Genomic DNA, 236,398 nt, shown 5'->3' on the forward strand with positions numbered 1-236,398 from the left:
CAGTTTGTGTCCCATTAAACATACCTGCATGCATGCTTAGGAATGGAGTTAAATTGCTGTTACTGGAGGTGCACTTTATTGTCACCCAGGAAAACATACTCCTCATTCTGAGGATTCATTATTTAAATCTTAAAATGCCTCTCTGAAATTCAGCAGAGATATTCCTGCTTTCAGTAATACATTTGCAATAATGCTTTCCCCCTCCTTCAGACCTCTTTGAAATCAGGCACTGCAGTCAGTGACACGTTGACAGTTTTGCATAAATTAATGAAAAAGAAGTTGGAAGTGGTTGACCAAAATTTGGCTTTCGTTATTAAACTGACCGTGTATCCATGTTGCTCTTCTGAAAAGAAAGTGCAGAGAAGAAACTGGAAAAAAGCTCTTGAGATGTATGATTTAGAATTTATTCTGTATGTCAAGCTGCAGTATGCAATCAAGACTTCTGGTTTGAGGTGAAAATTCTTGCTCTAAACTGTAAACAAGATTGCTTTCCTGGTATTGCTTAATATGCTGAGAGGATGTGAAAATGGATGTTTCCAATGCTGGGAAAAACGTAAGTCCAAAGTTGGTCACTTAATAGATAAGGGCTAACTATTATTTAGTCCCTTTTGTTCAAAAAGAAACATATTAATCATCTTGGCAACAAAACACTAAGACATAAAGCACGAACATTCCCGCTGAATGTTTTATTACATACTGTTTCTGATAAAAATCTGAAACGCAAAATCCTCACGATCCGAGCACAGAAGTGACACCCAACCTTTCTGAAGCCGTGCCCTGCACTCTGGAATGTGTTGAGTTGGAAATACGAGTCCTGTGAGTCCTGTGCTCCCCTCATTTGCGTGCACTCCTGTTCCACAGCCGTGTTTCCCTCAACACCTCAGCCTTCCCTGGGCGTTCCGTGTTTGGCTCTGTGGCAATAACCCCAGGTACAGAGCAGGGCAAGAAGGCTGCCAGCAGCAGAGGGCTGGCACTGACCAGCCAAGGGCTTGCATGGCACATGCCAGCTCAAACACAAGCACTTCCCCTCGCCGTTTTCCTGCCTCTTGAGGCCAGCCAGCCAAAGACGGAATTTCTCCGTTCCTGGAACATCTGGTGTAGGCTCTCAATGCTCATAATTATCCTCCCAGTCCCAGCCCTCTGCAGGTGCAGGGAAGTGCAGGGCAGGTTCTCTGAGAACAGAGCTCTACAGTGGGTAAGTTCATCTATAAATCTTAGTGAAACACACGCCACAGGATTTACCATGCATTTATATTTTTATAATTTTTGCTGAGAAAGCAGCACCCGTTGGAAAAATGTTACATTATAAGGTTATGAAGCCTTGGGCAAAATCTTAGTAAATGTAGTGCTTTCCATTGCAATAAAAACCTTGATGTCAGCATCTCAAGCTGCTGTATCACTTATGCCTTTACAATCTACTCCCACACCACTCAGCCAATTTTTAACCCTTCTCTCAATGCAGGCTTTCACTCCTCAGGAATTTGTCTTTACCCCTTGCTGTCCTCATCTCTCGTGGCAGCTCCAGGAACACCTTCCCCTGGCACTCAGCTGCTGTTGTGGTGCACTGTGGCTCCCAGACAGGCTCTGACCTGTGAATGATGTGTGAGCTGTGAGCTGCTCCTCGTTTGGCTCAGCAGGGCTTGCCTGGACAGATGGTGAGTAATGGCACACACCGCCCACTGGTCTTTCTGTGCCTTTCTCCATATGGTTCTTGCATCAGGCCTGGAAACAAACTGGAGCAGTTGATGTGACTAGGAAATTAATTTCATTAAGCTCAACAAAGTCGGTGTTAAAATTTCTCGAGTTCTTGTGCTGGTGTGAATGGCTGTGTGGGTCAGGTCAGACTGAGATGGGAATATGCAGTTCCCTTGATTTTACTGGTTCAAACCTACCTGTAGTGTGCCTAAAGCTTACTCTGTGGTGTCTGTAAGCCACTTTAGCATACATGTGAGCTCTTCATTTCCCCAAGAAAACCATCTCATGATGGGTGTGAGATTGTGCAGGGTTAGTATCAGTACATGTACACTGCATAATATCTGTAAATGTTCTGATACTGCACAGGATTACACAGTCCTGGAAATGGGGAATGTCACTTGCTCCTTTTGGTGGTGGTAGGGAAGATGGTATTAAAGCAACCTGATATTAAAATGGATGGGTTTAGATGATAGATTTAGTTATATCCTCTTTATGCTTAAAAGGAACTGATTAAAAATGTCAAGACTGCAGGACGTAGAATAACATCTCAAAGGGAGCTTGTAAAGGTTCACATGTCTAACTGTCATCAAGCTTTAGCTCCCACTGAGCTTCAGTGTCAAAGGCCAGAATTATTTAACAGGTATTTCTGATATATTTGTTTCTCAGTTGGTCACTTGGGACCAAATCCCCAAGAGGGAGCTACAACATGAGGGAATTCCTGTGTTGTGGGGTGGAGCACGGAGGTCCAGGCTGTTGAAAGCAATATAACTCTGATTTAGGACTCAGCTCCATGGCTAATGCAGTCCAATATGGAAATGGGCTGGTGGAATTCCTGAAGAGCCACGATCAGCTCCTGCCCAAAGCTTCTGCTTCCCAGCACATGGGGCAGGAATGTGTATTGTGGCTTATAGCCAGGTAAAGGTTTGGGTGTACAGCTCACAGAGGTATGGAATCTGGCAACCACGAAAAGTAGAGATATTCATGACAGAGACACCTGTCCTGCTCCCGTGGTTATTTTATGTATTTTAAATATGGTTTTTTAAATCTTGTTTTCAACATTTACATTATAAATCTTGCATGAACCAGCCTCTGGAACAGGGGCTGGGGTCCAGGTGTCTCTGCCCCTCAGTGAATGTTCCTACCACAAGGCTGTGGTGTCATACTCATTGCTTCTCCCTTTTTACCGCAGGTATTTTTCATTTATTTATACAAAATGAAGCAGATTAATCATCAAGGTTTGCAAGATTAACAAAATATTCCACGGACGGGAATTTAAAGCGCAGTTGAAGAACGAGAGGAATTTGCCACCCAGCACTCCATACTTGGTGATTTTGGGAAGCTGCTCCATGTGCTCACCACATGCCTCTGGGATAGAGTTTCTCAGGAGATCCAAGTGGACGAACTGTGCTTGAGAATCTTCCCAGGCATGAATTAGATATGGAAAATTCAGCTCTGCTGACACTGCAAGACTCCTGGACAAGCCCAGAAGTGAAACTTAGCACCTGGTTTAACACTGGGGGCAGAGGACTGTACAAGCAGCTAAAGAATTTTTGGATACAGGCACATTAAGGTAAGCAATCTTTGAAAATCCCACTAAATACTTATTTGCATCTTTAGATACTTATCTAACTACAATAGCATGATTCCAAATCAATTTAAGACCTTGTGTTTCTTGAATATTAAGACTTTGCATTACATTTTTTTTCACTCTAAAAGAAACTTCCTAACTTGGCTCAGAGGGGGACTGTCATTAATAAGTTATTAATGAGCCTGTACCTTTGATTGTGTGCATTACATGTCAAGTGAGAATTGTTTCAATGAGTTTTTGGGGTTTTTTTTGGCTAATCAGTAGAAGAACTATTCATCCTTAGCTTCCCTTTGCTCTGAGAGATTTGGTCATTTTTCTGGGAATACACTAACCTAAAAATCCGTTTCTCAGCTATTTAAGCAGAACTCATTTTGTTAGTCTTACTAGGAAAAGATGCTTTGTAGATACCTGTCCCATTTCCTAGGAAAAAAGTTGCACACTTGTATACATATTTATAAATCACAAAACCAGGAAGCATCAACCTTAGTGTACTTACAGAACGACTTAAAAATGAGAGTCATTTACTGTCATTTTTGGTAGTTTTAGCTGTGGAACACAAGACAAAATGGAACTGACACCAAAGACAGCATTCAGATTAGTAAATACCTTGATTTTTCAGTGTTGTCTCCCTGAACTGTAACAAAACAGGTTATACAAAAGAGCATTGAAATCCCTGTTAGAGGAACTTGTGACTTCCTCATATTTCTACAGAATATTTCTAAGAATTAGGAAAAAAAACCCAACAAAACCACCAGATAAAAAAAAGCCTGATAGTATTTGGTGTTTAGGAACAGAGGAGCTGGATAGTCCAGTCAAATGAAAACATATGAGAAATAGAGCCCTATCCTACAAGCATTTATCCACTCAAACTTTTTGAGTGAGCAGTTTGTTAAGTGCATATTAAAAAAAAAAAAAAAGGAATAGTGGAAGAGTTAAACTTAACTCAGTGATCAGAGAACTAAACACCATTTGAAGAACAAAATAAACAGAGGGTCCTATGCAGATTTGAACTAGCCAGTGTACTTGTAATTATTACTTTTAAAAGAAGTTGAATATTTGCTTTCAAAACCAGTACTTCAGGTGGCTTCAAAATTATAACAAACAGAATTTTAGAAGTTATTTTTTCTTGAACCTAAATTTGTGTGAGAGAAGGAATTTTGCCTGCCTTGGTATTACACCTCATCTTCTCACAGCTCTACTTGCCCTGTGGCTTTCTTGGCTATGAAAAGTCAGCTTGCCTTGTTCCAGGAGAGTGTTTAGGTCCTGTTTATACACACAGGCATCAGCACAGGTGATCGGTTTTCCACAGATCAGGATCACATTCGCTATTGCAGTACAAACCTCTGCATCATGTGAACTCCCAACTGTGATAAAATGGAATCACTCTTGGAAAACGAAATTCCCTCTATGGGCATAATCAAAAACATTTTCCATTCACGTGTATTTTACCAGAGCCTGGAGTGACAGAACAAAGAGGAATGGCTTCAAACTGACAGAGAGTAGGTTTAGATTGGATATGAGGAAAAAATTCTTTACTGTGAGGGTGGGGAGGCCCTGGCAGAGGTTTCCCAGAGAAGCTGTGGCTGCCCCATCCCTGGAAATGTTCAAGGCCAGGTTGGATGGGGCTTGGAGCAACCTGGGATAGTGGAAGGTGTCCCTGCCCATGGCAGTGGATTGGAACCTTTAGGTTCCCTTCCAACCCAAAACATTCCATGATCCTACTGATGAAAGATACACAGACAAAAAAGCTACAAAATATAACCTATAAAAGGCTCCAGTCACACTCTTTCTTCTCCAAAATCAGAATTTTTCTCTTTCCCTGTGCCATGATCATTTACATAAGCTAAAAGTAATCCATTCAGTTCTGAATAATTCTTATTTTGAAATATAAAGTTTGTACTTTCTTCAGTGTCTCTAGTGGAAGTATAACAGACTTACAGAGACTGAAAATCTCACTTCTGTGCTTGGAAAAAATCTGAATCAGCCTATCCTTTACAGTGCATGAGGATTCTAATTGTTTTCCTAATACACTAATTGTAATTCTTTCTATGCACACCACAATGGAAAGCAAAGGAGATTTTCATAAATTAATAAATATGATTTGTCATCAAGTGGATGTTCTCCACAATATAGGACTTAATCTTTGCTCATTACATACCTCAGTCATCCCCTTATGAAGAAAACCTTGAAACTGTGAATTAAATGAAACAGATGCAGTGTGGGTGTTGTGAGTATGCCTGCACTCAACCCCAAAATAACATTATTTACTACTTCTTTGCTGAAAGTGCTATAAAAATACTCTAATTCACATGGTAAATATGTTTCAATGCCACGTTCACTATTAAAATCATTGAATCACTGAGATAACTCACACATTATTTTTTTTTTACTACATACTAAATGAAAAATTTGTAATTTTCAAAACCTGCAATTTAATTTCATGTGATAGTCTGTGAAATGCCACTGAAGTCAGAAAAATGCTCATATTTGTAAGTAATCATAATTTTAAGTGCTCCAGTAAACTGATGTACAAATCTGTCATGCAATGTACTTTAGGTCATTACCTAAAATACTGAGGATTTTAATGACTTAGAAAGTTTGTAAAATAATTTGAAATCCTAATGCAGAAAAATAGCAACGAAGTCCAGAACATTACCACCATATGTGGGTTTTAATCACAGTACATTTCACAAATTAGGCAAATTTAACTTTACTCAGTCAATTAATATTCGGTAGTATTAAAAAAATTATATAGAATTATCCATGTGCACATACTCATAAAAAGTTGAGGGAAGTTTAATGACAAGAAATAAGAGAAAAAAATTAACAAAATTGTAGGAATAATTACCATAAGTATAGACTAAGAATGGTAAAATTAAACATGTATGAACAGGACTGTGTCTATTTCTCCTTTCCACCCTCCATGGCACTCTTCAGTAGGACGTGGTACAGAATTTACTTCATTTTCGCTATTGCTTCTTTACCCCCAGAAGAGCATCCCACTTCAGCTCAATCACAGCATTTCTGCAGGATCTGGGACTTTAGTTTTGCTGTACCCCTATTTTTGGGGCACAGACCATGTAACCTGTTATGGGAAGTGGCCCTGTCCATGTTTCTGGTGGTTTCCCAGAGCAGCTGTGGCCCAGTCCCTGTGACCACAAACCAGCAGCAGCGTGAGAAAAGACTGCAAGGGAAGTGTGGACAAACCAAACAAATGCTGGTTGTCAGATCAGGATAGCTGGGCTGAACAGTTCCATTGTGAAATCTCTCCCTCCTTATTGGTCAAAAAGCATTGTTCCTCCCCTTAGATGGAGAATCATGTTTTGTGTGGATGCCTCAATAAAGGCCCCTGAGAGGATTAGGTAAGAGTACTATGATTTGTGACATGTAAAATTCACTTCATCTTCTTCACCAATCACTAAGCATGTAGTGATTCTGAGACAGGTGATTATGTCTATAATGTCTTGGGGAAAAGTCAGCTGTCCAAAAAATCTTTACATCTCCTTTTCCTCATTGTCCATTTACTGCTCTTTGTTGTCCAGAGCAAACTTTTTTTTCCCCAGTTAAAGCTTTTTAACTATCTGCATGTTCACCTTTATTTTCTTACAGATCTTTCTGTGACAGTAACCCATGAAGCTTCCCGGCTTTGTCTCCTTTGAAGTCTCTACCATCACTATGGAAGGTTGCACTTCAAATGGAAATTAGAAGGGGCAATTTTTGATTTTCACTGCAGTGTGAACTGCTGCAGTTTCTTTGGTGAATGACTGATACAATGAACTCATATGTAATGGTTCCTATTTTCTTTGGGTTGTGATAGACACTTATTCATCAAAAGGAAGCTGAGTCTGCAAGTGCCAAAAAGATGCATCACCAGAACTTCAGTGAAGTCTTGAGCTGTTGACTATTTGCAGGGGTAGAGTTCTGCCTGCTCAGAATTCCTCTTCTCTAGAGAAGGAAGACAATTTTTAGGTGACTATATGTCCAACACACTAAGGAGGCCCTGTCAGCTGTAGACAGCCTAATCCGGTGGAATCATATCCTGAAGAATTAAATATCCTGCCTATCCTCTTCATTTTGCAGAGGAAATCTCCTAAATGGTCATTATTTCTCATCCTCTGTGCAACTCGTGTTCTGTTTGGCTCATCACCTACCACGCTTTCCCACCTAGTACTGGTTTTGATGGAGGCACTAAAATTAAATTACTGCTGCCTTTTTGTGAAAGATCTTCACAACTTAAGTGTCTAAAACACCCTTAGATAGTAGATGAATAAGAGACAATTACATTTTTTTATTCAGAGACATGCAGAAGTATTTTTATCAAATCCCACGTGGTAGAAAGAACAGCAAAGTCCATCTTCAATCTTATGTATTGATCAATACATAAGAATTTGTGCCTTGACTTTGTGAGCCTTGACTTTCATCATGCTACCTAATGCATGACGTGAGAGAATTGATATGCCAGGAAAAATGACTCTTAATTTGCCTTTCTTTTGTCAACTTCAGCACAGAAAGTGGCAGATGCCTTGGGAAGGTCGGGTCCATTTCATGTGAGACTGGAAAAAAGCTAAAATGTGTCCAGCCAAAAAAAAAATGCTGCTGCTTTTAATCTAAACAGAATAATTAATGTTTTAGCTTAAGGAATTAGAAGAATATCGTCAGTTATCTGCTTTGATCTATGTATTATAATTCTAAAGGAGATGGCAGCAAAAAAAAAAAAAGGTAGGGAATGTTTATTGCTCTAGTTCTTTTTGTTTTTGTAATTTTATTTAGAGTGTCAACATTTCTGGTATCAGGAGGTGTAAGTGTAAAGTAACAAAGTGGAGATAAATTAAGATGTAAGCAAATGCTACTTGGCAGGGGATATTAGGTCAAACGTCTGATCTATCTGATTTGCAGCTGCCGCATGTGTGGTATCCAGTACTGCAATATCCATTTATTTGTGTTCTGTTTTGATGCATCTAGACTTGGAAATACCTGAAAAATGCGTATTTTTATTAAAAAACCTGAAAAAGAGTCATGTAATTATTACTATCTGGGCACTGGTTCTGTCTCTGGGAGGTTGATGTTCAGGGTAGATGGAACCCAGCTATGTTTTTCGAGGTGTGTATGGCAACCTGCTGATTGCTGTCTCACCAGAATAACTCTAAACCTTTCCAGCTGTTCTTAATCTGGCCTCTTAACCTTTAAAAAAACCAGAGGCTTTCCATTCCTCAGAGCCAAACTTTGCTAACAATATCTAGGTTGTTTTCAAACCAAGCTTCAAACATAAAAGTGCCTAATAAATCCATATTCCATAATAGTTATGCTGGAAAACTATTATTTTAAAACAGACTCAGTTTTTATGACCCATTTCTCATAAAAATCCCAAGTATGCCTCACTAATGCTACCATTTCAGATACTCAGATCCCGGATGATAGGCATGATATCCAGATAGATGCACCAATAAATATGTAAAGGCTGTAAATCTGTCTCAAATCAGTGATTTGTGGATGTGCGAGGAGGAAGAGGGCTGGGAAATTCTGTTTTCTAATCTGTTGGTTTCCTGACTCTTAATGCTCTGTCACTTCACAGCTGGTGATTGCATTTTTCTGTGGATTGTATTAAGCACTAAATACATTGCTCCATGCTCTCCGGGGGACCCGGGGTTTTGCACAGACTTTGTCTGCACAGACTTTCCTGCACAGACAGGAATTTACACCTGATTCCGCTGGTGTGAAAATCAATTTTGGGGTGGGTCAGGGCCAGAGTCTGCCCCTGGCATGCTGTGGAGCCCTCCGGCGTGAGAGGGAGGCAAATTTTGAGGAAGGAAACAGCGGCTTTTGGATGGAGCTACAGCCTAAGGATCCACAAGGCTTCAGAGGACCGTAGCCCGCTGGCTTCGGGATTCCACTTCGGGCTTCCTATTAAAACAACAACGCAACCCGTAATAATCACTCATGAACATCCATCTTCCTGACTCTTTTACGGCCTCGTAATTGCCCCCACCCTGCCCGGCGGATTTATGCCCTGGCTGCCAGCGGCCGGTGCCAGGGAGCTCCTCCGGGGGAGCGCGGGCACGGCCGGGCCGGGCTGGGCTGCGCTTCCTCGGGACTCAGCTCGGGAAGCGGCAAAGCCCCGGTTCCCCTCAGCCTCCTTGGGGTTATCGCCTCCGGTCACTTCTTGGGTGCAGGTTTGCTCCTGGGCTTTGGGCAGCCTCCTCTCCCGGCCGCGGGGAGCGCCTTTCCCGTGTAAAACTCAGGACTCTCCCTGCAGCGCTCAGGAGGGAAATCCTCTCCTTTCCGCTCGTCCTGTTTCTCTTCCCAAGCAGGCTTACATTCAAGTTTCTCCCGCAGGTCTCTCTCTCGCCCTCCCGGCAGGACTTCGCAACTTCTGCCGCGGTTCCGCTGGTCTTTTATTTGCTCTTTTTTTTAGCCCTGGGCTTTATTATATTTTTTCCCCTCTGTCATTTCCCATTCCCCGCAATCCACAACGAGCAGGAGGCTCCTTCCCCTCGCCCGCCGGGACCCCGCGGGCCGGGCAGGACCCTCGGGCGGGCAGCGCTGCTCCGCCCCCGCCTGCCCCTCCTGCCTCCGCCGGGAGCTCCTGGAAGGCAAAGCATGGCCTAGAAATTAAAGCAGCACTTCTGAGGTGGCACATCTACCTCTCCCCCCGCCCGCCCCCCTCCCCCATTTCCTTACACCGCTTAGGATTTCTCCGTGTCTCTCCCAGTCCTACACTTTGAAGAAGAGATTTTAATTTAGCGCCCCAAGCCCGGGGTGGTCGCGGCGCTCCGCAGCCCCCGTGCGCTCCGCAGGAAATGCCGGCGCTGCCGCGGCGGGGAGCGCCCCCGGCCCGCCGCCCCGGTGCCTCCCGGACCCTGCCCGGCTGGCAGTAAGCCCCGGGCCGGGCACGATCGCAGGGGAGGCCACGGGCGGCGGCGGCGGAGCGAGGGGCGCCCGCCCGGACCGCGCCGCTGCCGCCGCGGGAGCTCCGGCGCCGCCGGAAACTTTCCCGGGCGCTGAGCGCCGGCCCCGTCTCGGTGCTGCCGGCCCTGGCGGTGAGGCTGGCGCGGGGGGAGCGCGGCCGGAGGCCCCGGGGCTGCGGCTGGGTGTCCCCCGGCGCGGTGCCCCTCTGCCCGGCCGGCGCCTCCTTGGGCGCGGGGCGCTGCCCGGTGCGGCCGCGGGCGGCGGCGCTGCTGCTGCTGCTGCTGCTGCTGGCCGCCTGCTGCGGGGGGGAAGCGGTGGCGCAGACGGCGCTGGCGGCGGGGGAGGAGGAGGAGGAGGAGGAGGATCACTTGCTCTCCCTCGCCGCCACGGGGGTGGTGCTGAGCTGCCTGGCTGCCGTGACATGGCTGGTGCTGAGGCTGAGGCAGGGCGTCCTCATGCTCGCCGTGACTAGCGCGGCCAAGACCACGTCCCTCGTCGCCTTGGAGAGGGTCCCGGCGTCCTGGCGGCCCTACCTGGCCTACCTGCTGGGGCTGCTGGGCATCCTTCTGGCCGGCTACGCCGACCGGCTGTGGCCCCCGCGGCGGGCCGCCCCGCTGGCCGAGCCTCCCGCCGCCCCCCCGGCCGCGGACGAAGCCCCGGTGCTCAGGCGGCGGCGGCGGTCCAGCTCCATGATCTCCCCCGAGATGTCGGGCGGCGGCGGCGGCAACAAGACCCACCGGAGGACCTCGCTGCCCTGCATCCCCCGGGAGCAGGTAGGACAGGGGCTGGGGGGAGATGGGTCCCGAACTTTACCGGGGGTCCCGCCGGCGGCGGAGGCGCGGGGAGCTGCGCCCCGGGGCCGCGCACGGTGCGGCTTTCCCCGGCGCGGGGAGCCCGGCACGCCTGGGACGGGGCCGGGGCAAGCCGGGCTCTGCGGGCTCTGCGGGCTCTCCGGACCAGCCTGACTTGCCCCGGCTGCGGGCGACGGGCGGAGGGCTCGGGGTGCGCTTTTCTCTTAGAGCTGTCGCCGGCGCTGGCGTTTCCTAAAGCTGGCACAGGGAGGGCTGGGGTGCACGGTGCCCGCTTGGCTCTCGGAGCCGCTGGGAACCTGCCCTCAGCGCAGCCCTCGGGTTTCCCAGCATCACTTAGCAGCCTCGCCGTTTCAAACCTGTAGTTTCCTAGAAAGGTACCTTAGCCTTTTAAAACTTGCTTTAAGCGTGAGAGGGGGTGTGTGTGTGCGCGCCGAGCAGCTTGTCCTCGGAGGGAGAAGTCCCTTATCAGGGCGGCAGCCTGTCCGCTGAGGCTCGTCTTTGCACTTTGCCTCCCCAAGGCTGTTCCCGTGCGTGTAATCAATAGCTCCCGCTCCGCCGTGGCTGTGGGAACCGGTGCGAGGCACACGCGATTTATCTCAACTTTGCTTCCTCTGAGCGGCTGTGATTGGAATGGCTGAGTGAGAACTTTACTGCCAGCGATGCGTTCATTTCAACGCACGCCTCAAAAAGTGGAGAAGGAAGCGATCACGCACCGGTGTCTTTACTGCCCAGCTGTACAGAGTCCTGACACGGACACAAAGTGGGCTCAGTCCGGCGCTTGGAGTGTTTCTCTGTTGTTTTGGGATTTAAGATTGCCCCACAAAAGTACCACTCCGTGGGTCACGGGTAGCTGAGTGTCCTGAAAGTCAGCGCAAGCCCTGCTGAGCAGTGGGAAGGGAAACCTGGGGGGAAGATAAGCATCAGGTGGTGTTAAGCTTTCTTTTTCAAATTAGCGTTGAAAATAATTCTGTGCGCTGTGATCGAGTGAAGCGCCTTGTGATACACCAAAGGTTTTCTTTCAGGTGGCGTGCAGGATAAGCAGCAAAGTATTTTCCAAGTAATGGCATCTAACTATATGGTGTGGGTGGCTAGTTTGTTTCTGGAAATGGTTTGACTGCATCCCTTTGTGGTTGGTTTTGACATTTCTTAGAAGAGGGCCTGACAACCTTATATACTTGAGACTTGTTTTACAACAGATGTACCTATTTATTTAACAGTTTTGTTTCAGTAAAGTAAATATTTACCACAGACAAATACAGTGTGAAAAAGTAGGAAACTGACCCAGTTCTGACTGTAACAGGAACTGAGAGGGAACGGTGTAAGAGTAATTTTTAAGTACAATAAGGCACGGAATTAAAACTGTTTATGCTTACTTGGTGATGCTAGGCATTTCTGGTGGTTTCTTACAATAATAATTTGTAAGGCTTTAAACATATTTTCCACTTGCTTTCACACTTGCAATAAAGGCAGCCTTTTAGTTAACATCTCTAAATGTCATCATTCAGAGACAGGACACAGTGACCATGGTCCTTGTCTTTTCTTATGGAGGGACTTCAAATCTCCTGCATATACCAGAACATTAAACTGGTGATGGATAACAAGGTAGACTTCTTTTCCCTCCTTGATGGTGCATTACTTGGGGACAGTGGTCAGCTTTGCCCCGAGCAATTTCCACTTCCAGGCTGTGGAGCTGGGTTGGAGTTAGTTGGACACTGTTCAGTTCACCCCGCTGCAGGATTTTGGCAAATTTCTCTTTCTTTTGTTCTCACTCACTACTAATCAATAGTGAGATCTGGTATTGCTTATGTCGCTGTGTGATTAGAAATGGATGATTACTTTGGAGTTTGGGGAGACTTTCTGGTATTGGTTTTTTTGGTTTTTTTCTTTAGCACAATGTGGCTATGTGTATGTGAACTTCTCTTCCTAAAAGTTGTTCTCTTAAATAAATGCTATCATGATAGAAAAATGGAAAAGCTGAAACAAAGCTCTGTAAGGACCTCGAAGAAATGATGGGAGAAGTGGGACTCTCTTAGAGCAGGCGAAGTTTATGTTTATAGCAAAAATCAGCTCCCTGTAGACTTAAAGAAAGCACAGGTAAATGTTTTTCTTTTGGACAGTTTTTAAATATAACATGTTAAAAATAGAGATGAGGGCTTTGAAAGAAAACCAGGCCTTCTCTTGCCCCTCTGTTTTTAAAAAACATCCCCTGAATGTCTCTGGTCTTGTTTGTACATCTGTGAGCAGCCAACAGTTTTCATCAGGAAATAGATCTACTTTATTGCTTTGAAACACGTACTTCAATTTAGTGACAAACATCAGGCAAAGTTTCAGAGATCTTTCCCATCACTTTCTGTGTAACCTTTCCTGTTGCTGAGCATTTAATTGAGCTTTTATTTTCCCAAATTTGATTCCCTTCATATCTGCCTGTTTCTGTTAATATGAGATTCTAGGAAGGTTAAGAATTTCTGAACTTTTCTTTTTTTAGTCACACACATCTCAAGTATAATCTGAATTCTTCCCAACTAGAATTTGAAGGTGAATCTATGTGGCATTGTGATGCAAATGACTGTATCAGGAATTGACAACATGGATATTGTGTTAGCACATCTTGTGTTAGTTACCTATCAGTTCCAGAAAGAGTCTGAAAAGAAAAACTTTCATTAAAAAAAGCCACCATCCAGAAATCAAATGGTACCATGATGCAACCTTCTGTTGTTGCTAAAAGTGCTCTTGCCCCATTTTTAAATTCTGTGCTTTTTGTGGTTGCTTTTTTGTATATGTTCTCTCTCTTTCCCAACTTTGGCAGAGTCTTTGGATTAAAAGCTTCCAGCCTGGTGTGTGTGTGTAGATCTCATTGAGAAATGTGTGCCTGATCTTGCTCCCAGCTGTGTTGTCTCCCTGTGATTTCATCAAGGCTGGCTGAGGTTGCTCAGCTCCTTGAGGGCTCGCTCACCCAGATTTGAGAGAGGATGCAGAGCAAAATTGTGAATGGATGGATAAGACAGGGAATGAATGAAGAAATACCTTTTTTTTCTTTCTTTTTTTTTTTCTTTTTTCAGTAAATGGAAAAGTACCACCAAGAAGATGGCTTTTGGAGTTTTTTTTCTAGGCTTTTGCCAACATTTTATCTCTTCCTAAAAGTGTGGAGAGGAGGTTGGTGGGGGTAGGGAGGGGAGCAGAAATGTGTTCTATGTGTTGTTTTTTCCTGATTAAAATATTATAATTCCCATTTGCTCTGGAGCTTGTGGCTCTGATTGATGAGTTAATCTCAACATACAAGGGGATGATTATGCCTTGGTGGGTGGAATGCTGCACAGGAGATTGTAGCAGGGCAAATTTAAACCATTCTGAGGACTCCTGATTTTTTTTTCGAGCTTTGCTTGTTTGTTTTGTTTAGGGGAATGGGAAGCTTTCAGCAACTTCGGATTTATTACAAGTGTGTGTTATTTGCAGCTGCTGCAAACAGTTTGATTTGCTTTTGTAAGATTTCTTTTCATACCTTATTCAGAAGACTGTAGGGGTACAGCACACATCAGTGTCTGAAGGACACCCTGGTCCCCCAGCTGGCAGGTGACACAACCCTGTGTGACAGAAGGCACTTTTGGGGGGCTGAGTCTTGCCCTGAGCCATGCAGGAGGCAGCACTGGGATGGGGGAGCTTCTCCTGCAGATCCCCAGCTGCCAGGCCAGCAGCTCCACGTACACACTCCCATCCGTGTTCTCTGCCTCCTAAGCTTTTCTATCCATTTTCCTCCTATATTTCTGTTTTGCTCTTTACCTGCTTCTGGGCAGTTGGAGAAGTAGGAAGTTCTTTGCCTTCCCGAGGTCATCTGAGGGTCTGTCACTTATTTTCACTTGGTTTGAGACTTGGTAGCTGTTTCGTGCTGCCGCATCTTTCCCATCCCTTCTCTCCTTTTTAAGAGTTATTTTTTTCAGACCTGTAACTTTGGTGCCAGACTCGTCTATCTTCCTTCAGCAGCAGCAGTGGGTTTTTTTGCTCGATTGACTCTTTTCCATGGGGTTCTGGGTGGTAACTCTGCTTGTTCCCAGCCTGTAGCCTGGGAAAGTTGTGAGCCGGGACCGTCATTATCACCTCCTGTCTGTGGAGTTGAGAAGACAATACTGTAGCAGTTCACATGGTCAAAGATATCTCTGCAGTGATAAGATCTAAGAAACAGTGGAGAAAAAGAAATATATTTGTCAGTTTTTCTTTTTTTTCCAAGGGAAAATTAAGGCTTTATCTCTTCTCATTGTTTGATAGTGAGAGCTTTGTTAGTGCCAGGAATATGTTGCTTCTTCCCCTTTGCTGGTTCTTCCTCATTCTGCCTTAAAAAAGTAGACAAATTAAAATGCAATAAAGTACCTTTATATAAAAATATAAAGTACCTTTAGTAACCAATTTTAATAATACGGATCCTGTCCTCTGGCCTGACAATGGGAGAGAGCAGGGTGCAACATAGAGAAATTTAAAATTTTAGAGGGGAGATGGCAGATTGAATTTAGACACTGAACTTTGTGTCAAAGACATAGGTCTCCCATTAGACATGTGTACTTTTATATACCATATACCTCCTGCAAATAAGGTTTATTGAGCTGTAATTACTCCGATAAGATTTACTGGCATTGCCATTTAAGTCACTAAAAACTAAGGAATACTGAGGAGTTATGTCATCTGGTGACTTGCTGAAACACAACCGTGTAAAATATTTAAGTAAGGCTCCAGGAAAAATCACCCAGGGATTCCAGACGTAATGCTTTATTTTCTTTTGCATGGCTTCATTTACGCAAACCTGCTCTATTTGGGTTTTTTCATTTTTCTTTCAGCCTCACAAAAATGTTAAAACTGCTGCTGAAACTCTCACGAAGGGTTTAGAATCTATTTTTGTCTATTGGTTAAATCAAGAAATGTATATGGTATATTGGCAAAAAAAGTAAAGTACAGTAGTGACTTTCTGCTCTTTCTGCCTGAAGTGTGAAAATGCGAAGCTGGGGAACTGAAAGAAATCCTGTGTACTCTGGGTTGTCATGTTAATTAAATAAACAGCCAGAACAGTGACCCTGTATATGAAATGTGTTTTGAGAAGCTTGTTGGGGGTTGGAGGGGAAAAAACAGTGACACATGATGTTTTGGACGTTAACTGTGACATTTGTATGAATTTGTCCTAATCTGCTGTTAATGTTCTCACATTCCAACTGTTTTTTTGTTGCAAGACTGAGGCATAGCTGTGTGTTGCAAATAGAAGGAATATTGGTCTTTTTTCTTTAAAAAGTGATATAAAAAATAATCTCAGCCTGGAAGTGAAAAGGTCGCTGGGTTCTGGTGCCTGCAAACCGCAGAGCTTGGAGTGGGGGTGAGCTGACTGCATCCCAAATGATTTGAGAATAAAAAGAACACTGCTGCAATTAATGCTTTGAGCCAGTTGCTGTGATTTACTCAGGTAATCTGATGGAGACGTACAGCTTGTAGCATATCCCTTGACAGATAAGGAAAGAAATGTACAGATTCGGATAACAGAAGTGGAAGTCGTGCAGGGATTTTTAAACTTTTCCTCTGCTTGGTTTTTAAGAAGTTTTTTTAATGGATTACCAAAAACTTTTCCTCAGAGTCTCTTCTGTGCTAGTCAGGGTGTCACTCAAAGAAACACCTCTCATTTGGACTAGGTAGTTTTTCACGTTTAGGGAGGAAGGTGGTGGGGTTGATTTTTTTTCCTTTTTTTGTTGGTTTTGTTTGGTTTGCGTGTGTTTGTGAGGCTTTTTTTGTTTGTGTGCCTCTGTGGGTTTTTGTTGTTTGTTTGTTCGTGGTTTTTTTTTTTTTTGTGTTCAAGTTGTCTTGCTCCAAATCCTACTGCGAGTTTTGCTTTTAGCCCTGCTGCAAGTGCATGAGTTCCTTGCACCGGGAGTGATAAAAACAACAACTAAACGCGATGCCTGTCCGAGTTTTAAGCTGGGAGTGGAGCATCAGCGCTTTTCTTTCGGAGATGTTTAATTTTTTGGAGATGTAAATTTTTTTTTTTTTTTTTTTTTTTTTTTTTTTTTTTTTTTTTTTTTTTTTTTTTTTTTTTTTTTGGTGCTTTAATTTTTTAAAGGAAAGGGTTGGAGGCGCTTTTCTTCTCCCTGTGTATGGGTGTGTGTCACTGCGGCGAGCCTTTGGTGATGGTGACGATGATGGTGAAGATGAAGGCGCTGCGGGTCGCTCCCGCCGCGGGCGGGCGGTGCCGGCGCTGGCGGGCGCGGCCCCCTAGAGGGCACGAGAGCCCCTGCGCGGCCGAAGCGGGCACCGAACATCATCCACAAAAATCTGTCCGTGGTCCTTAACTCAGCCCGTGCCGGGAGCTGCTCTGCGGCCCCTTGCAGCCCCCGGCCCGGGCTGTCCCTTGCAGCCCCCGGCCCGGGCTGTCCCTTGCAGCCCCCGGCCCGGGCTGTCCCTTGCAGCCCCCGGCCCGGGCTGTCCCTTGCAGCCCCCGGCCCGGGCTGTCCCTTGCAGCCCCCGGCCCGGGCTGTCCCTTGCAGCCCCCGGCCCGGGCTGTCCCTTGCAGCCCCCGGCCCGGGCTGCCCCTTCCAGCCCCCGGCCCGGGCTGCCCTCACCCCGCAGGGTCAGTGCTGGGAGCTGCGCTTGGCTGATGCTGGTGGGGCCTTCCCGCTGGAGAATGCCTCAAAACTCTGTGTAACCATTTATAAATAAAATGGGAGATGCCATGTGGAAAGGGCAGTAGCAGAACGTCTCCCTCTCCTCTGCCCTGGAGCTCAGTGTCCCATTTTGGGCTTCCCAGATGAGGAAAGACAAGGAGCTGCTGGAGCTGTGGGGATGATGAGGGGATGGAGCATCTCTCCTGGGAGGAAAGGCTGAGGGAGCTGGGCCTGTTCAGCCTGGAGAAAAGGAGAAAAGGAGGTTCAGAGGGGCTCTTATCAATGCACCCACATCTCTGAAAGGTGGGTGCCAAGGGCACGGGCCAGGCTCTCTTCAGTGGTGCCCAGCAGCAGGGCAAGGGGCACAGACTGAAACACAGCCACCTGCAGTGAATGTGAGGAGAAGGGACTGTGAGAGGCACTGAGCACTGCAACACTGCCCAGAGAGGCTGTGGAGCCTCCTCAGAGAGATTTAAACCTGCCTGGCCACCAGCCCGTGTCACCTGCTCTAGGTGACCTCAGAAAGTGCATTCACAGAGGCCTTGGCAGAAGGGCTGGACTAGATGATCTCCAGATCATCCAGCCCCAACCTTTCTGTGATTCTGTGTCATGTGCTGAGGAGACAAATGGTTCTTTATTTCTGCTGAACAGAGATGGATGTATGTTTTCGTTGTGCCACCTCAAAGGTTGTTTCCCTTCAAAGGGGACAATCTGCAGCACTGGGAAGATGATGGTGATAATAAGAATTTGGTCTGTGAAATGGCATTGTTAATTTTTGAACCTGTCAAGAAAAGGGTTTTGTGTCAGATGGCAGTGCTGGTCACTGAAAGGTTTTTTTGTGTGTGTGGTTTTATAATGAAATTGGGTTCGTGAAGGCATGGTATGGAGTGTTGCATCAAGTTTTGGTCAGATACACACAATGATTAGGGTCCACAGATAGCCCAAACTTCTGAGCCTTATCTAAGAAGAGACTGAAAATCTATGTAAAAACAGATATGATTGAGGAGTATTGATGAGGTATTTGCCTAAAAATGAAAAAAAAAATAGAAAGGAATTTGGAAAAAAAAAAGAGGAAAAAAACCTCCCCTCAACCTCAAAACAAAGTCCCACCCATACCTTTAATTTTTAAACTGCTACAAATAAATCTGATTGTGTAACATAGAAATATACACTGATCGTGGAAAATACACGCATGTCACAGGGTGTGAATGAAGCTCTTCCAGCTTAGACATTTGTATTTAATATTTATTGAAGTGTACAGGTTTCTGATGCCAAACTGGTTGAGGATTAGAAAATCTGTTGGTTTGTTGTGGTTTTTTGTTTGGTTTTTTTTTTTTTTTTTAATCTGCTACTAATTAGGTGAGAAAGTTGCTTATTTGTGCTTTATTGACTGTACTGCTTTATCTGAAGTGCCTCCTGACTAGGACCTATCACTGCATGACTCTCTGCATTCTGACTGCAATTAACTACTGAAAAAAAAATAGGGAGAAGATATTTATGAACATCAATACAGCTAAAGGCTCTCCTTCTGCCCCTGCACAAGGCTGGAAAATTACAAAACCTCCACATATCAGAAATAGCTCAGAGCATAGCTGAGGCCTCCTTGGCTAACACCCCCAATCCACCAGTGAAATATGTGGGGTTAAAGTGGTTTATTTGACTTTTGTGTTTCGTAGGTTGCTGAAGTTGGCTTTGTTTTGTAGTAAGATTTATGCTTTGGTTTGGATTTTAAAATAAAATAAAATTATATTCTGTGTCATTTTGTTGGGCTTTTTTGTTTTTTAATGGGGTTTTTGTCTGTCTAACTCTGTAGGAGTGGTGCTTTTCAAATATCCTCATGATGCTTTTTCTGATGGTTGCTGAAGTCCTGAGGCATACCCTGCTGATGGTTTAAAAAAAGCAATCCTTCCTCTCAGACTGGTTGGTCCTCTTAGAAATATCTCAGCTTCATTAAAAGCTGTGTGAAATATAAATATGATGATGCCTGCTGGAAAACTATTGCTGCGTTTTGAGGATCAGGTCACTGAGGGTTGTTGGGTTTATTTTCTGTTTTAAAAAAGCTTCTTGCTTCTGGTTGTCTTTGAGTAAATCGTATTACTGTAGGGGAACAATTATTACTGAACTTCAAAACTGAACATTACTTATTCTGAGCAGCATCTTCCTGAATGAATTTTTGAGTAAATTTGTCCATAAGCACAGTTGTGAAATGAATTCCAGACAGGGAAACAATTGAGTATTTCAGTGAGTGGATGTTAATTATTTTTTGAACTATTGCACTCCCAGCAGGTTGATGCCACCTTTCTGGCATCTCTGTGTGCTGGAGTTGCTGCCAGGGCACCAGCAATAACCTAAATTGCTCTTCACCCTGGAGTACAGATACTTCAGATACTCTGAGTCTCTTGCTCTTTCTTTTGCTTTATGGTTTTAAATAAACCCATGCATGTTTGTGTTCAGTGTCATAAACGAGAGGCAGAGCAATAATCCGTTTTGTTACTGGTGTTGTATGAAAGTATTGATTCTTGGCAGATACATACACCCCAAATTTGCCCTAAAATTTGGCTGTGGGGTTTGCCGGAGAGGCCAGAGTGAGGGGCTGTGTGCTGTCAGTGAAAAAAAGCAGAAGCACCCTCAGGAGCCTTTCTGCCTGACCAGCAGAGGATGAGGGTTCTTGGAAAGGGCAGTGCATGTAGATCCAAGCAGTTTTTACTCCACTTCTGTGAGCTGTAATCCACACATGCTCTCCCAAGCTTTTTGTTGCCTGCAGAGTAGAACTTGTGAAACCTTGTCCGTGCTCGTATATTGGCTCTCAGTTGAAATGACAGCTGTGGAAAGGTGCAGGCCTGTGTGTGAAAATGTGGATTAAAAAGGACTGCACAGCCTTATGTGCTGGCTACCCTTGCCTCTGTGAATGCAGCTTCAAGTGCTTTTGAGAGTCTTTTTTTATTATTTATGTCCTTTTGTTTTCTTTCTTCTCTTTCCGTTCCTGGCTTCTCTTCCCCTTTTCCCCTTTTCTCCCTTTCTTACTGGTGCCTGTTTGAGCTCACCAGCTGACAGATCTAACTGGGGTTTCCTTGCAGAGTAGACTCTGCTGCTTCATTTCCTCTACAAACCCACCCCCAGTACAGCCACCACCATTTCTAAACTGGTAATGCCCAAGTCCTTCCCCTGAAACTCACTTTTGAATGGCAAAAAGCTGTTGGATGCTGCACTGAATTCTCTGGTGCATTTCTCTTCAGCTGTACTGGTGATGCCAACTATAGATTACTCTTGGCAAAGTCTGATCCCTGTGTTTTGTGTTGATAAGGAACTTCAGTGTGTTTGGGTGCATCTATAATTGCAAGATAACTGAGAAGATTCTTTTCGTGTGGCTGGAGTTTTGGTTGGAATCTGTCCCTGGGATTGTTACAGGAACACTTGTGCTGAAATACAGTCTGCCTCTCTTGTCTTGCTTGACCTTCTCATTTAGTGATATTTTAAAATTCATATTGTACAAGTGAAGGTTTGTTAAAAATGCTGTTTTTCTTAAATTCTTTTTGTAAAGGTTGTTAATCGTCTCCTCCTGCCTCTGCTATTTCCAGTGGTCATTGAGAGTGCTCAGCCCTCCCAGGATAATCCTTTCAGTTCACTCCTTCGTGCAGAAGGAGTTGCGTTCACATCCTAAAATCCAAAGAGAGTGTTTCAATTTTTTTTAACAACTTAAAAATCTTTTTTTTATTTTAAAGAAGTACTTCAAAGTTAACATTCGTTGTGCTGCTCAAAATGTGACCTGACACCTTGTAGCTTGTTTTTCTAGATGTGTGCACACACATACAGATATTTATGTGTGTGTTCATATATGTATGTATGTATATATACAAATTAGTATTGTGCAGTCGAGAAGGATGGAATTCTTTGCTTGACTCTGACAGCACAGTCAACAAGTCTGAGTTACGTATGAGAGGGTTCTTTCTGGATATTAAATCATATTTTCCAAAGTTTCCATTATTGTTTACTAATATGCCAGCTTTAGTAACTATTGCTTGACTTTTGACTCCTCATAGTTTAAATATTTCTTCTTTCTTGATTTGTAAATGTGTGCCAAGTTGTGCAATTTTTTGTTAGTTATTTGTTAACATTTTAGTAGTGATTTTGATCAACAAATAGCCACTTATGCCTTAAAAATCATATATTCCAGTGTGAAATTTGGATATTGGTGCCACAGGTCTGTTCTAGAGGTGCAAAGCCATCAAGGTTTTGCTTTCCATGGTGCCCCATGTGCCTGGACTGAGCTGCTGCTGGCTTTAGCTGTGATGTGGAGCATGAGACTGGCTGGGCAGGAGGAGCTGATAAGATCCCAGTGCAGCCTGAACTGGAGCCCTTCTTGTGGCCATAAATAAGGGATTGTTCAGTAAGGAGCTCTGGCTGGTGAGAAGTATGCTAAGACCAGTTGAAATAAACAGGTGACTTGTATTTTTACAGATAAGCACAATGAGCTTTACCTGGTCAAACTCCGTGATGTGTGGTGGATATGTTGTTGCTGCTATGTACCTGTTCTCTGGGAAGCTGTGGACTGGTTTATATTTGGTATTTATTAAAACAGTTCCCTGAAATTCACTGCATTTCTGTTGATTCTGAATTCTGTGCAAGCTGAAATGTTTCAAGATAATTCAAATGCCATTAGGGTGGGTTTTTTTAAAGATAGCTTAATGTGTCTGCAAGTGCTATTCTTAAATGCAGTCCTAATTGTCTACTGATTACACAAAACTGCAAATGAATAAACATTTTCTATTAAAGGATTTAATGCTGTTCTTCAGGGGTGCCTGTGAGGGATGGAACTGTGAAGAGGGTTTGGAAGTTAAAGGGGAGATAAGGGTGGAAAGGGAAGCTGAACCTTTCCAGGAGGCTTCTGCTCTCTCCTGTGACTTGTGGAGAAGTAAAAAGCCTTTAGAAGCAGGCAGGTATATTCATAGGTGTGTACAATTTCATCATTTGAGGCAGCATGGGCTCTGTTCATCCCTCATTGCAGAAACCATAGTAAGAAATCTGTTCAGTGGCAGAGAGGAAATATTGTCTGTGCCTTGTTGGGACTGAAAACTGACTCCTGGGCCACAACTCCAGAATGCTGATTCCTGCTAAGCCTGCTGTGTTTGTGTCAAGCAGGGTCACGGAGGAGCATGGGGTAATAGTGCAACAATTAGATGGACTGGGGTGCCAGCACTAAATCACATCTTCCAGCTTAAATTCCGCTTGAGGATCCAAGCCTGTCGTTTCCTCTTGGCGAGGCACCTTTGGAACCAGAGCCAGCTCACAGGAAATACGAGGAACAGGGGCTTAACTGAAATTGAGGACATCTAAACCTGGATTTCTGGATACATCTGTTGTGGTGAGACGGGGAGAGATGGCAAACACAAATGTTTCTTGGAGAGCTCTTGAGCATTTTTAAGTGAAGCAGTAAAGACAGATTGTCTATCCCCTTCCTCTCAAAGCTATCCAATCTGTATTTCAGCTTTCTCTTCTGCTGTGTGTGGTGTATAAATCTAGTCCTGAGATGTCTGATGTTCTTATTCAGGGTCGATGGATAGTATCAACTTTTGATAATACTGCCTGAGGCATAGTTTCAATGGTTTTCATTCCAACATTTTAGCTGCTATCATCCTTGGATCTAGAATTTTCTTTTCCTTTTGTATTATGCATAGGTGAACAAGAAGATCCTTAAGATTAACCTTAAGACATCCTGACTTGGGCTGTGATCTGCCACTTGAACAGACCCCCTGAAAACCCAAAATTTTAAATTCTGGATATTTATCATATCAGCATGCCTGGACATGCTTTCATGTTTAGAGCTTTAGATTTTATTTTTTCTTTTTGAAACTGCAGCTTATCTGTGTTTAAAAAATGGTAAAATTCTTCCACTTGCAATAATATGTGCTTATTTCACATTCTGATCTGCTTTATATATTGTCTCTTCTCAAATGAAAGTGGTGCTGAGGAAAACATTGATTTTCAAGCTGAAGTCACTGTATTGCAAAATTTACTGATATGCACTTAAAAAACCCAGCCCAAAAAACCCTCAGATAGTGGGAGCAGTGACAAAACAGCTTCCTTTGCTGTCATTCAGTGAACTCATGAGAACTTGGCCTGGGGGCTCTGGGTCTTTTATTTGGTTAAGCTTTTTAGAACCGAGATGAAAGTAACAATCAGATTATCTTAATCATTTATAATAGCAGGTTAAGGAGATGAGAACTTCAGGGAGAAACTTGATAGCCCAGGGAGTATCTTTCCTGTGATCTTAATGCATTGCTATCTACAGCAGTGAGTCAGTGCTTGTAAGCATAATTACATCATACACTATCTTCTGAGTGCTTGAATCTGCAACCACAGATGTTTTAAATGAAATTTTAGATATCTAACTCCTTAGCTGTTTGCAGATTTGCTTTCTTTTTCCATGTGTTTATTTAATAAAAAGCAAATTTAAAAGAAATGTCATGATGTTGATGTCTACATGCTTACTCTGTGCCACTCTTCTGAATGGTCAAATGTTCTTTTTTGATCTAGGAATGCTTACATCACTGAGCTGATTATTCCTGCCTCATTCCCTATCTTCTAGTCCAGCAAATTGAGCCCCCTTTCCTCTCTCATGAAAGGCCAAACAACTCAAGGATGGGCTTTGGACACTTGATCCTGCTTCTAGATGTTAGGAAAGGTGGATTTGTTTGATGCTTGTCTGTGAGTGACCACCCAAGAATGACTGCAGTTTTTTCTGGTGATGTTTTTTTTTTCCTTAGCTCATCTTTCCTCTTTCCCTTCAACCAGCACCTGGTGGGGGTTTTTTGGTTTTGTTTGTTTTGGGGGGGTGTGTGTGTGTATGTTTGTTTGTTTGTTTGTTTGTTGAACCAGAGGGATCCACCCACGGATGTCAATCTGTGAGGATGCTACCTCAGATTTGAAGGGATGATAGAGTTACCTGGCTTTAAATGCAAAAGCTTGAATGCAAAAATTCACTGGTGCCATGGAGGAGGTTTCTATGGATCAAAGACAGGTTTGCTTTGGTCACAGTATGTGAAATAAAAATGGGAACGCAGTTTCAAATGAACACAGATAAAATTTTCCAGTGGTAGATGAAGTCTGCCCTAAAATGGGGATTAACTGGAGAAAGATGCTCACTGTTTTTATATTTGTTAACAGCAAATCAAGACATGCATTTAGGTGATTACTGCTGTTATTTCACCTCTTAATTGTAATGCTAGATATATTTATTGTTTAATCCTTTGCCCCTCCATAGGGTTATAGTGGCCTTTCACCTTTTGGGCCTGTTTGTTCTGAGTGATGGTGTGGCTCGTATGACACTACAAACATTTGTGTTGGCAGTCCTTCCTCGTGGAGGGCTCTGAAGTCTGACAGTGGTGAGGATGACTAAGTAGAGACAGATTTATGTGGAAATCTTATTAATACCCATAAAAGAGAGAATGAAGGCATAAGAAATTTGGCTCCAAAAAACAACCAAAAAATGCTCTGTTCTTAGAAACATTTGGCATAGCTCCATCATGCCTTTTGTGGGAACTGGTTCTTTGTCTGGCTTGATCTAGACTTCTTTTTTTTTTTTTTTAATATTGCTAAAGACTTCCACTTTTCCCAAACTTTCTCACAGTAGAATAAAATTAATTTTCACTTTGTTAATGCACAAATCAGTTAATTATTTCGAAGACAATGAAACACAGATGTCTCCCCTTGTTTCTCAGCAAAGATTTAATGGTAGCCTTGCTGTGAGATCTTTCACTGCCTCCAAATGTCCATAAATGTTGCATGGTGCTCATAATCAAAGTGGTTTACTAAGAAGGGGAGATAATTTTCACTTACAGTGTGTGAGGGCTGGAAAGAAACTATCAGAGATGTGAAATCATAATTCAGTTTCTTTCATAACACATTTGATACCAGCCTTGGGAGAGGAGTTTCTGGTGCTCAGTGTTTGCTAAGGCTCATGCTCTTGTCTGTGCAGCTGCAGTAAGATTTTCTGCTTAGAAAATCTTCATTTATCTTCATCTTCATTTATGGCACAATCCATAGTAAGTACAGAAATGTTTTATAAATAAAATTGCCTGCATGTGCTTGTTGCACATGGGTAGAGCTTTTTATCTTGGAAATAATTTCCAATATATTGTTCCTGTTGAATGTGTAATTGAAAGAAGTTGTGGTTTGCTTTTAGCTATTACTGTGATGACCTGGGCATGTTGTTCATTGAGATACTGTGTTTTAGATCTTTAACTGATCCATGTACCAGCGAGTGTCTTGTACTTTTTCCATGCGTGTGTTATTTTTCCCAGCAAGCATGATATTCCAAGCTCACTCCTGATGTGACCACATACTGCTTTGAAATAGGAAGTGATAAATTAGCTTTTATGGCTGGCTTGTGAGCAAGATCTTATTCTTTGTTTGTTTACCTCTGCTTCTTGGATGTGTGCAGTTTTCAGGCCTGCTGTTAGCACTGCTACCGAAATTGTGACCATTTTCAGAAGATCAAAGCAGCAACAAAAGGAGGAAGAAAACAGAAAAAAAAATCCTATATGGATGAAAAGATGATTTATATATTTTTGTATTTGCCAAGGTAAAAATATTCACCATGAGCTGTTGCTTACAGGTGGGAGAGACAGCTCACATCCACTGCTCTTAGGTTGTTTTCCCTCTTCTGGAGGTAGTGGAAAGCCTTCTGCACTGGGCTGATGTAGAGGGAATTGATATCCTGCAAATGGCTTGTTGGCCAGGAAGTGAAATTGTTATCTTGGATTTGAAGTCCCAGGGTTGTGGCTTGTGATGATGGCAGTGTTCTCCTCAGGCTCCTGAGATGGCAGAGCTCCTTTTGTAAGTCTTGGTAAGGTTTCAGAGCTTCCATCCTCACCAATCTTCTCCTTCTGTTCTGCACTTCTTTGTCATTTGTGAGAGCAGTAATGCTGCAAGAAAACATTTCCTCAGGCCAGTAGGTCTTTATTATTAAGTGGCTTTGTCAGATGCTTCCACACAGAGCTGCCAACGTTGAAGTCTTTTATTTCTTTGGTGGTTGAATATTAAGTGGCAAATCAGTGTCGCCTCTGCTAATCTGGCTTAGCATTTGTATGGGTCTTATTTCAGAACACCCTGCAGACTGCTGGCTTGGCCTTCTGAGGTGTGTCATGTACTCAGCTTGGCTGAACTGGGTGGGCAATTAAGGGCATTTAGCATCTCCTAGGAATGAATATGCTGACAGATTAATCCTGTGCTGACTTTTATATTAAATGGTGTTGTGGAAAAGCCATGGAAATCACTGTTATTTCTTCCATGGGTCAGAGACACAGTTGGAAGGCATGTACTGAAATTGTTAGCTCTCATCTGCTGTCCTCTGCGTTAGACTGGTCCTGTATCTCTGTGGGATTCTTGGAAGCTGAGAGGGAGGGAAAGCATAGAGAGCTCTTTGTGTTGGGTGTAATATATCTTGTTTGCCTTACTTGCGATAAATGAATTATTAAATCAAGAGAGGTGAATTGGTTCCATGTTCTCCTGTCCCATCTTTTTCCTTGCTTCAGCTGTGTGATTTCCCTGAGACCAGCTGGCTTGGGCTGGTGCAAAATCATGGCAGATTTGTGGGTATTTGGGTAAAATTCAGTTTGAAGGGAAGCGTGGTTCTCAGCATTCCCTTGTTTGCCACGGAGGCCAAGTGCATCACATCCGGTCTTGGCTGGATGAAGCCTGGAAGTCCAGAGTTCCCTTGGAATTCTTCTCGTACTTTACAGCTCCTCCCTGCTTTTTATAGGCAAACAACATTCTTTGAGAGACCTAGAGGGCGGAAATGGCTATGAACAAAACCCATATCTCTTCTGATGTGTCAGAAGATACGAGAAAAGAATAGTGAGCTCCATGTCTGCTGGTAATTGATTTGTTTTCATCCTATTTATTTTGTAGGAAAAAAAAACCTCACTTGGTTGGATATTGGGGAAAACTTTTCTATGAGTAGTTGTAGTAAAGTTCTGCAACAATCTATGTAGGGGAATTCCATGTGTGTACATGAAAGGTTCTTTTAGAACCTTCAATATTTTTCCAAGTGGGTCTAGATGCTTTTTCTTAGAGAAGAACCATAGCAGTTGCTGCCAGTGTTTCCTGCATCTGCCTGTGGGCTGTGCCCCCCAGCTGCTGGCCAGAATCCTCGTGCAGTTCCAGCTGTTCTGCTTGGTGCAGACCCAAGCAATAAGCCCCGTTTATGTTCCAGTCAGTGCCCAAAGTGGAGTGTTAATCCTGCTCCAGAGCCAGGAGCTTGCACAGCCCAGGTGCCTGCCCTTGGATGGCATTCCTGGAGAGCAGATCAGATTTCTTGTGTCTTCTGCTATTGCCCTTCTCTGGTTCAGGAGCTGCTGTGTTATTTTGTATTATCAAGTCGTGACCAGTGGCAGACTCTTGTTTTCCCCCCTCTTTTCTTCCCTGTAAATGATAGCGTTCAGGTTCCAGGTAGGCTCCTAATTGCTCTTCATTTTGGCACCACTACAAGCAGATTTATCAAGTCCACTTGTTAACTGAATGCTTTTATGGCTGCCAGGAGAGTGCTACATGGCCTGAGTGAGGTGGAGTGGCTGGGGTTTGTTAGACTTTGTGTGTGGGGAGGTTTCCTAGCAGCCAGATAAGGGACAGCAGTTTGAAGGGCACAGCAGCACCCTGTCACCCTTGCTCACGTGAGGGAGCAGCACTGGGCTGGGGAGAGATCTCCCATGGGAGGAAGGGCCTGGGGATGGGTGTGTGTAGGGCACAGCATGTTCTGTGCCCTGTGCCCAGCTCATTGATTCTCATCTGCTTGGCTTTTAATGCTTGTTGCCACTCCATGTTGGTTTGTTTTGTTTGTTTGTTGTTTTTTGTTGTTTTGTTTTGTCATTTCGCTCTGAATTAACTGGATGGTTCTTAAAGGCTGTTAAAAGTCTCAGCATGGCAGCTGTAAAATTGCCTAATAAACTCCAGGGGATAATCTTTCCTAGGGGAGACCTTTGAATGCGCTGGCTGTCAGCAGGAATAGGTCAGATGCCTCCAGGTAGCTTTCTGGGATGGGAGTCTTGTTTTTAAAACTGAATCTACCTGCTTTGTTAAGAACTAAGGAACTGGTTAGTGGGACCTGTCATAAAAGTCGTCTTTTATGGTTGTGCTAAATCCTCTTAAAGAAAGCAAATAACTCTCTCATTCATGCTGCTCTGCTCAGCATAGAAATAAAGCAGCTGTTGTGACTGTCAGAGGCTTTAAGAAAGACTTGAAATTGGAAAGAATTTCCACTTGATCAGTTAATGAAACTCAGTGGGCTGTGGCAGTGCAGTTTTATCTCCATTTTCTCCCCGGAGGCTGAGAAATATGTTGAATTTGGGCCTGAGAACTAGTTCAGAGTTGCATTTTAAGGGGGTAGGTGACACCTGGGGGAGATAAGCTGTAACAAGAACTAAGATTTTCATAGTTTTCCTGTAAGTCAAATGATTAAAAATATGTGAGGTTTGGTGTATCAAACTTGAAGAATAAATCCCTTCCTTCCTATGCTGGATTCCAGCATTCAGCAGTGGAAATATTGAAGAATGTTATTTGGAACTGATGCCGACCATATTGGTGGCCTAAAATACTTGGTTAAAACTACTCACAGAACCTTTTATAGCTTTGAAATTGCAAAATTGAATAGCTCTGAATGATACTAAAGCTTTTTCAGATACTAGAGCTTACCTTCCTTCTCTTGAACTGGGGAAGCAGAAAGGGAGAAAAAAAAAAACCAAACAGAACCAAACAGCCAGCACTGCTCAGGCTTTTGATTTTCTTGTTCTGGCACTTCCACTTGTGAGCCTGCAGTGGGTGCAGGGACATTACTTGAGTTACCTCCTCAACACCTCTGTGTTTCTCCAAGCATGGGGTTTGTGAAGTGGAGGACATCCCTGGGATCCAGGGGGAGAGCAGGGTCTCGCTGTGAGCTCGGTAGTGCAAGTGCAAATGACATTTCAGGAGCAGAACAATGTTATGTAGAGATCTGACTGCAAAACAGAAGTAGTTAAATACAGAATAAGTATATTATGAGCGTATTTAATTGATGTGTGAGTACATGCAGGCCTATTAATAGATGGAAATAAGGAGAGGGAAGAGAGGAAATAAAGCACCACAGCTGCGATTTATCAAGATTGACATGGAAACAAATATTATTCTAGCGATCAGAGGAAATTCTTTGTAGAGCATGTACAAGAAAGGTATTTTAACCCACCTCAACGATTTCCTGCCCAACTATATCCAAGGAAAATCAGACAGACTTCTTCCCCTGCCCCCCCACTAAGGGTCAGTTTAAAATTCTTGTTTCTGCTCTCCTCCACTTCTCTTGACATTGGAGCTTTTTGTTCTCTTCAGATGTTTTTTGTTTCTCTTGTCAAATTCTTCTTTAAGTGATTTTTCACCTGGCATGTAAAACTGTGTCTAAAAAGTGCAGCTGTGAGCTGGAGAAATGATTTAGTTTAACTGTAAGATGCACTGAAGCTGAAGGGCATTGATATTCCCTCCACCAAGAGCTGTAAGGCTTGGAAAACTTGGCATTCCTGCCTGGTGTGCTCCATTGAGTGGAGGAGGAGGTGGTTTCCCTCAGTCTGCTGTGGTCACAGAATCACAGAATGGTTTGGATTGGAAGGGACCCTAAAGATCATCCAGTTCCAAGCTCATTGCCATGGGCAAGGGCACCTTCCACTGCCCCAGGCTGCTCAGAGCCCCATCCAGCCTGGCCTTGGACATTTCCAGGGATGAGGAGTCTGCAGCTCTTTGGGGAACCTCTTCCAGTGCCTCACCACTCGAGTCCACTTGACTCCAATGCAGCAGTTTGGGAAGAGTCACAGCTTTTGTGCAGCTGCTCAAAGGAGGCAGAAGGAATAGCTTTGCCCTGCCTGCATCATAACTGCATCCAGCTCTTGGACATCTGAAATCCTAGGAATGTCTTGGGAGAAAAATGGTCAAGCACCATAAGTAACCAGAGACATGGAGATAAGTGGTTTAGGTGAAATCACCTGGAAAACCCTTGGGGAACCCAGGGGTGGAATTTGTCTCTTAAAATGTTGCAGGTTCACCTTGTCAAACTTCATCTGCCTGAGGGCAACACTTCACTTAGGACCCTGCAAGTCCCTAAACCTCTCTAGCATTCAAATTTTTTTGTCTTTGTTTTTAGAAAGTATTTTTTTGAATGCCATTCAATACCATTCCTGCTTCAGTTGTCTGTCAGAAATGCAGCCAAAAGTCTTTTTGAGGTAGAAATTAAAAAAAATAGAAGGGATAAGAAAGGAAAGTATTACTTAAATGGATGCTCTACTTTCTGCTACTACCCAGAAAAGTTTCCCATTTCTCATTGGCAAAAAGATTTTAATGCCTTGTGCTCATAAGTCTTTCCTCTCGATGTGTATCACAAACCACAAACACACCATTTGTCTGCAGGGAATTATATTAATAATTTGAAGAGTGACTAGAAATAAAAACAAATCTGGTTAACATCATCCATGACCTGACTTGATTAAAAATAATTTCCCCCTTGAAAAACTATTCCAAATGCTGTTTCTGAATGGAAGTTTAGGTAATAACAGTGGCTGATAATACAGAAAAGGATTTGCAAGAAGCATAACCTCGAGCTCCCTTCTAGCCTGTACTGAGCACATAAATTGGAAAAGAATGATAGATGGGGACTAAATAAAAGACTTCTGGCTGGGGCTTTTCATGTTTTTCTTCTGTGATCTTAATGATGAGATTTATGTTTTCAAACATAGCTTTATCTTCTAAATATATTGTAGAAGGCTAAATTGTGGAGAAGAGAGGGGAAAAAGTGAGAGACTATTTCTGTATCGTTGAAATGCAGCTTTAGCTTCAGCATTTAAGGAGCCAGAGATTTCTGCAGGAGTTTGTGCTTTAGGGGCATTTTCTGCTTTGTCACAGGTGATCTGATCTTTCGAGGAGCCCAAGGCATTTCTTTGAGCCCTTCCCAGATAATTGAAAGCACATTTCAAAGGCATGGTGCTGTTGGGCCCTCACTCCCTGGGTGCAGCAGCCCCTGCCTAGGGCAGCACACGGTTCCACAGGTGGGCACAGTGCCCCTGAGCTCAGTGTGAGAGCAGCCCTTGGAGCATCCTGGTTACCCAGGCAGGGTGCAGGGAGGACAGGGAGGGAAAAGAGCTCAGTCCGTTGCCTGGGTAGGAGTGGGAGTCAGCAGGAAGGTAAAGGAAATTGCTGCTGATGTGGGAACAGGTCATGAAATTGAGGGAATAGCCTTGGAGAGCTGCATCACTAAGGGGCTTTTATTCAGCATCCTGTATGGTCTTGGGTCTAAAATTCAGTTCAGGACCTGGATCTGACATGGGTCTTGCCTGTTGCTCAGTTGTTTTTGGGGGTTATGTTGAAATATCTGTGACTTGCATTATAAATGGAATTAATGTGTTGTTTTCCCTATTTTTTGTTTTTATCTGTTTAGATCTTAAATCAGCCCTGGTGTAAAAGACTTCTTGCAGAAGGATATTACAGGGAATAGGCATGTGATAATGGTCAACTTGGGGGGGTCTCTAATCTCATAGGGGGTTTGTAATTACTGGAATTTACAAAAGGAAATACTTCTGGAGAGTGCCATTGCTTTACAGAGCTTCAGTGAGCCAAGAAAGAAGACAGGAATGCACTTTAGACCACGAATGGACTGTTCCCTATAATTCCTTAATGGAGCAGTGTGGCAGCCAGTGGGCCAGGCCAGCTGAGACAGGGCACAGACATCTCTGACACGGTGCACAGCCTGGGGGAGGCCTGGAAACACACCTGTGCCAGCCTCACCTGAGACCCTTACAGTCATTCTTGGTTATGTGCTGTGATGCCTTAAGTTTTAGCTTTGGTATTTTCAGATTTTCATATTTAGCTTTCATGTTTTCCAGATACTGCATTAGTGTACAACTCTGAATTTCATGTGAAGTGTTAGCAAGTTCTCACAGTTTAGTCACACAAAACAATCCTTTTCCAGCCCAAGAACCAAGGACACCATTGCAGCTTCAGGCCCAAAAGGTTTAAACAAGGAGGAAATCGAGGAGGAAATCTGGGAGGATGGGACTTCATAACCTGAAGGTGTAATTGGACAATTAACCCCAATGTGCAAATAGCCCAAACCTGTAAAAGTGTGAAAAACTAGTCATCTGTCTTGGGTGTAGCCTTGACTGGGTTCTTGTACTGCCCAAGATGTATCCTTTGGTGGCCTTTTGAATAAATATCTACTTTATTCCTTTAACTCTGTCTAGCCTATGTTCTAGGTAGCCTCTCAAGGCATGAGCTGGATGCCAGATTGAAACAATCAACCCAAGATCTGAGGCTCTGAAAGGCATAGGGAAAGCTCAGCCACACGAGGTTCCAGCATGGGGTCAGTTTGTTTGTTCTTTCTGGGCTGTAACTGGGAAAACTGCAGGTAAGGCATAGAAGGATGTATTATTTAAGGAACTAGTTTGTTCTAGAACAGTTTTTTGATACCCAGCTATTTATGCAGTTACAAAGTACTTTTATATCACTTTGTACCCTACCATCCACCCTAGGAGGGCGTGTGGTGAGTACACTCCTTCAAGAAACTGCTGTCACACCGAGAGGGATCTCAGGGTGTGCTTTCCACAGGAAGATTAAAAGAAACCTTCTTTATTTCTGCTTCAGATACAAAACCCTAAAATGCCCCACTGCTTGTCTCACATTATCCAGTCAGGCACACAGCTTCTCTCTGTTGTGGCAGTGGGTTCTTCTGCTGACACCCTTGCATTTTCCTGCATTTTTTCCTGCAAGGAAATGCTTGTGGGGTTGCTCAAGGCAGCAGTGCTGCAGTTGTGCCCGGGGCTGTTCCAGCACAGCCCAAATTGCCATTTCCTGAGCTCTGTGGCTGAGCTGGTGGTGTTCCCATCGTTCCCAAAGGATTGGCAGCCTGGTGTGTGGGTGCTCTGCCCCTCTGGTGTGGGTGGAAGCAGGAATCCCTGCACAAGCAGGTAACTGTGACTTCAGAGCTAACACCTACTTCAGTCACCTCAGTTAACTTCGAAGCACACGGTAAATAAATTTCATGATATTGCTGGATTTTACTCAAAACATTGCATGCAAAGAGGTGTTTTATGTTCCAGATGTTTTTAATTCCCTCTATATTTATATAAGTGACATTTAATCAAAGTAATTCCGAATAGAACTTTGACCAAAACTGAAATTTATTTGGAATGTTTGCATTGGGGAAGGCACTAGTAAAACTTTATTCTGCTTGATAAAAATTATTTATTTCAAGAACATTTTATAAGCATATTACTAGATTTTTATAAGCATATTATTTTTTTAATGTAGGAAAAGGAAGAGGAATAATTAACAATGTAAGGAGGCCAACAAAAGGGTTGAAAGCTAGTCTGTATCTTCATCTTTGTTGCTCAAAGAACAAATGATTTGTAGTTTATGTGTATAGCAACTTTGACATTACTTATTTCATTCAGTCTCTTTGAGATGCAAAAATCAAGCAGCTTCTTTTTTTTCCCTGCTGGGAGATAGCAAGAGATTCATTAACTCCCATCAGAAATTCATCACTGCTGGTCTTTCCGCCTTGTATTTAAAATTTAAAAATAGGAGATTAATTTACTAATTGAAAAAGGGACTTACGTAATTTCAGTGTCTGCACCTTCTGAAAGACTGTCTTGACTATTTAGTAACTGCTAAATGTGCCAAACTCTGTAAGCACAAACTGGACCAATTGCTACAACAAAATGGGGAAAGGTCTATGAAATGATTACAGTTGCTGACACGCTTACTGACAATGGGAGATCAACTACATTTTTAAAATACAAAAAGAAAAGACACTTTACCAAGACTAGGCATTGGAAGATGGTCCTCCAGAGTCTAGAAAATGGACATTTGAACAGGAATAGGCATTGTGACCACCAGAAAAAGGAATCAGCAGCATCATCTGCCTTCTTCTCAGGGTGGCATCTAGGAACTCGGATGCACTGGATGGTTCTGTAACAAAGCAGTGATGGTGCCAGGCTCCTCTTTATATGTTTGTTTAATCTCTTTGTGCAGTTAAATTAAAGATTCTGGTACATGTATTGTTTCTTGGAACAAGGCTAACTCTTAAATTTTCTTCTTAATTATATAACTTAGATGTTTTGTGGTATGTATGTCTGCTTGGGAACTATTTCTTAAAAATTAAGACTTTCTTAAAGGACTGCCACATATGTGGATTCTGTTAACAGGGAGTTTTGCTGTGTAGGACAGTGGTTTGCATGGTTTTTACTGTCAAGGAGTAATAATTGAGCTTGGTCAAGCAGACAATTTGGCCAAAATTTTGTGCCATTGCTGTTTGGCAGTCCCAAATGGCACAACCCATAATTCATGGTTTGTGTGGCCAAATGCCAAATGCCAAAACATCTGCAGGCATTCACTGCCCAGCTTTTGCTGGTCTTTGATCCTGCAGCTTTGTATTTTGCTGTACTTTGTTTTTCCTGGGTTGGAATACCTGTGTTTAGGACACGTGCTGCTTCTTGAACTGCTCTGTGATAAGGAGCAGTCGCAGCATTGCCCTCTGTGTGAGGGCAGTAAATCTGTACATTCTCTTGGAGCACATGGCTGCTTTTTGGTTGGTGGTGGTGTTTTTTGTTGGGTTTTTTTTTTTTTTTTGGTTGTTTGGTTTGGTTTGGTTTTGGTTTTTTTGGGGTTTTTTGGGTTTTTTGTGGGTTTTTTGTTTGTTTTTTGGGTTTTTTGGTGGTGGTGGTGTTTTTGTTTGTTTTTTGTTTTTTGTTTTTGCTTGGTCTTGCTGCCATGGCAGTGTTAAAAAGCCATGCTGGTTTTAACACTGCTTAAACTGAGGGGAATAAACAGCTGTTCACACCCAGCTTATTGCTGGGGAGGCCTTTGCTGGTTTGTGCAGCACAGCTCTGCCTGGCAGCTGTGTATTGCTCTGTGTTCATTCTGTGTTTCTCTCATGCACACCAATCCATGTGAGCAGGTCCAAAAGCAGAGCACAAGTCTGTCCAAAGAGGAATTGGTCCAGCAGAGTCTCCCTAAGCGAGGGGCTGTGTGGTGTTATTCTGGTGGAGAGCTCCAGGTAAAGGGGGCTTAGACCTCATTCCCAGTCTGCATCAGTTTGTTCCAGTACTGTGCAGTACTGCTTTTATATTTGTCACCGTGGCTTTTCCACTTTTTTGCCCATCTCAGTTGCTGGCACTCCCCAGTGTGGACCTTGGAGCTTGGCTCCTTTGGTTCTCAGACCCCAGGGTCTGACACGTGCTGGGATACCTGAATTAGGCTGGCACGTCACTCACTGACTGCTTCAGCTTTGTGTTTTCAGCAGATTGTCATGCTGTCACTGTGACTTGTGGTACCAGTTTCTTATTTGTGGGTTTGCAGGACAAAAGAAAAGATGACTTGGCTGTTCAGGTCACAAGCCTGAGGATGCACTGGCAGGGGTTATGTTGGAGCCTTGGGTGGCAGATACAGCATCCCAAGAGTTTTCACTTTTTTCCTTTTCCCGCCTCCCCTTTGGAAAAAGTTTTTCAATAGAAGTATGTAAAGCATGGGGGTTTGGGTTTTTTTCTGTGAAAACTGTGACTTTCCTTGTTTTGCCAGTGCTTGTCCCTTCCTTACCACTCTCCTTCGTCACCCTTTCTCCCAAAGACGGATGCAGAAGTTTCTTTGAAACAGATGAAACTGAAAAACAGACAAAAAAAATCTTTCAGCAAGCGTTTTCTATGAGCTTGAACTAAGCAGTAACTCTCTTTTTCTGTCTTCCAGAAGGCTTGTTGTGTTGTTTCATGCCTGGGATGGCTGAGGGTGGAGGTCTGCGGAGCTGCTGTGAAAGGGCTGTGCGTGATAAGAGTGGGAGGCACAGTGTCATAATTAATGCTGTCAGAAAGTGTTGTGTTCTTTGGTTTTTTTTTTTTTAATGTGACTAGTGTTGTATTTCCAGCATATTGTATTCATTTTCCTTTTATTGTGGTCTGACAGTACACCCTGAGCTCAAACCAATTTCTTCATCCTGAAAAGGCTCTCAAGTCAAATCTGGCTGTGGGAGTTTAGGCCTCTAGGAGTTTAGGGCTGCTTCACAGCTGGAAAAAGTTAACTTTTTCCATTAAAACAGGAATTAACTGGCTTTAAGGGACTTATGATCTTTTTTATCTTAAGAAAACTCTTCAGTAATAAGGAGAGCTTAGATTGTGATGATCTGCTAATCAAAATGAAGATGTCCTGGTTTATGGTGTTTCCTTAGCATTTGGGTGTAATGAAAGACTATCAGTGTTAACAGAAACAGGATGAATATTCCTTAATGAATGTCACAGAAAAAGTTCAGAATTAACTGCATATGTGAACACTTTTGAATCCTTTAGGAAGTTTTATTGATTAATTGCATGTTTTAAATTGGATTGCAACAGCAAATTGCTGGAAGGGATCGTGAGTACAGGGTTGGTTCTGTCTTTCCTGTCTACAGCTTTTTGGGAGTAATGTGCATGTTGGCAATCAAATAACCCTGTAACCTTTAGATTTATTTCTCCTCATAAAGTTTGTTCTGTGTAACTCCCTTATGTGGCATCTCAGCATCTCTCCAGGTGTTCCCAAATTCAGGTAACACATCAAGCTGGAAACACTTCTGATTTTATTTATACCTGTAAACGTGATATGTGGACATGTATTCTGTACTTTGCAAGTAATAATATTTAGTTGCGTTGGTGTGCATCCAGACACAGGGCCCTTTCACACTCAGAACCTTTGCATGAGCTATTTTATCATCAGAGGGTGGGTTTGTCTAGTGAGAAACATGAAATGGTGACACCAGAGCATCTACTTGGGCATCCCCAAGTTGTGCCACTAGCCTGTTATCCCTGGAGAAATTTTCTTTGACCGTGAAGAACCCTTGGGTGTTTGGAAGCATTGATGGGAATCAAAATTATCCATTTTTGTTACCTCCTCAAGGAAAGCTTTTAGATCCTTACCCTAAAGTCTTCAGTAGCATGGATTTTGAAGCAGGTTGGTGGTTTGTCTGTTTTTCAAGTTGGCAGATTTTCATTCTGTGACCATAAGCTACTAGTATGTACATGTGCTTGGATGGAAGGGATTATTTTTTTTTAATCTTAATAGCCACCTATGTATAAATGCAGACTTGATTTTTGGGGGTTTGTGAACATTTTGATATCTGAACTCTGTATTCAGCTGAAGGAAAAATAGGATCTTTTTAATACTTGAAAACTGAGATGCATACATGGGTTTGCAGACACAAAGTACAACATGTTCTTTTTTTTTTCTCATCTTCATGCTATTATTTTGATTCACGTGATACAGGTTTTCAGTAGAATGCTGTAAATGTTTATTTCTAGTCCCAGCATCATAATGTGAGGTTCTCAATTCTCTACAGTTCTTACACCTGCAGGATCTTTCTTGGGACAGACAGAAATGCTGTTGAAAGTAGAAATTCCATTTCTTGGTGCTGAAAGCTAACTTGGTTGCAGCTGCTGGATTTACACATGTTGAACCATGCAAGTCCAGCACTTGGGAAGACAGAGGCATTGTAAAGATGAAAGGTGCTCACGTCCCTCAGTAGCTGACCAAATGTGAATAGCTGTGTTAGGCATAAATAGGGTTTGTAAAATGCAAAATTGTAGGTAAATGTCTTTCTGTTTTCACCCTTCTTTTACTCTCTGACCTGTAAATTCTGCCTTGTCATGCACTCAAGAAGCAAGATGCCACTGAGGTATTGAAATTGTAGTGGTAGATAAAATATAAAGGAAACATGCAATTTTCCAGCTATGTTCCTACTAATACAGACTGCTTTATTTTTCACTGTATTACGTATTTGACTACAAGACACTAATTTTATGTGTGGTACAATGTAGTGGAAGATTTCATTAAGTGTCTTAACTCCTCCTAGTTTAAAGCATTCTGATCTCACCTGTTTTTAACAGAAAGAGAGGGTGTGGATGCTGCTGAGTGTAGCTGATGCTCTCTGTGCCTGTGAGCTTGCACACAAGAATAATGCTGGACAAACACTGTTCCTTTCCTAAAACGTGTTCCCCCATGCACATCTGCTCTGTTTTGTGTCTTCTGTGAAATATGAGCATATATATTTTGTTACTTTCTGGGCTCAGAAAGGACATTCCTCTTTTGCTGACTACACGTTCAGCTGTTCGTTAATCTATCCAGGATTCCCTAATGCCTGGTAATCTGTATTAAGGAATTTTGGGGAAGGGAATTACCGGATTTTTTTGTGAACCCATGGTTGCAGTGCTGGAGGTGCCAGCTCTGTAGCAGGCCATGCTTGTGATAAAAGAGTTTAAAGATTTCACGTTTGATTAAAAAATAGTTTACAGATGCAGGGATCTGTTGGTTTCCCCCTTAAAAACTTGCAGAGACATTCAATAAGAAATTCAAGTAGGAGTAGATCTGCTTAATACAGGAGAGTGGCCAGAGTCAACGTAGTGACATTAGTGCCAACTGATCAAAGAAGGAGTTTGATACTTAGTAGGACAGGAGTGTAGACATACTGACTCATAAAAATCCTGTAGAGTTTATTATTTTGGGTGTTGCTAAGCATTAAGTTTTAGAGAATGCATGTGTGACTAACATTTGATTTGGGGAAGATTTGCTAAGTCAACCACAGAAAGAAGTAAAGCAAATTTATAATCTCACATGTCTTTAAACAAGGCTTCAAGTGATGACAAAAATAGGATGGATGTTATTGTAAGGAGAATTGGTAACTGTTTGTCTTTTTAGATACATAGTTTCCATAAAAACCGGTGAGATAGGAAAAGGATGCATCCTGTCAGCTTTAAGAGCTTGCAAGTTGAAAAATAATTGGATCTGTCTGAAAAACAAATGCCGTGCTAGATTGAATGATGAAGCCTTCCTCAGCTTCCACAAATGGAGACAGATTTTCGAGTACTGAGCTGCTGCATGTCTGTATGTGGTTCTGAAACTGCTCTATTCTCCACCTGTACTCGGGAGGGTGTGGAATGGGAGACAGACCCCTCATGGCTTGTCCCAGCTCTCCATGGCACACAGCCACGTGTCATCTGCTCACACACACAGCTCCAGCTGACTGGAACCTTGTGGGCACTCTACCTACCTTCTTCTCCTTATTTAGGCCTTCCCATCTTTATTTCCTCTTGTCGTGGTTTGGCACTGGCCAAACCCCAGGCACATGGAGCCTGCTCACCCTCCCCTGCCACGGCTGGGCAGAGGAGAGAAAAATTCAATGAAGGATTCAAGAGTTGAGATGAGGACTGGGAGAAAACACTCCAAGGCTTGAGTGTACCTTGAGTGTACAAACTTAGAGGTACCAAGTGAGTTTATTACGGTTTTTTTCCTCTTGGTTTAGGGAGAAAAGTTGTTCCCCTGCTATGCCATAGAGTCCCTTCCCACAGGGGACAGTTCCCTGTGAACTTCCCCAGCCTGGTTCCACTCTCACCAACAGCAGTTCTCCCAAAACTGCTGCAGTGTGAATCCTCCCAGACTGCAGCAGTGTGGGTCACTCCTCCACGGGGTGCAGCTCTCCAAGGACAGGCTGCTCCAGCCTGGGAACAGGGCCCCTCTCTCCACAGGGTCTCCCACAGGATCCCAGCCTGCTCCAGACATCACCTGCTCCAGTGTGGGCACCTCCCCAGGGGCTGTGGGTGGATCTCTGCATCCCCCGTGGATCCCCAGGGGCTGTGGGTGGATCTGTCCATCCCCATGGATCCCCAGGGGCTGTGGGGGGATCTGTTCATCCCCATGGATCTCCAGGGGCTGTGGGGGGATCTGTTCATCCCCATGGATCTCCAGGGGCTGTGGGGGGATCTGTTCATCCCCATGGATCCCCAGGGGCTGTGGGTGAATCTCTGCATCCCTGTGGATCCCCAGGGGCTGTGGGGGAATCTCTGCATCCCCATGGATCCCCAGGGGCTGTGGGGGGATCTCTGCATCCGCGTGGATCCCCAGGGGCTGTGGGTGGATCTCTGCATCCCTGTGGATCCCCAGGGGCTGTGGGTGGGGGATCCCCAGGGATTCCCCAGCTCCTGCTCCTCCTCCTGCACTGACCTTGGTATCTCCATGCTGTTTCCCTTAGATGTTCTCTTCCCCTCTTCTTCTCTTGATTTTTTTCTTAATCCTGTTACCACAGAGGTGTTACCATCACCTCTAACTGGCCCAGCCTTGGCCAGCAGCAGGTCCATCTCCAGAGCCATCAGGGACTGGCTCTGCTGGACGTGGTGGAAGCTCCCAGCAGCTTCTCACAGGAGCCACCTCTGTGACACCCCACTACCAAAAACCACACCCTGCAAAACCAACACACCTCTGAGGAGTCTTCTGGTTGGCCAAGCTTCCTCCAGGACCTTCCCCTTGAAGAAGTGACGTTTTCAATGAGCTTGCTTGCAGAAAGGAATCAGTGAGTGCTCCTGCAGAAATAAATGCTCCTGACTTGCAGTTTCTCTTCACACCTACCTGTCCAAGCAGCAGTGCACAGTGGCTGAGTTCCAAGTCAACTGTGCTTTCTTTTTTTTTTCTCCTTGGAGTAGCAGCTTCAGGTATCAAGGAATGCTGTGGGACTGAAAAGAGAAAGCACTTGCAGTTCCCACACTTCTCTATCTGGTTTCCTTGCCAGTGGCTGTCGCGTGAGAGGCTGATTCTGCTACACCCAGTCCTGCACAGTTGTGCTGGTGCTGGATGTGTTCCAGCTTGTTGAAGGAAATATTATTCTTTTTATCCCTTCCCTGAGGGCAAAAGTCCTTCCGTGGTCCATTTAATTACTGCAGGTTATTGTGATTGAAATTTCCACTCTGACAGCGTGTGCCAGGGATTGCGGCGTGGTTTGTTCTGAAGCCTGACCCTGGGCTCTCTGATTCTGCTGGCACGTTTGGTTGGTCAGGAAACCATTTCCCCCCCATTTCCCCCCTTCCACTTTTACCAGCATAATTCTGTCAACAGAAGCCCAGGTGCAGCTACGCTTATTCCAGGCATGAAAGCCCTCTTGGTGCTGTTGCTAATCCTCCTGCAGAGCCTTCTGCCAAAGTAAAGCTGTGTCTTGGCTAGGCAGTGGCATTTACTGGTATGGCAACAGTCAGCCATCAGATCCTGCCCAAGGCCCCAGAGAAGGCACCCAGATCTTTCCCACTGTGTGCTCCAGCCTGGGTTGAGTTTGTTGCTGGAGCCATAACTTGAATATCCATTCCCAGCTGGGCAAAGTGACATGGGAGGGCTGCAGTATCCCCACAGCTGATCCTGGAAAGATTGCTGTAGGCACATCACACCTTTTAAGAGTTCAGTCTGCGTTTCCCTCACCCTGAAGAGGCTGGGAACAGGAGACCACCCTGCTGGGGAGGCTGTAAAGAAGAGATTTGTCCCAGAGAGCTGTGCCTGCTGCAGTGTTGGCAGGACTCTGTTGGGCCTGCATTGTCGTGGGCTCGCCGTTATCGGTTCCTGAGCGAGCGAGTCACGTCTAGACAGGGCTGTAACAATGCACCATAAATCATGCTGGGATCTTTCCAGCCTTGCACAGGAAGCCTGGTGCTCTGTGCAAAGCAAATGTCCACCAGGGTAATCACAGCAAGGCTGTGTTCCCGAGGGCTGCCGTGGGCAGGCGTGTCAGTGCCCATGAATCTCAGCAGGTCACTGCTTGGAAGGAACCTGAATGTGTTTGCATCAAGTGAATAACTTCTTACTGAATGTTGGGAATTTGCATTTTGCAAGCGTGGATTTATAAGGGAGAGGGATGCACTGAGGGCTCCAGTACCTTGGTTTTCTATTGCAGTACTGGCATCTCTCCATTTTTCAGTGCAGTGTCCATAATTTCCAGACAGAGGTCAGGTCTGTGGCAGGTAGCTGGTGCCTGCACTGAAATTACCATTCCTTACTCTTACTCTAACCTGCAATGGGGGTCACAGGGCTCTTTTCCCCCTCCTTAATCTAACATCCAAGCCCAAGCTGGTTATTATTGCCAAGAGTCCTGAAAAATGTTTTGGAAAGAGAATTCACTTTTCCAACACTTGTATGTAACTTACAGCCTTGTTATTATTAAATAAGAAACAACCCGAAGTTCTTTAAACTGTAATTTATCTTTTTATTTTTAAAGCAGTTTCGTTTTGTTAGTTTGTTTTTAATTTAAAAACCTGTTTGATTTCAAACCTCATTATTGCAGGTCTTACAAACATCTTGTGGGTTAGAAGAGAAGAAAATTTTTACCCAACTGGTTTTCTAGTTATCAAAAGAATCTGTGATTTGGATGATATTCTAAGTAATTTTATAATTAGCACAAAGCTCCAAGGCTTTTCTGTTGGAGTTGAAAATACAACTTGTGTTGTCCACCTCTGCCGGAAAATGACAAATCTCTTCAGCCTTTTCTGCTCTGATTCATCCTTCTTTCACACATCCCTAAAAGGTTTTGAAATCTGATAAGGGTTCAGGTCCTCTTTGTAGCAGTAAACAATTGCAAATAATAGAGCCATGTGTATTTGTCTACTTTTTTTTTTACTCTTCTTGTCTCTCTTTGATCTCATTGTGGCTTTTGGCAAGAGAAGCATCAGTGCTGTGTGCCCTGGGACCCCATGCCATACCCACAGATTTCTGGGGACCAGCATGGGAGAGGGGAACAGGTCATCCCTGCCATCTCTCCTCCAGCACAGCTCTTTGTTCCTGCTTTGTGATGCATTTATTTTATCTGCTCTTCTGCTGGTCTGTTTGTAAAAAATCGACAACTTTGAGGAGGATGAGTTTCTCCTGAAGTGCATAAGGTTTGGATGAGGTATGGGGCCCTGCTGTCCCTTTGATGGGAATCTTAGCTGGAATTTTCAGGTTTCTTGTAATCCTGTTCTCGTGAAACTCTTCTGATCTCCAAACAAAAGTCTCCTCTCCCTACACATATTTTCTTTTCTTTCTGCTGTAGCATTATTCAGTCCATTCAGCTGCTCCAACACTGCCATAGGATCCCCTTATTGCCCCTTCCTTTTTGGGATCCCTGTTTCCCATATAATGTTCCTGTGGAAGTGACCTTGCAGGGAAGATGATGTCTCATCTTTAGTCTGTTGTGTGGCAAGTGCTGATGAAGACATCAAGCTCTAGTTACTTTTATATTTGTACATCTGCTTGCTCAAGGGCAATTCTGTGTGTGTATTCCATTCCTTTTTTTTCAGTTTTTCTGGAAATAAATTATAATTGACTTTCCAAGTAAAAAAAAAATCTACATTTTTATAATTTTTCCCCTCATCTCTATGCCAAGTGTATCTTGGCTCTACCCAGAGACCTGATTAAAAATATTAAAACACACTTACCAATGTGCAGTGGCTACATTTATAGCATCTGACTTGAATGTTTTTTTCATAGTCTGGGTTGTAACAATCTGATTCTCAGACTGCGATTGACGTCAATTTAATAGGAAAATTCAAATAGAACCTCTATTAGATTTTCACTATTAAGTTAACAATAAAAACTTTCTACAGATGCCTTACGTAGACAAGGCTGCTAACAGAAATATTACATTAATAAAAATCAGACTTCCAGAAACAGAGAATAAATTAAAAAAAACTACTAAACAAAAACTAAACAACTTTGTTTTCCATTTTCTAGTTGACAAAATATTTGCTTTTTAATTGCACTAGCAGTTTAGATGTTAAATTTTGGGAGAAGACAGCTCGTGGCCACTTGTGGTCACGTTGCAGATCTCTTGGCTTCTACAGAGATGGAGAGCCCTTCCAAAAGTGTTTGTTTTACCAATTTCATTCCTCTCAACTTCAGCTTTCCCCCTCAGGTGCTGTGGCACACCACCTGTACCAGCTCTTCCTAACCTGCCCACTCCAGCTGCTCACAAGGTACTGATAGAACCAGAAAAGCTCTGGAGGCACCAGCTTGGGTGAAGACAACATCTGCCAGGGTTTACAGCATCTGTCGTGGTTTGCCCCACCCAAGCTGTGAGGAGTTCCTGCCTGGAGGACTGTGCAGTGCATGGCAGCAGATATAAGGAAATCAGGTTGTTGTTCATCTACAGGTGGATGTTTTCTGGCATAGACCAGGCAGGTGCCTTGCCTGTACTTAAATCAGGAAATCAGGACTTGCCATGGAGTTAGGAGACAGAGCCCTTTGCCTCCTTGCAGGAGCAGAAAGGGAGTGACCTCCAGGGATAACAACACCCCTACAGCCTTGAGCAGAGTTAGCAAAGCCTTTGCATGTGTGCAGTCTTCTGTGGTGAGGGAAGCAAGGGAAGCTTCTTGAAGGGGCCAGTCCTGGTCCTCAGCAGGGACAGCAGGGGCCCTTCCCGACACAGGTACACCTGAGCTGCTGTGACAGATGGGGACAGAACTGGTTGGCACCCCCAGGGTGGCTCCAGCCCCACCTAAGTGCCCCAGATGTCCATGTTCCAAGCTGCTGAGGAGCACATCCAGTGCAGGCAGCTTGGGCTGCAGCTGCAGGTTGAGCTCCAGAGCCTGAGACTAGAGGCTGGAACTGCAAAACCTTTTGATAATAAAGAGCATGAGGACCTGTGGCACATCCTGATGACTGGGTACTCACAGACACAGCAGGAGCCAGAGACTCAACAGGAAGATCCCTGTGCTTTGGCTGGGAGTGGATAAAAGCCCAGATTCCCTTTCGAAGACACCACCTTGAGCTGTTTCTCTTCTACTGTGCCATGAATAAATTGCTTTAAGGATCAGTGTTCTGAAACTCTGCTATAGGAAACCTGGGAGAGAGCTGGTGGCGAAACCTGTTCTGCCTGTGTGAGCCTGTGTTCCTCCTGTGCCTGTGTTTTCATCCCAGCTCAGGTGGTGAGAGACTTCTGATGGTGGCTCAAGGAATTTTCTCTGACAACCGAGTAGTGCCATGATATTTCCATGGTAAGCTTTGACTCTTCTCCATCCTACAACCAAAACACGAGCCCGGCCTGTCCTGCCTGTGGAACTCTGTGTGCTCCAGTGTGTTTCCTTTTAGGTTTCATCTTGTCTCTGCCAGCTGAAATAACAAGGCTTTTCAGACACAGCCGCGTTCCATGGCTTAAGGGTTTATGTTATTTAGCAGTGTTAAGCGGGTATGCTGCACAAATGGGCACAAAGTGTGGCATTGAGGGTTTTGGCATGAACTTTCAGTGTGTTCTAAGGGCAAACGATGGGTGCTTTCTCTCTGCCCTCCCTCCGACCCCTGTGATTTTGTGAGGTGTGCTTTGGATGAATGTAGACTCACTTAAACACAGTTATTTTACTCATCTGCCGCTGAGATGACAATGCTCCATTGAAATGTTTGACAGCCTGAAGTAGCTGACAATTATTTCCCATGTGCAGTGTTTATCTCTGTGTGACAGCTCTGAAGTGACACCGACATTCAGCGTGTGAATCTCGCTGTTCCTCCTGTCAGCTGTCCTGCTAGCCTGCAACTTTTTAAAAACACTCCGTGGTTTTTACATCCCAACAGAGGCTCTCTGTTCCAAGTCACGCTAGGTAACTTCGTGTTTCCTTACCCTTTTCCATCCCCTGGCAGGAGAGTGTGCAAAAGTGCTCCAGGAGGGGGGGACCAGGGGGTTGTATATTAGTAAAAATTGAAATTACTGTTCCTAGTTTTGACCACATCAGTTTGCAGGGGATCTTGTGAAAGGTCATACATATTTCTTGGAGTAGTTGAAAGGACCAACAGCATCTCTTAATGTGTCTTGGGGTAAATAAAGCATAGGTTTTGAACAGTGCTGCCAGAGTAGCTGTGTACTGCCTTGTTTGTATTTTGTTTGCAGATTCCCATGAAGAGAATCCAAAGCCATGAAGAACAGTGTCCTAACCTAAAACACCTTGGGGCTTGAAATAGTTTTAAAGCTTTAAAAATGTATAATCATTTATGCTTAACCTTCTGATGATTTCTTTACATAGTCATGTGGTCAAACTCTAATTTATGCTCTGTTTGTGTAGGGGTGAGTTAGAAAAACTAGCTGTTTTCTCAGGCTGGCAATGCATGTGTTGCAGAGGCTCTTCAAATATAAACTGGGTACACAATTACTGGGGAGGCACTGAATGCTTACTAGGAAAGTGACAAATAGTGTATTTGCTGTAAAAGACACAGATATCGAAAGGCAGTTTGATGGCAGGTGGGAAAAGTTGCTTTTTGTTTGTTATGTTATGCTTTGAAAAAAAAAATCCCTAAAACTCAAAGCCTTTTCTCCTGTTTAGTGCTTACAGTGAAATGGAGACTGATCTGTTTCCAAGTCGGTTCGGCTTTCTGATTTCCATGGTTCAGCACAGTGCTTTGCATTACAAAGTCAAAGGCAGCTGTAATGCATTCAGTATCTCTGTTTCCTTTTACAAAGTTAATTCTTTGAATTTTTGGCAAATCGACTTTTCATTTGTCAGTGTCACCTTAATCTGCAAAACAGATAGTGAGCAGTTCAGTCTACTTTTTCTCCTCTTTGTGTAAAGAAGTAGACAAAATAAAATACAATTTGCTGAGATCTTTTCTGACTGTCCATATTGCCCATATGTTGTTTTTTGTGTCTATAAGGTAGTATTACATTTCTGCAGTAAAAGGAATTGGTGAAGTCTGTAGGCATTGGCATGGTGAGGTTTTCCTTTATACTGATCTTTAGGTAAAGTGCAAAATGCAGGGTCTCTTATTAGTGAGCCAGATGCCTATTTCAGATGTGGCTGTGGATTTAACTTACTGTGCTTGGCACAGCAGGCCTCTTCTAGGTCTGAATTATTCCAACTAGAAAAAAAAATATTCTTAAGAAATCCTGCAGCTATTTGGAGTGAAAATTCCCTTCCCTCCTATTAGCAGCTGAGATTTATTTTTGTGTTTAACTAGCAGGATCTTTTGTTCATGAGAATTGGCATCCTGCAGTGGCATGGTGTGTGTCCAGCAGTGAATGTGAACCTACATTGTAATGTCAGGGCAGAGACAACAGTGTGATTTATTGTCAAACTGAGCAACTGGTGAGCTCTGTGAAGCTCAGACAGCCCACAGAGGTTCAGGGATGGGTGACCTTGGCCTTCCCTCTCCTCCTGCAGAAGTGAAACTTGGGGTAGAGCCAGGCTGGGGGGGTTGTGTCATGGCTGGGGAGGTCTGGCATGGTCCAAAACGTGTGTGGCCTCGTGGCTCTGTCTGGATCTGGCCACAGGCTTATATAGGTGGCTCTGGTCAAGCCCAGCTTATATCATAGGTATTTTATCAGCAAGTGATTTTAATAATGACATTTGTCTTCTGCAGTATGGGGAATAACAGAGCTGCAACTTTTTAATATTTATTTGCAGTGAGCATAGTGACAACACTGCGTTTCTCTTCTTTTCCAAATCCAGCCAGCTGACTGCAGTGCTGCTTCAGTTTGGGGCAGAAATCCGGGTTGTGGCTGACAGAATTTGGCAGTTCAGCCTCCCTCCCCAGCTGCCCATCGCTGGTGCTAGCTGAGCCCCTCAAAGCTGTGGGTGAAGGTTGCTGCTGAGAGCTGGGCAGAGGTGACCTGTGCCTCTGCAGAAATGGGTCCCCCTTTGCTCTCAGCAGCTGCTCCAGAGCCCCTGACAGTGCTGGGCCTTGTTTTGTCCAAGCAGGGAACCAGAGCGATGCCAGCTCTGTTGTCAAAAACAACTGGGTGTAAGGTGATGATACATGAAAGCTTTTGAAGAGCAAAATGCACAGCACTCAGACTATTTGAGGTAATCAGCAGCTCTGTTACCCTGGGTAATCACAGTAAAACAACACTGCCATCACTGGGGTTGTTCTGCTTTTCACTCCGTGTTTTTAGAACAGTAGCATGCCTGCAGTAATTCCTAGGTGGTCTCTGTATGTGTGTGGTGATGTCAGCAGCTTGGGGAATTAGCTTTGCTGAAGTTTACATCTGCTGACTCATCTGTTTAAAGAAGTTGATTCTTAATTTTCAGAAGGTAGTAATTTTTCTCCCCTCATACAACAGCTGAGGAGAAAGAGATGGTTATGAGGTTTAGCAGGGGCTACCACAGTACAGGGTTTCCTTGCAGTCTTTTAACTCACTGCATATTTTAATGGCTGCAATATACAGAAAGCCTCAGTTTCATGGTTCTTCTTGAACCTTGTCCAGCTTCTGCTGTGAAAGTACAATTCAGCAGAAGCCCTTTTAGAATATTCACTTATTTTTAGTATCCAAGACTTTGGCATGTGGTGTCCTGGATCTTCAGAAGAAGAGCTGTAGCAGTGGTGCCTTGGCACTTATGAATGCTTGATATCTCTGTTTGGGTTTTTTTCCACTGGTTTGTTTTGGTTTTTTTTTTCACTGGGTTAAAAGTTAAAGCCCCCTCTGCTTTCCTGCTCTTAAAATCCAGTTTTGCTGCTCTTCTCTCCCTCCTCTCAACACCCCTTTGGGAACAAGAAGGAATGGTGTCTCTGGCAAAGAAACAGGTAAGGTTTGGTTGGTAAGTGGAACTGATTTAATTAAATCCCCTTTTCAGCCTCATAATGGAGTCATTCAAGAAAGCAGAGGAGTAGGAATGTGGCTTCTGAGTCTTTTTTTCTCTTTCTCTCCTTTTTCCATCCCTGCAGTCAGTGAAAGTAAAACAGTTTTCTAAACAGAATACGCCTTTTTCTGATGATTTAAAAAATAGGGTATGTTAAAACTAAAATCTGATTTTTATTAGGTTATCTTTGCATTCCCGAAAATACTAGAGCAGCTTTGATGAGTGTACAGTATTTGCTCTAGACACATGCCAGTATAAGAGTGAGGACTCCAGATCTGTCTAACACCACCTGAAACCTCCCAAGCATTGAGCAATACAAACTTAATGCCACAGAAGTCTGTTTTCCATCCTAATTAGCTCATGCTCCTGTATTATTGGTTTTACTCTGCCAGCTCACTTTGGTTTTGTTATCTTGACAATTGATGTCAATGCTAGCATTGCTCAGAAAAATTGGACTTGGGATTTTGTTGAAATGGTTTTTTTTGTTTCTGGAGCCAAAGTATTTTGCAAGACTCATCAGTTTTGCTATTTTTTTTTCCAGGGGAAAATGAAAGAGGGTTCTGAAGAAACTCAGAGAGAGAGAGTGTGTGCACGTGAGTGTGCAGATGCATGGTCGGCTGTTAAGGGACTGGCTTCAGATGTGGAAGGCTTGGTTCAGCTTCCTGGTCTGAATGGTATAGAGCAATGCAGGATGGAAAACTACTCTCTGACCTTTGAATTGGGTGGAGTGAAAATTCAATCAGTGCTTTCTTACTGCTAGGAGATTGCTGTGACTAATGGATTGCTTTCTTGAGCTGGAAAGCAGGGATTTTTGATTTTCAGAATGAAGTTGTCACACCGGCATCAATGTTGGGCAGAAATCCTGGTCTTTCAACAGAAGGGATGCCTCATGTGAATAAATCTGAAGGAACTAACACTGGAGCAAGACAGTATGTTGATGGATAGTATGCTCAAGATGTTTATGGTATTTATGTAGTGCCAAAGAGTGTCTGTATGCCCTGGGATATGGGTATACTGAGCTGGCTATGTTAGTAGAAGCAATAAGGCTTTTCTCCAGCTGAGCAAAACAAACCCTGGCTGACTCTTTGGCTGTATTGTTTGGGATATTTGAACTTGCTCTGTGCTGCAGTGCAGCAAGTTTAGGAGAACTATCCCCGGGTCTTGTAAGGTTGTGCTTTTAGCTGCCTGTTGGTATATGAGAGGGAGAATGAGTGCAGGTGTCTCCTGCTGTCACAATGCTTGGAGAACATGACTTCCCACTTGGTTTGTTGCTGTTGTGGTTATTTATTGTAGCCCTGAGAAGGCAGGGAGCTGCCCTGCCTGTGGACTGCTCTGAGTTCCATGACTGAATGCAGTGTAAGCAACCCTGTGGACGTGCTAGGGCTCTGCTCCATCAGTGTGCTGCACTTCATCCCTTTCCTACAGACTGGCTTTGGGCAGGCTGGCTTTGCTGGACATCTTTTAATGCCAGGATAACTGTGACTTAACTCCTTGCCTTCTCATCTCTGTAGGTTCCACAGACACGTGAGCATGGATGAGGAGCCCAGAGCAGAGAGGAACAGCTCGTTCTCCCTTCCAGAACTGAGCAAGGGCAATCATTTACTCAGTGTCTGCACTTTATAATAGGCTGTTCTCTTATCCACATAACTGCTTCAAAGAGGCAAAATTGGATGTGTTTGTGTCTAACACAGTAAGCTGAATGTTGACTTTGTGGGAGTTTTGACTCCAGTGTGATCACCTCTGTGTTCTGGCAGCATCAGGTTGTTTGTTTGTTTAGAATTGTTGTAGATTGGTGATTTTTTCAAAATCTTTTTTCCTCAGCACTAACAAGTCAGTGCATATTCCCTATGTGTTCATGTTCCCATCCTGTGCAATACAGGGCTTTTCTTTCCTGGGGGAAATGGGCTTGACTCTGTAACCAGAGACTTCATAAATGCTGTAGCTGTGCTCACCACGGCAAGGACTTTGTTTACTTCCACATTACTTATTCATGTATTCTTTTCCTTTTTCCAGCCCCCTTGCACCCAAGTAGTGGTGCTTTCTTTTTGTTCCTTTAATTTTTTTCTTGAAACTCCTTTGACGGAGAATTCAGCCTTTTCTACGAAACACCACATTCAGGGGTTTTATGACTCATTTGTAGCTGGAATACCTACTGGGGCAGTACAACAGCCTTGGATGCAATAAAATGAATCACCATGACAAGTTCTACGTAAGAGCTGTTTGGTAAATGTACTGAGACAAGAGAAAGCCAAATGAAACAAATCCTTGCTTTCTTCCTTTGGCCTGAGCCCTTATTGCCCTGAAGATGAAAGAAATTGATTGTTAACTCTTTAGATATGGTAGAAAATTTGAGGATGCTTGCGTTGTGCTGGGCATGGCATCTATGTAGGAAAGGCTGAGCTTGATCTCTGGCTTTGCCATTCAGGCTAAGGTCTACGGTGACAAATAAATTTTTTGGGGAATTCTTCTTGTGGGTGAAATGAATAGGATATTTTTAATAAATTCTCATTAGTGGGTTTGTACTGGTAGGAGACAGGGCTCCATTTCATTTTATATGTCTTTTCCAGCTGTGGTCAGTAGCATTTGATACTGGAGAGGAGGGAGAGGAAACCTCGCAGCACATTGGAAAATGGATGGAATTCTTTTTTTGTTGAAGCAGCTCTGTGAACTGAGTAGCTCCTCTTCAGCCAGCCAGGCTTTCTGTGAGATGGCCATGCACTTCTCTGCCCACTTCCCCAGTGTTTAACCTCTTTAGCCAGCACAGTGTTCTGAGTGAATTTCAGGAAATGTCTCCATCACTGTTACACAGCTGCAGTTTGCTTTACCCAGTGAGAATTATTAGAAGGTATTTTTTAATTAACTGCACGTAATCTGTGTTTCAGTGATGGGAGTTTAACTGAAAACTTAATTTGGCCAAGCTGTGCTTATGCATAGCTTAATATAATAACACATACACACCCATGTGTGCTCTCTTGCTTGCACTCCATTCTATCTCTCATCTTTATCACCAGTGATCCTGTGTTGCTTATTAGGCTTCAGTTCTGTAACTTGAGAGTCCTGAAGCTGGAAACTGCTTAGAAAGAAATACTTCCTTTTTCTTCTTCTGTAACATCTATGAAGAAAATGAGTTCTGACACTACTTTATTCTTCTAGTGGAGGGGATGCAGGTGGTCTTGTGTGGTGCTGGTGTGGTCATCTGGTGCTACCCTGTAAAACACTTCAGCAGCACAAAGCTGCTCCCCAACTTGTGCAGGGTGTTTCCAAAACCAAATAAACCATGTGAACCAGGTGATGAGTCTTAAAGCATAGCCCAAAAATAGTTTGAAATCACCCTTCAAAAGTAATGGAGCCATTTTTAAGGCAATGTGTTGGTTTTTTTCTTTTTCCCTTGGCATTAATGGTGTCGGTAATGCAGATGAGGCATTCTAGGGAAGTCCCAGAGAAATGCCCATGGAGAGTTAAGTATATTCTCTGCTTGTCCAGGCTTTCATTGATTGTTGGCATTGATTAGGTGATAGGTACAAACCTGATGACAGACTGTGGACTGGTTCCTTTGTTCTGAGGCTACATAAATGTTCTGTTACCTTTTTATATTTTAGCTGAGAAGTCTTGCAGCAGATGTGTCTCTTCCTTCTCTGCACTGGGGTCTAAACTAACCCTTGAAATAATTTTACATCTTCTTATATGCATGGAAGAGAAAGGACTTTGGAGTCATCAAATATGATCACCTTCGGTAAAGCTACAGGAAGAATGGGCCTCTAATCTATCACTTTATTGAGGAATAATTACATTCTGCAAAAAAAAGTCATTGGAGAGAAAGTGCTGTAGAATAAAAACCCAAAGGAATTAAAAGTTAGGAAAGTAAAAAAGCCGTAAGCTTCTTTTAAAAGATAGAAAGTATTTTTTTCTCTCCTCTTCTGGTTTCTGAGCCTTTAATAAACCTTCAAGTCATAGTTTTAAGTTTTTCTTTTTTATTTATTTTTATTTCTCCACAAGCATGAGAACTTGAGTTATCTTTTAAAATAAACAAAACAAAAATCCTGCAACTGAGATCTTTGGATTCTCACGGAGTGTTACAGCTCCAGCAGCTGGAGCTTTAGGAAAAATATGAAGCTTGTGCTAATAGTCACTCCATCCAAACGGGTTAAAGTTTGGACTTCCATGGGATTGCACATTTCAATTAAATGCGAGCTGCAGTGATGGGAGCAAGGTCCTGAGCTGAATTCCCATTGCACATGTTTATTTACACGGACAAAAATTCAGCTGAGGGAGTGCAGAGGAAGTGGGGAGCATCAGGATGTGTGAATTTTGAAGAAATACATTCTTTGGTTATTGTTTCCTGCTTTTCTTCATAGTGGCTCTGCTTTTACATCTGCCTTACACCTCTGATTCATCTCATTGCCTTTGCCTTTCCTTGCTTTTAGAAATACAGAAATTCAGACTTTCCTTAGCTGCTAAACCTAAAGGATTTTTCCTTTCTAGCTCTGTTCTACCTCCTGCAAATCAGAGATGTTCTTGCGGTCTTCAGGGAATGGAGGGAGTGGGGTGGGACTTGATGCCAAAGGGTCTGCAGAGCTAACGTGGTTGGGGTGCAGAAGGAAAATAGATAATATATTCTATAATAGAGAATGGAGAATATTTTCTTGCTGCAGTGCCTCAGGTTCCCTTGTCTGTCTTCTTGAGGCAGGTTTTGTGTGTTTCCTCTCTGGGTTTTTGGTCTGTGTCAGGAGCAGCTGGGGAGCTGGTTCCAAAATATCTTTTTAAGACCAATTTCCCTTCAGTCCATAACTCACCGCTCCTCACCATCCCACCTCAAGCCAAGGACTGTCACAAGGCATTTCTCTAAGGCTCATCTCTCTTGAACATATTTTGGAACAGGAACAAGTGTCATAGGCACAGGATGCTTTTCAGTAAGAAATGAGTGTTTAGGCCCAGGAGATGTTGAGCAACAATTTGGTTAATTGTAGAAAAGCTGTGTTCCCGAGCACAGCAGAGCATTTCTGCCTCTTTTGCTGGAGCGAGGGACTGCTGTGCATCAAACTCTCACTTCTTCAGTCTTTAATGAGTGACAGATAGAGCCACTTTCTGTCACAGAGGCACGGATCAGTGTCTAAGAGAACTCATGAAGGCTGACACAGACTCTTGGGTTGATGGAGATTGGATCTGTGGCAGTGAACTGAACTGGAATTGTGTGATGGAGTGGGTACATTTAATATTCTCTGACATGTAGATGTTTGAGCAATACCAATAACTTTGTAGTCTTTCATTTGAGTAGAGTAGAGGAGTTCTTTTGTATACTGGCAGTGAGTTCCTTCCTTTTGCTAATGTGTAGGTGTTCTTCCTGAAATTTGAAGTATTCATGCTTGCCATGAGTACTCCAAACTTAAAAAAATCAGACCCAAGAAAAGCTTTGTGTTTCCATTGTAGATGTCATTGCTGAGGGCAGATATGGGTGTTTGCAAGAGTCCTTCTATCCAAACCCTCCTGGTAGTTTGGGAGGTGGTATGGGTTTGTGTCTTTCATTTTTTCTCAGCCATCTACCTTTTTGCTGCTGTGTGTGACAGATGCCTCGCAAATCTTTCCATTCCCTTGAGTTAGACTGTCTGCAAAGTTGGTGAAAGATAATTTTGTGCATAAAGCTGCTTTTCCTTATGGGAAAAGAATTTTCTATTTCGCATGTTGTTTTGACTGCGGGGGGGGGGGGTGTTTGTTTTTTGGTTTTTTTCATAAGTGTTTCCTTACCAAGGAAAATGAAAAGTTGTAATGTTTTGTAGTTCAGAATCAGTCCATATTAAACCTTTTGAAAGGGATGTCTCAGCTCATGACTTTTTGTACATTTTAATTAAATGAATGAAAAATGTCTATCTGTCGCTACCCATAGATATTACACGACTGAACTTGCTGTGGATTTCCTACAAATCCCAGCATGTATCAGAGCTTGACTGATCCAAGGGGAGGCTGATTAGCACAACTGGTTGACCCTCTTTGGTGCTCTGGATTTGGGACTTGAAATATTTGGAAATGCCAGCAAATAGCCCATAGCTGTGCTCTTCAGGCTGGCCCTGTTGCTCTGCCTGTGTTCCTGGCCTTTTCACTTCCCCTGTTTCGAAGACCTGCCAGGAATAGCACATTTTATACGATGCCAAATTTATAAATTCCTCAGACCACTCAGTCTGGGAGGAATGCACTAATGGTGTGGCTGACGGTGTTTTAATCTGGGATGTTTTTAATTTTCAGACCACGTTAATTTATTTTGATCTGAAAATTACAAGATTCGCTTCAGTTCTTGATTTTATTGCTTCTTTTAATACTTCTTATTTACTTTTTTTTTTTCCTTAAACAATTAGGTCTTTCCAATGTGCAGTCACACCTTCTTTTTCTATCTTTGATAACTGATGAAGAAGCTGTGTGTCTCAGTAGACTGTGAATCCCCTTGAGATAGTAGGATCAATTCTGGTTGGTCTGTGTTACATATGATTTTTATGCCTGCAGCTGTTTACTAAATACCCAACTAGAGCTCATCTCCAGATTGTTATCAGCTATTCAGAAATGCTGTGTTCTGTGGGATCCAGTTTTAGGGCTTTTACTGTTTTATGGCTCTCTACTCACTGGAAAATAGGGTGGTCTCTAAGCTGAGGGAGTGATGGAGCACCCTGTGGTAATTTTGGTTTTCTTTGACATATAATCTGGTTTTGGAAATTTCCTTTTAGCTTGTTCAAAGACTTTTATTTTACACTAATGCCACAGACACCTGTTATCACTGCTGTATCAACTTCTGGTGTTGAGCAACTGACTGAAATTGGTGTTTTCAGCCCTAGCTGCTTGCCCAGCCTCAAACTGAATGGGAGATAACAATTATCTGAGTGCCTCTCCCGAGTTCCCAGTAAAGAATTTCCATTCCTGGATAAGATTTTGATCATGTTGGAGTTCTTCATCCTCCTCTTACAGAGTTGTTGCCTGTGTTAACTCATTTCATACAGATATGTTTGGGTTTTAACTATGGTTTCTTCCCAGTAGCTGTCCTTTCTTCCTGCCTGCTGTAACAGGAAAATGTGTGACAGAGCCTCCCTGGCAATGCCATGAGCCACTCATTACCTGGAATTAGGAGAGGCTTCTTAAAGTAGCTGTAAGTCAAGGAGCTCTACAGAAAGAGGTGTGAATAAATCTGTGGTTCCTGCTGGATGTCAGCTGGGTTTTTGTGCTGCCTTAGTTTTATCACACCTGTAGTTGATGGGGTCTTTCCCCCCTCACCCCCGCCCCTCTTTCAATAGGCCCTTTTCCAGCTCTTGATATAGCCTCAACTATGTTTAAATTACTTCTTAGAAAGAAGATCTCTTGCTGTTTTTAGCCTTCACAGACTCCTGGCTGGTTGTTGATGCAGAGGCTGCCTGCTGAGTGCCAGTGCAGGCCTCTCTTTGGCTGGTGGAGAGAGACAAGCCCTGCTTTGTTCAGTCCTTCCTCAAACCTCCCTGCCAGAGTGGTGGGCAGATGGCAGGAACACGAGCCCTGTGTCAGGGAAACCACCCTGCTTGCTGGGAGAAGCAGGAGGGATGGAGAGCCCAAATTTAGATTATTTCCCTCTCTAATCGCATATCCTGTTTTTGTAATGACTCTGGAGGTGAGGCCACTGTAATAGGTGAGCAAAACAATGTTGCCTGTGCTTTTGTCCCGCAGAAATTGCCTGTTTACAATACATGGAAGATTTAGTACAGCACACTGTGACCTTGCAGGTTAGGTAATTATTCCAGTGCCTCCATGGCGCCTGTTAAATGCATTTCTGTGCTGCTGGAGTTCTGTGGATGGACCCGTTCCTCCGAGTCTGCATCAGATGACAACACAAAGGAAGGAACACGCCACTGGCAGCAGGGCAGGACAGCCAGTACATGTGGAAAAGCTCTTCAGCATCGTGCTCGTCTCAGTTACACTTGTCTATCTGCCAGTTTGTGCCTTTTGGGAGGTGGGGGAGGTTTCCATGTCATTTTTCTCCCTGGAGAAGTCTTAGATGACTTGTCGTTGTATATTGGTTTCGTATATAAATACATAAACATGGCAGAAGTGGTGGTAAGAAGGAATATGCAAGTTACAGCCTCCTTTTTCAGCTATTTCAGGCCAGTCCCTCACCTCTGGAGGCTGGTAGCCTATGTGTCTCAAGAATTGGCTCAAGCAAAGACTAAATTCCTTGAGTGCTTGCTGGAGCACTCCTGAAAATCAGCATCACTCAACTGACAGTGTTAAAGCAATCCCAGTCTTAAAGTTTGCATGCTAGAAAAAAAAAAAAACAAACAGTCAGATGTTGTGTGGCAGGTCTGCTTTACCACCCCTCTTGGGACAGGCTGCTGCCCTTCTAAACTGAGAAATGGCACTAGGAGGGTTTCTATATCCCAGGACCTTAAACTTCTGGTGCCCAAGTCACAGCCTGCTGCTCTAGGGCAAATTCCTTGCCATCCAGAAGCAGGATGATTTGGTTGACACTTTACTGATATGTGCTGTACAAACAATTGTTTGGACTGTGTATTTTTTTTTCCCTGACTCTTTCTTCTCTTCAGGTATCTAGATACAAAAGCTGAAACTGGATCAAAGCCACAGGGCTAAATAATCCTAAATAAAATTAATTTCTCTGTTGTACTACTGTCTTTATTATTTTTTTCTCCTTAACTGAGTTAAATAAGGGTGAAATCAAACAGGAAAAGATGCTGTTGTAATTTATTATCTGCTTTAAGACAAGCATGGAATAGTCTTATCCCACTCTTCCCATGCTCAGGAAAAAAGAAAACAGAGCATAAAAAGGGGTGGGTCAAGTCAGCAGAATTGTTTTACCTCTTCCATTGTGTGTGCTCCTCTGTATGGAACTTCATGCTGTATTACAGCAATTTACACCCTGACAGAAAGTGTTCAGAAGGCCTGTTTTGAGTGAATGTTTAACTTTTGATAAATGCTGTATTGTTCTAGCCAAAGAGCAGCACAAACATGTCACCATTTGGTGCCTTTCCAGCCTGCACACCTTGTTCCTCTGCGATGCTTTCGTTGAATGAAATCAAGGTACATTAGGTACTCATCTAATAGACAGACACAGAATTCAGCCTGCACTCTGCAGAGGCAGGTCCATCCGTGGTGTAAGGTTTTTACTGCCCATGGAGGAATGAGCTTCTCCTGTTACACAGCTCTTCTTGCTGGTTGTGCTGGAGAACAAGTCAGTTTTTCTGGGACCATCTCTTTGTCAAGAAATCTGGGATGAGGAGAGAAACCATCACACTGTTTTCCCTTCTGTGCAGAGGAGACCAGAATCTGGATTGTCTGGGTGATACTGCTAACTGAAATATAGCTCTGGTAGTCAAAGGCTGAGGTGGGCTGTGTAGAACTGGGAGCATCCCTGAAGGTGTGGGGAAGAGCTCTGATCGAGTAGATCGGCAGAGCTGAGTTGGGATGGGGAAAGCCAGGATGTTTCAGAGACCATAAAACAGAGCTACTATTTTAGGATAGGGAGAATGTTTGGTCTAGCCAGCGGTTGCCTCTAAAAATACTTCAAATATCACTGGAGTCAAAAACAGGACAGGCTATATGCATATTTACCAAAAGGAGAAAATTAACCACCAGGCATCTTGCCTTTCAGAACATTTCACTGTAGGTGAAAAACATTGTTACTCTCCACATCTGTCGAAATTTCCCATGACAAAACTTGACTGGAATAAACACCCATGAGCCCACAAGTACATCTAGACCTGGAAGGAACTGTGTGAGGATAGCTCTGATACAGAGCTTTCTGCTGCCTTCTTTTCCCTGCCGCTGTCAGGCTGTTGCTTCCTGTTTTCTGGAAGGAGATTGAGGAGCAAAGCATGTTCATGAGCAGAAGCCATAGAAACTGCCTAGAGCAAACAGCTGAATTGTGAGGCACCAAAGTGAGTGCTCATATAAATGGACAGGTCTGTGCTTTAAGCCAGAGCTACTTGGTATGATCAAGCAGTGCCCTTGAATGGGAAAAAAACTGTATTCCTGACTGACGAAAATCCCTGAAAAGAGGGATTGAATATGCGGAGAACACGACAGTAAAGATCAGAACCTTCACCATATTCACCCAGTACAAGCAAGTAACGTAGGGAAAATAATGATGGCCTTTCCAGCAAATCCAAATCTTACCGATTTAGGGATTTTTTTTTGTTGTTGTTGTTCGTTGAATGGATGAAGCAGTGCTTCAAGGTGATTGATTTTTTTTCAAGGTAGTAAGTGTGGTTTTTGTAAAATGACAAATTTCATCAGGACCAAAATAGTTTCTAAACAAAACTGCAAAGTTGTCTTGAAGAGTTTTACCTTTTGGTCAAGAAGTTAAAGCGAGCACAACCTTTTACAGCTTGCGTTTTCCTGGGAATTTGGTGGTGAACAGTCCACGTTAGCAATCCAAACCTTGTGCTTCTGCAGCAGTGTAAATATCACTAGAACAGGGCATGCTTTTAAGTTGGGACATTTTTATTTTTGGCTTTTCCTCCCCGTGAAAGCAGGGCTGTGTAAGCATCAGTAACATGCATATGATTGTGGTATAATGCAGAATTTCTCGTGCTCCTTGCTGTTCTTGAGTCAGCTGGTGGAAACTGGATGGAGGAGTAGATTTATCCAGCTGTTACATCACCAGCACATGGCTACTGCAGGTGTGAGTTTTGAGTGCACAGTCTGAAAGCATTCTGCACCTGAAATTGTGTAGTGATTTTCTAAGGCCTTGAGGTACTGGAAGTCTTCTTCCTAATGTAATTAATCATTATGTTGTTTAGGATTTTAATTGATGGATTGATGATTCTCTCTTTCTTAGTGTGTTATGTTCTTTCTACATTTCATATTTGCACCACTCACCCTGATATCCTTGCTCCTTTTTCTGAAATATTGATGTATTGGCACATTATCCATTACAGAACTGCTCTTTTCTTTAGAAGCAAAAGATCATCACCACCAGATGATCCTTCTCAGTATAAAGTTGTCTTAGGGCTCTACAGAGTAAACAAACTATATCTTAAAATACTTTCTGGGACCATCTGGGACCTTCTGGTAGGGAAGGAGATGATCATCTTCATGACAGCCTCAAAAAACAGACATTCAGAACCAGAGGGATTATATTCTTGCAAGAAAGTGTTTCAGTAGGAAAAAGGTATTATATGAAGCTGAAAGTAATAAACTTGTGTGTGTATTTTCTAGTCCAGATCAGTATTGGTCTGGCCATAGTCATTGTTTTCCTGGCCAGGGCTGGATCATGGTGACCAGCTTTCAGTGTTTGGGAATTCCAGCAAGTCAAGCTCCTCAGTTCCACGCTCAGTCAATGAAAGCCACTCTGTTTTGTTGTGGGAGTACACCTGTGGATGTGTAAAAAGGAGTGTGTATGTGTGAAAGAGTTAGGGCTAAAATCTGGGGGAAGACATCCCCAGGAACCTGAGATGTACTGCCAGACCTCACTGCAAATGCCAGATGTGGCTCTTAGATCTCATAATTAATAATGCTACCTGCACCTAAACTGCAACCCAGACTCCTGACCCTTCCCACTACAGGAACCCCTCTTAGCAAGTGGAATAAAGTGCCTGTGCCCATCCATCCTCTCCAAGGGGGGGTCTGGAGAACAGGGACAAGCAGTGATGGATTTGCTCCCTTAACAGGCTTATGGGAAGCACTCAGCTGATGTACCTGCTGTAGGAGTCCATTTCCAAAAATCACCTTTATTCTTCTTAAAAATTTTGATGTTTTTAATTTTTTACCATATTGCACTGTCTGAAAGTTGTGTACTGCTCTAGCGTGCAAGCTGGGAAATGTGTTTTTGGGAAAGCAAAAGGCTGGGCCTTTAATAATTTTTCTAGCTGAAAGAGCAGCAGTGAAACTGCAGCTTGGCCTGGCATACGTGGTTTCTGCAATTAAGGGCTGCAGCTGTTCCACTTTTTTTGTCTCTGTGACGCAAATCAAAGCACAGCAATGGTATTGCCTGGGGGAAGAGAGAAAGCTACTTGCTCGCTTCCCCATGCTGATAACTAGGCAGTGATGACAGGAAACTGGGGCAAAGGAAAGTTCAAAAGCAGAATCTGAATATTATAAATGACTGGAGAAGCACAGGTGCCTCTTCCTCAGCACAAAAGGGAAATAGAACCGTGCGAATGTCTGAAGAAAGAATCAGCTACCCAAGGGAAAAGATGTCAGGCTAAATTTCTGTGTTTTAAAGGGATTCTGACATGTGAGGAAGTTGGGGTCTGTATGTTATCAAATATGTTGCAGTCAGCCCCATTTTAAATGGGATTAATTTTCACCTGGTGCCTTCAGCTATAAGAACCTTGATTCTCTCAGTTTCTCATATGAGTCCACCTTCCACGTGCATTTTGATGTCTACTAAAGGGTGAGATCTGATTCACTATCCTCCTTTCATCAGAGGAAATTGTAAGGGAACAGAAATCTTAAGAGAATGAGCAGCATTACTTGTCTGAGGTCATGCAGCAAGCAGAGAAGAGAGTTTGGTTGTCCTGATGTCTTAAATCACAACCTGCTTTCTGCACTAACTTCTAAAGTTATTTATGTGGCCCTCCCAAGTTTGTGTATTTGTTCCCTTGTTGTCTAAACTGAATTTCATAAGTGTTTATTAAAGATAAATTTTGTGGGTTTGGTGTGGAACTAAGATGAGACTATAGCTTCATTTAGGCATCAAAGGTACCTAAACAGTGAATGCAGACTCCTACCAGGTGAGCTAGGGAGGTCGTCTTACAACTTGGCCATTTTGGGGGAGCTTGTGAGAGGGACAGAGAGTGACATCTGCAGTACTGTATCCCCTCCAAACCGTGAAATTCAGGATTTGAAATAAGACTTACAAGAAAGCAGATTTGGTTTTCCCCAGGGGTAGAATAATGTGTTTCTCTGTCATCTGCACAGTGAGCATCCAACCATATCCATAATCTCAGGCACAAAATGAAGAATCAAACCTTGCACATGCAGCCTAAAATGAGCTGTATCATGGAAAGTGTTGGGCCACTTTAAACTGATGCTGCTAGTCCTGCCTGTACTCCAGTTTCCTGAGAGTCAAGTACAGGCTTCAGCATTTTCTTCTGGTGATACTTGCACCAGTAAACCCCATGTGCTATCGTGGAAAATAAAGCCACATCTATTGCAAGACTGGGATTTCAGATTTCTTTTTTTTTTTATTTTATTTTAAACTCCAGCTTTATTTTTTCAGCCAAGGCAGAAACAGATTCCAGGATTGAATAATTACCATCAAGCTAGCTACTTTACAGCACTTGACTTAAAATAAGGAAATAGTTCAAAAATACGTTTATATGTTTGCTACTAGCAATTTTATTGGTAATAAAGAGGCTTGCTGACTTCTTTGCTGGAAACTGGGTTTATGTCTTGGTTTTAGGGCTGGAAGCTAAGGAAGTGCAAGTGCTTTATAATAGTACCTTTAGAGCAAGACCCACAAAAGTACTCCAGCTTTTCACCTGGATGTCATTGAGCAGCCCACAAATGACCTACCCACACTTCTAGTTATTCTTCAGTCCTAAAGCATTATAGGTTTTTCCTTGTGGGATCCCTACTCTGTAAATGCAGTTTCCTCAGGCTGATACTCTGAATGCTGCAGTTCCTCATTTTGTTAGGTGTTGGCTTGGCTTAATATATAATATAATACAAGCCTATTTTCACTGGTCTTGTCTTCTAATGTAATTTTCATACAATTCTGTCATTTAGGGTGATAAGGGAAAATTCCATTTGATCCAGTTGTAACCATAATGGCAAGTGCAGTTAAAACTGGAGTTCTGCCTTTTTAGGACTCAGTTCCCTCATGAGGAGAAGGTAGAGCTTCAAAATCTGGTGTATACTCAATATTTATTAATGATGTTTTGTAATATTTATTTCCCATCATTCTGCTGTCTTCAAATTAGTAAGCAAATGAATGCTCACTAACTTTATAATGTCAAATCAATATTAATATTGATCTATTAGTAATAAACTAATAACTCCTGCTGTAAAATGCTTTAATATGAACTTCAGGAGGAATATTAAAATTTATTAGTCATTCCTTAAAGCTGATTGATATGCTAGAGGTTTTCAAGAAGTAAAAAACCTAGATGGGATGCATGCAGTGCTAGCCTGATTTCCATAAATTTTAATTTTTTTTCCTGCTGTTTATAGTTATGGTAATTGGGTGTTAAAGACTTTTCGACAGAGTCTGATGCTGACTCTCTTTCTTTATTACTTCCTGCTTCTAATCACCCTTGCACTGGATTCATCCCCACCACAGACATATTATTTAGCCCAAAATTCCTTGCTGCTAATTGTAGAATTTTCCAAGGTTTTGCTGCCGATTCGTCAGCAAACAAATGTTTGTGGTTCTCTTTTTTTTTGTACTTGGCACTGTAAAGTGTGGGGTTCTGGAAGGACACGCGTGCTTTCCATTTTTCCATTTGTCCCTGTTTCGGTGTGATGACTATGGGCAGCTTTAAACTTCATTTCTCTGGTGCTCTAGGACTGTATAAATAATGGGCTGCAGTTAGAACCAGCCACTTGTCTTGAGTGACATCTCTTCTATAAAAAAACACCTTTCTGAGTTGGTAACTCACCTGTTTTTCAAAGATGAGACCTTGTCTTCTAAGTAATTTGAAATGCTACTGCTCCGGAGCGTTTCCTGATGCATGAATAAAGCCTTGAGCAAACCAGGATTTGTCCACTGGTAGGGGAAATGCTTGAATTACCTCCACACTGTAATGCTGTAATCTGGTCCCCTGGGTCACTTACTGGACAAGGTGAGGTCAGATTTGGAGAAGAAATATTCCCATGCTTGCAGTTCAGACATGCTTTAAACAAATATAAAGACAATTTAAATCTATTACAAAATCTGTGGTAATGTTATGAGGTTTTAAATAAATTCCAGTGGCCTACCAAACAGAAACATTCCTTACCTTCTCTCCTCCCTCTCACTTCCTCCTCCTCTGACTTTCCAGATTTAACTTCCAGATTTTGTTTGTTTGTTTGTTTGCTTTTCCTTCTTGGATAAACTCATGGGCAAGAACTTAGGGTTCCACTCCATTCTTTCTACCTAATGTTAAAATATTGTTACAGAACTAATTACCATTATCTTTCACTCCCATATCTGCTTTTTGACACTTATAACAGCATTCTTGGCCCTTCAGCCTCTCTAACAAAATGGCTTGATGGACTGGTTATGTAATAATTTATGCATTTTTACCTGCCTATGGGAGACTGGGCCTTGGGGTAACTGGAAAGAAACACGCAGGAATCCTAAATACTCTATGCTTTTTTACTTATTAATATATTACATCTTGCATAAGCACAGAGCATGGGAGGAAAGATGTTTCAACTGGAATATTTTTTTTTCCTGGTGACAGCTCTTTATTGGCCTAAGGGGATTTTAAAAATCCTGTTATTCCATTCTGTATTGGTATTAACCTAGTTCTGTTTTGTCCTTACAAACTAGTATCAAAAATACCCAGCTGTGTTCAGAAAGTAGACCTTGGGGAGGAACCCTTCTTCAATTGCTTTGCACAGGTCTGGTGCCTTTGGAAGGCCAGGGCCAGTGGGTCTGGAAATGCAGGAACACCTTGTCTTGTTAAGAGAGATGATTTTGGTTTTGAGGCATCTTTTAAGCAGTTTTGCAGCTGGACATGTGTCATTTTCCCATGTCAATCACACATTTGTATTTGTACATAGCTGAAAGGAAATTGGGCTTGTTAAGTTATAGATTAAGGTAAACGAGAAATACAAGCCATGCCAGAATCTGAAAGAAAGATTTTCACCTTTCTTCAGTGCAGCAGCAAAAATATTCATCTCTGACTTGAATGTCTCTATTAAACTCCAAATAAGTGTAGTAGATTTATTACTCTCAAAATAAGAGTTAAAAGGAACAATGGTGCAGAAAATGTGATTCAATGTATTTCTCCTCCCACTCCCCCCAAATGTGTTGATTTTAAATGCATTCACAGAGCTATATAGCTTGTTTACAGTTCCTCATAATTACCAAAGGAGCTCTGCACAGGAGCAGACAACGGTAATCAGACACTCAATTATTTACTGGTTCTTCTGCGCGCATTTGCATCCGTTTTCATTTACATTATTACAAGGACTTTGAGAGGATTTGCAAAGCACGGAGGCAAAATGAGAGGTAAGAATTTTCATTTGGCTCTCATTTTTCCTTGAAGTTTTTCTGTGATGTTTGCTCCCAGATGTGCATTTGAGTGTGGGGACAGAGAGAGGCAGGCGCGCAGGATTTCTGCTGCCCATTCCCACCCAACCCAGCGCTCGGCACGGAAAAAGCTTTGGAGTGCACTGCACTGCCACTTTTATTGACTGTCCCTTTAGCAGTGACATGCCAGCCCCTTTGAAATGATGGCTAACAGGAGTGAGTGAGCACACATGGCTTTTGTGGGACAGTGATAAATTGTCGACCGTGGTGGCTTCAGAAGTTACGTGTTCGCCATCGGCGCCCCGAGGCCGTTCATGTTCTGTGTCAGTGGGATGCATCTGAATACCACATGTCACCAAGACTGATGTCCTCCCTCTTCCTTCTAATGGGCACGGCAGACACCACCACGCACTTGGAAATTTCCGTGCCTGCCTGATAAACAGTAACAGGGCCGGCTAATTGTGTATGTTGTTAAACACCAGAGCTGCTCCATTGAAAGGTGGGTCCTGGCAATTAATGGGAGCCATTAAGGGACTGAACAGAACCAAAAAAAAAAAAAAGAAAAAAATGGCTTTTTTTAAACTGACATGAGGTTTGGTGGTAAAAAATTCAGTGGGCTCTTGTCCAGACCTATTTCTGCTTCACTGTTAGGGGAGAAGTTAGGAAAAGGTTGGAGTGTCATCGTTTTAAGAGTACCAGATTCTTGTTTGCAGAGGCCAGGGCAAGAATAGATGTGAGACTATGAAATCTCCCTCTTAACTGAGACTGAGAAACAGAGAAACTGAATTCCTAAAAATGTATAATCATAAAGATGTATAAAAGTCACTCTTGGGAAGTGGTCAGAGTGCAATGTATATACTTTAAAGATAAGGGGTGTAGTATGTTGGTAAATAAGCAAAGTGTTCTGGATCAAAGCTTTGGAGTGAGCACGTCATTGCATGTGCAGGGTAGAGTTTATTACAGGGGTATGCTGCAGATTAGGTGAATTTTGGAATTCATTAATCTCTGAATTGCCTACAGATTTAAGTGCTTCTGCCTGCATTTTTAGAGTCTTTCCTTGGCTTCCAGTCTTGTTTAGCAGAATAGATTTAATGGAGTTTGAGGTAGACAGAGCTGCTCCATATGTTATTTCAGATGCTGCATGTTCTGGGAACGTCTGTGGCTAATGGTTGAATGACCAGCATTGTAAATCACAAGAAAATGGCAGCCAGGCAAAGAATGAAACATACTGATTATGGATGCATAAAATAAAAGGAAAAAACTGTCCTACAGTAACTGCTAAGATTATGGCTCCGTTCTTTAGTGTTTTTAGAAGCACCGAAATTACCCTGTGGCTTAGACAAGATGTTCATGCAGTGATGCTTATCCTTCCATTCAAATGTGTTGCTAAATAAAAGGGGATGTGTAGGAGCAGGGAATGCCTGGGATTCATTCTTTAACCAGAGAAGCTAACAGCTGGGAAAGGCAGGACCTTCACTTTGAAAAGTGGTGATGGTTTCCAAACTGTGTCAAATGTCCAAAAACTCATATTACATTCCCATATATATTTGTTTGTCTGTGCTAAGCCATTTAGGATTTTTAGGGCATATTTGACATGCAGAAGGATTCCTATGTTCAGTACCCGCCTTTGATGAAAGCTTGAGTAAATGATCGCAAAGAAATAGTGGGAATGGCCAAAAATGCCCACATATTAGAGAAACTAGGCTTAAAACCTTAAAGAATCTGAAAGATTTGAACTCTGTTATTAAATGTACATTTTTTTGTAAAACTTTGCATTTTTGGAACAATGTTTTTCTTCATATGAAAACTTGATTTATTTTCAGAGAGCATCCCAAATATAATCAGATATGCTAAAATCTGAGTTCACTCCTTTTGCTGATTCTTAGAAATCTGACCTTCAGATTGTCTCCTTTTTTTTTTTTTTTTTTCCCTTAAAGGAAAGTATTTTGTTTTATAGTAGCTGATTCATTACTGTATATTTGTGCTTTGTGTTGTTTCTGTTGCTCACTTATGCTTCAAAGCATCTTCAAAGAAACTTCTTCAGGCCTCAGGTGATGTGGATCCTCATCCTCCTCTTACAGCTGGTTAAACAAAGGGAGGGTTAAATTACCCTGCCAGGGTTCTGCAGGTGAATCAGTGCTGCAATTTGGAATGGGAGAGAGAGGCATTTCCCATAAACTCCTTTTAACCATCAGGCCAATGATGGTGAGTTGGGGAATGAGACATTACAATCAGAAGTGTGTCCCTGGTATTTTTATTTTTTATTTTCTGTCAGTATCTACGAGTGCTTTTGCATTCTAGTCTGTTAGTTCTTAGTTCCTGGGTCAGTTTTAGGGAGCTGAAGGGCCCAGACAGCTCTGAGCCCGGGGCTTTCCTTGAGGAGAAGAGAGGCAGAAGAGGTTGTGATATGCCAAAGCTGATGGCAGGTCTGGAGAATAAACCCCTCATCCTCCCTGGCTGGTGAGAAACCAAGTTTTTATATTTTGCAGTGAATTTGTGTGTTTGTGAAGTTGGAGGCTGATACTGAAGGTGACATAAAAGCACACTCCTTATCTCTTCTAGGGAGTGTGTCATCTTGCTCACAAACCTTAAGGCTTAAAATGGAAAAAAAAAAATAAAATTTAGAGATCCTTGAATTCTACTTCTCCAGTTATTCCCAGCATTTCATGCCAGATGATGCTTCAGGTTGAAAATATTTTTGTCTGCAAGATACCTTGCCTGATTTTAATTAGGTGTTTTTTTTGAGGGGGAGTTGGTTTTGTTTCCTTGATTCAGTCTAATCCTGCTTCCTGTAATAAATGGCTTTTCATGTAATGGGTGCACTGATTACTCCAAGGCACACATCTGCTAAAGGATGCCTTTCAAAGTCAGGCTAATTTGTTGGATAAGTGGCAGATTTCTGATTGCAATCTCTTTTCAATACAGGGGATCACTTAAGTAAGACAATAATCCTCTCTAATTTTTTTTCCAAGCCTTAGGTTTGGGATTTTTTTCCGTCTCTGTTTCTGTCATCTGACTCCTGATTTTTTTCCTTTTCTCTAGGTGTACTTTGGTTTCTCTTTCTTCATAAACAGTTACCAAAGATGATTACAGGGAGTTTTGTTGTAGCAGAGCTTGCATATGACACTGACACTGTTGTGAACTCAGAAACTGCACTACATGAAATTACAGGATTATGTATCTGGCTTCAAAACAAAAACCCATCTCTTCTGGATTCTAAAATCTACATAAAAATGGCACTTTTGGGAGTAGCTGTCAGAGAAATGCTTAGCTGATATTTCCAGTACTTGCTACAAAGGTTCTTGCTGCAGAGGTAGGAGAGGAGTCTCCTGCTCTCTCTGGGTGTTGTGCCTGCATTTCTGTGTTGATTGTGTGCACAAGGGCACAGAAGCTCAGTATGATACAGATACAGTATGACATTATTGTATTCTCTAATAAATGTCAAATGTTAACCCCTCCCTCTTTTTTTCTATTTTCTTTTTCTTTAAGAAACAATACTCAAACTGCTTTAATAACTTTATGGCTAAACCTATGCCACAATTTTTCAGAATGTAGGGATGGAAATTTATTTTCTTCTTTAGTAACTTTTACAATCCTCTGTGTGTAGTTGTGAAGTTAAAACTTGCCTGTATTTCACATAGCCTGTTTCACTTAACAAATCAGTTATCAAAACCACTTCTTGGTGCCTGAGAGTTATGGTAGAAGGCTTGGCTGCTACAGCTAAAGTGTCAGATCCAAAAAAACTGCTTTCTTAAAATTTCTTCAAACCTTATTTTCAAAGTGGGTAGGTATAAGGAGTTCCACTTTGGGCATAAGCAAATTGAGTGGGGAAATAAGTTCAGTGCATGTAAATGCTGTTGCTCAAAATGGGAGCTGGGTCTTGTAGCTCTCTGCAGTGCTGTGGTCACTGTGTCAAAGAGCCTTCGTATAGAAATTTATCTGTTTTTTTCATATATGCTGAAAATAAGTAAAATGCTTCCTCTGAAGGTTTTTTTAACCAGACAGAACCATGGGTATGGAGAAATAGGGTTAACAGTAAAGTGAACTGAAGACTTCCCAGCTTTACTTTTGCAAATATAGAGTACCCTTTGGGAGGTTCTTTTTGCCCTGATGCAGTGTGTGCTCTGCCAGTGATGCAGCACAGTTTCCAAAAATTACTGGAGGAGACACCTCCGAGGATACCCCTTCACTCTGACTGGTGCTCACACAAAATACCTCAGGGAAAGCACTTTTGGATGAAACATGGATGTACAGCTGGGTTAAAAAGATCTTTTTCGGACTTAATGGAAGAGCTATGGATGGAGAAAACTCTTCTTTCTGATGTCTTGTGATCTGTTTTTAAAAGCAGACCCAATTAGAATAAATCGTTGATCAGGTGTTTTCTCATTCCTGGTCATTTTAAGTAGAACAAATTGAAAGCTCTGTAGTGTTCTTTGTACTTTCTTATGAGTTATTTTGAAAGTTTTTTCCATTGTGATTCTATTTTTTTTTCCTTTTTTCCATAATAAAGTTTGAATTTGGAAGTGTGTGTGAATTGGAAGTAGCAGAGTTAGCAGTCTACTTTTCTGGCTTTCTAAAATAGTGCAAGGCACTGAGTCACTTCTTGCCACTAATAAGTTGCGTCATTTTGCCAGGATCAGAATGTTCCAGTCTCAAAGCAAATAGTTTGAAAAGTGAAAAACCAGTTGTTACCATATATGTGTGTGTGTGTTCATACACACAGAGCACACACACACTCCCTCTCTCTCTGTAACATCTCTGCTCATCCAAAAGTGATGATTGATCTTTCTGTGTGTGGGGCAGTGAATTAATAACCTCACTTTTTTCCACCTCACCACAGGCTTCAGTTTCAGCAAGGGGGGGAGATTAAAAAAATACATTCTTATGCTCACAGCTTTTTTTAAAGCTGAGGTTTGTAAGCATGAATGAAGGAAAACGTGGAGATTCCGTGGGGGGAGAAAAGAAGAACAGGTGGAAAGAATGCTAATCTTGTCAGATGAACTTCTTCCTGTGGTTTTACTTTGCACGTTTGATGTGTGGTTTGTTATATCCACTTGTGAAATGGTTTCTGTCTTATGTGTGAGTGCTCTAAGGAAAAATCCACAAAAAGCCAGGTGTGTTCCTGCTCCTGGTTGTCTGCAGATGTTTGCTGTGCTAAGCATTTGATGTGTTGGTTGGAAAACTTTATCAAACAGGAAAGAAAAGCACCATGTTTATGCTGATTATTTTGTGTCTGTTTATCTTCATGCTTTTCCAGCAAACCTGGTCCACTTTGCCATCAGGATTTTGTCAGGATAAGTCAATTTTCATGTTTTAATGGCTCCACTGGTAGAAAATTTCCCCTCAGATGAGAAAAACTGACTAAAGGGGAAAACCACTGGAGAGATGTGTAGGGAGCCATGGCCAGAGAGGCTCAGGTGCTGGGGACACCAGGAGGGGCTGGGCTAAGGCAAGGTCAAAGCCTTGGAGATTGCCCAGCAGCTCTGGTTTATTCTAAATAACCATGCTAGACCCCTGGCAGGGGACTGTAAGTGTCAGCACACTGAATTTGTTCAGAAAGGAATCTGCAGATTCCTGGATCCCACTGCACTGAAGCAGTCAGAGCCCAGGACTTCAGTGGCTGGCTGGGATGCTGAGATAATTGCTAAAAGCAAATGAAGAACTTTCTGTAAGTTTGCTGTTTTGAATAATCCTAACAACTGATGGGTTATGATTATTAATGAATAGCAGGAAAGTCGTCAATAGCTGTTTTCATTATGATAATGCTGAGAGAGTCTGAATGCTGGAAAATCAGTGGAGTGACAGGTTGCAGAGAATATTGATGGTGGCTTTGGATAGAGGGCAGAGGCTGACATTTGTGAGGTTACTTAAAGCCATGTATTGTGGAGATTATCTTTGTCAGCTTTGTGCTGACAAATTTTGTAGCTGCTGTTGGCTTTGCTTTCTACTTGTGGAGACTCTTAAAAATACCCCAAATGTAAAAAGGCACCTGACTTGTGTAGCAGGATCATTGAAGGGTGTCTAATGACCTGCTCCTTTAAGAAAATAGTCTAAATGCTGGAATTCAAAGGAAGGTGAGGTGATAATCACTATAGACATTTAGTATGAAGGGGAGGAGAATCTTACCCCCCATCCCGTAACATTCCATAAGATAAAAAAAGGTTTTAAAACCCTCTTGATTTAGATAGAGACTGACTGTATGGTGAAGTTCCGTGGGCACAGAGCATGTGACAGCAGGAAAGGAGTGATGATTTTATTCCAACATCCTTGCTCTCTTGCCCCAGCCTGTTTGTCTAACACTCACACAAGCGGTGTGCACAAAGCTCGTAAGGAACAATCCCCCCATTTTCTTCCAGCCCAGCATGGACTACCAGCACCTATAAACTGTGCATGGAAAAGTAATTTAATGGTACATTTCTTCACTGTGATGTCTTGGACAGCTGAGCTGCCTGGATCAGCAGCAATTTGCCATGCTTTTGTGGATCAAGGTAAGAAGTGCAGGGGGAACGTGGCCTCTGAGATGCAAGCCTTGAACAGCCACTTTTGGGTCATCAGAGGTCATAAATGCCTGATATCTTCTAGCAGAGCATCCTCCTGCCACCACAGGAGCTGGAAGGTGTTTGTTCTGTGCCAGCAAGGCTTGTCTTGGGCATTGATGCTCTGTGTAAGTTTACTTTCCATGGTAAACAAAGAATTTTGAGGAGGATCGGTCAGTTTGTCATAGCTAAAGCTGCTGAAGCCCCAAAGATTTGACAGATGGAATCACGTTAGATGTACAATGTATATTTTCTGTGGTTGTTTGATCAGGCATGTTTGGCCGCTGCCTTAGCTGGAAAAAATTGTATGGGAAATTTCAAAACCAACACAAAAAGTTCTATAGTAAAGAAATACAGCTCCACTCTTTCAGCCAAATATGAGTTATTGTGACAGCTGCCTGAATGAGCCATCCCCAAGTTATAAAAAGAGAGAAAGAAACCTTTGTTTGAATGTATATACCTCTTGATATCAAACTATATATATCTGTTAATATCAAACATTGTTTTTCCTTGTCCTGTGAATGAGTTTTAGTTTTGTTTGTGGTTTGTTTTGTATTGTTGAGGGTGGTTGGTTTTTTTTGTCTGGTACATTTCTCAAGCTTTTCCCAGGCTATTGTCACTGAAAACTCTACTTTAAAATGAAAACAGATTTTTTTCCCAATGTTACCTTTCAGTAGGCATCAAAACTTGTGTGGGAAAATATGAAATACCAAAAGATTTGCATTAGGTCACAGCTCGTCATTCTTTAAGTGGTTCCATGCAGAAGTAAAGAACCCAGACCATGCCTTCCATTATCTAATAAAATAGAAATGTGTAGTAGTTATCTTTAACTATTTAAATTATATGAAAATAGATAAAAATTCTGCATAATTTATGTGCATCATGGTGTCTTGCTAGTGAGTTTTGGTCATGGACGTCTTTATATGGCAAAAAGCATTCAATTTATGGGGATGGACCATGAAATATTTGTTTTTAGCTGAGTTTCTTCCAGTCACACAAATTCCATTTTTTTTGTTCTTTGTATAGCTATGTGTTTTGCCCTGACCTCTAAGACTTTGAGCCTGCCCAAGACAAAATTTTCACAGGATATAGAAAGGTGAAAGGAACTGATTTCATTCAAATTATGAGAAAAGATGTATGGGCAAAGGAAAGAGAAAGGGAGTCAATTCAGTTCCCTCCATTTCACAGCTAAACAGAAAAGGCTGAGATGACTTCATCCTGAATTTCTCATGGAAACATCTGTATGGGCGTGTGGTCATGGCTGTGGTCATGGAGTCAGGCTTGGGCTTTCCCCCTGGCACAAAGACAAGAGACTGCAAACAGGTTTCCCTAGGGAAGCCCTCTCTTAAAATCCAGGAGAGCTACTTGAGCAGGCTGAAATGTTATGGTGAGAGACAGGAAGCCAGGTCCTGCTCCTGAAATAAAACAAACAACCCTGGAAAATGGTGAAGTTGTGCAGAATCCCACGTGGCTGTTGCTGAGCTTGCAGGAAGTACTCATAGTGTTATCATTTTGGTGGATATACACACTTGACCCAAAAAATATTTGTTTTCAGAGAGTATCCTCGCAGTGTCTTTGTGGCAAAGTGCAGGGCGTTATTTATTGTACAGCTGGTTTAAATTGAAACTTTTGAGTGTAATGGGACAGCTCTCCATCTCATCCCATCCCCCTCCTAAAGTTTTCATGCGAGAGCACATTTTCCATGACTCTCTTATTGTTTGAACATCAGGATATTGCATAAGCCTCTCTTGGGAGAAACAGAATATACAGAAGCAGAGGATGACCTATGCCCACCCACAAGGGCTGCTAAATGCAGCTTCACATATAGTGTCAATCATGAAGAACATCAGAAGGAAAAAAACGTGTGGGCATTTGAGTGTTTTAATTAGTGAATGTTTTAATATTCACATCCAGGTTCCCACGCTGTTTCTGCAGTGACTATCTGCAGGATGTGGGTGTATCTCCTAACCTCCTCTGATTTGGAATGGAGCTCTCCTTTTTCCTAATGGCAAAGTGCAATGAGCAAGGGAGAAGAAGAGCAGGAAGTGCAGCACAGGGTTTGAGGTTTTGTTGCTTTTGTTTGTTTTTTAAAAATTTCTTTGCCTATAGAGTTTTAGAAGCAGCAGTCATTTAAGAAAAATGTGAATGAACAGGCTAAGGTGTTAGCTTGTGCAGGTTGCAGAGTTTGCCTTGGAGAAGAAGCTTTGGTGGCAGTGTCATATGACAGGCTTCATCCTAGACGAGGAAAGATTTAACACCTGGTAAATTTACACAACTGCTGCTGAGGAGGAGCACTCCTGGGGCACCCGGCGTTCTGTCAAAAGAATCTGCAGTTTGGGGCATTGCACAAATTCAGCAGATCCAGTTCAGTGTTGTGGTTGAAGTCAGTGGCCCAGCTCATTTCAATGTTGAGACAAGCCCCTTAGGGTCCTTCTGAATCCAGGCTTCAATTTGTGAAGTCTTTTACAGACTGCTTGTGCTTGATTCCCCTTTGCTGTCTGGAAAACCACCATTCCTGGGTTGAATGAAACAATGCTTGAAGAGCCTCTAGTAGTGCTGGAAGTGTGCAGGACAGGAGAGCAGGTTGTGGCTCCTGATCTCTGTATGGCCAGACCAGTAGAGAAGGTAAATAAAAATGTTCTTTGCATGTAGACGTGCACTGAGTCCCTCAGAGTGGAAATAAGCAGTTGGTGTCTGCTTGAAACATTATCTTATCTATTGGAGGCTGCCAATTGACAAACTGAGGGAAGATTGTCTCTTCTTCTGGTTAAAAGCTATCTCCTCTTAAGAGAATGTCTGACTGTGAAGCAGAAAGAGGAGTAGCCCTGATGGGTACTATCTGGTACTATAAATCATTTACTTGAGATAAAATTTTGATAAGCATTCTAGAGAAATGACCTCACTCCTTTATTATTTCAGTTGATGTGAGCTGTCACTCTGTGTTTATTGCCCCCATAATTAAAGTTTATGGAAGTTCCCCAAAGGAATGCCCTTGAATCTGGGACTTAGTGACTTCTCCCTCTACTGGAATTACAGCTTCTAATTGGAGCAGGTTGGATTAATTTCACTTTTATGCATGAGTAATCTTACACAACCTTCATGTATCAGAACTCAATTCTACAAAACTACAGTGTTAAAAGCCGAGAAACTCTAGGCCAATGACACATCTTAGAGCTCGGATTTTCAAAATCATGATGATAAATGCTTTGAAGTTACTAGGAAAAAGTTTCTCACCCAGAGGGTGAGAACAGGCTCCCCAGGGAAGTGGTCATGGCCCCAAGCCTGACAGAGCTCAAGAAACATTTGGACAACTCTCTCAGGCACATGGTGGGATTCTTGGGGTGTCCTGTGCCAGACCAGGAGCTGGACTTCAGTCATCCTTAGTGGTCCCTTCCAACTTGGAATATGTGATTCTGATTTCATATAAATAAATGTGCCTGTTAAAAAAACCCAAAACCCACCAAATCTTTAGGGTTTGTGAGTTTCAAACTCTTTCCACCACTCACAGGTAGAACTCTAGTGGATTTGGTCTGACTTCCTTTATTTTCTTCTCCCAGTGTAGAGGAAGATCTTGATGTCATTCTGAGATGGCCACTGATGGGTGTTTCTGAGAGAGAACCTTAGCTATTGTAAAACTTATTTAGACTTGCAAGCACTGAAAGTTGAATTAATTAAGAAATGTTCAGCTTGATCTCAGGTTGCGTGTCAGGACCAAAAAGATACAGACCTGAGTTTCATTGGTGGTTGTTTAAAGAATGGAGATCTTGATGAGACTGGTTTGCATTATTTCCATACAAAATAGAAGATGCCTGCTGCCTCAAATGGCAGCAGGTCAAGAAATATGGAGCGTTTTGAATCAAATTGCATCCTGCTTTATTAGAACTGCAAGGTTCTTAAAATGTGAGGGAAGCCTAAAAAATCTGAAGTAAATTAAAGGTCTCCCATTATGAAACCAGCACAAAAGAAGTGCGAACACTGCCATTTCTGTCCTGAGGCACAGTTTGAATTTTTGAAGGTGCAGAGCCTGTGGCAGTGTCTGTGAAGGTCACGCAGAAGTGCATGGATGCTGTGCTCCTGGAGATCATGGAGTATTCACACAGCTCCATTCCCAATCTGCTCTAATGAGGTTTGCTTGGAATACTGTGGTTCAAGCCTTGCTTGCTTTTATTCTGGATTTCGTTGAAATTGCCAGTACAAAAAGACTTAGATTCTCCTTATATTTCTGCAGAGATACTTGAGTTTTGTGTGAAGGAGGGGGCTCAAAAAACTGCTAATTTAACTGTCCGTATTTCCCTTATTTCGAGCTGTTATTTTCTTTATTTTTTAATGTGACTGCTTTGGTGGCAAGCTTTATGGGGCACACCAGGACTTTATCTCTGCCAAGCACGGGGTGTACACCTTGTACACTAGTGAGAATCATTAACTTGCATATATTGTAAAACAGGTTATCTTTGACACAAATAGGTGGGCAGTCAGAGGGATGGAAACACTGCAAAAGAGTGTGTTAAGTAGGTGGTTGATAATCCTTTTTATCGACATGATTGAGTAAAACACTGGATACTTTGGCCTTAAACCAGATGAGCTCTTAAGAGCTCTTAACTGTGTTGAAGTGTTGAGCCCAGCAGTAAAAAGTGAAATTATTTCAGTGAGCTTTGTTTGCTGGCTGGCATTTGAGCACCTCTTAGCATGGATTTGTGGGATGTGACCCACAAATTCAAATGACTTCTTGGGTATAGCCTATGGAGGAGGGGAAATTGCAAGCCCCAGCTCTTGGCTCTGTTTACCTTTCTGACATTAGCCTGTTTTGCATATCCTAAAAGGACTTCTTGCTCTTTTTTTCATATTTTCACTTGAATTAATCAGTCCTGTAAGTGGTAAAACAGTTTGGTTGTTGCAGACAGGGGCCAGATTTCTGGTTGTGCTCCTGTGGAATTCCACAAATGGTGAAGTTGAGCCAGATGTTTTCTAGCATGTCCTTCTGTTAGGTCAGGGGATCTTCCCATGTGCTCAATTTGTACCAAAGTTACTCATTCCCAGATGCTTTCTTGAAAGCATTCCTGTAATTTGTGACTTCATATGTGCCTGTATGAGCTATCTCAGTTTAAAAACACAAGAGGTTGAACATTTAGGCTTTGCCTCTGATGCTTCCTTGAAAAATAAATTATTTTGCCATAATGGGTATTGCATGGCTTGTTGAAAAAAAAAACAAACCAAACAACTTAGATTTTCATGGTGACTGTTGGTTTGTTATGACAGCACATGATTTGTAATACTCTGCGTATAAACTAAGAAAAATCAAATATGGGGTTTCTTATTCTGGTAATAATTGGACTGAGAAGTATGCAGAGCATTGGAAATCTAATGGGAGACAAAGAAACGAATACAGTAGGCTACAGTGAAAAACCTCCTTCCTGTTTTCATAATTTTATTATTTGTTCAGTAATGGAAACATGATGTGGCTAAGTTTCCCAGAAAATCTCCAATTTCCTCACAGACTTTCTGTGAGGTAACTCAGAGACTTGTCAAAATCTGACCTATTTTCACGCTGCTGTTTACATGTAGTCCTAAGCTTCTTCTCACTAAAAGAAGTTTTTTGGCTTTGAAACCTGATGAATTGAAAAAAAAAAAAGTAGTTGGACTTGCTAACTTTTTTCCTTGAATAAAGTAAACCTGTCATGAACAGCATGATGTCTGGTTTGGTTCTGTGTGTATATAAACCAGATATAAGAAACAACTACACTTCGTCACCTCTTTTTCAATAAAGGACTCTAGCCAACCAAAGAATGTAATGATGTAAAAGAAGGAAAAATTGCTTGGTGTGGGGTAGTTCTTCATGGCTTGGTGGCAGTAATTAGTAATATGGGGAAAAGTACAAAGTGTCCTAACTCTAAAGCTGCAGTTTTGTAAGAGAAGACAGAGACGCTCAGTGAAAAAGGGGAGACAAGACAAAAACACTCAGCGAACAATTGGCGATTTATCCCAGTCTTCTCCTCAGTAACCATTTGGTAATTTTCCACAGCCATGAGCTGGCACTCGTAGGTCTGAGTGTCCCAAGCATTTTCCAGCGTGCTGAACACAACACGTGGCTGGGTGCAGAGCTGGCAGCCTCCACCCAGAAAAATCTGGGCAAATCAAAGGTGAGGAAGATCGATGAGGAGCACATTTTGTTGCTGTTGGCAGCTTATGAAATTGGGTGTTGAACTCATTTGGTCAGGTCCGTGTTCCTTCATCTGATTGTAAGGGGTTGATGTTGGTTACATTAATGGATGTAGGATTAGAGTCAGCTGCTGCAAAATTGGTCTGGTGTTTATCACAAATAAATAATGGGAAGCTGGACAAGATGTCATCCTGAGTTCCCTTCCTGTGATTCTGTGAGCTGTATGTGATGCTACAGAACATTTTCAAGCCTTAAGACAGCCTGTTGATGGCTGCTGAAAAGGGTAAATAGCGCTGTTTATGGGCATTTTCATGATGGTGAAGCACTAGAAAATTGTGTCTCTTCTCTGGTCCCTTCTCTGCACTGTGTTACTCCTTTGTGACTGGTTAGTTATGTTTCAGTAGGTTACTGGTGGATCCTTTCTTTCCAGAGCTATTCACTGCTTGTGTCAGCTTTAGCCTACTAAAGAACTTGCTTTTCTTGCTTAGAAGAGGGGGGAGTGTGTTGCAGGTGTGTGTCAGAAACTTCCTTCTAAAAACCACAGCAGCTTCTCATTTTATTGTAAATCTGAAGTCCTCTAGGAAAGGTGGTCTGAGGGTGTGTATTCTAGAGCAGTCCATGGGGAATACAAAGAAGGAAATGCAGAATGGAAGCAGACAGGGTTCTGGTTGGTTTGATGACAACTGAAATGGCCATCAAAGGTTTTGTTTTTTCCATGACTAAAATACCTACCAGGGCTGTCATACAAACATGTGATGTGCGGGAGTCTGTGAGCTACAGCTGTTAGATCCAGAGGCTCAAAAAGGCAGGACTGGTAATTGATTTTGCATGTGGTTTTTTTTTTTCCTTTTTTTTTTAAAATTTTTTGGAAGGCAGGGCTGAAATGGCTCCCTTAGCTCTTTGAATGTGGGTTAAATGTGTTTGAGTGGGTCCCTGAGCTCCCCTGTGCTTGCCAGTGATTTTTCAGAATGTTATGAAAATGGGAGAGGCAGTTCACTAGGATTTTTACTTGTGTAAATTAAGGTTTAAATGAAGAGAGAGATGCTTGTTATGATGACAGTTCCTTCTTACAAATGGACTCCAGTGATGTCTTGTAATAAATTCAGGGAGCTCTTCCTCTACTCAGTGTTGATGCTGTTTGATCAGACAACATAAGGGGAATATAACAGGAAAAACACTTGACCTCTTACAGCAAGTTATATGGACACTAAAACATTGTGATTTCCTGGGAATGATGGGCTGTCCTTTCCTTCCCTCTTGCACTGTATCCAATCTGGATTGAGATGAAATCCCAGGTATGGAATCTGCATTGTGTTCTGCAAACTCTTGAGAGCCATTCCATGAGGTGCCCAGGGTGGTGGCTTGGTCTGACACCTTTGTTGTGCTGGGGTCTCTGGCTCACATGTCTGTGAAAGAAAATAGGTATTTCTTGAAGAAAAGATGAAAAAAAAGGCACTGTATTTCTAAGTATCTTGTGAGATTGCTTGAAAACAGTTTAACACACTTTTTAAATAAGGGTTTGTTAGCCTACTTATAAACCACGGATTTGAAATATTTTTGCTTTACATTAGACAACTGGAGATGTGGCAAACTAAATACACAAGAGAACAAATTGGCCAAGACTGAGATGTGATAATTATAAATTTATATTTTTTCTTTGTACCACAAGGATGTTAGTCTTTGTGTTTGGGTGCGGGGTTTTTTTTAGGTCTTTGGAGGTTTTTAAAAAATCTTTTCATGTAAATAAAAATTCCTGCAGCGCATGAAGTATTTCATCTTTTTACTGGACTCATTTTTCCTCTGCCTATAGATATAAATAGAATAATGACGTCTTACTCTCTGGGCTTGGTGCATCATTCATACAGTACATCTCCTTTCTAGGTCACAAAGCTTTCCCACATACACTTTTTCATTAAACACTGTGACAATGCTCAAGAACACAGGATTTTTTTGCATCTGAAAGCAGTGCCTCATTGCAGGATGGCAGTGGGGCACAAAATAATGAAAATAGATCATTGATTCAGAATTGTAAGATATCCTGATTTCAGTAAAAATATGCTTGCTCTTCGCAGTGACTCACAGATAGACCATGGTGAGTTTGAAGGGGCTGTTTAATTTGGTTGTTCTTGGGAAGTTTTATTGAGGGTGTGGTAGATATTACAAAAGACCAACGAGTATATGGCAGAGTTGTCCTCAACGTGAATTTTCATGAGGAAATCATGATATTAACTTTTATTTTATACACTCAGAACACAAATATGCACATATGACTCCAGTGTAGCTGATGGGATTATTTTGGTAGCTGGGAAAGGGATGACTGATGGGTGCCCAATAGTTGTGTCCTCGTGGGGCTCCTCACTGACCAGAGAAAGAGATCTGTGGTTTGCAACCCTTCCTGGGCACTGGCTGCTCCATAACCCAGCAGAAACAGTCAGGTTTCCAGTAGGCTGTTGGCATTTCTCCAAGCAAGAGATTAAATCCTCTTTTTGTGAGGCCTTCAGAATGAAGTTGTTTCAGTAAGAATGCTTATTTTCTTGTATTTCTCATTGACATCTGATTCTTCTTAGAGCAGGGCGTTGGACTGGATGACCTCTGGAGGTCCCTGACAATCAAAATTATTCTGTGATGCTTTTGTATAGGCAAACTAGAGATGCCTAAATGGGGTGGGAGCACTGTGTGCATCTTAAACCTTAAGTATAAAACACAGTGATGCAAAAGTCCACGATCCAAGACTAAAAGCTGAAAATTTTACTCGATGTCATCCACATCTTTAAGGAAGGCAAACAGGACCTGGTTTTAAGCAGTGAGTTAGTCCAGGCAGTTCTGCTGAGCAGAGATTGAAGGGGTGCTGAGATTACAAAGGCCTCAGTTTTGCATGGCAAGTGTTGTTTTGAGTAATGTGGTGCCACTTTAGTACATGATCTAGACACTGTTTTCATCACAGAAGATTTTCCTGTGCCACAGTATTCTTGAAAAGTGATTTATAACTTGGTAAGCACTTGTAGCCTTGTAATCTTTTAAAAAAAATTGACTCTCACTTTCCCAAAGAAAACATTTTTAGCTATCAGCATTTTCAGTTGTTGGTTATTTTTTCTTACTACCACCCCCATGCTAGCTAGCTGCAGAGTAAAGTAATTTAATTGTGGTTTCTAAACAGATGTACTTGGAAGAAAATCTGGCCAGAAATAACACATCAAAAGACAATTACCATCTTGTTATATATTCATTATGTAGCATCCTCTTTTTTTCTTGCCATTTGTTTGTCAGCTGAAAACTTCTTCAGGTTTCCTTTTAGAGGTGTTCCATTTTGGGCAACAAACAAAGACAGAGAAATTCTGTGTGTGTTGTTTCCTTTTTTAGCAGGAAATCAATGGGAATATACATTACCCAGAGTAAGAGAGCAGCTGTTCTAAAGCAAGGTCCTGACACACAAACATTGTAATGACGTACAAAGACTAATATATGTACACACACACAGAAATGTCCATGGCTTGGAGGTTTTTTTTTCCCCCCCAAGGGTCTAGAGAGAAAAAAACCCTCCTGTTTGTTACCATGGTCACTGTTTGTAATGACAGCATTTGCCAAAAGTTACCACTCTGCACTTCCTTTAGCTTGGTGCTGCAAAGCTCTCTGCCTTTTAGCTTCTGGTAAGGTTTTTGCTCCAGAAGAGATCAGCTACAAAAGATTTGGTTTGTATTTTTTTTTTCTTACAGCCATGAAAATCAACAACAGAACTTCCCTGTTTTAGCCATGTAGGATCCAAATCCAAGCACACACTTTATTCTTAAGAGGAAACCATTGTGGTAATTTCCTGGCAAGTTCTCTAAGGCAATCAGCAAAGTACTCCTATGATTTCTGCTAACCCAGAGGAAACCACAAGCCAGTCTGTCTTGGGTAGTTCCTGTGATTTTTCTCATACCAACAGCTGATGCCTTTTTTTGTCCTTTTCCTGTGATGCTGCAGCTACTTCACTTGGACAGCCTCGTGCCTGAAAACCAAGCATTCATGAGAAACCAGTTTCTGCAGATACATTTTGGTGTGTTGGAAAGTTATCTGATCCTTGGCTTTCCATCTTCCTCACTAAACATGAAGGTCAAATTAGTTGCTTTTTTTGCTGTGCTTGCGCTGACTTGAAGACTGGTGGCATTTCCAGAGATTCTGAAACTGCAGCTTGCATTTTTTTTTTTACTCTTATCTCTGTGGTTTTTAATACGAGTTCTTTCAGCAATACATAAGCTATTTAATACCAAGCTTCTTAGGCTTTGCATTACAGTGGGATGATACTGCCTTGTTTGGATACAGACATCCAAATATATGACCAGTGTAGATCTCTGGACCTTACTGCCTAATATAAGATGTTTTCCAGATGGTTTTGAAGGACTGGGCAATTTTCACATTAAGGGACGATCTGAATGCCTTTTGGAGAGTTTGCATGTGCAGGAGATTCTGGCAGTGGTAAAAGGTGAGCTGTGCATTTTGTTGATGGCACTGCACCTTGCCAGCAGAAGTTGGAACACCTGGGAGATTCAGCCACTCCTGTGAAACTAAAAACAGCAATTCCTGTCTTGTAGAAATGATTGCTGATGTTTTCTTTTCCCTCTTGAGTGCCCAACACCAAGGATAGCCAGGTTCAGCAGGGGGACTTATTTTAATTCTCAAACTTTGCCTGTGCCTCTCCGTGTCTAGAAAGACCCTTGTTGTCAGCAGTGCACAAGTGGCTGGGCCTTCACTCAGTGTCAGTGTTTTTCTTGATTATTTAACCACTCTCATTCACCTATGCTGATTTTGAAGACAAGCAAAATGCCATCATCTTCCTCCTTTGGAAGTGTTTTGCCTGCCCATTTTCTTCTGGCTCCCAGAAGAGGGATTTTTCTGCTTACAAACTGGCTTTCACAATCACAGAATCCATTTTCCAGACATTCCAGTATACCCTTTCCTAATGCCTTGAGTGCATTAACAAAATAATGCATTTTGGAGAGCATCCTACACAGAGATTCACCTTCACTCATTTACAAATTATTGTGTCCTTGCTGTAATACAAGCAAGCCAGTTTTTCTTGTAAACAGGAATTTATTCATTACTCAGTCAAGTTCAAATTCTTCTTCCAGCCAATGGAGAAGCTGCATGATTTCCTTTTATTTTGGAGTGTGAAAACAAATATGAAGGCTGCATGGATTAAAGTGCTGCAGTCAAGGGAACCAGACACTCCATTTATACAGAATTCTGATACAAATTTGTGAAAGTTTTTTGGTAACAAGATAGAGACAGGTATATTTCTTTTCTGAATGAAAATAACTTGTGTCCTTATTGCTGTAGTAGTGATGGTCAGACAAAATACCCAGAAACTGAGTTTCTGAAAATACGATTTTCAAGGTGCTTAACTGGCTGTGGTTTCATAGTTACTTTATCTTCTTGAGTTCAGGTGGCTGTTGACAGAGTAATAGTGCTTTCTAACCATTTTTATCCATTTCATACCAGCAGTGCTTTTTAAATCAGTTGCATAGTAAGCTGTCAGGAGCTGACCCTGCTGAAAATGGGGTTTTGTGGGTTTTTTAAATTTGGTTGGAGTTGTTGTTGGTTTTATTTGGGTTTTTTTTGTTATCCCTCGATTGTTTTAGTTTTTGTCATGAGCCTGAAATGGAATTGGATTTGTAGACTCACACAACAGCACATTTTTTTCATTGGGCCACATTTTATCACTGCAGGATGCCAGCAGGCTCTGCCTGCTGATACACTGGGACATCAAATTATTTAGTGACTGACTTCTGACTTTCCCTGTGGCCCTTATATTTAAGGCTTGCTTCTACCTCAGTTTTTAAGCACTGCCAAGAAGCTGAGATGAACCCAAAATTCTTCCAAGGAGGTGTTTTTCTTTGAAGTCATCTTAACAGTTTCTTTGTGGCTCTACAAAGAGTCAGATGTTGGCAGGGTGGAAGGAGTGCTGACAGACCATGGTAAGAAGAATTGATCTGAGGGTTAGGAGTTCCCTAAGCAAGTGATGTTTTTTCCATGGAAGAAAATACATGTTATTGAGGAACTAGTGGCTGTATTCATCTTTGTTCTTCACTCTCTCCAGTCTGCCTCACTTTGGCTTACAGAGAAGCTAATGACTACTATGGGTGCTCAGCATTCATGAAAACTGGCTTGCTTAACTCTAATCGTTCTTAAATTTGGTATACTGAAGGTCCAGCTTTGTATGTTTTTCTAACCAAGACTGCAAGCATTCAGAAAACCTCTATAAATGGGAGGTTTAGCACCTGCAGATTTCATGTCTGGACCTCAGGGGTTCCCATTTTTATTTCATCCCATTGTTTTTAATTTTTCTTCCATTGGCTTAAGTCCCTTGTTTATCAACAAATGTAAAATCTTTATCCCCTAGGTACTGCTTTCCTGTTAAAGTAACATTACATAAAAGCATAAGTTTAGAGTTTTGTGCCTACTGCTTTTTCTGCATCATACTCAAAGGGGTTCTTTTAATTTTTCATTAACCAGGAATTTCAGGCTATTAAAGGTAAAAATGCTGCTCTGTGGAGTGTTTGAAATCAAAATAGCAGCATGAGAACAGGACCATGAACAGCATGGAAAGGCATGGTTAGAACCACTGGTCTAACATGCTGATGAATCAAGCTTGGTGTTCTTTTTCTTTTTTTTCTCAGTTCTCTCCTGTATGCAGCCCTTGTAATCATGGTATTTGATAGGAATTCACAAAAACTCAATCTTGGGCTTCCAGAGAAATCTGGATAGCCAAGAGAGGCCCTAACAAAATGCACGGGGCAGTGTGAGTCAAACAGTGCAGGATGAGATGGGGTTTTGTCTCCCTGTTGAGTGCCCTAAACAGAGCACTGAGCGCAGATAAATTCAAGCCTAATTTGCCATGTCATGACTCGGGTGCTGCCCTGGAACTTGGCTCAGTGCTGCCAGAAACTCTCCTGTTTGTGTCTATTTTATCAGGGCCCAGCCAGTTGTCTCAGTGTCACTGCTGGATTTAGCAGTGTGTGGCCAGAGGAGGATGGGTTTGTGTCTGTCCAGCTCCCTGGCAGCACGGCGTGTTTGTGATGGGGTGCAGAAGGTGGGACCCTTCCCGGGGAGTGCCAGCTTTGGCTGGGCTCCTGGGCAGAGCCATGCACTCCCAGGGAGCAGGCTGGTGGCACGGGGACCTCTGCCAAGCCAGAGGAGTGAGTGAAAGGAGCTGGGAAGCCCTGTCCTGTCAGCCTGTTCTGCCAGTGCCTCAGCTCCTACGGGATACTGGCACAGTGTCTGCGGGAAGAACCGTATGGCACGAGGAAAACAAACTGGTTTGTGTGTCCAGGCAATCTCTGCTCCTGGACCAGCTATTCTTATTGGAAAAAAGTGGTTTTTACTTCTCCATGACAATTTAAATAGAGGCTTCCTAACCAAACAAATGGTAGGGCTTGAGTAAATGTCCCTTGGGTTGTGCCGCTTGTTCTTCCTTTTCACCAAGGCGGAAAATTTTGCCTGCCATCCCTGGTAGGACCCACAAACTTTCCTCTTAAAATCCTTCCAACCTCTGGAATACTGAAATGTAACCCAGATGTGGTTGAGTCCTGGAGAAAAAGGCAGCTACAAAACAAGATGTAGAGTTTAGTGTCCCTTTGCCAGCTCCTGAGTAGAGCAGCTTTGTGTTCTGCGTTCAGAAAAAGCCCCAACATCCATGTGCCACCTCACTTTGACTCCTGCTGCTTTCCCTAACTTAATGGCAATAAAAGAAGAGATATTTTTGTTCTAGGTGATGGAAGAAAAATGCTTTCTTTTACTTTGATCCTTATCACCCAGGTTTTTTCCATACTTTGCTCAAAGGAATAACATGGATTACCTCAAAGTATGGAAGAGTTCCATTAATTAGTTGTTTATAGCATGCTACTATTTCGTGCCTTCTCAAGCTGTTAGCTTCAAATGTATAATCTTTGTTTGTTCTTGTAACAGAAATTCGATCATGGAATAGAGTACTTAGGAAAAATGATAAAAATCTATAATGAGACAGTTACAGAATTAATTGATGTGAATTATTGAATATTGTGCTCAAAACAGTGACACTTGATATCTTGCCTTTGGCAACCAGGATCAAATATAGAGGAACTTCCTGATTCTTAGTTTCAATATTTTTATTCTTTGAAACAAGGTTTACACATTGATCCATTACTAAGTTTTCTTAGTCATGAGCAGATTTACTTTCTGTTCTGTTCTGGAAGATACAGCATGAAGAAATACCCCAAATTCTGCTATTTTATTTTATAAATCAACTGGAATATTGTTTTTTGTGATTGTTACAACAAAAAAAGGCCAAGAAATGCAGATTTCTGCTAGAACCTGTTCTATTTTTCTTGTAGGCTCTGAATACTGGATTTCAATGTTTTATGCCTTCTTTGTGGGGTGGTTGTGGTTTTTTTGTTTGGTTGGTTTTGTTTTGTTTTGTTGGGGTTTTTTTGTTTGTTTGTTTTGTTTGTTTGTTTTTGGTTTCGGGTTTTTTTGTATTTTTTCCTGTCCTGAGGAATGGCAAATAATCCCAATGCCATAAAAATATATATCAAAAAGTAGTTTATGCTCTTAAACATTATTGGGTGGAAAAAGAACAGGAAAACATTTGGATAAGTAAGTGGGTCTGGTTTTTGTGAGGGTCCAAATCTGTAGCCATTAAGTGGCATGCTGATGCTCTTAGGTCACAGCCTGTGTCATATGAGAAAACAGTATCACATTACACTCTCACGTTCTTTGGGGCATGTGAGGATCTTTTTCACAATTCTGCATTAAAACAAATTCAGAAAAAGCTCTTTTTATGGAAGTAGGCGTCAACAGTTTGTTGTTCTAGCTTCTGACTTACTAGTCTGGTTAAAATATCATTTTCTAAGAGTCAGAAGCAGTGTTCTTCATTTTATGCCTTTACTGTAAACAATGGGGCTTCTAAATCAGTGCCTGCTAACTAAAAAAGCTTCTAACAGTTGACCTTTGGGGAAAAAAACTAAGAAATAAGAAATGTGCATAAGCAATTTCTGTTGTAGAGCCAGAAGGTACTTTGGAGAGTTAAATTCAACTAGATTTTTTGAAGTACATTTTAAAGTCACTATGCTTTCTTGTATTTTGGCAGTAATTTTTGTCTTAGGTCAGATATTTTAAAAAAGTGAATTCTCGTGCCAGTAAGCAGAAAATGAGTTTATGTAAGCTTTACCACGGTGTTCTTCATTGAAGTGAACAGAATGGCTCTTTCAGTACCAATTATTCATTACTCTGTAGATATATATATATATAATACAGACAGAGTATTGACACCACATCTGTAAAATACAGGCCTGTGTAACTATTGCCATGTTGTATGTGTTGTGTCCTTAAGAAATACAAACAATTGAATGGTATAGGTAGAGACAAAGCTAAATATTGGATTGAAAGAAGGTGAGATGTTTAGATTGCCTATTTATAGTGTGCTTTATAATTACTCTAAGGGTTCGGTGACAGCACTGTGTTCCAGGACTGCTTTTTGACATCCTCATTACCCTGTTAATGACTTTTTAATTAGGCTGTGCACATGTGCTTTTGTCATAGGTGGTTGATATATTATCATGCTTCCTGTGAAGAGTTAAATTGATTTCTAAACTTGTCGCCACCCATGTTGGCGACTGTTTTGTATTCTGCAACCACCAGGTGCATGCAGAAGGGAGAGAGCAGCTTTTCCTTGGTGCTGCTGCTTTCTGTTCTCTCCCTGAGTGGGATTTTTCTGGAGCTGCTCCTTTGGCACCAGGGCTGCTGTGGTGCCCTGGAAGGCAGGAGCTGTGCAGGGCTGAGCGAAACATGTGAAACACGTTCCACTCCACCACAAAAGAACTTCTCCTCTTTCATCTTCGCTGAGCAACAAGGTTCAGCCTCCTCCTGGTTTCAGGCAGCCTTTGGAAAAGGACTGGTTTTTATTTTTGTGGTTTTACGCTGGTTCTGACTAGGGCGCTCTTTATTGCTGTGTGGTTCTAGCAATCAAATTTCAATTTGTTCTGTTGGCAAATGTGTGAGGCACAAGAGAGATTTGCTGTGTACGTGAACAGAAATATATTGTTTTCCTTTATTTCTTAAACCTTTGGCATGATTTTTCTATATCTCCAAACTTGTTTCCCATATACCCTCTCTAAGTATATGCTGAGTTAATCTTTTTGCTTGCCATAAATTATATTTGTGTGTCTTGCACCACTTAGCAATGACAAATTGTTTTATTTTGGTTTAAGCTCCCTTTGTTCTTAAAAGAGAGGTTATAAAACCCATTTATAAACCCTGAGGTAGAGAAGGATGATTATCAAAGAAAACATGAAATTTCAGAGGTGGATGAGATGGTCTGTATGTCTGTCAGGAAAGGATTGCAGCATATGTGCTCTTCTGTGATTTCCACACTTCTACCAGAAAAAAATGGTATCTTCTGTGATGTTGTTTGGTCTTAAGTAAAAAAAAAAAAAGTGGATCCTTACTGCCTGTCTTTTAATACAGAAAGGAGTCAATCCTGTTGGTCTTAATGACCCCTTCATGTCCCAAACTTATAAAGACTATTACACTCATGTGCAGCACATTGCTCCATGAAGTCAGGAAGCATTTGTAAAAACGTTTGTAGAATGTGGATCTTTTATTTGAGGATCAATAAAGGTTGATATTTTTATAGCTGTTTTTGCAGATTTTTTTTCAAACTGTATTTTGCAGGATTGGAGGAAGATTGTGAAATGGCTTACAGAGATTATGCTCAAAGTAAACATCACAACACACTTGAGCTATCGCCATTAATAGAAATATTTAACAGATTGAAGAGACCTCAGCCTCGTGTAACAGCAATGATAACATTCCAAGATCCCAAGGCATGCTGCAGTCATTAATTAACTGGAAACAATAACTTCCTTTGATGACAAGTAGTATTTCCTCCCGATGAGACACACAGGATTAGATGCCTATCTCAAAGCAAAAACATACTGCTCTTAAAAGACACTTTTATAAGTGCCTATTCTTTCCCATTTTCACTCACTTTCATATAAGGGTGTGTATCACATCACCTCATTGTGTGTTTAATTGCTTAATTGCATCCTACTCTTCCTCTGCTTTGATGCTAGTGGAGGAGTAAATTTGCCCAGAGGGCAGACAAATATTCTGCTGGTGCGAGTGAAAATTCAGTACAACGTTATTTTAACAAAACCCGGAAAGCAGGCCCTCTTGTAAGGAGTGAATTTTCGTGGAAAATGCAACTTTTCCCTTATAAGACTAGCGACAAAGTTCTTTTTTAATATATATGTATATTCATTAGCATATAGTAGCTTTTAGCCTAAAGGAAGGATGTCAGCTCAAGTGGAAGAAGATACTGTGAAATAAAAAACCCAGCTGATGAAGGTTTTGTTGGGAAGAGAAAGATGATGTTCCTTTCTCCCAGTATACTGTTATGCTGTCTTTTATCCCATGAGGCCCCAGGTGTAGTCTTTCTTCCTTTGCAACTGAAAGCTTAACCAAACAGACAAAAATTTGTAATTCTCAGCATTACAGGACTGATCTCACAAGCAGGAAGAGGCCAACACAGTGCAGCAAGAAGGAAACCCATTGCAGCTCCCCATTCCCTCCTCTCTGCAGAGCACAGATGGTTCTCGTGATTTGCTGATTTTAATGGGTCTTCCTGGGATGCAGGAGGAATATTCCAGCTGAGGAGAGCCAGTGTAGTAACACCATGAATCAGTGTGCCAGACTGATCTGCTCGCTTCCCAGGAAAAAAAATAAAATAAAGTGCAATCAGTAAATCGTTCTGGTCTGGGCTGGATAAAACAACGGCGGCTCCAGGGGCTGATAAAGTTTGGAGGCCTCTTGAAAAAGCTCGTTTGAAAATTTGTTTTCTCAAATTATGTCCAAATACTCCCTGTGAGCTCCCAGTCCCACCCTTCTGTCCAGTGCTGAGCCCTGTGCTGTTATGCAATGCAGCCTTTGAAAACTGCACTCTGTTCTTAGCAGACACCAACCTGCATGTCAGAGGGCCAGGGTGGGCTTGTTTTTCCTGTCCTTGTAGCTGTTTGTAAACAAATTACTCTGAAAATTGCCTGTTCTGTGGGGGAATGATATGAAGGATGAGTTGTTGTTGTTGTTGCTCCCTTGCCTTTCTTTTTTTTCCTTCCCCCTAATCAGAACCACTCAGTGAGCTCTCATTTTTGGTTCAGGTTTTCACAAGAATTGGTTTTGTGATGTGTTGGCCTTAGCAAGGGGTATCTTGACTGATGCCAGCTGAGTGGTTCATCAGAGTGAAGTGCTACATTCACAAAGTGATCCATCCCACATCATGAGGCAGAGGAATGAAATTTGGAAAGCCACTGATGCACATATTTAGCTTAGTGAAAGCAAAGACAAAAATAATCCCACTCCATAAAAGCAAACAAATTTCAGTTCACCTTGCAGCAAACAGGAATTAATTTTGTTGATTGGAATTTTAGGAGGACGTTCCAAGTCAGGTCCAAAGCTAAGGTGGTGATCTAAAAGGTTGTTACAGAAATTATATTGCCTTTGCAGGTCTTTTCAAAGCCACTTGTAGTGAGCAGGCAATTTATTTAGGTTCTGTACACTTCCCTCTCTAGAGAACTTAGGTAAGTGACCCCTTCCTCACAGAAATCTTTCCTCTCTTTGGCAGCACTTCCCATATTTGATGAACCATGTTCCAGAAGAATCCAGTTTAGAAAAGAAGATAAATAGAAACAATCAAAACTGGGTGTGTGCTGAGGTGGCAGGGGAAATAAAGTCATCTTGTCGTTGGGACTCTAAAATGAAGTGTTTCAGCTTCTGCTCTGACCCTGGGAGTTCACGTCGTAAAATCTGTACGTGTAATTTAGAATATAAATTTATCAGGAGCTTTTGGCTCTTGGAAGTTTGGTTTGGCTGGGACTGGATCATCCTGTCCCCTGGAGGGACCCTGCTTCCTGCATCCCAGGGCTGAGGGAGGGCTCAGTGTTACCATGGCAGATTTGCAAACTCACAGCCCAGTTTAACCCTCACACTTGTTTTCGTGGAATGCGTTACCTTTACAAAAACAGCAAAGCCTGTACTTCCTTTCTTTACTTCCTTTTTTATCACACCTGCCTCGTAGCAACATAGTTCTTCTCTTTTCATGGAGAAAAATACTTAAAAGTTCTCATAGGACAGAATGGAGAGGGAGAATGAGGATAATACTACACCAGAAACTAATGGCCAGTTTAAAATTTTCCCTCAAAATTTTTTAGAAGAATGTGCGTGTGTCTTCACACTTAGTTTCTGCAGAACACAGCTGGGGGGAATCAGGTTTGTTTCAGCCCTAGCAACGCTTTGGTGTGGCAGTGGTCTGGCAAGATGTTGAGGATGAAATTCCCAGGAATGCTGCTGAAGTGTTTCTAGGTAGCTCTACGGATGTTACTGGGCTCTGCACAAAGGGCTTGTTCTTAGCCTGCCTCGGGTGTCTGTGTTTTATTTTTGTCTCGAGGACCTCTTACCCTGAAGGAGTTTTGTTCTTGCTGTGCTCCAGGTTTCTTCCCAGGAGCTTTTTAACTCTTCATGCATAGTGCTGTCTGTATCTTCAGCATTAAAATACAACAATCATAATTTTTGTGGCTTTCTCTTCAGTCCCCACAGGTAAATCTTCCCCATTTTAAATGCCTGCTTTGCATGTGAGAATCTAGAACCTTCTGAACTCCCTGAAGTTATCATATCTTGTCCAAAATAAGCTCTGCTTCCTTTCTCTTTTTCTACCAAGAGATGTTTCTGCCCTTTTCCTAGTGCCTCTTTCTGACTATCTGAAATTTTTCCTGCCCAGAGTTATCTCCAAGCTTACTTGCATGCTCATCTTGCCTGGTTGCTGATTTGTCCTTTACACTGCAGGGGTGCTATCAAGGTATATAATCCATCACACTCTTTTCCCCATAGCAACCTTTCTTTTGATGATGGTGACTGAGAGAAGAAGGGTTGAAATGGCTGAGAAATAAATCAAGTGTTTCAGTCAAATGGCAAAAGGCATTGTAAGAGTGATGTATGTAAAGTTTCTACATAAGAAGGTCTAAAATGCTCATTTTCTTCTGCCTAAAATCTTTTAGTTAAACATTCTTTTTAAAATAATGCTAAGTTTAGACTTCTAAATACTTACAAGGAATGGGAGTGAAACAATCTTTTTGGTTTCAGACTTTAAAGGATAATCATTTGTCTCTTTCATGAAAAGAAGTTTCACATGCAGCTCTGGGGGATTTTCATAATTATATTGGTTCTTGATTTTTCTCTTGAGTTCTTGAGAATGGGGAATATATGAACACATGACTCTAGGAGGTTAAAAAAAGGACAGATGAATTTAAATCAAAGGCCAGCACAAAATGAGAGTCAACACCAAAGAGAGTGAATATTTAACAGATCTTTTGGGTATTAACCTCAGTTTACAGACTCAGAAAAAACTGCAGCATCCATGTGTGTTTTGTTTGTGTCTGGGGTCTGTTTCCCCTCCTGAAATTTTAGGCAATCCTAGACTTCAATGCAATGGGTCCTTATTCTTGATTCCCAAATTTTAAACCCAAACATGAATTACCTTCGCGAGTCACCAGTCTCAGTTTCCCAGATAATTCTGTAATTTTTTGGGCTCCTTTTTATCCTTTTCTTTGGATGTATACAGAAAATTGATTCTACTGCATTTTGATGCTTTTTAAGTATTCCCAATGAAATTTGTGTAGAGCTGAGGGTTTTAAATTGGTCTATATATAGTGAACATTTTCTATACATTTTTGATTGACTCACTGAAGTATTTAAAATCTGCTTTGAAATAAAAGCCTCAGGTATTTATATAATTGGTGATAAGTTTAACACAACTGTAAGGCATAAATTTCCTAAAGGTTGTCTACACTGGTTTCAACTGAATTTATTATGCTGCTGTGGGAGAGCAGCCATATATCTAAAAGTGAAGTATTCTAGAACAGTTTTGTGATGTAACAGAGCAGTTTTGGAAACCTGTGTTTTCTGCTTTGAAGGGGAAAGAACTATGCTATCAAATAATGGAAGGAACCTGTTTATCCTGTCCCGGTTTCTTGCTGAAGTCAATTTCTGAAGTGTGTTCGTAGATTCTTCTGCAGTGGAAAATTCTTCCATTCCTCTACATTATGAAGAACAGATCACTTGGAAGATTATGCAAAAAAAAAAAAAAAAAAAAAAAAAAAAAAAAAAAAAAAAAAAAAAAAAAAAAATCTTTTATGACTAGACTTGTTCTGACATTTCCTTAATGAGCATTGCTCCACTTTTGCATGACTGCAATCTTGATGCAACCTCATTGCACCTTCAGCTCTCTGCTCGTGTTTCAGAATGCCTGTTAATCTGGTTTTCCATAACATGGAGAAATACTTGGTTTAAGATGCACTCACCTACATTTATCTTCAGTAATGCATTGCTGGTTGACTCAGTTTGACTTGAGACTCCAGATATTGTGAGACCAAGGATGTGTTACTCCTTTTGTGCTCTCTGGAAAGAAACGTTTTCTCTTAAAACAAATCAACAGGAATAACATCAGCTATAATAAAGCTGTTTGATGGCCCATCTGAGCCTTGCCTTTTGCACTCATGTGTAATTCTAGCACTGGATGTGGAGCAGTGACAGATGCTGAGCGAACAAACCAGTGTGAGTCCTCTTCCTACCAAAGCCTGATGGTGTGTGTTCAAAGGCGTTGTGAAATTTGTGGTTGTGCAGATCTGTGTCAGGGACACCCCCGCAGCTCAGTCTGGTCTCCAGCTTCCTGCCAAAGCAATGCACAGAAACACTGGTTCCTGTGCTCTCAACCCTTCCTTTTGAGCAGTTGTTGGTAATTCTGGATAAATCTTTGAAATGTCTACTTCTCAGTGCTCTACACTACTCAGTGCTCTACTAGCAGCAGATTAAAAAAAAAAAAACAAACAAAAAACCCGAACAAAAAAACCCAAACAAACAACAACCAAAAAAACCCAACAACAACCAAAACAAAAACCAAAAACAAACAAACAAAAAAAAAAGCCCAAAAACAAAAAACCACCAAGTCTTACTAGTGATTGTCTACTCAGCTGAATGCTAAAAACATTTAATTATAGAGGAAGTAACAAAGCAGGTTAAGGAACCTCCATGCCACTTCCTCTCCAGAATGTTTTTCCCCGTGTATTCTGACTTAAAGGGGGGAAAAACGACTCAAAGGCTAGCTTGGCCTCAGGAGCAAAAGTGCATCTTGCACTGCTGAGAGCTACTCATAAATTGCTATATCCAGGCTCATTTGATCTCTGTCTGCTTGGCTTAATTAAAACACTGGAATGTTTGTTCAATAGATAAGAACATTTCTGGGAGTTATTTAAATTAGCAAGTACTCTGCTTACTGTCATTAAGTGCCTTTTCCCCAGCCCCTCTCCCCTACTCCTCACAGCATGCAGCAATAAGTGATGTATGACTAAAGAATAATAACAGTGAAGTCACAAATGGTCGAAGGTAAAACCTTTAAGTGAACACTGAATCTCTTTATTGTTCATGTTAAAAGTGGTGTGGGAGTGTTTCTTTTGTGTTTCTTTTCTTTTTTTTTTTGAAAAACCCACTTCTCTCTCTTCTGGCTGAAACTTTGGGTCTTGACACGAGCAAGACATTTTTTTGTAGAGGAAAATCAATGTGAAGTTGTAGATTGTCTAAAAAACATGTTTAAATGTAGTGGTAGCAATTGGAATAGGCTGCATAATAATAATAAAATGTTCCATCTAGTATTTGGATTGTTGTTACCATTTGCTTTCCAGAGTGTATTTTAATTTGATTTTTTTTTCCATTTCCTTTGTTTGAAATATTCAGCAAATGTTTGTATTTTTCAATTTCTTAGATTTTACTGCTGCAACTGTGGAATTTATTTTGGCCTTTTAGATATGAATGACTTGATATTTTCCCTGTCCTTGTAAGGCATCCCATTGCTCAACCTTTGTGAAGCAAAACATCTTTTAATGTGTCCTGATCACCACCAAGGGTAATGGGAATAGACTGCTGTATCACTTCCTTTCATTTTGTGAGTTCTTTTAAAATTTGATTTGAAATAAAAAATACAGATTGGAAAGGCTTCCTAGATGGCACAAGGGACCCTTTGTCTCAAGAGATGAACAGGTTTATGGAAAAGTCTGCTGCTTACAAAATGTGCAGAGTCCAGGGACCAAATATTTAAGGTTTCTGCCATACTTTCCATACCTGGTGGCTTGGAGTAAACCAAAGGCTACAATTTAATTCTTTGGTGTGAGTTTTGTGAATTCAAACCTGATTTGTAAAAATCTACTGTTCTTACCAAGGTTGGCTGTCTAAAGTATTTCATAATCTAGACATTTTCTGGAAAGCACCTTTTTATTGATCTGTAGTGCTTGTCTAGTGAAAAGCAAATGTACAGCAGGGAAATACTGATCTGTTCAGTATTATCTGTTCAGTCCCCAGAGATGGGGGGACCTTAATCAACATTTCCCATTACTTTTCTGTTTGTTATGTTCAAGATTAGTATGTGCACAGGATCTGGGATCTCAGCTGGGTTCCTCAGGTCTTTGCTGAGTTGTCTGCATGCCCCTCACTTTCACAGCTTGTTTTCCCCCGCTGCCAGGTCACCATATTTCAGAGCATTATTTCATGTTCTCCTGGGTTATTATCTCCTATAGGAAGGCAGGTTGCTCTCCACTGCCCACGTGGTGCTCAATAATTTATCTGCATTTAGTCAAGGAGCAGCAAATAGGGGTGGCAGAGGTGTCAAGAAAATAATGTAATTTGGGAATCTGGGCAAAGAGCGGGATGGCTTTGTACATGGGCTGTTCAGGCAACCAGTCACCACCCTAAAATCACTTGTATTCAGTACGCAGAAGAGTTTTCTGATATTTAAATGGTGTGTTTATCCAGTGAAGGTTTCTGAGGGTCATTTCTGGAAGAGAAAAGGGCCAAGCAGGTTAACAGGCAGCGAGCAGTGTGGGTTATTGCAGCAGCCTCTGTGCCTGATGGGGGCTTGGAGCTGGCTCATTCCTCAGCTTTTCCTCAGCCTTAAAGCTGCGCTCCTTCTTTCATCCTGCTGTTCTTCCTCTTCCATCATCATCCGTGCTGGATAATACCACATCGTTTCCAGTGGCTTGATTTCCACCAGGGTTTGTCTCTTTTTCTTGGTTTGAATTGTGTTTCAGGCTGTGTAATGCCATCCGTGGAGCAGAGATGGGGAGGATGAGGGAGGAGAAAAGCTGTGCAGGTGTAGATGCACAGGGAGATTACTCCAGACAGAAAAAGCTGCAGAGGAGTTGGCTCCAGCAGCCAGAGCACTGAGGTTATGCAGAGAGCTGAGAAGGCAGCCAGCTTGAGAGGAGTGCAAGTTTGCAGCAGGGGAATAGAGAGAGAGAGCAGATCCACAAAGCATGTTGGATAGAGTCCACAGGGAGCTTTACAAACCAAGAATGATATTACTTATGCTGGGTCAGGTTTCTTTCCACGCAGATGTTGTGTTAGCTCTTGCATTGTCATTATGTTGGACCTCTTCAGTGTGACTAATATTGCATAAATTTCAGATCTTTTCGTCCGCATGAATATTCAAATGCAAGGAATAAGCCTTGAAAAGTTTTCTCTATTGCTTGTCCTTCTACTGCCCTGAAGTAACATAACTTTTCCTGCTGGATTTTAAAAGATTAAATAGGGAAATAGGGAGTGAGTGTGCTTTCATGTGCAAATCAAAATTAACTTACGTGCTTTGCATTTCCAAGTCCAGAACTCTAAAAAAAAGAGGTGTTTGTTTTTTATGCAAAAAAGCATTATTATTGTATAATAAGGAAAGGGATTTCTGAAATTCCTTGCTGCTTTAACTCTTCTATGAGTTAAAGGGCTGGGAAGAGACTGGACATGACTGTGTAAACTTTATGATAATGTCTCATAAACGCCAGCTCTGTGTAAAAAACCTTGATGTTTCTGCTTCCTGTGTTTCTCTGTCATTCCCTCCTCTCCTAGCAACAGCTAATTTGGGAAGTGGCTTTTGATGCTGTGTGGTATTCAGACAATGTGTATCCAATGCCATGATCAGACCTGGCTCAGTGTAGCTAGGCAGAGCTGCCAGCATATGGTGATGTCCATGAGGAATTAAACCAAAGCCTCCAGGACTGGGCAGAGCCTTTCCAGAAGAGCAAGGATCTGTCAACAGAACTGCAGCCCATGTGTAATTCCTACAATTCTGAGAGCGGGAAATGCCAGTGCTTATTAGACCATGCATTAAATATCATTGAGCAGATGTTCAGAGAGCCTTTCATTCATAGTGCTGCTAGCAATGAATGGGGGCATTATGCTCCTATTCTACATTTTTAAGTCAAGTGTAAAGATATGTTTGAAAAGGAGAATTAGTGTTAAGTGCACCCTGCTGCCATTCATGTTCAAAAACAGTGGGGTTTTTTCCCCTCCAGTATCTAAAATCAATTACACTTGGAATAAGTATTTAACAATACAGTCCCAAGTTGTACAGAATAATAAACTACACAGTGAGTATTGTTTGTTTGTTTTTGATCAAATATATGTACATCTCCCATCTGGAAGAGATAATTTTTCAGAGAGAACAGTTCTTGAGCTCTAGCCTTACCATTTCCCAAGGGCTGCATTATCTTTGTTCTCAGGGTTCCTTCAATATATGTCTGTTTTAATTGCTTTCAAAGGGCTTAGAAGGCTGCAAGGAAAATCAGGTGTTGTGCTATTTTCCTAAATCCTATTCAGAAACCTTTCATTTCTCTCCTCCACTTCCTTTTCCTCTCAGTTCTCTCCTTGTTTTAGTCCAATGTGAATTACCTGCAGGAGTTTCCTGTCACTCTCTCCTGATTATAGAGGAGTCTCGGCTGTCTGACTTGACCTTCTCCTCATGCTTAGTCAGCTCAGTTTGTATGAAAGGATTGCACTTGAGATTCCTGTTAAAGGTCACACAGGAGGACTGCAATTTCCTCATGGGTGCCCTGACAAAAGCCCAGGTTTGTCAATCTCAGATCTCAGCCTGTTTGTGCCTTTGTTGACATTAAAATGTACAGATAAATTTATCATGTGATGTGTGAGCTTCTTGGCCTCGCTCAGTGATGGTGGTCTGGGTTTTAGAAGAAAAAATTATGCTTAGGATTTGTTGGATTTTGGAGGGGTTTTGTTTGTTTGTTTGTTTTATTAAGAGAGAGAAAAGCGAAAGTGCCAGAAAGGAGTAAGATACAGCATTCTTGAGAACTACATCCAAATGCCAGGGCTTTGGAAGAGACCTCCCAGAGACTAAGGAGTACCAAAGCTGCTTGTCAGGGAGCTCTTGGACCATCCTCTGAGGCATCTGATACCAGCTGGGTGAGGGACACTGAAATGAAAGAGCAAGGAACTGCTCAGGGACCTGCCCGTGCCAGAAGTGTGACTTCCAGAAAGTCCAGGCAGGGAGACACTTAGCATTTAAAAACATTCCCTCCTTCGGTTTAATTTAGCCAAAGAACGGTGTAAAGTATCTGCATTTTGGACACCAGTGGGTAGAAAAAAATACATTAAGAGAAAAGAGTAATTTTGAGGTGCCTTCATTCATTTGCCACCATCTCATTCCTGTCTAGGTTTCATACCATGCCTCCTCTTGGACTTAAGTATGTTTTGTAAAGGGAGAGTGTTAAATCAACAGCAGGTAACCTAGAAAGCGCTTATGGGGGCTTGCATTTTATTCCTTTTTTTTTGTTTTTGCACACTCTGTTTTTGTCTAAGTCACAGAGACTTTTGATATCCCATTCTAAATCATTGTGGTTGTGCTTATTCTTGGTGTCTCTCTGAAAAAGCATGAGAAACATGAAGTTACTAAGTTGGCTTTGCTTTGGGTGGAGTTGGACCAGATGAACTCCAGAGGTCCCTTCCAACCTCAGTTACTCCACGCTTATAAAATATTTTAATAAAAGATTCATTTGAGTTTTTTTCAGTTTCACTGTGCAGTATTTTGGAGAGAAGTAGTTTTGGAACTCAGGATAAGCTGTTTTTTCATGTTCCCCTGGGTTTTTTATGCTGGCACCAGCAACTGTGTGGGCATCATCTGGGAGTGAAGTCTTTAAGGCTTCAGTGGCCTCTTAGCAGCATTTGCTAACTTGTGCAAAGGGAAGAATAGTGGACTAGCCCTTCTGTCACCCCATCACAAATATTTAAGAAAATGAAGAGGACTGACATGATTTGAGTCTTTTCAGCCAAGGGATTAAAGGTGACAATAGGATGAACCCTAGAAATACCAAATGAGAATAAAGAATTTGTCAGACCTTATTTCAGAACAGAATTTGTCACTTGCACTTAAATATTTAATTATGTTTCACTTTTTAAAGATTAACAGAAATATGTGCTAGCCAAAAATGACATAAATCTTTATTTTGAGAAGAACCTGCTCTTGGGGTTGCTTTGAAATTTTGCTGTTTCTTGGCCTAAGATCATTTCTGCTCCCCCCACTTCCCTTCTTCATTTTTACTGAACCACCAAGCCAGAGAATTTCATTACTCATTTAGCTCAGCTTTCAAGCTCTCAGCATGCTTATGTTAACCATATAATTGGGCATTTCAGAATGCTGACCAGATTAATTGATCACTTAAAATGTTATCCTGTTTCAACTACAATTTACATCAAACTTAGCACTCTGAAATAATGTACTGTTTCCTGAGACCATGCTTCATTTGAGATTGAAAGTGTTTTGGAAGCTGAGGGAATAAGGGAGAGAGGGAATCACAGGGGCATTATTAGAGGCTAACAAATAAATCTTGCTTTCAGTATCCAGTCATCTTAAAAATCTTAGGTCTGGAAAGGACATATGGTGTGATCTGTTCCAATTCCTCCCTGTCATGGTCAAGAGTGTTATGCATTCCTCTTCATAAACCAAACAAGTTTCTAATTCCTGATTTAGTGAAAAAGCATGGAACTCTGCTAGCATTGCAATGCTCTTAGTCTTTGCTTGGAACTTTCCTTGAAACTGGATTACTTTTAGCTTCAATAAGAATTTTTATTTGGCAGTGGCTACTCCTAATCTTTTCATCTGTCCATGGTTGATCTTTTGGTGGGAGGTACTCATCAGGCTGTGTGTTAAATTCCACTAATTTGTCTTAAGCCAACAGAAATTGCTATGGCTTTGTCTGTTTCTTATTATTTTAGAGTAATGGTGCTTTTTTTTTGAGGGCTGTTTTATGTTCATTCTGTTGGAAATTCAATGGAAAGAATGTCTCAGGGCAAGGGAAAGCATGTCAAACAGCAGGAATAATGGAGAACACGGTCTCAAATGGGGACGCTGGTGGTCTTAAACGTGACCAACAGCTTCTTGCTTTTATTTTGGTAAGCCCGCTAAGCCAGTCCTGCTGTAAAAAGAAAAAAAAAAAGAAAAAAAAAAAAGAAATGCCAGCTGTGTGGGCTGTGGTAGGGCTGCAGGAATGGGCTGGTGCAGGTTCTGGGCTCTCTGCAGACAGGGACAGTGCTCTGCCTCCCTGCCAAGCCCCTGGCACCGCTTGCGGCAGGAGCGCGCCCGTGCCAGGCTCCACCGAGTCCCCAGAGTGCCAAAGCCTTGGAGGCTGAATTCAAGCAACAGCCACAGCCCCTGTGAATCCAACAAAGAGAGCTTGAAGGTCTTCCCTGACAGCTTTCAAATGGCTCATGGACTGGTCCTAATGTGGTGTTGATTCAATGTTATTGGAACAGGGAATATTAAACCATCACGGTGTTGGTACCATTCCTTGTAAAGCATGTGTTAGATAAAGTGGGGTGATGATAAGGGTCCACAGCCTTTTTATACTGCTAGGCATACTGATCCCAGTTCTACCTATGTGGAAAAGTATTTTTTAAAATGTGGGATTTCCTTATATCCTTTTATCCTAGAGCTGTTAGACAGAGACAAAAAATTTCCTACATAGACCAGTGACAGTAATGGTTTGTATCTGTTCACTGAATCAAAGAATAGGATGAGGTTGAATGCATTATACATTTTACAGTTTACTTCTTAATTGCTTTGTTTAGCTTGGGTGTAGGTTCTTCTTTTGAAGGATGAAGTTAGATAACCAGTTACTGCTGAAGATACGCCCAGCTCATCTATCCTGTCTCTGTTCTCAGCACTCCAGTTGTAAATGGTGGGGTTTGCATTAGGGAAATGGAGTTCATTTAAACAGCAAAGACAGCAAATGAGTTTGGAGTGGATCTGTGAGTGTTTGAAAGAGACCCCAGAGAGGCTGGAGAAGTGGCCACAGCAGTCTAAGGATGCAGAAGGACTTGTGTGGGCTAGAGACAGCCCAGTTAGTATGGTTGCTTGGGGTTTTTATTCAACACTTGCACTGCATCCGATCATTTTGTCTAAGAAATGTGGGTTTAGCTCCTTCCTCTGTGTCTGGAGCACTGTGGAAGTGGTTTGCTTCAGAAAGTGGAGACTTGTCTGTTGGAAAAGCAGTTTGGAAACCTCTTCTGGTACCTCCTGGTATGAAGATACTTTAAAATTTGACTATTTCTTACATTTGTATGTCTGAACTACTGCCTTATGCTTTGAAAAAGGAGGGAGAGAAAAATGAGACCCATTTCTGAGGTCTGTGGTCTAAATGAGGGGAATATTTGAACAGAGCTCAATAACATGAACCTTACATTTGTAGCCAACACCTTCTTCCTTCAGTTCAGAATAGGAAAATATGGAACCATTATTCTCTGTGCTGTGTGTGCAGTTTAAGTTCCTCCCTTCACCTTTGAGTCCAGAAAAGGCTCTGTAACATCAGATTTGTGTGTGTATTCTGCCCAATTTATGACTGAATCTCTTCAAGCTGGCTACTGCTGCTCTGCTGTGTAAATGCAGTAGTCCACTTTATAAAGGAATGATGTGTGCCTACATAGTTGAGAACAGAACTGACCTCACAACTGGCACTGAGCCCTGATTTTGGTCACTTGTGCTCCCCTCCCCTGCTCATCTTGGCCCTTCCAGGACTTCACTGAGTGATGCTTTTGGGTTCCCCTCTTCTGGGACTACTTGATCACCTAATCTTTGCAGGCTTATAACAAATTCATTTCTCTGTGTTTCTGGGTAGGCACTGAGGCAATTTTTGTCCTAGCCTTTGTTCCTTAAAGGTGTTTGGGGGAGGATCGTTAAGAAAAAAAAAAGATTGTTTTTACTGATATTCACTAGAATCCATAATAATTTCTAGGCTTTCATTTGGGGCCAAATGTGAGCACATCTTTTATTTCTTTTTTGGCTAGCAGAGCAAAGTGTGTGTTTGGAAAAGGCTTCAGGTTGCACAGAGGAAGCTGCTTGAACCACTGCCTTCAGCAGATGGAACTTCTTAGCAGATACTCACCCCTGCTTTGTGATCCTCCTTAAAAGGTTTTTGTACATTAAAGGCCAGCAGTTTTTTAAATCTCTTGTGTAAAGCTGAGAAATAATGCAGCAGATATGATAAGCCGTGTTGCCTTCCTGCAGTGATGTTGATTGTAAAACCAAAAAGCTTTTCATTAATAAAATCTTTCCTGAGCAGGGGTCAGTTGTCCATTTCCTGAGCCGTGCATCGATCTGTTGAGAATATTTTTCTCAGGAGCACTCATTCCTTTTTGGTTGTGTCCTATTTTCCATATGCTGTCCCTGGATTATTTCCAGGGACAACCAAAATGAACAAACCCATCAGATCTCACCCCACCTCTGGTACTGCTGTAGCATCTGTTCTCAGTCCCAGATGGAAGTAGGGTTATATGGGGGGGAATATTGTACTGTTTCCATTCACCAACACATTAAAGATCCAGTTTCCTCCTCATGTAAACTGTCTTAGACCTCCAGTAGCTTTAGGGTCATCCTGCTTGATTAAGGACAGCAGAATTTGACCTTGGCTTGTGCTTGTGCATCTGTAACTTTTTAATCTGGTAACACATTTTAGTAGTTTTAGAGTGCAGTCTTGCAAACAAATATTTTCTTGCTTCTATCACTTACAAGGTTTATTTGAACTAAATTCTTTGGTAAACCAAATAAATATAAACAGTACTTCTGCATAACACTCCTATCTCGCATTCCAAACCATTTCAGAAACCTCAGATTCTCAAGTTTTGGTTTCTTAGAATCACCAAAGGCCAGGAGACAGCAGAGCATGGTTTGAAATCTTTATGTAATTCCATGCAAAGCTGGCATCCTTGCTGCTTCACTGCCAGCAGGACAGCCAGCCTGGAGTCTGAGAAAGAGAAGTGCTGGAGAGATAAGTCGTGTTTAGGGGAATGGGAGGACCCTGAGAAACAGGATGTGACACAGAGGCCATGGGAAAAAGTAAAACCTCCTCCTTTGCCACAAACCCAGATGCCTGCAGTGAAGCTGGGCCGTGCTGGGAGGGCTCCACGTGGGCATAGGGACAGCTATAAAGAGCAGCTGGTATTGGGGGGGTCTTACAAGAGCCCCCTCACACGTATGGGTGACACTGAGAATATGATGGATCTGAAGAAAAATTATTATTATTAATGTTTGGCAAAAGCCTCTGCTTGTAAGAGCCAGGAGAGTCACAAAAAATGAGTAATTTTATGCTGAGAGAAGATTTGGGCCTGGAACAAAACACTGGGGATCTAAGGAGGAGCCCTTAGTGTTGCTAATAAATACTCACTTAGGCAGATTTGTCACTCATGATTCTGAAAGTTTTGTGGCTGGATGAAAAGAATGTGCTTTTATTTCTTGAGCAGCTGTTCTTTTAAATGGGTGCAGCTGTACCAGCGTCCACTGACACCAATTGCTTTGTGATTTAGTGCATTGGTTGTAGTCAACCAAGTAGAAAGATTTTTGGGTTTTATGGGGATTTTTTTTGGTTTTGAGGCGTTTTGGGGGGGTTTTGGGGTGTTTTTTTTTTTTGTGGGGTTTTTTGTTTGGTTTTTTGGGGATTTTTTTTGGTTTTTGGGTTTTTTTGCTTTGTTAAACTTCGTTAAATTTTTTGAGGAAAATCTTGTGAGGTAGCTGAAGTTTGTCAGAATGGAGCAGGCACAAGCATTTCTGTGAAAGCTTTTGAGGGACATGAAAGAGGATTATCCTTTGCTGTCAGCTGAGGCACAGCTTTGCTGGAGCTGCCTCTGCTTGGGGCATGACCTGCCACATGGACGTGGAAGTCATCTGAAAGATCTCCTGTGGCAAGAGCAGCACTGCAGTTATGTAATGAGGTTTTATTGTTAGAAGTATGTGAAAACAGGAGCTGTGAACTTGCAGGCAATTCAGAGCTGAAATTTTTCCATATTCTCACTCCAAAGGGTTTTTTTGGAAAGTTTAATGGAATGCTGTTTGGCACTTTTGTGATGGGAGTGAGTGTGCATGTCTGAAGGAGACTTAAAAAAAAAACAACAAACTATCCTATTCTAATAGTGAGTTTCCTACATTCAAAGCATTAAGAGTTTTTATCTTGGCTCTGCTGATTTGCTCCTGTCTTTCTCTTGTAGACATGAACTATTAAATGTCTACTAAAAAGATTTTATAGTAAGGTATTTCAATCTTTTACAGGTAATTCTGGAGTTGTAAACCATCATCTTAAGGATTTTTTGCAAAAGTAAAAATCAGGAAGACATTGCTGCTACTCAGCCTATGTCAAAACTGAGGTGAAATCTCGGGAGGTGCAGTTTGATGAGAGAGGCTGCTTTTTAATGTAAATTACTACAATTACTTTAAGATAAGCAACTCCTATAGTTATGAATGCTAATTATTTTGTGTACTGTTTTTAAACATCTAAATTTTTGAGTAAATAATAGAGATAATGGCATTGCAAGTAAAACCACACCATTGCACTTTTTTCCTTGAATGAAGATACCTAAATAATTTCCCTTTCCTCCTCCATAAAGCAAACAAAAGGCTGGATTTTAACCTGTTAAAACAGTTTTAGTTGTCCTGGAGAAAATGGTAAAGGTCTTAAATTTCTATCAGTTTTTCAAATCCACATGGCCAGTTAGAGGAGGGGAATCCACACTGTGTTTGGAGACAGTGGAAAAGGAGCACTGGGAGTGCACTACTAATCAGCAGAGTGTTTATTGTTATTTATTCTGAGATGTCACTGGGATTTTTTTGTTTTTTCTCTTTTTTTTGTGGCTTGTTTCTTTGGTTGGTTGGGGTTTTTTTGTTTTTTTTTGCGGGGGGGGCAGAATTGATGTTTATTTTTGTGGCTTTTTAGTTAAGATTAAGTATTTGAAATTGTCTCTTTTTTTTTTCTCCCTTACACTGTGCTTTTGGGAAGCCGTAGGAGATTTTTGTCTGGTTTTCTTTAAATGTTTTCACTTGACTTTCTATTTGAAGTAGCATGTATGAAATTTCTTGTACTGTACTAGGCCTTGAAAAGCTCCTTACTGGAAGATTAATATAGATACATTGATTAAAAATTCAGTGTAAACCACTGAAGCCAATTGGAGTTACTCTAATGGGTTACAGGGCAGAGTCTGCCCTACTGTGGTTCAATGGGTAGAAAACACAGCAATCCTTTTTGGATAAGTCTCTTTTTCCTTCAGCAGTTAATGATTAACTTAGCTAAAATCCCCAGCAATTACTTGTGAGCTGATTTGAATTCTACTCATGGTTATAAAAGCTGGGAATTTGGAGGTCTGCTTGCTTTTTTGATTGCATTTCTAATAAGGTGGGAACTTTCCCTTACACAAATATCCCTTTTCCCTGAAGAGAACACTCACCAAAGACAGGTGAAAGTCTTTGGAAATTCAAAATGGCAACAGTTTTTTAATGATTTCAGAAAACATTTGATATTTTTCTGCCCAACAATTGACTCTGTTTTGGGGAACTTCATACTTTAGGGAGTACAGCACCTGGAAGACAGAGGCTTTAAATTAATTTAATAAGCCTGATTGATTATTCTAGGTTAAGTCTAATTCTGTGATACTTACCAGGCATCTGGTTAATCTTTGTAGTTAATTTTTACTCTGGCCACGACTGATGGGGTCTTGGGTCCCACCACATGCAAGAGCTTCTGGCTCCAAAACCAACACTGAGATAATTTCTTCCTGCTGTCCTTTGAAATGCTTGAAAGAGGTGTCCTCCTTCGACTGCCTTACACATTCCCTTACACCTTTGTAATCTTTCCCATAATACAAGGCAGTTATGGCGTTTACTACTGAGTTTAGTCCTATATTCTTCTGGATATTTATCCATTGCAATCTCACCCAAAACTTTATATAATTGTTCCAAGTACTTAGAGATGCCCTTTAGCAGTGACTCTGTCTGAAACCTGTAATTTTTGTGAGCAGTCAGGCATTTTTTTATTTTTTTTCCCTTTGCTGAGCCAGTAAATATTTGGGATCCACTGGCATTACCAGTGGATTACAGCAGCCCCTGTTCAGCTGGACAGCAGCTTTTCCACATGGTTGGTTAAACAGGTAAAGCCTGTGTAAATGCAGGAAAAATAAAATTGAGTTCCCTGTGCATCACAGGGCCTGGCAGTCAGATCTTGGAGGAGTTTCTGCTGTTAATTTTGGGAGTGGATGCCACTTGTTTGCTTGTATTTAACCTGTTTCAATGCAGTCTCTACTGGAGGGCGTGTCTTTGGCTGCTGCACAAGGAAAGCTCCAAGATTTTGGGGTAGGGTGCCTTAAAACATCCTTGTTTTCTAGTCTTCAACCACAAAAAGGCAGTAAATGTCCAACATATTAGATAGTAAAAAAATGAAATTGCTAAGAAAAAAAAACTACTTGTAATTAAAGTCCATAAAGCAGTAATAATTCTAAGCATCCCAAATGTTTTAATTTGCTTCTCTGATTATAAATCACTTAATCCACAGCTTGAGTTCTTGGAAGCTACCTGAATTGTGGCCCAGCAAATGTTTGTGGCTCAGGGAGAGCATTTTCAGCCTGCTTCTCTTGGGAATATAGAATATTCTCTGCTTTGAGTTGTTGTACACTGGGTAGACCTGTATTGTAAACAACATATGCTGCTATCATTAATGGCATTTTAGGCAGAAGGCTGTATTGGAAACTTTTCTGAGAGGGGTCAAGAGTGGGAGCCTGGATGAAACACTGCTGGGCCAGTTGTACATGGGTTTAAAAATAAAACAGTGCCACCACCCCCCACTCCAGCCTCTTCCACAGGTTCAGCCACCACATATCTGTTTATTTCTAATGGCTCTTGGAAATGACAGCTTCATAAACTGAACCATCCAAAACAAAGGCCACGGAGTTTACTTTGGCCACCTCAAGTAAATTTTCCTAATCTAAACATCAGCAGTGCCTTTCATAAATCAGTCCAATGACGTCATCTTTTCAATTAGCAAGGCTGCTATTTGTGTTCTGGCCTCAAAAGCTATTTGGCCAGTTAATGTTTTCAGGTTTTGTAGTAGTCCAGACTTCCCACCAGTTCTCAGTAACGTGCTTGAAGAGGGAACACATTTATCAATAATTGCTACTTTTTAAGTGCAGATAGCAGACAGTGATTAATTGCTAACCTTTTCTGTTGTCTACCAGAAATAACAAGCACAGTCTGTGGACTTTAAAGTTGTTCATAATATATCTCACAGTTCCTATTGGGGGACACAGGCATCTGCAATTTAATGAGTGTTAGGAAGAGTAGGGAAATAAGAAAAATTATTGGGTGGGTTGTATTTCCAGGAAAGGTGAAATGAGGTAGTGCTAAGAGCTGGGAGTGAATCATCTGTCCGCCTGAGTGTGCTAGGTTGTTTTATTTCCCAATAAGTGCTTGAGACTTGACTTAAAAGGTTAATTTCAAAGAGATTCAACTCCAGTCATCCTTTCCTGCAGGTTAGAGGGATCAAGCCCCTGCTGGCAGGGAGGCTGTGTGTAATGTTGGGTTGGGGAACAGTTCAGTTGCAGCTTATCTTTTTCTGTGGATGAAAATGCTCCCACTGCATGAAGGAGCTCTATTCTGATAAGGCTTGTAGCAAAATCCACCAACTGCCAAGAAACAGCCAAGCAAAGCAACAGTGTTCTTCCTCCTAATCACACCTTCTTCTCCCTATGTGGAAATCACAATAAGGCCTGACATGAGCTGAAAAAAGCCAGAAAACGTAGAGCCAAGGCTCGGCTCCTATCCTTAGCTCACCCTAGCAACACATTCACACATTGCAACACAGATGCTATATAAGGTCACCTTCCACCATAATGTCAGCTGTGATTGAATTCCCTGAAAGAGAAACCAGAAATTATCTTAAGCACACAAGCTATCCATACGTGTGTGTACGAGGTACGGTTTTGTTTATGTTAATGATGAGACTTGCAGCAGTAAGTGGTTATGTCCTTGGCTGGAAATGTGCAAATGCTTGCAAGTTGGCTCTATGAATCTCTTTCAGTGTCCTTTGAAACAACCCTGGGCTGGGGTTCTCATGATGCTATTTCTGTTCTTCAGCTTCCTACACACAGCAGCCTTTCACCAGACCTCCTTGTCATTGCTATGGCTTAGCTTGTTGAGAGCAGGAGTGAGCTAGACAGTCCTTTTTCCATTTCTTTTTCTCTACCATTTCTGAGGCAAGTTAGGAGCCCTGGTACCAGCAGAGCTGTTGGGCTGCAGCAGAGGCTGAAGGTGCAGCATCAATACACTGAAGCCTGTGTGTAATTTTAGGGGAGATAATATTCTCAGAGAGCTGGAACAAGTCCAGGACAGGCAGGAAAATGGCATCACCTTTGCTGGTGAGATACTTGCAAGTCTCAGCTGATTTTAGTGGTACGCCTTTTGGCCATGAATGTGTGGCCTTCATCATAAAGACTTAGCTGTGAATTGGCCACAGACTGGCTTGAGAATATGGAGACTTTCCCTTGATGTTCTTCAGGAAATGTTTTAAGTCCTAGGGCTCATGCTGAAAAAAATGCTGAGCTGATAATCATCCCCTTTAGTTTGTCATCAAGCAGAGTGTGGGAGTGAGCATCACATCCACTACTGAAACCCATGAGCAGAGTGTGGGTGCTTCTTCTTCAGTGCAAATTTCCTATAATCTTGGGAAACAAGGAGGAATGCATTAGAGACACTTGTGCAGCATCTCTCTGCACTGAGCTTTTTGTCTTGACTCATTGATGGGGTGGTGCTTTAAGTCACAATTTAGCCCTGGCCATATGGGTGTTATGGTTGTTCTTCTGTGGGTTGAGGGCTTTTTCTTCATGGTTTCTGCAGTTGACTGGGTGAATTCCTTCTTGGAGGGTGAGAGGATATATTTCTAATATCCAGTCTAAACCTTCCTTGGTGCAACTTGAAGCCATTTCTTCTTCTCTTATCCTTTGTTACCGGGGGGAAGAGGCCAACCTCCACCTCACTACAGCTTTTTTTCAGGTAGTTTTAGAGAGTGTCAAGGTCCCCTCTGAGCCTCCTTTTCTCCAGCTGGAGAAGCTGATGTAATGGAATTCTGGAGTTTGCTGTGAGCCTGGGGTGAGAGTGGGAAAATTGACCCCTGTGCAGGTGAGGCAAGGCAGCCTGGCATTCCAGCAAAACAGAACAAGGATGGATTTCCACCATGGAAGTGGAAATCTGGTGGCAAATTCATGAGTGGTACGATTTCCTTCAGGCTCTTTTGTTAAGAGGAAAGGACTGACGTGGCCAGCACTGATTTCCTACTGTGAATGCTAAGTGATCAATACATCTGCTTTTCCCATGTTCTGCTTGGACTGTTTGAGTTACAAACTCCAAAATTGGAGTTGTAAACCCTAAATGGAATAACCTGTGCCATCTCTAGCTGTTGTGTGTAGGAGGTGAAACCCTGCAGAAAGGGGGTTTCCTGCAGTCTGAGACTGAGCCTAAAACCAGAACACACAAGAACCTTGCACAGGAGGATGCTCTGATGTGTGAAAAGTGAAGGCAGGAACAGTCTGGATGATTTTTGTGTATATGAGAATCTGCATTTGCCCTGGAAAAAGTGAAGGAATTGACTTAGAGAGATACAGGAGGTTGTAATAGGTAGTGAATATTTTGGTAATTGAGCAACAACCACAGACTGAGTGAAGTGAGATGAAAGAGTTTATGGCCAACTCCTGGGTAAAAGTTGATAGCATAGGCTGTGTCTTCAGGGGACAAATTTCCTTTTTCATCAGTCTGATTTATACACTTAATTAGATATGGATGTTTTTTAAAGAAAGGAATCTGAGCCAATCTTACCATTTAGGTTTTTGATAAAACTGATTTCTGAATGGTGCTCTGGGGTGAATTTTATCAAAATAACCTGTGGACTTATAAAAAAAATCCTTTCAAGAGCTGAAAGACATCTAAATTTTCAATTGTGTGCATAGCAGTTGGCCTTGGGCTACACATAATAGGTTCAACAATTTCTAGGGCCTATAATTTTGATGAATGGGAATAATTCTCTATTCTTGGGCTCAGGAATACAAATTTTTAACAGTTACAGAATAACCTCATTTCTGAGGCTTCAATGGAACAGAATCATGGAATGTCCTTAGCTGAAAGGGGCTCACAAGGATCATTGGCCCCAGCTATACTGGCTTCCAGTAGCAAAGTGTCTTCATTTAATTTTAACATCTGGGGTGAAGAGTCTGAAAGCAGATGATTTTATTCAGATCTGTATCCTACTTGAAGCTTCTTCTCCTTACATAACCTTATGCAAGTACTTTCCCCAGCAGAAGTGACAGTTCATGTGTGCAGGGGATGAAAGACAAGAATTTCCTCTTCCCTCTGGATTTTTTAGCCTTTTACTTGCTCAGGATTCCTTTTAAGTTGCAGTTTCCCTGGTGTGTGCTCTCCAAAGCCGTTTTGCACATACCTGGAGGTTTTATAAACACTTTTTAGAAGTCCCCTGCTGCCTCAGTGCCTCGTGACAGACAACTGGGAAATCCTGGTTGCTTTTCATTGGCACTGGAGTTGGCTCTGCTCTTGCAAAGGATGGACTTTAGTGGTTGTGCCTTTTTGGACCCAAGATTTCTCAAGTGCGTTTCCTTTGGCACATGGAATTGTCTTCGTGATACAGAGGAAGGAGAAATGAGGTCTGAACAGGTGCAAGAGAGAAGTGTGGAAAATAAGTTGGAAAAGAAATAGAAATATTTCTGTGCTGAAGCTCAGGAAATGTGACATGCTGTGCCTTTCTGTAGAGCAGACATTAAGTTTTCCTTTGCACTTAGAGGTGAAATGCAGCAATATTGCCTTGGCCATGTTTCTATCACATAGCCACAAAAGTGAGAGGAGAGGTGTTTAAGGCTTTTAGGACATAATCGATTTGAAATTCACTTTGCATCTTGGGAACATTGACTCCATGAGTATAAAGGCTTCTTACATCTTCAGGCTGAATTTTGAAATTATTTTAATCTTTATATTAAATTTGGTTAGATGTGTGATCTTGTAACTGTGAACTGAAATGAGACAGGTTTTCTGCTGAAGCAGGAAATTTGCAGCTCATGTATTTCCTCTCTGCAATCCTCTAGGTGATGCCCTCCCATTTCTACTTCTTAAACTACTATGAAGTAAGATAGTCTGCCTCTCCCCCAGTCTCTCATTTTTCTGGGAGACAGGCTTTAACACTGTGAGACCAGGGAGCAGCCCTACACTGGTCACCAAAGAAAACCTTTATTTCTTAAAGGCAAAAGCACTAATGAACTTAAGGTGCAATCAGCCCAGTGTGTTGGGTATTTATTATGTTAGCTGGCTATCGAGTTTTGGGGATAAAACCTAAAGATTCTTTATGTTGGCCCTCCCGTGATGATAAAGGCCTCTATTTTTTAAAGATACTTATGCAGAATTGCCATTTTTTTTGTCTGAAACTTTAGCAGCTTAATTTAATTTCATACCTTTTCTTGGGGTTATTTTGTGGCTGACCCTTTTCTGTTAAGGAAGGTTGGGTTTTTGTATGGATAGCTATTGATTTATTTGGGCCAGAAGCTATATGGGACTGTTAGCATTATTAAACACAAAAACTGAAATTGCTGTTATAAGGGACTTATGTGCTTAGCTGGTCTTCGACTTGCTCTGTAGGAGACTTTTAAATATATAATCTAATTTTCTCAAGCATTCATAACAATCTATTTACACATAATTTAGAGGTCTGTCAGATCTCCAGAATTACCCTGTTAAATTACTGGAGCTAACTTTTAATGCAGGTTGTAATTAGTTACTTGTTCCAGCAGGGAATTAAAATCAAGCTGTTAGCCTGTACATCTTCAGTGAAGAACAGAAAGCTGTGGCTAATTATTCTGATGGTGTGGGACTGCTGGCTGACTTACAGTGCAGGAAGGGAATTATTTGAAATACAATCTCTTCGGAGCAAAGCTGTGTATTGCATCCATGTTGAGGGTTTAACAGTGAGTGATGATGGCTTTCTGGTTTGGAATTAGTGGCTAAGTGGTTTTTAGGTCATAGATATTGCATTGATTGCTATGCAGCAATTTAAAAATCAGGGGGCAGGGAATGGGAGGAGAGAAAAACCGGAAAACCTGCTTTGCACATGTAGGGAGAGGGATACCAGAAAAGAATAAGCAATATTACCTGGGACAAGCTTGAGCCAGTAAGTAATTTTAACAGAAGATTAATATTGAAATGGTCAACTGGCTTAAGAAGAGCAAGCAGAGAATAGGGCTACATCCTTGTATAACCATTTTGTTCTTGCTCTGAAATCCCTTGTCTATGAGGAGGGTCTGTACCCAAAGTCTTGATGAGACAGTTAAGAAACAAAAGGGTGTAGAATTTGTGGTGATGAATGCCAGGTCTGTTTTACCATGGTGAGTGAGAGGGGACCCAAGCAGCTAAAGTGGCTTTTGCATCAGGAGGTGAAGAACACAAATAGAAGAGAAACTTTTCAAATTGGGCTCCAGCCAGTGGGAAGCAAGAGCTGGAGTATATCCAGGTGGGAAAGCAACATGAGTGACAAGAAATGACAGCAAAGTAAAAATGTCAGCTTTTGTTGCATGCATATGTGTGCATTTATATGGGCACATACCCAACCCACTGGAACTGAGTCTAGGAGCTGAGGAAAAATGAGGAAATGTACTGAAAGTATCCACAGACAAACCAGGAAAGGCTAAGCCAAAAACCAAGAGGTGACTAGCAAGATAGACACAAAATCGAAGGGAGTCGTGGTATGTAAGTACTCAGGGGAAGATTAAAGAGTCAATCCTCTTCTTCATGGAGTGGGAGGCCAATATTTTGAAATTTACTCACGGCTGTTGAGCAGCTGTCTTTATGGAAAAGTTATGTGGAAGGTGCCTGGTACAAATAATGAGCCCACGTACAATGTGCCTCTTCAATTCCCATTATACAGGGAAGGTTAGAGGACATTGACATGTTTTAGGGTAACCTTGACTCGATGAATTCCATGTTAGGACATGTAAAGAGTTGGTGGCTAAGATCTTGGAGCTGCTATACCACATGTGAGACAGACCTATAGATTAGTGTCCAAACTGATTTTTGAAGAGGGGGAGGTAGGTGAGAGAGGAAATTTCAAATGTTCAGTTCTCAAAAAAAGCAAATTAGCCAGAATATGTTTAAGCACCTAGAAAAACAAAAATAAAAAAAAAACTACCACTGATTTTATTTAGTAAGTTCACTATCAAGCTGAATGGTGGAGCTCAGGGAATGTTCATTAAATACAGAAACCCTGAGGAGCTAAGAGAGACTGTCATTATCTTGCAGAGCAGGTTTAAATTCCAAAATTTATCTGGGCAAGCTGCAGTTTCAGTGTGGGAAATGGACTGCAGCTCAGTTTGATAAATGCAGATTAGTGTAGCTAGGCAATCCTAAGGAGGATGGGAAACAACCTGCTTGGAGCAGCTATTTAGAAAAAGATCTGGGTTTTTTTGTGGATCACAGCCCACACTTGGAAAAAATAACATCATGTGGATGTGAAAAAAAGTTAGTGAATAATGAATACCTAAACTATACTATTGTATCAGCAAGACAAATCACATAACCTTTCTACTTTGCTCTGAAATTGCAAAGTTCTTTGGCTTCAGACTGGGCTCTTTGTAATTTTTTTTTCCCCACAACCCAGGAAAGATATGAACCCAAGTCCAGAGGAGAGTCCTTAAAATGACTGGAGATAAAGAAAACACGACCTCGGAAGAAAGATTGGCAGAATCTGAGCCGAGGCAAAAAAAGCTGGAGGAGTAACATGACTCTTTAAAAGGCTCTCACAAGGAGGAAGTAATCATCTGTTGGGTAAATTAGTGGAGAGCAGGGTTACTGGCACTGGCAGTGGAAGCAGGGCTGTCAAACAAGGGTAACTGGGTGTCTGTCAGGAATGCCACCACCATAAGTGATCCTGGCTCACGGCAGGGCTGTGACCTGAGGTGATTTACAGATTGCTTCCAGGCAGATTTGATCCAGCAGTGACCACACTCTGACCCCCAGTGTAATAGCACAGCTTTTGGCAGTTGTGAGCAGAGTCTGGTTCCAGATGAGAGTTTGTAGTTTGCTTTTTGTCTTTTCGGTTCATAACTGGTTCTTAAGTTTTCCTGGAAAAACAAACGGGGCAAGGCAGAGTGGCTGAGAGAAGGATGACAGTCTTGTGCTTGAAATGAACCTGCTGCTTTCCACTTCTAGATTTATTGGCAATTTGGAGCTTATTTTGGTCTCATTCAATAATTATGCACATGGATAATGTTTTGAAGACCAAAGTCTGAAATTCTTTATACTGGGATTTCATTCTCCAGATCAAAGCTAATTTGAGAAGGATACACTCATAGATACACATGCAACTCATCAGATTTGTAAATCTACTTTATTTTGTCCTTTTTTTTGATCACACCAATGCAAATGATTTCTGTTGACTTCCCTTTTGAAGTTTGCTTTAGGGTGAAGTTTACCGTAACAGTTGTGTTAAGAAGTGTAGAAATGAACGTATTCATTTTAATTAGAACTTGATGGAAGAAATAGGATCCACCCTCTGCAGAAATTGGAAAGAGGGATTCAATCCTTTCAAAAAACTCCAAAACAGTCAGGTTAACTTTTAGGAGCATCTGTTTGACTGCAAGAAACAAAGGGAGAAAAATACTGAAGGAATACTGGGAGATGAGAATATAACTAGTATTTCTGATTTAAATTCCTGAAACACTAGTCCTTCCCAAGCTTCTACTAGATCCTTATTTCTTTCTCTCTCTCTCTCTCTTTTTTCCCTACACCTCATTTACTGATTTATTTCTGTCACATTCGCTATTGACTGTATATGCATTTCCATTTAGCTGGAATTCTGAAACTGCAAATGCAAGGGTGAGTCATTTCATTGAGACTGGAAGCCCATAAGTATGTGTTTAAAATAATAGCTCAACACCTTAGACAAATGTCAAGGTATGCTTTGATTTTAAATTCCCTGTAGAAAGCAATTTTTACTGATGGCTACAATATGTGTTGATTTTTAGGCTTTAATTTACAAGTGCCCAGGAGACATCACAGTTTGACTTGCTATACTCTTCCTTTGGAATGGTGTTGGGGGTTTCACTGCTTTCAGCATCAGTTGTAAGTTTTTTAATGACATAAATATGTGCTTTTTCTCTGAGTGTCTTCTTGATCCTTGTTATTAAGAAAAGGTCCACAGGACACTGAAGCATAAGGTTGTCATTGTTGCTTCCCTTCACAGCTCAGTGCAGCCAGCAGATGTCCTGCACTTTTTCTGAAGTTTTTGGGGCTCATGGGTTGAAATGGTGGTGCTGCATTCACTATCACATCTGCTGTACCAAGAGAGACTAGAAAAAAGTTTCTCTTGGCCTTGAAATCCAAGATATAATACATTGGTCAGAGCATAGGATGACCAGGGCTCTGTTACCAGTTATGTACCACCAGTACGTAAACCATGTCCAGTTTCTTACCAATTTAGCACCTGACGGAGTTATTTTTCTCACGTGGGTGTCACAACGGGCAGATTGTGCCTGAGGCACTCCTGTGTGCCCACAGTATCACCAACTATTTTGTGGAAAGTGGAACAATAACATTCCTTAAAATTTTAAGTGTGGAAGTGAGAAGGCCTCTTGTTCCTCCGGAGGTGTGCCAGTCACGAGAGAGCAGCGCAGCGCTGCTTGTCGTGAGACTGGGGAGGCTGGAACAAGTTTGTACAGCTGTGTTTTCATCCCTTAGTCCTGAGCCCTTTGAGAAGAGAGCATTTTTGGGAAGAATTGTGTGTCCCAGCACCTCAGCTCGCAGCAGCTCTCCTCCCAGTAGGAGCGGGGTGATGCCTCCCAGTGACCTGGACACCTTTGTGCCCGAGCAGTGCAGGGCTGGCAGGGAGGGCTGGCTCTGCATGGGCTGCTGTGTCCAGACAGGAAAATGCTGTGCAGGAATCCAGCTGTGCTCCTGGCAGCAGCGGGGCTGTGCCCCAAGCAGCCACTGATGAGCCTGGACACTGCACACACTGACGTGGCAGGGCAGCTTCCCACCCTGAGCTGGCCCTGCTCGGTGGTGGGATCACCTGCTGGAGACATGCCCGACTTGTTTTGAAGAAGCTGCCAAAGAGTTACCAGGCAGATCATGGTTTTGGCTGCTGTTGGCCTGGGTTAGATTCCACCTGATACACGTGAGCTGACAATTCTGTATCTCCATTTCAGAGCTTCTGCATTCTTTTGTGTGCGGTGTAATAGTTATTATAGATTGATTTGATTACCAGGACGGTGTCTGAGCCTTTTATTGGAAGTGACAAACCTTTTGAGACTTGTAGGATTTAATGTTCTTGACTGGCTCAGGTTTTCAGGATAACTGCTTCTTCTGCATTTGTAATAACTGGAAGATCTCCCTATTAAATTCAGTAAGAGCAAAAGCATATTTCCATTGAAATGAATACCTCAGGAATGAATCCTGTTTTAGTGGGAAATTTTCCAGTCTGTCTGTGCTTTTATTTTGCTCACCATGTGAGTCCTTTCATATATTTTACTGTATTTGCACTTATTTGCAGTGCCATCTAACAGAGCCATATATAGGTACGAGTGCTTTTCTGTTCCTAAATCTCCCTTAGTCTGTGTGTGCTTGTCCATGAATGTGTATCATAGACAGAGCCCTCCAATCATCCAGGATCAGTGTGCAGTAGGATCAGGAAAATCCTGGTACAGTGTTCTGTTGAAACCATTCTTTATTTTGTTTTGATGTAACACAATTAATTCATCCAACAGATCTTTGATACTCCAGTTTGTTTACACCACAGGCCGGTATTAAAATGTCGCCCAGTCAGATTAAAAAAAAAGTAGTATTTTTATAGCTTTTATTTTTCCTTTGTAGGCTAGCCTTCTATAAATTTTTTATTTTATTTAGAAGAATTGCTGTACTTGTGGACACATCAGTACTGGAAGTGAATGGGTCCTTTTTGCTGCCTGTCAGATACATCTGTCTGTCACTTCATACTTAATATCTACAAGAGGTTGTTTAGTTATGGGACAGCTGTTTGCCTGTTGAATCCTTCTGCAAGAGATATAATGTGCATGTTGTTGGTATCTAGACTCACAGCAGAATAAATTTCTGGATGGCCATATCAGCGATGGTGTCTGTGCTTTGCTGGAAGCATCCTATACTGCTCCTGTTGTTGATGCCTGTGATACCTTAAAAATAAAACAATTCCTGTCTCAAAACTCCGTGTGTACCATTGTGGTGCAGTGCACTGTCTTTATAAACTGCAGTGGCATCGCAAAAAAAGGCTTTAACAATTTTTATATGTTCTTCATATATCCTCATAGAGGTTTCAGTGAATGATTTCAGCAACTCCAGTTTACAAAGTTGCCACTCTTCAACTGTTCCTCATTTTTCCCTCCACTGAGACTCAAAAGTGTCGGAGAGCTCCCATTTCATTTTGGTTGAAAGAAAATCAGATTAATTTAAGCCACTTTCTTAACATGAATTTGACATTAAACTAAAAGAAAATGCATTTGTCTTTCCTTTGCCTTGAGGCACGAGAAAAGTGGCTCGTATCTGCCTGCAAAAAATCATTTTAACTTTTTAAAGTCTTCTAGTTGATGACTCTCCAATGATTTTATTGACTGTTAGATGGTCTGTATCTCACTGAGGCTTGGAAAACAGTCCATACCAAGAAAGCCATGGATAGTCACTTGACTTGGAGTCTGTAAGGGAAAGTTCCAGACAGATAAGTTTTTTTTTTCTTTCTGTTGGTAGGGGGGATTTGAAACATGTCTTGCTCGTAGCTGATACCAGGTAACGTGACAGTAAAAAACTGGATGATATGGAGCTGGAATAGATTTTATCAGTAGAAAATGCCCAGAAAAATAATGTGACAAATGCAAAGGAAACTTCACTTGTACTGTATCTTTATTAAATCTCTGTATGTAATGCTGTATGGAAAAAGACAACAGTAATAGGCTGTAACTTGAAGCCTTTGCCACAAAAACCTCCACAACAGCAAACCAACAGTTCTCTTTTTATAAGGTGATCATTTTTCTGTTGCCAGGCTGAGATACATTCTATATAATTATCAGGAGGGGAAAACTGTCTCTTTAACGCCTTTCGATTATTTTTTCCCCCTTTACCACCCCTGTAAGTGAAGACTTAGTTAAATATTCTTGGCAGAACCTCGAAAGATTTTTTGGCATGCCAGAGGGAAAGACTTAAACAGTTAAGATAATGCTTTACGTGCTTGCTGTAAGAGAGGCTTTTTGTGGGGAGATGCAGCAGCCTTGGACACGTTCTCTGTGTAGAGCAGACACTTGTCTGGGTGCCCCTGGAGCAGGGTGCCTCAGTTCTTGGAGGAAACACCTGGGAGCACAAATGCACCACAGTTTGCTCTGCCAGGGGAAGGTAGATGGAGCTGTGGTGCCAGCAGACTGAACACTTGCCTTCTTTCTTCAGTGTAATTACATTTGCTTTTCAAATTAAAGTATTTCCTCCTGATTCATGGTGTGACAGGTCCAAAACTGTGATTGAGTGCAGAGCTGAGGGCTGCATGCTGGAAGCCAGGTGTTTGGTTTGACCAGCAGTTGTCTGGTTTCTTGTTTTGAGATGTATTTTGGAGTGCTGGTTATCTTTTCCTTTGTAGCACGAAGAAACTCTTTGATTTCAGAGGACAGATTTTCATAGGACTGTGGCCTTAGGGCAATATCCCTTAAACAGCTGTCAGCCTTGGAGTTACATATTCTCCCATGCAAAGTCCTTTTTGTTGTGTAGGTGACATTGTTAAGGTAGATACTGACACCTTGCTTTAGTTTTTTTCTAGAAAATGAGTTCTTCGACAGTTGCCTCAAGTATGGCATCAGTCGGCTCCAGAGCACTCGGTCAAAGCACTCTTAGCACCATTAGCAGAATCCTGTGAATCATGGAATATACAAGGGCAAAAGCAGCAGCTTGCCCTTTTCAGCAGTCCATTAGCACTCTGGAGTGATTAACTCCAAAGGTTCCAGGGAAATGAGTCAGCAAGGAGTCAGGCCAGACCCTGAGTCATCCTTGCGCCCGCCGGCCATGGGGGCTCACCAGGAGCCCGCTGCCCTGGCTGGAGTGGAGCTGGCCAGCTGGTGGAAGGCATCTTTCCCTTCCTCCAGCCATTCCAAGACTTTCTGTGACTTGCTCTGTGTGATTTCCTCTCTCTGAGGCTGAGACAAGAGGCTGAGGAGCAGGTTCTAATCTCTTTGCTCTCTCGGGTCTACCTGAAAAAGGGATCAGAGAGAAGGTTGGAGCCAGGTTTTTCTCAAAGGTGCCTCTTGTACCATCCAGGGGTAATCAGCAGGGCAGGAGAAAGTCATATTTAGTAAAAGAACTTCTGACAGCAAGGGCAGTTAAACACCAGAACAGTGTACAGTGTAAGGCTGTGGCACATCTGCCCTGGAGGTGGAAAACTCCCCTCAGCCAAGACCCTGAGTTAACCTGCTTTGAGCAGGCACTTGGACTAGGTGTCCTTGAGAGGTCCTTTTCAACCTGAATTATTCATGATTCAAAAATCTGTATGTTTAACTGTGTCAGCTTTCTAACCTGACTTCCATCCAAATCACAGGTTTTAATCCAAACTGAGGTTTACCCATAATATTTGAATTGTCCTAGTTTCTTAAAGAACTTTGGGCAGTCTAAGCTTGATAACTTATTTGCTAGCATTTCAGTCCAAGAGGGTTCTTTTTGCATTCATGGAAAATAAAAATTTTCCACGGAACTCCATGGAAAATAAAAATTTTCAGGAAGTGAGATTGTAGGAGTATGAATGGTGCAGGTTTGGGCTTTGGCCTCAGCCTGTGACCAAATGCAGTCATGTTTATTCCTTTGGGAGTGCATGTCCTCAGTGTTGATCTGTGGCAGGGATGTGCCAGCTTCTCTTTGGCCTTCATCGTCATGCATGGTAGCCCCAGATTTGTACCTAGGTAGCCTAGGGGACTTTTGTGCCTGCACTTTTCATTTTGCAGTTCTGATAAAGAATTCTCTGAAAGGCCAGGGAGCAGCACTGTGCCTCTCTAGGAAGTTTATTGTTGCAATAACACAGATAAAAAGGATTAGGCAATGTATGGAGTTTCTTTGGCTTTGTGAAACTAAGAAGAATAACTATATTTTTTCTAGTTACTTGTACCTTAGGTGCCAGTATGTACTCCCAGGCTTTTTACTTGGGGATTCTTGATGCTGTTCCTTTTGAAAAAAATATTAGAACTACATTTAATAATTTAAAAATATCATACTGCTTTGATAGTTCTTTTTTCTTTTGGATACTTGGTTCCCTAGCAAGTAATTTTTAAAAGCACTGCTTAAGTAACCTAGAAATTTGCAGATGTATTTGCTTGCTTTGCAAGTAAGACAACACTGTCATTGGTTTGTGCTCATTCAGGGTAAATTTTTTGGTGGTTTTGCCACTCCCAAGTTTCCCCTTCACTTTTCTCTCAGGGACTTCATTCTTTTAGGCCTGACACTTCTTGAAGTGAATATTGAGTTTTTGTTTTTCCTGTCATCAGGCTGGCCTACCTCAAGGAAAGGTTCAGACCCTTCCAGAGAGAGGATCAAAGAGGTCAATTATAAATGAAAGGTAGGGGAAGGAGGGATATTTTCCTGTCTTGCTTCATCATTTTCACTGATGGAGTCTGCAGAAGCAGAACAGTCTGGTGCTTGTAATATTTGGGGATGGCTCTGTGTTTTCTGAGCTCATTATGGAAAGGAGCCAGCGAGAGAGCTGGAGAAGTGCACAGCCTGCCCACATGTTTGGAATGGGCTGGGAAGCTGCTTCAGGTTCTGATTTCCCAATCAATGCCTGCAAAAAGAAGGGATGGGGCGGGAGGAGATTTCTCCTGTTCATTTTTGCAGCTGTGGGGGAAAAGAGAAAGGAATGAAGAATGGAAAAGGAGAGAGAAAGAGGAAGAATCTGCTTTCTTCCTGCTCCTCAGGGGACTGTTGCTAGGTAGAGCATTTGGTGAAGAAAACGCCGTGTTTGGGTTTTCAAATGCTTGAATTTCAACTGTGCCGTTGGCCCCTGAAGCTTGTGAGGCAGTCCAAGAGAAACAGCCTTCCTCTCCAAAGAGGTTTAGCTTGCATCATGTAGGCTCCTCTGCCTGTACAGTCATATGAAGTGATGCAATGCAAAAAAAGTGCAAGTGGTGTCTTTCAAATCTCGCTCTCAACCAACTTCAGGTCTGGGCGGGAGAAACGAGGGACTTCTTACAGGCCATATTTGTCACTGTGGAAATGAAAGTTAAAAAAAAAAAAATTCAGCTTTATCTTGGTTTCGTTTGTAAACGCTTGATAAATTCCACACCCCCCTTCTCACCCCCCCAAACAAACCAGAGAGGGAAGAAAAATGTTGATTTTGGAAAGCACGAGCTCTCCGCACAGCAGAGGTACTGATGTGCGGTCGGCTGCTTCGGATTTTTGTCTGGGGACTTTGTGGGTCGGTTTTATTCCCCCACCCCCCCACCAGCACAAGGCAATTCATTGAGAAAACCTTAGAACAGTCTGCAGAACATGACTGCAGAGGCAGCTCTGCAGATCTCACCTTCCTGCTGTGGCCTATCCTTTGGGTCAGCACAGGAAAATGAAATGTTATGTGTTTCCTGCATGGAGAGATTGTCCTGCTTTGAAGAATTTCCGTGTTTCTCCAGCAAATTTGTAATTATTGTGAGTCAAGACTTTTGCATTTTTCACACAGTCTTGTCATTGCCCCACATAAGGAAATAATTCAGGGTGACCTCTCATGAGCAGTGAGCAGGTTTTTCACATTGTAGAATTTGCTGCAATTTACACTAAAATGTGCAAGATTACTGTGGTGACCCAGAGGTGACTTCTGTGCCATCACCCCAACCACGGCAGTAGCCAAAAGTCACTGCTTAATAAATTTTTACTGCTTTAGTCTGTTCGGAGAGGAAAGAAATCTGGAGCTTTATAGCATTGTAATGGAAGATGAGCCATTTGTTCACCATCCCCTGCTTGTTGCTAGAATTTGGCCCAAGTGGGAAGAGGGCAGGGACAGAAAGGACAGGTTTCTGCCTGGTCTCTCCACTGCCTTTCCTCACCCTTCAGGAGACCTCTTATTTTTTAAAACTTGAAAGCTTTGTCCTCCCCTGAGCTTTTGATACTCTATACCAATAGACCTGAACACAATGGTACCACCCCGAGATGTCAGAGGGGACCTGAGGGCTCAAGCAACTCAGGAGGGAATTTACAGTCTTGAGTAAGCCAGCAAAACTGTCTGGGGTTTATTTTAACTATCTTGTTTATGAGTCAGGAGAGTGAGTAGGAAAAAAAAAAAAAAAAAAGAAAAAGCAGCTTCATTTTTTTGATAGAATTTAAATTCTTAGACATAGGTAAGTGTGGCCAGAAAAGCAAATGAAGCCAAAGATCTATATGTTTTTGAAGAAGCCTAAGGTTTTTTTTTTATATATATGCTCACAGTAAGCATATGTTTTAGCTAAATGTGCAGTGGCATATACAATTAGTCTTTGAAACCCAGTACAAAGTAACAGCTGGTTTGAACTCAACTCCAGGAGATTTTATGGCTAAAAAATAAAAATAAAAAATCTTATATGAGATATAAAAATGTTAATGTTTCAATAAAATGTATTTTTTCATGTTGACCAGGTCACTAGAGCTACTGTAAGCAGTAGGGCTGTTGCAGGAAGGTTTTGTATTTCAGTATAAAGATCCTCTTTGTAATTAGTTATTTTGATATTTTGCAGCTTTCCTTCTTGGAACTCAGAATATGTAAATATTCAGCCTTAGAAACTTGTTTGCAAAAGGAAAAGGGAAAGAAAAAAAATTAACTCCATGAATGAAGGGGCAAAAGTCACTTGTCGGAGGGCTTTAAAAACAAATTGGTTTTGAGACCTGTCTTGTTTTCACAGTCCCTACAAACCCAGCTGCTTGCTGCTATACAGTTGGACTTAAAATGGTCATTCCTTCTGTCTTTCCCCTGAGCACAAACATCAACATCCTACATTAAATTAGACATCTGGTAAAGCAGAAGCCTCAAGTGCAAGTGTTCATCATTGGAATGCTCTTTCTCACTTTTTCTTTTTTTCCTCCAAAATGACATAAATGACATAAAAGCATCAATAACTAAATATCAGTGCATGTCAAAAATACCCATCTGGAAGAACCCTAATGAAAGCTCAGGTTTACAAATTGTTGGGTTAAAAAATAAGTTCCCAGGAAAATAGATAGTTAGCAAAGCAATATTGGTCTTCAATGAAGACTATATTTAGAAACCGTGAAAGGTGTTTAACCTTATTTTTTCTCTTCATTAATGCAGTATGTGGTTACCCAAACTGATGACTGAAGGGTTGCTTTGTTCTTTCTGTTAGAGACTAATGTTTAGATTGAATCAGGTAAATGGAACTTGTCTTACATAACTAAAAAAAAAAATAAAAATCTGAACTTAAAATGATTTTTGATTATACTTTAACGAGGCACAGTTTCTGAGCTTGTTCACACTGGATGATTTCACTTGCTGCATTGTTTAAATATTCATGAAACTTGGAACAGAAATGAAGGCAGGTCTCATTTTTCTGACTGTATACCTCATAAAACTCCACTGAAAAACATTGTAAAAGGATTTATTGAGCTTTCAGAAATAAGAAGAAGGCTGAAATTATGGTAGCCTCCATTTTAGCTAGCCTACACCCCATTATCCCCTTCATGTTTACCTCATGTCCTAAACCTTTAAAGCAATACACATCTCCTACACATCTCTGCATATTTCTTTTTCCTATAGTTTCCTTGATCCACTCATTGCACAGAACAAACTTGTTCTGGAAGTAAATCTGTGCTCTCCACTGAGGGCAGCACCATTTTCTCAAATCACATTTTTGAGGATGCCAGAATATGTTTAGACAATGAGTCAGGAGATTGCAGAAGGAAAAATTTCAGGGTGAAGATAGGTGAATGATGCTCTAGAGCAATGACTTTTTGTGCAGTACAAGGCAATTTGTTTAAAATCCAGATTCTTATGAGTTCCAGTTTTTATGACAACTTGACTCCTTATCTTACTTACTGAATTCTTGCAGAGAGCAATGGGTACTCTTTTGAATATGGAAAGAATTATATAATAAGAAAAATTCTCAGAAATAGGTCTTGGACTTCTCATACTGTACCTTTCAAATTAGTAGACAGATCTGACCTGACACGCTTTGTCTTAGCTCTCTCTTCCTTAAGGAAGTTTTATTCACATAAATACTTCTGAAACTTTCAGATACTGCGGCGATGAATGTTAAAAGCTCCCAGAACATAAAGGAACAGACAGAAGAATTTCCATAGCTTGGAGTTAAATTTTAGTGCTACATATACTGGAGAAAATGTAGCTAAGCATTTGTAGGCAGCGCCTATTCTGTTTCCCAAATCAGAGTACTTCATCCTGCAGTGAAACACCTTATGGCCACGTCATTAAGCTCCATGCTGTTTAATAGTAGAAAGAGTGAAGTAAAATTGGACTTCTGTGTTAAAAAGTGGGGGTCTTTGTTTATTTGCAGCCTTTTTTCCTTCTTTGTTCATTATTCAGATGAATCAGTAATTCAGAGAAATCAGGTTTCTGGCTGCCTCTGGCCAGAGGAGGGCCGTGGGGCTCAGCCCAAGGTTTGAAATGTGCCAGTGCTCTGTTGGGTGAATGCTTTGGCACATTTCTCCCAACTCTCACTGCTCTTGACTTGTCTCACAAGTGTTCTCCCTGGCTCGTGTCTTTATTCTCTGGTCATGGTGCCCAGTCTGTTTCCACTGCTGAGGAGCTCACTGGTGGAATGTTTTGTTGAAGACCCCAGTCTGTACATCCCTACCCCACCCCGTTGTGCCACAGTGACTCCCTGTCTCCTTTGCTCCATTGGCTTCCACGGGGAAGTGACTGATGCCAGCTCCTTGTCTCCTGGATTGAGGGGAATGGCTTCTAGAGTAGGTTTAGATTAGATACCAGGAGGAAATTCTGTCCTGTGAGGGTGGTGACGCAGGCTGCTGATAAAGGCTGTGGATGTCCCATCCCTGGAGGTGTCCAAGGCCAGGCTGGGTGGGGCTCTGAGCAGCCTGGGGCAGTGGAAGGTGTCCCTGCCCATGGCAGGGGGTTGGAATGAGATGGTCTTTAAGGTTCTTTCCAACCCAGGCCGTTCTCTGGTCCTATGATTTTGGTTTTGCTGAGTCCCTCTAGGAATCCCTAACTGCCCAAGGCCTCTTTCATTGTTACTGCAGTTTTCTTGTCCCCTCCAGCTCCTCACGCCCCTATGGAGTCCCTTTGCTGTCCCTTGCAGTGGCTGTAGCGTGACTCTGGAGCTGAGCCACTCCTGCTTTTTTGGTGGCAGTGACTCTCAGCTTTCACGGCAGAAGACAATGGGACTTTTTACCCCTCTGTCTCCTTCTTTTACCTAGGAGATAAGGCTGTTCAGTCTCCTTCTCCAAAGGATTTAGAAATCTGTGTAAGGGGCCGTTCAGTGGTCTGCCAGCACAAAGCACCACTGTTAATGAATGAAAGGAGATAAAAGTGGAGTTGGTGATGGAACACTGAGACAAACGCTCAGGCAGTTTTCTGCCAAGGTGCGGGCAGGGAGCCTTCCCAGCCATTTTAGTGCTGGGCATCACTGCAGAAACCTAGCAGTTCTTTGAAGCTTCAGCCCCTGCAAACAAGCAGCAGAGGCTCTGGGCAGTCAGTCCAGCCCCAGTTTGGTGTCTCCCTGCCTTTGTTTTCCTCACTGGAGGATGCAGCAGCGCCAGCCCCGCAGAACCTGTGCGCTGCCATCTGCCTCTGCTGCCATCTGCTCCCCTGAGCTGGCCGCAGCCAGAGACAGCACATGTCCTTTCTGATAGCACCAGGAAGGTTATCTGCCCTAAACCGGAGAAGCATTTCTCCTGAGGAGCAGGGGGAAGGTGGAGGTTTGCTGGTTTAGTGTGCTTGTATTCCTGTTTGGCACCCGCAGCATTTAAGTGTGACCTTCCTGCAGTTTGGCTGCCTTGCAGCCGTGTGGGAAAGGCCTTGCAGCAGAGACAGGAGGTGCTGCATGGGCAGGGTGGTTCTTGTTTTTCCTTATTGGCATATCTTTTATTTTAAATTTAATTGCTGTTCTTTTTCCAGTGTGTTAGAGGGATTCTTTTACACCCAGCTGTTTGGTTTGGTTTTTTTTTTGAACTTCAGACCTGTACAAGGTCATGCCCACATTTTCTTCATGTCTTTATTTTTATCTTAATGAACTTGAGAGATGATACACAAATAGGCAAGAGTGTGTATCCACAATTTCTTAGGGTTATCATTACCTCATCACGTGTGCTTCTACATATAAAGTATATTCTCCATCTACACGTTGGAAAGCCCTTGAAGAAATCTCTTCATAAGCAGTGCTGGGCAGCTGTTGTTGCAAGAGTTAAAAATTTGGAGAGCAGAGTCTCATGCGTGGTTCTCATGGGCCTATTTTTAGTTTCTCGTATGGGAAGAATGGCAAAAAATAGAGCAGGACCGTGACTTTGGATTTAGTGCACAGAATGTTTATGGGTTAGTTGACAGGAGCGTGTGTGCGTGTCTGTGCCACAGGACTTCAGTGCTACACTCATTAACAGGACTCCCAGCAGAGCTGCTGTAGTTTTAGCACTCATAACACTAATTTTAACATGCTATAAAGTGCGCCGTAGCTCTCAAGTGCTATTTTCAGCCTTGATTAGGGATTGCTGACCTTAAAGATCTATATTTCTCCACTGAGAGGCTTTCTTGAATTCATAAATCTCTGGGTTTGCCTAGAGTGCTTTGGTCTTCCATCTCTCCCTTCCTTCAGAAGCTGTGGATGGGTGGGATACACCAAGGTTTGCTGCATCTATGCAGAGGATGCATTTATCTGTTAGATGTGCATCATTTTGAACAAATTAAAATATTTAAAAGTATCAGGGTGTTCGCTTCTTTGGTTGTTGCTTTCACTTTCTTCTTCTGTCCTTACGGATGTTTTAGGGGATGTTTGGTATGATGGGCTCAGTCTGGAAGGCTGGTATTTCCAAAGTGCAAAGTGCAGTTCTTCTCTGGCTGTGTGACCCCAAGACAAAGAGCTCTTAAAGCAGCCTATATTTTGATGCATATTTTCAAATCATGACTTGACAGGAATCAGCTAAGAGAAAGACTCATAGATATTTGATGTCTTTTCTCTTAAAAAAAAAACCAAATTAAGACTATAACATTTAAACTTTGAAAATTTTAGCAAAATAACTCTTGTAGCTATTAAACTTTCCATGGAAATACCTGCCTCATATTTTCCAAGTCACTTTCCATTGCAGCTGTTTCCTAACTAAATAAAGCGTCCTGCCTTGTGAATGAGCTGCTAGCATTTAACAAAGAAATAGAAAAAGGTGAGCATCTGACTGGGCAAGGCTTTTCTTGTTTGAAACCTTTAAAAGGATTGGGGTAATACTGAAGTAAAAAACTTCCTATCCCCTGAGACAGACAGAAAGGAAAACAAAAGCCCCAAGCTCCCCAAAGTGGAGCAAGAATTGAAAATGTTTCAAGTGTCCCCTTCCTGTTCTCTTTGACACTTACAGAATACCTGCACTCTAAAGAAACCCTGGAAATACTGACTTGACTGGAAATGAACAACTAAAATCTCTGGCCTTTGTTCTTCATTGCTTATTGGGCAATTACATGACAGCTTTGCATGAATTTGTTGGCCTGGCTCTGAATTTGGTGTGCAAGACTGAATTGTTCGACACTCAGTGCACTGGCCATTAAATGAGCAAATTATTCCAGTAGCAAAGAGGGCAAATTTTTACCTTGCCCTCGTGTTTCCACTCATTCCTGTTATTCTCTGTTTATGTGAAAGGGAATGAGGAGGAAAGGCAAGTATTTCCCTGCCTCCAGGATTGCAGAAGAGATGATCTGGTTGCTCCATTCGCTGCTCCAGATTTGGTCCTTTGGTTTTTTAGATGTGACTGTAGTGGGAGTAATACCTCTTCTTTATAATAGATAGTTTTAAAAAGCTGTTTTCCTACAACTGGTGGATACTGATTAAAAAACCAAACCAAAACCCCTGTAGAGAGCCAGTTTAGAGTGATAAACTGTGAGGGTGGGGTAGCAGTTTTTTCTTTTAAAAACTGACTTCATCAGGCAGCCAACTCCATTTCGGCTTGGACGAAGGCACGTGTGGCACATCTTTCTATTTGCATTTTATAAATGCACAAAACACCCCAAACAGGTTACAAAAACTGACGACCATGCTGTTAGAACCACGGCGTTACTGCAAACAACGAAGCATGGAACAAGAATAGAGGGAATAAAGTCTTCCAGCAGTCTCCATCTCAGTACGTGTATTTAATTCCCCCCGTTCTCCTGAGTGTGAAAACAGCAGGAAGATCCCAGAGCAGGACCTTAGAGCAAGCTGTGCAGCCAGGCTTTCAGCGAGGAGATGAACTCACAGAGCTCCGTGTCTGATGTTTCCCCTGCCCCCTGCCCTCTCCTCCCCAGCCCACATTTCTTGGCTCCGAGGCTGTGACGTACACGGCTCCCAGCGAGTGACCCCCGTGGCAGAGCTGTAAAACATTTACAGCAGGAATAAGAAGCCTCTTATTAGGCCTGCAGCTGGCGAGATGCAGACATATGGCAGCGAGGATGTTTTGGAGGAAAGGCACGGCCCGACAAAGAACCCAGTCTCCAGATAAAGGTTTACACTGGCGCTTTCCTGTGTTTATAATACCAAACGCCAGGGCCATGGCCTCTTTTTTCATCATATCGTTGTTTAAATCTTTTTTTTTTTTCTAAACCTAATCAGCCCTTAGGGTGAGGAATCTGAAAAGCAGAAACTTGATATCAGTAGAAGTTTTTCCTTGGAGTTCTTTGACAAGAGGTACACTGTTGTAAAACTGCCACAGCTCAAATCTGCCTCATGTATAAAGTGAAGTACATTTGTCAGGACCAATTGTTCCTGTTATGAAAAGAAAGTTTTATTTTTAAAAATATTCTCAAAATAAATTCAATATTGCCCACTTTTGTTGGTTTGTTGGTTTGTTTTTTTCCTCATGTAGATATTCAATCTTGTTTGCTTGCTTGCTTTTTTGCTGTGTTAGTTTAGTATTACTGGATAGTAGAAGCATGGTTGTTTTCAAGGAGGGTTGCTATTTGAGTGTTTTTTTTAAAACCTCCCTCCCTCACAGCCTGACAATCTCAATAAATAAGCTTTTCTTAGGTCTTGGTTTAGGAGCTGCACAGTCATCTATCAGTTACATGATAACTGGTACTTTAATAATCATCCTTGACCTTTTTGTAGTCTTTTAGGCTGATTGATTGGTTAAAACCGTATTTACAGTGGTTGCCAGAGAGGTCTTTGTTCAAGTGTAACTGCTGGATTTGTTATTTACAGGACAGCAGCCCTTAGGATTTCCCCTTGGTTATCTGTCCCCATTGTTCTAGAAGCAGCATAGAACCAGGGCAGAACTAAACTTTCTTCTGCCCCAGAGTATTTTCAGTCAAACTGAGTTTTGGCTGGAGGAAAGTTCTACCTTCAACTGATTAAATACCACCTGGTCCCCATGTGTTATGCCAAGTGTAGGAATTTCCCTCACATTGGGAAATTAATGTTTTAGAATGCAGGGAGTTGGTTTTCTGGGTTTTTTTGCAGCTGCATTCAGTGACAGAGCAACTCCTTGGCTGCTGAAAGTTGAGGTGACTGTGTCCTCTTATGGCAAAAAAAAATCTCCAGCAGTAGATAGCTGCCCACTTTTCAGCAGTCAGGAGTTTGTTGGGCAATGCACTTTGTGAGGTAAATAAAAACTGAAAAGAAATGGTTATAGTATGGGAGAGGTGCTAATGGAATTAACAACAAGAGCTAAAAAGAGGTCTGGGCTCTTATTTTTCACTTTTTTCTAGACTAATCAAGATACAAATTAATCTTGTGTCATACCTCTTCTGTATATTGGGTTTTTTCTTCTGGTTTTGGCCAGAAGCTGACAAAAATCATGAATTAACTCTACCCTGGTACAGCTAATCCCATGGGCCTTTTCTTTACTGCTTCCTGTTGTTCCCACAGGGACTTGGGAACAATCAGAGGACATTGGTAAAGAAGATTGGAGCAGCTCAATTCATCACTGTCTCTTTAGATTTGGGGATGGATTTTGCATCCCTTTGTAAAAGTGTGACCTTTTAAAAAAAAACAAACCCAAAACAACCAAATAAAAGAAGCAGTGAACACATTGAGCAGTTGGGTGTATCAGCTAGGCAAAAGGGTGAGTTGTATGTCCTGTCCTGCACAAGTGAGATTCTTCCCTGTAGTGGTTTCACGTTTGCCAGTTCCTGTTTCTCAAAATCAGTGTGGTGGTTTGGGTATGTTTGTTTGCCTGGTATGGAATCCTGGACACAGGACTCCTCCACACACAACAAAGCAAAAACAAGCCATCTGCTTGCCACGTTCTTGGCACATTTCTGCTCTGGGTTCATTGTTTGGTTACCTAGTGGCTGTATGAACTTGGAGGGTATTCCCTCTTCTCCCTCTGCCTCCCATTCAATAACAGGATCACAGCAAATTGCTGGCCTGGATGTAGCTCACTGCACACCCTGGGCTGTAGATCAGACTGTGACCTCATTCTGTCTGTGCTCTCTGATGTCCACATCCCGTTAGATCCCCCAGGTCCTCACAGCTTGGTGCTTTCCTTGCTGCTCTCCCTCCAGGGGCATGGGCAGCAGAGCTGGGCTTGCTCCAGGTCACCAGGGTGTCTGCAGTGCCCCGGGGTGATCCACACCTGGGAGCAGGAGAGCAGGGACACCAGGCTGCAGTGGGGTGACTTTTCCTTCTCACAGCACTCACAGGACGAGCTCCAGTCGGGTGTCAGGCTGCCTGTGAGCTGCTGTCAGCTCCTGCTCCTCAGCCTCTCCTGGCTCCTTCTCCCTGCCCTTCTCCAGGTGTGCAGCTTCTGCATCCTGACCTTACAAAGACTGACCAGCCTGTAAGTTCTGAAAATTTGCCCACTCAGTGGCCAAATCAAGAGCTGCCCAACAATCAGATTCACAGCCAGTGACCAGAGTTGCAGGAAGGGTTCTGGAAGCATTTCAGGAAATACAGCCTGAATATCTTGAGAAATTCTGTGAGTGAACTTTGACAACAGCAGAAAAGCTCATTTCACTCAGTAAACCCTTTACAACTTGAAACAATTGCAGGGGGGGTTCCCCCTGGGTTCTGGGGCTTTTTTCCTTTCAGATTTTAATTTTAACACTTTGTAGTAAAACAAAACTGAAATACTGTAGTCCTAGACATTGAAATATTGAACAAGGATATTCTGATGTCTCATAAGTATCGTCTCTCTCCCTTCAAGTGTTTGTAGCAAAACCAAAATCTTTAACTGATTCAATCTGTGAGGCATCTGAGTTTTGAAGAAACCCAAGTTTAATTCTTCCAGTCAAGTCAACTAAATGTGTTATTTGCTTATATGCAGGTGCTCTTTGTTTTCTGGGGACTAGGAATTAATCTGTACTTCTAGAAGATACTTCATAGTAATCACATATCTGTTTTTTTAATTAATAACCAAAAGGCTATTTCATTGGGGAAAAAAAAAAACCAACAAAAATTCTTATGTATTAGGATGTGAGGGCATTAAATCTGTAATATCCAATGTGCATTTTTAACTCATGGTCTTCAAACAAAGACTTGGCATATATTTGTGCTGTAAGACAGTAGGAATTTTTTGTGCTATTCTGTACTGTTGCAATAGCAGATATTTAGGTAGTGGATAAGCTACTGGGTAAATTTTCACATGCTTTCTGACCTTCCTGGTGCTGGCATTGCCTAGCCTTCTCAAGTAGAACTGAGATAATTTGGCCCTTGAGATAAAGAAGGAGAGATAAAGTTATTTTTAGCATTAGCTTGCTTTAGTTCTGGTATTTTGTTCCGTCCTGCCCATCCTCCTGAGTGGAAGGATGAAGTTTGTTTATTATGTTTTACCTTATCTACTCTTCTGGTTTGTGATGCCAGGCAGAGCTGAGGTTTATCCTTCGGCAGGTTTCCCACCAGTGCTGGGGCAGCAGATCACAGATCAGCCATGAATACTCAGTTTTCAGTCCTTGTATTTATTTTTCTTCTCCTCTTTGCAGTCCTGGTAGTTAAAAGCCTTCTTTCTCTCTTAGAGGAAATGTTGTTTGTTTCTCTCTCACTCCCTCTCCCATTCTTTCTTTTTTTTTTATAATTTTGAAGTTTTAGTTGGGTTTTTTTCTATGATTCAGATTCCAGGAAGTCAAATTTCTAGGCAAACTTGCAATGCTGTAATTTTTTACAGCAGCAGAAAATAACCAGCTGTGTCTTCTGTAAGTTACAGTACGAGTATTGATTTAGTGCTGTTGTCTTCAGAGTTTCCAAATATTCTGAGCTTATCAGTAGTTATCAGTGTGGGCACTACCTGCATTTCCACACACTTTTTTCTACATCCTCTGTATTTAATATTGTGGAAAAATATGGGAAGTATTATGCATAAGGAGTTTGGATGCCACTTTTTAGTCACAGGGCCAACAAAGTGTGGCATTACAAGCAATTGGGAACCCTTTTCCCCCCTCTTTGATCATATCTTCCTCCAGATTGCCACTGAGAAGTCTCCACTGGGAATATTCACCTTTGGGTGGCCCCTTGGTGAGAGCCAAGCTTCTTGATCCACCTTGAAATTCCTGATTTTTCTCTTGAAACACTGCAGGTGTTTTACCATGAACTGTCTTTTCCTGAGAACAAATGAAAATTCTGGCTCCAGGATCACACTCTGTGTGTTAGAGGGGACCAGGGTGGATGTGTGGGAAGAAAAGAGCAAGGTCAGGAAAACTATCTAGGTTATATACATTTTTATTTATGTTCTATATTTAGGTGTGAGAAGGGAAGTGATTTTTTTTTTTTGTCTTCTGTATTCTCCCAAGCTTATAAAGCATTTGTTTCTCAGCCTCTGTCACTCTTGTCTGAACCAAAGCTGTTGGCAGGTTCTGCTTGAAGGAATCTTTGTCCTAATAAAGAGACCCATTGAGAGGGCCCAAGGCACACAGACACTCAATATTTGGAATTATTCAGAATGCAGCTGCTTATCTCCTGGCAGCATGCTTGTGGAATATGGGTCTTCAGACTGATAAAGTAGGTAAACTGCAATTATCTATGATTTCTCTTTCTGAAAAAAAAAAAAGAATTGCATGGAAAAATTGAAAGGGGAAGAGAAGAAGATGGAGCTCTTGTCGTGAACACTTTCATGTCAGAGATGCTTCACACACCTCAGTAAATCAGAGTTTGTGAGAATGCTCTCTCTCCTGGTATTTTGGCTCTTTATCTCTTCCTGTCTCTGTTCATCCCTGCATCCGTGGGCAGAGCTGGGGTGGACTCGATGCCTTGAAAGCTTGGGGAAGGTTCAGCCCAGCTCTGGGGCACAACTCTAAAGTTTTTCACTTTGCTCAGGTTATCTTCTCTAGATGAAGTCCTTCTGACTGAGGAAAGAGGGTTGCAACATGCCTGAGTTCAGCCCAGATACAGGGGATAAATGTTATTTTTTTACCCTTTGAGTTTTTCTGTCTTTCCTGTTTCACTTTCTTAAAAAGGAAGGTTGTTGGTATGTGAAGCCTGTCCTCCTTCTGATATTTAGAGGGCCAAATGGTTCATTTTCAGAAAGAGTGATAAGATCTCCTGGCAGCCAAAAATAAGAATAATTCTGTTCCCTGGTGTATACCCTTGGCTCCCCCCAGAAAAGAACTTGGGCACAAATAGCTGATCAAAACAAAGCCTATGGTCTGATCCCATGAACTGAAGATATTTAGTTTCCATTCCCAGTTTTGTGGTGCTGTGCTGGGTAAATGTCTCAATTCTCCATCTGTGAAATGAAGATAATTTTTTTTTTCCTCAGTGAGGTTCTGTCTGAGTTAACAAGTTTGTATCGTGGCCTGGAAATGCTTTGGAAGTGGTTGCCACTAAGATCTCTCTGATTTGCAGCTGACAGATAATAGCAGGGAGGGACTCAAAGCCACCTCACCAAGACTCAGACTAACTGTGTTTAACCACAGCTCCCAAAAAACCAGGCTGGTTCCCAGGCACAGGAGGGAAAACAAAGGACAACCTCCAGGCCAGGCTGAATTGATGAAAATTGTGTTGGCATTAGGGGCTCAGGACTGAATCTGTAATCAATACAGATCTGCAGAGCTCCTTTTTCATGGTCACTAAACCAGATCTGCACAGCCACTTAGCTCTGAGCAGAGTTCCCTCTCCCTCTTTTAATGTTTCTTGTTTGTTTTGGTAGTTAGAAATATAAATACCTTTCAATGTGGACTCTCCTGGTTAGGGTAAAGTGATATATTTCTAGTAAAATAACACTTCTGCAGAATCAAAATAGCATTTTTGCACAAATTGAAAGTAAGAAGATGAAAGAGAAAGTATTTGGGACACAGGAAAAAGGAACTTAAATTACTTTTTCAGCAGGGAAATGAAGGGACTGAAGACATTGTAATGAAATTAATAGAATTTAATAGAATTAATAGAAAAGCTCTTGTTTCTCAGGCAGTGCTGAACAGCTTGTCAAAAAGAAGAGAAACAGTGCTTTTATTGATGAAGTTGGCATTAAAAGTATATTTCAGTGGATCGTTCAAGGAATAAAATTCTAGGGGAAAAATAAAACCAATGGTGGAAGGGCAAGTAGTTGCACATAGAAAACAAATCTCAAAATTTTCAGTTTTGAATAGATCAACCTTTTTTGGCACGAAACTTACTCCTTTTTTTGTTTTGTTTTTCACCACAGAAATGGTACTTAATTTTGTCAAAGCCTGTTTCTGAAAGGCAAATGAGTCCAAATACATTTTCAATGTGGGTTATTCTTCCATCAGTGAACATTTCAGCAGCTTTCACATGATTCAGTTTAAGTGCACCAAAACCAGAGGCTTGAAACGGAGGGTTGGGTCAGCTGCATGTCTCTCCTTTGAGGTCAGCCCTTCCAGAAAGGGCTCCTTTCCCCTCTGTGCTGCTCTGCCTTTCTCCTTCTCTCTCTGGAATGCCTCCTGGTACATCCATTTGCACCATGACCACCCTGAATATTGTATATTCTGTGCATCCTTTACACCGTGCTAGAGACTGCACCTTTGGTGGGCTCTGCTTTTGCTGTTAGCACTGCTGTGAGACCATGGAAATAGGATGGAAATAGGACTTGGGTGACCACATGGATTGAAATTCTGGCACACAGTGTTGCAGGAGAATGTATTTTATGATATCCCTCTAAGAAGACATACATGGTTTTATTTAAAAATAAAATCTGAGAAGCAAAGCTTATTTAAGAGCCAGACTGGTTTGAAAGGCAGCATTTCAAATAATGGAAAAACCTGCAGCCATTGTGAAAAATCTGTCTTTACTCTGAATTCTAGAAACCTCCACTGGAATCTCTGGTGTTAGGGTGGATGAAGGTACCTGACGATCCCCCCTTGTACAAGCCCAGTATTCTTCCTCCTGGCTTCTGCCTCTTCATACATCTCTGCAATCCAGATGGGAATAAAAAAGCACATGTGACAGCATGTGTGTGTGATTTGGAGCAGCAGATGGGTGAGAATGACAAACTGTTGCCTGTGTAGGCACCTACCTAGGGATGACTCAGGGTCCTGCCTCTGTGTGTTGCTGTGCAGCTCCTGCACTCTGCTGTGGACAAGGGCTCCTGCATCTGGAGCTCCACCTGGCTCAAGAGGGATCCTGTGCAGGCATCCAGATTTCAGTGCTGATGCCTATTTGTGATGTGCCTCCTGTCTAGGAAAGCACAGAGCGTGTTAAAAGTCATGCAGGGAGGAAAGCAAGGCGGGATTGACTCGATATTCCAACCCTGGAGCAAAGGGAGGTCTGGCTTCAGTGTCTCTTCAGTTCCTCAGGCAGGGCTGTCACCTGGCATTTCGTGCTCTGCTTAAGGTGCCTTGCCCTGTTCTGATCCTGCTCTGAATGTGTTCTCAGAAAGAGGAGGGTGATAGAAAGTGAAGTGCAGTGAGGGAGAGAGGCTGGTGTTTCTGCCCTGGTGCTGGCACAGCGTGTCTGACAGCCTGACCCCAGGGGAATCGGTGCCAGTTCCAGCAGCAGGGAGATTCGTGGCCCAGATGTGTTTTTGCATGCATTCCAACTGGATTGTCACTTAAAATTTTAGGATGGCAGCACCTTAAATGTGTGTGTAGCTCATTTCCTTGAGCTGGGCCCTTCAGAGTCAGCAGGGTCACGAATGCTGGACCGTGCACACACGCGGATTTGCTAGGCTGAGAATGCACTTGGCACAAGGTTTGGTGTCTGACTCATGGCATTGATTTAAAACCCACAAATTCTGGAGTTTCTCTGTTGTTTTAGTCCTGACAGCTCTGCTGTAAGGCCTGACTGGGGTATCAAAAGCAAAGCCCTGCTCATTCCATAGAGCCAGCGCAGCACCAAAGTTTTGGTGCCTGTGGTCCCATAAATTTGAGGTAGGTAATCAAATCCTACTGCTGTCTGGCTGAAACACATATTCTGTGGCCAGGAATCTGCATGTAAATGTCAGTGGGAAGATTATTGTTGTGAATTTTGTGTGGCAGTTGGCTTTTTTCCTTTATTTTCAATCATGCAGTTGCAAGGATGAATAGAAAAGATCCCTGATTTTTTTTTGTTGCTGGAGAGACATCTGAGCTCCACGTGAGGACAGTTGGAGGAGATGGGAGAACTGGGCTGCTTGGGGATGGAGTGGGTGAAATGTGTCGTGCTGGAAGAAGATCACTGAACTGATTTAATTAGTTCTGTTTCAGAGGATTCGTTTTTGCTCGGGTCACTGCTACATTCATCTATTTGCTTTTTTTTCCCCCCTCTTAGCAATAGACAAATGCAGGGTGATAATTAATTTGGCAGGTTGATTGAGATTGGGTGGCAGAGAGGGGAGGTTTCCTGGATGAGTGATGAAGCATTGCTGGTTGAGCTTAAAGTGAATAGTCTGAAATAGAAAGTAGTTAGTATAAAATCCCCCCAAGGGTGTGTTTAAGCTGAATGTACTTTGAGTTTTGACATTGAGGTTTCTTAGTAAGCTACCAGACTCTACAGTGTAATTTTAGGACATTTGCTAGCTGGGGTCTAGCTGTTGAAATACCAGTGCTATTCTTCTGCTTTGTGAAGCCTCAAACCCAGGAAAACAGGGTTTTAATGAAAGAAGTGGCTGGTTTGTGTGGGTGTCAGGATAAAACAAGCCTTGGCAGAGCAATGCTTTTTTCTTTTCCAGGCCAGCTCTGGAAGCAGAGGCTTCACCCTCACTCAATGCAGCTCTCAGGGTGGGAGAAGGCTGTGTGGGTCACTCTTCTTTGTGGGAGGGCAAATTCTCTTTATCTTAAAATTTTCATTACTTCACGGCAGCCCTCCCTCAGTGCTACCATTAAAGTTAATGTGTTTCAGTAAAACGAGCTGCTGAAACCATATTCCATTTCTGGCTTCCTGCCTCACTGTATTTTGGCCTCACCAGGGACCAATTCCTGCAGTCACCATGTTTTGTGTTTCACACCAGATGGACACTAAGATGCCAGATTACCATAAGCAGAGTTTGTTTTTTTATTTTCAAGAAGTGCTGGTGCTATCACAAGAGATCTGTTTTGGTCAGACTGCTGGATTCTGCACAATTTCCAGTTTTGGGGGACAATGGCACTGCCACCTTGGATATCTGACCAAGCACCCAGAGTTAGGATTTTTTTCTCTCAGTTTCTACCCCTTTCCTCTTTGTCAGTGCCCCTGCTCTGCTGAGAGGTTTGAGCTGTGACAAAATGCCACCCTGTGTGCACCAGGGAAGGACAGAGGTGACACGAGCAGGTCACACATGGCCCTGTCCCTGCTTCAGTGGCTCAGTTCCCCAGCACTGGAGCCACTTCCAAAGGTTAAATGTGTGGTGAAACCTCCTTGCTTACTCAGTCCTAAGGGTTTTTTTCTGCTGAGACTGCCAGTAAGGATGTCAATTTGATGATGGTTTGGGGGGTTTTTTGGGTTGTAATTTTTTTTTTCTGTGAGGTAGACACTTATCCACTGGGAATCGAATTGGAAAATTCCCATTTTTATGGGAAACTACCAGAGAATTGTTAGCTATTTCATTCATGCACTTCCTAAACTCATTGGACTAATTTGCCTTCCATATGAGCTGTTGTGATCTGTGTTCCTGTTGAGGGTGATCCACCTGAAATCAGAGCTTGGCTGAAAAAATCCTGAAACATTTTTCCCAGTGGGATTTTAATTTCTGTGCGAAAAGACATTCCCTCTATCTTCAAGACATTTCTTTGGAAGCAGAGACTCTTCTGTGCTTGTAACTAGCCTAAAAGGGCAGATATCACCTTTGGGGTTTGTGTTAGCAGCACAAAGTGCAGATGAAACCTGTGTGACACTAGGATCTCTGAAAAGATGGAAAGTGAGAGGAAAAACTCCGGCACTAAAGAGAGAATAATATTAGGAACATCCATTTCAGTGCAGATTGTTTTGTAGAAGTCTGTAGACTCCTTGAAAAAGAAAAAAGGATTTTAGATACCTCAACATGATTTCAGATTTTGCTAACTCTGCTGCAGTAGCTGTCTGGTTTATCAAGCTTGTGCCAGGCTTGGTATTGTGAATGGGATTCTTAATGCACACTGAATGATTCCCAATGGGAAAAATAAAGTAAATAAGCTTTCTGACTTTTCTTGGAACTTAATTGCACCAGAATTGCACCAGAATAGACTTGACTGTGTAGCTGTGAAATCCAGGAATTTCATGTGTGTGCTGTGAATAGCAAGCAACATTTAAATAGTAATTTTTCTCCTTTTTATCAATACAGTTCTGTTCTTTTGTTAACTCACTGTTATGTTTAGGGCTCTTGTGTTGCCCTGGCATTCCCATACTGAGGAATCTTCTTCTCTAAGTGACTGTTTGTAAATTCTGTCTGTGGCCAAGGTGGGAGGGTATCAGAGTAGCTGTGCCTACAGTTTTTATCTTGCCTCTACAGATATTTTTCTCTAAGGCTTTGGTTTTCATGACTATGCTTAGAATGAGAAAATGGGTATATGAAAAATTTGGTGAACACTTTGACTTGTGGATTACTAGTCCACCAGACTAGTCCACCATGCCTATTATTAAGCTACCAGATTCAGTTCAAGAAATATATTTATTATCAGTTTAATTGTTTTACTAATTTATTCTGAAATTAAATATCCAGATTAAGATCATTAATTTAGGAAGCCTTTGCTAAAAAATCTGCAGTACATCTGCACGTAACTCGTGTGGCATCCATCGCTGAGGATCACCAAAGAATAAGAATTGCTCCCAAAAAAATCAAAAAGGGGGCAAAACCCACCACCACCTCCTCCCTTCCACCCCCCACTCCCTCCAAAATCAGGTCTTTTCTCTATTTTACTACAGCTCTGCCTCCCAAACCTGTTGTTTAAAATCCTCTTTGACGTGTGAAGGATTAATAGGGACCTGAGAAATTCAGTGGTAGGAGTGAAAATAATAGAAACACGCCTGGATTTGTTTTACTACTGTCATCTGTTTAAGTAGTTGTGACAAAAAATCTGTATAAAACCAGATACAGGGTGTGGAGGTGGATATTCCTGTGCCTTTTCTTTTTCCCACCTACATTTTGGGTGTTGTTTTTTTTTTTTTTTAATTTCCCAGCAGCTTCCCATTCTCTGTCGTTAAACCTGCTCATTTTCAGGGGTGCTGTGGAGCAAGGGGCACAGCAGCTGCCCTGAGCCCACTGCTGCCAGCTTGCTGTGTCACACATCTGTGTCCCCTGCCCACCCCGTAAGGGAGTCCCTGAAGGAGTCAGATGCAGTTTGCTGTCAGGAAATTTTGTATTTCTCTGCTTCTCCCTCCCCAGAGACCCCTGGAGCCTGTAACCAGGGGTAGTAGTAGTAGTAGTAGTAGTACTACTACTAGTAGTGTAGTTTAACCCTTCCTCCCTTTTCTGACCCTGTTGGATGAGTTTCAACTATGTCTCCTTAGCAGGAGATTAGATAAGGTTCTGCTCTTCCTCATTCAGCCTCTTTCCCCCCTGGAAACCACCTGGAATAAACATCTTGGACTGCATCTGGGGCTTAGAGCCTCTTTTGGAATCCCTTGCCTTGTCCCTGAAATATTCCTCCAAAGCCTTCTAGGATCTGAGCTAGCCTAGGGACTTTGCAAGGCTGCAGGGGGGATATTTAAAGGATATTTCAAGGAAATACAAAGGTGGTGTGCTGCCATGAGAAAGGGCTCCCAAATGCTGTCCTGCTGTCCCTGCCAGTGCCAGGTGTGACCTCACTCCTTTGGAGCCCTGGTTCAGAGCTGGGGAGGCTTTCCTCACCATGCCTTGGGGACAGTCACTGCTGGTGACTCTTGGGGTGTCCTCTGAGCTGTCTCCTTTAGCTCCCCTCAGCCTTGCTCCACCAAGGCCTGATTTTCTCCATTCCCTGCAGCCACAGAGGCTCATGACCCTGCTCTGCTGTCTCAGCACAGGATCTGCCTCTGGCAGTGCTCTGGGTCCTTGCTTGACCTCCCAGCCAGGTTCTGAGAGGGATGGAGGAGGCAGCTCCCTCCAGGACCTCCAGCTTCAGGCTGTGCCCACCTGGGGCTCAGCCTGCAGAGGAGCCATTCACTGCAGCTCCTCTTCAGACCCATCACTGTATCTTGCTGGCCCTGCCTCCAGTTCAAAGCAATGCCAAGTTCCAAAGCGTTCCTGCCTCTGCTGTGGTTTAAAAAGCTTATCTCTGCTTCCGGCTGTTGTCCAGCAGCCCAGAAACCTTTGAAACAACATCTTTGATTAAGAAGCAGCTGAATGGCTCTTAAATGCTCACCTCCGATTTTATTAGTTTGGTTTGTCGTGGTGAATTATTTTGTTTGGGGTTTTTGTTTGGTTTTTTCTATCCAGTCTTGGAGCTGAGGCTGGCCTTGGCGATTTGCAGGGCTACAAGACATTGGGAGCATTTTGGTGGAGAGTTTCCTCTCCTCAGTGGCTGTGATGGCACCAGCATGCATCTCACACATCTGACTGAGCAGCAAGCACTGACATCTTCATGCTGACCCTGGGAGTTGGCCAGGGGTTGTGGAAAAGGGATTGTTTTTCCAAATACTGGAGCCCTTTGCTGTCTGTGTGCCATGGCCTACATGTGCCTGTTTGCTCTTGACCTGTCATCGGAAGGAAATCATGCCAGCAGTGTTAATGGTATCACAATACATTTTAAAATTATCTCTAGAATTACAATTGCTGCCAATAAGACTGCCAGTGTTGATGTTCAGGAATTTTCCTGCTTGGGTAAAATAGTCTCTCCCATCTTGTATTCTGCCATTTGCTGGAGAAGGTGGTCAGAGTAGGCTGTTGCTCCCCTGTTATGTTATCAGGGATCTGGCAGTGGTGAATCTCAGCAGCTCCAGCCTGCTTAGCTGCTCCTGCTGATGGTGTCCACACCAAAATTCCCTCCCTAAATCAATCGAGTCAGTAAAGCATCTCATTTATCTTGATTGCCATAAAAATGCAGGGAGCAGTCTATCAGATAGAAGGAATCCTACTCAAAATAGCATGTGCAAAAACACCCTGCTAGTTTCTGTGTGACCTGACTCCTGCATGTTTGTAAAAATAAATGTTTCCTCTAATATGTAATCAAGGAAATAATTTGTGCCCTTTTTCTTTTTATTTTATTTTGGTGACTGAAAAAGGAACTTATCGGGAACATTTTGTGCCTGGTAACAAACAGTTTCTTATTACCAGTGGAAATCTGATGCTGACTGGAGCATGGCTAATACCCATTCAGCCAGAGAATATGGATCATACTGTGCCCCATTCAGCACAAGCTGTAAGGAGGCAGTGTCAAAGAACCCAACAGTGAGACACTGTTTCACATCCTCAACATGCCCATTCAACTAAAACCCTTCCAAAGAGGGGAGATGTTATGCTCATGTTTAAATAGAAGCTCTGCTATTTTGGTGAAGGCTGAAACCAGGTGCCAGCCTGATTGGATACTCCTATCTTCCTCTTCTGGATGCTGATTCCTGAATATAAACAACTCTTAAAGCTGCTGGCTACCACCCAGCCAAAACTTCTTATAATCTCTTTGGTAATTCATTTTTACCACTACTGAATGTGCTAAATCCTTGCAGGAGTGGCAAAAAGGCATTTTTGCAGGTTCTCAGCTGTTTGGGAGAGCTCAGGCTGCCCTGTTCATGTATCACAGGCAGTTCAGCGGGAAATGTTGGATGCAAGTGTTTGGCTCCCAATCACAGATGGAGCAGAGGAGCAATTCCTGTGCTCTGCCTTGTGTGCACCTTCCACTAGAGAGAGCAGGAGTCTTTTATGTTCACCAGAATGGAAATGAGGTATCCAGCCATGGTCTAAATCCTTAAAATCCAAGGGAAGGGGCCAGTGAGCTGGGGCAAGGTTCTCACGTGCATTTGGACTGTGTGATCCTGTTGCAGGATCTTCTTGAATCCCATTTATTGTCTTGGGTGGCTGCTGCCTGATTCAGCTCACTTTTGCCATCACCATCTGAATGTTTTTAGAACAGTAAAAGTGTTATGCATGTATCAATATGAGTCAAATTGAAATTCCAGAGTAATAGACTATAATCTGAATAGAATTAGAATAGACTTTGAATTGATTTAAAGGGTTTTATTAAACACTAAATATCACTATTTCATTAGTCCTCTTTAATAGTTGAAACTGTGCTGAGTTTCACACTTGCTTTAGTAAGTCCATCTGGTTTCAAAGTGCTGTTGCATTCTGCTGCTGAGGACTCCTCCCCTTTCAAAGAATATTCATGAGACTGCTTGTATTTTAAATATTGGGGTTTGTTCCTGACTTGTACCCAGTTGGGGAGGTCCTTTTAATAAGATTATGCCTTTTGTATTTCTCTGACTGTTTTTTGAGGTTGAGGATTTTTTGGTTGGCTTTGTTGGAGGTTTTTTATCTCGGTTTTTTTTTTTTTTCCAGCCATTGCATAGTAAGCAGTATTGCTGTTTCAAGGGTGCCAAAATTAAAACCCTGGTCAAAAAAAGATCATGTAAGGGAAAACTAGGACTTATAAACAGCTTTAAATTGTCATACTTTACTTCCTGTCTTTCTGTTTATTTAGATCTTTTACAGTATGTGTGGGTCACATTTTCCTGCAGTTCTCTAGTACTAAGGAGGCTAAGAATTATGTTTTATGAATTTTAATGAAAGTTGAAATCCTTATGTAATTATTTGCTGGGGCTTTAATTAAATAACTGTATAGGAGAAGAACTGCATTTAGAGAGGCGAGGGCTGAAGATGATAATTTTTAAATGGCTTTGTTCTACTTCAGTGTGAGTATCTCAGATATTTAATGTAGACAGTCCTTTATACCTTTCCTTACTCCTTTGAAGGTATTGTTCAATCAGTGAATGTAAGTTTTAAAACCGCAAGCTGATAAATTTAATGGGCTTTATAGCAAAAACCTGAGTTTTAGAGCACAGGCCACCACCCTACATCTTCGTAAGGAGATGACCCCTTTCACTTCTCCTTTTCTGGCTGTGCCTGGGATTTTGGTACTGGGGTCTTTTCCATTCCTGCCTCCTCTTCCACTGCCAGTCCTCACCCTCAGCTGGAAGGGGGGAGTGTTTTCACCGGAGACCTCTAAATCAGTTTTTAGGGGAGAAGGAAGCAGTTGGTTTCAGCAAAGCCCATTTGTGTTTTTGTGCATTCCTGAACGTGCAAGAGTCGCTCTTGTTGCTAAAAGCTGCTTTCATTTGTGAGTATTAAAACTGTCAGAGATGGGTTTCCAGGACACTTTCAGATGAAATGTAAAGTAGCTCTTTTTCTTTTAAGAGAGACTGCGTGCATATAAGCTGTGTGGGAGTTTGATTTTGGTTTTATCCCTCCTTTTCTGCTGCTGATACACTTAGTTGCCTGGTCAGTAAGAATAATAAATTTGATGCTCTGAGGCTGTTTATCATCACTCTGGACCAAATTGATTCCAGAGAACATTCAGAGGAGGTGGTGGGGTCTGGAGCAAACCCATCTGTTAGTGATAAGCATAAATCCCCCTGCTTCCAAATGCATTTTTATGTCTGCATGCATGCACCAATTAAACAGTATATTATTTTCTTTTTCCATGATTTCAGAAGGCTGACTCACGCGAGTGGATTTATGCACACACTGTTTTTTCTGAGTGTAGTTGGTTTGTTGTTTGGTTTGGGTTCTTTTATTTTTGGGGGCGAGGGGAGTGTGTGTGTTCATTTTTGGGCTTTGTTTTTTGCTTTTAATTCTGTTTTCTTCATCTTTTGATTTCTATTCAGCTTGTGGAAGTCGTGATTTCTACCTAGCCCAATAGTTCAGGCATACTTTCTTTCCTCCCTTTCTGGATATCATGCTCCAGCACATGAAAAGAAAATCAGGTTCAGAAGGAACTGAGCAGAATGTGGCTTGTTGACCTAAAGAGTGTCACACTGGGGCAATCATCCCTCTGTAGAATGCTGGCCTGGCAGAAATTTTGCTATAACATCTGGGGTTTTCTGCTTTCTGTCTTAAAGCTTGAGGCCTTTTTCTGTGTGGTATCCTTTTAATTTCATTTTTCATGCCTTCACTCCTGTGCTAATAGGGGCCACCAATGCCAAGAACGTTCTAGCGTGAGATGAATTTTTTTAGATAACGAGGGAGAAACACATTTTAAAGCCAAGTAAGATTTTATAAAAATGGGAGGAGAAGGTTGGCTTCATGGGTCGTGGATTTGACTATAGTGCTTGAAAGCAACTTCAGTTTTAGCTGGTGAGAGCCACAGCCCGTGTCACTCAGCAGAACATCCTGGCACAGTGAGAGGGAGCAGTGGTTTACACTGGGGACAAGGGATCTGTCAGCAAAAACACAAACTTGCCTGATTCCACCAAGGCACCTTTGCAGAGAGATTAAACTGGACAAGGGCTGTGTAATTTGCCATAAGGAGTTTGCTCATAAAATGGTGACTAAATAAGGAGTGGGTCACTCCTGGTTCCAGTGAATTTGTGATTGCTTCACTGGTGACTTTGGCTTTTCTTCTGTGAGTGATGTTGATAGTGTGACACTGGGAAATGGAGCAAGGATGAGTTGTTACAGCCTTTGGACTCACTTTTCACTGAAGCATTAGCTGCTGCTCCTACTTCCAGTCTGTGGAGACCCCCAGGATTGCCCACACGAGGTGGAGGAGCAGGATTAGAGATTGAACAAAAGCTACCTGTGAACTGGGCAGGAGGAGGAGTGGTGGAGCAGAGCAGGAGCTGGCTGTGGGGCTGAAAACTCACTGTGGAGACGTGAGGCACCAGGCAAGAAAGAGGATCAGGATGAGAAAACTATGCCTAGAGGTGAATGAATGTTTAAAAGGACTTGATTTAGGTGTGAGGATTAGTGGGGATCACCAGTACACATCACTCTGGTTTCCCGGGACTGGCTGCACTGGGAGCATCCCTACATGTGGGAATAGTCCCAAGTCCTGACTTGGGACTGCACCTCTCATAGCAGAAATAAAGCAACCTTTCACTTTTTAGAGAGCTGTGGATTCAGTGAGGGTAGGAGCATGAAAAACCTGGCAGTGGGATCTTATGGGATCTCTTGGGTTTGAAAGTGTGTGCTGTCAAGAGTGTGTAAAGCCTGGAGAACCACAGTGGCCACAGCCAGGGCAGGAACATCAATCCTTCTTTCTTCTCTGTGAAGTTTATTTTTGTGCTGATTCCTGATAGGAACCTGGAGCCCTAGCCCTTATCATCACAGGAATCACATGAGGTCAGGCTCAAGCTAAATTAATTTTCTTTTAGCCAAGTAAATTAAGAAAGCAGGGGTTACTTCCTCCCAAGGCACAGGGGCTAAGCCAAACTGAAGAGGTTTTTTTGGTCCAGAGAGGCAGGAGCCACAGAGGTACAAGGGTTCTGGCAGAGGCTCTTTGAAGCCTTTGGTAGGTGCCTCCCTTGGTAGTTTTTGCACACCAGTTATTTACCAAGGCCAGCTTTCATGAACATCAAAGCTGTGCTTCGTGCAGTAATGGAGAACCAATAGGGAAAACCAGCAGAGCCAGTTGTTCCACCAACAGTGTATGGAAAATGGGAAAAAACTGCAGTGAAATGAGGGGGCCAGTCATAAGGCTGGACCAAGTAAAAAAATGATGTGACATTTCTGATCTTTAACACCTGTCTGCATATGTGGTTTGTCTCCAGATAGTTGTAAGTAATAACTTAGAAAGAAGGGGCCATTAGAAAAGAAAAGCATAAGTAGGAACAGTTAATGGAGAAGATTAAAAAAAAATCTTATCATAGGAGATGCATGTGGCTTTCCAGATTTTGCAAAGTAGTTTTAATTTCTTGTCCTGGGATGAGCGTTTCGAAAGTATGTTCTGCAATAAGTGTGGGTTGTAAATCTCCTTGCCTACCTCTGAACTGGGAGAAGGTATTTCCTTTGGGAAACAATATTGGGAAAAATGAGCAAGAAAATGTGCATGACTGTAAGTCATTACGTGTCACATTAACCCGCCTATCTTCCATTCACATATTTTTAGATTTGCATTTAGCAATGCTTCTGTGTGTAGGAGCAAACAATGCCCAGAAGAAATCCTTGAGTAGATGCACAAAACCTCTATAATTCAATGCTGAAACAGATGTAAAGCTGTTGCTAATTCTCATTGCTGATATAAAATGTACATTGCTGATTAATCAAAAGCCCCTGGTTTTGGTAATCTCCTTGTTGATGTATCAGCTGTTCTTTGCCAGATCAGTATTAAACATTTGGCTAAAGTTGAATCTATGGCATTGAAGTGGGAATTTTGTTGGCATGAGCACAGTTGTGATGCCAGATGTGTTTGGGTTCTGAATGCAAAGGTACAGTGTTATATGGCTTCACCGTGAAGCTAAAAGCTGTGTGAAATATATCATAAAAGCAAACCTGTTTATTTCCAAGAAAAATGTGTAATGGATATAAAAGCATGAGTGTTTCAATTATAACTAATGAATGCAATTTATCACTCACTTCTGCTTTTCTTTGTTTTTCAGCTCATGGGGCATTCTGAATGGGATCACAAACGAGGACCCAGAGGCTCACAGGTCAGTTGCTCAGCATTTTGTGTTTTATTTTGGCTTTTGCTGCATTTGAGGCATTCAAGCAAGTTTCCATCTGAGTTTGGCAAAGCTGTTAATTTTGTTAATATCTGTGGGGTTTGGAGCAATGGAAAAAAGCATAAAACCATGAGAGCTTTCATCAATGTCATTTTTGAGCTGTAATTCAAACAGTTGATCCAGACAGAGCTGAGTCATGCAACAGAAAGGTTTTTTCAATAGCAGAAAGATGGATTAGATGTATGGAGAAAGCATTTCTTACTCATCTGTCTCCACCAGGACATCAAAGGAACACAATTTCAAATAATGTGGGTATGTTTTGTTTGGTGGTTTGGTTATTTTCTGTTTGTTTGTTTTTTAACCTGACAAATTTGTAAAACTGGGATGGTTCTCTCACCATGAATACTTTCATTATTGACCAAGGTGTGTTAGAGCTGTGTGGGGAGGTGCAGAGAAGCCACGTGTTTGCTCTTGACCTGTCACTGGAAGGAAATCATGCCACCAGTTTTAATGGTATCACAACATTTTAAAATTATCTCTGGAATTACAATTGCTGCCAATGAGACATCACTACCAATACTGATGGTCAGGAGTTTTCCTGCTTGGGTAAAATAGTCTTTACTATCTGATGGTGAAAGAACATAAATTAGAACCTCAGCATTTTATACTTGCTTTTACTTCAGGTGAAGGATTTTAATATGGATACCTTGGACAAATGACAGATGCATCATAAAGGCATTAAAGGATCTATAATAAGGTGGGAAAAGGAAACTGTAGAGTCGTAGAACAGTTTGGGTCACAAAGGACTTTAAATATCATCTCATTCCAATCCCCTTGCACCTTCCACTATCCCACGTTGCTCCCAGCCCCATCCAGCCTGGCCTTGGACACTTCCAGGGATGGGGCAGCCACAGCTTCTCTGGGCAACCTGTGCCAGGGTCTCACCACCCTCACAGTAAAGAATTTCTTCCTAACATTCATTCTAAACCTACTCCCTGCCAGTGTGAAGGCGTTTCCCCTTGTTCTCTCACTACAGTCCTGATGAAGAGTCCCAAAACAACCCAAGCTTTCTGATTACTGTGTGCTATCCTAGTGCCCAGACACAAAAACCGAGGCAGAAAAGGAAGAAAAGTCTCATTACAGAGAAGAAAACATGCCTCAGTTATTCCACTGTACCTTTAGATGCTCTTCTGCATGACTCTGAAAATTGTCTAGCTGGGAATAGTATTAAACCTAATTTACTTAAGTTCCTTGAAAGGTTAGGAGAAATAAGGGAGGTTCTGATTTTTGCATGGAATGGAAAAGTCTTTTTATGTTTTTGTGATTCAGTTACATTGTTGCCAGTTTGTGTCTTTTAAAAAAAAGGCACTCTCTTGTTATAAAAATTAGTATCTTGCTGAAAAACTAAGGTGAGTGATGTGTTAGATGTGCTTAAACACCTTAAAACCTAGAAAGGAAAAAAAGGGAAGTGCAACCACTGGTTTACCATAATCTAAAACTAAAATCCACGTATGAACTCATAAAGTTATTCTATCAAGACTCATTAAAAAAGCTCTGATTCAGTGAAGGGGAGGGGTTTTTTTAAGAGTTAGTAGGTTTTCCATGGCATGTGTTGAAACATGAGGGGAAGCTGCTGCACTGCATGTCATCCTTCTTAATGGCCCACTTGGAAAACACGTTCCTTTTCTGCATGTGGGAGTTAAATGCAAAGTGCTGTAGTTACAGGTAGGGAAGGATGTCAAATGAAATACACAGAGGCCTGTGGGAATTTCTGTTTGCAGCACTTTGTCTCGTGATAAGCATCTGCAATTCAATAGAATGGAAATGGCACAAGTGAAAAGCTGTCTTTACAATATTTAACTTGTTTATGACTTCTACCATGACTGTCATTGCACTTCTCTTCTAAGAGACTTCCCACATATATGTGGATGTATGTTGTAGGATTCCTTTTCTTTTGGAATAATTCTACAATTAAGGCTGCTCTAATTAGATTGAATTATAGATTGCCTTACAAAAAGCGGTGTGTTCCTGGCAACATACTTGTTCTTTTTTGTTTTTTCCTTTCTTTTTTCATCCCTGAAGACAGCACTGCATGCTGTAAGTGCTTCATGCTGAGAATTTACTCTGTGGATTTGAAATGAAGCAGGAAGTGCAAAGTGAATTTCATTACATTTCATGCTTAATTTTAAAGATAAAGACGTGTTAGAATTAAGAATTTAGGCATGAAACTTCAAAATTGGGTTCCAAATTAAAGAAATTCTGAAGTGTTTGGGAATATTTAATCCACCTAAAGAAATCTTATGCTCTCAAATATATACATGCAGTCTGTAGAACCACATCATTTGAGGGGAAAATATTCATACCCATTTGTAATGCTGGCACGTGCCACGGGAAAGTGTGACTGGCAGAATTCATCCCTGCAATATTATTGCTCTGCAGAAAAAAAAAAATGCAAATTGTATTTTAATCATTCCACCAGAACACAGTAGCTGATACTCCCAAGATCTTCCAGGTGGGACCCACGGCACACTTGGTGCACAGGTTTTTACAAGGGCTGTGTGGGAGTAATCTGTTGCTCTGCCATCAAGACTTGTTTGGCTTGCTGGAGACGTAGGCGTAGTCCCAGAGCCAGCGGAATCGAGCAGTCGCTCCTCCAGCATTGTAAAAGGATGATGGAGAGAGAGAAGCACGGGTCCAGCCTTTTTAATTCTCTTTAACCATCAAAGCTCTCAATTATATATCCGAGGTGCTGCGTTTTTACCCCCTCCAGTTCCTAAGCAACAGCTATTTTCAGATTGAGTGCGTCTGGTGTTGGCTACCTACTCCAGGCTTCTTTCTGCGAGGTAGCTCGTCGCTGGGAGCTGGGCTGCTCCCTGCCTCAGCCTTTTGCTGTGGCACTGCAAGGACACAGAGGCTTTAGAGGAGCAGCAAGGACACGGAGGCTTTAGAGGAACAGGAGAAGCCGGGCTCTAACCGGTCTCGACCTCGCAGCTCGCCAAAACTTGCGTGCGTCGGGGAGCTCTGCCGTCTACAATGAAGAACAGGAGTCAGAAATAAGGTTCTTGCCACTGGTTTGGGACAGAAGCCTTTTGTCTCAAGTCTGGAAAAGCCTCTAGAGCAGACTGAGAATCATGAGCCGGAAATCTCTGTACTTGCTGAAGCGCAGGTGGGAGTCCATTCCCGCTGCTGACCAGGTACTGTGCTCTGGGAATCTGTTGTGTCTTAGTGTGCCCTCAGTGCCACTGTAGAGAGACTTACAGTGATTTAATGGGGGTGTAGGGGTTCTCTGAATGCAGTGAGAACCAGCTGATTGTTACTTGTAGTTTCCAAGATGAATGCTGCAAAAGATTGGTAAAGCTGATTCTGCAAGAGCATGTACTTGTGAACGTGGAGGTGCCATGGCAGCCCACTAATGCAGATGTGTTTAACCAAGAAAGTCTCCCTGTCTCAAAAAGGAGACTTTTCTGAAGGTTTTAGGAGTATCTTAAACTGAGTGGCCAAGGAAAATTGTAGTCTACTGCTGATGGGTGCATGACTTTTTTGCATTTCGTATCTTACATGTATGTGTGTGTGTATGAAGTCACTGAGGCACTGGCGGACCCTCAGCGTTTGCAGAGCCCTCTTGGTTGATGTGTCATTTCAAGTGTCTTAACCAAGGTGAGAGTAAAGCAGATGTAAACAGGATATATGTAAAGATCTGCTGGGAAAAGCAAATGCTGTCACCAGAAGCAGGACTAAGATGTGATGAATGGCAGTGTGATTAGTGTATTTCCTACTTCTTGCTCCAGGCACTCCAAGAGTCTCTGATTTTTTTTCTTTTTTTTCAATACCTTGCTTGAGATGTACAGATAAAAAAAAAAATTACAGAGAGAATATTGGTGAGCTAACAGCTCCAGTCTCTTCTCAATCCCAATTCCATCTTGGTTTTCCATTTATAAAACAGTTGACCAGTTATCTGTAGGAAGGAGACAATTGTTTGACAAGAAGACGGATAGACAACAGAAATGCATCCCAGTTTTTGAGAGGCATCCTCCTGTGTATTTTTATTAAGGGGGAGAAGGGAAGGGCAGATTCCATACCATATTCTATGGAGTTGTAGATTTTAAAGATAATCATACCACTTGGAACTTCTAGAGATCTCAGACATACTAGTTGTAAAAAAAAAAAAACCAACCCTATGCTGTCACATTATTATTCACCATAAAATAATAAGGCATTGTTGATTGATACACTTTTATTGTACTGAAAAGAATTTAATTGATCCAGATCAGCCCAGCATTCTTAAATTTCCTAGAAAAAAAAAGGACAAATAAATGCTCTGTTAGGAAGTGAATCATTTGTCATCTTGTTTCTGTTAAGATGCAGAGACACTAATATTATTTCAAAGGAAAGCTGGTTTCCAGCCTTACTTTTCCAGCATTTCCTTTGAATCACTCTAACCCTAACGTTGCATTGCATCATCCATCATATTGTAACACAGTATGTGGGAAAAATCAGTATTCCTCACCCAGGTCTGAGGTGTGCTTGGCTGCACTGAGCTGTGCATCAGTTCCACCATCAGCCCCCCAAGCCCTCTCTCCAGAGGGTTTTAAAAGAGAAAAGGAAATTTCCCTGGCCCACCTGCCACTCTGGGAGAGTGAGAGTCAGAAAGTGATGCACGTAAATCCAGTTCACTTGAGCATAGTGTGAGTCTGTAAGGACTGACTGGAGGAAAATGCAGTTACTGGGCAAGATGACAACCCCAAAGAGGCAACTTTGAGTGTTTTAGGCTGCTCCTGTTCACAATTTATTGCTTAAAAAATAACACCTCTGCCTTTTGGTGCAAATTCATTCTTTAGTCCTTAAAGGCATGCAGTTGCTTACTTTGTTCTAGGCTGACCTTGACAAAATGACTTTATATTTTGACAGTAAGTAGTATCATTGCAGGTTACTTCTCTACTCAGAGCAGATAAAAGATATTTATGTTAACATGTACCAAAACCTCTCGAAATGGGCTTATTACCACCTAAAATGAAAACAAAAATGAAAACAAAAAACTAAAGGAAGAAAAAAAACCAAACTGTAAAATGGGATATTTGGTTTGATCTTGTTTCTAGGGAAAACAATGTGGCAAGTCTGACTTTTAAGAAAGTGTATCTAACTCCACAGTGAAGTCTGACACTCTATTTGAAAATACTTTATGGGTTTTTTTAACTCATAAAGTGATTTTTATTCCTCATCTTGCATACTCTGCATGAAATAAAATGACACCCAGAACTGTTTAGGCAAGGGGGAGCAGCCTAGAAGTAAGGGTAGAGAAAAAAAACAAGAGTAGTTGTGATGTCTGTAGACAATATAGTTGGAGGTTGTTGGTTTGGGGTTTTTTTTGAAGCTAGGTTGTTATGTAATTTTACTTTTGATCTTTTGAGCATTGTTTATGCTCTCAGACACTACATCCACAGAGGTCTCCATGGTTTCCAGGCTCTGGTATGACAAAGGAATTTTCCGCTCATTGTTTTGTATTTTATGTGTGTGAAAGAGTGAAGAAAGTAGATTTAACTGTGAACCCTGAAATAGATCTTTTTGGGGTTGGTTGATAAAAATGTCTGATCTAACTATTCATTTTTATATGTGGAAGATATATCTTTATCCTGTGGGTGTTTTGCATGGGTAAATTTAAGCTAAATAGTAATAAATTAAATACTGTATATTGGCCTCTATTTAACAAACTGTGGTATTTCTTAGTTCTTGAATCTTGAATGGCTTTGTCAATGATTTCAGAAGGAATTACCTTTATATAAGTAAGGAAAGAATTTGTGAAGGCTTTTCTTTCTTGTCCATCCAGCAGTTCATATTGCTTGAAAGCCCTCCCTGAAGTCTCAGTACAGGTTTGGAGGGTAATTCTCTGTTGGCTTTATTTGGTGTATGTGCCTGAGGACCTTTTTTCTTAGACTGATCCTATTTTTTTTTTATTCCTGAGAACTGCAACTGAGAATGCTTTCACTGAATGATGGGTACAGATTTAAAATGTTGTGGTAAGCAGCTGAGCCAGAGGTATTTTCTGTCATTATTTCCATAATGAATATTTCTATCTACCCAAAATTCCCTGCTAATTTAATGAGCTGTAGCTTTGAGCATAAGCTGGTTTTGATACTGGTCCTAAGACAGGAAAAATCTTCCCACATTATCCCATGATGGAAACTTCTAATTGTTTCATCGATGACTGTGAACTTAAAAACACAAACTAGATTTCCACGAGGATGTGAGAACAGAACCAAGAGTTTTGCTATAGGGGTTTATATACACACATAGCTGTGGGGAGTTGAAAGGAATATACTATTCATTTCAATAAAAGCAGCAATACTTTTTTAGGTGGTAATTCATGCTTTCAGCAGTGTAAGCAGTGGTAATGCTTTCTGTGGCACCAAGTCATCAGTTTGGATTGTGATGGATTAGTGTGAAGCCCATGAAGTGATGCTTGCCCTTCCTGCCACTGATTTACACTGTGCCTAAAGCAGTTTGCAGGTACAGTGCAATATCCTGTTCCTTACCATTGGTGTGGTAGATGGGACAAACTTCCACAGCCTGCAACCCGTGCAGGGTGCTGAGCAGCAAATAAACTGGTCCTGTGAAATGATAAACCAAGGGATTTTCTGAGTTTCATGTAACATTACATCATGCAGCCACCATATTCAGTGTGTTCATGTACAAAGCAGAGTCCTGCTGGGACACCTCACTGCAGTGATCCTTGTATCCAACCAAATCCCTTCTATTTTACATGAAAACAGTTTCTAAAAAAAAAAAAAGGTTTCCTGTAGAGAATGTTTTTGTGGATTTTCAGTTATTCGTTGTTAATAAAACCTTACATTATCCTTTCATTCAGCAGACAAGCTTTCCAAGCTTTAGTGGCAGAGCAGAGATTTGCAGGGTTTGGGGTGTTTTGAGGAAGAGGCCTCATGGGAGGGTTGTGGGTTGGTTGGAACACCAAGCTGGGGCTGGGGAAGCAGAGCTGCTTTTGCAACAGCAGGAAAGGTGCAGAAAGCTGAGTCTGGGATTAAGAAATGATCTAGGAAATACTTCCTTGCTTTCTAAAGCAGCAGATGAGTGATGCAGAGCAGAAAGGGATCTCAAAGAAATACTCTACCTGAGATTTGTCCTTGCCTGTCTTAGAATGAGGAGTTGACTGGGACTGTGAGACCATTTCTTTTTGTCCTGCAGGCTTTGAGGTAAGACAGGATCTGCCAGACTGGCCCTTGTGACCCAGATGATGTGGGCAAACCTCCTGCAACCTTCCACATCCATCTCTCCTGGGATGGAGAAAAACCTTTTAAATGGTGTCAGCCACCCTGTGAATCCTCAAATTCTCTATCTCAATGACTGGCAGGGCGACAGGAGTGGATTGGAAGCTCAGTAATGACTTTCACTCTGTCACATCACTCACCACCCTTCAATATCTAAGCAGGAGCTCAACACAGACCTCCAGAAATGTTACCATTCATTCTTCAAAACCCTTCTCCACCATTATTCCTCTCAGGTTTGTAGTGCAAGTCCTGCTGCTAGTCAGGCAGTCCAGTTGTGTGACAGAGAAGCTTGTGACAGCACTCAAGTTGTATTTTACTTTATTCAGTGAGCCAGTTCCCGTTCAGGAAGGTTGCAGTTTGTAGGTTCAGAGCTGTGCTGCAGATCAGTGCAGTTTGGAAAAGGAATCACTACTGAAATGCAAACAGGAGTGGGAAATTATACCCTGGTGAAATGACTCCTTGAAGAAGCAGCATGGTAGGAGTACAAGAAATTTGGCACAGTGCTATTTGTCTTGGTATTTTGAAAAGCAGAGACAGTGGCAGAAGCTGATAATTGTCTTTTCTGTTTGTTTTTGGTTTTTTGTGGTTTTGTTAGGGTTTTGTTTGTTTGTTTGTGGGGATTTTTTTGTTTGGTTTTTGTTTTATTGGGTTGGTTTGGGGTTTTTTTCCCCAAGCTTTTCCTTAGGCTGGGGACTGCATTTCCACTGGTGTGGTGCAGATATAGATTGCCTATGGCAATTGCATTGAGAAGATGAGGTTGTGAACTGTCATCACTCAAAGCAGAGGAAGGAGATTTTTTTGCTATCTGGGGTGATCAGACTCCTGAAACTTCCCTTAATCTCTCTGCATTTTTGTCTCTTTCTGGCAGTTTTCATAATTTAATTTTCAGCAGTTTTCATAATCTTGTTAACTCGTTTGTTTTCAGAACTCTGCTTTTTATATGGTGTGATTTTCTTACTAAAGCTTATATTTCTCAGTTGCCTTTTAAAAATTTAGAGTCTTAAGGTCTTCAGGTCAAGGGATTTTGTTCATGTGCTTTTTTGGGGGGTAGGGGTTTTTTGTTTTCTTGGTGCAAACCTAGGAAAAATTTGTTGGATTTAAGGGGATTTGAAATTTAATGGCATCTGATGGTTAAAGTTGCTGGCTACTTTTAAGACCCATAAACTTACAGACTTTCAAAGAGTTTAATCCCTTGATTTTCAAGTCCTCTGCTTTAGCACAAGCTAGAATTCTCTGCAAGTTTTCAGATTGCAAATTCTCTGATTTGCCAAAATACAGGAATCCACATGCCAGCCTCTGAAACAAAAGCTACACTGAGAATGTTCTGAGATCAGAGTGGTGCACCTCAAAAGAGGTGAGTAGTTAAAAATGAGTAAAAAAGTGTCCCTTAGTCTCCTGGAAATGGCTATGCTGGATGAAATTTTCCAAATTCAGGCCAACTGCTGCAGGGGGAAATGCCAGTGCAAAAGTTCATAGCTTTGAAAAAGTTCTAAAAAACAGGGTCTGAGGAAAGGAGCAATGGCCAATATAATAATGACTGATACAGTCAGAGGCTTTGTAATGAAAAAAGAATGCACCCCACATTAAAGTTAGGTAGCACTGGGGCTTTTGTGATGATAGAAGACTGCATTTTTGTTCCTGACAAAAATGAAATGCTGAGAGTCGTGCCACAAGGTGTTTCTTTAATTTCAGATAACACCTTAAATTTCACGTACCACATGTGTGCATTCCATGTATTTTTCACCTTCCCAAGCACATTTTTAACTCAATCATTGCAAAATTTTAGCTTCCTGTATTCAGAAATGAACCCAATTATGGAATTAATGTGATCAATGTACTTAATTTTATACTGGGCAGGGCTTATTCCTAGCATTCAGTCAGTGTGCTTCCACTGGCATGTTAATAGCATCTCTGGGGGATGTGGGCTGCCCCAACCTTCCTTACTGAGTTTCCACAATGCCATTGTTGTAGGGAGATGTCCTCGTTAATGAGGAAAAAATGAAAACTGGCTGATTTCACTCTGTAATGGAAAGTTCATTTTAAAAGCTTTTTTATTAATTCTTGTTTGTTTTGGCTTTTTTTTTCCCCTGAGGTTTGTGTCCATACTGGGGAAGATATGTATGCTTTAACTGTTGCTCTCTGGGATAGCTTTAAAGAATAAATAAGTGAAAGTATTTCCTATTGTTCCTTCCTTACAAGAACACATGCTGAATTCTCTAGTAGCTCATTTTATGAGTTTCCCAGTGGAAAAGCTCACAGCTGATCAGCTCTGCTCTCAACAGCAGATGTTCTTTTTCTTGACTTCAGTAGTAAGCTATAATTTTGTTCTATCTCTGATGGATCAGTGTTCAAAATTTCAAAATGAGTTATTGGAGCAGCCTCCTGAGATTTTTGAATAAGCTGGAGCTGGAGTAAATCTTAAAGTCAAGTCATAAAAAAGAAAATTTCATGTCAGGTTGGATTTTAGAGGTCAAAGGTTCATTGTGTAATGGCTCTGCATTGCTCCATTTTCAATTCCTCAATAACCTTGAATGTTACAAGAGCAGTATGAATTCTTACAGTCTGTAAAGGAAGGCTGGAGAGTTTAAGCTGTTGAATATGGAGTTCATAATTATTAAGTTGCTGCTGTTTATGCAGGACTAGAAAAGCCACTGATTATGCAGAATAGACAAGCCCTTAGAGAAGAAATGGAGGCATCAATTATTGAGCTGCAAAAAAAGTAAAAAACCCCAACATTTAGTATGAGAAAGGTATTTTTGTTAATAACCTGGGTGATGGACAGACTGCAGGTGGTACAAGCTAAAATACAGGAATTCCTGTTTAAATATAGGAAGGAAATTGTTTAATCTGAGGGTGACCAAGTGCTGGAACAGGTTATGTGGAGAGATTATGGAGCCTTCATCCTTGAAGAAACTCAGTTTCTCCTGCACTCCCCCCACAAACACACACAAATTCATGAGGAGGCAAAAAAAAAAAAAGCTGTAGAGGGAAAAGTGAAGCCAGGAAAAAAGTCTTTCCAAACAGAGCTGGAGCTATATTAAAATCCAGCTACCAAGGTAGTGATTTAAAACATGTAATCCCTTTTCAGATGACATGGATAGTATTTTGGTAGAAATCCAGATAACCTTTCTGTTTCCAGTAACTTTGCTTTGGAAGCACAAGAGCTCACTTCTCTAAAAATGAGAGAAATATAATTGTTAATACTGTCTATTCTGATATCTGAGAAAAAAATTAAAGATTTTCTGCCATGTACAATTTTGAGAGTTCATATGCTGTTCTCACACACATGCCCTTGGCTTCAGAGCAAAGCCCACACTTACAGCCACTTTCACTTTTCACATCCAGAGTTTGGGGGCCTGAATCTTCAAAGTTAGGTGATGGATATGAATAGAAGTGTGGAATGGCAATAAGCTTTTCTATCATATCGTGGACCAGTTTTTATAGGTGTCTAAAAATAATATCTCTGTGCATATTGAGATTGTGTTTTAGGACTCCTGGAGGGTTTAATGTGCGTGCTTCTTTCAAATTAACAGTTGGAGTTGAGTGAACAATCTGCAAATAATTATTTTAGATTAAGTTCTTCATTAAAATGCAGAATAGGAGGGGGGCTTAGCTGACAAGAGAAGCTGCAGTGCTGCTTTCTATTCCTTACAACTCTGTGGGATGTGAGAGTGATGAACAGCTGAAGTCAGTGATTAGAATCTTCAAGGATCAACGTTGCCTTTGAGGCAGTTCTGTCTCAGAACAGCAATTTTGCTGGGATTGTGATGTGGTTGCATTTTCATCACAGCAACAGCCCCTGGGCAAAATCACCCCGTAGGCTTTGACTGGTTTCTGTCCATACAGGAGTTGTTAAAATGCAGGATTGTACATGTGGTTCCTCTTTGTAGCTGCCACCTCCTGTCTCACAAGCAGACACCAGGTTTGGTTTTTGAGCTAACAGCAGTCAGGGGTGATGGATGCTGCTTGGTGTTGGAGCAGCACAGGGACATTGTGTCCTTCACCAAAGGACACTGTGCAGTTGGGAGTGTGACAGTGGATCCTCAGCTCACTTGTGATAAGCTCCCCCAGCAGGTTCAGGCTCATGCTGGGCAGTGCAGGTTTTTTTCCTGAAGATCAAGTAGAGCCTGGAAGAGGAGAAGTAGAAATGGAAATGGAAGGTGCTTTGAGTGGTGTGAACATGTAAGGCACACTGATTTACCCTGTACCAGTCAGAGTAAATCCCTTAATGTCCTGATGGAAGGTATCCCATTGGCTTTCAAGACAGCACCTTTCTCTCAAGATTCTGATGCTCTTTCTCCACATCCCCCTTCTCCCCTCCACCAACACTGAGTCTTAAAGTTGGGAAGACGAGAGTGGAAAAGTTATGCAACTGGGCACTGGATTCCTGAGATGCTCAAGGTGCTATTTTTGTTGCTACAGGCATTTGAAAAAATGTACTTCCAATATTTTGTTTTGGAGTTATTGCTGGAGTTCTGAAGTCCAGGAATTTTTAGCTAGTCCTCACCATAGGAGCAGAAAGAAACAAATCCAAGATATTTTAATATGGCACACATAGTTCTGCTGTTGCCAAGGGGAAGTGCTCTACTTAAATGTCAGGACAATGTTAGCAACAACTGACCCAAGAGAAAGGAGCTGGAGATCCCAGTCCAGTTTGTAATGGTCGATCGTCGTTCACTGAAAATTCTGCCTCAGTTTTTCAGTGCTTGGGGGGTGTTCATGGATGTGGACTCTGCACTCTGCTAATTTCTTCAAGTCAGGATTTTCAGAGTCCTCGCAGTAGGGCAGATGAACCTTTCTTGGTCAGCATGTCTTCTGTGTGCTCTAGGAGGAACCACTTGAGATGGCAGTCACATAAAGGCACAGGACAATTTCTAAGTCAGCCTTTTCTTCTGCTGGTATTGCAAAGTGCACCTCCTATTCCTCTTTAATTAGAAATTGGTGTCTCTTGATATCAACTGTCTTTACTAGGGGAATAATTAGGCAGTACTATTTTAACAGTTTTGATTCTTCCCATCATCTCATTTCATCTCATCTGGAGGAATGTTCTCTGTGTTTCTCTCACTTGCCTCATCACCCATCCTACCATGAAGCCAAACTACTTAGAATTTTGTCCCAGTCGTATTCCCTGCCATGTTAGAGCAACATGCCAAAGGACTTTTTTGGCCACGGCCATGAAACTGAAATTTAACTTAGCCCTGCCTGTAAGTTTCTCATGCTGCCATAAAATTTTCTCTGTGTGTTGATCAGGAGTTTGGTTTAGGTGCAATTTTTCCAGCTCAGTCATGTCACTGTTCTTTTTCCAGATATTATTTCAGAGTCCCCAGCTTGACTGCTTATTTCATGTCAGTTGTAGTGCCTGCCTTTATGCATATTGCTGGATTCTCCATGCAGACTGGCATTCCAGACATATTTTCAGATGGCCAGAGTGCTTATCAGCATTTAGTAACTGATCTTCATCTCCACATTAATGATATTTCTTCTGTATTAGGGTCTGTGTCCCCTTTTTTTCCTTAAGAAAAGCTGAAACGCCTCTTTATTTTTCAGTAATCAGAAGCCTTGTGTAGAGCCCTTAGACCTATGCTTTGTCTGAATTCCCTTCTAGATTCCTTTCAGGCCTCCTTTGGATCATCTGGCTCTGTGTAGGCCCTCAAATCCAAGCGAAGTTGCCTTAGCCTTGCCAGTCTTTTTTTTTCTTTCACAACATTTCTGATACAGAACTTTTCCCATCCACAAAATGTGCTCCAGGTTCTCGGTATTAAACCTGGATCCCTGCAACATCCATTGCTTTGATATTTTAAGAAAATACCTTTTTCAGTTGAGGAAATAACTTGATATTTTTTATTATTCCTGTCCATCCGTTAGTAATTTTAACAATTTGATATGCTCTCATCAGAGCCCATGTATACCTTTCATTTTTGATCCTTTGTCTGAACTCAACCCCTTCAGTTTGAAGGTATCATAACCTAGCAATTCTCTCTAAACCAGGAAAACAAAACAAAAGATGCATCCCTGAAACTTATTAATAATTCATTTTGTTTCTGATGAGCTTCAGAATTTGTGGTGGGCTTTTTTTCTATTCGGAATATTTTTTTCAGTTTTGTTGCCATTACCTTTTATAGGTGAAATTCTACAGCCTTAGAGTACAAAGCCTGTTGTCTTACTTAAAAATACGGGTAATTTACAAATGAAAAGTTGGCCCTCATAGTACTGTAACTTGTTTATTCTTTTTTTCACTCAGGTTACAGAAAATGCAGTATTTGAGTTTATTTGCAAGGACACTTCCAAGGCTGCCTTCTGCTAACAAGAGAGCACAATGTAATCCTTTTATAAATTTAATCCAAGATTTATCTTACTCTTACTTCACTTCCCCTCCTCTCCCTTCCTCCCAACTCTCCTCTAGTGGTAAGGACCAGTCTGGTAATTTCCTGCTTATATTTATTTCTACCCCATTTGTAACAGTCCAGCATTATCCTGTAGCATAAACAAGCCTGCTCTATAGGGTATTTTAAAGAGCAGTCACATCCCCTCCCAGCCATCAGTCTGCTACATTAGATAGGGGCTGTTTTTTCTGGTCTGCCCAAAGGTTGTTTTCTTCCTTCATCTAAAGTCTCCTTCCTGCCTTTTTTGCAGTTTTGTAGAATTCAACTTTATGCACAAATTGAATATAAATTAGAGTCTCTCTAGGTATCTGATTAAAGGAAAGACAATAAATCAAGTTTAAAGTCTATTTTTAATCCTCTTGTAGAAGCCATCTAGAATTGTAGAACACACAAATCTATTAGGTTGGAAAAGACCTCTAAATTCACCAAGCCCAACTGTTAACCTGGCACTGCACGTTCCAAAACTCCCCTTTCCCATGTACAGGGCTACTCTACCACCTCTCCCTCCTTTCCTGGCCCTTCCAAGGAGTTTTCCTGCTGCACCACAGCTTCCAGCTCCTCCTGCTCATTGCCCGTGTCCTGTGCAGTGCTGTAGGTGGAATAAACATTCCACCTGGAATAAACATCTTGATCTGCAGCTGAGGGTTAGAGCCTCTTTTGGGTCCTTTTTCCTGTATATGAACTATTCCTCCAAAGCCTGAGAAGGCCTGAGCTAGCTTGGAACTTCAGTGGGGTTTAAAAGGAGGATTTGTTTCAGCACACCATCCAACATTGGCGTGCTATCTTCAGTCTTACCTCAAGGGAGCTTGGTTTTATCTCCCTCCCCCTTCCATTCTAGTGTAAAGCTCCTTCAGTGATCTCTTTGCAAAGATCCTTTCTCCCCTCTGAGACCTTCCCTGTCTCTCACCAGCAGATCTGCTGCTGTGTGAATGAACCCACGATCAAAACCCCAAATCCTGCCAGTGCTGCCAGGCTCAGGGCCAGGTACTGATCTGCTGGCTCTTCCTGCTCCTTCCCTCTTCATTCCCTGCAGCTGGAATGATACAGAGGAACCCTGCTTGTCCTCCTCAGCCCTTCAGAAGTTGTCCCAAGCCCCTGAACTCTCTATTGATCACCCTCAGCTTTCTTGTTCCAGCTGCATGCCTGCCTGGAAGGATGCTGACAGGTAAGGGCCAGAGGGCCAGAGCAGGGCTGGAAGCTTTTGCTTCACGCCTTAAACCTGGACACCAGGGAAGGCAGCAGGCTTCTCTAAGAAGTGGGTCTGCTCTTCAGATTGTGCCTCTTGTTCCCTTCTCCTGTGACAGACAGTGACACATCTTTTCTTCTTTATGGAGCCAGTTCTGATGAAGGCTATGAGCCACCTTAGCCTTGGTGACACCTCCAGACTAAATGAACCATCACTCCTGTTGCACCCGCATCAATGCCTGCTCTTTGGTCATCCACTGATCAGTGAACACAATCCTGACCATCTGAAATGGAGAATCCTTGCATTTGGGCTTGCTCTTGTTGCTGGTCCTCAGGAGTATAACCTTTAGCTTCTGTACTGAATTAACCTTTAGCTTCTGTACTGAATTAACCTTAACCTTTAGCTTCTGTACTGAATTCTGTCCATTTCCTAAGACTGACCTGGTCTTGGAGAAACTCAAAAACTGATCCCTGCACACTGACATATCCTCCTACTGGAGTCCCCAGGGTTTTTGTCACTAGTTTCCTCAGTGGCAGCAGCAGCCAGACTAACATCTGATCAAGTGACAGAAACACCACACCAGTGGAAAAGCAGCCTGTGGAATGGGAAGAGGACGAGGGGACTCTGACTCTGAGTCTGTCTGTGCTGTCTGGAGAGCCATACTGATAGTTCATGTCATTCAGCTGCACAGAGGTGACATTCTGGAGGGTCTAATAATAGAAATGTGCAGTCTGGGCTGGCAGGTTAGCCTGCTGAGTGTGGTGTGTTTGATGAACAAAGAGCAAGGCAGAGCTTGAGCAAAATATATTTAGTGAACAATTTGCATCGTGTGTGGATGGTGAGAAACTGTAGCATTCTTGGAAAATTGCAGAGCAAGAGTTCTTAAATTAGGCTTAAAATGCTCTCTGTATGTGTTCCATATAGAATATATATAATGATGATACGTACATATATAGAGTCTAACTAGCAAGTAAAAATAGAGTACAAAGATGGCAAAACTGCAAAAGACAGAGGTATTGTGCTTTGCTATATTTGTGCTTTATGATTTAATTTAGGAGAAAAAGGGAGGAGGAAGAATTCCAGATTTAGAGAACAAGAACTGAGTTTTCATGACCTTTTTCCTTCCTGAAGTTGTATTTAATTTAGCTGTTTGGAAAAGCAGTTGAAGTAAAAGACAGGAGGAATATTCCATCTTGCACAAACATGGACAGAAAACAGAAGCCTCCTCCAGGCAAATAGTCTCAGGAGATGGAGTAAATTGCCAGTCATCCATCTCTCTTTCCTGGATTACCTGATGTATTGGAGCAGTTAAAGAAGAATCTGCTGCTTAAATGCAATCAATAATTTGCTTTTATTGCTTTATTTTTCTTATTACAACTTTGAGGTCACGGTCGTAGTCAGGAGCTTACCCAGACACTTCGCTGAAATGTGCTTTCTTTTCAAAATCTGGCGTTTAAAGGGAGGGCAAGGAACACTTCCAAGTGTCAGCTGAATGGCAGAAACGATGAATGAACTCCAGTAATTGTAATGCCTTTTAACCCAAAACAAATTATGAACCTGGTGAGGAAGTGTTTCCCATCCCACTGTGTTTGCTGGTGTAGGAGCTGGTGATGTCGGACACAAAGTCCTCTTTTTGGCAGACTTTTGCCAAGGTTATAACACACTGTGAGACAAATCTAGCAGTTGGGTGCAGCCTTTTTTTTTCCTCCTGCTCTTCTCTCAAGATGGAGTTTCTTCAGATTTGCATTTTTTCTGAGTAATGTTTAAATAATATATTTTTCATAGGTATGTGGACAGACTGTATGGGGAGGTGGGAGGTAGGTGGGTGTCTGCTGCATTTAAAAAGCTGTCTTATGTAACGCAAAAAAAAAAAAAAAAGGAAATGTGTCATGTCTTTGTTACAAAAATTTTATCTGTTGTTATTTGCATCTGATGTGTTGGGAAAAATGTGCTCTGGAGAACAAATCAGAGGTTTGGTGCATGTGCTGAGCTGTTCTGTTCCAGGACTGGCATTGGAGAAAGCAGAAGCAGCATCATTGCAGAGCCCGTATTTTCAGCTTTGGAAATTACTTCCTGAGCATGAAACATGTCTGCACTGTTGGATCTTGAAACCAGTTCTTTTTTTTTGCTCTTTCTCTGATAATCAGTCTTGTGGAGAAGTGCACACAGGTCTGCAGCTCCAGCTCTCCTGCCTCTTCAATCTGCAGGACCTCTTTCCAAGCTTGAGAAGTTTTCAGAGGAGTAATGATTTCTTGGATTTTTTACTTGAAGTGATTCATTTTCTGTTGATTGAATAATTTTATTATCTTTTAAAAGGAAGGCAGAAAGTATAAATCCTAGGAAAGAGCAAGTGTTCCCTTTTGGAGCACAAAGTACTGATGAAGGAGATGAGCTGGGCAGTACTAGTGTAATGGCTTGCAATTACATCTTAACTTAAAAGGGTGGGTCTACAGGCAAAAATCTAATTAAACCTAATTAGTCTGTAATTTATGTTTCACATCCTATGTAAACACCCCAATTCCCTAATCCCTGTCACTATTCTAAATCCACCAAGAGCTGGACAATAGAGGAGGTAACCACTGACCTCATATTGAGCCATTCCCTCTCTGCCTCTGAGGTCATACCAAGCATTGCCCCTCATGAAAACTGATGCTCATGTAAAGAAGTTTGGCAAGAGTCAAAACGTTTTTGGCTTTTATTTTGCTGTCAGCCTTGGCTGAGAGTGGCCAAGAAGTTTCAGCTGTTTCAGGAGAAGGTATCTGGAGGGTGGCAGGAAGAGGGGTACCACATGATTAACTTTGGTTTGCTAAAATACTGCCAATGCATAAACAGGGAAGGTGATATGCCAGACATTTTGTATTTATTTCTCTAAGTAACTGGTGTTTCCAGCCAAGAATACTTAGTTGACACATGAGCCCATTTGGGTAATTTTTTTAGCTGCTGTGTGTTGTAGTTTGACATATGTGGGAGCATACAATTCTTCCAAGAGTGCTCATTAATTGTGGATTAGCACCTACTTGCAATTATTGTCTTAATTACTTCCTTGATGGAATGTAAAATGAATAACATACATGGTAGCATTCATGTAAAATACATGAATTAAAGAACGGGATCATAGGATCTTTGGGAACAAGTTTTGCACTTCCCAGCAGGAGAACAACTGAAAGAATAAATTTCTTTTCTTTGATACAGACGCATCATTACTTGCTGGTACAGTAGGTACAAATTTCCTTTGACAATCCCACTGAAATTAGATCACCTTTCCTCCCTCTGTTTTCTGATAAAATTAGTAAAATTACATTACATTTAAAAGAACAAAAGGAACATGTGACCACAGCAAGGAGGCAGAACAGATTTCAAAGCAGATAACATCTTTTGTGCTGCTTAAATGCTGCTGGACTCCATAGGAGCCCAGTATTGGATGCAGTCTAAGTCTTCTTATCTAAATTATTTTTTTAGAAATAGGAGCAAAATATTTTTAAACTGCTTTCAAAGAGAAGTTGTGATCTGATAGAGATTCTGAATTCTTAGACATACAGTGTTGTTGTGGGGTGTGCTGGTTTTTGGGGAAGGTAGCAGAGGGCCCTGGAAAGTTTTGCTGAATAGAATAGATGCAGTGCAGAAGAATCTATTCCTCTGCCCCAGTTTTAACCTCTTCCACTTCTGATTTGCTTAGCCTACAAATGGCAGTGGCTATTCACTACTGGTGGTTTATGTGGATGTGGATTTATGGGGTTTTAGGGTTCTTTTTTTATTAAAGAACTCCAAACAGTATAAAGTTGTGTGGTGAATGCAACTAAAGGATGTAGGCAGAGGGTGCACAACAGATGTTTTTGAATTTAGCTGGCATACTCTTAATTTTAAGATTAAAGGGTACTTCTAGTGTGGCATTGTTGTTTCCTTCCTGATTTACCAAACTCAGCCTGTTTAGGGAGTATTGATTTTGACAGTACACTTGAGCAGACACCAGTGAATTAGCTTTGGTGTTGGGAACAGTTCAGCCTCTACTCAATCAGATATCCTCAATAACACATCCAATTTCTCAGCTCACCTGGCTTGCCTGCTTCCAGCAATGAAGGGATCTTCCCTGGTCAGCTTTGGTGTCTCTGTCCTTCACTACATCACTCCATAAGCATCCCTGTTGAGCCATTCACCATCTGTTTTATGTCAAGTGTCAGTGGACTTGATGATCTGTATCTGCTCAGCTATTTACTTGCCTTTTGTGTTTGCATTTTTTCCCCCTTCACATATGAGACACTTGGAAAAAGATCAGCAACACACACACAAAAGGAATACATGGGGCATAAAGGATATAGTTGATAGAAGATAGACCAAATTTTGTCTCAAAAGCAAACCAAAAACCCATCCCAGCACAGCTGGGAGCTGCATGTCCCTAAGCACCCTGTGCAGAGCAGTGCACGGGGCAGATTGCATCCCTGCTCTGATGTTGTCAGCTACTGCCCACCCAAAACCTGTGCAGCTCAGCTCACAGCACTGATTCCTTCTAAAGTGCTCCTGGCCCAGCTCTGCCTTCTCCTGCTGCTTTCCCTTGCAGGAATACAAAAAGTCTTCTGAACGAGTGAACCCGATTTAATCCTACCCATAAACTACTACCAGAGCTGCCTCCACAGCCAGCTGCAGGGTGTTCATCACGGATGAAGCTGTGGGAACAGAAAGAAAGCTGCCTTTGATTTACCAGTCTCATCTGACGTAGCAAAGATGTCAGGAAAATCATTCAAACATCTGCTAGCTGACCAGAGTTACTGAGTTTTTAGCAAAGTAGGAATGGTATGATGTTGTTTTGGCACTGCTCCTTTTCCCCTAGTAGTAGGTGTGTTGTAACCCTTTTTGGAAAGTGTCTGTGCTTTGCATGTCAATGTGCTAATCAAGCTTTAGGTAAAGGGAGACACAAAAGCTTTACTCATTGCTTCAGTACTTTTCTCAAAGAGCTCAGTTCCAGCTGCATGCACAAACACTTTGCTTGTATATAAATCCCCTTTCTGTAACAGAATTTGTGAAGCACAAAACAATTTTCCCTGGGATATTTGTTTGGATTATTTTTTTTCTCCTGCATTATTTCAGAGGGGGAGAAGTGCCAAAGAGTTTGTGTGCCTGGATGTGTATGAGTCAGTGACTGAATGCATATTTTATTCATTCCTTCATTCTCAGGCTGGAGATACTGAGACACCCAGCAGGCATGGCTCAGGTGAATCTGTGCCACTGTCCAAGTGCTCTGGTGTTCCATACCAAAGTGTTTGTCCCATCTGACTGCACTGCTTTTTGAAGCTGCTGTCTAGCTTGGTTAATAGAACATTTAAGCTTTTTGCTGACCTTCCTGCCACCCTCCAAAAAAACAAAAATTTGAGAAAAAAAACCAAACCAACCAACCCCTCCCACTGAATTAGAAAGGAACCAAGACTAAGAAGGAGATCATGCTGAGAGGGGACACACACTCAGAGTTTTGCAGAGGAGCCTGTATAGAAATGGAAGAGCAAATTTTTTTAAAAAAGATGGTATCTCTCTGTCTCTTTTTCCTTCCAGTTCAGGATTCATCTGTGTGGGTTCTCCTGTGTCACTCTCCAGTCAGACAGCAGTGGAAGTGAGCAATGTTGCTGTCAGATGTCTTCCACCCCCTTCTTATTCTCTCACATTGGATTTAAATATTTTGAAAGTTAACACGCTTAAATTCACATGCAGATTTTAACAAGAAACCCAAGTTTGTGGGTTTCAGTGTAAACCATTAGAATCCAGGTAACTGAGGTTAAATCTTTGAATGGTTATTTATGCCAACAATTTATAAGATTGAAGGAAACAAACCTTTCTGAGCAGCCTTCCTAGCAGAAAGTGTGACTTAAGGCAAGGGAAATGTGCGAATACGTAGCTTAGTGCCAAAACTGCCTTACATGAATTGGATTTATTATACACCAGCCATAAAGAAATTCAAACACCTCAGGCCTCAGTCTGTGTTGAGATGTGAGTAGGGGGGTGTTGTGTGCAATCTGTGTGAGATAAACTGCTTGGGAAGTTAAACTTTGGAAGAACCACCCCTCCCGTGGCATTTTTGCTGTCAGGCTCATGTGATTGCCTGTCTTTGGAGTGTGGGTGAACTTTCTGAACCCTGACATTGCAACTCTGCTCAGTGTCACAGCTACAGTATGTCAAGCTCATAACAAAATAAACCTCCCACCGGAAACAACTTCCCTTTGAAGTTCACAAACTTGCTCTTGTCTTGGTTTTAAAAGAGCAGTATCATATATCAAATACACTGAAAAGCTATTTCAAGCTACTTTCCTATGATAAAGCACTCTGGTTTGGCCACTGCTGGAAGTGCAGATGTATTCATTGCATTACCAGGCTTTGCCAGCACTTTATTTTATTTATGGCTTGCTCCATTCTGCTTTATTTTTAATAAGTGTTGGTAAAATGTCACATTGCTCCATGCTAAAAACTTCAACACAGTGGTAAATCAAATTTAAAACTTCTCACAGTGATGTATGTGCTAGATTGGATGGCACAGCAGAGAACTCAGGGGTTAGCAAAATGGCAGGTTCACAAATGTGAATTAGCTACCCTTTGTCAGAACTAATTTTCTCCCGATGAAATTGGAAAGTCAAAGCAGTAAATGGCAAAGCTCAGCTGACACTGGATGCACTGGCAGAGCTCTTGCAATGGCCCCATTTGGTGAGGTGCTTGACAGCAAGTTCAGATGCAGTTTGTAGTCTGTAGTGGCTTCTTGTGGTTCCCCATTTCCCTTGAAATCCTTTCTGCCTTGTGGTGATAATGAAAATGTGGCTGAAGTACATTCTCTTGAAATAATTACAATCGTACACACCTCTGCTTGGGTTCTGAAGGTTACTGTAAAGGTAGTAAAGGACCCTAGTATGAGAAAAAAATTTGGTAGTACCATTATGAAGTAACAGTAATGAAGTAAACACCTGCTTAACCTGCTTGATGGGAACCTGTGTTTCTAATTTTTTTCTCTTTTTTGAGAGGGTAAGAGCATGCTGTCTCAGTGATCCCAAATTTTGCAAGGCTGTTATATTTGTCATTTAATCAAATGACTTGTAATTTCTTACCACTGCTGGTCCTAGTGTAGAGATTTTATCTGGAGCCTTTCTAATTTCTGTTCTTCCCAGGATGCTAAAACCCTTGCACTTTTAGCCTAATGGAAATATTTAATCAGCTTGTTTCATAATGACAGAATCACAGAATCATTAGGTTGGAAGAGACCTCCAGGATCATCAAGTCCAACCCAACCCAACCTCAGCTAAACCATGGCACCAGTGCCACATCCAGTCTTTTGTTAAACATGTCCAGGGATGGTGAATGCACCACCTCCCCAGGCAGACCATTCCAATACTTTATCACCCTTTCTGTAAAAACCTTTTCCCTAATATCCAGCCTATATTTCCCTTGGTGCAGCTTGAGACTGTGTCCTCTCCTTCTGTCATTCCTGCCCGGAGAAAGAGACCAAACCCCATCTGATACAACCACCCTTCAGGGATTTGTAGAGCGTGATAAGGTCACCTCTGAGTCTCCTTTTCTCAGGCTAAACAACCCCAGCTCCCTCAGTAGTTCCTCACAGGCCTATAAAAATGCAAGTATAGCGCCTGCATAGCAAACTTCTGGTTGAGCTTCTTACTGTGATTTATGCCATGAGTTGTAAAATCTGTGGGACTGCCCTCAGATGAGGATCCTCAGCCTTTGGAGGAAGCCAGTGCAGGCTCCCCAGGCCCCTTTCACACCCTTGATAAGCACACTGCCCTCAGCTTCACCAGCGGGATAAAAGGACACCTTGTAAGAGCGTTAGCCCTCAGTGCACAAGGCTGGGATTTCCATATTTTGCCTCCCCTGGCTGGGTCTGCAGTGTCAAGGCCACTTTTTTTGCAAAAACCAGCAAAAACCAGAGGTGTTTGCTGCTCTACCAGCTGTGCATTGGGAAACACAGCCCTCAGCGAGGGGCTGTCACACAAACAGGGAGAGAGGAACCATCTCAAGTGGCCTGCCCACATACACAGGTTTAGATTTTTTTTTTTTTAAATTAACAGCTCAATATTGAATTCAGGAGCCTGGAATATTTTTTATAAGCCTTTCAGTTTAGCTTAACTTCAGTTTAGAGATGTCCTTCACTGGAGCCAGTCACCTGCCAGCCTTGCTGTGCTGTGCTTGCTCAGCTCTAGTCTCCAAACTGAAATATGAAAGGATCCAAAATATGGAAGGATCTCCAAGAGAGAAGAGGGCAGTGAAGGGGCAAGGGACTTCCAAGGTATTGACTTCAAGTGGGATGTCCACAAATAGTTGGAACAGTAGATGAATTGGCCCAAAGAAATTTCCAGACATACCCGGCAGGGGAGGAGACAGCACTGATTAGAGAGAGAGAGAGATGGAGAGCAGAACAAAGCAACTGGAAAACAGGAAATAGCATTAGGAAATGCTCCCCGTGCAAGAACAAACAAATATTTGTACAGGAGAATCTGCAAGTGGCACTGCTTTCCTCCCACACTCTGTACGGTTGCCAAAGTGACGGGCTCCCTCTGAATAAGTCACATTTAATGTATGCATAGTGGATTTCAGTGTCTGAATAATCCCCACAGACCTTGAAAATTAGATAAATTTCACAATCCTGAGTTTTTGGCTGTCTGTCTGGACATAATGTGAATGAGAAGCTGGAAGTTTATTAGAGTGGAGCTGGTAAGGCTCCTGGCAATGTTGCTACAGCCATTTCTTTTCTGGGCTGAGGATCTCCAGGGTCTGCAGCAGCTTCGGGAAGTAAAACACACACTTGTCACACAGATACAGGGAGGACAGCTTTCTTTTGAGTGGGTGACTGGAATGGATGGAGAAGCATCTTGCTGATTTTGAAGATAACACAGTCCTCGGGATGGCCACTTAGGTGTAGGGGTTGTATTTGTCATGAGTTCATTGAAATACTACCCTGGGACCAGTGAGAGAAGGCATGAAAATTTCTTATTTATTGCTGAACATCAGCTTTACTGGAGAGTGCTCTGAGCAGAATCTCTGGGTGGGACTTAGTTGTGAACTCTGAAAATTGTTTATATTTAAAACAGATATGATGTGATGCAGACCTGAGAGATAGGAGGAGAATTCCAAAATCTCTGTCATCTATCATGTGCGTAGCTTTAAGTTTATTCTCCTACATCTTCAAGTGGAGGCTTAATACCTATAAAATTATGGAAGGATGGTTTTGTTGTTTATGCATTTTAGGAAGTCAATAAATAAACCTTAAGCAGAAGTGATTAAACCTGAAGTGGCAGCAGGGAATAGCTGTATCTCTTCATCCTGATTCATTCCTAAGTCAGGATTTACGACTCACTCAATTAAATACACACTTTCCACATAATTGCCCATGTGCTAGCAGAAAGTAGTCAGTTGTCAGGGATTTTGTTCATTTCTGGGTTGGCTGCCTGAGAACATAAGGAATTGGGAAGAAACTGTGGAATTACCCATAAATTTTCTTAATTGAATTGAGCATAAGCTTTCAAGCTTAAGATGTGAGCAAGGAGAACTTTCCAGTTTCCAGGCAGAGCTGACTCCTTGCAGTTATTTACACAGTGCTGCTTTGACTTGCTGTTAAAAAATTACACTGGGGCAGAGATTAGGAATTCAAAGAGCAGTTTGGTAAGAAAAGTGCCTTGGTCTCATTCAGTAAGAGGAAATGTGTTAAAGGAGGGAGGGAAGAGTGGGGAAAAAGCAGGGCAAAGAAAAAGGAGTATTACTTCAGGCAGGTTTGAATATTCAGTCAGGGAGACCTTGATCCAGAAGAGCCTGGAGAATGTGCTTTGTTACACTTTGGTGAGACAACTGAGAGCGTGTGGCCCTAGGTGACAGGTCAGCCTCCTTCCTCTGCCCTTCTCTCCTCATCCTCACCCATCTTGTGTGGTTCTAATTTTTTTGAGAAATGCTGTTGAGGGGATTGCGTTTCTGTCACACAGCTACTGTAAAATTTCTAATCCCTGGTTAAAAGCACCTCACGAGCTCCTTTTGTCAGGGTTTAAATGTCTCATGGAGGACATGTCCATCCTTTTAAAGCTTGTGTTAAAGCACTGCCCTGCTGCCCTTTCCTGCATTTCAATGAGAATCGATAACTGAGATCAGAAGTAACTGAAGAGATCTTTGATAACAGGAAAAATGTACTTTAATACAAAAAGATGCCTACTTCTTTTGCATGCACTTGTGTTCATAGTATTATTTTAGCTCATAACAGATATGGTAACTTACATTATTGACTTAAAATACTGGCATTTTTCATGAAAATGCAGCGAATTTTTCTGTGCCAAAGGCATGTAATACTTAAGAGCTATATTATGCCTTCTATTAAATACAATTTAAAATTACTGCCTGCAGCTTGTAATATTATCCCCACAGGATTTGGACATGTTTTGTACATCATCTTTGGTCGTTTCTCTCTTGCCGTCATGAAATGCTGGTGTGATGTTTTACTTAAGCCAGCACAGAATTCCTTTCACTGTGCTCCAGATCAGGGTGACAAGAGGTGCAGTCAGAGCAGTGGAATGAGTGGGGCAGATCCTCCACACCCTGCAAAGCAGGTGCTGGAAGTTTTGTGTCTTTCCCTGTAGCCTACTCTGAGAGATTCCTTCCTCACCTCCAAACTTGCAGCACCCTGACAGTGACAAAAAGAGAGAAGGATGCTGTGCTCGCTATCTGATGCTTGGCAGCAGACTCTGAGCCTGAGTACCAGGGGATAAAACAGGATGAAACAGAGGCAAGGGGGTGAATTTTCATGCAAGGGGGTGAATTTTCATGCAAGGGGGTGAATTTTCCTGCGCTGCTGGTGCAGAATTCGGGGCTCTGGGCTGAGCATGCTGCCGGCAGGTTTTCAGTAACACCAGCCTGGAGCGCACACACACCACCAAACTCTGTTCCTCCCCCTCCCGCCCAAGGCTTCTGCTTTTTTGGGGGAGGTGGGGGTTGTTTTTCTGTGCTTGCTGACGTCAACAAAATTGCCAGATGGCATTTCAATGCTTTGCAAAGAGACAGGAGCCTTTTATTGCCGGGGTCACGTGGATGCCATTCATTTGCATTCCCAGAAGTGGTCCAAAGCTTTTGCTCACTGTACAGGCAGAGACTGCTGTCACCTTCCAGGGACCCAGGGCCTGCTGTGGGCTATTGTTGCCTTGTGAATCCTTTAAGGGATGCAGGGATGAAGGGTTTGCTTCATGTTCATTTGGCTGATGTGGAGATACTGGAATTCTCCAGACGGTTGTGCTTTGCGGAGGTTTTGTGGGTTTCTCTTTAAACGGCAAAGGGATACTTCTGTGAATTTGGGGTAAAAAACAGAGTTTAGCTCTAAGAGGGTTACTTAGAGTCTCTGTTCCCAGTAGCTTGTGGAACAAACATGCAAGTCCAACACTGTGATAAATGCCAGCAGAGAAGAGGGGCTGTCAGGGTTTTGAAGGTCTCAGGCTCTATCACTAGAGCTGGGCTGTGCCACGATCAATGCATTGAAATGGAACAGAGTCCCTTTATACCCCTGAACAGATGACTGGGAGCTCAGTACCAGATGCACAAGATTAAACCAATTTACTTTGCTGTGCCTGAGCCATCTCCACAGCAGCTGGGCAGGGACATGGCAGCGTTTGAAGGGCAGAACAATCTCTCACTGACGTAGTAACTCCAGTGCTAGCCCTTGTCTTGTGAGCTTGTGAGTGGATTTTCAGTGCACCTTGGAGGAGTGAACCTGGAGGAATCTGCAAGGCTCACAGGGGAACACGTGAATGTTGGAGAAAGGAAAGCCACACTTAGTTTTGGGTAGCATGAAGACTTCTGCTTGCAGATTAATTGATTTTTGGAGTTAAAGGGATGAGAAAAGTGTTTCTGCCTGAGAAGGAAAGGTGAGAGCACCTTTTATTTTTCCCTGAAGCAAATGCAAACTACCTTTGTTGGAGCACATGTACTCTGTGGTGAGGCCAAATAATCTGGTTTTGACATCTCCATCAAATTTGAAACTAAAACTCCCCTAAACCTGTCTGAGATTACCATAGGCTCCAGAATGAGCAATAATCTGAGCTCACAAACCAGGTTTTAATACATTACTCTTTTATTTTCTACCAGTTTCAGCTTTCAGATGTGTCCCTGTGGTGCCTCCCTGCTCAGAGTGCACTGCAGTGACAAAGGTGTGTGTAAGTTCCCAAGGGCCATATGTCTGAAAAAAAAAAATACGGGGCAACATAATCCTGTGATTTTCCCAAGTGTGAATATTTTATTACTTAACAAAGTGCTATTGAAAGGCACTTTGAAATGCAGCATCACAAACTCCCCTTTCCTGCTTGATAAGCAATGTTTTAAGATTGCTTACACTTGTCTTACCAATTTCCCAGCTGTATGACATGCACTGGGTTCTGGTGATTTGTCATGGTATTCTGTGCATGTTAAGCATTGCTGCAATTCACATGGTGGTAAGCGGTTACAGAAGAGCACACAAATAAATATAGTGAATTATTGGACTCCTCAAATTCGGTGCTGTTATATTCTTAACTAGGAAGCGGAGAAATAATTTTAAATTGACTCAGAGAAGACTGGGTGATGTTGCAGAGTATGAAGAGTAATAACCAACTTGACCTTGTTTTCATAACTCCATTCTTCAGCTGGGGGGAAGAAAATGCAGAGTTTCTTTAGGGCTGGCATCTCAGGGAAAGTTATTGCTCATGCTGTGCTCCGATACCTAATTGAATTTCACCGGGGAGTAGCGTTCACGTCGTGATTCACAGATCATGGAGCAGGAAACAGCCTGTCAGCTTCTAGGGAGCTGAAAAGGGGGGGAGAGTTGCTTAGAGAAAGACAAAAATCTGTTTTGTGAGGGAATTCAGCTCATAAGCACAGCAGGCAGACTTCAGTTCTGCTGTGACTCCTGGTGAAGTTGGAGGAGTCACTCTGCAAGATTAATTTGCCCCTCAGTTTGTCAATTTGTAAGGTCTTGAGTGCAGATGAATCCTGTGGTGGAATAAACACAAAGCAAACAAGCAAAAAACAAATACCACTCTTTCTCAGCAAGAATCAGAGGGTTTTGAGACTTTGATTTGAATGTGCCCTTTCCATCCCAAATTAGCTGTGTTCCACAGCCTGACATCAGCTTGTACTCAGCTGAAGACATGCAAATGTGAATACTTTGCATCTTTTTGCAATTCACATCTGAATAATAACTGAAAAAAAGCATGCTTACACTAACATGCATGTGGAAACATTGCCTTTTGTGTTGATGTTTCTTTATTTGCATTTGTTGTGTGTGTTGATGTTTATTAGCATTTTAATGTGCTTTCATTTTCTGTCTTCCATTATTATTTGTATGTGGATACTCTCAACAGCTTTTCTTAGGAAAAAAAAAGTGCAATAAACTGCAACCAAATTTAGAAAATACTTTCATGCTAAAATGCTGCACAATTACAGGTAGAGCATCTTCAACAGCCCTGATAACAGACAGAAATAGAACATGGGGAGAAGAGAGAGGCATGTATACATTAATCTTACATGTAGGACTTATTTCTCTGAAAAGAATTCTGCTTTCTTAATGCAGTTGTCACGCACTGCATGTATTGCTGGGGAGTTTTGTGTTCCTAAAGAAACTTCTGCAACCCTTCTGCTATGGAATATTTTAGTATGAGAGTCAGTTCAAAATGTTAAGAGGCTCCCTCCGCCTCCCCCAGATGCAGTAATTGCTTTGTTGTTTGTACAACATTTGCAAGATCGTTGGAAAGAACGTGAACAGTGAGAGAATACTGAGCTAATATATAAAAAACGTGGATTAAGATCTTTTTCCTCCCAAATCGACGATGGCATTTCATGGGCACAGCGGAGCTCGAGTGCTGATTTGAAGGAAGAGCAGTGCCATCTGGTGATCCCTGGGAAAGGCTTTTCTGCTCCTAAAGCTGCAGGGTGGGAAGTTCTGCTCAGTTGTGCCAGGGCTGTCACCTTCCACCCTCTCATCAGGCACTGGCTCACTTGGAGTGCTCACCTGGCACAAGGTGGTGTGCTCATTTATGGAAGTGTTGGTGCTCTAGCCTGGAAGAGCTGTTCAGACCAGGTCTTCTGTAATTCTCTCTCTTCCATCCCCTTGTCCTGGCCTGGTTGTCACTTGTGCAGGTGGATGTCCTCACATCCGCGCTGCCTGACCCCATCTCCCGGCCTCTCTCCTCTAGCTGTGTCCCAACCCCTGGGACACTGCTGGGCAGGCTGTAACCCTCTGGTTTTGGGCTCCCATCCCCTGCGAGCTCCCAGCCTGCCTGGCTTGGTTTCTGAGCAAGGTTTCTGTGGCTGGGTTCCAGCCCAGGACCTGCTCTGCGATCTCGTCCCTCGTTATGTTTTTGAAGGGCTGGCGTGCAGATCATCACCAGGGCTGCTGCTGCTGCTGCTGCTGCTGCTGCTGCTGCTGCTGCTGCTGCCCGAGGGGAGGCTGAGTTCAGCCTGCTGCTCTGGAGTGCGGATTTCTGTGGCTGTCAGCTCGGGGCAGGGAGAAAAGGTTGTGCTGTGTTAAAGGTGGATTCATAAACTGTTTATGCAGAGCTAAATGAGCGTCGTTTTGCAAGCAGGAATAGTTACTGTGTGTGGTTAGAACCTTGCCCATGGACAGGTTTTATTTAAGATAATTTATTTTGTGCTCTTGATGGAACGTCCTTTGGCCAGTTTGCATTTAGGCTGGTCACATAAGCAAGCCCTTCAAGCAGACCCTAAATTTTATGTAGGTTCAGAACATGGTTTTATCTTGTTTGACTGGTTTCAAAGTATACCCAAACCCACACAAATCAGGTTTCAGAGTTGAATGTGATCCTATTTGTAACTGTTTTTTTGTAGCTGGCACAGGCCTATATGGTTGTCTTTATACACAAATCATTAAACAGTCTTTAGAGACAGTCTTTGATTTGCATTTTCTTCTCAGTTTAAAAAAACAGCCAACTAAATGTTAATTCATTTCTTTCCAATCAATTCCCCTTCCCCTATTTAAACTGAGTTATTAACATGTGCGTGAGGTATATTACTGTGGACCTGTATAGAATTAGATAACTATATAGTTAGTTATGCATTAAAGGCACGATTATACCATGCCAGAAAAATGCCATCCTAATTGAAGGCATCTTTCCTAAAAGGCAGAACAAAGTGGGACCTCATCACATTGGCTTCTTGTGCCACCTTGACTTTATTGATGGGAAATCAAACACGTTTCTTTGATTTGTCAGTGAAAAATAAAAGGGCAAGTGGATAAAAGTGTTGTGCATAATTAATTTGGTTGGATATTTCATTCTGCTGTGGCATCATACAGAATGCTTCAACTTTACTCTCCACACTAGTTCTAGCTTGCATTAGAAGAGGAAATGGATACAAATAAATTTATACTTAGATGAAGGGCAGGCTTCAGATTCCTGGCAAAATGCCAACCTGTTGCACAGTGAACATTATTAATATGCATTTTCTGCTCTGTGTTGGCTAGGAATGACAGTAATTAAAAGAACAAATCATTTAAATGAAGTGATTCTTCTTTCCAGAAAAGGTTGTTTCCTAATGTTGTTACCAAAAGTCTCTCAAATGCATTAGGAGAAGGAGGGTGTACAGAGAGAATTGATCAGCAATTTATGTGGTGGTGGGTTTTTTTTTACTTTAATGGGATAAATAGGATATCTGGGACCACTTGTAGCACTCAGATGGAAGCAGTCAGAAAAATAATAGAGAATTAGGAAGACAGACTCCATATGCTTCATCAGCTGATCAGTCTGAGCACCTTATGGCAAACAATTTAGCTTGTGATCTGTTTCAATTTGTTAACAAATATGTTTACATAACGCATTGTGATGAGAGATGTGCCTGACTGTTCACCAAGGTCAGGGGTATGAAGTCGAGTGTTTTCTTGTGATTAAACTGGTCTTTTATCTTTGTTGTCCTGAGCTTAACCCCTCAAAGTTAAACTGACTTTGGGGACAGATCTTTTGCTTTTGTAGCCTGCCTTAGGTCACCAGTGTTAAGAAACCTGAATATTGAAGTCATCTCTGGAGCCTATTCCATTATGGATCCCATTTAATTCAACTGTGAGCCTCTGACCACAGCAGACACAGTAAGCCTCTGCAGAAGTCTAATGCAGAAAACAATGCAAATGTGGGCACCAGGCTGTTCTTCACAAAGAGAAGCCATAATCTTTTTGGAAGAAGCAACTGAGGAACTTCATTTCATAATTTTCAAATTAAAGATTTAAGTTTTGAGAAGTTGATGCGAGTTCTTGTTCCTATATTTTAATAAAACTGTTCTAAAGTTGCTGAAACAAAGCCCAATAAGCCCTTCCTGTCACCAGAAATTCCAAAACCAATCACTTTGCTGTCAATACAAATTACTTTTTTTGTGTGTGTGTTTGTCTAAAGTTGTCAGTGCACTCTGAATCCTTGAGCTGCCTGGTTTGAGCTGCTGTTTCTGGTTTGTGAGGACAGCACAGTGTTCTCTGTGGCAGAATCATGTGATAATAAGTCTCATCAGCAAACAGCTCAATACTGTGTGCACCAATTAACAGGATCAGCTCTGAGCTAAAATACCAGGCCTCTGTATTGATGTATCTTCTAAAGGCTTTGATTTTAGATGGTAAATGGATTTTTATGTTGACAATTCTTTTCTACACCTCCTTCTAAAAATTCAGTTAAGACTTTTAACCTGTCTACCTACTCAGCAGTAATTAAGTGATTCTGTTGCACTTACTTGGGCATCATCACTGATTTATTACTGGAGTAGATTCAGGTGAACCACTGAAGTTCAGCTTCACAAGGATATTTAACACTTAAAAAAAATTGTACAACCCACAGTTGATTTTTTTTTCTTAATATCCTCATCCAAGCAGAAAACATAACTCTCTGTGGAGAGAGAAATCATTGTCTGGTGTGGTTGCCAGCATAAGCACCAGTGCTTCATGATCTGTGTCTGTTTTTTGGTCTCTATGGCTCTGTTGCCTTTTGTAAATGAGGAGCTGGTGCTGTTATATTTAGATGTGAATTTGAATCCAAGCTTTCCAAAAACACAGAAGTGTTTGGCCCTCATGAAACTGTGCAGACCCTGAGCCAGAAAGTCAGAGTTCAGTATGGTGAGATACTAATGATGCAGAAGTACAGATTGGGTCTATCTCTAATTAGAATGGAGAAGCACCCAGGGTGTCATAATTAGAAATATTACATGCATTTTACCTTTTTTCTTTTTCTAAAGTGGAAGAAATTTGGGACTGCTGAAATGACTTAGAAAATCCTACAGCCTTTAGCATCCAGTGTGTGTAGACTGAAGGCCAGAACAGTAGTGGCTGTAAGTGGCCATCTGATGCAGGCATTGACCTGTGGTTATCAGCTGTGTACTTTGTCTCTCAGCAGGCAATTTTTTTTTTCCATTCGTGACAGCAAGGGCAAAATAAGCCCACAGTATAAACCAACCTAGTGTGTCTTTAAGTTGGTCCTTGCAGGTCAAGGATGAAGTAGGTTGAAAGCAGTCCTCAGGGCTTGCCAGTCTGTCAGTTTATATCTGTGGTAAGTGAAAAAGAATTATTTTAATATCATAGAAGGCATGTAGAGGATAGTGTTTTCTATTTCTTGTCTATGAATGACTGTTTCTTGTGATCTTCATTGAAGAGTTTGCCTATAAATTATCTAGGAGAGGTGGGGGATTTTCACATCCAGTGCTTAGTGTGACTTTTCCAGGTCGTGGCTTTAGATGTTAGTAGCTTGTACTGTGGAGAAATAACAGCTCTGCAGCAGCTATGATGAAGGATTTGGGGGCTGCCAGTCCCTAGGGCTGCAGTTGGGGATTTTTGAATGAGTCATAATGTAAGAATCCAAAGCCAAGTGTTACAGAAAAATGATTAATTCTTCTCACAGAGGAGTTCATTAGTGACATAAAGTCATGAGAAAGAGGAGGAGGCATCTCTAGCACTCAATGGGTATTAACTGGTATTAGTGTGAGTGCTTAGAATCAGAACTGAAATAATGCAAACCACAAGGTCTGATGGAGAAGAAAAAAATGTTAAAATTGGACCAACCAGTCTGCAGTGAGGCTTTCACTGGAGTTTGATGTGCAGAGGATTTATCCTTTTTAAAAGGTGCCTAATATCACTGCCTGCTTTTGGCTTCAGGGAAAGCCTGTTCTCTAAGAATGGACCACTAAATATCATTACTGTTCATGGTCACTGGAGAATTCCATGGGATCCTTCTGCTCTGTTGCTACAGCATATGGAAAACATGGCCCAAGATATACATCTGGCTCCTGCTGTCATTTCCAAATCCCTGTTGTAATTCCAGTAAGAACAGAGTGAACATTAAAGGCTCTTTATCTACAGCTTCCTAGTTTCTATTTTTTTCTTATTGTGGTTTTCAACACTCATTCTTAAAACCTTACCAGGTTTTCTTTTTTTTTTTTTTAGTTTATTCTCCTATGGCAACTCCTTTTTAGTAATTGAAAATAGATTTGACACCCTCTGTAGCAACTCCTCACTCCACACCCCCAATCTTTTGTCTTGATTTAGAGGCTGCATTTATTTGCTTTACTTTTTTAATGATATTTGGTGATGCTCTTCTCACTACTTAGTGAAGGGCTGAGTTGGATGCGAATCTTTATTTTCATACATATTTCTGCAGTTTGCTGCTAATTGTGATGTCACTCCTCAAGTTGCATCCCGAAAGAGCCTGAAGTACTTTGGAAGGCAGAAAAGATGGCAGTATGTGGCTCCTTTGGCTCTGCCCTGGTGTCACTGAGGCTGTCAGGTTGAAAATGTGGGAGGATTAGTTAGCACACAGAAGGCAGAAGGGTGATTATTGCTTTCAATGGGTCTTTTTTTAACTCGTGCTGCATATTTAGCTGCTCTGCTTTAGTTCACTGGAGAATTAAAATAGCTCCCTGTGCTAAGGAGGCAGAGTTGGGATGTTGGAGCTGTAAACTCAAATGGGTAAAATCACCAGGTATTAACAGATGGTTTATCCTCCACCGTGTGTACCCAGCAACTCCAGCTTGTGTTACTGCAGCCCAGGCTGGGGCTGAAGACAGTTGTCACTGCTCTCTTCATATGAACACAAACCATCAGCCTCAAGCTACCAATTTGTGACCATCTGATGTACAAATTGGAGAACAATAACGTAAGACAATTGAGGACAGCCTCCAAAGTACAGAACTGTTTTCCTCAGTCTGTGTTACTCAAAGCAGATTCGAGCCCCATTTAGAATTTAATTTTTCCCATCTGCTGTGCCTTAATTAAAAGCAGTAATTTTTAAAGTTGCTAGTTTCGTTGGAGTGGTGTCTACTTTTTAAGTAATCAGCCCTGACTGTGACTGACTCTGTGATCTGCTCTACATCATCAAGTATTTCTTTGGGCTGGACAGTCGTGATAGTTTAATGTTTTTAGGCAGCCAAGTAGCACGGAAAGTCCCTTGGAACTGGGTGACTGAGTCCCCAGGGCTCTGCTGGGAACATCAAACACCAGCGTCAGAGTTTCCACGAGGTTTGCAAGCTGTGAGCAGCGGCTCTCAGCCAGGGAGCTCAGCCTGTGCTCTCGCCTCCTTCCAGGAGCTGCTTTCCCTGGATCCTCCTCGTGGCGTGGGTGCAGAGGGTCATCCCAGCTGTTTGAGAGTCTCCACTGGAACTGGGATTTCCCAAGGAGCCCAAGGCAGGGCACGTGCATGGCTGCTTGCAGCTCGCCCCTTGCCGTGCTGTGCCACCCAACACGCTCCCTGGGGACAGCCCCCTGCCTCTTCCCTGTGCCTTCCAGGGTTCCAGCTGTGGCAGGAGGAAATGTGGAAGATTCAGTACTACTTTATGTCAGCACCAGTGGAGTTAGTTCATTTGAGGTCCTTTCTGTCAGATATAAATGACAGGGGTTTAATTACATTGCATTGGGTTGTATCCAGTACTTGCATCCACACGGGTTCAGACTTTCCTAGTCTGTAGGTCTTGAATCTTGACAAATCCAGCCCTCCCACTCCTTGAGATTATTTCTGCATCTATCTTGTTATTGTTGCTTGGTTGCTAGTGACCAGGAGGATATTTTTCTTTCGGTGTGTGTGTAACAAATCTAGAAAAGCAAGAACCCATAGTCTCCCTTGAAAGTTACAGACGGCACCAAAACTGCATGACAGCTCAAATGTGTCCTCTGTTTCTTAAAAGTGATCCTTTGGAGTGCTGTGCAGAGTGCAGGAGGACACACGTGCGGTGTGTGGAGGTGAGCACACTTGGGACTGTTTGGTGAGGGATTTCTGACACCCCGTTGAGGTCATGCAGGGCTGCTTTGGTGTCATTTTTCCCAGCAACTTCACAACCAAATCTGGACATATCAGGGCAGGGAAAGCAAAAGGCCTTAGTGCACCTTCAGTGCCTGCTGCAGATTAAGTGGTATCAGCTTACGAAGAGTTTTGAGGATGGATAAAAGACTCTAACAGTCTTCTTGTAAATGTCTGAGCAATTTTTCTCAAACACTGAAATAATTCACCCCAGACAAATACCTGGCAGTGTATGTTCCAGGCTGAGCTCTTTGGCTGACAAAGCTGTCACGGACTGAAAGATCCTGTAATGGAAGAAAGTTAGTCAGCTGTAACTGAGAGCTTTGTGAGCCATGTCACCTAAGGTAGAGATGCAGGATGTGGGGATTGCAGCTGCCTCCCCAGACAAAGTGTGCTATAGACAGTGATACATTCCACAGGTTTTATAAGAAGGAGGGGGAAAAGTATTTCCTTCTCAAACCAGTGCCTCTTTCTTAGAGAATGGTGGGGTTGTCATCTTGGTTTTCTAAAGAAGTCTTACATGGTCATGCTCTGTGGCAGTTTCACACAAATGTGGCAGATGGGAGGCAGTTTCAGAGATTATTATCTTCCTAGAAATTTTGTGTTATCCAGTGCTGGGACAGAGGAGGAAGGTCCAAATCAGTGGCCTGGATTGGAAGACTGGTAGTTTAATTATTTGATTATTTAATTATTAACTAGTGGAAGACTGGTAGTGTAATATACTGTGAGATTACAGAGCCAGCCCTATATGAGGCTGCTCAACAGCAAGCACACCTAGCCTCAGGCAGAGCTGCCTCTGCTGACTCTGTGGCCTCAGGTTGTTGAGGAAAGGGATCATGGCAGTACAGGGAGGGGACAAAAAGTGTAACTCTAGTGAGACCCATTTCGTTAGATTCTGCATTTGCAGAACTACTTTGAAAGAGTTCCTCTGGCTGCTCTGTGATCCTTGGACTCTGGCATGTGCTCATGCTACAGACACACTTCATGTGGCAGTCGTGACATTTTGTGCTCTGCAGATCAGAGTTCAGTGTAATTCTTACCAGGTAGGTCTGCTTTGCTGTGGTGGTGCCATCCAAAGCATCTTGGAACCAGGATTAAAACTCAAATCGTTATGGCTCAAGCAAGATTTAGTTTCCTTCATTGTGGGCTCAGCTTTTGTGCCTCAGTGTCTGGTTTATGTTTGTGAGGCTCTGGGTGCTTTAAAGACTCAATAGCAAAGTCAGTGACTGCATAGGTGCCTTGGAAAGGTTTTCTTTGATCAGTGTGATGAAACAACAGGAAAATGCTATTTTCAACCCTTCCAAAGAGTGTGCCTTACAGAGCCTGTGGCTGGTTGACCTCCAGAGAGCAGTGGGAATGCTGCGCTTCATTAAGCTGCAGAAAACATTCTCATAAACATCATCTTTGCTCGCCGGAGAAGGGAAAAATCTGAAATCTTGTGTTAGTACAAAATAAGAGAGAAATAAAAATAAAAAATACTCTGGTCCCAGAGTTCTAAATGGAGAAAAGTGAAATGTGAAAGAATTGCATGCACGCTTTTTTTCCTTAGTCATTCAGCGGAAGGTGGAGTAGCTAAGTCTGTGGCGCCTTTAAAATGATTCATTATTTCCATAGAAGCCAATTGATGTTTATCCTTCAAATTGCTCTGTGGACATTAAAATAATGGAGAATTATATTTGCTTTTAATTTTGTTTCCAGACAGCTTGGCCTGAACATTTATGATGTGACTTGGAAACCATATCAAATTGTGATTTATAGTTGCTCGTAATTGTGTGAAGACTGAAGATACGCTGGATGCCGCTTTTCTTTTCTTTTTTTTCTCCTTGCATCCCCCATTCTTGTGCTTACAGAGTGTTCTTGAGTGTAACGTGGTGAAAGGCCAACATCTCTGCTTTCATTGCTTTTCCTTGTACAAGCCACAGCAAACGAAGGTTTAATTTCTCCTTAACATGAGGCTGTGTGAAATGAGTTGTGGTTTGTATTTGATAATTGGGTTGGGTTTTTTTTCTCCTTGCTTCAGTTTCGACCGGTTCTGTGTTGTCATGATGATCACCCTTTTGTAGGGTGGAGAGAGTGGTGTTTTTTAGTTAAGCTGGATGAGAATGTTTTGCAAAACATGAATGGGGAGGGGGAAGACTTTTATTTGTGGTAAGGCATCTGTTAAGTGCATGGATGTCAAATCTGCTTCACAGGTGAGCCAACAGGAATAGTTCATACGTAAATTTATCTGTCAGGTCTTATGGCTAAAGGAAATTGTTATTCCTATTTTTCTAAACTCATTTTTCCTGCACAGTTTTATCTGCTTTTTCCTCCTAGTGAGTAAAAAAGCCATTCTTAGAGTTTTGTGCATAATATAATTTAACACAAAGAGGAACACAAAGGGGATTTTGTGGACTGTAATAGAAAAGCCCAGTGAAGGTTATGCAAATTTGGAAAACTTTTCTAGTCATTTTGTAGACTCCAAAGCAAATGATTCAAACCTAAAAATTCTAAGTGATTATTAAAATTTTCCAGAATACTGTTTTCATATTGAATAAAAGAGTGTTCCTTACAGTTGTTTGCTGCCCTGACAGAAATCACCTGTGTGATACTGGGACATTCTCCTTTTGTGGTTTGGTCCTGTGCATGCAGCAGTGTGTTTTAGTTTTTGGGGTTTTTTTTTTTTATTTCTGTACATAAAAGGAAGCCTAAAAACATGCAGCAAGTGCATTTGGGCGCACTTAGGCATTCCAGATGGCACTGTGGCCTAAACCAGCTGTTTTTCAGCATTGTAAGGAATTAATCTTTCTTCTTATCTTAGTTAAAAATGAGCCTGTTTAGCTTTGCTTTTGTTCCCAGCCTGTTTGCTTTCTCATTCCCATGCCCCAGAGCATTTCAGTTTTAGTCACTGCATGACTTTGCTGAAATCAGGGCTGGAATGAAGTCACAAAATGAACAGCAAGCCAGTCTTATCCAAAATTCATGGGAGGGAACTGCATTCACAGCTCTTGGCATGGATGAGTAAATGAACACTGACCATTGTGAAATTAAGTTCACCTTATCTTAGCTCCTTGTTGTTTTGTTTTATCGAATTAGTTGTTTGTTAGTGTTGATTGCAAATGTTGTTCATGCCACTATTCCCAAGTATCCGGCCTTGGAGCTTCAGTGAGTAAAGTGGTTTGGAAAGAATCCAAATCAGTTCATGCAGAGGCTGTGCACATCAGTAGAAAACAACTTACAAAGACTGAACATGGATTTTATATGCACTTCTACCCTAAAAGAAAAGACTCCCTGCGTATATATCTGATATCTGCATCCATGAGTGTGTATGTGCATATATACAATACGTATGCATATATGAGATTACATTAATCTCAAATTTTCACCAGTTTACTGTATTGCTTTCACATCATCATAGTGATTTACATCAAATTCCAGGTTTCCTTGCACTTTAGGGAAACACATTATCATTTACTTTCTGAATAATGGTCTGCAAAGCATATGCAGTTCTCTGCTGGTTTTTAGTAGAGACCCTGAAAAGTAAAATATTTTTAAATGTTCTCATGCATTCAATTTGCAATAATTTTTAGAAAATAATAATTTAAATACCTGTAATTTTACCTAGTCAGACTAGTCTGATCATACTCTAAATTGACCCTGAGACAGCTGAACCATTCATACGTTTTGACTTCCATAACCCATCACAGCCTGGCATTTGATTGGGACAAATCTGCCAGGTCTCAGGGTTGAGGCAGGGGTCACCAACACATGTGACAACACAGGGGCTTGGAGGCCCTGGGACAGAAATCCACCGTGGAGAAGGGCTCTTCCTCTCCCCACTTGGTGCTAATCGTGGAGAACAATGCTGGCTGCTTTGCAAAATATTACTGCTGCTGCACAGAATCTCTGCTTATAGCCCGCTGAGTCAGACTTGTTTACTTCATGGAAGTATTAACCTCTGTCTCTGATTGGTGGTCAACAGCTCCAGGCTCCAGGCTTAATAGAATTTCAAGCTGTAGATGGCACAGTTTTGCTGAAAATATGAGGCTTCTGTTGCATTTTGAGTGGTGTATTTTGCCTCACTTCCCTTTGGTCAGTTTGTCATGGCTGAGGTTGAGATAGATAATTAATTACTCCCATTCCAAGCCTTGTCCCTTAATTTAAGAATTTTCTTTAGCATCTACCAGAATCTTCTGCATGCACTCCTGAGATGTTAAACAGTGAAAGAGCCATTAAGTTAAATGCAGGCATTAATTTTTTTTCAGTAGGATGAAATAGCTCTCCATAGTTTCTGGTTTATGTTATTTCACAGCATGGCAAAAAAATGTGGGAACAGGCTGGTTTTCTGGCTGATGGAGAGGCTGATGAGTGAGGAAGCCTATCCTCTGGTCCTGCTGCTTACCTCAGTCTTAGCAAGAAGTAGGACAGGAGGAAAGAATCAGTGGAGTGAAACATCCATGTGCCAAGGGCCTGATGTCCACGTTATGCAACTGGGAAGGCAGAGGGAGGAGGTTTAGCTGTACTTAACTAATATATCACTTTCCTCAGAAATACTTTTTATTGCCTGTAAAGCCTTTTCTGAGAACGAAGCAGTGTCAAGTTGTGTTGCTCTGCTCTTTGTGTTTTTGAGGTCCATGAACGCTGTCACTGAGGAGTCATTCCTGGCTGGGGCTTTATTCACTCTCCTCCTAAGTCTGACCAATTCTCTGTGCTCTTTGTTTGCCACTGCAAGTAACTTGCATGCGCTTTCCACAGACATAACTTCCCCATTCAGCAAACCATGTGTTTTAGCTTTTTCTAAGACATACATGAAAGCAAATTAGTACAGAATCTGCTGCAATGGTCTCTCTGGGAAACTGCACGTACACCTGCTAAGCCCCAAACAGCAGCAGCAGGTTTGAGCTTCAGAGACACATCCAAGGGAAAGTGGTCACTCTTGGAGTGCCTTCAGTTAGCAACTCCATGCAGAATTTGTGGTGGGTTTTAGTGCACCAGCAAGTGAGGCTGAAATGTCACTTCTGCATTGAAATTCCAGATGCCTCCTGCCTTTATAGGTGTTCTACTTCTGTATGCATCCAAGTCTCACTGTTCTTTATTAGAGTTTAAAGATCCTCAATAGTTTGCAATTGTGTTGTATAGCTGTCAATTCATAGACTTGACAACTTTAAGGTTTAAAAAATCCACTTTTCCCTCCATTTCAGTTCTGGTACAGCTCAATGTGTAATAGCTTGGAGAAGAATGTTTTTGCTATCATACCAGAACACTATAGTTTAGTTGCATGGAGATATTGTACTAATCTCAGCATATGCTTGGGATTCATTTCATTCATCCAGGCATAAGCACTGAACATTAGTTGTTCTAGATTAGTTGTTCTGTTGTTCATACTCAGGCATCTCTCAAGAGAGTCTCCTCTCATCCTAAACCCTGTCTCCAAAAGTGTTTGTGCAAATAGGCCCTGTCTATTGACCATGTCTCCATAGGGAGCCTGAACAATTTATTCAGATGGGTTAAGTCAGCTGCAGATGGTGAAAGCTGTGAAATCAGATATGATGGAATTCCAGAGTCTTTGCAGACTGCTCATCAATCTATTCAGCGTTGCTCTCTGTATTTAAAGAATTATTTCAGGTTAATATTTTCCCACCTGCAGCCGCTTTAACAGAAGCTGTGGAGAGAGTTCCCCACAGCCTGAGGCCCATCAGGCTGTTCACTTCTGCTGTCTTACATGTGTTATTTCTCTCTTGTGCAGTCCTCTGGCACCAGTATCACCGTGGACATCGCAGTGATGGGAGAGGCACACGGGCTCATCACAGACCTTCTGGCCGACCCCTCGCTGCCCCCCAACGTGTGCACGTCGCTGAGAACAGTGAGCAACCTGCTCAACACACAGCTAACCTTCCAGGCCATCCACAAGCCAAGGGTGAACCCCTTGGTGTCCTTCAGTGAGAACTACACCTGCTCCGACTCGGAGGAGTGCCCGGAGAAAGGAGAGAAACTCGCGATTCCCAAGGTGAGCACTGGAGCCTGCCACTCCCTAAAGGGACATCACTGGGCTGTCAGATGTCACTGAATTGCCAGCTCTTCTTCCTTCCCTTAACCAGGAGGGTGAAACCTACAGAAAAAGTCTCTGTTGGTGCTTTGGATGAAGTCTAAACTGTTGTATACCCCACTAACAAACAGAAACATCATCACAGTCATTATCGTGACAAACACTGTGAGCTCACGGAAGTTGTCTTGAGAAGAAAAAGAAGACAGAACCATAAATATACATATAATACTGCCTTGAAAAATGGCTTTATGAACGCTCAGGGATCAGGCAGGAAATAACCAGTGTTAACCACCCACACTTAGCAAGTGAACAGCTAGAAAGAGCACATCAGATTTCAAGCAGTGTGAGTTGTAGGTTTGTTGCTAATTAGCTGTCCTGCAAGGCTTACATTTCATTTCTGAAACCAAACCAAAAGCCTCCCTTGTAAAATTAAATACAGGCAGAGCACGTTGCACAGGCGAATGCTTTTATGTTTTTACAGTTTAAATGGCACAGCCAGTCATTCATTCCAGCATTTCCAGGCATCTGAATTGCAATGCTCGTGATTCTTTTATTATCGTTTAGTGTGATGATAATTACCACCCTACTTGCCTACGTAGCAGTTGTGTGTATGCAATGGATGTTCACAGGGTTTTAAGCACAATTCCCAGTTTATTTTAGTGACCATATCTATAATGGCTGTACCCTAGGCTCTGAGGGGAAAAGTGGAAGAGCACTGCTATCACATGAGCACACATGGGGAGCAGATCCCAGTTTGCTGTTGCATAAAACCTGATGAGGAGAAGAGAAATGAAGGATGAAGAAATGAGTTAATGCTACAGAGAACTAATTTGGTTGAAGAATTCACTGACCTAATTGCATTATGGTTCATAAAACAAATAGTTTGCAGGTCTTTATTTAAAGTGTCTAAAAGCAGGTTTAGGACCTTCACCTTAAGCATCTGATACTGAGCATTTTGTGTAAGGAGATAATGTGTTAACATATTTATCTGCAACTTTGAGCTTCAGAACCACAGATGTCTTCCATCTCATATTTCTTAACTCTCTGGCAAAGTCCAAGCTCTCCATTGCAGATATATTTATTTTAGTTCTTAACTATAAACACTTCACAAGAACTTCACAAGAGAAACAACTCAGAAAATTATAGGGTCTGCAACAGCAAATCTGGATCAAAAAAGATCCTTTATTATCTATGCCTTCAAAAAAATGAAAGAAAACATCTGAATCCTGCTAACTGGAGAAATGGGAGAGTCAGGTAAAAGAAAAAGACAGGGTGGTCAAGGAAAATCTGCTGTAAACAGTGATGTTTTCTCTAAGCTTTTTGAGACATCATATTCCAGAGTTTTATAAAAGTTTTATAGAAGTTTTATTTCAGTGTGTAATCTTTGGGCTGGGTAGATATGGCAGGAAGAAACTTGGGGCTCCCCTGCCTTCGTTTTCTTACAGTTTTTCTTGCCTTGAATCTCTGATTCTGAGGATTCATGGTAGCTTAAATCACAGAGTACTTGAGGTTGAAAGTGCATCTGGAGATTGTGTATTTCAGTAGCTCAGCTCATTGAGGAGAAAGTTCCTCTAGGCTCAGCCTAAATCAGGTTGCCCAGGAGGATGCCCTGTTGAGTATTTTGAGTATCTCCATTAATCTAGGCTTCACAGCTTCTTCAGGCAACTTCTCTGTCCCCTTCACAGCAAAAAATAGCTTTCCACATTTTAATTAGATTTCTCGTACTTCAGTTATTGCTCCACTGCTCCTTGTCCTGTCACTGGGCACCCCTGGAAAGAGATTTCTTCTGTACACCCTCCCTTCAGGTATTTGTGTACACTGGTAAGATCCACCCTGGGGCTCCTCTTCTTCAGACTGAGCAATTCCAAATCCCTCAGCCTTTCCTTTTAGGACAGATGCTTCAGTCACCTTTGTGGCCCTGCTAACTTGCTTAAGTAGCTTTGGCCACATCAGATGTTGAACATCTGGGACTGTGGACATAAACTGGAGATAAGGGAGGATGGTCCAGGCTCCCCAAGCATTTAAACATTGGCTGTGTTTGAAATGAGTAATACATGGGAGAACCCAGACCTGAAGTACCTCACTAGGTGTTGTCAGGCAGAGTGAAGTTTTGTTTCTGCACGTGTAGAGGTTTTGTAAGCCTGTACAAACCATAAGGAATTATTTCTCCACAGCGCTTACGGAGGAGTTTGCCTCCAGGACTGCTGAGACGAGTGTCCTCAACCTGGACCACAACAACATCAGCCACAGGACTGCCCACCCTGGAGCCAGCTCGAGTGAGGAGGGACCGCAGTGCCAGCATCAAACCTCTCGAGTCATCTTCAGCCAGGTTACAGAGGGCCTCCTCTCACTTTCACCTTTCTTTTGTGCAGATTTCCTTGGTTCTGTGTGATGGTGTCCTGCATTCAGAAGTGCTGGCTGTGAACTGTGTTAGAATTACTTCTTCATGTTTCTCTAAACTGATTTGCCAAAGAAGCAGCATTCTCATTTTTTGTCAGATTATGCCAAAATTAGTCATATTATTGGGCAGAAAAATAAATTTTGAAAAATCCATTTATGCTAATGAAGTGCAGAACCGCCCAATAAAATTGGAAGAAAGGCAAGATATCTGGTTAAAGGTTTCTCGATATTCAGGGGTTGCCTATGTGGTTATTAGAAAAACTGTAGCAATTAACCCAGCCATTTCTAAGAACACACCTAATGATGTGGTCCTGTCATTAAACCAGTTCATAAAGCACTTCTCCATCTTCCCCTCTTGTCAGGGCCTGATCCCTGAGCTGGTGTCATGGAACACATGGTCCTGCCATGAAATGGAGGGAGAGTTGTGTCTGCTCAGCTGCTTACAGCCACCAGCCAGCTGGTTTGGGGAATATGCAGAGGTTGTAATAAAAGTTGTAATAGCTACACGCCATGTCATTACAGCAGGATTTCCTCCTTTCTGGCTCCATGAATACTTCTCTGTTGTAGTCAGAGAGGAGCAGAGCCTTCAAAGGAAGGGTGGAGAGCAGCCAGTTGTGGTACCACCCTGTGAGAATAAAGTTCAGGTCCCCTCCCCACCTCATCTTGGAGCTGGTGGATGAAGAAAGAGTGTGGAGACATGCTTTGTCCTGGGGAAAGGAAGAGCAGAATGAAAGCACTGCATTCAAGAGGAGAATTCAGAGCTGTGACATCAGAAGACTCACGTGCTTTTCTGAGATTCAAAATTTGGTGCTGTTAGTGGAGAAAAAGACAGGACCTTGGAAGGCCCAACAGCACCAGTGGTAGCACAGTTGGATAGCTTGGGGGAATGCAGCCTAAAGAGCAGCTTTCTTCCAAGGCTGGCCTTTCTTCAGATACCTAACTCTCTCCTGTGGATGAGACTGTCATGCAGCTTATAGAGGTGCTCAAGGCATCCTGCAGAGTACCCTGAAAGACTCATGCAAGAAAAAATAGGTGTATTGCCAAAGTTCCCTTTGTGAGGAGTCCCATCTGTCTCAGGAAAAGTAAATATAAGGAAGCTGTAACCAAATGCAAACGTTCTTCACTCACAGACCTGTGCTTCCTGGGGTGCATTTGATTTATGCTGTTGATCCCTCTCTCACGTAGTGTGTAAGCATCCCAAGATGGGAATCAGAGGGAGAAGGAGAGCAATTAAATATTATTGTTGGTCCTTTCCTGCGGTTGTTATGTAACTCTGTATGAGGAGCCAGCAGAGCAGGCTATCAATTCTTCCTATGTTTAATGTCGCCAGTTGTATAATTATAGCTCTGTCAAACCTCCCAGCCTACTGTTTGCACTACTTCTTTCACAGTAGGAGAAACAATGTGTATTCCAGAAAGGGGGAAAATGAATCCTATAAGTCTAGCTTTAAAAATTTTGGCAGACCAAAAGAGATCTGCTTTCAAGGAGAAGAATTTTGAACTGAAGAGAAAAAAAACTTGTCTTGGTTATCTGCCACTTCCCTTGTCCAAATTCAAGTGCTCCACTGGTCACAGAGAAAAAAAAACATTTCAGAAGTTGAAGGGTAGGAGAGAGGCTGGCACTAGAATTGCCCTGTGGCAGATTCTGTAGTTATAAAACATGCAACTTGTTCCTCACAATGTGGGACATCATTTCTGGATTTCTGTAGTCACATGTTTGCAAAATCCCCCATAACTGTTAGTTTGAGATTAATTAGTAATTCTGTATTCTTCCAGCCCCATGTCACTGAACTGGGAGGACATTATACTGGAAAAAAATAGAGCTCCCACATTCTTTCCCTTACCCACTTTTGTATCAAGTGATTCTCCTGTAGGAGCTCAAAGAATTTGGTTCAGAGATTTTTGTTTTGGTTTGGTTCATTGGGGTTATTTTACTGTACAGCAGGCCAGTGTATTCTATTCTTTATGTCAATTATAAAAACAAAGCAAAACCATAAAACAAACAAAAATTTTTAAAAAACCCCTGTATTCTTTCTTTGCCTCACTTCATCGCAGATTTTAAGAATTTGGGGCCCATGAAGACAACCAGCAAGTATTTTTGTAGGTAGTGCTTACTATTCCAAAACAAGATTTTTGTAGAGGTAACAAACACAGTGTCACATGTTTTTTTCTCTCAGAATTCCTTTTTTTTTTTTTTTCTTCAAGTTTAATTTTTTCAAGCTCATCTGGAGCTGTGCTACTTTAAAAATCTGTTTCAGCCCTGAGTGTCACCTCATCACTTGGATGTGAGGAGGAATGTGGAGCCTGAGGTGCCTGGCAGACCTGTCCAGAGAGCTCACAGCATCCCTGCAAAAAGCTGAAATGTGATGGGTGCCATTCTGGAAAATAATTATAAATACAATGTTCCTGCTGTACAGAAGATTTTGGCCTCTTCTGACATGACAATTACAGGCTAAAAGCATAAACCCACGCAGCTGCAGGGGACTAACATTTGTTCCCCACACACATGGACTCGTGGACACAGATTCCTTCAGCACAATTCTCTTGCACCAATGTCTCCAGGGTCTGAGAGGGGCATTTTTGGGGGCATGCAGCAGGCATTTCACCTGCTCAGGTGAAATGAAGGGGCACACCACTAACCACAGCCATGCAGGATGCTCAGAGTCCTCCCCAGCCTCCTGAGGAGCTCCTCCAGTGCCCCAAGGGTTGTTGTGTGTCTGCTGTGACACCACCAGCAGAAGGACACTGGGCTTCAAGTTCTGCTGGGAATTTATGTCACTTCTGGCTCTTTGAAGGAGGTGTTAAAAGAGAACATAAATTTAACTTATTTCCAGTGAACTTTTGAGCCCCTTTGTACTGTCAGAACAATATAATGAAGGCATCTTTGTATAAATAAGGCAAATAGGCCTCAGCACTGAGGGAAGTCCAGCTTTGGGCTGCCTGCACTGTAAATATTTCTGCTGAACGTGGTACTGAGTGCCTCACAAACACCAGTTCAGCCAACCCACAGGTGTCATTCCCCTCACCAGATTTTGTGCTATCCCAGCATCGCATCTCACTGTTGCTCCTGACTTCATCAGATCTGCCCCTGAGGCTTTTCCCTGTGCTGAGTGTTGCTTGTTTGTGCTCTGGTTCCTCAGCTCTGAGTCCTGGAACAGCTCCCTCCCGATGACAATCACAAAGAGCAGGTCCTTCTCCACCTCCTACGCCGTGTCCTCTGCCAACCACCTGAACGCCAAGAGGCAGAGCCGCCAAGGTGAGCGCGCATCCCCAGCTCTGCAGCCTGCCTGCACTGCTCCCCCTGACCTGCTGCTTTTGTGCTCTGTCCAACCTGCTGCTTTTGTGATTTTCCCATCCATAAAATATAGTTGTTTCTTTGATTTTTTAAAAGAACAACCCATCACAGTTCTCTAAAGTACTGTAGATTGTAGTCGTGCCCTTTGTAAATGTTTTGACTCTTGATTTGTGGAAGTTAATCTTGACACAATGCAGCAAGTGAAATACTGAACTGTGATTTATATCTGTGTAATTCCCTTGGCTGTAGCAGGGTGCTTTGCATAACATTTGTGACATTAGCTGTCTGTGCACACTGCTTAACTGAGATTTCCTAAAGCACAACCTGCATAAATCCATTTTGAGCTGGAAGCAGCAACTGACTTGTCTAATGCAAACATATCCAAGATATAACCTTTGTGACTCAGAGGTCTACCTCTGTATATTCACTATTGAGAAAATACAGGTCATTCTTACTGCGTTTTAGAGATGAGAAATACGGGTTTTTTCACTCAGCCTTTTGAGCCTTTTTAAAAACATTACTCTTGTATTTCTTTCCTGAAAGAAATTAAGAAGGTGACTTTGGAATTGATAATGAAATGTGTCATATAACAGCCATGAAGCAGCTTTAATCCACAATAATGTGGTTCTCCTCTCTCTACAAATGCAGTATAACATGCTGTTTACCCATGCTCACAATTCAAAATTATCACAAGACCTTCCTTTGTCGTACCACCCTGCTTTTTATCCAAACATAAATACTATTGAGATAATACTACTCAGAGACCCTGGCTACCCAGCTATCAGATAGAAATCAATAGATGGCTGAGGCCATCTGGAAAAGTCAGAGAATCCCAACTTAGAGATGAGTTTGAAGTTATGGCTGCATAATTATTTTGTATTTCTAGTGCTGTCACATCATGTCGCCTTTCCAAACTGAAGAGAAACACACAAAAGATCTTTTCTTGTACAAAGCTGCTTTGTTTTACCACAGTGAAGATTAAGTAGCATAATATTATCTTAAAAGGTAATAGGCACATAGGCAAATGAATAAAATTTAACTTGGAAAATAATGTAGACTTAGTAACAAAAATCCAGGAATTCGCTTTAGAACAAAATAAACGTTTGACCTGTGATTTTCAGAGATTATCCCAGTAAACTGAAAGGGAGAGGAGTGGGTGTATAATATCTTGCACTTGAAAAACAACAATTATCAAACCCACCAGTCAGTTTTACATTTAGCAATTTCTGCTTTCAGAAAGGATTAATAATAATTTCTGTTGTCTGAGTACAAGAGCTCCCCCATGATGAAGGGAGATGTCCATTCCATCAGGAGCAATTCCTAGAGATGCTGGTGGAGAGGAGTAAAAATTTTGCATCACTGTTTTATGTTTTATGTTATATTACAATACTTTAGACTCTTTATAATCATGTATTTTTAGTTGTTTTCATGTTCCGGCTACATAATTCCTTCAATTTTCACTAATTAATACAATTTAGACTTTTATGTATTAGTTCCATTGGCAATATACAATTATTATTGTAGAAGTTAATCTAGCTAAATATGTAAATATATTAATTTTTAAAATGTGTCTTTCATTATGCATGAAAACATTCTCATTTTAAAATATTGATTGTTCCACCTGTTTTGGCAAAAACTCAAGTGTTTTCATATGTATTTTCACATCACATTGAAGTCACTGTTTTATATCTTCAACACTGCACATTTGAAGAAGTTCTGGAGGACCTAAGTGAATGGATGTACTTTAAAAATCCTCTTTGTATTTTTATTCTTCTCTTATGCTGATTGTGAAAAAATCCTTGCTGTAGCAAGGCACATTTCCTCTCACTTTTGCCAGTAAGTGGTTGAATGTGGGTTTATTGAAAAACAGTTTGCTTTTTTCTGGTAATTTTATTTATTTGCAGTTGCCTTCCCTGGTAATTTACTTTCTTAAAAAAAAGAAAAATACGTACAACAAAAAATATTTTAAGAGGCTGGATCTCTACTGGCAGTAGAAAGCTTGCTGTGATTAGAAACATTATAGTGAAAAGTGCTGTTTAAATTCTCAGGACTTGTTTCAAATTGTTGAAAGATGGCCATATGTATTGCATCCTCTAAGAGTTATGAATATTGCTTGGTAACATATATCTCAAAGATAGATCATAATCCAACTCAATCCCCTGTGCAACTAACAGACTGTGAAATGTTTTTAAAGACATCTTTTTGTTGGATAAAAAGCTGATATCTCAAGGAATTCATAAATGTGAAGCAGGTTTTCTGTATTTTAAAGCAATTTCCCAGTGTCATGGCCATCTGATAACATTTTAATTGCTCTGAAGGCTGCAGTGTTCTGATCTCAAGACTAGCAATATATCCTACTTGCATTGAATTAAGGCACTAAATACATACCACATTTGCTAAAGAAATACCCTTAATCAAAACTGAGATGCTGGATATCTCCAAAGTGCAGCACAGTAACTAGCAGATTTTTTTTAACTCTTGCATTGTCAACAGTAAATCATATTTTAGCCTCCTGTCACAGTAAGTTGCTATCAGGGCAAACCACTGGAACTGTACATGTTTATCCTGCAAGGTTAATATTTCATGAACTTAGATCAACACACTGCCTTATTTTACAAAAATTTTCGTGTCTGGAATGCATTTAGATAGAGGGCAAAATTCAAACATAAAACCCGTTCAAGTTCCTAAGGCCTCGATATCCTTTGGCTTTGAAGAGGAATGTGGTAAATTAACTGGGGCTGAGCTCCTACAAACTTCAGAACAGGAGGTAACTCAATTTCTGTGCATTTCCTTTTAAGATAGATGAAGTTTGCTCCTCTGCACTTGGAGTCTCATTTTGTCTGAGACTTGTAAATGGATTCCAAGAGAAGGCTGCGCTTTGTTTAAACACTGGGCTGGCTGATGATTTCACCTTGGCAGTGGTGCTTAGGTGGAATAAGGGACAGAGAGAATTACATCTTGCTAATGTTGCACATGGGATATTGGCAGTTTCTGTGCTCCAGCTCAGGTGTACAGGACCATGTGCTGCAGAAATGGTTGCAAGTCTCCCTTAGTGAGCAACAGATACTGAAAAATAAACTCAAGCTGAAGAACAAGGCCAAAATCCATGAGAAGTGGCCCCAGAAGCACAGTATGTTGTATAATGTATGACTACTAAAAATTGCTTTTTTTTTGGTTTATTGCTAGACTTCAAACATGTAGAAATAGAAATTTTCTGGGATGTCTGTAAGCCTTCTTTGACCCTGCTTTGCAGATGGTGACAGAGAAACTGCAGATGGCTCTGGGAACTTGCCTGTTTGGGGCTGTGGGTCTCTGTCACTAGAACGTGTCCTGCCACAAACTTGTCCTTCATTTCATGTCTGTCCAGCTAGTGCATCCTGCCCAACAGGGAAAATACACTTTGTATTTTGAGCCAGATGTTCAGCAGGTAAAAGTGGCTGATAGTAATGGAAGTTCATCACTCTGCAACAGCCCTGGGCTTGGCTCAGGGTGGAGAAGGATATTTTGTTATTTATTTTGGTTTTCTTGGGGTATCTCCAGAAGAGTATTTCTGCACAGTGAACTAATACAACCATCTGCCTCTTCTGTTAATTGACAAGACTCCTCTTGTCCTTGGCCAGGTATCCCTCCAAATATTTCACCTCTCACCTCCCCGTGCCATTCACCGATTCAGGGGACGCCTGCCACCAGTCCTACTGGGAAAACATCTTCTGTGTCATTTCCAGAGCCCACAGACACTGACACCAAGCAGGGCTTAAAGCCACACAAAGTCTTAACTTCTACTCAGAGTGCACCTACCCTGTCAGACCCTATTATCAGCCCCTCCATCATCTGCAGCAGGTAAGATGATAATTTGACATGCCTTGGAATCATTTCATATTGTTCTCGTGAACATGTTCTGTTGGCCCACATACAAGTTTTTTTGATTTACTACAGTGTTTATATTGATATTTCAGGTTTATAGTACTCAAGTAAATGTGTAGATCAATGCTACAAAATGCTTTTAAAGTGGAAGAATGTTGGCTATGTTTATTGCTGTGTTTATTGCTTTTAGTCCTGTCAGATGGACGGCCTGGTTATTAAATAAATCCTTTGTCAATAAGCTGCAGATCCCAAAGTTGGATTTCATATTTACAACTTGTGTTTTTGGAGCCATGCCCTTGACATGAGCAGTCACCTTTAGGTCAAGTCTTCCACAGCATAGAAAAATCTGACTGATAGGGCCAACAATTCCTGAAGACTCCATAATTTTGAGCCTTCTTTCAGGAGGAGTCCTATCTTCCCTAGACAGAATAGGTATTGTGGGGATTTTTTTTTTTTTTCAGAAATCAACTGCAGATAAGTTCTTTCTACTGCTAAAAGCTCCAGTAACACACTTTAATTTCTTACTTTAATGCACCCCTTTATTTGGTAACACAGACCAGACCAAAGTTAGCATTTTGGGGAGAAAGTTGTTCTGCTTATCTTCTCAGAAAGGATTCAATTGCTAAACCAAATTACTGGAGTTTGCAACCTGTGTCCAGTTCAGAATAGTGGAAAACACAAGTATTCCCAAGCCTGTCCCAGTGCAGTTTCAAGGTTGCTTTACTTACCTGATGCTACTTTTGGTCATAGCACGAGTGGTCTCAGCCAGCAGAGAGCACAGAGCTGTTATCAAGTTTGACTATCTTTGGAAATAGTTTTTAGTCTCTGACTTCAATCACATGACTTTGGATGTGTCTCGGTGTGCTGTGTGCAAGGCTAGGAAGTGGCTGTGAGAAGTCAGAATTGAATCTGCAAGTTTGCTCAAGGGAATCATCTTCACTGGAGTTTGGAGTAGGATTCAAACAGGCTTTTGAGATGGATTTAGACAAGTAAATAGAAACTTAAGTGCTTTAAAGAGTTTTCCAAAGGTATACCAAAATTGGACAGATTCATTGAAATTAAAACTCTATTACACAACAGAAATAGAGCATAAAAGTGCTGCAGTCATATTAAGCTGTGCCTTTATTACCACTTTAACAAAATACTGTTATTTCACAAGTGGCATTCAGGAAGCCTTCTATTAAAAAGAACAGTTAAGAGCTGCATTAAAAATGTCAAAAAAGAATCAAGGTAAGGTTGTTGTAGATAGTAATGAAATTAATATCTTTTTCATCTTGTTTATCAACCTGATACCAGATTTAATTGCTTGGCTATGCATTACAGGTATCATTGAATACAGATTAGCATTTTTATTTGAAAGTCTTTCAGGAACTCATGATGTTTGCAGGGCATACCAAGCTCCAGGATATGTTTGGATGACCCAGTCAAAAGCTAGCTGGCACAGGAGTTAAGCCATTTTTATATGTTGAACTTTAAATTTTCAAAGTTTGACAAATCCCAAGAATTCTGTAATAGTTACTTTGTGAAGACTGTTATATGTAAGATATGCCACAAAATGCTGACTCAAACCAGAGAAAATGTTAAAACTTCAGGTTGTAATTAGGGTTTAAAGGGAATTACACACGAGGAGTAAGCTTTTTAATGCAAGGGAAAAGCAAGTCATTTTAAAAGGTCATAATATTGTTATCCCTCCCAAAATGTGTTCTGCTCTGGAAATGATGAAGCAAACTCTGCCCTCTTGGTTCTTATGTACTTGGTATGCTTGAAGTAATGATAAAATATAATTTTCCTCCTTAAGAGGAGCATAGTCAAGTTTTAAGCAAGAAGAGTGAAGCCAGATCATAACTGTGTTCAAACTGAATTCTGTAAGATTCTATGGGACTCCAGCACATTTTCATAATTTTAATTTATCTTTACAGGGAAGCTCTAGTATAGAACCAGGAGATTTATTTTGTACTGGTATATTAGAGAATAAAAAATAACCATTTAAAGAAATGGTCCAGGTTTAGCTTTGAAAACACAAATTTAATGGTGGTGGGCAGTTCATCCAAGGTCTTTCTGTATTTTTGTCCGAGATCCAATAAAACTTTAGCTCTCTCCTGTGATTTTGTCTGGACAATGTAGCCTGGACCATGGCTTATACTGTATGACATAATCTCACACTGCCAGCAGGAAATCATTTTACATAAGACTGTCTAAGCCACGTGGTTCTTCATATTTCTTGGTGTATTTCAGCTGTGGCAGACCCTACAACCAAATAGAAGCCAGTGATGGGACACTAAATAGAAATGATGCTACTACACACACCCTGAACAGAACAGGTAATTCTTTGTCAAAAACACCTCATTCCCTCAAATTCAGTAATCATCCACTAAAAGGGCAGATGAGCTTGTCTGTCATAAAAGGAGAACACACACAGGTGAGTTCATACAAATTTTTTTTGATGCTCCTTCCCTTTTTATATGTACAAGATGCACAAAATGCTTATGGAGTTAAAATATGAAGGATATACAATTCCCCTCAATTTACTTAAATAATGATCCTCAATTTTTTTTCTCTCTTCACTCCCTGATGCCATTTTTTGCACTCTGCAGGGTTTATCTTTACTGCCCTCGGACAGATTGTCCGACCTCAGAGCCAGCCAAGCAGCACATATGTATCATGACTCAGAGATGCTGTAGCTGCTATTCAGAAGGCCACAGGATGCCTTCCACGAAGCCCTTGCTGTTCACACCACAAGCTCTGTGATTTGTGTTTGTAGATGACCCTGCCCAAGCCACTTCTGACTACGAGACCAACAACAGCGACAGCAGCGACATCGTGCAGAACGACGACGACGCGGATTGCTCCAAGGAGCAGCCACGGAAGGGATCTGGCTGTAGGTCCTACACGCCCGAGACCATCATCCTGCATCCCTTGATACCACCTGAGGTAGCTCCTCTGAGTTCCCCCAGCACAATAGGCTGGGTGTATGCTGTCACTGAGGGGACAAATAAATAAAAAAAACCCATAAAACACAAACCGAACTAACCAAAAACCCACAGAAAAAAATATGATCTAGGGGTGCTGTAAGGTATTATTGTAGGTGCATGTCTTAAACATCAAATGTTGCAGTGTGGTGAACAAGTGAAGATTGTCTCGCAGCACTCAGCTGAGAGCTTGGTTGAGATGCAGGGAGAAAGCTTTGTTAAGTTGTTCTGTTGTACAACTGAATTAATAACCTGAAGTTGGCAGGAGCTCTTGAAAAATTCATTGTAATCTGTTGGAGTTGGACACGATGAGAGAAGGCATTTTGCTTGAAATGTTCTGGCATTTATTCATCTCCAGTTTTTAAGTAAAATGAAATTCCAGGGAGTATACAGGGAGAAATGTGAAAGGAGAGGCACACCCCATGTTTTATTTGCAGGGCTTGAAAAACAGATAGATTTCAGTTGAAGTCCTCATTTGGACTGAGCTCTGTTAGAGTGTAATGAATTAGTCCTTCTGCAGAGGCAGAAACTGAGAGCTTTTCTCTCTGAACCACAGTGGATTTCACAATGAAGGCAGACTCCCTTGGAAATGAATGAATGATTCCCATGAGTGGATGAATGAGTGAGTCTCGGTGCTAAGTGCAGACACTGCTGTTTCATAAACAGAGTTTCCTACCCATTCAAGTGAAACACATTACAAAGGAGAGTGAGTAGCTGCAGGGCTGCAAGAAATGAGGACATCTGCGCTGAGCTGAGTGAAGTACCACTGACTTACACATGATGCTGATGTGACTTTAGCTTTTAAGAGCATAATTTTTTGCTTGAGATGCTTCACTGAACTAACAATCCTTTTTATTCTGATTTCTGGCACAGGACAAGCCTATTCTGGCTCCTGAGCCTCTGGTTATGGACAACTTGGATCCCCTGATGGAGCAGCTAAATAGTTGGAACTTCCCAATCTTTGATTTGGTGGAAAAAATTGGGAAGAAATGTGGTCGGATTCTCAGTCAGGTGAGAGCTGTACCTTGTCTGCAGTGTCTGGGTAGAATGTCTAAATGACAGATTTAGACACAGACTTGTTAAAAGACATGTCCTACAAGCTGATGACCCAGTGAGCTGTGATCCCTGAATCATAATTCAAAGCTGACAATATGAACTGTCTCATTATATTCCTGACTTTTGAATGTCTTTATTTTTAAATTTAAATATGCAGAAGAAGAAAACCACACACCTTTTTTGCCTTTTGCTCTCTGTTTTCCTGAATATTCTCTTGAGATGCTTCCAGCCATTACTGAGTTCTTTGGGAAGAGATTTCTCATGGGAGAAATATATTTACTGTTTATTATGGGAGGGCTAAATAAATTCAGTGGATGCAGGATAAACACAGTTTTCGTCCTCTTTTATATTGAAGATTTCAGTATAAGATCCCAGAAATAAAATATTTCAGATCTCAGGCTAGGCAAGAAAGCAAGGTTTGAAGAAGTGGGGTAGAAAAAGTCCTTGCTGTATTCCCTCCTTTTTAAGCAATCAGGACTCTGAGAGAAAAATCATACAATATTACATAGGGAAGAGTAATTTGCTATGAGTCGGGATGGAGGAGCTCACTAGTCTTTCTTTCAGCTCTCAGGTTTTTATTCCTTCCTGTGGGTTTAATTCAGTTACTGGCACAGCCTGTCTCTACCCAGCACGATTAGTGTCACTTTCCATAATCACTTTCCTGGCTGAACTTTCTGCTCTGTTATGCCCCTTTTCCTGGCACACTGACAAATTAGTCATTTTTACTTATAAAAGTATTGAGCCTTATTAAACAGGAAAAGCGAGTAATTATTTTTATTATTATTTAGAGATGAAAGGGAAAAAAGCCCAAGAGAATGTGACTGAATGAGTATCACTTCACAAGGCATTATGTAGTGATGAGTGCTGGAAAAGAGAGATAAAGTTAATTGGTACAATGTGGTACAATTATCACCCCCCCAGAAACACAGGGGTTAGTGTGTCAGGCAGATTTCTGTGTAACAAGCTCCAGAGAATGCTGGATCAAATCACAGTCCCTTGGTGGTTACCTATTGTTCAGCTAAATTCAATTGTCTGGTGGTCAACAAGGAAAACCATGGCATGAATTCAGATTTATTCTGTGGTCTGCCTTCTAGTGTTCTGCAGCTTGGCAAGCAACATCTGTGTTTGACCAGCCTGCCAAGTCCCTAGGTTGATTTTAGAGAAATAGGCAAACTATTTGGATACTGGATGTGTTTATTGGGTAAATTCAGCAATGCTCATTGTGGCACTTCTGCACTAGAAAGTGAGTGTGAGACTGAAATGCTCTTCTAGATCATATTGCTCATTTTTCTACTAGCATGGAGTGATAATAGAATGATGAATGAAACATAAGGAAAACCAGAACTTTCTTTTAACAGCAAACAGTTTGGATGAGCCAAAATTTGTTCTGATTTTGCATGGGTACCTCTGCAGGCTTTAAGCACGTTTACCAAGCTGCATGGGGTTCTGTACCTCTGCACACAAACCCTCTGTGCTTCCCTCAAATTGCACTAAATCTCTTCACCCTATTCCCAAAATTTGGGTTTTGCACAGGTTCTCAACACGTTTTCCACTTCACATTTCCACAAAATGAGGCTTGTGAAATAAAATAGAGAAGCTTTAATATTTGTGATGGAAATTCAACATTTTCTGTAACAGCTGTTTATAATAACTTCCTGACAGCAGAATGTAGCAAGATCAACCTTGTTCACAAAATATAGATCCTTATTATTCTCACCTACTGAGGTGCTGCTAACGAAATTATTTTCAGAAATCAGGAAACTAAAATAAATAAATCTTTTTTTTCCCAGCCAAAAGCACTATTTTTTTGTAGTTTGATTTTTAAATCCTGGGATATTATTAACAAAGGAAAACAAAAAGCTCTAATGATGTATTCTCTGTATTTTGCTATTAAATGGACTAACCCATTCAAAAAAAAAGGTAAATTAAAAAGCTGAATTAACTATGTTTGCCATACTAGGTTAAATTTATGAGATGGAACAAAACAAAGTTGACACATGCCTCTAGGGAAGATTCAGTTTAGAAACCAAATGCTGGCTTAGCATCTTTGAAGCTGCTTGAGATGTCTGTTCCTTCTTTGTGGAATGTTAAATTGATTTAGACACATAAAAAGACCCCAAACCAGTCAGGAACCATGAAAGCATCTGTGCAAACTGCAGTGGCAAGCCCAGTGAATATGGCAGTGACAGATATGCATGACAGGGTTTAGAGAGGAACATGCATTCATTTCACAAAGACCCAAGCTCTCAGAACTGAGCTGTAGCTTCATAATAGGTATTAAATTCAACAATATCTGCAGTCACACTTTTCTTACAGCTCCTGTAAGACTGAAACCTGTGGTTTAGCTTTAGAGAGAAGTGGAGGTGCTCCTGTGCTGGCAGTACAGAGCAGTGTCAGAGGCAGGGTGGCATCTGAGCTGGTCCCTGCGTGATGACAGGAGGGTTGTTTGGCCCTCTCATCCTCACACGTGGGAGGTGGGACATCCCTGGGATCATCACCAGCCTTGTGAGGAGTTTGTCAGAGACTGGGAGCCAGAAATTTCAAAGGAACACGTATCTGAGGAAAGCAAATGCACAAGACATAAAAAGGGCTGTGAGAGGGTTGCCTGCAAACACTGAGAAGGGAGCTGCTACTCTAAACTCTGCAAGGAGAGCCATTCCTGTGTGCCTGCAAACCCAGGAGAGGAGCTGTGTGTGGATAACAATACCCAAAAAAAAGCTTCCGTGAGGATTGGTGCAGAGATGCTTGTCCTTCGTCAGGCAGCGCCACCAGGAGTCTCTGAGTCCTCAGTGATTCATTCAAGAATTAGCCTTGATGAGAGACAGGCAGGAAAGGGAGGCTGGAGGAGAGAGGCAGTGTGGTGTTTTATTAAAGACAGAAGCACATTAAAATGTTCAATAGGAGCAAGGAATAAAAAAAAGCTGCACAGTTGGTTTGGGTTTTTTTTTTTTTTAATTAAAGAATTTAGCTAGTTGACTTTGGGGAAGACATCAGTGCCCTTTTTTTCCCTCTTTCTGGCCTGCTTTTACACCTGCTTTTCCCTATTTGCAGAGAGAGGGGAAGGGAAGGGAAGGGAAGGGAAGGGAAGGGAAGGGAAGGGAAGGGAAGGGAAGGGAAGGGAAGGGAAGGGAAGGGAAGGGAAGGGAAGGGAAGGGAAGGGAAGGGAAGGGAAGGGAAGGGAAGGGAAGGGAAGGGAAGGGAAGGGAAGGGAAGGGAAGGGAAGGGAAGGGAAGGGAAGGGAAGAAGGGAAAAAGAGTGAGTTTATGCTTTCTAATGACCACCAAGAATAATGCCATTTTACTCCAAGTCAGAGGGAAAAGCTGTCATTCCTTCATGTCACAGTCAACTGTGTTTCAACAAAGGAATTTCCCAGTCCCCTAAAATCCAAGGGGAGAAAAGACATGCTTTTATGATGTTATTTATTTAAAATACAAGTAGTTTATTTAAAATCCAGTACTGCTAGGGTAGACACGTAAGATTTGGTCCTGTGGAATATTATTTCATTATGATTCCTCTTTTTACCCAGAGATGTTTTGCTGTAAATAAGTGGCTTATATTTCACTGACCTAAACCTGTAAGACTCATCTGTCTGTAGGTGAAATATTGGATGCCAGCTGATACAGCTAAGCCATGATTCTAGAGATAAACAGGGTTCTGTGTAGATTCTAATTCAAATTATGCAATAAAGTCACTCTCTTCACACTCTGCCTAAATACAGGGGGATCCCATGAGGTTTTCAGAGAGTAATAATTAGCCTTTTACAGGCTCTGCCTTTTATTCTAAGCTCTTGTCTTAACTCTGCTTCTTCAGAGCACAATAATTCAACAGTTCAGTTATGGTAAGGACAGAAGAGGGGCCCCAGGAGAGCCCCCCTGTCAGATATTGGTCACTAGAGGGTCACACACCATGCTCTGCACCATCACTGCCTCTTGTAAAGCCAGAATTATTTCACAGGCAGGATTTTCCTGGTAGGGAGTGACCATGCAGGCAGGCAGGAATGAAGAAGATCATGAATGCTGCAAATTCATGTCCTTTTTTTGTTATTCTTACCGTAAAAATCCACAGTGGCAGGACACTTGGAGTTGATGTTCTTTAAACTGTAGGTGCAGCTCACAGGTGCCAATTTATATACACAATATACAGACACAAACAGGTGTGGATAGATGTTTGATTTCTATTCAGATGTAAAACACAAAGTGTAATTTGTTAACATTTCTTGCCATACAACACTCGTCAGTGCAAATGTGCTTCAAGTTGCTTAGCTCTAGGCAGCCCAATTCCAGGCAGATGGCATCAAAGGGCAGAATTTAGCTAACAGCAGTAAATAAATAAAGATTTACAAGGCTTTAGGGTCCAATTAGTGAAAGAAGTGACAAGATCAGGCAGTGATTTCACTGTGTTCCATTGTTTTGTGTCAAGTTCAAACTTGTCTTCAGAAATGCCCATTTTGCATCAGCTGCTGTCCACATTTCTGAGCATTCATTTTTATCATTTCACTTCCAAAACTGGAGAGAAAGCAAGGACACAATGCACAGGATCCACATGGTTCCCCTTTCTGTCAGTCCTTTGCTTGTTCCTCCTTTTCTGGGAATTGATTTGACTCAAGGATTTGAGAAAATACTACCAGGAAAGCAGATTTTCACAGGGTAATTTGACCTAGGGAGTTTTATATCTAATTTTTAGCGTTTTTACTCATCTACTCAGCAGCATGGGTTTTTTGTTTTATTTTTTTCTTTCAGGTATCATACAGGCTCTTTGAAGACATGGGGCTGTTTGAAACCTTTAAAATACCAGTGAGGGAATTTATGAACTACTTTCATGCCTTGGAGTGTGGATACCGAGAGATACCTTGTAAGTAAAAATTCCTGGCAGATAATGATGCTTGCTTAAAGTTTTGGGGATTTTCCATACACTTTTGCGTTGAAGCCTTTCTTCTTGCTTCATAAAGCAACTTTTTTCACCTGGTACATCATGACCAAATGGATGGCTAGGCAGAGGATGAGGCTCAACCTCAGCCTGTCATCTTTTTTCTTTGTATTTCATCTTTTACATTGTTTCATGATTCATGGCAAAATCTGCACAAGCCAGAAATGGTATAAAGCTATTGTAAGTAATGATTGTTTCCTGATAATACAAGTGTACCCCCTTTGCCCCAGGAGGAGGTTCTTGAAACATTTAATCCCCTAAAGGCAACTTGGACTTTTACACAGTAACAGTGCTATGCTACCAAAGGAGGTGAGCTTTATAAGCAGAAAAAATAGGCCAAATACATGAGTGAACCCTGTTACCACAGCTTAGCTGATACTTTTCAGTAGGAAGCGTTTATTCACTGAGAAACCTCTTTTCTGTCACCCCCAAGTATTTACTAATTCAAATCAAATTTATCAAAATGCTTCAGCTGCAAAAGGCTCTTGTTTTCCCAAGAGGAAAGAGTTATTACCCCCTTTAGCTGGCAGATAAACCCAGCAGTGGGGAACACAGAACACCCTGTTTTCTCTACACTTTCTGAATAAAGTGGGAGACATCATTATAAGAAGTCATTTGGTCTCTATGTCAAAATATTAAATACCAGTTGGAGCAGCTACAGTGGGAAGGATTTAAGGAAAGGTACCTCAAAATGCCTTCAGCCAGGTGGAGTCTGTTCTGTAAAGTGTGAGACCCAATTTCGATCCTTTCCTTGTGTTTGAACTGGATCAGGGACCTAAAGCAGCAGATCACAGCCTGAGGAGGAAGCTGTAGAGATGAAGTCTCACAGTCTGTTCTACTGAAGCCTTTCCCTTCTGTTTAAAACATTCAATTGTTCATAGAGTCTCTGGGATTTTTGTGAACCTAGCACTCAATTTCCTTGTTTTTTTCTTAAGTGTTTTTTGTTTTACTCTTCTAGATTAGAATCTCTTTCTAATACAAAATGAATGTACCTTCCTCTTTTTCATTTCCATGAAAAAGGTGGAAAACTACTCTGATGCTCGCGATAAAGTTGGTTTTGTCTCTGCTGGCTTGACTGCCACACGGTACCCACTAGATGGTGCTGACATCCCTCTGTCAGGAGCATCCTGATGTTTTACAGCTGGGTGCTTTTCTCTCTGTCACAGATCACAACCGAATCCACGCCACCGACGTTCTCCACGCCGTGTGGTACCTCACAACCCAGCCCATCCCAGGACTCCCAACTGTGATCAACGACCACGGGTCAGCAAGTGATTCAGGTAATTTTTAAATGTTGTGTTCCTGGAGTTTTCTGTGATTTGCTGTAAGAAGGACAACAACTGAGGATTGCACGCAGAATTTTTTGGCGATCTGTAAGACGGTGCTGTAGTTCAGGAGCTCAATGGATGTTGAAGGTGTTCAGGTGTTTGTGTAACTTGGAAGGGAATGGAATTGTTCCTCCAAATACTTAACATTTAATGATGTGTAACTGAAAGACTGTGTAGTCACCTTTAATGACAGATCTTTGTTACCTCTTGCTTTTTTTGTAAGAGCTTTTTTTCCCTAGGAAAACCATTATTAGTGCTTTTCAGTGCTGTACCAGAGGGAGTGTAGACTTAAATCTTAAACCATTCATTGTTTTGCTATTCAAAAATTTCTGGGGCATGCAGGTACTGCTGTGCACTTGCCACTGCTTGGCTGTCAGGAACTGTTCTTTGCTTTTCCTCACCATCTCCAAATAAAAAGTCTTGTTACCATCTGGCAATTGCTTTACAAGACCACTGTTCTACTGTTTTATGATTGCCCACTACAGGAAGCTGTTCTTCTTGTATTTTTATATTAACTTCTCCCTGTTCAGCTGTGGCAACTAGAGGACCTGTCTGGTTTTTGTGGGAGTTCTCAGAGAGCTGCTGGAAAAGCAGGAGTTTGTTCATTTCTATGCCTTTTTTCTTTGTGTGTGTGTGGTGTTAAATGATTTTATTCCTGTAAAAATTTTATTAGCAAGGGATTCCAGTGGCTTTGTAGGTGAGGTAGAATGATAAAAGGGGTTGAGTTCTGGGGCTTTTTGGTGTTTATTATTCGAAAGACATTTTTCAGCTGCATGCAATATCCATTCTAGGTCTTTCAGATTAAATTAGCAAAGCACCTCAGTATCTGTCAGGTATGATCAAGATGCTTCAAAAAGGAGATGATAAGAGGATTATCAGCAAAGATCCAAAGTCTAGACATTTGTATTGGAAAACAGGCACTGTAATTGAATTAATAAATTCTAGTCCATTGCATTAAGGACTAGCAGTGTCTCATAGACTTGTCTACATGATGAAAGAAATTAGAGAAAGGAGTGGGAAGATCGAGTTTCCCCACAAAGCTCTGGCATGGCTGTGAATCCATGTCTTAACCCTTGTAACTTACATAGTTTGAGAACAGGTTTTGCTGGATGGCTGGAAGATCCCTAGGTTGGATCAGAATTTGTTCCTTTCCATTTTTTGCGTTATTGCACTGGATCATAGGCACAGAAAGCATTGCAGTCAGGCTGCATTTATTCTTACAGTAAATCTGCTCCTTCTCCCCCTGCTTTATTGCTTCTGTTACAGTGGGTCACCGAAAAGGCGGCGCTGGATTTTTAATTATTTTGGTTCCTTTATTTCTGCTCAGATTCTGACAGTGGGATCACTCACGGCCATATGGGCTACGTGTTTTCAAAGACATACACACCTACAGACGACAGCTACGGGTGCCTGGCTGGCAACATCCCTGCCCTGGAGCTGATGGCTCTTTATGTAGCTGCAGCCATGCATGACTACGATCACCCAGGAAGGACCAATGCCTTCCTGGTAGCAACGAGTGCTCCTCAGGTAAATAAATCTCAGGCATCTGTGTGGCTGTGAGGTTTGGAAGGTGTTGATGACAGCTTTTCCTTGCTAGTGGTGTCTGTGGCTTCCATTAAGCACAAGTCTGCCAAATATTTTGAAACAGCTTGTCAAAGTGACAGAAATAATCACTTCACTTGGGGATTGCTGGTAAGAGTCTTCTTACACAGTTAGCAGAGCTGTTGAGAAAGGTACTGATGAACTGTGTCAGTGAGGAAGGTAAAGCTCTGCTGACTGATAGAGAATCTGTAACTGTGGAGGAATGGAAGGATTATTCCACCAAGCAATGCACAGAAAGATCAAAGAAAATAAAATATCCCATTTGTCTAGTTGACTGTGCTTTGCAAGTTAATTGTGCGTGATCATAACACATTTTCTGGTTTTTCTATAGAATATGAGCAGCTGCAGTCTTTTATGAAAGTATTAGGAGGGAGAGAGTGGAAAATAATCTCAGTGTTACAAATGTAGAATTGAAGCTTGCTTAAAGTTACACAAAAGTTGCTGCCAGTCCTGAGAGTTGAGTTCAGCAATTCTGAGTCACTCTATATTGGATTAATTATGAGATCATATTTCCTCACTATACATAGCTGACGTGCCTGACTTCAGCATGCTCTGCTGAAAAATACTTCTGTGAATGAGGAAATAAAAAAAGAAATCTTAATGATGGCAGGTCAGGTAGGGATGCAGAAATTCTAGAGTTACTCCCCAGTTTGCAACCAAGCCTCCTCTGTCACCAAGAGCAAGTCACCTGAACTCACTCTGGCATCAGTTTGTGTAGATGCATTGATAGTAATGCTTCTCATCCTTGCAATGCATTTCTGTGATCAAGAGCTTTGATACTCTGGCCAGGTAAACAGATTGGGAGAAGACATGTACTATCTTTAAATCTAATTGTAAGAAACAAATGCTATAGCTCTGTGCTTGTAAAAATCAGAAAAGGAAGTTAGGTGATTAGCTTATATATATTGACTCTAGTTTGAAAGTAAATTAATGGGAAAAATAATTTTCTTGTGATTTAGTGAATGGAATTACTCTCACTCTGATAGTTGTGTGTCTTATTTTGGTAAGGATTTCACCAGTTTTGGATTTTAGCATTGAGATCTCTTTGAGGCTGAACATGTGTTTTCAGGTTGGAAACTGGAAACTGTTTCTGTGTTTGGGATCAGTCCTACATGGGCACCATGTGCAAAACCTGCATGGACACCTGGGGCAATCACCAAGGGCAGTAATCCACTAAGTGAGGTGAATTCTGGGCGTGAGGGAAGCACACAGACCTGTTTGATGGTGCCCTGAAAGGGGAGGCTTTGCAGTGTTTTTGCTCAGCTGCGCCCTGCCCGCGTTCCTCCCGCAGGCGGTGCTGTACAACGACCGCTCCGTGCTGGAGAACCACCACGCTGCTGCTGCCTGGAACCTCCTGCTGTCCAGGCCAGAGTACAACTTCCTGCTCAACCTGGACCATGTGGAGTTCAAGCATTTCCGCTTCCTCGTCATCGAGGCCATCCTGGCCACTGACCTGAAGAAACACTTCGACTTTGTCGCCAAATTCAACGCCAAGGTGAGATGAGTTTGGGTCTCTGGGGGATGGGCAGAAGAGATTGTGGGCCTTGGCAGCATCCACAAAAAGGGTTTCTCTTTCTTCTGAATGTCCTTTTGGCTGCTTTAAAATGTTGAATAATAATCTAGCTTTTCTGTTGGGTTTTACTCATTTAAAGTTAGTGACACAGCTTCTCTTCTTATACGTATTTACTTTTTTTCAGAAAGTGGTTTAAGGCTAAAAATATTACGAACTATTTTTACGTGCTACTTTTCAACATGGCTTTCTTGTTCACTGGCACTTTAGCAAAGCACTCAAGGGGAAAACACCAAAGGTGTTATTACCAAGTTTCCATAATGGCTACTTTAAGTGAATTTTTACTGATTTAGCTGTACTGTTGTATTATCAAAGCACAGAAATCAGAACCCTTTTGACATTCTAAATTCAAATGTAGTGAAAGCATGGTCTGCCTTTCCTTTCTCTTTCCAGAGAAAGGTCACTAAAGACTCTCCTGCATGCTCCATTCAGTGAGTCATAAAATCACAACCCTGAGAAACCATTCTTAAAAACTAATTACAGTTTCAACTGTTTTCCTGTGGCATAACTTAGGATGGACCTTCATGCTGATGCTCTGAAGCCTCCAGATGTGTGGCTGGTTTTGTTTTCCATTTCCCTGTAACATTTCTCTTTGTCAGACTTTAAGAAGCTGTAGAGAGAGGCCCTAAATTTGGTCCAGGGTAGGCAGAGAACTGATCTGTTGAAAGTCTGAGATCCATAAAAGTCTGAGCTCCTTCTGCAGCCCTGCTAGTCACGTCCCTTCAACCTCAACCTTTCTGCTTTTATTTTAGAGCAGTTGACTGTATGTATCACTTTTTCTTGTGAGAGGTATGGTAAAAATAGAGAAAAGGAGAAAGGGCCATGCTTAGATCAAACAGGGAAATAAGCTCATTACATCTTCACACTGCAATCAAACCATCATGATATTTTATAGTAATTTATATCTATACACCAATAGGCACCGGCTTCTTGAAAAATGTCATGGAAAGATTGCACTTTTTTGTTTTCCCAGTAAGTGCTTTCAAACAGGTGCATAATGTGCTAAACATTGACTTCTCATTATTCACCTCAACATTCCTTGGCTTTCACTTATTTTTCCTTTTCCATGTTTTTAATTCCAGCCTGGGGTTAGCTCACCTGCTTATCCTAGTGACTTTGTTAAACAGCTAATAATATTTAATATTCGTATTATAAAATTGTATTATATTGTATTATATTATATTGTGTTGTATTGTATTATATTATATTGTGTTATATTGTAATATATTGTGTTATATTATATTATATTGTGTTATATTATATTGTGTTACATTACATTAATATTAATATTGATATTAATATTAATATTTAGCTATATATCTCAGGTCAGAACTTCCTCTCTGGGTACATCCTTTTGCCTGGGCCTACCATCATTTTTCCTTTTTGCTGTCTCCCAGGTGAACGATGATGTTGGCATTGACTGGACCAACGAGAACGACCGCCTGCTGGTTTGTCAGATGTGCATCAAGCTGGCTGACATCAATGGGCCTGCAAAATGCAAGGACTTGCACCTGCAGTGGACAGAGGGCATCGTCAATGAGTTTTATGAACAGGTAAATGCATTCCAAAGCTGCAGGCCCGGTGTTCTGGAGCATGGTAGTGCTGGTGGCGAGTGAAAAATCACAGAGGATAGGGGTGAAGAGGTTGGCTAGAGTTACACTGATCATTTTTCTGCTGGACCAGTGAGAGGCCATATGAGCTGAAGTTTCTGATGTGTCCCCAGAGACCTCTGATGATGGTGTTTCTACAGGCTGAACTGTTCAAGCCTGGCACTGTGGACAAGCACTGGCATGGTGAACAAGTGTTCCTTTCCTCTTTTTTCCTGTTGTCAGTCATCATGACTATAATTTCTCTCTTCTCTAGAGCAAACCATGTTTTCATCCTTCCTTCTGTGTTCTCTCAAGGCATCAGCTGGTTCTCATGGCTCTCCTCTGCAGCCTCACACTTTTATTGACATGTAGTCCCCAGAGGTGGACACAACATCCTTGTTCAGATGACCCAAACAGAGCAGTGGGGTTGTTTTGTCTTCTCTGCAGCCGCCTCTCTGTTCACACAGCCAAAAATCTTTATGTGCTGAGCAGGACTGCAGCACTGGCTTCCACTTCATCACAGGCCAACCACATCTGCTCCCCACACCTGATGCTGACCCGTGCTTCATTTCTGAAACACTTCCAGCTCTCAGGGGTTTGTCAGTACAACTGCAGGAATTATGCAGGGCCATGCTGGTGGCACAGGGAAGGAGGACAGCCACACATTGATTTACAAAGGCCTGGGAATGCTGCCAGGCACTGCTCCTCACTTTCTAGGTGTAAGGGAGCCCTTAATTGAACCTTTTCTCATTATAACCTATTTAGCCCTGCTGAGTGCAAGGGTCAGGGCTGTTCCCACACTATTGCTCTGTTTCCTGAGTGGGAACATTTTGAATGTTCTGGTCAGAGTAAACTCCACATCCTGTCTTTTCCAGATGAAGCAAACAGGCTGAATCACTGAACAAGACAACCCACAGACTTCTCAGAGAGGCTGTGCATTAACTTGGAGTCACAGACTAATCCCTTCTAAAGCTTTTTGAACTTCCCTTACATTTACTGCACTTACAGTTTGGAAAAAAAAAAAATCCAGCCAGGATGTGCTGCTGCCTTCTGGAGTATGTAAACAAACAGGGAAAGGTACAAAACTCATGCATTGACCTGAAGCTTCTTCATTTCTTTCAAATCTCCCAAGAAAAAGAAAATACAATGAACCTTACATATAGTATGAATATAGCTGGTTCCATTTTTGTTTTCTTTTTTTTTTTGTTTTTTGTTTTTTAAACAAAGAGAGAGAGTGTGTCCCAAAACAACCTTCATGTCCCAAATTTTCTTTCAGGAAATGCTTTTCTTCTTCATTACAACTGTCCCAACAAACTGCATTTCTCACTTCTGGTGATGATCATAGCTTATGTGGGTGATTAGTGCATGCAGACAGAAGCAATTAATCAGATGTATAATATGACTTTCCTTTCTTCCAATAAAAGCTATATCAAAGGGAAGTGCCCCAGTATATTTATATCATCAAAGCATTGGACAGTGAATCAAGCTTGTGAGGATGCAGATGTGGGAAGATGTTGTGTTATCTGTTCACAGGATGAACTTGTGTTCAGGATTTTCCCTCATTCAGAAACAGGATCCAAAACAGAGAATATTTTCTTTCTTGGGCTTGCTTTTGGCATTAAGGAGGATAAGCTAGAGTCTCAATTTTCTTTTATCTCTATTAAAATCTGTTTTTCTTTAATGTAATATGCTACAAGAGATGTATCAAACCATGTTCACCATGCTTTTGAGCATTAGATTTTTTTTTTCTGTGGCTGGAAAAGAATTTTACGGGAAGTTTGAATTTCCCTGGAACTATTATCAAAAAGCACACATATCTGAATTCAACCTATGCTGTGAAAATCATGAAATACCTTTGTTACAATAAACACCAATTCCTTTGAAGAATTTCACTCCCATATAAATAACAACTGCTTATTAAAAATGCGTTGTATAAAAATATTCAAAATCCTGTGTCATACTGTTGCAAGATGTTTCCTTCACTTTACATGTCCAGCATAATTATTTGAAGGCAGGATAGACATAATAGAATTAAAAAAAAAAAAATCCACACTGCAAGATATTTCACATAATAAATCCTGTTTTAACAGAACAATAAAAAAGAATTTGTTAACATTTCAACAGTCAGCATTTCTCGCAGTTCACAATTAGGAAATCTCAGATATGTTTCTGTAAAGAGCAAGCTGTCACTGCTTCTTAATTTGCTTGCTCTTTCAAGAATGGATGGCATGTTTCAATGTTTTGTCAACACAAGGGTTTTGTTTTTAATGATTGAGCATAACATTTCAGGGTTGGTTATTATAAAATTAACAAACAAAACAGAAGGAAATGAGATATTTACTGTACATTCTCCAAAATCAAGCTCTCATTTTTTGGCCTTCACCAAATGCAGATACAAACAGGGTGTTGGTCAGCTGTGAAGACCATTACTTTGGAAATATTTACATTATAAGGAGATAAATATAAGCACAGTTTATACTTTTATACATAATGGAAACTGTAAATGTATCTCCAAATTTGAATTTATATCCTGAAATACAGAACTCTGTATAATATTACAGCATTCAGTTACATATCAGGCATGACTGGGGAGGTTAGATATTTTCTGAGGGGGAGATGGCAACTGGCCTTGTGATGTCTGCTCAGCTGAAATCACACTGATATCACCAGAAGCTTTGCTGTGATAGGGAATTGAGGATATCAGATTTGGTTCTGCGGTGAAATTTTACTTTATTTTACTTTATCTTGGGAAGAGAGAGAAAAAACTCATCCCTCCCTCTCTCCCCCAAAAAAGCTAACACAAAGCTTCCTGGGAAAGATTTACTGGTTTTGAGCAAATGAATGCCATACGTTGATTTCATAGGGATCATTCTAATAATTGCAGGAGACGAATATTTATGACCCAAAGCCAAGAGAACTCTCCAAGTTCTTTTAATAAGGGTGAAATTAATAAGAAAACTGGTCCGGTGAGATAGCCCTGTCTTGTAGAAGTTGTCTTAAACAAGGTTGTTGTGAACTGACAATCACACCATCAGAAGGGATTTTTTTGAAATGATGTGAAGAAAGAAATGAAATAACAATCTTCCAAGTTTTCACACAGTGTAAAGTTCAGGGCTAGAGGCATCCTTCTGCAGAGTCATTAACATCCTTGTTGAACTCATGTTATCAGCAGTGGGTAGGTATGAGCTCCTACAAGGAAAGAGCCGTAACTCACGTCAGATGTCACGGTGGAAGTGCCAGGGTGGCATTTAGATGTTGTTCTTTCAGCACTTTTAGTTGGTCAGGTATGGTTTATTCCTTTTTGTGACATAGTTTTGTTTTATTTAACCTGGGGAAGTTACAGCTGTTTTTCATCCCCAGGGGGATGAAGAGGCCAGCCTGGGCCTGCCCATCAGCCCCTTCATGGACCGCTCTGCCCCGCAGCTGGCACACCTCCAGGAATCCTTCATCACCCACATCGTGGGGCCCCTCTGCAACTCCTACGACTCAGCAGGGCTGATGCCAGGAAAATGGGTAGAGGAGAGTGATGAGTCAGGAGACACTGATGAGCAAGAGGAGGAGGAGGAAGCAGCAGAAATGGAGACTTGTGAAAACGACGAATCCAGTGAGTTGTTGACACTTCCATTTCACAACAACACAGGTTTTGTGTAGTGCTTTCACCCCATGGTTTCAGGACCAATATCTACCACTTATTTCTACCTTAGTTGGAGTTCCTGGTGGTGGATCATCTGTCTGTGCATGAGGGCTTTCTAGACCCTTTTTCAACACCGGTGTTAATAGACTGCAGGAATTTCAGTTGGAAAAAGGATGTTTGGGAGGAGATTTTTCAAGGAAAACACTTTCCATGAGTCAACACAACATACAGGAATAATAATAGAATGAGGGTCTGAAATGCTGATGCAGTAAGAGAGCTTTTAACAATATAATCATTTTAAGGCAGATCTCAAGATAACATGGAGAAGAATGGGAAGAGAATTGGCACTGAGCATTGCTGTGTTGTGTGCTGGGAGCTGCATCACTTGGCTAATCAGTAACTAAAGCTCATATTCTCCTGTCTCTCCTCTAGAAAGGCAACTTTGACAACATTTGCTGTTCTGAGATGGAAGTTTTTTACCCTGAAAGGAGATTTTAGGCACCTGTGGGAAGTGATTTTTAAGAGAAAATACTGCACCTGTAGACCACTTCATTTTATCAGTTCAATACTGCATTACCTTTTTGGACTTTCTAAAATTTCTCAGTAAATCAATAAAAGGTTGAGATGTCACATGCACAGACATTAAGGACTGCTATAGATGTTGGTAAAGGTCTTTTGATTAAAATGCCTTTTAGGCAGATAGAAATATAATCGTGGCAGAAAATACTTCATCTAGGTCCTGATAGTTCACTGAAACAGTTCAGATAAATTTAAGGGTTATAACCTTAAGCGATTTTTTTTACTATACAGGAGCGTGTGCTTTCCCTGAAGGTCTTTATGCAAGTATCAGAATTAAACAGACTCATTCTTTAGTGATTCAGACAAATTTTAACTCTGCAGCAGGTGTCTGCAGAGAGCAACAAGATGTGGGGTCACCTGGGAGACCCAGGAGAGAATGTCCTGCTGTAGCATTGGCAGGGTAGAGTCTTCTTATTAGTGCTAAACCTGAAAGTTTCCTACAGGGAACCAAGGGCTTTCTAATGAAGGATTGAATTGGATTTGGTCTGTGCTCAGTGAAAAGCTCTTTGTTTTCAGTTCAAAAGCTTCAGGGGCTAAACATTTTGGATCCTGACACAGACATACTTCAGGCAACCTGCAAGTGCTAATCCACGCAAATTTATTTGGTACAAGACATTCCTCTACGTCACCTTCTCTAAAGAAAAATCAGCAGTTGTCTTTGGAGGGGTTCTTATTTCTGTTCTGTGGCTGCCATTGCCACTGTTAATGACCAGGAAAATTTTTCAAACTTTGTACTGCCAAGGAGTTAACAATCTGTGTAGGACAGACTATATCAACAGGAAAAAAAACACCCTTCAGACAAAAACACTTGTAGAGACAGGAGGCATGAGAACCACCAGGGACAAAAACACTTTATAGGCTGAGAGTAGGGGACTGCTGCTTCAGAACCAAAGAGAAGCAAGCTCCCTGATAGCTTTGGCTATCTGAGTACTTCTTTATTGCTCAGGCTGGTGCCAAAGCAATGTTATGCTTGAGCATTAAGGTAACCTCCACTGCAATGGTGCAGTAATAGATGACTTTGAAAATGGAACCTAGGAAAACAAAATCAGGGATCTACTGAGGGTGAAGAGGGCACAGAATTTATTGTGTGTTCATCAGAGTCATTAAGAACTTGATATAAAATGAGCAGAAAGAGCTCAGCAGCATGTTTTGTGCATAATCATTAAAGGATGTAGCAGAGTCAGGTGCAACATGCAGCCTTAGGATGGGATAAAGCTGGGGCTCAAGCTGTGCAGGAAAAGCAGTTTGCTTTCCCCGAGATCTGGAGAGGCACAGCTTTCTGAATTTTAACATTGTTTAAATTATTTGGTTTAAAGATCTGTCATAGTACACTCTGTCTGCTTTCTTTGCCTTCAGTCACTTTTCCTTCTCCAACAGAAACCAGTCCATTAATGTCACGTGGTGTTTTACAGGAAAGAAGAAGTTCAAGAGGAGGAAAATCTACTGTCAGATCACTCAGCACCTGCTTCAGAACCACCAGATGTGGCAGAAAGTGATTGAGGATGAGGAGAGGTTAGCTGGGCCAGAGAAGCAAGGCACGGAGCAATCCCCACTGCACCAACCCTCAGAACAAATCCAGGCCATCAGGGAGGAGGAGGAGGAGAAAGGGAAGGCCAAGAAGGACGAAGAGGAGAACACAACTGTAGAACCAAACCAATGACAATATTTACAGCAGTATTTTAAGACAGATTGACTCGTGCACAGACTCTTTCTCAAGCCAGCACAGCATTTAGACACAACACTGTAGAAGTATGGGATAATGCGCCTACAGCTGTTAATTTGTTTCTCTTTCCTTTTTATGGTGAGGTACATTGTTTAAAACTCCTATGCTCAAGGAAGCTTTCACACTGCAACACCGGCTTTACAGACTTTCTTTGAAGAGATTTGGGGGTGGGTGGAATTATATAAATATATATAAATATATATATATATATATAGCCAGGGTTATTGGCTGCACACTTCAGCAAAATACATTTAATGATATATTATGGTCACTGTGATATTTACAGGAGAAAGTTGTCTAAGGAAATGCTGCTTCTGAAGCACATTTGCAGTTAACAGTAAGGTACCAGTTAAGTAGCTTTTGCTCTTAATGCTGAGGGATAAAAGTTCCAAAGCTTTAGATGAATGCTGATATATCCTGCCAACACACATGTGTGAGTGAGGGGGTGTTTGCAAGTGTGAGTGGACGTGAGGAAGCACAGCATGGTCTGAGTTCTTACCACACTAGCTGTAGCACATGTCCCACTATACCACAACAAACCGAAGGCCAGAATTTTAGAGAATTCGTGCCTGCAAGGGAACAATTTTGAGGAGCTTTGCTTTTCCCATAGCCCTCCAACACCAGTTTGCACTCCAGCTGTGGGCAGCAGGCCGCTGCTCTGGCCCTACCCGGATGTGCGGGCACCTCCTCCTCCTCTTCCTCCTCCTCTTCCTCCTCCTTGGCACCTCCCAGACTTGCTGGCAAAAGGGATGTGCCAGGAGGGCTGTTTCCAGAGCGGGAGCTGCATGGCACAGGAGTCTGTTCCCCTGGAGATGCCCTCCCTGGAGCTCTGCACGCGCGCTCGGGCAGGAGAGCACGGGGAGCTGCAGGCACTCTGCCCCTGCCTCTCTGGGCACCAATGACCAAATATATCCTTTCAGAACAAAGCTAAACTGTGGTGAAAGAAAGGAAAGGGAGCGTGGGGGCCATGGCCTTCCCCAGAAAAAGGCAAAGGGTGCATCAGGAGCTGCATGGGGGGCAGGTGCCGGTCCTGCGTGGGCCAGCAGCCACTCACATGAGCTCCAGAGAACTTGGGTTTTCAGTGTGAGCAGCTTGTTGCTGGCATTCTGCTTAGAAGCAGCATGTTTGATCCCACCAATATACTTTTTTCCTTCTTTTGTCTTTTTTTTTTCTTTTTTTCTTTTTTTCTTTTTTTTTTTTTTTTGAGAGAAAGAAAAAGATCAGGCCTGTAAGAACAGCAGATCTTTTTTGTTGTTGTTGTTGTTCTGTTCATTTGTTTTTCTCTGTTGTTTATGCTGTGAGCCAAATGTCTATTTAAAAGGTTGGGTATTCACTTTCCATATTTTATTTCACGATATATTTGTCAATGATTAGCTATCTAGATGTAAATATGGAAAAATTTTTATGGGTTCCTGTAGATAATGATATCTTTAAGAAAAAAAAAAAAGAAAAAAAGGGAAAAGTTGTTTTGTAAAGATAATTTTTATAAAAATAAATACAAAAACATTTTTATAGCCATTTCCAAACCCCACAAATAAAGTCTTGAGTAATTTTTATAGACCCCTCTGGGAAACCAGTGGTCTACAGGATCAAGGCTTTAGAATATTAATGCTCTTGGGGACTGCAGCACCAACCAGTACCCCACAATTTAGAGATTTGTCCCCACAGAAAGAGTTATATATATATATATATACAAGCTTCAGTATCTCTCAGAAATCCTTTGACTGTGTATGCTTTTTCTACTTTGATTCTGCAGCCCACTACCAAGAAGAGGGTTGCTTGTGAGAGTAAGATTCCTTGTGAAAGGCAGAGTTTTTAGAAGTCCTTTCTGTATTAAATTTCTGTCATTACACCCATCACTTTTTGCTATTGTTACACATTCACCAAATTTGATGATCTTGTTGACACCTCCCCAAAATGTTGGAAAACATTCTCTATCAAAGCCACACGTGTGTGTTACCACTTCAGAGTTCCTTCTTGCTTTGCGTTTCTGTCAGAATGAGGTTTTGCTCAAAGGAGAATTTGGGGTTTTTATGGGTTGCATTTACCTGATATTGTCCTGTCCTACTCTTACCAGTAGAAAATGTGTTTGTCTTTCAGCAGAGTGACCAGAGCAGGTTCTGAATACTCTTATCAGCAGGAATATTTAGGGAGTGTTTTTCAGTGAAATCAGGAAAGCAAAGATCCAAATTGCAGTGCTGTTTTAAAGGGAAAGGACATAGCAGAATTCATTCAAAAGAAAAGAGTTGTCTCCAAGATCTCAGCAGGTCTCCACCAATTCCAGCTTGCATTGTTTTCATGTCTCTTCAGTCACTTTGATCATTTTATTTGGGCTTTTCTTGTACAGGTGATATGCATACCTTATAGTATGAGAAGAATTTATTATGCCTCATTCTGTCCTTTAAAAATTAAACTTACAGAGATGTTTTAAAATGTCACATCTCCAAGCACTTCTTTCTTGATTTTCAGTGCATAATCACTGCAACTGGATTTTAATGCTGGATTTTATATTGCCTTTGCTGGAAGATAAAAAAAAATCCTATTGCAAGTGTTAGTGGGTGGCTCGTTGGTAAAATTATGAAGAATCATTCAAGAATGAGGCAAAATCCTGTAAGTAGGGTTTCACATAGTCCTCTGAACTGGCATACATAGGGTTGAAGAGAACTAAGAATAATTAAGAAAAGTTATCTAAAAATGTGCTGTAATGAAACCGTTGTATTTTTCTAGTCATCATTTTTTGGCCGCCATTAAGTAAAATTACTGTCAGCTTCTAATTAGTATTTCTGCATTGGTAAGGCAGCTGTTAGAAATTGATACACCACTGCTACCCAAGCCTGTTCATGGGGACAGTCATTGAACTGGACCTTTATGGTGATGAAATTGCTGACAGGCTTAAAATCAGAATGATTTCTTTTATCCAAACTAGGAAGAAATTCCAGTGAAGAAGCTGAAGTAGCTGTGAGTGCTCAGCTTGGTAAGAGGTGAATTTTTTTTCCCACTCCAAAGAGTTTGTAATTTAATTTCTCAGGTGGCCCCTCCTCATGAATCTGATTGGCAGTCTTTGATGTGCATGTCTGGCAAGCAATGATCAGGAAATCTCCAGGTTGGCTTAGATGTAACACAAAAGAAAATACCAGAGAGATTTTATGTCAAGAATGTGAAATGCTTTTTTTAGTAAAGCAAGGATGGTTTTTCAACAGTTTTTATTCTGACATCATGTGTGAGGTTCTCTCTGCATCATCATCAGCCTAAACATAGATTTAGGTCTTTACCATTAGTGTATCACTGTTAGAATTTCTTAAGATCCTGGTGGTCTGAATCTGCAAGAAAGATAAGGCTATAGAGGTTCAAATAGATGCTTTTAAAGGTATCATTTGGCATCTGAGGAAATTTCTCTCCTAAGTCCCATTCTATGCATTCCATGCTGGACATGAAGTTCATTTGTTTCCTTTAAAAATTCTAAATTTCTCTTGGCTTTTTTGCTAGATTTTCTTTTTCTTTCTGAAATTGTGGCCCCATCTTTCTTCAGAAATGCCCTGGAAAGTAGAATGCAGTGTGAAGAAGGCAAGGATCTTGCCAAATTGAGCATGAGTCAGTGGCAGAGCCCATAAGGACTCTGTGTGGGCACCCAGTGCTGCTGATCTGTGAGCTGAGCAGGTGTGGGGTAGCTGTCAGCAACCTGAGCCCAGCTGGACTTGGAACCCCAGGGAATTTTGTCAATTTTCAAAATGAATCCTAAGAAATTTTGATTAAACTTAGCCATAAGTCTAAGGCAGCAAAAGGTTTGTGGTCCTGGGTGTTAATGAAGTTCTTGTGCAAAGTCTACACAAGTCCTGTCACTATTGAGATGCTCCAACACCACGTGTTTAGGGAAGGTTTCAAATTAAGGATGAGAAGTTGGTGAGCATCCCATGGGCAGAAGATGAGACAGAAGCACATTCCCAGAGGGAGGAATACACTCTGGAATGCCTGCTCTCCCCAGCCTCAGCCCAGGATGTTGGCCTCAGAACTTGGCTGTTCCTCAGCTGACAGCTCAGGGCTGGGGTCATCACTCCTCCAGTTGATGGGGTTGTACTCATGCAGGAGGGAAGTCAAGCCAGCATTTTGTGGGGAAGAGAAAAGGAAATTATAGTCCAGTATCAAAAAGGTATTATAAAACAAAATTTATTTTCCTTTTCTTCCGAAAGCAAATGTAACCCTGCTGAAATGGAGTAAACAGAGAGTTTCTGGGAGTTCAATTGCTGTTTGATGTTGCAGTATTAGTCAAAATTATGGCACTTTTTAAGAAAAGATAATTATTCCCATTAATTCAAGCAGGGGAATCTTTTTTTTTTTTTTTTTTCAGTGTATCAACAAGTAAGAATGTCCAGGGATCTCAGAGAAAAATACATGTTAAGTGATTCTGAACAGATGAAGGAATAACAGAAATAAGATGACAGCTGTCTTAAGACAGCATTGGAAGAGCTTGCAAAATTATTGATTATTGGAGTCAGACTTTGATTGAAAGCAAAATAGCACCAGTACTTTTGAGAGCAATTTATTATGATAAATCTTTCTTTGAATTCCATCACTTTCTTTTAACAAAACAACATTCCTCTGCAGGTAAATCAAAGCAGGGTTTAGCCCCTGCTGTGGTAGATACCGAGTCCCAGTGTTGGAGGGAGCAGTGTGAGAATTATTCTCCATTTACAACCTAGTTATGATTCATTCAGAGGTCATTAGTGGGATTTTCCTGGCAGGCAGGTGTTCCTTTGATGAAAAATGCATCACACCACCTCTGTGGGATGGAGATGTCACCTGAGTGAGCACCTGCCTGAGCTCTTGGGACCATCCAGGCTCCTCAGGAGCCTGGGGACAGAACAGTGCTGGTGTATTTCTAGAGAGTTCATTTTCACAATGACAAAAGGGGGCAAGAGCCAGTTAACAATACTTCTTTGATCATTATTTTGCATTCTGAAACTCTGCAGTGTCCCTTAAGGCGTGTGCAGACATTCCCCTGAGTGCTTGCTCCTGTAAAACTGCTGGTGAGTTCAGGTAAAACCAGCTGGCCTTGGATGTGGTCTGGCAAGCTGAAGGATGTAGCAAATCAAGAAGAATTTTTGACTGAACTTGTCTCATTCTCCTTCATTAAGGAAAACTTTGCTTGGTGCAAGAGGAGTTAAAAAAAAGGAAAAAAAGAATATTTCATTTGAGCTTTTCAGGTGGCTGTGCCAGTGGTTCCTTGCTTCCAAAGCTGTGTGTGTATGTCTGAGATGTGGGAATGGGGCAGCAGAGGAGAATTTCTCTGCCCTGGATGCCAGAGGAGTCTCTGTGCTCCAGGGAGCACCACTGAAATCTGCAGGTGTGGAAAGAGGTGTATCCAAGCAGTGAATTAGCTGGGGAAACACAAATAGTTCTGTTTTCTGTGTGGAAGCATGGGAGCAGGTACGCAGGACTTTGCCACAGCTGCAGGCCATGTGTCCTTTTATGACTGAATTCTCTTGTTCTGAGACAAATCCATAGAAATCAGATCAAATAATAGCTCATTTTCAACGCCGTCTTCCTCTACTGCAGCGAACGCTTTGAAACAATTGTGAATTATCAACTGCTCTTGGCTTTTAAGTATTTATTTAAAGGAGTTGGGAGGTCTTGGTGGTACCTTTTTTTTTTTTTCCTCCTCTGACCCTAGTCATTTTTCCCCCATGCTTTCATAAAAACAAATAAAAAAGCTCTGTGATCTGGTCAGAGAGAAAACAGTGAAGGGTTTGCCGTGTGTGTACATACTGCTTTAGGTAGAAAGCCTGCTGAAGTCTGTTAAAGCTGACTCTCCTTTTCAAAATTCCTGCCTGATCCTGAAACACAACAAGAACCTATATTCAAATGCAAAATGTTGATTAGTAGATGTTTGTAAACCTTGAACAGTACTGCAGGTGGTGTCCCAAAAGATCAAAGGCAACCTGAATAACTGCTGTGTGATGTTGATGGTATCTTTAATATTTCAACCATGTCAACGTACTTTTGGTCATTGCTTTTCTAAAGTTAAGTCTTCTTCTCTTGAATAATCAATATCAGATGTTTGCATGATGGAAAGTAATTTAAGTTCACTTTTAAAAAAGCCGTGATTCATACTGTGGGTTACATTTGTTTAACAGATTAACATTTTCACTGATGGGTGGCAGTTTTTTTTTCTTTTTAGTGCTTTTGATAGAAGAACATCTAGGATATTTTCCAACAAAACCACATTTTTTTCACCTTTGCCTCCAGTTGTGGAAGAAATACCTTTCAAAAATAATTCTTTTCGTATACAGTTTGGCCTGTCTGGGTAACAATATGCATGTATATCATGCAGAAGATGTGACTGAAAAAATTAAAAATCCCATTTTGGTAAAGTAATCAAGAAATTAACCTAGCAAGATTTCAACCCTTTCCGTATTAAAATCTTGGGTGTGCCAATATAATTGAAGCACTTGACTCCCAACAGATTTGAGGGCCAAATTATACATTTTTTTAATTTTAAAATTGAAAGCAGGCCAGACAAATTTCTTTTTACTTCAGGAAACACTGAGAAATTTGGTCATCTTACATCCTGTCCTGTGGGGTTTGACTCCTGGCCTGGGACCTTGGGGCAAAATCATTTTAATGATGCTTATTCAATCTCAGCTATGGTAGCAAGTTTCCACAAATCACTCATGTACTACAAATTTAATCCCTCCTTGATTTTTTTTTCACTTCAAAAGGTGAGAAAAAGGTGGAGGGAGTGTAATTTTATATGGCTCTATTTGAAAAGGGTTTTGTGTACCTTTATAGTTCTTTTGAAGCAATATTTTAAAAAATAACTGCCAGCCAAAGTGGCAATGCAGAAAAGTGCCATCTTGTTTAGGATTTGTACACGCCAGTTTTTAACACAGTGTTCTTTTCACTAAGTACTACATACGTTAATTTATATTTATATATTGTCAATATTGTTGTAACCAAGCTTCTCCTTTCTAAACACTTCAGGAACAAGGCCTTGTATTTTTAGGTGATTTTCATAAACAGAATAATTCTTTTCCTTTCACTAGTATCTTGCACTCGATACATGTAGCAATACTTAATATATTCTCTTCACAAGTATTTGTTAAGTGATTTAGTTAATGGCTGATAAATGTTTTGTACAAAATAGATTCTGTACAGGAAAAAAAAAATCTTTTAGATAAACATTATTTATTTTTACTGTTTTGTAAGTTAGACACTATAATGAAGCTCCTTTTTGCCAGAATTACTGGAAGTGCCTCTTGGTAAAATGTATTATACAGTAAATATGTATTCAAAATTATTAGAAATACTTGTCACAAAATGAACAATGTGGATGTTGCAATGTGAAGACAAATGTACAACATAAATATAATTCTGTGGTATCCTGTTGGCTGTGTTTCTTTTTCCTTTATTGAACAAAATTGCTTTTGGTGCCCAGCTTTCAGTGTAAGTCTCAGACTACAAATGGCTTGTACCCTCTTTAGATTCAAATCCAGTGAAAGCTTGTATATATTGAATTACCATTTTAGCTGCTAGCCCTGCTTGGTGTTAGTGACCCAAGCTTGTGTTTATTGATATCTGAGACTTTTACCAGCAGAATTCTGCACTTTGGTTCAGATCACTAATAAATCCCATGTTAAACCCTTTGTGACTGAACCAGTCTGTGGAAAGCCTCATTATAACCATTTTTCAATGATGTCCATACAGGTTGAATGTGGTCAGCATTACATGGCAGCATTCAGCCACAGCAGTGCAGGGGGACTAATGCTTCCAGGGAAAATTAAATCTGTTCCCTTAACAGGTTCCCATGTTAATCACAGAAGTAATCTGTTGAAGTGGGATATCAGTGAGTGAGATCAATTTTCTTGCCATTATTTTGGTAAGTGTGCTGTCATTTTTCAGTGTAAAATTTAACTAGTCTTTTATGTGGGCTAGAATTGACACCTAGCTACTGTCTTTGCTCGTTGTTTATAATTTCAAAAACGTATCTCACCGCTGTCAAAAATTTTACCCATTTTTAAAGTTTTTTTACCCACTTTCATCAAAGACCTAGAGAGCTCTTCAGCTAATTGATTTGGAATGGCTGCATAAAAATTATCTAGATCAACCATGTGTTCAAAGCCTCTTTTCCCATAAGTGAAAAAGTAACAGATTTCAAAATCCTCCAGAGTATCAGCCACACATCTGGGTGTCAGTTTTCAAATGCTCCCAGTTTATTTGTCCTCTGGCTAAAATTCTGAATGGAAAAAATATAAGAAAATTTGCACCAGGCAGTGATTAGGAAGATACAAGTCAGGATCATTGACAGTAGGAAAGTAAAATGTATTTATACCTATTCCATGGGAACTGCTTCTAAGCCAGAAGCTTCTAATCTGTCAAAAACACTTAATATCTCAATAGCATGTAATTATTTGATTTAAAAAATCTAAAATTCTTAGAGAGGAATGCAACTGGAACAGCAAAGAAAGACTTTTCCTTCTCACCACAAAGAGTAGGAGCTACCAAGGTAAAGAATGCACTTGTCTGAAAATCACTCAGCTTTCTCTGGAGCTCTACAAACAGCGAGAGGTTCCCATGGGAAGAGATGAGGGATAAAACACGGGGCAGGGGCAGTGGATCTGCTAATGAGACCACACATGAGCCTGCCTCTCCTGGGGTTCTGCTAAAACATAAAGGGGGCCATGACGCACAGCCCTTAGCAGCTCAATTAAATGTTGCATTTTCCAGGTGTTCAAATTACTCCCAATTGCTCCATTGGGCAAATCCAGTTGCCTAAAAGCACTTGAAGTGTTTCACTACAAGCACAATTCTCAGAGAGCTCTTGGGGCGTTGTTTAGCAATGCTTTCTGTTAATTTGTTTTCAATTATCTCACCAAAATCCTGTGGCAATCAACCTAACTCCCCCACGGACTCCTGAGATGTTGTCAGTGATTAATGTGGGGATGGAAGAGCAAACAGCTTTGCCAGGAGGGTGACTGCAGGTGCTACCCTGGCTGGTGGGGTCTGTAGCTCTGGGGTTGCCATCTCACACCATCCAAGGGGGATTTTTAACCATTCCACACTGGATTCCCAGGGACCTGGCGTGCTGCAGTGGAAATTGTAAAAGCTAACTACTTTGTTAGACAGCTTCACAGTGAAGAGGTCACAGGAACCTTGCGTTAATTCACGAGAAAACAAGTTTCAAGTTTAACTGGAAGTTCTGCTGGCTTGTGTCACACCCAATGTGGATTGCTAGTTATAATCACTAAACAGCCTGGGATAGAGACAGGTATAATGGTTTGGAAGTCTGACATAGATAAAAGGTTTACACCTGCCTGCCTTCAGCCAGGAAATAACACAGCACAAGGTTCCTGTTCCATCTGCATAATGGCTTCATTTAATCTGCCTTTTGTTGTTGTTGATGAATTACTTCCCTTCACACTCCTTTGCACATGGTGATTGTTTATTACTGTTCTTGCCAAAGGCAGCATATTCTCCAAATTCAACACCTTGAGTGTAATCAGCTCATCTCTTTAGTTATTTGTACCTTCTCTTTCTACATTTCTAGGCAAGACCTTTGGGTTTAAAGCTACTTCAAAGAACTTCATTAAGGAAAGTGCTATGGGACTCCTTTTAAGATTAATGGTATTAATCTCTGGTAGCTGGACAAGTTCCTGTTTCTCTTATTACATCTTTATACACAGAAATTCTCCTCAAAGCTCCAGTGGGTGCAAATGCTTCCTGCCCTGAAGAATGTCACCTCACTGGATTTCTCATTCATCCTGTTTGTTGTACTCCCTCAGAAAGAGGTTTCACAGGGCCCTCTGGGATCTTTGCAAAGTGTGGTGCTGTATAAAAATACATAGTAATCCATTTCAAATGTCTCGTTAAAACATGTCTGGCTCTGGTATTTGAGTTGGGGTGGGTTGGTTGGGGTTTTTGCTTGGGGTTTTGTTTTGTTTGGGGTTTTTTTGTTTGTTTGTTTGTTTTTGGGGTTTGGTTGTTTTTTGGTTTTGGTGGGGTTTTTGTGGTTTTTTTTTTGTTTTTGGGGGGGGTTTTGTTGTGTTTGTTTTTGTTTGTTTTTTGGGTTTTGGTTTTTTGTTTTTGGTTTGTTTTTTTTATTAGCCATTCAGGAAGGAAAACCTCTGAGCCATTTTACCTGCTCAGTCACCTTCTGCAAGTGCTTTCAAGGTAATGTACAGCCTCTTACCACACTCCTAAACATTGCCTCAGGTACACAGAAGGGGTGATACTGTTCTGTGGTCAGGGTGCAGTAAAGAAAGGCCTTTACTGACACTCCTGGTTTTGAAATTTTTTTCTTTCTGATGTGTCATGCAAGGGGCTGAAAATGTAAATATCAGCCATAATTTGATGAGTGCCTCAGAGTAAAGGGACTAATTCAGTAGGACCTTTGCATATCCTAATAACAAGAAGTTAGGTCCAAAATATAATTAGAACATCTTTCTATTGCTTTGCAGTCCTCTGGTAAGAAAACTATTCTTTGAAGATAGATCTGGAAGTGCTTAGTTGGACAAGAAATTCCATGAAGCTGAAATTTCCAGCAATCCCTAAAAGCTTTTAAAAGCCAATGTGAATTATTTGTCTCTGGTTCTTTGGTGTGGAATGGGTACCAAGGGTTTGTTCTGGCAGTGGGTTTCCTACTCATTTGTATTCTTACCAAGCTTGTTCCTAAGACTGGCAACAAAAACAAGAGGAAAATTAATGCTGAGAAATTAATAATCTGTAGCAGTAGAGTAGCAAAACTAAAGCAATTGAAATTTTATAGGCAGTGAAACTAGGATGCCTTATTAGCTGACTGCAGATGTCTTCCCTCTCTCTACCTGTCACTGACTGAAAGCTACACATTTACAATAATTGCTGCCATGGCTGGCTCTCCTCTGAGTCACTCCAGGTACAGAGGAGCTCAGGGTTGGAGCATTTACAAGCTAGCAAAAATAAAATATTAAAGGAGCATTTGGCCAAGTTTCAATGAGAGTAGTTGAAGACTCATTCCACCAAGAGTTTATAAGTTATTTTGCTTTGCAGCACAATATTAAGAGTTGCAAATGTATTCTCCGTTGGACTATAGGAATCACTTAAATTCAGATTTTAAGGTGATGTGGTATATCCTAATCCTATTTATACGTTTTGGTTTGCTTTTCTTAACTAGTATTTTCCTTCTAGCAGTTGAAAATGCATTCTGTTGGATTTTTTCTTTTTTAAATGTCCTTTAGAAAGGAGAACATTTCATGCTTCCAAACCTGGCCCACAAACCTGCTGTGTTGTCAGTGTAATGGTGGGCCTATGTATGAAGATTGGGCTTGTCACAGCTATTCACTGTGGCTGGACAAGGCTTTGTAAGTGTAATTAATTTAACCTGTGCTTTAGAAATGAAGGTGGTCTGGCTCCTAATTTCCTGTAATGTAAAGAAAACAGGCCTCAAGGAGCAAGCTTCAGTCTGGTTCTTTGTCCTGTAGCTGGTTTAAAGGCTTTGTTCCAATTACAGAAGAAGTGTATATAAGTAGGCAATTTCTTTCAGGTCTGTAGGAAAGCAAAACCTTTCTTGTCTGGTTGATTGTCTAGCAAGCTTCTAATGGGGTTTTTGTCATTGTGCTGTGGGAGGCACTGAAAAGTGGTGTCATGTCCAGTGTTACAATTGGCAGTGATTTGTTTCTCATGTCTCAGCCCTTGGCAGTGGATTGTGGTGGGTGAATTACTGCATTGCCTTTCCACGTGACATCCATGGCCTGCAAGGCCTAGAAGACCAAGAAATTCCCACCTGGATGAGACTTTCTTCTCTGTCAGATTAACTGAGTGAATTTTAGAGAGGATCCGATGTTCATTTGCTCTGAGCATCTTGAAAAGCCTTATAGAGGACAGGAGCACAGTCATTTCTGAGGAACTGCTATAATCAGTTCGTAAAGGAATGGTGACAGTCTTCTGGAGGTGTAAAGAAACTTGCTGTAATGGAAAATACCTTCCCCAGGTGGTTTTGGGAAACTTTCAGTCAAGATATCAACACCTAGAAAGAAGTCAGAGAAGGCCCTGTAACAAAATGTCAGTAAAAGACCAGCTGTGGTGAAAACCTGATACTGAGGTTTTACAGTGAACCAAAAATCCTGGAAAGATGAGAGGATTGCACTAAACCTTGTGGGCCTTGTTCTTCAAAGCACTGCTGCTTTCTAAAGGAAATAAAACCAGTCCAGAGGTTGTGTTGTTTTGTTTTGTTTTGTTTTTTTTTTGTTTTATTTTGTTTTGTTTTGTTTTGTTTTTGTGGAGGACAAGTCTCTAGTGCTTATCAATACAGTTTGTGGTATAATGGGGTGTTGGAAGATTGTGGGATTAAGGGATTTTTATAACAAATTTACGAATCTGATAATGAAACATCACTTGTTTTAAAGGACAGTGTGGTAAAGGTTACTAGTGGCAAAAAAATGGAATTTGTGTCAGAAATCTTTAATCTTCACTGCTGACCTTGTTGCTTTCAAAGGTCATGCAAAACTAGTACAGATCCCATATTGTGTAAACTCAGTTTTCCTAATAATTGTAGGGAATGGCTTGGAAGCTGTTCTCTCAAAGAGGCTGAAAGAGCTCATAATCACTAAATCTCCTAATCACTAATTACTGTGGACTATTAGGCACTCTGATATCTCTTAGAAAAGGGGAAAATAGACTTCCAAGTTTCCAAAGCAAAGAAGGTTACAAGGCATTTGAAAGTACAAAATGTGAATTATTTGTAGTGTAATAAAATTCCAGCCACATTAAGAACCCAAAATGGAGAAATAACAAAGGAAAGGATAATAATTTGTATTAAATCTAGGAAAGCAGAAGCCTACTCTGTGTTTGGCTGTGTGAGTGAGGTTTTAGCTGCCATGGGAACCTGCTGTACTGCAGAGGGTGGGAGGGAATAAGAAGGGAAAAGGAAGAAGAATTTTTAACTTTAATACCTTTTCTGTTGATATAATCAAAGCCTACAAGGCAACAGAAGACAGGATTTACAGCCTCTCTTAACTCAACAAACTACAGGGGGAACCAGTCATGTTCTTCACCTTTACCCAAACTTGCAAATAAATGTTTCAGCAGCTGTGACCTTGTGGCAGGAAAAACTCAGGGTGGGAATGAAGTCTTAAAAATTTTCTTTTCTTTTCCTTGTGGCAAAGGACTTGACCGACTCTCCCATGCAATTCTGTCCTCTCCCTTAATGATCTTTTTTCATTCTGATCTTTTTCATTCATTTCATTTGTAGGTTTTTTCATGTTGATAGGGACACTGCCCTGTAGATTTTGGGAAGCAGGGCATACTGGGCATAGCAGGAAGGACCAGAGACTTGATAAAAAGCCTTTGTGAACCACCTGTTCACCCTCCAGCTTTTTCTCACGCATTCCCCATTTTCTTTACTTTTCCAAGTACATTCCCCCTTGAAATTCTTTTGTTTCCTGGAATTAAGCAATTAATAAGATCAGAGTTTTGGGGTTTTTTTTTTCCCTCTCCACAAAGCTTTGTCACGTGCCTCATCAAACTTACAGCAACTTGCAAAGAAAAATACCCCCCTGGGAGCTGTTTAAATGCTCTTCATGACTCCCATCTAGGGCACCCAGCATCTTTGCTTTGCTGGTGTGCCCAGCATCCTGGAATTGATAGGAGGGAACAGAGGAAGAAAAACCTGAGGAGGTGGGGGAGGAGGATGGGGGGCAGACAAACAGCAAATGCTCAGGCAAAACAAGAGACAAAACAAGTTCCCCCACCCCCATTCTTTTTCTTTCTCTATCTCCAGTATAAGATGTCCATTGGCAGACGGGCTCATTTCTAATAGGAGGTTTTCCCCTCCAATTTTTCCCCCTTCTAAGCTGGGAGCAGTGCCTATGCATGCCAGTGTGGGTATGCACAAGCAGTAAAGGAATCTTACCTATGAAAACTAGTAGGCACCGTCTCTGAGGATTCCTGCTGCCAGGTAAGGCTCGGCTTTTCTTCTTCTCTTTGCTGCTTCGCTGCTCTTAGAGGATGTCTTTTAGCTGGGATCATGGGTGAACAGCCCTCTGTGCCCACCCAGCCCAGCCAGTGCAGCTGCTGTGCCTGTGGGCTGACACGCAGCAAGGGCATGGCTGAGGAGGCTTACAGCAGGGTCAGGAGCCTCCAGAGGGGGAAGGATGTTTTCTCCTTGCCTGGAGTTTGGATGAGCAAAGGGGCGCTTCAGGAGCTGCCTGGAGGTGTGTTAGCCTGCTGAATGCATGCCCAGGGACAGGTCTGTCCCTAGACCTGACCATCAGGCACAGGTCCACATGCCAGCCCTGGGGTCTGGGAGTGCCACTGCCACCCAAGCTGTGTCCCAGGTGAGCTCCCGGGCGTGCTTTTGGTGGGGAGGAGAGCAGAGAGGGCTCCCACAGCCCAGGAAGCTGGGGCCAGGGGTGGAAGGAGGGGCCTGAGCCCCAGCTGTGAGTCCAGGAGACAGGGGCAAGGTGTGAGCATGGCCAGCAGCTGTCCTTCAGGCAGAGTGTCACCCACCCGAGTGTCACCTACCTGAGTGTCACCCACCCACCCAGTTGTTGTAGGTGTGATTGAAGCATGACTGGAGTGCTGCTGTGGATGGTCATAAACTTTTCAGAAGGGACAGGCACAGAGGGAGAGGCAGCGGGGTAGTCCCAGACATTAGGGAGTGTTTTGATTTCTAGAGCTTAATGACAGTGCCACCAGGGAGAGCTGTTTGTGGGCAGGAGTCAGTGGAAAGGCCAGCAAGGCAGATGTGGTGGTGGGAGTCTGCTAGAAATGCAGCACAGCAGAGAGGAAAAGAGGTCCAGGAGGTCTCGGATATTCCTGCTGTGTGTGGAGGAAAACTGCCTGACAGAGCTGGTGACAGAGCCCATGAGGGCAGGTGTCCCACTGGACCTGTTTGTGAACTGGGAACAACTGGCACGTGGTGTGGCATTTGCAGGCTGTCTAGGGCACGGTGATCATGAAATGAGAGAGATTTAATCCCTGGAGAAGTAAGGAGGGGAGCTCAGCAAACTGCCACTTTGGACTTCTGGAGGGAAGACTTTGGCCTGCTTAGGAAACTGGTGGGCAGAGTTCCTTGGGAGGCAGTTCTGAGGGGCAAAGGGGTCAAGGAAGGCTGGACACTCTTCAAGAAATAAATCTTACAGGTGCAGGAGCAGGCCAATGGGATCGTGGCCTGTATCAGCAGTAGTGTGGCCAGCAGGACCAAGGCAGTGATTGTGCCCTTGTACTAAGCACTGGTGAAGCCACACCTCAAATCCTGTACTCAGTTCTGGGCCCTCACTGCAAGAAAGGCTGGGAGGTGTTGGAATGTGTCCAGAGAAGAGCAATGGAGCTGGGGAAGGGTCTGGAGTCCTGTGAGGAGCAGCTGAGGGAGCTGGGGGTGTTTACCATGGAGAAAAGGAGGCTCAGGGGGGCCTTATGGCTCTGCACAACTCCTTGAAAGGAGGCCTTAGGGAGAGGGCTCAGGCTCTTCTCCTGAGTGACAAGCAATAGGACAAGAGAGAACGGGTTCAAGTTGCACTAGAGAGGTTTAGATTGCTTGCCAGGAAAGTCTTTCCTGAAGGGTTGTCAAGCGCTGGAAGAAGCTGCCCAGTGAATGGTTGAGTCACCATCCCTGGAGGTATTTAAAAGTTGGGTGCATGTGTCACTCAGAGTTTGGTGGTGGACCTCTCACTGCTGGATCTGAAGAGGGACTCGATGATCTTAGGAGTCTTTTCCAACCTAAACAATTCTATCATTCCATGATTCCATTTTTCTGGCATTCCTGCTGTGTTTGAAAAGGAAATGCTTAGACATTTTCTGTCCTCATTTTCTATGTCACTAGAGAAATCTGGTATCCCAGATATGATAACAACATGAGGCCATCACTATACCCAATTCAGTAAGAGACCATCCTTGCCAGCCAGGGATTTCCTTGGATGAAACCAGAGATGTCCCTCACCTCCCACTGGAACTGACAGTCCATCAGGAATACTCCCAGTGTAACACTGACAGTGCCAAAAGTGTGAGTGTCAAATCTGTGACTGCAGTGGAACAGCACCGTGCATTCTGGTTACACTAAAAAGGAAGGATCAAAACTAGCAGGGCAGTTGGCTGTGGTTCCACTGGGTACATTTCTCTGTGCTCTGGCTTGTAATAAAAGTTTCCATCAGAGGCATTTCCAGGGCAACCAAACTGATGCTCTGAGATACTCTGAAAACTACCAACCTCCTTAAAGCCATGCCACGAGAGCAGCTGGGGATATATTAAAACCTGTAGAGCCTGCATGGATATCAGGCCTTCCTTCCACTCTTCAGTTTGAAAGTCAGACAATAAATATTAACAATTTTTATAGTGTAATAATCTGAGCATAAATTTTGTTTAAGCTCTGCTGTCCATTTGAGATTTGTTTCAACTCAGTGGAACAGAAGCTTGGATGCTGCTGTCAAGCATCAGTTTGTCATATTCCACCCCCACACCACCACAGCAATTTTTTTTATTTGTGTGTTCTGACCAATCCTGCATATGTGGTGCAGTGGAGAAGAATCTCTGCACCTCTACACCTTCTCTAGCTGGAAGTTGCTTTGCTCAGAGATAAAGACAATTCACTCTAGCTGTGGTGCATGTGTTTTCCTTTCCCAGGTTTTGGGTTTTTTCCAGTCCAAAATTGCTGTAAACATGCAGAGCATTTTGAACCTTAGAGTAGAGGCTATTTGATGTGCTTGCATGGCAGCACACCTTATGTGATTGTCATAAAAGAATTGATCCACATGCAAGTGCTATGAAGTACATGCTGTCCTTCCCCATGGCACAGGTACAAAGGTGGGGTAGAGAGAGACTGGGTGACTTTTCCCAGGACATCAAGAAAATCAGAAGCAAAACAGGAATAGGTGCAATAAGTGTTCAACACAAAAAAATATATTTTTTATAGTACAGAAATCTCTATATTCCTTAGCGTTGATAAGGAAATACATTAGAGTTCCTGTCAGGACAGGAACTAATGCAAATATTTCTCTTATATGTAGTCACAGCTCTTATTTTAAATGATGGAGAGATTTCAGTGAAAATTTTGGTGCCTTAAGCAAAGAACTTTTGTCTTGTTCGTATATGAACGGAGCCTATGAGCAAATCTTAGCATCTAAAGATAGACTTTTGTTGTTTTCACTTGTATTTCTGGTAAAACAAGTGCTTGTTTAGGAAGCCATGAAAACACATGTATCCAGAAGTATGTACACATACATAAAACCATACATATTTTTAACTTATGTAAGATCTGTGTCTTCAGACAAACGTGAAAGAACAGGAATTTTCCTATTCATATTTTTATGCAGCAGTTCTGTAAAACATAGGATTGCCTAAAAGTGAACACAGAAGCTGATTTCATAAATATTTTCAGATCTGATTTAGAGATTGAAATTAAAAACAAAGTACTGCAGTATGTAACTAAAGATTTAAGAATTACTGATATCTTTTGTTTTCCAAGTGCAGTATTTAGGTTTTCTTTACTTCTTTGTATTTACCTGCAAAGAAGCAAATTCCCATTTTTCCTGAAACAATTGACCAATGAGCCCTAAGGCTCTATGTAAAATGGTAAAGGGAACTAAACCTCTTTATTCTTGTGTAACTCATTAGCTAACATCAGACGATTAGTGCTAATGTTTCCATCTAAAACAATTCAAGTGCCTCATTAAGGGGGATAGATTTCCTTTGATCTAATTACTTAATGTCCCAGATATATGGGAAATTCAGAGATCAGCGCTGAGAAATCTCTGCAGACCTGGTCACATCCAGAAACGTGAATTTACATGTACACTG

At 41.8% G+C, this 236,398-nt stretch overlaps 1 protein-coding gene across 2 annotated transcripts; it reads left to right on the forward strand.

Annotated features, from left to right (window-relative positions):
- The first annotated feature begins 10,541 nt into the window (after positions 1–10,541).
- Positions 10,542–226,019, forward strand: PDE3A (phosphodiesterase 3A). Of its 2 annotated transcripts, XM_063395214.1 has the most exons (16): positions 10,542–10,962; positions 146,916–146,966; positions 187,805–188,065; positions 190,279–190,433; positions 193,644–193,759; positions 197,419–197,638; positions 199,898–199,983; positions 200,424–200,593; positions 201,505–201,642; positions 206,427–206,538; positions 207,780–207,893; positions 209,269–209,468; positions 210,835–211,038; positions 212,511–212,666; positions 216,063–216,306; positions 218,328–226,019. In XM_063395214.1, exons 1-16 carry the CDS (start codon positions 10,645–10,647, stop codon positions 218,573–218,575), a joined length of 2,793 nt encoding a protein of 930 aa, XP_063251284.1. In that variant the 5' UTR covers positions 10,542–10,644; the 3' UTR covers positions 218,576–226,019. The 2 variants fall into 2 exon arrangements, with proteins under 2 accessions (XP_063251284.1, XP_063251285.1); XM_063395215.1 differs by lacking the exons at positions 10,542–10,962; positions 146,916–146,966 and adding an exon at positions 183,748–184,271.
- Positions 226,020–236,398: the final 10,379 nt, after the last annotated feature.

The sequence above is a fragment of the Prinia subflava genome, chromosome 4, assembly GCF_021018805.1.
Source record: "Prinia subflava isolate CZ2003 ecotype Zambia chromosome 4, Cam_Psub_1.2, whole genome shotgun sequence".
NCBI lineage: Eukaryota > Metazoa > Chordata > Aves > Passeriformes > Cisticolidae > Prinia > Prinia subflava.

What these genes read in the sequence shown, in the direction of transcription:
- PDE3A (XM_063395214.1), top strand. Translation starts at nt 10,645, where the DNA reads ATGCTCGCCGTGACTAGCGCGGCCAAGACCACGTCCCTCGTCGCCTTG. An exon ending in CCTGCATCCCCCGGGAGCAG is followed by an intron (nt 10,963 to 146,915) that starts GTAGGACAGGGG and finishes TTTGTTTTTCAG; the next exon opens with CTCATGGGGCATTCTGAATG. An exon ending in TTGTGAAAACGACGAATCCA is followed by an intron (nt 216,307 to 218,327) that starts GTGAGTTGTTGA and finishes GGTGTTTTACAG; the next exon opens with GAAAGAAGAAGTTCAAGAGG.